This window comes from Eptesicus fuscus, chromosome 22 (assembly GCF_027574615.1).
Source record: "Eptesicus fuscus isolate TK198812 chromosome 22, DD_ASM_mEF_20220401, whole genome shotgun sequence".
Lineage (NCBI taxonomy): Eukaryota > Metazoa > Chordata > Mammalia > Chiroptera > Vespertilionidae > Eptesicus > Eptesicus fuscus.
The window spans coordinates 34,277,373-34,539,866 of NC_072494.1; the positions used below are offsets into that span (position 1 = coordinate 34,277,373).

Sequence of the window (262,494 nt, forward strand, 5' to 3'; positions counted from 1 at the left end):
TTAGTGAAAGTCAGCTATGCAGCTTTCTTTTTTTAAAAAAAAAATGTTTTTATTGATTTTTAGAAAGAGAGGGAGAGAAATAGACATATCAATGAAAGAGAAACATCATCAATCAGCTGCCTCCTGCACGCCCCCTAGTGGGATCAAGCCTGCAACCCGGACATGTGCCCTGACCAGGAATCTAACCCTAACCTCTTGGTTCCTAGGTCCATGTTCAACCATTGAGCCACACTGGCGGGGCTACGCAGCTTTCTTGGTAACTGTTACTTTGCAGAAGTCAAGGAAAGAGGCGGTGTTCTCCATTATTAATCAAGAGGCGGTGGCAAACCAGAGGTAGCCAGAGTAAGAAGCATGAGTGAGAATGAGATTTCAAAGGAGTCAAAAAAACCTGGAAGAAATGGTGACTGTCAGAAATATAAGGCTCCCAAGAACATCCAGAGATCAAAGAGGGACTCATGAAGTCAGCCCCGCCCAGGCCCTCACATCCCTTTTACCATTTCTGTGCACGCCTCTGCCGCTTCTCTGTGCTTTGTTTCTAAAGGCCATACCTTCTACTCTCTTGGCTGCTGGGCAGCTTTGTCCCCACAGAGAGAGAGCTGGGTGTCCTGGGACTTCTGAGCCCCAGAGTGGCCATTACCAATAACTGACGGGTACAGCAGAATGAAAGCCCAGTTTCTTTGCCTGGAAGTGGGACAGAGTTCAAGCACATTCATAGTTGAGAGTTTCCCTTTGGGACAAGACTAAGCCATTCTCTTGGCCCGATCATCACCTTGCTAGGCTCCTTCCCTGGCCTTCCCCGCTCTCCCTACCTCCTTTTCCATTTCTTAATAAATTACTTGTACACGAATCCTCTTCTCAGTGTCTGCTTCTGGGGAATCTGACTTAAAAGAGACACTAAAGCCATTTTAATAGACATATTTAAAAAGTGGTTAGATGCAATTGGAAGACTTGGGCATGCCCAACAGGAATGTTTGGGTTGCACGTAGATCAGGCTTTCAAAGACTTTCAAGCTAGTTATTATTGAATGGAAGGAAAGTTGTACAAAACCAAGTGAACCTAAAAATATAAAGAGGAAGTGAGAAGTTGTTCCAGAGAAATACTGGTGATCAAATAGCAAGAGAGAGGAGATGTGGAGGAAGATGTGATATTTGATCTGGGCATTGAAGGATGAGTAGGAAGTGAAGATGCAGAGTAAAGACACCTCAGAGAAGACACAAACATGTGTTGTTGAGGACCACATGTACCCTGAAATATGGTAAAATGGAAAAGGGCATAAATCAGAGAAACATCAGAGAATGATTCATAGAGGACCCTAATTTTTCATTACACAGGAATTAAAGTGGAAACAAAGGAACTGAATTTTTGACAGGTGCTGATTTATTTCTGCCGTTCCACCAAATCCAGGAAAACAGAGCTTAATATGAGCTAAGATACAAATGATCAATAGTTCCACATTATCAGTGTCACTAATATTCTCCTAAAACAGGTGTTTGTTTATCTCCTCCCCCCTCCTTCAGTAAATAATAGTATTTAAGGTACAGTAGACTTGCTAATAAGAGAAATGTACCTAATACTTTACTGAGGGGTTATGAGTGAGGGGAAATCGATGTACTCATTTCTAACTGGTGTTCCTGTTCAAGTCTTACTCTTGCTTGAGTCGTTTAATCTCCAGAGACAGTTTGTACACCTCCAGGGCCATTTTCACATCCGCGGGGTTTGGGAGACACTGCATGAGTTTACTGCCTTCTACCACTTGCTCACAGCCATTATGGACTTCCTAAAAGAGATAAAAGGATGAATTTTGAGAGAATTTCTCTCCAAACTGTTGAAAGTAGAAGATTCGTTCAGGATGCCTCACTGATGACAACAAAATTGGAGTATCAGGACCCTCCGCAGGACGGATGGAAGAAATCCAAGATGTGACGGCATAAATCAGAGAAACATCAGACACTGATTCCAGACCAATATAGCAGGGGAGGAACAGTGCTGCTGAAGACACCCAGGGGCCCTCTTCAGGGATAACTGAGGGATGGTGTTGGTGGCTAGGCAAAAGCATAGCACTTATGGTGAAAATACAGGGCTGGTACCAGTTTACCTGGGTCTTTGGAAAACCTGCCCTCCTATCTAGAGGCCTTGTTCTTCTTCTTTTTTTTAAATATATTTTATTGACTTTTTACAGAGAGGAAGGGAGAGGGAGAGAGAGTTAGAAACATCAATGAGGGAGAAACATCGATCAGCTGCCTCCTGCACACCCACTACTGGGGATGTGCCCGCAACCAAGGTACATGCCCTTGACCGGAATCAAACCTGGGACCCTTCAGTCCGCAGGTCGACACTCTATCCACTGAGCCAAACTGGTTAGGGCAGCCTTGTTCTTCTTGCTATTAAATGAGAGAATTAGAACTTGCCTCAATGAGCTCACCAAGGGCTTTGAGGGTGAAATTGCTGATTCCAAAAGTGATTTAAACAACTCAGAAATGATTCCTGACAAAAGTCAGATCTCATCAGTGTTGGTTGGGACAATGCTCTGGAGAATGTGGTATAGCTCCCTGGTATGTGTGCCACTTACCCACTCACACTTGGGCACCTCTGGGTACCAGGTTCTGTTTTCAGAGCAGGTAATGTTCTGAGAGTTGACCACACCATAGCCAGAGTCACACTGGATGGTGACATTTTCAGACTCAATAAATAGGTCTTTATCCGCGGACAGATTTCCATTTTCTACCTCTGGTTTCAGACACAGAGCTGTTGTTAATGGAAACACAATTTGATCGTCTTGTGATTCTTGGAATAAGATCTTACAATAGTAGAGAACACTGAAGGGTGAATAACACCGATAATAAATTATACCTGCATGATGCGAGTTGTTTTGACCTCTACAGTATTTATTGTATTATTGTAACAATAAAAGTAACTTACATTCTACTTACATCAACATAAAATATTATTATTATCTCCATTTTGCTAGAGCAGAAAATTAGGTGCAGATAGTTTATGTGACTTGTCTAAGGTTGCATAGCTTTTCGGTAGCATGCTTATGATATAAACCTAGGTATTGTGGTCCTAGAATCTGAGTTTTCAAGGCGACTGTATCTCAAAACCTTACCCTTTATATGATCCTAAGACTATAATTTTAAGGTGCATATTCTTAATATCTCTCTGTATTAAATCGAAATAATGGAGAGAAATTAGTCCCTTGAGTTGTTGTTTACAGTGTGGTTTTTTTAAAGGCACACCAAATCTTTGGGGTCAACCAGGAGCCTCCTATGAGGTCAACTTCACTATGACAATATGCTAGCAGAAACAAAAGCATACATGCAGCATTGCAGAGCAGTGTGGAAACTGTGGTTCACTTAATAAGTGGTAAAGGGTTCATGGATTATTCGTTGGGGAAAAACAAACTTTTACTTTTAATTTCCACCATAAGCCCATAGAAATTCCAAGTGGGTTGGGGGTATCAATGTGAAAGATAAAACAATAGGAGACTATATTTCTGTGACCCTGTTGTAGGCAAATATTTCTTAAACAGGACACAAAAAGCTCTAATATCAAGAAAAAATATTGATAAATTGAGCTAAATTGGCATGTAGAACTTCTGTTTATCAAAACTAGAACACTTATACACCACTGGTGGAAATGTAAAGTGTTGCAACCACCGTGGAACAAAATTCAGTATCACCTACTGAAAATGAATATATGCATACTCTGTGAAACAGTAATTCTACTCCTAAATTTATTCCCAACAGAAACATTGGCACATTATGCCAAGAGACATGCGTAAGAATGTTCATATGAGCATTATTCATAGTAGCCTAAAACATAAAAAAAAATCAAATTTGTATAAGATACTAAAATGGGGTATATTCACCCAAAGGAATATTACACATTCAATGAAAATGAATAAGCTCTCATTACAAGTAAGAACACAGGTGATTTTCCAAAACATAATGCTGAGGAAAGAAGCCAGGCACAATAGAGTACATGCATGATTTTCTTTACATCGAGTTAAAAAGTTGGCAAAATTAACCCATGGTATTAGAATAGTGACCTCCTTTGGGTTGTAAATGGGAGAGGACATGTGGAACACTTCTGGGTGTTGGCAATGGTACTGCTTCTTGACCTGAGTTCTAGTTTCATCGGTCAACTCAGGCTCACTTTATGATACTGGTTGCCCTAAATACCTAAGATTTGTGCACAATTCTGTAGCATGTTATATTTAAATTAAAACTTTTATTAAAACAAAGCAAAATGGTGGCCTTGTAGAAAACATACCTCTGAAAATACACATGTTGATAGCCTCTGAAAACATACATCTTGGTCCACACTTTTAAAAGATTGTACTATATGCATGCATTAATATTAACTACATGAAGTGAATAAACAGAACACAAATTTCTAAGTGCTGCCTCTGGCTGGGAGGAGACTCTTAAGTTCCACGGTGGTTCTACTTTAACAAGAGCCATCAGTAAAGTTGAAATTACCTTTACACTGAGGGGCTGGAGATGACCATTGTGAACTTCTGCAGGTGATTTGGGGGTGTCCAACCAGAACATATCCTTCATCACATTCATAGTGCATTACAGTCGTAAAGGATAAAAATGAACTTATGTCATGATGGGATCCATGGGCAATCCTAGGAGGCGTTCTGCAATCTTGAATGGTGATACAGAAAGGTAAAAGAGAATGAGCTAGTGTTTAATTTAATTAACAATTCAGATTGAGATACTCCTCTCATGTGATAGAACTAAGCCATTAAATCATACTAATGAGGTGTGTTTCACTTCCTTAACAAAATCAAGAGAAAGGATTTGTTAACCTTCACTGTGTTAATCATTTCATATACTAGTATGTTATATCACTTACTCCTCACATTAACTCTTTGAGACAGTATTATCATCATGCCCATTCTAGAGAAAAGGAAACACAACCTTAAAGGGGTGAAATATTCTACATACTAGTAAGTCCCAGTGATTAATAAAATTTAGAGATTAGAACAGCAGTCTTCTTGTTACTTTCAATGTCAAGTAATACCCCATACTTGAAAAATAGGTGGCTCAGAACCAGTTAAATTAATTTTTTAAGGATAATATTGGGGGAAGTGTTTTATAACGCTTTTGATATCCTGTGAATACTACCTCTAGCCCCAGATAATGCAGATGAGAAAAGGGTTGTGAGAAAGCCTGGTATGTCTTCTTTCAGCAGCTCTGAAGATGAGAGCTAAAGACAGATTTCTGTGCTTTAGGATTGGTCTGAATTCCTCACATTATTCAGAACAAAGGGTAAGTACTTCCCATGGACTAGAACTAGGCTTCATTGAAAGGACACCCAGGTGGAGTCCTCGTCAGGTCTACCCAGAAAGGACCACCTGAGGTGCAAGGAGGGCCTCAGTTTTAAAAAAGCTCTAGGAGTCACCAGAAATCTAGGAGATAGGAACAGGTACGCTATCAACCAGACTGGGAAGTGGGTTTGACGGTTCACCAGGAATGGTAGTTGGCAGATCCTCAGTGATGATGAAGTACCGACAAAAACAAACAAACTCACAGGAGACAGAGCAAGCTTTAAACACCCGAGGGGCCAAGAATCAGCTCAGGTCAAGCACTGCTTCCCTCCGTCTGCCCTTCCAAAGCTTCAACTCTGGGAAGTTCAGAAAGCCTGGTCACAGCCATTCCAAGGTAAACTGTTTAATTCACCTGTGTACAAGTCAACAGCTTCCATGAAACCTCAGATTAAGTACTTTCTTAGAAATATTTTTTAAAAAAATAGATCTTGCCCTGGCTGGTATGGCTCAGTTGATTGGAGCATCATCCCAAACACAAAAAAGTCACAGGTTTGATTCCTGGTCAGGGCACATACCCAGATTGTAGGTTCGATCCCCAGTTGGAGCACGTTCAGGAAGCAACAGATCAATGTTTCTCTTTCCCTCTCCTTTCCTCTCTCTTAAAATCAATAAAATCATGTCCTTCGGTGGGTATTAAAAAATAGATCTTAATTTTCATGAATCACATATGTATGGAGTTCTGTACTAGGCTCTTCAGGTAATATTAAGAGCCATACTTGCAATATACTTAGATAAGATATAGCCATTTAAATAGTTACACTACAACACCAGTCACACAAGTGCTAGCAGAGTAGGACAACAAATGAGTTCTATGAAAAAGGTTGATAGAACAGAGGACTGGAGTATCGGGGGAAGATGCCCAGGAATGACTTGGAGGTACATGAAGGATGAGTAGAAGCGAGTAGCTGATAAGATAGTAGGGGCAGATCAATACTGAGGCAATGAGCAAAGTCTCTGACCTCAGAAGGTTGTTACTATAAAGAAAAGGGCAGGCAGAATCAGAAAGGGAGATTTCAGGTCAAAGTTGACAAACATTAAATGCCATTTCAAAGGGTTGAGGCTATAGATAATGGGAGATTTGAGGAAACAGGAGAAACAGAGACAGGGAAACAGACACATGAAGAAATGATTGAAAGATGTTGACAAGTTTAATAAGGTTTTCTTCGGCTACCTCAGACTCTAAGAGAGGAGAACTCAGAAACAACTTGGAGGCCTGAACTTCCCCTGGGCAGAATGTTCTTCATGCTGTGCTGACTCTCTGACCTAAAGGTAGTGCTCCTGCTCAGTGATGTCCAGGTGTTTGAGGGAAAAATCACCTCCCAGTTATGAATTCTTCCTTAACAAACCCATGCTTTCCCCCTCACCTCTCTCAGTGATGGAGAAGGCATGGTCTCCACACTTTCAAATCAAGCTGCTAACTTATAAGAGCACTCAACTATTATTTCAGATTCAGGATTTTCCCTCCCAGCTATCCCCAAGTCCTACATTTTATATGCCATGATAGCCATTTTCAGGGAATATGCATAGAGATATCTTTATTATGAAAACAAATTCTCCCAAGTAAAAAAAAAAAAAATCTAGCACAAGAGAAAAATATTTTGCGTAAAGGACATTTCCATTTAGATAATATAACAACAAATTAATTTCCATAACTACAGATCTTCAAAAGTTTTAGTAAGTTCTCTCAAACTCTTTTACTTCTTCATTTGCAAATATAAATTTCTACATTTCAATAACAATGTCTTACATTTATGTAATGGTTTATAATTCTCCAAGTGTCCTATATTTTACTCTAGAAAAGTTACTATTAGTGATAAAGGACAATATTTTTACTTTACTGATAGAATTCCCTCCCTCCACCCAATGAATCACTAACTAAGGTTGTAGATGGCATATTTAAGTTACTTAGAAAGTAAATGTATTTTAAAATTTTGGAGCATTGAAATATAAGAAATTTATTTGAAAATTAAAGATTATTCCTTGCTAAAGCAGCCTCACAAGAATTTTTACATATAAACACAATTATTCTAGTCATAATAACAGCCTCTATCTAGAACAATGTCTTTTATATTTTAAAACTCTTCATTTTATTAATAACATAGTTCATTATACTCTTTCAAAAAGGTTATAAACTACCACCAATTGACTACATTTGATGAATTGTTGTTTGGTATTTTTCTTTATATCTTAGAGAAACCACCTCCTTACCCCAATTACCACTGTACTCACCACACAGGCCTGAAGGGCACAGCAGTAGGGTCAAGACTCCAAGGAGGTACAGGGCTGGGAGAATGCTCTGCAACTTGGGGGGCATGGTGCAGAGTCTCAGAGGTGCCACACTGGGCTCAGCGTTCTTAGACACCTCGACTCAAAATGAAGAAATGTTCTGTAAGTAACAGTCAAAATGGTGCCTAAGCCAAGGAACTCAGCCTGGGCAAAGTCCCAGCACTGTGTCACTAAAAGGGAGGGGCAGTGGGAGTGACTAGGGGACCAGGTGCTGAGCTCAGATCTGTCAGGGAGAGCTGATAAGGTTTTGGAAGAAGAGTCTAGAGCTTGAGGCAAGAGCCCTGTGGGGTTCTGTACGTATTTACTATTGTAACCCCAAGACTTCATTGCTGTTCAGATGGTAAAGGTAATGAGTTTCTTTCTGGATATATGGTTCCTCTCTGAGTAAACGAAGGCAAAAGGCACCAGGATTACAGGTCCTGATGCACAGGGTATGTGGTGGGTTCTACAGGAATTACAAGGCATAGTATGAAAGAAAGGAAAATATCTGAGAAACAGTACTTGTCCAGCAAAGTGGTTTCTTCAATTTGGGGTTTGAATTGCTCATAGAATAACGTTTTTTAATGTAGGAATTTAAATTTCTTTCTAGTTAGCCTATGGTCTACCAAGAACACACTAATATGAGTCTGTGAGAAAATACTCAAGAATCTAGTCCAAACAATAATTATTCTTATAATACTCCAGATGGGAGCCTCTTTACTCCCTGGGAGTGCTGATATACATGAAACACCAAATGACTCACTCTGTCAAACTGTTCTGGTGTAGGAACTATCCTAGTCTGTGTCTGCACCGGAGAAGCATGCACTGAAAGTGAAATGGATGGACAGGATCAATTAAGGAGAAAGGAAGGTTTAGTATGACTTTTCAACTATGTGGATGATGCTGAATACGGAGGAAGCCCAGCACTTTGTCTCTGAGCAGTAAGAGACAAGTGAATGGAAGGCGCATTTGTTATGCTTTGTGAATTGGTGACCCCAAGACTAAGTTTCTCATAACCATCCAAGACTGCCTGACTGTTCATCCAGATTATTTCCTAAATTGTCTCCTTAAGTGGGACAGATGAAACTACCAACCTGGATTCCATATCTTGCCCACCAGCTGTGGATATCTGTGTTTAGATAGTTGCCTAAAACAAAAGAGTAAGCTCTGGAAATTGTCCTACTCAGCTGAACTGGAATGACTACCACGTACCCATAGTAACCAAAATGCTTATCTCTCAAAAATAAATGCGAAGAATTACCAAATATAACCCAGTGAAACTCTTTGGAATACTGAGGAAAGCACAATTAAATGTCAACTTCCTAGAGATCAAGGAAAACAAAGCCACCAAATGGTTACTTCCTTTAGAAAGAGGAATCACAAAAAAGAGAAGGGATTTAAATGATTAACCATTAACCTGCTTTTAATCTTCCAGCATGTAGTGTACCAGAACTTTATATAAATTATCATAATTAATCTTCAAAAAAACTATGATATAGTTTTTACCTTCCTCATTGCATAAATGAGGAAACCAGTTTAGATAGAAAATATAACCTGCCCTCAAACCGCTTAGATAGTTAGTAGCTAAGTCAAATTCTGAGCCCAAGACTGATTTTTAAATACAGGCTTTTTTTCATAGAAAAAATAATTTCCACTTTTTGGCCAATTTTGGCTTCCTGTAAGGACAATGAATCAGCCATTTAAGAATAAATCAACACTGTTGGGCTTTATCCAATGGTATGTCCACCACCAGATGCTATTGGTGGTGTAGTTAATGGCATAGATTTGTGAACTTCTCCAGAGAATGTGCTGAAATGACAGGAGCCTCCTCATCCTAATACTTTAGAAGTTATACCGCAGCCACAGAAGCAACCAATGCCCAACTAATATTGGGATACAAAATCCCTGATTCCTTGCCTCAAGTCTGGACAATTCTGTGTGCCAAGCCAGCATGACCATGGGTGAACCTGAGAGGAGGCGGTGAAGGATTAAGAAAAGACAGACAATAGAAAACAGCTGGGCACGAGATGGGATGGTGCTTCTCTGATGGAGAGATAGTGCCAGGGCCTGCAAGCCGAGTCTTTATTTTATAGCCAGATCCCATGAGGCAAAGGAAGGGCGTGGTCAAGATGTTTACAATGTTCTCCTGGGTTTCAAACCTACTCAATTACATGCACCTGATCAAGCTTTGTTTACTTGCTGCACCTCCCACAGCCTATATCACTTAGCCAAGTGGGACCACAGGTTCAGACCATAAGGTCAAGTTTACAACCATAGCCTTTGGCTATAATTGTGCTGGGACTTGCACGTGGCTTTGCCACTAGAGGATCCTGCCCTCTCAGTTCTCCCAGGCTTGAACCTGTCTAAGTGCTATAGCTGTTCTCTGCATTCTGTGAGGCAATTTATACTCTAGAGCCATGGGTCAAGTGAAGGCTACACTAGCTGAGAACACATCCTTGCTCAGCTCCTTTGCTCCCCTACTGTCCTACTTCATTGCCTTACAGTTTTGGGGTGTGTGTGTGTGTGTGTGTGTGTGTGTGTCAGAGAGAGAGAGAGAGAGAGAGAGAGAGAGAGAGAGAGAGAGAGAGAGAGAGTGTGTGTTTAATGATGAGCACACCATCAAACATTTAGATACATCTAAATCCATTCTGGAGAAACTGACTGAACACAGTTTGTACCATAGGTGGACCTCAAAGGCAAACTCTAAGAATGGGATTCTAGAGTTGGATCACCCACCAACCAACTGGCAATCACTGGTGATGGGTGAAGTATTGATAGTCCTGGCTTGCTGTAGGATTGCAACTATGAACATTTTCACCTGCTAAGTGCCATGGGATGTAGGTGGAAGGAGATGCATTGGCTTGTGCAATACCTCTGACATTTGAGAGGGACAGTAGAAATGGAATTAATGGTTGTGAAACTGGGTGACTGAGTACCATTAATACAGACTAAGTGTCCCTTAGCTGAAAAATGAAAGAACAAGGCAATCAATCACAATTCAAACCCAAGTGTGAAATCCAGAAGGCCTCCTTGTCAGTATTTAAAGAAACTTTTGTCTCAGGTAGCTGGGAGGCTAAACTAAAGGCCAAATTCAGGATATAATCATAAAAAAATAGTAAGACTTTAATAAAATACGATTTATTATATCTGGCAAGTTTTGTACTAAAAGGAAGGGCCCTTATGGAAGGAGTGGTACCTCTAGACCTGGCATGAGAATACATAAGTAGACAGACCACAGAATCTTCAACCCCAGATTCCCCTTAACTCAAAGAGCCTGTATAACAGGCTTACTCCCCCTTGTTATAAGATAGTGCCCCCATTATTTGAAGACCATGCAAAGAAATCATATAACTTATAAGGCCAGAACTGCTCACATCCAGATCTGTTCACACCTCACCTCCAGGCATCAGACCAATAGCTAGAGTCAAACCTCAGCATGAACTGACTAAGAATGTGCTGGACCTGCTAAGGGAGGAGAGGACTCATATGCAGATTCTGTGCTACCTTCCTAGCCTGTGTGAGGAGTTGGGAGAGTGTGCCTAGGAAGGGATCTTTAAGCCAGGTAACAGAGAGTTTTTCAGGTGGGGCACCCTCTCTCATAACACAGAATTTAACAGCCTAGCAAGTGACCTGGAAATCAGTTTGGATATTTCTCTGTGATGCTTTCAGAAATTTAAGGAAGACGATGGTTCATGTTACATGGTGTAGAGACTCCAGAACTGCAATGGCAGAAAATGGAAGTGACCCAAGGTTCAGTGAAGTAGGCAGAGTGATCCATCTTATAAACCAGAAGACCCACCTGCTTTTTTCTTCAGGAGAACCGCGAGGATGGATGTACCATTTACCAAGGCAATAAGGAATGTACCAGTGACAGGGACCAATATTACAGCGAAATTCAATTGTGACTGGCTCTCTACATCTTGTGATAGGGGAGATGCCATTATCAAATATGTCTGCCCAGAAGTAGTGGGGCTCATAGAATCCCAGGAGAGCGGAGCTAAGTGGCAGCACTTAACCTTCAGAATTATTGGAGGCCCAGGATGAGGGTGATGCAAGAGATATGCCTAGGATGCAGCCTGGGACAGGACGTCCTGACCTGTAGAAACATGGGAAGAGGGTTAACAAACTATGATGTTTCTTAGCGTGAGGGTCAGCTAACATGGGTATTGCTTGATATAGAATCTAAAGACATCAAGAATGACCATCCAAAGACCAAGATCAGCCACTCCAACAGGAAGTCATGACCTCTTGCCCAATTACGTTGTTCCTATTGGCCATTTTCTCACGAGTTCTCAGACTGTAAGTGAGAACAGATCTTAATGAGGAAGGACTTAACCTGTGCAACATCACAGCAAGTTTACACAGGAGTAATGCTCTACCTTAAGTAATTGAGCCCTAAAATCTTTAGAGACTTGTTAGATCTGAGCCCCAGAAACAGAAAATCTCACCATGACCCAGTTAAAATGGGAGCTATAGGGGGCAGGCAATCATGTTTATCTCCCAGTGATTTCCTGGGCTTATGCACCCAATAAGTGGTCCTTTCTGTGGTGCTCAAGTATGTAGCACTTTGGAGGACTCTCATATTACTTCTCTGACCTTTGGACTGAGAGCTATTAACGAAACCAGATGTAATAATAACATAAAAAACCCTACAAGTATTAGCACTGATATCCACTCTCATTATTCCTACTCAGCATTATACCAGAATACTGGAGGTCCCAAGTAGTGCAATAAGGCAAGACAAATAAATAAAAGGCATATTATTTGGAAATGCAGAAACAAAACTGTTTATTTGCAGAGGTGGTAAGCAAACCTCTGAGGGAAATACAAAGATGAATGCATCATAAAGGAAGGAGAAAAATTCCACCTAAAACAAAAAGATGAATGCCAATGCTCCACTTTCCAAGGATGGGTGCGATCCTTTCAAGAAAGTAAATGCTCTCAATGCAGACAGTGCAAAGCAATGTTGCAGTTCGCACTGTCTGCAGTGGACATAGGCTGAGGGGCTACCTCATCTTGCCTGGGAGAAATTCAAGCAGCAGGCAGGAGATTGGAGGATTCCTCTCTGAAGAAACTGGGCAGCGACAGAGAAGACACCAATGCACAGGGATATTTGGGGATTCCTTTGAATGTGTTAGGGTGTAAGCTAAGCTGTGGGAGCAAAAGCATTTTACATCTCTCATGTCACAGTGCAGTGGCAGAAACGCATTCAGGTTGGTCAGCATCTCTGTCCAATGAGGTCATCCAGGGGTCAGGTCCCTCCCTCTTTGTTGCTCCAGCAGCCCCTAGTGTGTTGTTCTCATCAGCATGGTGGAAGCTGGTGATCCAGCATCCATGAGCATTTCAGTCAAGTGGCAAAAGAGCAAGTGGAAGGTAAGCAGCTTCATTTTGAAGAACGTGACTAGGAAGCTGCACCAAGCAAGGCTCTAGCTGATATTTAAAGGGATGAGAGTAGATTTATTAGTTAAAGCAGGTAGGGGGAAATACATGCTGGAAAACAATTCACAGAATCTGATACACTCCAAATAAGAAAAAATAGCTCACCGTTCAATCTCCCCATGTATGTATAATTTAAATCATTTTATGTTTATTTTCCCCTTAAAAATCAATGTATAACTGCCCTGGCTAAGTAACTCAGTTGGTTAGTGCCCATCGCTGGCCAGGGCACCTACAAGAAGCAACAAATGAATGCATAAATAAGTGTCCCTTTCTCTCTCTCAAATTAGTAACTTTAAAAAAAAATGAGTTAATGTATAACCTAGATTCATCATCAACAGGATTTTCCAGGGAGCAGAATAGAGCTTAGGAAGAAACTATTAATATTCTTTGAGATTTTTGAGTAGGCATATCCATAAAGAATAGAATATGTTTTTAAAATGAAGGGATCTTTTTTAATTAATAAAACAGTTAAAATACAAAGTCAAGGAAATATCCCCAGATAATATGGGGGAGGGGTGAGATAGAGATGGTATAGGAAATTGAGAGAAAATAGATAAAAATTATAGGACTGACAAGTCTAATTTCTGACCAGTAGGATACTCATAAAAGAAATGAAAAAAAATTACTGAAGAAACTATACCAAAAATATTTCTCAGAAAACAGAATATGTGTTTTCTTGTAGAAGAATATAGATAAAGAAAAAATCCTTATATTATCAGTAATAAAACTGGCTTTTGACTTCTCAACTAAAATGTTGGAATCTATCACACAAAGAAGGTATCCTTTGCAAGTTCTCAAAGATAATTCTTTTTAACCCAGTTTTCTACTCCCAACAAATTATCAATCAAGTATTTGGATCAAAACAGTTTCAAATATGCAGGAACTCAATATTTTACTGTCTATGTATCATTTCCTAGGCAGGTCCTTGAGGATACGCTCCAGCAAAGTGAGGAAATACATCAAGAAAGAGGAGAACATGAATTCAAAAAGCAAAAGCAGACAGAACAGGAAAGCAAGCACACAGACAAGAAAACCTCCACTGCATGTTGAAGTGTGTGGCAGACACTGTCAAATCCGTGTCAAGATCACTAGGGCCTTCTCACTTTGGCACACACTGGACAACTTCCAACCCCAGTGTCTGCTTTGTCTGTCCATGTCTCTACCCTGGAGGTTACTCCACACAGCCCCATAGGTACCATCGGTAACCAGGGTCAGCTTAGTCAGGAGCATGCCTAGATGGTCTGCAGTATGGGTCAGATGTCCTGAGAACAAGACCTATTCACTAAATACCCAAGGTCTTCATTCTCCAGAGGACAAATCATAGTTGGGTTCCACACACATTCATAAGGCTGTCAGCATAACTGAGCTCCTGTCAGCAACAGCAATAATAATCCCCTCAGCACTGCTCCCTCTTTAGACTGCCCTCCCTTCTTCACCTTACAGCCCACCCACTCATGGTGCTTTCCAGGGCCACCTCTCAGGGAAATTAGGTAACCCACAAACCCTTGCCTCAAGGGAAACTCAAAGTAAACATGAAGCAAAAGGAATTCCTAGTAGCAGGAGCAGGTAATGGAATCAACACCATGGATAGATACCTCCCAGTAAGTGGGTTTTTCTAACAGTCCCAGCCCCTCTGTGATATCTGTAATTTACTGAAAGCCTGCTCTACACCAATCCCTCTGCAGAGTATGTTTGGGAAAATTAAACAAAAGAGGCCAATGTTAAGCATAAGGTAATGTGTACTAGGGAAAGACAGGAGAGCCAGTGGAGCTGAAATATGAGTGAGAACCCAAGTCCACATGCAAGACACATACAATACAATGAATGCAGTAACTTTATGTAAAAACATTGTTGGGTTTGTATAGGGACCTCATTGCAGAGGATGCAAAGTTGGAGGAAGTGGTGAGTGGACGTGACTAGAGCCTCCGACATACCTCAAGCTATAAAAGCGATTGGTAAGGGGTTTCTCACGGCTTTTTATTTTTCTACTAAAGAAAATGAGAACCAGATCAGATGAAGGACTTGCGAATGCACAAGGGCTGCCATGTGGGCTTCACATTCATTGAGCTTTCAGAGTTTGTTCTTTGAGAAAGAAATAAGTGGGTCAGACCCACATAAAAGCCCTTCATATAAGATGAAGGTTGAGAGGCAGCCGTAGCAAGTCAGAGACCAAGCACTTGGGGGTTGAGAAAGGGTGTAACTCTCTTCAAATAGGAGAGAATGCACAAGACTTTTGAGGCGTGTTGACACATTTAATGTAAATACTGAGGACCTGGTGATTTGAAGGTGGGAACATGGAGTAGAGGTAATCCAGGGAAAAATAATTGACCCGAACCCAAGTCCACAAGCAAGACCTATACAATACAATTAATGTAGTAACTTCATGTAAATACATTTTGATGTTTGTATATGGACCTCAATGACCACAAAGACAAAATTGTGCTCTATAAGTAAATTTTTAATGGAAAAATGTGCACTTTATGTTCAAAAAAGCAAAAATGTAAGCCATAAGATTATCAACAATTCTATCATCTCAAAGCACTAGCCAAAAAAAAGCAAATTATCATGTAGGGTACTTAATACAATGCAAAAGAATGGCAGAGTTGCTAAACTAAAGTGACCCATATTCAATGGAAGGCAGCAGGGCACCTTTCCCTGCCTCTTCTGGGAAAAATCAGAGTGGTGACTCCAGAATGGATTTCTTCGCCTTGTCTCTCTGCACTTCCAAGAGTTCAATTTCCAAAGACAATTTATATAGCTCCAGGGCCATCTTCACATCCTCTGCGCTAGGAAGACACTGCATGAGTTTTCTGCCTGCTAGCACTTGCTCACTGCCTGGAGGGACCACCTAAAAGAGACACAGGTGCTGAGTGGTTGGGAGGCTTCTCTGAGATCATCACAATGCAGGACAGAGGGTCAGGTCCAAGACCACCCCCAGGATTGATGGGAGAGCAGGAAAACCAGGAGACCACGGGCCCCACTGTAGTCTTCCCAGAGGGATATAGATCTTCCTGAGACACTTCCCACAAGGCCTCTGTCGGGACAGAGGCTATTTCGGCTCCCCATCCAGACATGGAACACAGTGTATTATGCAATCTAGAAAAGGAAATGTAGGAGTACTCCCAGGTCTCTGAGAGCCTCCTCTCTTTAAGGGGCTCGGCTTTTCCTGTTCTAAGTGAGAGTAGGAAAACTTGCCATCCTAAATGTGTGCTCCAAGGGAAAACAAGAGAGTTCTTTTGAATGACTCAGAAATGTGTCCTGGCAAGTCAGATCTCGCCTTTGCTGGCTGGGACAGTGCTTTGGAGAGGCGCCATTTTTAGGGTTTGAAAGCACAGGAAGTTCCTTGAATTGTGCCACTTACCCACTCACACTTGGGCACCTCTGGGTACCAGGTTCTGTCCTCTAAGCAGGTGATGTTTTGAGGACCGACCACAGAATAGCCAGAGTCACACTGGATGGTGACAATTTCAGTTTCAACAAACTGATCCTTATCCACAAGCAGATTTCCATGTTCAATCTCTGGTGTCGGACACACAGCTATAACGAAAGCACAGTTAAGACATCTGTAAATCTAAGAAAAGAAGACTTATCACAGGCTGGGATGATTAAAATGAACTACATGTAGGTGCTGCTCATTGTCTTATCTTTTTTCTTTTGAGAGCAATAATATTAGTTCCCATGTTGATTGAGCATTGGCTCATATCATTCTTCAGGGATCACCATTTTATGTAATTATCTCATTGAAGTCTCACTCCTCTCTATAAAGTGAGCACTGTTATAATTCCCATTTAAATAAGAAAAAATGAATAGAGAGAGGTTAAGAAACTTGTTGAAGACATAGCATCTTTAAATTACATGACAGGGTATAAAAAAGGCACAGGACCCCAGACTCAGCAACAATCAAAGCAACAATCCCTCATATTGTGATCCCTACAAAACACTGGAGATAAAATGTTCTCTCTTGTCCATTGTCCTCTTGTGAGCCAAAGAACCAATGGTGACAAATAATTCCTGGAGTTGTTGATGGCAAAGTGACACTAAACCTGTATGCATGCAAAAAGCAAACCTGATCTTCACACCGCCCATCCCCACATCAGTTTGCAAACTGGGAATGCCACACCACAGGTCACCAGCATTGGCAGGTGGTGCCCTACACCGCACGAGGCTCATTCCTGGTGTTTGGAATCAGCCCTCCAGAGCCTACATTCATGCCAGAGCAAGTTTCCATGGAAATTTTGCTCCAGGCCACAAGAAAATGTACCACCTGTAGGCTATTTCCACAGATATGCAAGAAAGTGGGAACAGGGGCTGCCTCAAGGAGGCTGAATTTTGTAACTGGGAGAAAGAAATAGGGGAGATTAATGATTCTGCATACCCCTTGTACTTTTGTTTGCTTTGGGTACCATTTGGATATAGTAATTATTTAAAATAAATCAATCATATGTTTTTGTTCTGCCTCTGGCTGGAAAGAAACATTATTCTCAATCCCTGCATGACAGTTCCTCCCACTTAGCCGTGGGCTGGAGTTACCTTTGCATTGAGGAGGTGGACCAGACCAGCGAGAATAACTGCAGGAGAGTCTGGGATTTCCAACCAGAATGTATCCTTTGTCACATTCGTACCTAGCCTCATTTGGTCCGAATGTGTGTGTAGTTAGTTTAGGTCGTCCATGATCAATGACAGGAGGATAATAGCAACCTTGTTGGGAAGACATAAAGTGAGAGAGCTTGAGCTTAGAGGACATAAAAACAGCACATCCCAGAATCAGTGTGGTTTCTGTAGGCTCTGTCCTGTCCTGCCATCATCTCGGCCCAAGGGGTCACTTAGCCCAACCCAAGTTCCTGGGCTGCCCTCCCCTAAGCCTCGTGCTGAAGAACCATGATGGCACCCTAATAGACCACATGGTGGTCATTTCTATAGTCTTCAAAAGTATAATCTGATAAACAAAATTGGTAGTTCTCCATCCTCCATATTGGGTCATTGACCTGTGTGGTAACAACAATCCCATGCAAGAAGGCCAAGTAGACCACTCCCTCTTAAAGCAAGGAAAGTCAATTTAAAATATGTATCATATTAACCAATGTCACTCCACAAATTTACTTTAAAATACATACATGTATGTGTAGAGGGGAAGGGAGAAATTAGTGCCACTCTTAAAGAACTAAAGATGCAGAAGTGGTCATTCTCATCATATCACCATTTATTTCCCCAGTCTGTCTCCTACAAAAATTAGAATTCTGGACAATTACAGTACACTGTTGAATACTCAACATTTTAGCCCCTACTACAGACACTGTACCAGATATGGTAACTTGGCTTTAATATGTCTTCAGGGAAATGAGGCCACTGTTTTAGCAAAGGCCTTCTTTCTCACCCTATCAGAAAATAAGACCAGAAACAATCTGCACACACAGGGTCAATATCATACATTTGAATTTTTAGCCTTGTCCAATGAAAACTCACCTGCCCCTCTCGGAATAGTCGGAAGGTATCATGAGCATCTGAACATACAAACAATATCATATTAATCCAGTATATCAGTGGCATCATATTAATTCTATTGAATGAGCAAGAAGACCCTAGCATGATATATATATATATATATATATATATATATATATATATATATATATATATAACATCTTCTGATATATATATATATATATATATATATATATATATATATATTCTGGGAACATATAGGTAGACTAAATTGGGGGTTGTGGCCTGGAATGAATGGTTTGTCTGTCATAGCCATTAAGTACAAAGATTGGAAGATAGGGCACAAGGAGATCTGGGGTAGAAGCAGGTGACTGGACATATGGGAGTGACCAGGAAATGTCAAGTTTTTATTTGCATGTTAACACCAGCCAAGCACCCCCAATTTAAGAGGCAGTAAACGAATAAGTAAAAAAAAAAAAAAATGCCTCAGCCAGCTGAAGTCAGCCATCCTCTATCATTGGCCTCAGCAGAGATGTCACAAGAAGAAAAGGATAAAGTGGTCAAGGCAACATGGATGAAGGTCAAGCATCAGCCCAACAGCATGGACTGCTACTTCCCAAGGTTGACTAGCAATTGCTGTCACTGAATATCCAACCTGCCAGCAACAATGCTAAGTCCCTGATGTGAATCATCCCTTGAGACAACCAAAAAGTCACTTGGTTGATGACTACATTGGATCCTCTTCCACTTGGAAGGGACAGCTATTTATTCTGACAGAAAGAGACAACTATTCCAGGTATGGGCTTTCCCCTCCTGCCTACAGAATTTCAGTCAGCACTGTTATCTGAAGGATTACAAAGTGTTTAAACAATTGGCAGAGGATCCCACTACATGCCACCACAGCAAAAGAGGCATGGTATTGGGATGCGACCATGAAATGCACTCCTTATATTACAAACTGTGTCGCCTAGAACCTATAGCCTGTTAAGACATTGGAATGGCCTGTTAAAGGCTTAGCTGAAGTGCCGGTTGAGAGGCAGTACTTTACAAAAATGGGACTTTACAATATTACTTACAGTAACTTTAAGAACACAGTATTCACTTTAAATCAAAGACGAACTTTCTATGAAAAAAAAGAAAAAGTTCATGAGCCTAGAAACGGAGAGATGGAAGCATGAGTAACCCCATTTATATTCACTCTCAGTGAACTTTTGGGGAAAATGTGCTTCTAATCTCTGGACTCTGTGACCTGCAGATAGAAAAGCGCTGATAGACAAAGTGGAAACACTTCAACTAGGGGAGATAAGATTCCCATTGGCTTCTCAACTGTGACTGATACCGGGTCACTTTGGAGCTCCTTTGGGCTCCTTCTTTCAGAAGGCAAGGCAAACAATCACTATTGAGGTAGCAGTGCTTATTCCTGGTCATCAACGGATAGGGTTATGGAAAAACAGTGGGAGACAGGAGGATTGTGGTTAGTACTTAAGTGCTCTTGGTGAGGGAGAGGTAGGCATTTCACACTGACAGGCTGAAGAAGGGCTGAGAGGCAGCAGAAGAAAGGAAGCAAGTCCAAATAGATTTGGGAGTCTTGTTCTGCAGGTTAAGGAATATGGACCAGGAACACTGAAAGAGAAGAGAATAAATACCAAAAATCAGAACACAATAATTCAGAAGTCTCGCTGCTCTATTAGATGTGGCCTAATTTCACTGATTCAGGAAAGGAAACCAGGAAGGTCAAGAAAATGGTAGCAACCATTGTGGGGGAAAAAGAGAAATTGGGACTAGAGACAGTTCTATTAAACAAATGTATCCATTCTAAGAATCATGCAGAGTATAGAAATTCTTTTTACCTAAATGAACCCTTCCCTTAATAATCCCCAATACTCTGATATGAAGAAACTTCTAAAATAACATAATTCCATAGCTCTTACTCTCTCCACATGCTGGTGTTTCAGGACTCCAGGTGCCATCTTCTTGGCATGAAGCTTCAGAGTTATAGCTCCCATCACATGAATATGAAATTGAGTCTCCATAGAAATATTCACACTTATTGGCCAAACCTTTTCTCTGTTGTCTTTGCAGAATGATTTTGCCATACTTCAGCTCTGGTACTGGACAACAAACCTCTAAAAAATAAAAAGTGAGGCTAATAAAAAGTGAGGTTAGTAAAGTCACCATGAGGAAGCTCATCATGTTATTTCTATATTTAGAAGAGTTTGCCACACAAGAGAGATTGGGGAAACAGACAAGGGTACCCGAGACACCTTGAGTCCTCACTTCCTGTCCCTGATTTGCTAAAGTAGTTCAACCCAGTCATTTCCTTCCAATTAAATAATTGCATTAGGGTCCTCCAAAATGAGAAGTTAGATTAAACCTGGATGAAAATGTGAATTTTCAAATTTATTCAAGAGCAATGACAAGTAACATTTACCTCCTTATGACTTCACTAGGGTTACATCATTATTAAGCTCTCTAATAACTTATACTTCCCAAAATGCAGAAGAAAGAATGTTTTCAAAAGCTTATATTGGCTTCCAGTCAAGATGGTGGCATAAGTTAACGTAGTACTTGCCTCCTCACACAACCACATCAAAATTGCAACTAAACAGAACAACCATCATTCAAAACAACGAAAATCTGGCTGAATGGAAGTTCTATGCCTAGGAAATTAAAGAAGAAGCCACATTGATACTGGTAGGAGGGCAGAGATGTGAAATGGTCTGGTCCCACACCCACATGCGGCAAATAAAAATTGGGAGAGTCCCCTCAAACTCCAAGTTCTTTATGGTCTCTTCTGGCAATAACAGTCATCCTGTTGAATTAATATAATTATAAATTTAACTTGAGGAACACAATTATACTTGAGCAACAAGATGCTAACATGATGTGAGATAATAGAAAATATATATATAACTTTATATACTTTAAAATATAACTTTAACAAATTAATCAAACCCAAGAAGGAGGTCCAAAGACCCTCTGATTTTCAGCCTAGTTGGACAGAAGTTGGGAGTAACCTGGGGACCTACTCCTTGTGACTGGCATTCGAAGTGGGGTGGGACCAGTCTTGTGGGAGTGAGCCCTTAACCTGTGGGACCTGACACTCCTCCAGGTAGACAGTGTTATGAATGCATTAAAATTGTAGGACATCCAGTTGGTGTCATGAGAATTGTGTGATAAAATTCTGTTTAATTCACCTGTGTATAAGTCAACAGCTTCCATATAACCTCAGATTAAGTACCTTATTAGAAATATAAAAAATAGCTCTTGCCCTGGCTGGTGTGGTTCAGTGGGTTGGAGTATCATCCCAGACAATGAAATGTCACAGGTTCGATTGTTGATCAGGGAACACACCCAGATTGTGAGTTTGATCCCTGGTTGGGGTGCATGCAGGAAGCAACAGGTCAATTTTTTCCCTCTTTCTCCTCTTCCTCTCTCTCTTAAATCAATTAAATCCAATCCTTAGGTGAGGTTTAAAAAATAGCTCTTAATTTTCATGAATAACATATGTATGGAGTTCTGTACTAGGCTCTTCAGGTAATATTAAGAGCCATACTTGCAATATACTTAGATAAGATATAGCCATTTAAATCAGTGGTTCTCAACCTTTCTAATGTTGCAACCCTTTAATACAGTTCCTCATGTTTTGGTGACCCCCAACCATACAATTATTTTCATTGCTACTTCAGAACTGCAATTTTGCTACTGTTATGAATCGTAATGTAAATATCTGTGTTTTTGATGGTCTTAGGCGACCCTGCTAGCAGTTCTCAACCTGTGGGTGGCAACCAACAGGTTGAGAACCGATGCTATAGAGCCTAAGACCATCGGAAAATACAGATATTTACATTAAAATTCATTAACAGTAGCAAAATTATAGTTATGAAGTAGCAACGAAAATAACTTTATGGTTGGGGGTCACCACAACATGAGGAACTGTATTAAAGGGTCCTGGCATTAGAAAGGTTGAAAACCACTGATTTAAATAGTTACACTACAACACCAGTCACACAAGTGCTAGCAGAGTAGGACAACAAATGAGTTCTAAGGAAAATGTTGACAGAACTTAGGACTGGAGTATCGGGGGAAGATGTCCAGGAATGAGTTGGAGATACATCTTGAAGGATTGGGTAGAAGCGAGTAGCTGATAAGATAGTAGAGGCAGATCAATACTGAGGCAATGAGCAAAGTCTCTGACCTCAGAAGGTTGTTACTATAAAGAAAAGGGCAGGCAGAATCAGAAAGGGAGATTTCAGGTCAAAGTTGACAAACATTAAATGCCATTTCAAAGGGTTGAGGCCATAGATAATGGAAGATTTGAGGAAACAGGAGAAACAGAGACAGGGAAACAGACACATGAAGAAATGATTGAAAGATGTTGACAAGTTTAATAAGGTTTTCTTCGGCTACCTCAGACTCTAAGAGAGGAGAACTCAGAAACAACTTGGAGGCCTGAACTTCCCCTGGGCAGAATGTTCTTCATGCTGTGCTGACTCTCTGACCTAAAGGTAGTGCTCCTGCTCAGTGATGTCCAGGTGTTTGAGGGAAAAATCACCTCCCAGTTATGAATTCTTCCTTAACAAACCCATGCTTTCCCCCTCACCTCTCTCAGTGATGGAGAAGGCATGGTCTCCACACTTTCAAATCAAGCTGCTAGCTCACATGAGAGCATTCAACTATTATTTCAGATTCAGGATTTTCCCTCCCAGCTATCCCAAATCCTACATTTTATATGCCATGATAGCCATTTTCAGGGAATATGCATAGAAATATCTTTATAATGAAGACGAATTCTCTCAAGTAAAAATAATGAATCCAGCACAAGAGAAAAATATTTTGCTTCAAGGACATTTCCATTTAGATAATATAACAACAAATTAATTTCAATAACAACAAATCCTAGAACAGTTCATGTTAAGTTCTTTTAAACTCTTTTATTTCTCCTTCATTTGTAAAAAATTTTCTCCACTTCAATAACAATGCCTTATATTTATATAATTCTTTATAGTTCTCCAAGTGCCCTATCTTTTACTCTAGAAATACTAAGTATTTGTGATAACAGACAGTATTTTTCCTTTACTGATGGAATCCTCCCACCCCCAAAGAATCACTAAGATTGTGATGGCATAATTAACTTAGTTAGAAAGTAAATCTATTTTAAACATTTTGGAACAATTAAATATAAGAAATTGATTTGAAAATTAAAGATTATTTCTTGCTAAACCAGCCTCACAAGGCTGATATGAATTTTTACATATCAACACAATTATTCTAGCCACAATAACAGCCTCTACCTAGAACAATTTCTTTTACATTATAAATTATTCATTTTGTTAATAACATAGTTCATTTTATTTTTTCAAAAAGGTTATAAATTACCACCAATTGACTACATTTGATGAATTGTTGTTTGGCTTTTTTTCTTTATATCTTAGAGAAACTACCTCCTTACCCCAATTACCGCTGTACTCACCACACAGGCCTGAAGGGCACAGCAGTAGGGTCAAGACTCCAAGGAGGTACAGGGCTGGGAGAATGCTCTGCAACGTGGGGGGCATGGTGCAGAGTCTCAGAGGTACCACACTGGGCTCAGCGTTCTTAGACACCTCGACTCAAAATGAAGAAATGTTCTGTAAGTAACAGTCAAAATGGTGCCCAAACTAAGGAACTCAGCCTTGGCAAAGTCCCAGCACTGTGTCACTAAAGGGGAGGAGCAGGGGGAGTGACTAGGAGACCAGGTGCTGAGCTCAGATCTGTCAGGGAGAGCTGAAAAGTTTTGGGAAGAAGATTTTGGAACTTGATGCAAATGCCCTGTGGGGTGCTGTACGTATTTACTATGTAACCCCAAGACTTCATTGCTGTTCAGATTGTAAATGTAATGAGTTTCTTTCTGGATATATGATTCCTCTCTAAGTAAATGAAGGCATGCAAGTCCTAATGCACAGGGTATGTGGTGGGCTCTCCAGGAATTACAAGGCATAGTATAAAAGAAAGGAAAATATCTGAGAAACAGTATTTGTCCAGCAAAGTGGTTTCTTCAATTTGGGGTTTGAATTGATCATAGAATAAAGTTATTTAATGTAGAAATTTAAATGTTCTAGCTAGCCTATGGTCTACCAAGAACACACTAATATGAGTCTGTGGGAAAATACTCAAGAATCTAGTCCAAACAATAATTATTCTTATAATACTCCAGGTGGGAGCCTCTTTACTCCCTGGGAGTGCTGATATAAAAGAAACCCCAGATGACTCACTCTGTGAAACTGTTCTGGTGTAGGAACTATCCTAGTCTGTGTCTGCACCGGAGAAGCATGCACTGAAAGTGAAATGGATGGACAGGATCAATTAAAGAGAAAGGAAGGTTTAGTGTGACTTTCAACTATGTGGATGATGCTGAATACGGAGGAACCCAGCACTTTGTCTCTGAGCAGTAAGAGACAAGTGAATGGAAGGCGCATTTGTTATGCTTCCTGAATTGGTAACCCCAAGACTAAGGTTTCTCTTAACCATCCAAGACTGCCTGACTGTTCATTCAGATTATTTCCTAAATTGTCTCCTTAAGTGGGACAGATGAAACTACCAACCTGGATTCCATATCTTGCCCACCAAGTGGATATCTGTGTTTAGATAATTGCCTAAAACAAAAGAGTAAGCTCTGGAAATTGTCCTACTCAGCTGAACTGGAATGACTACCACGTACCCATAGTAACCAAAATGCTTATCTCTCAAAAATAAATGCGAAGAATAACCAAATATAACCCAGTGAAACTCTTTGGAATACTGAGGAAAGCACAATTAAATGTCAACTTCCTAGAGATCAAGGAAAACAAAGCCACCAAATGGTTACTTCCTTTAGAAAGAGGAATCACAAAAAAGAGAAGGGATTTAAATGATTAACCATTAACCTGCTTTTAATCTTTCAGCATGTAGTGTACCAGAACTTTATATAAATTATCATAATTAATCTTCAAAAAAACTATGATATAGTTTTTACCTTCCTCATTGCATAAATGAGGAAACCAGTTTAGATAGAAAATATAACCTGCCCTCAAACCGCTTAGATAGTTAGTAGCTAAGTCAAATTCTGAGCCCAAGACTGATTTTTAAATGCAAGCTTTTTCTTCATACCAAAATAATTTCCACTTTTTGGCCAATTTTGGCTTCCTGTAAGGACAATGAATCAGCCATTTAAGAATAAATCAACACTGTTGTGCTTTCTTCAATGGTATGTCCACCACCAGATGCTATTGGTGGTGTAGTTAATGGCATAGATTTGTGACCTTCTCCAGAGAATGTGCTGAAATGACAGGAGCCTCCTCATACTTTAGAAGTTATACTGCAGCCACAGAAGCAACCAATGCCCAACTAATATTGGGACACAAAAGCCCTGATTCCTTGCCTCCAGTGTGGACAATTCTGTGTGCCAAGCCAGCATGACCATGGGTGAACCTGAGAGGAGGCGGTGAAGGATTAAGAAAAGACAGACAATAGAAAACAGCTGGGCACGAGATGGGATGGTGCTTCTCTGATGGAGAGATAGTGCCAGGGCCTGCAAGCCGAGTCTTTATTTTATAGCCAGATCCCATGAGGCAAAGGAAGGGCGTGGTCAAGATGTTTACAATGTTCTCCTGGGTTTCAAACCTACTCAATTACATGCACCTGATCAAGCTTTGTTTACTTGCTGCACCTCCCACAGCCCATATCACTTAGCCAAGTGGGACCACAGGTTCAGACCATAAGGTCAAGCTTACAACCATAGCCTTTGGCTATAATTGTGCTGGGACTTGCACGTGGCTTTGCCACTAGAGGATCCTGCCCTCTCAGTACTCCCAGGCTTGAACCTGTCTAAGTGCTGTCGCTGTTCTCTGCATTCTGTGAGGCAATTTATCCTCTAGAGCTCACCATGGGTGAAGTGAAGGCTACACTAGCTGAGAACACATCCTTGCTCAGCTCCTTTGCTCCCCTACCATGCTACTTCATTGCCTTACAGTTTTTTTGGTGTGTGTGTGTGTGTGTGTGTGTGTGTGTGTGTGTGTGTTTGAGAGAGAGAGAGAAAGAGAGAGAGAGAGAGACAGAGACAGAGAGAGACAGAGACAAAGACAGAGAGAGAGAGAGTTTAATGATGAGCACACCAGCAAACATTTAGATACATCTAAATCCATTCTGGAGAAACTGACTGAACACAGTTTGTACCACAAGTGGACCTCAAAGGCAATCTCTAAGAATGGGATTCTAGAGTTGCATCACCCACCAGCCAACTGGCAATCCTGGTAATGGCTGAAGTATTGATAGTCCTGGCTTGCTGTAGGATTGCAACTATGAACATTTTCACCTGCTAAGTACCATGGGATGTAGATGGAAGGAGATGTATCGGCTTGTGCAATACCTCTGACATTTGAGAGGGACAGTAGAAATAGAATTATTGGTTGTGAAACTGGGTGACTGAGTGCCATTAATACAGACTCAGTGTCCCTTAGCTGAAAAATGAAAGAACAAGGCAATCAATCACAATTCAAACCCAAGTGTGAAATCCAGAAGGCCTCCTTGTCAGTATTTAAAGAAACTTTTGTCTCAGGTAGCTGGGAGGCTAAACTAAAGGCCAAATTCTGGATATAATCATAAAAAAATAGTAGGACTTCAATAAAATACGATATATTATATCTGGCAAGTTTTGTACTAAAAGGCAGGGCCCTTATGGAAGGAGTGGTACCTCTAGACCTGGCATGAGAATATATAAGTAGACGGACCACAGAATCTTCAACCCGAGAATCACCTATACTCAAAGAGCCTGTATAACATGCTCACTTTCCTTTGTTATAAGATAGTGCCCCCATTATTTGAAGACCATGCAAAGACATCAAATGTGTCATATATCTTATAAGCCCATAATTCCTCACCTCCAGATCTGTTCACACCTCACCTCCAGGCATCAGACCAATAGCTAGAGTCAAACCTCAGCATGAACTGACTAAGAATGTGCTGGACCTGCTAAGGGAGGAGAGGACTCATATGCAGATTCTGTGCTACCTTCCTAGCCTGTGTGAGGAGTTGGGAGAGTGTGCCTAGGAAGGGATCTTTAAGCCAGGTAACAGAGAGTTTTTCAGGTGGGGCACCCTCTCTCATAACACAGAATTTAACAGCCTAGCAAGTGACCTGGAAATCAGTTTGGATATTTCTCTGTGATGCTTTCAGAAATTTAAGGAAGACGATGGTTCATGTTACATGGTGTAGAGACTCCAGAACTGCAATGGCAGAAAATGTAAGTGACCCAAGTTTCAGTGAAGTAGGCAGAGTGATCCATCTTATAAACCAGAAGACCCACCTGCTTTTTTCTTCAGGAGAACCGCGAGGATGGATGTACCATTTACCAAGGCAATAAGGAATGTACCAGTGACAGGGACCAATATTACAGCGAAATTCAATTGTGACTGGCTCTCTACATCTTGTGATAGGGGAGATGCCATTATCAAACGTGTCTGCCCAGAAGTAGTGGGGCTTATAGAATCCTAGGAGAGCGGAGCTAAGTGGCAGCCCTTAGAAAAAACCTTCAGAATTATTGGAGGCCCAGGATGACGGTGACGCAAGAGATATGCCTAGGATGCATATTTACTGAAAGCCTGCTCTACACCAATCCCTCTTCAGAGTATGTTTGGGAAAATTAATCAAAAGAGGCCAATGTTAAGCATAAGGTACTGTGTACTAGGGAAAGACCGGAGAGTCAGTGGAGGTGAAATATGAGTGAGAACCCAAGTCCACATGCAAGACCCACATGATACAATGAATCTAGTAACTTTATGTAAAAACATTGTTGGGTTTGTATAGGGACCTCATTGCAGAGGTTGCAACGTTGGAGGAAGTGGTGAGTGGACGTGAATAGAGCCTCCAACATACCTCAAGCTATAAAAGTGATTGGTATGGGGTTTCTCCTTGTGTGTGGGATAGTTGCTCACAGCTTTTTATTTTTTTATTAAAGAAAAGGAGAACCAGATCAGATGGAGGACATGCGAATGCACAGGGGGCTGTGCATTCATCAAGCTTCACATTCATCGAGCTTTCGGAGTTTGTTCTCTGAGGATGAAATAAGTGGGTCAGACACCACATAAATGCCCATCATAGAAGACGAAAGTCGAGAGGCAGCCTTAGCAAGTCAGAGACCAAGCACTTGGGGGTTTAGAAAGGATGCAACTGTTTTCAAATAGGAGCGAATCGACAAGGTTTTTGGGGTTGTTGACATTTAATGTAAATACTGAGGACCTGGTGATTTGCAGGTGGGAACATGGAGTAGAGGTAATCCAGGGAAAAATAATTGACCCAAACCCAAGTCCACAGGCAAGACCCATACAATACAATTAATATAGTAACTTCATATAAATACATTTTGGGGTTTGTATATGGACCTCATTTCACTGAGTCTCAATGACCACAAAGACAAAATTGTGCTCTATAACTAAATTTTTAATGGAAAAAACTGTGCACTTTGTGTCCAAAAGGCAAAAATGTGAGTCACAAGATTATCAACAATTCTATAATCTCAAAGCACTAGCAAAGAAAAATAAAAGAAATTATCATATTTTAGGGTATTTATTACAATGCAAAAGAATGGCAGAGTTGCTAAACTAAAGTGACCCATATTCAATGGAAGGCAGCAGGGTACCTTTCCCTGCCTCTTCTGGGGAAAATCAGAGTGATGACTCCAGAATGGATTTCTTTGCCTTGTCTCTCTGCATTTCCAGGAGTTCAATTTCCAAAGACAATTTATATAGCTCCAGGGCCATCTTCACATCCTCCACGCTAGGGAGACACTGCATGAGTGTTCTGCCTGCTAGCACTTGCTCACAGCCTGCAGGGACCACCTAAAAGAGACACAGGTGCTGAGTGGTTGGGAGGCTTCTCTGAGATCATCACAATGCAGGACAGAGGGTCAGGTACAAGACCACCCCCAGGATTGATGGGAGAGCAAAAAGATCAGGAGACCACAGGCCCCACTATAGTCTTCCCAGAGGGATATAGATCTTCCTGAGACACTTCCCACAAGGCCTCTGTCGGGACGGAGGCTATTTCGGCTCCCCATCTAGACATGGAACACAGTGTATTATGCAATCTAGAAAAGGAAATGTAGGAGTACTCCCAGGTCTCTGAGAGCCTCCTCTCTTTAAGGGGCTCGGCTTTTCCTGTTCTAAGTGAGAGTAGGAAAACTTGCCATCCTAAATGTGTGCTCCAAGGGAAAACAAGAGAGTTCTTTTGAATGACTCAGAAATGTGTCCTGGCAAGTCAGATCTCGCCTTCGCTGGCTGGGACAGTGCTTTGGGGAGGCACCATTTTTAGGGTTTGAAAGCACAGGAAGTTCCTTGAACTGTGCCACTTACCCACTCACACTTGGGCACCTCAGGGTACCAGGTTCTGTCCTCTAAGCAGGTGATGTTTTGAGGACCGACCACAGAATAGCCAGAGTCACACTGGATGGTGACAATTTCAGTTTCAACAAACTGATCCTTAACCACAAGTAGATTTCCATGTTCAATCTCTGGTGTCGGACACACAGCTATAAGGAAAGCACAGGTAAGACATCTGTAAATCTAAGAAAAGAAGACTTATCACAGGCTGGGATGATTAAAATGAACTACTTGTAGGTGCTGCTCATTGTCTTATCTTTTTTCTTTTGAGAGCAATAATATTAGTTCCCATGTTGACTGAGCATTGGCTCATATCATTCTTCAGGGATCACCATTTTATGTCATTACCTCATTGAAGTCTCATTCCCCTCTATAAAGTGAGCACTTTTATTATTCCCATTTAAATAAGAAAAAATGAATAGAGAGAGGTTAAGAAACTTGTTGAAGACATAGCATCTTTAAATTACATGACAGGGTATAAAAAAGGCACAGGACCCCAGACTCAGCCATCAAAGCAACAATCCCTCCTATTGTGATCCCTACAAAACACGGGGGATAAAATGTTCTCTCTTGCCCATTGTCCTCTTGTGAGCCAAAGAACCAATGGTGACAAATAATTCCTGGAGTTGTTGATGGCAAAGTGACACTAAACCTGTATGCATGCAAAAAGCAAACCTGATCTTCACACCGCCCATCCCCACATCAGTTTGCAAACTGGGAATGCCACACCACAGGCCTCCAGCATTGGCAGGTGGTGCCCTACACCGCACGAGGCTCATTCCTGGTGTTTGGAATCAGCCCTCCAGAGCCTACATTCATGCCAGAGCAAGTTTCCATGGAAATTTTGCTCCAGGCCACAAGAAAATGTACCACCTGTAGGCTATTTCCACAGATATGCAAGAAAGTGGGAACAGGGGCTGCCTCAAGGAGGCTGAATTTTGTAACTGGGAGAAAGAAATAGGGGAGATTAATGATTCTGCATACCCCTTGTACTTTTGTTTGCTTTGGGTACCATTTGGATATAGTAATTATTTAAAATAAATAAATCATATATTTTTGTTCTGCTTCTGGCTGGAAAAAAATTATTCCCAATCCCTGCATGACAGTTCCTCCCACTTAGCTGTGGGCTGGAGTTACCTTTGCATTGAGGAGGTGGACCAGACCAGCGAGAATAACTGCAGGAGAGTCTGGGATTTCCAACCAGAATGTATCCTTTGTCACATTCGTACCTAGCCTCATTTGGTCCGAATGTGTGTGTAGTTAGTTTAGGTCGTCCATGATCAATGACAGGAGGATAATAGCAACCTTGTTGGGAAGATATAAAGTGAGAGAGCTTGAGCTTAGAGGACATAAAAAAATAACACATCCCAGAATCTGTGTGGTTTCTGTAGGTTCTGTTCTGTCCTGCCATCTTCTCTGCCCAAGGGGTCACTTAGCCCAAACCAAGTTCCTGGGCTGCCCTCCCCTAAGCCTCGTGCTGAAGAACCATGATGGCACCCTAATAGACCACATGGTGGTCATTTCTATAGTCTTCAAAAGTATAATCTGATAAACAAAATTGGTAGTTCTCCATCCTCCATATTGGGTCATTGACCTGTGTGGTAACAGCAATCCCATGCAAGAAGGCCAAGTAGATCCCTACCTCTTAAAGCAAGGTAAGTCAATTTAAAATATGACTTATTTGTCACTCAATAAATTTACATTAAAATGTCACTCAATAAATTTACATTAAAATACATACATATATGTGTAGAGGGAAAGGGAGAAATTAGTGCCACTCTTAAAGAACTAAAGATGCAGAAGTGGTCATTCTCATCATATCGCCATTTATTTCCCCAGTCTGTCTCCTACAAAAATTAGAATTCTGGACAATTACAGTACACTGTTGAACACTCAACATTTTAGCCCCTACTACAGACACTGTACCAGATATGGTAACTTGGCTTTAATATGTCTTCAGGGAAATGAGGCCACTGTTTTAGCAAAGTCCTTCTTTCCCACCCTATCAGAAAAGAAGATCAGAAACAATCTGCACCCACATAAAAGGGTCAAGATCATACATTTGCAATTTTAGCCTTGTCCTATGAAAACTCACCTGCCCCTCTCGTAATAGTCTGCAGGTATCATGAGCATCTGAACATACAAACAATATCATATTAATCCAGTATATCAGTGGCATCATATTAATTCTATTGAATGAGCAAGAAGACGCTAGTATGATGTGAGATAATATAAAATACATATATATATATATATCTGCCTTCAGTTTCTGGGAACAGAGATCCTGAAACCCTCGCAATTTCCTTTATGATAAGAGCACTAGGAGCATCTTTTATTCTAATGAGGTGACTCTGGGTGAGCTCCTGGCAGGGGCTAGTCACCAGAAGGACCAAACCATGATTAGAGGTTTGGAATCTTCCCCTCTTCCGGAGAGAGCCTGGAAACCTAATTAATACTTGATCATGCCTACATGAGGAAGCCTCCATCAAATTCCAAGAGTAGGGAGGTCAAAGAGCTTCCAGATGCGTGAACACATCCACCTACGGGAGGGTGAAGAACCACAACTCCATGGGCACAGAAGCTCCATTTTTGGGACCCTCCCAGACTTTGCCCTATGTATTTCTTCATCTGGCTGTTCATTCATCTCCTTTATCATATCTGTTAATAAACTGGCAAATGTGTTTCCCTGAGTTCTGTGAGCCACTTTAACAAATTAATCAAACCCAAGGAGGGGATCCAAAGAACCTCTGATTTGTAGCCTAGTAGGACAGAAGTTGGAGGTAATCCAGGGACCTACTCCTTGTATCTGGCATTCAAAGTGGGTGGAATCTGTTTTGTGGGAGTGAACCCTTAACCTATGGGATCTATAACTACCTCCAGGTATACAGTGTTATGAATGAATTAAATTGTGGGAACCCAGTTGGTGTCAGGAGAATTGTGTGATGTGGGAAAACCACCTACACAGTTGGTGACCAGAAGTGTTGTCAGTGTTCCATGTGAGTAGTAAAGAAGACATGGTGGGGAAACAAGATGAGAAACACTGGCTTTTTACAATTCATATGATGAACTTCCAGAGTATAGAGGTAACAGTTCAGGTATTTGCCACATCGGTAAATTGTTAGATTTCCAGGGTTCAGGGAATGCTAGGCTATACCATCTAAACTAAAGTCGAATAATTTTAAATGGTACTTTGTGCCACAAGGAAGGAATCACAATGCCTAGCATGACTTTTTAGATTCTAAAGGCAGCATATTCCATACATGGGAATGCTATTCTAACCCATATGCTAGGTGACAGAAAAGATTGTCAGGTTTGAAGAGGGCCCAAGTTAGGAGAGGGCTCTGTGGCAAGTCCAGTCAGCAGTGAAATCCTCTCTGTTGCTTGGCCCTAAGACCCTGCAGAGCCTAGTGTACTGAGGTGGCTACAGTAGAAAAAGATGCAAATGTCAATGGCACAATCACACCATAGACCCTTGAAATACTGAAGCAGGGCCATGCACTGCAGCAGAGAATTTCGCTGTCACTGACAATCCAACCTGCCAGCAAAAATGCTAAGCCCCTGATGTGATATCATCCCTTGACACAACCAAAAGCCACGTGGTTGATGACTATGTTGGATCCCCTTCCACTTGGAAAAAACAGTTATTTATTCTGACAGAAAGAGACAACTATTCCAGGTATGGGTTTTCCTCTCCTGCCAACAGGATTTCAGTCAGCACTGTTATATGAAGGATTACAAAGTGTTTAAACAATTGGTAGAGGATCCCACTACATGCCACCACAGCAAAAGAGGTATGGTATTGGGATGCAACCATGAAATGCACTCCTTATATTACAAACTGTGTCGCCCAAAACGTGCAGACCTGTTAGGACAGTGGTCATTAGTCAACAGAGCCAAATAAATACAGGACAACGATTGAAATTTCTTTTGAGAGCCAAACTTTTTAAACTTAAACTTCTTCTAATGCCACTTCTTCAAAATGGACTTGCCCAGGCCATGGTATTTTGTGGAAGAGCCACACTCAAGGGGCCAAAGAGCCGCATGTGGCTCTCGAGCCGCAGTTTGCCGACCACGGTGTTAGGACATTGGAATGGCCTGTTAAATGCTTAGCTGAAGTGCCTGTTGAGAGACAGTACTTTACAATAATGGGACTTTACAATATTACTTACAGTAACTTTAAGAACACAGTATTCACTTTAAATCAAAAATTGACCTTTATATGGTACTGGGTTCCCAATTAAAAAAATAAAGTCCATGAGCCTAGAAACCAAGAGAGATGGAAGCATGAGTAACCCCATTTATATTCACTCTAAGTGAACTTTGGGGGAAAATGTGCTTCTAATCTCTGGACTCTGTGATCTGTAGATAGAAAAGCGCTAGTAGGCAAAGTGAAACCACTTCAACTAGGGGAGATAAGATTCCCATTGGCTTCTCAACTGTGACTGATATCTGGTCACTTTGGAGCTCCTTTGGGCTCCTTCTTTCAGAAGGCAAGGCAAACAATCACTATTGAGGTAGCAGTGCTTATTCCTGGTCATCAACAGATAGGGTTATGGAAAAACAGTGGGAGACAGGAGGATTGTGGTTAGTACTTAAGTGCTCTTGGTGAGGGAGAGGTAGGCATTTCACACTGACAGGCTGAAGAAGGGCTGAGAGGCAGCAGAAGAAAGGAAGCAAGTCCAAATAGATTTGGGAGTCTTGTTCTGCAGGTTAAGGAATATGGACCAGAAACACTGAAAGAGAAGAGAATAAATACCAAGAAACAGAACACAATAATTCAGGAGTCTCACTGCTCTATGAGATGTGACCTAACTTCACTGATTCAGGAAAGGAAACCAGGAAGGTCAAGAAAATGGGAGCAACCGTTGGGTGGGAGGGAAGAAATTTGGACTGGAGACAGTGCTATTAAACAAATGTACCCATTCTAAGAATCATGCAGAGTATAGAAATTCTTTTTACCTAAGTTGAACCCTTCCCTTAATAATCCCCAAGACTTTGATATGAAGAAACTTTTAAGATAACATAATTCCATAAGCTCTTACTCTCTCCACATGTTGGTGTTTCAGGACTCCAGGTGCCATCTCCTTGGCATGAAGCTTCAGAGTTGCGTCTCTCACCACATGAATATGAAATCGAGTCTCCATAGAAATATTCACACTTATTTGTTAAACCTTTTCTCCCTTGTCTTCGCGAAGTGATTTCTCCATGCTTTAGGTCTGGTACTGGACAACAAACCTCTAAAAAATAAAAAGTGAGGCTAATAAAGAGTGAGGTTAGTAATATCACCCTGAGGAGGCTCCTATGGCTAATCATCTCATTTCCACCTTTGGAAGAGTTCGCCACAGGAGATTGGGGAAACAGACAAGGGTACCTGAGACACCTTGAGTCCTTGCTCCCTGTCCCTGATTTGCTAAAGTAGTTCAACCTAGTCATTTCTTTCCAATTAAATAATTGCATTAGGGACCTCCAAAATGAGAAGTTGGATTAAACCTGGATGAAAATGTAAATTTTCAAATTTATTCAAGAGCAATGACAAATAACATTTATCTCCTTATGGCCTCACTAGTGTTATATCGTTATCAAGCTTTCTAATCAATTATACTTCCCACAATGCAGAAGGAAGAATGTTCTCAAGAGTTTATATTGGCTGCCAGTCAAGATGGTGGCATAAGTAAACATAGTACTTGCCTCCTCACACAACCACATCAAAATTGTAACTAAACAGAGCAACCATCATTCAAAACAACCAAATCAGGCTGAATGGAAGTTCTACGACTAGGACATTAAAGAAGAAGCCACATTGATACTGGTAGGAGGGCAGAGATGTGAAATGGGCTGGTCCCACACCCACACGTGACAAATAAAAATTGGGAGAGTCCCTCAAACTCCAAGTTCTTTATGGTCTCTTCTGGCAATAACAGTCATCCTGTTGAATTAACATAACCATAAAGTTAACACAATTGTATTCATTTAAGGTAGAAAATCCTAGAATATGCTGGACATTTAACATACTAAAGTCTTTTAAAAAACAGAAACTCACCCTCACATTCTGCATGGGGGGTCCACTCCAAATTTTTCTGACAAGTCACAGTCCGAGGCTTATTTCCAGCGATTTTATAGCCAGGATGACAGCGGTACCTCAACACAGTCCCAACTTCATACCGTTCGTCTTTTGTTGGTAGGCGGTAGTTATATGTTTCCCAGGAAGTGTGTGGGATATCTGGTAAGTTAGTACAACTATCTGTTCATAAAAGAATAAGGGAAAAGAGCTCTGTGAGTAGGGATGCAGCATGATCAATGAGCCTGTTCTATCAAAGGGTGCCATGTGTTCATTCAGCCATTAACCAGCCTGCCATGACTGGTGAATCTGCCACACCAAAATACACACATAGACATGTGCCCAAATAGACATGTGCACAACACCAGAGACATTCTTACTAAACATATTACCAAGTGGTTCCTGCGTGTCCATGCCAACCATCCAAATGTTAATTCTCCTTTCTCCTCATTGTACTTCAGAAAGTTTAGTCTCTGAATTAAAGCATGAGGCTTGCTAGGTAGATGTGGCTAGAAAACTGTCCCAGATTAATCTAAGTTTCTTATATCCTGACTTATTGGAAAAAAATAAACAATTCGTTTCCCTCATCCAGATGACGCCAGAAACTGATTCATTAAAGGGCTGATCAAGAGCAAAAATACTCCAAGCATCTTTTGAGCCGGGACTTGGTCTTGTCCTATTTTCTCTTTCCTGATTCTACTGGTTTATATCATACTAGAGGCCTGGTGCATGAAATTTGTGCACTCGGGGGAGCAGGGGAGTCCCACAGCCCGGCCTGTACCCTCTCACAGTTGGACATCCTTAGCACTGATGCAGAGGCAGGAGAGGCTCCCACCACCGCCGCTGCACTCACCAGCCATGAGCCTGGTTTCTGGCTGAGTGGCGCACCCCCTGTGGGAGTGCACTGACCACCAGGGGGCAGCTTCTGCATTGAGCATCTGCTACCTGGTGGTCAGTGCATGTCATAGCAACTGGTCGTTCTACTGTCAGGCCAAAACTGGCTCTCTGACATCCCCTGAGGGGTCCCAGATTGCAAAAGGGTGCAGGTCAGGCTGAGGGACCCCACTGCTGCACGATTGTGCCGGGAAGTGACATGGGAGATTGGCCAGCCCGAGAGGGCCATGGGAGGGCTCCAGGGTGTGACCAGCCTGTCTCGCTCAATCCTGATCAGCTGGACACCAGCAGCAAGCTAACCTACCAGTCAGAGCATCTGCCCCCTGGTGGTCAGTGCATGTTATAGTGAGCAGTTGAGCAGCCTTAGTATATCATTAGCATATTATGCTTTGATTGGTTGAATGGCCAACTGGATGACCAGCCACTTAGCATATTAGGCTTTTATTATATAGGATGAAAATATAATACAAACATCTGCCAAGTTGGATGTTTATTACATTTTATCTTCAGACATTTTAACTTATATGTATGTTAAGGTTCTTTTCTAATATTTTTACAGAGATGTAAGTCATATGACATAAAATTCACCCATTTAAAATACACAATCCTGCCCTAGCTGGTTTGGCTCAGTGGATAGTGTCGGCCTGTGGACTGAAGGGTCCCTGGTTTGATTCCAGTCAAGAGCACATGCCTGGGTTGTGGGCTCAAACCCCAGTAGGGGGTGTGCAGGAGGCAGCCAATCAATTATTCTCTCTCATTACTGATGTTTCTATCTCTCTCTCCCTCTTCCTTCCTCTCTAAAATCAATAAAAATATATAAAAAAAATAAAATACACAATCCAATGATTTCAGTATATTCACAGAGCTGTGCAACCATCATCACTATCCAACTTTAGGATATTCTGATTAACCCCAAAAGCAGCTCTCTACTCATTAATAGCCTATTGCGATCTTCTGCCCCACCCACCAAGCCCTGGTTTTGGTAGTCATTATTATACTTTCTTTATCCATGGATTTTCCTATTCTGGACTTTTCAAATAAATGGAATTATGTAATATGTAGGGTTTTTTGTAACTGGTTTCTTTCACTTAGCATAATATTTTTATGTTTCCTCTATGTTATGGTATATATCAGTACTTCATTTATTTCCATTGCCAAATGACATTCCACTACATAAATATAGCACTTTTTGATTATCCATTTTTCAGTTGACAGGCATTGGGGTGCTTAGCAATAATAAACAATGTTGATGTGAACATTTACATAAAATGTTTGTGTGGGCATCTGTTTCATTCCCCTTAGGTTAGATAAAAGGGCAATTGTTGGGTAACTGAAACTTTTGAGGGAACTGCAAAAACTCTGTTCCAAGACAGCTGCACCATTTTACATGCCCACCAGCAGTACATGAGGCTTCTAATGTTTTCACATCCTCACAAACATTTGTGACCGTTTATCTTTTTTATTATAGCCATACTGACAGGGGTAAAGTGGTATCTCACTGTTGTTAGATGACCACCTTACAAGACATATTAAAGGAATTTCTTCAGGCTGAAAGCAAGTGACATCAGTTAGTAATTTGAATCTTTGAACATATTTATAGTAATTGCTTTGAACTTCTTTTCTGCTAAGCCCAACATTTGGGCCCCCTTAAAGGCAATTTTCATCATCATCTTTCCTATCTCTTTGCATTTCTGATAACTTTTGTTGAAAACGGAATCCTCCTTATAATCCTATATAATAAAAGGCTAATATGCAAATAGACTGAACAGCAGAACGACCAGTTGCTATGATGCTATAGGTGTGACCACCAGGGAGAAGACATTCAACACAAGAGCTGCCCCCTGGTGGTCAGGGTGCTCCCACAGGGGGAGTGCCGCTCAGCCGGAAGCCTGATCCATAGCACAATGTCTGCAGTGTTAATGTCTCCCCTTAGGAGAGACATAACTGCATGTGGCAGTTTTTTGTGATGTTAAGTGATCTTGCACAGTGTACTATCATGCACCTTTTTTTCCCATGAGAAAAAAAATAAAAAGAAAATCATTTATCTAAATTTTAAATTTTTACTGTGATTCAAGTGGGCTTGCGCATATGAATATGTCCTCACCAACATTTCTGGGTAACTTTAGATGCCAAACATTAAAGTTCTTTTTTGGTTCATACTCACAGATCTCACAGATGGGAGGAGGAGGATTCCAGTTGTTATCAGCCCCACAACGAATTGACTCGCTGCCGTTGAGGACAAAACCTTTATTGCACTCAAAAGTAACAGAGTCTTTGTAAGTATAGGTGTGTCCAAATCCGGAGGCGATCTTTCCATGTTGAACATATGGCTGGGGACAGGTGACTCCTTAAAAAATATATCATAAGAAAGACAGTGGATTATAAAAAAGAAATGGCAATAAGAATATTACTGCTATTGCTAATCCAATTCTAAGTATAACACGAAAGCCTGATACAGTGCATATCAAGCAGCTACAAGGAAAACATTCTTAAAAGCATATACATGTATATCTTTTTTCAACTTTTAAAAACCTCTGGAAAATGAGGTCTCTGGATAACTTCAATTCCTTATCTATCTCAAGAAAAACTAGTCATATCTGACTCAGAGAAACACATTCTCAAAGTCCCCAAGTCTTCCCCTTACAGTGACCTACCTTCCTGGATGATTTTGGGGGTGGGTCAGTGGCCAACGGTGATTATATGACATGCATGATGGTGAGGCAGCCAAGGAAGATATCAGACATCTGCACCCTCACAAGCAAAGAACAAACTGTCCCCCCACCACCTACCCCCCAGCTGTCAGTCAAGTCCTGCCACCTTATTTCCTCTACAATCCCTTAACTTCTTTCCAGACCCACTGCCATGGCTACAGTTGAAGCCATTTTCACTTCTTGACTGGATGGTGCCTATGGGTTAGATTGTGTCCTACTACAAATTGTTGGCCATTCTGTAGCCAGTTACCTTCCTAATATGCAATACATTAAAATCCCCTGGTTAAAGCCTTTCAACGTTTCTCCATCACCTTCGTCCTGAACTCCTGAGAGAACCACCTCGTGTTCCACTCATAGCCTGGCCCTCCTAACTTTCCAGCCTCAGTATCTGTCATTATCGCCCCTGCAGTCTAGAGCCCAGGCATATTTGCAGTACTGTGCCCTCACATACCCTGGTTTGATTGTGTCCTGTGGGGAGTCAGAATAGTAAATGATATTGTATAGGCATTGAGTAGCAAAGGAAGATTAGCAGATGAGTAATACCCCAAGGTATCTTTCAGCTCAATTCCTGCTTACTTTGCCCTATTGACTTGCTGGGGGTGAGTAGGTTCAGCTTGCCCTGTAGGCATAGGTGTAGGTGGTTGACATTCAAAGTGCTAACCAAAATTTCCAGCTCAGATTCCTGAACAGACAAAAGATGACATTCTCAACTTCCCTTAGGTAGAGTCTACACAGTACTAGTTTTGGATGAAAGGCTGCAATGTCAAGGGATACGTGGTTACTTCCAGGCCAAAGATCATAAAAGCCAGGTCCCAATTTGCTTTTCTCTCTTCCTCTACCGAAGACACTGTGAAAGAGCCTTTAGATATGGATGTGCCACAAGATCCACCTGGAATGTGGAGCTGGTTGCTACACTAGACACCTTGAGTATCTCCTCAACATGCAGTAGACTCGGTATGCACGGGAAGCATCCTACTTTGCAAAGCCAATGAGCTATTGGTGCTGCTTGTTACTATGCAATGGTACAGCATGCATCTGTATCAGTTGACCAAATACCTGGCTTTCATCATGGCAAGAAGTAGTTTGTCTTTGAATCATTTCATTTCCCTCCAAACCATTTTTCTTCCTTGCTCTTTGAAACAAAAGAGAAAAGTTCAAAGGATAAGCCAAGCAATTCAACTGCGACTTACTTTTACAAGTCGGAGGGCTGGGGCTCCAGACACCTTTTGTTTTATTCTCCACCGTGCAGGAAATGGAAGCATCACCTACCATGGAGAAGCTGGGGTTACAACTGTAGGTGACAGAAGAGCCATATGGGTAGTCATCTTCATATCCAGCATTGTGCTTCCCATTGCTGATAGATGGAGGGGCCTTACAACGGGCAACTGGGATGAATAAGAGAAGAAGAAGAAATAATCAGGGGAGGTATCTTTCCAAATCGCACATTCATGACTCAAATTCTCACGGGTAGTACAAAAAAGCAGCAAGCATGCACAGGAGTTTTATTACCTAACACAGTATCAGTGTATAGTCAAATCAGAAAAAGTCTTTACTTACTTACACATTCTGGGAAATCATGACTCCAGCCAACTGTTCTATCTCGGATCTCACAATAACTAGTGGTTGGGCCTATTAAGACATATCTGAATAAAACAGGATAAAAGATTTTAATAGAATTGTCCCTACCCTAAATTAAATGGCATAAAAGCGTCTAAATGAATAGAATGGTTACTCCATATTAACATTGAAGAAACAAGGTTTTCTCAGAGAACCCTGTCCCACTGAGCACTCCATTCAGTAAAATTTCACCACTGTGGGGAGATGTGTGTTTCTCTTATTCTAAAATGTATTATTGAACATCAACTAGATGTCAGTCATGGAGTTCACCCAGAGTTCAAGCAGGACTATATCAGGCAAAAAAAACCCCAACTCATTTGAGTGTGTTATGCAGCTTGGATGAGAGTACCAGCTAGATTACTGCTCCAAACTCTCCCCGTTTAGAGTTTCCTTTTGACTTCCAGATGCTTGCCCTCTCCCAAGTACCAAACACTTCATGTTCACATGCCCCATTTTTATGCTCTTGATAATTTCTAAGCTTCCTGCCCTCCATGCATTATAGTAACAGAAAAAAAACAAAGGATTGTTAGTATGATTTCAAATTGTACTATTATGAAGGAATAGCCTACAATATGATTGAACACTACCATAGATGATATCTTCAACAATTTAAGAGCCCCTATAGTTTATTTAATAAGAACTTTAAAAAAATAAATAGTTCTTAAGAAAATGAATCTTTTAATAAGATTAAATATAGTGAGAATTAAGGATGTCTTTATTTTTAAATTTCTTTCAAATGCAATTTTTCCAACCTGGTCAGGAACATAAATGAAAAGTACTGTTTCTGGTTATTTCAATAGGAACATATCAATGTTCCAACAGCACCATAGTGTTGAATTTTTCCTTTTCCTTCTTTTTTTTTTAATTATATTTTTACTGATTTCAGAGAGGAAAGGAAAGGGAGAGAGAAATAGAAACATCAATGATGAGAGAGAATCATTGATCAGCTGCCTCCTGCATGCCCCCTACTGGGGATCAAGCCTGCAACCTGGGCCAGTGCCCTACCAGAAATTGAACTGTGACCTGCTGGTTCATAGGTCGACACTCAACCACTGAGCCACACCAACTGGACTCCCTCTCTTTCTAGCAGCTTTTTACAATACAGGAAATAGGATAAACATGAGAAAATCTAAGAAAATGAAACAATAATACAAAAAAAAAAAGATTAGAGAAAAAACTGTGAGATATAGATGACCAGCAAAGGAGAATCAACATATACTTAATTGGAGAACCTGAAGAAGAAGCAAACCCTCCCCAAAACCCCCCACAAAATAGCTATTTTAAATGTGTTTCAAGTAAAGATTACAAAAGTATAATACTACTTTAATCCACATTTTAAAATTGTATATCACATAGCAACAAAAATTAAACACAATGGTTTGGATGAAAATAACTAAGAGTAGGATTATTAGATTTCAAAGATAAAAAGTAATATCTCTGGATGGCCAAACAAAGACCAAGTTACATTTAAGAATAAGAAATCCAGCTAGGGCCCTCGCTGGTTTGGCTCAGTGGATAGTGTCTGCCTGCAGACTGAAGGGTCCTGGGTTCGATTCCGATCAAAGGCACATGCTCAAGTTGCAGGCTCAGTCCCCAGTAGAGGGAGTGCAGGACGCAACCAATCACTGATTCTCTCTCATCATTGATATTTTTTCTCTCTCTCTCTCCCTCTCCCTTCTTCTCTGAAATCAATAAAAATATATATTTGAAAAAGAAATATAGGTAGGCAGCAGAGTTCTCTACATCAACGTCCACTAAATATATATATGGCAATATCTATAGAATAGTCAAGAATAGAAATTATCAGCCAAGGACTTTAAATTTCTTTTTAAAATATTTTATTGATTTCAGAGAGGAAGTAAGAATCATTGATTGGCTGACTCCTGCACATCCCTACTGGGGGATCTAGCCTGCAAACCAGACATATGCCCTGGGAATCAAACTTTGATCTCTTGGGTTATAGGTCAACATTCAACCAGTGAGCCACAACAGTCAGTCTCAGCCAAGGACTTTATATCTGGCCATGTTATCTTTTAAGTACCAAGGCCTCAGACAGTATTGAACCTACAAGAACTTAATAATTTTCACGTGGAGCTTTTCTTTTAGGAAATCACCAGAAGACAAACTATAGCCAGCCACACTCTGACACAGGAAATTTCAGCTAAAGCAAAACTACAAAACAACTGGCAGTGAGCACTGAACATGCAAATCTAGAACAAAAACAAAAGTGGGGTGACTGAATGAAATATAAATGTTGTGTGCCCTGACAGTGACGAAATAATGTAACAAATAACAGGAGATGGAAGAGAGAATGGAAAAGCCCACTTTCTTGTTTCCTCATCTGCAAGAGTTGGGAGTGAAATCTAGTTATAGACATATATGAGTATTTAACAGTAATGTTAACTATAAATGCTGAGATCACACAAATGACATAAATCTACTGGCAGAAAAGACAGAGTAGGGTGGGGGACAGGAGGAGAGAATACAGTGCCAAATAGTTTACGAATAAATACAACCATCTCTTAAACATATAAAAATGTGCTCAACTTCACTCATAGTAAGAGAAATAGACATTGAAACTATAGTGAGATTTTATTTTTACCTCTTAAATTGGAAAAATTTCCAAAAATTGACAAGTTTTCCAAAGTTTGGCAACACACTTAGTTGGAAAGTTTAGGGAGAGACAGACATTAGCATACTCTGTAAAACCATGTAACCCCAAGAGAGAACAACTTGTAATACCTTTCAATTTTTCAAATATATGTATTCTTTGACCCAGAAATCCCACTCTGGAAATTTACCCTATAGATATGACTTCTTATGTACAAGGTAAATGCAATGGAGTACTGCTCAGAATGGCAAAGAATTAAAAAGACCCTTGGATCCATCAAAGAGATTATTAATCCATCATATATCCCACAATAAAATTTTATGAAGTTGTAAAAAATTATTAACAAGGAACCTTTCTATGCACAAACATGGAAAAGCCTCCTATATACACTGAGTGGCCAGATTATTATGATCTCTGAATGCATAATAATCTGGCCACTCAGTGTATATCCTATATAATAAAAGGCTAATATGCAAATTATCCCCTTGACCAGGAGTTCGACCAGCAGGCAGGCCAGCCAACTGCCCATGTCCCCTCCACCTGGCCAGGCTGGCCGGACCCCACCCATGCATGAATTCATGCACTGGGCCTTTAATATATATATATATACACACACACACACATATATATGTACACATATATGTGTGTGTGTATATAGATATAGATAGATAGATAGATAGATAGATAGATAGATAGATAGATAGATAGATATAGATATATATACACACACTGAGAGGCCAGATTATTATGCATTCAGAGATCATAATAATCTGGCCACTCAGTGTGTATCGATGAAGAAAAATAATGCCGGATTTGAAAACTACATTCGTGATTGAAAAGGTACAAAATAAAAATATTTACTAATTTCTTAGCTTGTATTTGTAAAAGTAAACACTAGAAAGATGCATAGAAAACTCATCAAACTAGATGCCTGTTTAAGGACGGGAGGAACGGGTGGCTGGTGATAGAGTAAAAGCAAGAATTCTGTGTGTACCTTTTTACATCATTTTTACTTCTAAAATCTATAAGCACATCAGCTATTAATTGTTTTAAAGTGTTCTTTCTAGACGGCCTCACACTCACCCTTCTAAACAGTTGAATTCTATATGCGATCCAAAAGAGTAATCTGGCTTCAAGATCACTTCCCCATTACGTAATTCTCCTGGGTTGCTGCATTTTTTCCCTGAGAGAAAGAAGTTAAAATGAGGATTAGTGATGTCAAGTTCTCACAGATATGCCATTAGAAAAGAAGGCTGATTGATTATCTTTGAACTCTGTTTCCAGAAAGACCAGAGATTCAGATTCACACTTATTTCAGATTCTGACTCACTGAATATTTACTTTGGAGGAAAAATAAAATTTAAAAAATTGATCTCATTCTTTTCTGGCATATTTTACCAATGGGGAAAATGGTCAGTTAAATCACTATGGCCATGGATTTAATACACTGACCAGAGAGCTATGTTGTGTTCCATGTCAGCGGCATATACTTTGCACTTAAGCCACTAAAAAATGCAAGTCCTTGATCACAAAAGGAACCACAAAAAAGTAGATATTGTACACCTTTATTCCTGGAAGAACATCACAGAATATATTCTCCACTAAGAGAGAATCACAGCATCTTTTTCCAAACACAGCAGCTATTTGGGATGAGGTTTCTTTAAAAACTGCATTACCACTGTCTAGCCATATAACTTTTTATAATTTTTGTAAAGAGTGAATCTGGTTTTCTTTTTTGTTTTTTAAATATATCTTTATTGATTTCAGAGAGGAATGGAGAGAGAGAGAGAGAGAGAGAGAGAGAGAGAGACATCAATGATATGAGAGAATCATTGATTGGCTGCCTTCTGCATGCCCCCTACTGGGGATGAAGCCCACAACCTGGGCATGTGCCCTGATCAGGAATAGAACCCTGACCTCCTGGTTCATAGGTTGATGCTCAACCACTGAACCCAGCTGGGCGAATCTGGTTTTCAATATATGAAAACTGAGTTTGTAGTTAACTTCTGAAAGAAGTGTTTACCGAATTATAGTGTAAAGAGCAGACTTATTTTTCCATGCAACTAGGTAGCTCCTAATTTTTCTGTTTTACTTATTTGTTTGTTGGCTTGTTTATGTTTTTCACAAAGTGGCAACGTGTATATTGAAACCAGCCACTGACAAACAGGATGGTTTCTCAGTGACCAAGCGTTCTTATTTGCATTCAGAAAGCTTAATTCCTGAGACAACTTTGCAAAAAGAGGAAAAAGCACAAATAAGAAAATAAATGTTCATACTTACTGATACAGAAGTTATTGTACCGCCAATTGCCTCCTTCACAGCTAATATAATTATTTTTTGAACTGGTCTTAAAGAAGCCAGGGCGGCAGGTGTACGGCAGACGAGTTCTTTCTTTGTAGCTTGTCTCATTCAACTCTTCCATTGAAAAGGCGAATGGTAAATTGGGTGGAGGACCACAATCACCTGGACACCAAAATGACAAAGAGCACCGAAAGTTATAGCTTGGGACACACAGCATCATGGTGTTTTCAGTAATATGATTTTTTAGAGCAAGATCCATTCTTTTCTCTTCAAATCAAGAAAAATAATAACTTTTGTTATCTCTGTTGCTCAGTGAATCCAGTGCTGATCAGTAATACATGTATGTTGATGACTAATAATGATAAAAGGCAGAAATTTTTCATCCTTCTTCTATTACATATAAGAAAATTTATTTTTTAAAAAGGCAGATATGATTTCATCAGCCCATCAGATTTTTCATCTCTGCTGACTCAGATGCATCTGTGCAAAGTCAAAAAGTCCCTGCAATTTTCCTCAACAGAAACATAGTATTTCGTTAAAAGTAACTTTATATAACGTTGGTTGCCTCAGGGAAGAGAAACTGGATGACTGGGAGATGAATAAGAATAGTATTTTTAATGTGTACTTTTTTTTGTACCTTTTGGACTTTGAATGATACAAAGGCAGAAACACGAAGCCCTTGAAATATAAAAATATTAATCTTGCTTTCCTAGCAAGAATCGAGTACAGACCTGATTTACCTTTTAGAAGTCCTAGTAAGTCCTAGTGCAGTGGTTGGCAAACTCATTAGTCAACAGAGCCAAATTATCAACAGTACAATGATTGAAATTTCTTTTGAGAGCCAAATTTTTTAAACTTAAACTATTTAGGTAGGTACATTGTTGTTAGCTTAATTAGGGTACTCCTAAGCTGGCCTTCGCTAAAAACTCAAGGGTTCAAGAGCCACATGTGGCTCGCGAGCCGCAGTTTGCCGACCACTGTCCTAGTGGTCCCCCTCTCCACTCTGGATAAACCCACTGGGAGTGAAAATTGTTCAGTCAAGCTGATACATCAGATAGATTTGTGTCAAGTCATGGGTGGGAGACAGATTTGGAAACTCCTGGAGGAGAAATCTAGCCAGAAGTGTCTAGAAAACTGCCTCTTTCATGGGTAAAGCAAATTCCCCTAAATTCCAAGTAATTCCAAATCCCCTTAAAATTCCAAATTTCAGATAAATCCAAAATCCTGGTCAAACAAACCCTTGGTTGCTGAAGATGACTCTCTGGTGACAGCTTAGTCATCCCTTTGTTAGTCTTGCGAACAAGTGGATGATCTTAGATGCTTCTGGCCAATCCAAACTTGTCTATGACTCACCAAGAACAGTAGCCAAGAGAGCAGCCACCAAGGTCATTTGGAACAGAGTTGAACCAGAGACTTTCCACGGCCTAGAGAAGGGCCAGGCTGTCATTTTCCCCTTTCTATCCAGGGTCTCATTCGGAGCTCTTGGAGGGTACGTGATCTCAGGCATCTTCACCATTTTTCTGCTGAAAGAACTCAATTTAATAAAAAGTCATTGAACGCTTACTTGTTATAAAGCACTAGGATAAATGCAATGGGACCCATGTCTTCAAGAAAATTACAGTCTAGGCTGGAAGAGAAGACGTGTACAAATGGTACAGACCGTGAACATTAACTTCTGGGGTAGGGAGTGGTGGGGGGCTCTATTAAGAAGATAGATTAATTCCAAGGGGAGAGATAGGAGGTGGCTGTATCTGAGTTATGCTTTAAAAATTACAGAATGGCCGAAACCGGTTTGGCTCAGTGGATAGAGTGTCAGCCTGCGGACTGAAGGGTCCCGGGTTTGATTCCGGTCAAGGGCATGTACCTTGGGTTGCGGGCACATCCCCAGTGGGGGGTGTGCAGGAGGCAGCTGATCGATGTTTCTCTCTCATTGATGTTTCTAGCTTTCTATCCCTCTCCCTTCCTCTCTGTAAAAAATCAATAAGATATATATATTTTTAAAAATTACAGAATGGATGCAGGGCAAATTGGGGACCAGCTGATAGTATTTCAATGTGGCTAGAAAATAGTGCCTGAGATGGGGAGATAGTCGTTAAGGAAGGGGGTGACTTAAAGGTGTGCCTGAAAGGGACATAAAGGCCAAGTTAGGAGTTTATGGACGCTACTCTTTGAGGAATAAAGAGCCTTTTTGTTTGTTGGTTGGTTTGGGGTTTGTTTGCTTTAAAGCTAAGGAGTGACATCATTGTGCTTTAAGAAGATTGCTATGGCAGATGTGTACATAAGAGATTAAACAAAGAGAAGAAACAGGGAGGTTGATTGAGGGGGCAGCAGAAGTGAAAGAGGGTATATGGGTGATAAATGGTGATGGGAAAAAATAATAAAATAAAATATTACATAATTTTAAAATGACATTAAAAAAAAGAAGGCTATTACAATTGACCAGGTGAGCCACAGAGATGATGTGACCGAGGAAATGGCAGAGGATTTAGAGGAAAGGGAACAAATATAAAACAAAATAAAAAGGCTGGGAAATGATGAGATAGAGAAAAAGAGTTGGATGGCCATGTATAGTCTTGGAAATTCCTCATAACAGCTGTCAACTGAAAAAATGGATCATCAAGCAATTTGCAGTTTTGAAAAAGTGGCTCTATATCTATCTATCTATCTATCTATCTATCTATCTATCTATCTATCTAGAGAGAGAGAGAGAGATCTATATATGTTGATATGTAGAGACATATGAAGACATGTGCTTTCATTATTTATTTAAAGACTTGTTTAAAGCAGAATCATGAAGGGTATTTTTGTCTCCACCACCATTTTCTTTCCCTTGGGAGAAAAAAAAATATCTTAAATTTGCATTAAAAACAGTCTCTGTCCTTAAAGGAATATATAAAGTTCACTCCCAATGAAATATTAAATTTTTTGAACAGTCATTCTTTTTTAAATTGACTTCATTGAAGTGACCTTGGTTAATGAGCTTATATAGGTTTCAAGTGTACATTTCTATGACATATGATTGGTACATTGCACTGTGTACCCCGCACCCACAGTCAAATCATCTTCCGTCACCAGAAATGTTGAATTTTATCTTTTATTCTGACATTTCTGTTAGATCCAGATGAGGCTGCAGTCCCATGTGTCCATAACTCATACTAAGTACATCTTCATTTTGATGAAGGGTATAACCTCATCAGTCACCCAGTTTCTCTTCCCTGAGGCAACCAACGTTATATAAAGTTACTTTTAACGAAATACTATGTTTCTGTTGAGGAAAATTGCAGGGACTTTTTGACTTTGCACAGATGCATCTGAGTCAGCAGAGATGAAAAATCTGATGGGCTGATGAAATCATATCTGCCTTTTTAAAAAATAAATTTTCTTATATGTAATAGAGGAAGGATGAAAAATTTCTGCCTTTTATCATTATTAGTATTTCCCTTAAAGATGTTTCTGTCCCAGACTATGGGGGATTGCCGAGGGGGGGGAGTTTATAGTGGCCCTTCACACTTTGTGGAGGGGCCTAGCTTCATGGTAATGACCCACAGAATCTTGTCTTTTCAAAATTCAATTCTGATGAAACCATTCTTCCCCCAGTTCTCAGATGTGGGCAAATCTAGCCCATCTGTGCACATCCTATCCCATGAACTCTGTATATGGCTGGTAGGACAATTCTGCGCCACCACCCCCGCCCCCAAATAAATTCAACCTAATGAACAATTTATCAAATGATTTTCTTACAAAAGATGTGTTTATAGAATGTGTATTGAATGAATTGAGGTTTTCTTAAAAGGCTGGGAGGATCAGAACCCACATTTTGGGATTTCACACACCACCTTTCTATGTGTTCCCCTCCCCACCCCCCAGTTTTCCTAGTGCATCCCTTCCCATTTCAAGTCTCTCCTCTTTCTGTCCTAGCAACCCAATGAGACTGAGGTCAGTTGAGGTTCAGGCAAGTTCCACATAATAAAAACCAGTCCACTAAATTGTGAAATTTATAAAATATGGTAAATTTCTCCTGGGCAATAAAAAGTGTTATGAACTATAAATGTGTGTGTGTGTGTATATATATATATATATATATATATATATATATATATAGCAATAAGCTTCTTTAATTTTTGATAAGTCAATATATTTGGCATGTTTATGGACAACTGTGAAATTGAAAAGATTTAAAAATATCAATATGTTGACAAAATAGAATTTTACTATAAAAAATCAGGATAACAGAATAAAGTGAAAATTTCCCATATGAATTGTTATAGTTGTTATCATTGTATAGTCACAAGAAAAATATATGCATTGAGTATATTCATAAAAGCACACCCTAAGATTAAATACTTACCTTCAGAAAATTGAACAAAATTCTATTTTAAATGCTGCTACAAAGAACATATGCATTAAATATTTTTAAAAGAATATATGAATAATTATTGAATATATCCAAAATGAATGCTTTTAAAGACAATGTTAAGTTAATTGACCATTTGATAAGTTCAGTATATTGACTTCAGTGAACTGATCCTTCAGGAACTGCGGTTCGGTTCGTTGGCATCTGGTGACTAACTCCTCTGTAGTCTGGTGGGAGCCCCATGTTCCAACTGATGGGGACAACCTGGATCTAGCAGATGGCTGTGTCCCCAGGGGACTCTAAGCCCCAGCACAGAGGAAAGCCAGCTGGACTGGGCCAGAAGCCCTGGGTTGGGTTTTCACTGAGACCCAGTGCCGCTCTCAGAGCAGAGATGCTGGCTCTCACAGGAGCCTTCTTCCCTCCCCTTCACCCTTCCCTCCAGGGCTTCTTCCCTCACCCTTAACTGTTTTCCTGGGAGGGGCTCATCTACTCCCACGACTTTAAGCGTCATCCATGAATCACTCAGTCCTCTGGGCCCAGCTGTCTCCTGTAGGTATAAAACCTTGCATGCACCATAAACTCAATTGTTAATAAACATGTTATTCTACCCTGTTACTTCCATGTCAATGTTGAGCCATTCAGGCCTGCCCCCCGCATTCTTGTTGCTAACTAGTGGAATTCCAGGGCTTAGCCTGAAAAAAGCAGTGAAGGAAATCTCAGCAAAATAAGGAGGAAGTCTTTTCTTTTCCCTGCAGCTGCAGAAAAGCAGATACCTGCCTCATAAAACTTACCTTGCAAACGGTTTTTTCTAACAAAGAGACTGTTACTGGACTTTAGAGATTGTAGCTTTGCCAATTGCACTTAACCTTTAACCCTGTAAACGTCTATAATGCTGACGGGTTATCTCAGCAAATTGTTTTTGGGATAATACTTAAAAATTAACATTTGTTTTTGAAAAGTGTAACCATTTGTCAGTTTTCTTTGCAAATCCAGAAATAAATCACTACACTTTCCTCTTCACTTATAATTCTAAAAGCTAAATTTTTTGACTCTAGAATTTTTTAAATTTCAGCTTGATTGAGGTGTAAGGGACTAATTGTAAGTTATCTAAAGTGTACCTCATGATGATTTGACATACAGATGCACTGCCAAGGGATCTCCCCCTCCCCACTACCTAGTTCATTAATACATGCATCACCTCTCATATTTATCTTTTACTTTTTTGGCAAGAACATTTAAGTGCTACTCTCTTAGCAAATTTTAATTATACCGTACAATATTATCCACTGTAGTCACCATGTTTTACATTAGAACCTCAAACCATTTTCATCTTATAGCCGAAAGTTAATACACTTTTACTAGCTTCTCCTTATTTCTCCCATTCCTATGCCCACACCCAGACCTAGCAACCACTTGTTAGATTTTATATTTAAGAAAAAAAAGAACTTTTAAAAATGTAAGTACTAATTTCCAAGGTTCAGATCAGTATCTCCAACTGCTTCATTTCTATCTCCCACGTACCTGGAATGCACTTCCCTCCTTTGAATAGTGCTTGGCCCCTGTGTTTTCTGTTTCACTAAAGTAATAAATACTCTCCACCTAGCCGCCCCCACCAGAAACCTGAGTCATCCTAGCCTCCTCTCTCGTGGCCCCTTTTCATGTTCAGTCACTCTCTTCTACACCCCACTTCCATAGTCCAGGGTGCGGTTCTCGTAATTTCCTTCACCCTACCCTACACCACTGCAAAAGCCTCCAAACGTGTGGAAGCCAGCTGCCTCGTTGGTGTGGTTATAATCCTAAAAAGCAGCTTACTTAAAAGCTCTCATGGTTCCCAATTCCTTAGGGCCCCATTCCTCTGCTTCTGCTCACTTCGAACACCATGTTCAAGTTCATGAGAGTGCTTACCTTTCCCAAAGCACACCCTGGGATTGATTCTTAAACAGCTTCAGTCATTTGTATAGAGTACTATCTCTTGTGCATGGATGCTCTTACCGCCAACCTTGAGATCATGTCACTTCCTTGATGAAGAAGTGCCCAACACCACCAGGAAATATCAGTCTCTTTTATGCTCCTCTAGCACATTCCTGATACCTTAATTGCAACACCACATTGTATTGTATCTATTCACTTCTGCCTCCTGAAATAGATTGTAAGTCTCTTCAAGACAAAGAAGTTATTTATTCAACTTTTCTTCTTGTTGTTGTTGTTAATCCTCACCCGAGGATATTTTCCCACTGATTTTTAGAAAGAGTGGAAGGGAGGGGGAGAGATAAAGAGAGAGAAACATCAATGTGAGAGAGACACATTGACTGGTTGCCTCCCGCATGCGCCCCAACCAGGGCCAGGGAATCGAACCTGCAACCGAGGTGCATGCCCTTGACCAGAATCGAACCTGGGACCCTTCAGTCTGCATGCCAACGCTCTATCCACTGAGCCAAACAGGCTAGGGCTTCAGCTGTCTTTGTAAGGAGCCTAACCTACTATTGTATATGGCATATAATAGTGCTCCAATAAATGTAAAATAAATAAAACTCAATTCAGTTTTATCTCCTTAAGAACGATTGACTGCCTTACTGAGGGTCAAATGAAATAATGAGTGAGAAGTGCTTTGTATATTTTGAAGAGATGATACAGTGATCTGACTTCCCTTGCTAGTTCTCAGGATGTGTGGTAGCTCAGTTGGTCAGGTGCAGTATTTGTGGTTCACCATCCTGTTCTTGGTGGTGCCTCAGCAGAACCTGCACAGAACTCAGCAGACCACAGGGTATGGAGGTAGAGGGTAGTAGGGCTGAGCTTGAATCCCAGCAGTACCATCATCTAATTTTGTGATCTTGTAGAAACTACAGCAGCTCCTAGAATCTGTTTCTCATCACGAAAACAACGACATTAAACTTAAATCATTTGACATTAAATTTAAATCTATTGTCTACAAAGTGCAGACTTTTGTAAATGCCCACGGAAAAGCTAAAATTTCTCTAGCATGTGCCCTCAAATTTCAATGACATCATCACATTTTAAATTCTTATGGAAATGAAACCATCTCAAGAGCCATAGTCGACATGGTGGATCTCTTGCAAAAAATGCTGTTGGCACTGGCCAATGCAGTACAATTTGAGGGGCACTGGGAAAATCCTCAGCCCCCAAATTTCTTCTTCCATTAAAGGTTACTTTCAAGTTAATGTATTTATTGTATCTAAACTCCTCCTTTTAAAATTCAGGTACCTTTGTAAAGAATGATATTTTCTACAGTCTCAATTGTTTTGTCTCCTTGCTTATGCCTGCATTTCTCAATCACATCACTTTGAGATTCCAGAAAGAACTTGTTTCCACATTTTCCCTCACATCGTAGAATTTCTATATCTATCAGTTCCTTCCTTCTGTGTGCATATTATATTCAAATGTATATCTACACTTACTATAAACTTTTTTGATGCTTCTTTTTCTTCTGGATACTCTACTTTTTTATCCTCCTTGTACTACTATAGAAAGAGACAAAACAGGAGTTGACAAAAAGAAAAGTGGATGAAGAATTAAAATGAGGACCAGAATAGTACTATGTCATGCCCAAGCAGGAAGAGAATTTCAAGAAGAAATAATAATCAACATTGCAAGTGAGGGAGAGGGAGGAGGTGAGGATGACCACGGCTTCTGGCTTCAAAAACTAACTGGAAACTGACTAATATCCTCCTTGTTATCAGTTATAAAGGTCTTTACTGTCCATAGTGAAGGAGATATAGAGGAGCTAATAAAATCGCCAAAGGAAATTGCATTAATTTTCAGAATGCAGACTATGAAAACCAGGTCTTCTTTGAACCCCTTTGGGAAGTCTGGCTTACCTCCTGCTTCAACTCTCCTACATATATGGTAAAAAAAAAAAAAAGTGACAAACCAACACACTCAACTTTAAGATACAATAACAAGAGCAATATCTTACTTCTTTTCTACTTCAGCTTATTTTGAGTATGTATCTATTATTTCCCCACTTATAATTAAAAATTGAGGCTCAGAAGAGATTAAAAGTACTCTTCAAGTCATGTAACACCCTAATGCATTACTCCTGAACAGATTTCTGCTAAAAACACCCCAAGTGTTTATCTCGGTCTCATGCTTCTAATCTTGCACTCCTCAACAGGCCAAACCACCAGCCTTTCCCCCAAGGTACCCCAAGTAATCCACTGACCTGCAGGTAGCTGAGGAAGCAGTAGAAGACTCTTTTATGGTGCCTTGGGTCGTTTCTTAAGGAAGAAAACTGTCTTGCTCTCTAATGGTTCTAGTCCATCCTCAGATAAGAGTTTACCAGAATATCCTGAAGCTGTCTAGTCATTGGCCTACCAAAAGTCCCGGAATTACAGCCATGTGGTTGGCTGACTGGGGACGGCTGAATAGAAATGGATGAACAGATTCTTTTTTGGCCCAGTGAATGATTAACAGCAGAAACACAGCACCAGTGTTTACCTAATCTCCTTCCTCTTTACTAGCCCTCATTCTTGATAACATGTTGCAATCATTTTTCTCCTTGCCAACCATTTCCCCTAAATGAAAATGTAATATGAATTTGATGCCAGAATTCTTTTTCTCTATTCATAAACACATGAGGTTATGAAAGATTCAATTCAGCTAGCCTGGGATCCTTGGCTACAACAGGGTTCAGACTAAGTTCACAAACATGATGCACTTTCCATGATGCTAGGTCCAGCAGGCTTTCCTGGGGCACCCTGACCTATAGATGACCTTGACCTGTGTTGGTCACCTCAAGAAAATAAAAAAAAAGGTGGGGAGTTTCATACATTTATTGAGTTCCTGATTGGTGCCACCTTGCTTGCAACATTATTAGTACTCAGTAAATGTTAACTACTACCAACCCCACTACTACTAAATGCTGGGCACTAAATGACCTCCAGAAGTTAGTCTATCATTGAGTGCTGCTCGGAAGAATGCAATGAACGGCCAGCCAAGTTTATTATCACATGATCTAGAACGAATCCCAAACTCTAACATTATCCAATCAAGTGATTAATCTTCAAGATTAAATTTTGTGTACTCAGGAGATTGCTATTAAAAAGCAATTCTTCTTGACAACTTTGCTTTTTCTATAATAAACACAAAAGTATCTTAAAATTTTCAGAAAAGAAGGAATAGAGCCACAGCAGACGTTTTGACAGAAGATATGACATTTAGGTTAAGCTTTGAATGAAAAGTAGAAATTATTAGATTAAAATCAGGAAGATATTAGAGGTAAAAAGCGCATGGGTCAAGTGACAAGGTGAAAATGATTTGATGGTTTGACAAGAATGAGCATGAAGGAGGATTCCGGATTGTATAGTTCTGAGAGCTAAATTAGAGGAAATATTACCTTAAAATTGGGTCTTGAAACTACCATTTTCCAATCTATTGGAGTTCTTCATTTTCCAGAGTTACTGTTTCAAATTCTCCTCTCCAGATCACTAAAGTGTCATTCTCAGCAGATGACCTGTGTCCTACTTCATAAAAAAGAAAATCATTCTACAGTAACTTCTCCCCACCTCCAGTTTTCTCTTCTATTCACTCCTATTTCAGAAGATATTTGTTTGTTCTTTTCCCTATTTTCTTTTTTTAATTTTATTTAAATTCTTCATTGTTTAAAGTATTACATATGTCTCCTTTTTCCCCCATTGACCTCTCCCCGGCCACTCCCACCCCCGCTATGTCTGTGTCCTTTGGTTATGCTTATATGCATGCATACAAGTCTTTTGGTTGATCTCTTACTCCCCCCCTCTTTTCCCCTATTTTCTTTACTTAAGAGAGAGAGAGAAAGAGAGCGATATATATCTATTTGTCGTTCTACTTATTTATACATTCATTGGTTGATTTTTGTATGTGCCCTGACTGGGGATCAAACCCAAAACCTTGGCGTATCAGGACAACTGAGCTACCAGCCAGGGCCTTCCTTATTTTCAGTGTGTCTTTCATCCTGAAATATTGCCTTAATCTTGCTGAAACCTGAAATTCTATATTTCTTCTGTTGTGAAATGCTGAACTTCTCAAAAAAGGCTCCCACGTTTCCTCCCTACTCTTTCTCATAATCAGTCCACAGCCCTCCTTTTGTGGCCTTCCCATCTGACTTCTTCCCACCATTTCTGAAAGACCTCTTTGAGAAATGACCTTTCTCCAAACCCAAAATTTATTTAATTTATCTCCTTTGATTTCTTAGCAGCCTGGAACACTGCTGATTATCTCCTTTCTGAAACTCTCTTCTCCCTGGGCTTCCATTCGCCTAGACTCCTACACTTTCCTGACGTTCCAATCTTACTAATTGTTCTTTCTTGATTATTGTTACCCTACTTTCTCCTTCTCATCTCTAAATATGGATACATCCCAGGTTCTTCTTTTAAATTCTTTTTTCTTCACATCTTTAATTACCTTACTTACTCTCATGGCTTTAACTATTCCCTATAAGATAACGATCCTCTAACTACATCTTTATCTCTGATTACTCTCCTAAATGCAGACTCACATTGCCTATTGGATATCTTACAAGTACCTTATACTCAGCACATCCAAAGGGGAACTTCTCATTTCCTGCCCAGAGCCTAACCTCTGACCCCAACATTAAGCCAGGCTCCCAGGAATACTATTTCAGACTTGCCTTCAAACTCTTCTCTCCCTCATCCTCCAACGTTCAATCAGTTGACATAGTATTTTTATTGGATTTTGCAATGTCTCTCTTATCTGCTGTTTCTTTTCTATTTCTACTGCCGTCAAACCAGTTCAGGTCCTCATTGTCGCTCATGGGGACTATTGTAGTGGGTTCTCTGTCTCAGTTCTTTTCCTACTTCCACCGATAGTACCTACAGTCTGTGTTCTGTCCTCATCACTTCCTTGCTTGAAAGTCTTCCATTTGTACTCGCTGCCTACCAAATAATTTTAAAATCTCCAACATACCCTTTAAAGCCCTCCATAAACTCACTGTAATGGATCTTTCCAGTTTTTTCTCTCATCACTTCCTATGCTTTATACAGGCCAATTCAGACAATGTGCTACTCCCCAAACAGGCCCCATTTTTCCTGCCTCTGCAGAGCACCTCTTAAAAATTATTATTTAGCCCTGGCCAGTGTTTCTCAGTGGTTAGAGTGTCACCCAGCACACCAAAGGATCATGGGATTGATTCCTGGCTAAGGCCACATACCTGGGATGCAGGATCAATCCCCAGGCCAGTCAGGTGCATGTGGGAAGAGAGGCAACCAATGCCACATTGATGTTCTTTCTCTCTCTCTCTCTCCTCTCTCCCTCTCTCTTTCGTCCCCCCCTCCCTCCCTTCCACTCTCTCTAAAAATCAGTGGGAACAAATTATTATTTTAAAAGTTAACACCTGTAATTACATCTTTTAAGACAACTGTTTTCATCTGTACCTATTATTGCCTGATCCTTTTCTATAAGAATAAGTTTTTCAGTAAATTCAGTCATAACAACTTGTCTTTCTGTATTTTATTTCAAGATTATATTTTACAATTTTCTGTTTATATATATGTGACCGTTACAACCAGTTGACTGGTCACTATGATGTGTACTGACCACCAGGGAGCAGACACTCAATGCAGGAGCTGCTCCCTGGTGGTCAGTGCGCTCCCACAGCCAATCTCCCACAGCCAGCCAACCTCCCGTGGGCCCTCTCCCTGGCCAGCAGGCCCAACTGGCCCCTATCAGGACTGGGCGAGACAGCCCCAATCACCGGCCAGGCCAAGGGACCCCAGCCATGCAGGAATTCATGCACCGGCCTCTAGTTTTCACTATAAAAGGCTGCATTACATTTGATGTGTCATAATTTACTTAACATTTCTCTAAGATGGGACATTTCAAAGGCTCACAAGTTCTTACTAGGGCAGACAATATAGGTAATAACATAATGAATAGCTTCAAATTAAAAACCATTTTGCTCAAGTTATATTAATTCTACAAGTGGACTTACTTGGTTAAAAAAGCTCAGGCTCTCTTACTACATTTCTCAAATTATTTTTTCACTCGGAATGTCTCCTCCCTAATCTTTGTCTCTAACTTCTCATTTTTAAAGGCTCAAATAACTATGACATCTTCCTTGACAATTTTCCTGCCTCTGACTCTTCCCAGATGGAAGTCATGCTCCTCACATGTGAGCTCCCATAGCATACTGTTCTGTGAAAGGTGCCCATTTCATCCTAACCATCCTAAATGAAGACATGGGCATGCATGTCTTGTGTCTATTCAGAGACTGTGGGCTACTTGAGAGTCTCTCCTCCTCCTCCTCCTCCTCCTCCTCATCCTCCTCCTCCTCCTCCTCCTCCTCCTCCTCCTCCTTCTTAACTTCGCCTAGAGATTTTCCATTATTTCAAGCTCTCTTATGTATTTTGCTTGTATTTTACTCATATTTCCTATGTGTCTTAAACAGAGGGCAGAGTTGGGGTTGGAAGAAGCTTGTGATATCAGCTCAGTATAACATCTTGACAGGAAACCCTTGGGATTATTGTGTCTTCTGGCCTCAAAAAAAAAAAAAAAAAAAAGAATATATTCGCTTGTGTTGCACCATCTCAAATTTACCATGCAGGATGGGTTTCATCCAAAAAGCCATGAGCAATCTTACTTACTGCGGAAGATTTGGAAACCTGTTTTCATAAATAGGATATCGGGGCAAAACCCAGGAGAGAGTTTGGATCCTAATTCTACTTATTCCTCAATGGCCCATTTTAAGATATAACTGTTCTGAGCCTATTTCCCAAAATAAATGGTTAATTTTTACCTCATAATTTTGGTTCACTTGAGGCTAATTTTGGCTGCATCGTTCCTGTCTCATATTAATATGAGGCACACTCTTAGTTATGATCTGAGCTTTTGATTTTCCTGGCATACAGGAAATCAAACCCTTTTCTCCCCATTAATGTGTTGCTAATTCTTGTCTTAAATAGACAACCATCACACTTGGTCTTTCCACATTCAAACACATACACACACACACACACACACACACACACACACACACACGGTCCATCATACAACTGCAGTTGATTACTATGAAGTTGCTTTTCAGTCCAATGAGAGAAAATTCTGAAACCAATTTCAGAACCAAGAGGAAACTTTATTTATAGGTGTATTGACATTACCCAGTCAACTCAGCTACAATGTCAGGGCAATATTTTTGCCTCCAACTCAGCTTTCTTTGTTTCCAGAGAATGTTTTAGCTCTTCCATTGTTGAGCCGTTTTCCTTTAATCTTTGCATAAAGTTCTCTACGGCTTTGCAAAGTTCCTCACTCTCTTGAAAGGCAAGCTGAAGAAAGAAAATTTTTTGTAAATGACAACTTAAGAACAGAGAGCCAGCTTGATATTCTGAAGATAATGAGTAGTGCTTAGGTCTGTGAATGGGGCTCAGAACCAGGCTAACTTACATAGGGATGTGGATCTTAAACATGATGCTCAAATACACTTACTATTATCCAAGTAGTAAATATAAACTAAAAGAGGAGTCTCAATGAAAACTGAGTTGTCACCTTAGCTCAGTGGATAGAGTGTTGGTCTGCAGACTGAAGGGTCCCAGGTTCAATTCCAGTTAAGGGCATATGCCTAAGTTGCTGGCTCAATCCCCAGTAAGGGGAGTGCAGGAGGCAGCTGATCAATGATTTTCTCTCATCATTGATGTTTCTCTCTCGTGCTCCCTTCCTCTCTGAAATCAATAAAAATATCATAGTCATGAGTTTATGTGCCTTGCTCTATAAAGTACATGAGACAATGACACCTACTAACAGCACCTCGTCGGGTGGCAAATGGGAACTACCATATATAAAAATGTGAGATAACAGTTTATGGGCCCCATTCCACAATCAGGTCAAGGCCAACCCATTCAAGAACATCCCAAATTGATCAGATATTTACTAAGCATGTACTAGGAGCAATGCCAGGCCCTGACGATCCAGCTGTGGACAAGACAGACAAGAGCCTACTACTTACCAGTGCCTTCTCATGTGCAGTCTGTGGAGCTGGTTTGGGAGCTTCTGGGATCAATTCACAGACCGGAGGTGCACCGTTCCAGTCCCCATCGATGCACTGCTGCTCTTGTGTGCCCACCAAGCGGTATCTGAACAGAAATTAGAATGGCCACAACGCTCAGCCTTTCACCTTCTGAACTGGGCAACTAAGGCAGGTTTTGTGTTGCTGTATTTCGGTATTTCTTATTGTGATGGAACCCACCTCTCTGCCCTGGACCCATAAGGCATGCTTAAGTGCTCTCTGTATTACAAGGTAGTACTAAAGTACAACCGCTCCCTGGGGTGTGGAGAGCCCAACTGATGAGTCAACCCGTAAAACGGGGAGAAGTGAGAAATTCTGAATATGTGCGTTTATACGTACAGTTTTTGGAAGGGGAGGTGAGGGGAAGAACTTTAAATAAGCACCTGTCATCTAGTCTCTAAAAAGGAGAAGAAAGCTAGAGACAGCCTTCAAATGCATCCTACTGAACTGGCTGAAAAGAAGCTGCAGCTTCTAATCAGAAAAAAAAAAAAAAAAAAAACGTGAGAGTTGACTGCAAAGTTTGCTGGAGGAACATAATGAGATTGAAATGCTAGTGAGGGCACATAACCCTGAGTCAATAAGAAGGAGGCAAGGGAAAGAAAAAGCGAGGCGATCTGTAAGGTGGGTGACCAGGCAGTCTAAATTAAGGCTAGACTTTAGGGTATTTTAAGGACCTATATTCTAAATCTTTCTATTTCTGCAGTTCCGTGTGTTCTGTATTTCCTTGAATTTTTTGTTCTGAGGTTCCTTAGAAAAAATATACATTTATAATATCTATTTTGTCTTACCTAACCGAAAAAAAAAAAAGATGATGCTTTAATTAGGATAAATAGGAAGGTTAGTCTGTCTTCTAGGGATTGGGTGGAGCTGGAAATGGACTAAGGCAGCTCTCAAAATTAGAATGAGCTCAGAATCCTGAGCAGTAGGAAATCAGGGGACTAGTTTTGAGACAGACTGGGTCATTCCCGAAATGAATGCTACTAGTCAATGGGCGAGCTCTTGTATTTGTAAGGCTGCATCCTCTTACCTGTCTTCACAGTGGTAAGTAATGGTAGATCCTGAGTTGAAATCTCCTCCTTCATAATAGCCATGAGCTGGGTTCTGAGGAGGGTCACAGTCTCCTGAGGGACAGGAGCAATAGGAGAGACAGTTTTGAAGTTCAGTTATGCTCAATTAACAACACCCGCTACGTGTAATGGTCTATGCCAGCACCTACCATCATCATAGCAGCACGTGTGGCATCTAGGGACATGTATGTTCTCCATTCATTTCCTTCTGCTCAAACTCATATCTGTCCATGGGAAAGACCCCCTCCCTGGGCTCATCCTGAGTCATTAGCGATCTGAGAGGAGGACTTTTCTGATTGGCAGGAGCTCAAGGAAAGGAGGTAAAGTGGTAGAGATGCTAATTGTCAGTATACAAGAAAAGAAAACTTAGCCCACAAACAGAAGTCGAAGAAGTAACTCTGAAACAGGAAATCAATAGCATGAGCTCAAATGGAGGCTGACATCCCCCAAGGGACAGAGTTATACAATATGAGAGCTTTGTCAAAACAGAGAGAGAGAGAGAGAGAGAGAGAGAGAGAGAGAGAGAGAGAGAGAGAACAAAGCTAGGATCATTGAGGATGAGAATTGTGGAAAGAGGGCTGGAGGAGGTACTAGATGTTGTGAGTTTTAGTTCTGGCTCTTCCAGTAACCACATGGCACTAAAGAAGCCATTTCATCCCTCTTGGCTTTCTTCCTAACCTATACGATGAGCAGGTGAAATGATATTATGCTTTCAGCTCTGAGGTTAAGTCTAAACATGTTGATCAAGATTAAAGGCTAAATCAAGAATAATTACATAGGTGTATGTTTACTGAAACATAAAGGTCTTCAATATAAATAGCTGAGTAAGAACAGCAAGACATGAAAGAGTATGTATGTATAATACAATATAATTTTTATAAAACACCATCATATACAAACATCTATGAACAACAAGGTCTGAAAATTATATATCTAAGTACTCTGCGATCCCTGGGTGGTCAGTCTGTAGGTAATTATATTTTTCTCTTTTTATTTTCTGAAAAAATTTTTTACAACAGAGATGCATTACTTGAGCAGTTAATAAATAATTGTTAAAAGATCAAAAAACTGAGTTCAAAGGCTGTATAGAAAAAACAAAATATTTTTTCAATGACTTAAGAAATTCCAGTTTAGATAGGGTTTTCTGGTGACTTTTAAGAGTACAGTTTTGAACTGAAGGAGATGATTTGGATCTTGGACCTAAACAGAAAAGAATCTGCTTTATTCAGTGACTGAGGGAGCTTCCCTTAGAATTGGGCAATGAACTAAAACAAAAAGACAGAAATCCTGCATTTTGGAGCTAAGACAGGAACCACTGCATTTGTTTACTTAAAATATCTGCACAAATAAGAGAAAAAGTCATGAAATAAATACACCCAATTAATTGCCTTTGAGAGCTTCGAATTATAGTGATAGAGGAGGTACGTTCAACTCTTATTGTATACTAGGATCCCAGCACGCGACTAAAAATTGCATGGTGCTGCCCACCCTTGAGTTGCTGGTCCAGCCCTGCCTCACTCCCCGGGCCCCACAGCAGCTGCGGCCGCTGCTGGTCTGGCCCTGCCTCCCTCTCCAGCTCTTGAAGCAGCCACAGCCGCTGCTAATCAGGCCCTCCCCCAGCGCAGGCGTGTGGAAGGCCCCTGCCACCCCGCCCCTGATGCTTCGCTCACAACCTCCTCCTGTCCAGTAGACCCATTATGACATGCCAGTTAATTAGCATATTTCTCATATATATATATAACTAGAGGCCCGGTGCATGAAAATTCATGCACTGAAGGCGGGGAACTCCCCTCTCACAGTCCAGGAGCCCTCAGGGCGGGAGGCAACCTGGCGATCAGGGGAAGGTGATGCCCCCATCACACCTCTGCTGCTGCCACTGCTGGCAGCACAAGCCTTGGCTGGCCCTGGTTCCCTGAGCCTCGGGTGGCCCTGGGCAGCTGGGCAGCCGACATCTGAGGCTTGCCTGTGCCTTGGGCCGCCCCTGGGTGGCTGGGCGAGCTGAGGGGACTGGGGGACTCTGGAGGCAGGCACGTGGAGCGGCCGGACCCACCTAGGGCTGATGGGACTGGGCACTACCATCTTGTGGCTGTGGGTGCCACCACCTTTGATGGCATGGCAGTCAATTAGCATATTCCCTCTTTATTAGATAGGATAAAATAATAAGAAGAAGTACTTTCAACTCTTATTTTACTGTGAGTAATGGTCTTTTCCCCTGTTTTGTGTATTTTTTCAATAAAAACTTGCACTATCTTGAAATAAAAATTTAAAAAATAGTCAGATGGCCCAAACCAGTTTGGCTTAGTGGCTAGAGTGTCAGGCCTGCAGACTGAAGCGTCCTGGGTTTGATTCTGATCAAGGGCACATGCCCAGGTTGCTGGCTTGATCCCCAGTAGGGGGCATTCAGGAGGCAGCTCATCGGTGATTCTCATTATTGATGTTTCTATCACCCTCTCCCTCTCCCTTCCTCCCTGAAATCAATAAAATATATATTTTTAAAAAGACAGATGTCCCAAGTTACCCTGTGCTAGACCTAGTGGACGGGAATCCCACTTGAGAAAAGAAAAAAGCGTTGTTCACTGTCTGAATGCTGCTCTTTAACGGGAATATGCCACTGGAGCTGAGGCCCTGCTCCTTGAGCTCCCCGTGTTTCTTTCTTTCTTTTTTTAAATAAATTTTTATTGATTTTTTACAGAGAGGAAGGGAAAGGGATAGAGAGTTAGAAACATCCATCAGCTGCCTCCTGCACACTCCAAGGTACATGCCCTTGACTGGAATCAAACCTGGGACCCTTGAGTCCATTGAGCCAAACCGGTTAGGGCCTCCCAGTGTTTCTTGGCTGTCTGTTAGATCCTAAACCCTCCCCAGATACACAAGAGAGGAAATCATCCGATGGATGTGGCGAATAGCCTGGCTGCCAGTGTTGATCAACATCCTTGGGATTTGCATTGGTTTCTATTGAACTTACTGCTTCTGCAGATGGGGAAGGGAGGCACCCAGCTGTGGTCCTCTTGGCACTGGCTCCAGTTGCCGCCTTTGAGGATGTAGTGCTCGTTGCATCTAAACGTGACTCTGTCTCTCATTTTCACAGGCCACTGGAAACTAAACTTGCCATTCAGCAGCACAGGGTCGGGACAGTGGCCCACTGAGGAAGAAAACAGGCGGTGACCCGAGAAGGCTAGGATGAAACCCACCACAGCAAACACTAGACCTCCCGGCACTTCATTGAGAAAACAAAGAAATTCGAGCTAAAACTGCACTCTCTTAATAGGGACTAGGACATGATACCAAATGGTATCAATCAGGGTGAGAAAAGACTGGACTGGCCTGAGTGTCACGCTTGTCATTGTCACTCCTGTGCATGACCAAGAGTGCAAAGGTCTTGGTTGTGCACAAGAGCGACAATGGGCACCTGAACTTACTAGAAATAGTTAAGCATCGAACTGGAAATTGCCAGTAGCAAGCTCATCATCCTGTTATGTAAAGCATTGCTCAAAATTCTTGAGCCTAGGTTTGAGGCAAGTGTTTCCTTCTTGTTTATCCAGCCAAGTATATACGTGTACTGCCATTTTTTTACTTCATTTTGTTTTCTCGGGTGTAAAAGCAGGAGAGAATGCAGAGAGGTGTGAATTTGGTCATACGAGTAAGAGGCGAACATGCTGGTGTTCTTTGCCCTGGGGATAAAGGAGAATCAATCCAACTGTTCCTAAAAGTAGCAATAATAAAGAGAATACGGACGACTTTTCCTCCATCTCCGCAGACACCACAAATGCGTTTTGTGAGCTTGAGCAAGTCCCGTGGATCTCAGTTATCACATTTGTAAATTAACGACATCAATTTTTCTCAGTTCAAGGTTATAGGATGAATGAGGTAAAATGATATGATAGATTTGCCTCCAAGTAATAATAACGCAAAGCAGCATTGTAGGAGGAAAAAAGATCAGTCATGGGCTGATACTTGTTGAAGCTGGGTGATAAGTAACTATGCCTTCATTTTACTCACCCGTCTTTTGTATACGTTTAAAATCTTCATAATATAAAAACTGCAAATCAGTATGATATTCAACATATCACAGTCCCCCCCCCCCCCCAAAAAAAAAAAAAGTCATTTTACTATTTGGTGGAAATTCTTTCCTTCTTGGAGGGGTGGTTGAGTCTAAAAGAAGTCCCGCCTCTAGAGGGCTTTAAAAATGGATTCCTAGAAGGTGGGATTCCTGCCTTACAACGTTTTAACAGGAGCTGCTGGAGGCAGAATGTGAAAGAATACAGTGGGATGACAAGGTGGACAAAGAAGCAGAAAGATCAAACTTACAGCGGCACCTGGGGGTAGGGGCGTTCCACTCCTCAGAGGCGTTGCAAAACAAGGTGCTCTCTCCTACCAGGTGGTAGCCCTGGATGCAAATGTAGGTCCCCAGAACGTGTCCTTCCGCCTCCTTTGCAACAACTATGCTATTGTCCACGGAGGGGAGTTCTGGACAGCTCTCTGCTGGAGGGAAAAGGAAACAGATTCCCTGGCACATCAGGTGCTGTGAGGAAGCCCTCTGGCGGTCCCCCCATCTGACTCTCCTTTTGCTGGATGATTGACTCTGATTCCCTGTGCTCTTCCATGTTCCTGTACATCCACGTCCCTCCCTACCCTGCGATTCCCAAAGTTTTGTTTTCGAAAGGTTAACCGGAATTTCACCCAAATTCAGCCGTAAGTTATCCACTCCCAAAGAAGCAATTCCCTTTCCAAAAGGCACTCCTGGAGTTTAGGTAAGACCACTGAAGGTTTTGAAACGGATACTGTTTTTGCTCCTAGCACAGAAGGGGATAGCACACAGGTAGCCACCCACTTGCAGAGCAGACTCACGGTAAATATTTACTAGGCCCCTATGGAGTACAGAGAATACAGCCACGCATCTTGAGGTTTTTTCAATACGACAGATGCATTTCATTGATTTAAATGTCATTAAAATCCTAGACAGAATGCCTCACAACCCACCAACTGATATCAAGTGCCTTGGAAACGGAGCTTAAGGAAAGCATACGTACCATCTGAGCCAGAAATCAGCCACACAACCACAAGACAGCACACAACCCGAAAAAACATCTTGTGATCAATTGCTTGACTCAGGCCTGGACCCCTGGTTTGGATCAAAACAGGTCTTCTAACACCGCTAAAGACCAGACCAACCAACCACCTCCCTCCTAGAGAACGGGTTGTATTGATTCCTCTTCCCTGGAAAGAATGCAAAAAAAAGAGGGGGGAAATTTGTAACAGGAAATTAAAAACAGCTGTATGAAGTTGCTACAGAGAGGACTTTGCAAGAACATAAAGGGGTGGGAAAAGAACTGCCAGTTTTAAAACTCGGTTTCAGAAGTTGCTTAGGTTCTGTTCATGCAAATCCAGCTGACCAGTCCCTTTGAAGTGCAGGCTTACCCTTCCATGACAGACGTGGGCGACAGGGTCTTGCCATGACCTTCACTTCTGTCAATATTTGCCCGTGTTTAAAGTCCACCTTCTGCAACTCTCTCCAGCGTTGCTGGTGGAGAAAGGGGTGCCAATCTCTGATGCTTTTCCAGGTAAAACCCAACTCTGGGCACTACCTCATCCCCCTTTCTCAACTAACCAGCTCTCCCCAGGCTGTGAGCACACTGAAGACAGAAAGCGCAGGGAAGTCAACTACCCTTACCTGCCTCTGATCTTCCCGATTTATGGCTTCCCAGCAAGGAGCTGGGCCTGATGGATGCCAAACCTGAGAAGAACTCCGAAGTCCTGCATGTAAACTAGCGCTGGGCTCTCATAGCTCCTTGTTCATGACTGTTACAGCAATTTGCTGGTTGTCCATGCTCCACGATAAAATAGGAGTACAATTCCTACACAATTTTAGGTTTAAAGAATAGTACAAAAAAATTGTAATAAAGATAAAGTCTAAGGGACACAGTAAGGTCTCAAATTTCATTCTCTCCTCCACGGATTTGCATTACTTTGAAATGACTTGCTCATATCTTTCTCCCATGTTAACTGTTAACAACTCCAGGACACGGAATGTGCCTCGTTGGTGTGCCTCCCTTCCTCTGCACTCCAGAATGCAAAGCAGAATTGCCTGCCCAGTGAATGGAAAGCAATGCGGAATCAAGGAGAAGAAGAACAGTCATCCAGAAACTTGACCACAGCCTCGCAAATCCACACTGATCATTTATCATTTACCACTTAATGTATACTTAACTGCCTTTATAGGTTTTCCACAGCTTATCTTGGGTCAATATGTGAGTTGCTAGAGAGCAAACACCTTTTAAAGTATAATCTTCCATGGTTAATAACATTCATAATGCTTATTAATGAACTAGTGGCCCAGTGCACGAAATTTGTGCATGGGGGGGGTGGTGCGGGGTTCCCTCAGCCCAGCCTGCACCCTCTCACAATCTGGGACCGCCGGCTTCTACCCGCTCATCTGCCTGCCTGCCTGATTGCCCCTAACCTCTCTGCCTGCCTGCCTGCCTGATCACCCCCAACTGCCCTCCCCTGCCAGCCTGATCCCCCTAATTGCTATTTCCTGCTGGCCTGATTGCCCCCTAACAATCTCTGCCTTGTCCCTGCCACCATGGCTTTGTCTGGAACAACGTCTGGAAGGTCTCCTGGTCTAATTAGCATATTACTCTCTTATTAGTATAAATAAACATTACAGGTTCTTCTAGACCAGTGGTCAGCAAACTCATTAGTCAACAGAGCCAAATATCAACAGTACAACGATTGAAATTTCTTTTAAGAGCCAAATTTTTTAAACTTAAACTTCTTCTAACACCACTTTTTCAAAATAGACTATGTTATGAATGCATTCACTTTGGCCTTTGTCAAAATACCAGGCCATGGTATTTTGTGGAAGAGCCACACTCAAGGAGCCAAAGAGCTGCATGTGGCTCGAGAGCCGCAGTTTGCCAACCACGGTTCTAGACCTTTGAACATTAAGAACAATTTAATCTAATCTAGATTGTTTTCTGGAAAACTAGGGCAATAGGTCAGCTGCAGAATTGTACTCAGACTGGTTTGATTGCTTTACAAAGAATGGTCAGGCAATAATTACTGAAAGAGAGCAGGTGAATGGGGAAAGGTAGAAAAACAAAAACCAGCCATACCTAGGCTAGGGGAAGGGTTTTGGGGAGCTCAACAAGAAGCGTACATGCTCTGGTGCATGTGTGTAAGATTTTGAGAAATTGGGAGATGGTTTTAAGAAGTTCTACACTATGTTATGAATGCATACACTTCGGCCTTTGTCAAATTAATTCACAAAATATTCAATTTGCTTCTCCAATTAGTTTGTGTACATTGACTTGGTATGTAAATATAAAATGAGTATGTGGCAGAGATTTTACTCAACTCAATTAATGAGGGACCATTAAGATGCTATACCTAGTTCAAAGAAGAATTTGAGAAACAGAGATTAATGTAGTCAGTCAGGAAAAGGCATTCTGAAATCACTTTTCCAGTAGATGCAAAACTGGTTAATATTAGACAGGGCAACAAACTAATATTTGGAATCAGCTTTTCTAATTCATGAAAATGAATTTACTGGACAAAATGCATTTGCTTTGCTGTGATCAGAATCATTGTATTATTCTCAGGAAAGAATCACTTGCATTCTTATCCATTTTCTACAAATGGACCTCTACTTTTTATAGTTGTAAAACAAAGGCCTAGTTAGTAGAAAATGAAACATAATTACACACCCCTGTGTAATTTCTGGGGAAATGATAATCCCCAGAGAAGGTCTGCTAGACCGTACTTAGTAATCCACTGAAAAATTTCTCCAGTGATCCCTTTTGCCTAGTTCCAAGTTCTGAGTAATTTTTCTTAACATACCAGATGTTCAACTTCTTGAGGCATATGTATTTCACAGTACCTAATATATATTGTGTTTGAACAACAAATAATTTTAAAAAGTGGAAGTAAATTTTGTCTATTCTTACATAAATATGGGCATAAAATAGAGCATTGTCACAGGAAATAATTCTCCATCTCAATGGTTTACTTCAGATTCAGAATTATTAGGACTTCAGAAAGGTACTAAATTGCTTATATTGTTTTACTAATATTTCTCCATGAAGTATAAAAATATTTATACTAAGTGGGATATAGAGACTATAAATGCCCTCACAAAGTTAAGGTCAGGTTTTGCTTGACGAATAAACTAGAAGAAATCTTTGTTTCTAAAGCTATTTAGATTTTGCAATTACATATAAGGGGTTATAGAATTATATGTTTTATTATGTGTCCAAGGTCAGATAAATTAATAAATAAGCATTACAGGCTCTTCTAGACCTTTGAACTTTAAGAACAATTCAATCTAATCTAGATTGTTTTCTGGAGAACTAGGGCAATAGGTCAGATGCAGAATTGTACTCAGACTGGTTTGATTGCTTTATAAAGAATGGGCAGGCAGTAATTAGTGGAAGAGATCAGGTGAATGGGGAAGGGTAAAAAAACAAAAGCCAGCCATACCTAGGCTAGGGGAAGGGTTGTGGGGAGTTCAACAGGGGTGTACACACTGCAGGGTGTGTGTGTGTGTGTGTGTGTGTGTGTGTGTGTGTGTGTGTGTGTGTGAGTGTAAGATTTTGAGAGAATTGGGAGATGGTTTTAAGAAGTTCTACACTATGTTATGAATGCATTCACTTTGGCCTTTGTCAAATCAATTCACAAAGTATTCAAATTGCTTCTCCAATTAGTTTTTGTATATTGACTTGGTATTTCTTGAATGTCTCACCAAAAAAAAAAAATCTGGGCCAGAAAAGTTGCCTGTATGCAGATTATATGAGAATAAAACTAATATAAATTTTCAAAAGGTCTCATTGTTCATGAAATATTGTAGAGTTTGCTTTGGTTGTGAGTCAAGACAGCCATGCACTATGGAAAGATCAGACTTGATGAATGAAAACTACTCTCTCTTTTAAGGGATAGCAGCATAATTGCAAAGACTACTGCTCACCTTGTTATCCTTTTGGACTTGCTGAAAAGTCCCTACTACCAGCTAGCTAACCCTTATCAATATCTATTTCAACCTTCTTCTTTAGTAATTAAACCCCGTATTTACTGCTGACACAAGACCACCGGGAATTTAAAAAAAAAAAATCCCAGCCTGTCTTGCCTTGGACAAAGCTTTGGCCAATGGGATGTGAGCATAAATGTTATATGCAACACCTAGAAAATATCCTTAACAGAAGTTGGTGTGACCTTTTTGTTCCTTCCTGCCGACTGGAATATAGTATAGACCCCGTTCCCATAGTTTGAGTAGCTATATTGTACAAGAGGTAGAATCTAACATGCTTTGAGGATGATGCGTTAACATGTCAGAAGGACCTGGGTCCTTGATGATTGAGGGAGCTCCAGTTTAGTCTCAGACTGCTTATCTCCGAACTTCACTGTAGATGACAGTAACCTTCTGTCAGACAGAAGGTGCTAGTACTTTGGGTTTGCTGACACCTTCCGCTGAAACCACCTTTCCTCTGAAACACTGATGAATGCAGAAAATAAGGGTCAAACCACAGATTGATTAAAATGATCCAGAAATTTAAATATATTTTATTGATTTTTTACAGAGAGGAAGGGAAAGGGAGAGAGAGTTAGAAACATCGATGAGAGAGCAACATCGATCAGCTGCCTCCTGCACACCCCTTACTAGGGATGTGCCCACTACCAAGGTACATGCCTTTGACCAGAATTGAACCTGGGACCTTTCAGTCCACAGGCTGATGCTCTATCATCCGAGCCAATCCAGTTAGGGCCAGAAATTTAAATGTGGAAAAGAATGTTTAATAGACCTTATTAAATCATGCCTAGACTGTTTCCCATCCCATCCATAAATTCTAAAAAGGCAATGAAATGGATGAGAGAGGAGAGATCTTAGGAAGTGAAAACTGAATGTTAACAATAATGTAAGATGACTAATGAAGAAAACCCAAGTGGATCAACAACTTACTTCCTGAAAGTGGGCAGGGTGGTCGGTGACGGGCGTTACACTGTTTGAGGCTAGGCCTCATTAGATTTGGAATGCTGCTTCCCAAGGGCCCCTCTGTTTCTGAAATTATTTCCCTTAATTGCAAGGATAAATTCACCTATATAATCTGACCTGGTTTCATGGGTAAGGTATTGCATACAACCAAAAAGGGTATTTAAATGCCTTTGGGAATTCAGGAGGGAGTTCTGCCCATAATGATTAAAGTAATATAGCTGGCATGGGCTTAATGAGAATCAAAGAAGACAGTGCCTTGAAGTTTTTAAGAAAAAGAAAGCATTGCCCTGGCTGGATGGCTCAGTTGTCTGAAGGCTAACCTTACACCAAAAAGTTGTGGGTTCGATTCCAGTCAGGGCACATACCTAGGTTGCTGGTTCCATCCCTGTTGAGATGTGGTCTGGAGGCAACAATTGATGTTTCTCTGTTTCTCTCTCTCTCTCCTCTTCTCTCTCTCTCTCTCTGTCTGTCTGTCTTTATGTCTGTCTCTCTCTTTCTCTCTCTCTAAAAATCAATAAAAATATATCAAGTGAGGTTTTTTAAAAAATATATTATTCTCCATGATTACAACCCAAATTCTTAAATATTCCACAATGTCTAGTAAAAACAAAAAAGTGAGCATTTCCTAATTTCATATATTCTCCTCCTCTGCTTAAAAAAGTTAATATCAAGCCGAAACCGGTTTGGCTCAGTGGATAGAGCGTCGGCCTGCGGACTCAAGGGTCCCTGGTTCGATTCCGGTCAAGGGCATGTACCTTGGTTGCCGGCACATCCCCAGTAGGGGGTGTGCAAGAGGCAGCTGATCGATGTTTCTAACTCTCTATCCCTCTCTCTTCCTCTCTGTAAAAAAATCAATAAAATACAAAAAAAAAGTTAATATCAAATGGATGTCATGATTTTTTTCATATCAAAGAAAGGGAGATGGGGTGTGTGTGTGTGTGTGTGTGTGTGTGTGTGTGTGTGTGGTGTTGTTATCTAGCTCCTGGTTTCCTACCCTGATGCACAGGGATGGGTTTGAGGAGGTCCTGACCTCCATAAATGGAATGCAAATCTTACATGTGTCTACCTTTTTCTGGGGAGAGCCCTTGGCTTTTGTCAAATTATCAAATGAGTTCAAGACAAAGAATGTAGATTGGATACATTGAGGCCACGGTAGTAAGTGATAGCCCAATTGCCACAGGAAGTGCCAATAAGGTTGTCACCAACCAGGACAAGCTAATGAGCCTGAAGGTTGACTCTTCTCACAATGAGTCCTCAATGAAGACCCTGTAGAGGTTTACGACATGATGTAATAATTAAGGCTACAGAAATCAAGCAAATAATGACCATCATTGGTCATTATTTGCTTGATTTCTGTAGCCTTAATCATCATTGATCGCTGAATAGTCATTTTCTAATTCTGATATATTTGTTAAGTGTCCAGCTACATTTAAAAATAGTAGTGAGTTATGTTGTGTTTGTTGAGCCTTCACTGTTACAAATCTTATGGTTTACCTTGTTATGAGGTATGGGCTTTGACAAAAAACTCAATCAGTGTTGAGGTGAGCCACTCAAAAAGGGTGTTTACCTATTTGTACAACAGGGTTAATGAAGCCAGACCCTCCCAGCCTTCTACAAAGGATGGATTGGTTGGTGAATAAGAAAAAAACCTCCCAAGGTGCTTAGGGATCTAAGGAAATTACACCCTTGACACCCTCATTATTGTTAGTCCTCCAGATATATTGCTAAAGCTCAGTACATTTAGCAATACTTATAACCACTGTCTCTCAATTGCACTTGGAGAACTGATAGTTATTCTATCAGATGCCTTGGACTATATTGTTATTACCAACATTTCATTGTATCTCCTTTGCTACTGACGCTAATGAGAGTGTTCAAAGTCCCTTTATCATAAACATTTACATAACTATTACCTAATAACAGTTTCGGTCAAGGTTATTTATGAGGGAAAGCATCCCCAGTAGGGAGGGATGAGTTACAGAACTGCTGTTCACTTTTTCCTTTCCAATCATAAACTCTAGAAAGAGGACAGGGACTTCTTGTTAGCCATTGCATGGCAACCAATAAGTGATCATTAAATATGTCAAATAAATTAATAAAGCTTTAGAATGTCAATAATGCATGACTATAATGATCCCACTGATATCATTTCGAAAAGCTAATGAACTTGATAAAGGCAGGAGTCACCAATTAAAACCATCAGTTGGAAATATATACACAATCTAATAATTTAAGGATAATTTTAAAGAAGCTAGTTTCAAACACATTTTGCACGATGCTATTAATATTTTGTGTATATATAATGTATCCAATGTTACCTCCTTTTGTGTGTGATTTCAAAAATTGCATTTTTAATTTAAAATAACTTTTATTGTATTTATTACAAAAGCAATACATATTACACATTTCAGCATGATTTTATTGATCGAGGAGATCAGCTTTTGTGCAGAGAAATGCATCTCTTGATTTATAGACAAAAATTGATGAGCAAAACGGTATTCAAAGAAATCCACTGTGCTTTAAAACAGTTATTAGCCTTTTACAGAAGACAGATATCTATATTCTGGAAATTTAACTTAAGGTAATACTATGAACAATAGACTTGAATGCTCCAAGGACCTCAATTTCTACAAAAAAAAAAAAAAAAATGACAACACAAATGACCGTACATTCTGATTAAATACATGCAAACACTACTATAGGGACTTAAAAAATACCTTACATGGATGAATAAATAACAAATTATCTGATCATCAAAAGACAGTGTATATAGATGCAGAAAGACACCTGCATCCCAAGAACACAACCAGTACAGTACAGCATGCTCCAAGCAGCGAGATGAAAATCACCTGCTACAGAGCAGAGTCAGGAGCCTCTCTGAAGGCAGCTTCGTGCATATAAAACAGCTCCTAGGTGCTGGATGCTGAACTGCCTGCAGCCCAGCTCATCGTATCTTCGGTAACAGCCCCATATCAACCACAGTATAAAAGAACCATTTGAAAAAAGCTACATTTCATTACTTTTCTTGCTACTCACCCTCTTGCCCAGCAAGTGGGCATCTGAGTCAAAAGAAAACAAAAATGTAAAAGCTTAAAAACGTATCATTCTTGAAAAAAAAAAAAAGCAATGAGTTTGAGTGTAAGATATAATAATATCCTTTGGAGCTGTCATCCTCCTTCAGGAAGTGACATTAATATCTACAGAGACATGTTTGCATATTTGATAATCACTGATCCAGGGGATAATTATCTGGCTGATCTTTAAGGGAAACCAACTGACTAAGGGCTTGGTTCCCCTGCACCTCCAATGTTTTACATGAGACAGGTAGACCAAAATAGAGACAACTAGCTAAGAGGCAGGCGTCAGAAAACCAGCTGCTCTTAAAGTCACAGCCACAGCTTTCTTCAGAGACCATGTCATGGTGACAAACCCCAAAGAAGGGTACCTGTTTTGAAATCAAAAGAACTCCCTGGTAGAGTTGATTCCCAAGGAGTCTTCTTTACCTCTTCATGTGATAGAAATGGCACCCTGCTTTTCTCTTCAGCTCTCATTCCCAATCACCACGGAGAACATTAGCCTCTTCAGCCATGAGAGGCACGCAGCATCAGATAGAAAACACAGCAGCTACAGAGGAGAGCCTAGAAGACAGGCACCCGTTTGGGGGAGTCTTGCAGTCAGATCCTGCCCTCGAGGGGCCTGGAACCAGCAAAATTCTCTAAAGGAAAAGGTTGCCGTAGACACCGCTCTTCCATCACCACAGGAGAGACATTTCAGGGACTGCATTACTCACGTACCCTCCACTCACCTGGTGAATTTGTCTGTTTCCAAGGTGAAAAAAAAAAAGTGAATGCTAACCTATGTAAATTGTACTCCAATCCTGCTCACCTGGAAAGGATGGGAGACCAGCTCATACAGCACAGAAAAGACTTACTGGGGTTCAGCCCTCTCACCTGGAAACAATGAAATCTGAGAGGTGTATTTGCACCTTAGACAAAAAATAGCCAGCTAGAGACAGTCACAGGTAGAGTGCTAGATACCGAAACAGAGCGAGATTGGCCAACTTGGGCCAAACGCGGCAAAGAGATCATTAAAAAAAAAAACTAACCGGTTCAAGGCTGTTAATATTTGGAGGCACAAAGAAGTTAAGTTTTTCAGTGTAACTGATATTGCCATTGGGCATGAGGGGGAGAAATGTGGTGATGCTTTTCCAGGCCCCATTTTGGGGGTGCCAAATGTCCAATCCCCACTTCACTTCTTGATCAAGCCCTGGTGGTGCTGACATCCAAGTTTTCCAGCAGATCCCAATCCCCCAAGGAGGTCTGGCCTCAGCTTCCGTATCAGGAGAGCGCTGGGAGGGAGGCCGGAGAGGAGCGTCTAGGCACAGCCAGCGAGGTATTTGCCTAGGAGCCAGAGAGGAAGAGAAACAAAACAATTACACCACCAGCAAACTGGCAAGTCAAGAAAAGTAGAGCAGAGTCACTGCACTGCTTCCCCACCGCCCACACCCCATCTGCACACAGACATGCGCACGGACACTGGTGTGCTTGCACACACCCCGCTACTCCTGGAAGTCAGCAGACTCCAGTGGCAGTCATGGGCCTCTTTCCCAGAAAAACAGACCTCCCTTGTGCCATGTTGGACCAGGCAGTCCTTTTACACCTGGACCATAAGCTACACAGCCGGGAAATGAGGCAGAAGCTGTAGGGAGCCCTGTGGTAAAAGGAGAGTAGGTAGGCTCCACCAGCCAAAAGAGCATGCCAAGAGGGTGACATTGGAGTCGGGGGCTACTTGGCTTCTGAGGAGGGTCTCTACCATCGTAGTTATCCCGGCCCATTCTGAAATCGACTGGTGACTTCAGAGCAGAAATCAACCTCTTCCCCTAAACTGGGATTTAACGTTTGGGGAGAAATTCTTCCCTTTAGAACAGTGTTTCTCAAATGTTAAGTGTGCCTGTGAATCACTAGGGAATTCTGTGAAGAGGAAGACTCTGATTCGGTAAACCTGGGATGGGGCCCGAGAGTCTGCAGGTCTGATGAGCTCCCAGTCTCTGTTAGAGTAACAGGAGTAAGGCATGGCAATTGTGATACAATTCACCTGTATTTTCCCGTCCCAGAAGCTAAACACTGGTTTATCCCACTGGCTATAACCTCTTTAGAAACAGGCAGGTGATATTTTAGAAGGAACATCCCACTAAATTCTAAGAGATCTTTAAGGTTTTTCTTTACAATAAATAGTGAGTTACATGTTGTTAATGGAAGTCAAAGGTAACAGGTCATTCTTGTAGAGGTCATTCTCAAAAAGTACACGCAACTCCTACAGAAGTTCTCATGCCTTTCATAATGTCCTTCCCATCTTCCCCAGAAGGTGGTGGAAGAGAGCCATGCCTACACCAAGGACTCCAGTCACTGGGAACTGGCTTTGGCTGGTCTGGGGGTTCAATCACTGGGCAGTGTGAGGCAAAGCTTGGGGTGGGGCAGTGGGGGAGAAGGGATGGAATGGGTAGAAAACACAACCCAAAATACAAAACAAAAAACCCAGGAGCCTTCTGATAGGTTCAAGTTACTCAACAATTTTATTTACCCATTCTGCACACACACACACACAAAACACATTTCAAGTACAGTTATACACACCTTCTGTGGATCTGAGTGGCATATTTTGATATCAATGTCACCAGATTAAATCAGAATGCTGTTAAGGACTTACATTCCTTCTTTCAACAGAGCTGTGCCTAGGAAATCAGCAGGATAATTCTATTGCTTGGGTTCCCAATCCAGTCCATTCCCATTCAACCCAGTAGTGCTCAGTCCATTCCCAACCCGGGCACAGTTGGTGATCAGTCCTTTGCTTTTGCCATAGCAAAACCATTACCATATCAGAATGAGTTGATCTAGTTACTTCAACACAATAAAAAAATGTACACAAGCAATTCAGAAACAAAATCATTGAATAGGTAAATATCAGTCATTGAGCCCCAATGAAAGGCTTACTAAAAAGAATACTTTGCCACCTCTTAAAACCAATTTTGAACGCAAAATTACCTTTGCATTTTTATTTATTAGGTCACGAATAAGTGCCAAATGCATGGCAGACTAAAATCACCACATTATCCAATGGAGTGCTACATTCTTTAACAGAGAAGCTGTGGACACAGAAGGTTTAGACACAGGGGGTAAAAGTGAAATTCGCCTAGAAGTTGGGGAATGAACGGGATGACTTCAAGTAGAATAACCATTTCAGGCTTTGAGCAGACATTTCCTTAGCTGAGTTTACAAAATGTCAAACAAGGGATACACAACCTTCATTTTCTAAAAATGATGAAACTTTGGCTGCTACTCTAAAAGCAATGTCTATTAAAAATCATAATTTACAGAACTTCCCCCTAAAGAACACATGTGGAGTGTTTACTTCCTTTCTTTGTAGGACACGTGCAATAGACAGAGAACTACAATAATATACTATCGACTGGTACAGTTACAAAACAGTCAGACTGTCAGCTTACATATCCTAGTACAGCCAGTCAGCACACAGACCCTATCAGAGTCAGTCAGTCAGCATACGGACCCTACTAGAGTCTGTCAGTCAGTCAGCATACAAACCCTACCAGAGTCAGTCAGTCAGTCAGCATACAGACTCTACTAGAGCCTGTCAGTCAGTCAGTCAGTCAGCATACAGACCCCACTAGAGTCTGTCAGTCAGCATACGGACCCCATTAGAGTCTGTCAATCAGCATACGGACCCCACTAGAGTCTCAGTCAGCATACGGACCCCACTAGAGTCTGTCAGTCAGCATACAGACCCCACTAGAGTCTGTCAGTCAGCATCCTTTCAGAGTCTGTCAGTGAGTCAGGACATAGCTAGTGTTACATACAGTCTTCTGGACACTATGAATCTCAACTAAATTCCTGGACATACTACTGATGTCTATGTCACCTTTATAGGAAGTAAGAGATCAATCCTGCTAAACCTGACTCAATTGTTATTAACTTTTTAAATTAAAATATTTTAAAACACAAACATGTCTAAATGCACACTGGAACACGTGGGTAAATTTATAAAATCTCTTGAAAACAAATACAGCCTGGCTTCTGAGCTTAGCAGAAGACAATGAACTGTGCGTAAGATATAGTTCTCTCAATTTTTAGACACTTCCCCCCTTGTCCTTTCACTACCCCAAGCACCCATAGTTTCTCTGGAACTCAAGAACTCCTAGCTCACAGAACTACTGTTTAAGATGGATTTATTTCCAAACAGCTATTTCATGTTCCTTCAAAATGCCAGTACCTCCGAAGATCAAGTAGGTTCCAAAGAGGAACAGCAAGAGTCTCACAGGAAACACTCAAATGTTCAGTCTAGGAAAACAAACATTGTATTCCTAACTCTTAACTTCTTGGGGGAAAAGAAAAACAAAAAACAAAAACCAACAAAAATAAAACCCAGAGATAATGATGATAAGACCACCTGGCACAAAATGTTAAGAGTTTTAAAATATTTCCCTATTCTGCTTTCCAATTGAATGTAAAACAATCCCCTTACCAAAACAAAATCAAGACAATACAGATAAGTAATAGCTAAATTCAAATCTGAGAATTAAAGTCTGTCACAGAATTCCTCCTTCAGCTTTAAAGCAATGAAAGAAAATAGAACTGAATGGCAACTGCAACTGAAAAATGGGGGAGGGGATAGAAAAATTGAATATAGTGATTTCCTTTCCCAATTTTCTACCAATAGACAGATGCTAAATCTTCACCTATTACTTCTATAACAAAACTGACAGGCTCGGCAAAAAATGCTCCAGTCCACCCTTTCTTCATAGAATTTGTAATACAGACATAATCATAGTAATGTGCATATACTACCAATACACAATCAAGTAACAAGAGAGGAGGACAAGAAAAAAGATAGGAAGTAGGACTTCTCTGAAATTTGTAGCTTACCCCGCTGGCAAGGCTCAGTGGTTAAGTGTCGACCTATGAACCTGGAGATTATGGTTCGATTCCCGGTCAAGGCACATGCCTGGATTGTGGGCTCAATCCCCAGTGGGGGGCATGCAGGAAGCAGCCGATCAATGATTCTCATCATGGATATTTCTCTCTCTCTCCCTCTCCTTTCCTCTCTGAAATCAATAAAAAATATATATTTTTAAATGAAATAAATAAAATAAAATTTGTAGCTCTATTCCAGGGGTCCTCAAACTTTTTAAACAGGGGGCCAGTTCACTGTCTCTCAGACCATTGGAGGGCCGGACTATAGTTTAAAAAAAAACTGTGAACAAATTCCTATGCACACTGCACATATCTTATTTTGAAGTAAAAAAACAAAACGGCAAAAACACCCACATGTGGCCTGCGGGCTGTAGTTTGAGGACGCCTGCCATCCTAAGTTCTCCTGGCTTCTTCCTGTTGAACCTTCTCTGGAGAAATCTTGCACTAAAAATGGAAGAATGCTTGAAGCCCTTGCTGTGGTCAAGTTCTAATTTCTTGTGTCCTATCTGAGAATACTAAGACCACCTCAGGATCCTCTTCTGGGAGAAGCAAACTAGCACAGGGGGTAGTGCAGGGAAGTCATCCTCATGAACATCTCAGTGACCTGTGGCTAAGGCTGGGGCTCCTAACAAGGTAACATAATGCTAGTTGTTAGACTTCTCCTCTCACTAGGAGTATGTACAGCCCAAATCCCAAGTCTTTGGAGCAAAATGCTCCTTCTCCTTCATTAGCTGAATTACTCTCACGGCATAGTGGGAGAAAAGGTGGAATGAATGTTCATTTGGGCTAAAGATACCATCAGTCAAGCGAAGTAGATGAGGCAACCTCCTAAAAGTGCCACACATACCTCGTAGACCACACCTCATTCTCACAATGGGGCAGGGAGGTGGGGAAGGGGCATTCCCACCTCCCAACTTGGTCAGGCTCATGGTCAAGGACAAGAGAAAGGTCAGAAGTAATCTGTACTCCACTTTGGTGTCCACACCTACAGACTCAGTGTTGCTGTTTCACAAATGCTCACTTATTATAAATTATATGCCCTGTCTCTAATATAACCTTCTTCAAGGCAAGCACCTTTTCTTCTACTTCTATGTATCCCTGCACCCCCACTCCACCCAGCCCAAAGCCCCACAAATTGAGAACTAAGTACACATTATGTAAATGGCTAAGCAGGAAGAGCAGGTAATTCCAAGCAGAATCTAGGCAAGCAGCCGTAGGAAACTCACTGTGATGTCCTATTCGAGATATAAGAATAAAGGACTCAAGGTCACAAGTCAGCTGCCTCTGATGATAATCTTTCTCAACCTACAGGTTTTATTTCAGTGCCTATCTCCAGGTGCTTAAAATCCCCAGCGATCAGCCAAGGACATTTATTTACATAGTGATTTGTTCCTGCAATGTAAATGGTTAAAGATGGGAGTAGGACCTAGAATAACTCTAAAACACAGCAGCCTGCTTTTGAGGGCATTGCTTCACTTAGTACTGTGACCTGCGAAACATCTCGCTCCATGAGAGATTCAGAATCCCTAGGTTGCTGCTTTGTCTAAGGAACTACTGTCCCAGTATTCCTTTACCCAACTTCACAGAACGGAGCTCCAACCTGGAGAATGCACCAGGATCAACAGGGAAGCTGTTTGACCACAGACACGTGCAGACCCCAACCCTAGAGATTCTGAGTGAACATTGAGCCTAAAGCAGACCCAGGCATGTGTACATTTCAAAAGTGCTAACGGGGGTTCTAATGACGATTCCTGGATAAGAACCTTGACAAAAGGTCTTCTGTCACCAACCCCCCTCCCCGTCCCACCCCCCGCCCCCGCCATGGCAAACAGCTATTATGTTCTCGCTGTTTACTTCTAAAAGACAAACTGATAACTTTAAGATGGGGAGTCATCTCTCTCTTTTAAAAATCTCTTGTGAGAACTCTAGACTTGCTTCTTGGAAAAATGCCCATGTGTTCATGTTTTACATACAAATTCGGGGGGAGAAGCATGCCATTGTAAGTCACCAAGGGCCTAAGAATCCCTGCTGTAAACATTTTCTGTTTAACCCTACAGAAAAAATAAAGTGACAGAGCGGAATAGGGAAATAAATATAAGCAGCGAAGAGCTAGACCCCGCAGGGTCCCAAAGCCTCCTCGAGATGTTTTAATTAAAAAGGAGTGTTTTGAAAATAATAAGCAGCTGGATGAACTCTTCTCTGCCTTTTGACGTGAGCAATTCAAACATCAGTGGTGACTCCTGAGTCAGTGGTTACTGTCCTTCTCAACAGCCCCAGCGGTCACTGGCTGGCAGAGGCTGGCAAAGAAGCTGGGAGCCACTGGGGAACAGATAGGACCTGCCCTGCGACAGCCCTGCAGCAGCAGGGGACCGCCTCCTCTCCTAAACCTCACCCCACAGCTGCCAAAAGACCTATGCCTGGCTCCTGAGAAACGCAAACCAAGCTACTTCCCTCTTTCTCAGAGGCAGCTTTCCCAGGGCAGCGAAGCCTTAGGGCTATTTCTCATGAAAGGAGGCCAGAGCTCTCACGCTACATCCACTTCCTAGCTCCAGAGCATCGGTGGATGTTCTAGAGCCTAGGCTGACCCTTGCAAGACCCGGCTTGAGAGAAAGGGAGAAGGAGAAAGAAAAAGAAAGGCTCCCCCGGTCCACCTCCATCTGGGCCCCCTGCAGAGAGCATTTCTCTTGCTGACCCTCCCTTCCCCCCTAGTCAGACACTACAGTGACAATGACATGCATCACACTAGACAATCCAATGGGGAGATGAGGGAGGGGGAAGGAAGCAGGCAGGTAAGAACTGTGAGTAAAGCACACTTTGAAGAGACAAAGGTAAAGGGACAATGGGCTTCAGTGTCCCCCTCCACCCCACCCCCAATTTACTAACATCAGTCACTTTAGACACCAGAGACTGACAAGAACCAACGTACTGGCCCTGCGTAGCCTCAGTCCCCGGTAAGCTAATCAGCCCAGGGGCGATCATCCCTCTTCCTCCTCCTCCAGACCACCCAATGAGGACGTGTTCTGAAGCACCCAACTCGGCAACTTGCCCCAGGATGGGGAGAGGGTTCACACTGCAGGATAGCTAAGGTTGGTCTGCAACACACGGCCTCACGTTGGTGGTCGGGGGTGGGGATTGGAAGTTAAATGACTCCTTGGTGATTAGTGGCAAGGGCGGGAGGCCAGGACTGGAGGGAAACACACAGTTACACCACCGGAATGCTGACTTGGGTCTTCGGCTGGTCGGCCCCTTCTTGCATGTCCAGGGCACGGAGAGGGCTGAGGGGCTTGAGGGGCCGGCTCCCAACACTGTAATTTCTTGGACGCCTTATTGTATTCGAACTGGACAGAGGTGTAAAGCTGTTCCTTCTCATCCTTACAGGGGTTTGGTTCTTGGGAAAGTTGTTCTGATTAGAAACGGAGGGACACCACACAAATGAAAGCCAAGACAAAAAGCTCACTCGTGACGGTTAAATAATGCTTATAACCACAACAGCTCCCTCCGTCCTGCCCCTGAGGCAGTCTCCTGAGCCCTGGGTGTGGCCTGGTCCCCTAGCCCCAGGAAGCTAAAGGGTTGTAGAGGGAGACACTCCTTACGCATCAAACTCCCAAGCAGGAAAGAGGGACGCAGAAAGGAAGGGGCTTACTTAAGAGCAAACAGACTATCAGGACAGACCTAGGAACAAAACTGCACCTCTTCACCCCACCTTACAGGTTGGGTTCTGCTGGATCCTGCTTTCTAAAGGGGGGGAAGGGGGAAGGGAGGAGGGGAGGAGGGCATTGCACTTCACTTCAGCCAAACACTTTGCATTTTTAACTGGATTTCCAGGAGGTTCCAAGGTCAAAGACTCATGAAAGAGGTACTAATCTCTAAAAATAGTAATGCCAACATCTCTGCCTCTTGGAAGTGAGCAGACTCCCTAGGACGTGAGTTCTGGATCTGTTTTCCTTCTGTACATCAAAGCAACCCCAGTGTCTTGATGCCAAAGGTTCAAAGACTCAAGGTGGCAGGGCACCTGCATGCTCATCTGTGGGAAATACTTACAGCTGGCTTGTCACGGTGAGTGTTCACAGCCTCCACGTTGACCTTAATCGTTTCCACTTTGCACCCTGGGAACACGGAGGAGAGAAAAGAGGCCTTTGGGGGACAAAGCTCTGAGAAAGATTCCTCTGCTTCCGTATGGGAAAGCACACCAGAAAAGAATGCCTATATTCCCCAATACCTACATACATTTAAAAATAGAGCTTTCCTGGCACACAGGGGTGATGAAGTTCTCTACACAAACTTCAGAGAAACCCTGACCTTCCTCAATCCCCACCTTCTGCCCAGCTCCTAAATGCATAGTTACCGTAGGCCACAGGAGTAAGTCTGAAGATGGTATGGAGAGGGCACCTCAAGTATGGTAGCTCATCTGAAAGCAGAAAGACCAGGCGAGGAAGACTCTTAGTATGGAGTAAGGCCAAGCTAGTGGCAGAAAGAGACTAAGGAGCTCATGAGTTCTCTTTACCTTGACCTGGAGTTAGACAACTCCTCCCTTAACCTTGACCTAGAGTTATACAGCTCCGCCCCTAAACCCCAGACAGTTATCAAGGCAGCCACCAAAAAAGCCACCCAAGCAACTGCGTGGCTAAGGAAGGAAGGAAGGAAGTCCATTTTAGATCCCTCCATGCAGACAAAACAGGAGTAAGTGCTGCAGCCAGGACCCATGGAAGGAAAGAGTGTGGCCGGTCAGGTAGGTCGGGAAGGGCCGTGTCAGAGAAGGCAGCAGCACTTCCTTCCAGCTACACCCAGAAACTGTCCTACATCTAAGGATGAAGATGCTTCTAGGCTACCACCCTCCTAGTAGCCAAAGTAGCAAGCTGGCAATGTTCAACTGCTTTTCTGATGCTGCCAGAAGGGTTAGCTCGAGGCTGCCCTCTAGCCAAGCAGGACTGAGCAGCCCCGACAGCAGCCCCTCCCCTGGGGGCTTTTGGAGCAGCAATCAATTCAGCAAATAGCTGGCTCGGTGGCTGCTGGGCGCCCCACACTGGTGCCTGAAGAATGTACTCCAATTTGAGTGAAAGAGGGAGGAGGTCCAGTTGCCAGGGATCCTGGTGCCACCCCCGAGTCCAGTCTCCCCCCAGCCCTTCCCTCAATGGCACCTGCGCCCTTATCCAAGAAGTAGGCCAGGAGGCAGCGCATGACAGCCTGGTGGGAGATGACGAGGACATTGCCCTGGCGCTCCAGCTCCATGATGACAGGCTCCAGCCGCTGCACCAGGTCCTGGTACGACTGTGGGGGGAAGTGGGCAGGCTGCTAGGAGGCCGGGCGCAAGCTGGCAGCCGAGGCAGAGGCTGTGTCCCGAGTAAAGAGGCCACCGCTCCTTCCTCCCCAGCTGGCTTTCCTCCTAGAGCTGCAGCGACTGCATGTCGCCTGCTAACTCCCCGGCCTTGGAAGCTCCTAAGAATATTCAGACCTTTCAAGGGCAACATTCAGCCTGAGGAAACTACAGGTCAAGAAGAGAAAATCTGCATTCGGCACGTGGGTTTTTTTCTTCCCCAGATTAACGGGCAGAGCATAAGGCAACAAAGGGCTCCCGGAGGCCTCCTGGGCCTCGGTCATACGTTGACTTACCTTCATCTCACACATCCCTAGACTGTGAAGCCACTTAGACCAGGAAACAGCCCAAAACACTGAAGATGTTAGGGATTTCATTCACAGCCCATCTATCTACTTGGTGCCCATATCTGGGCGTGGGGTGTAGTGAGTGGAATGAAAAATATAGTGAAAAAGATCGAGTTGATTCTACAACATACTCAACACAGTTTGTCTTGCTACTCTTTCCCCTAGAGCAGTGGTCGGCAAACTGCGGCTCGTGAGCCACATGCGGCTCTTGGGCCCCTTGAGTTTTTAGCGAAGGCCAGCTTAGGAGTACCCTAATTAAGTTAGTAACAATGTACCTACCTATATAGTTTAAGTTTAAAAAATTTGGCTCTCAAAAGAAATTTCAATCGTCGTACTGTTGATACTTGGCTCTGTTGACTAATGAGTTTGCCGACCACTGCCCTAGAGATCTTAACAAATGAATGAGGCATTTGACTGCCTAAGCTGAATTAAAAACAGTAGGACCCAAAGACAGGAGGATAAACTAAGTTCTGCCTTAAGTACCCTTTCTAGATCCCCCCCCAAATCACATTCCATCCTTCCTCCAAATTAACACTAAACTCCCAGCATAGGGCGGGGCAGTGGCGCCACATGAGGGGATCTCACCTCCCCGCTAGGATAGCGATACAGATATTTCTCTTGATCTCGAAGTGCGAACTCCTCTGGGTATTGCTTCTCAATCTCGGCATAGGTCATCTCCTCGCACACGCCCTGCAAGGAGCCACACTGGCTTACAGAGGTAGACTGGCCCACACAGCCCCACCCAACGAAGGCAGACGACCCTGAGGAACACTAGTTTCTTACTACGTGCCAGGCACTGTGCCGGGTCCTTGCATGTCCTGCAACTGCCTGGCCAGGGTGTCTGGGACTGGCAGGGTGAGGGCCACTGCAGAGAGGAGGCGGCTTCTCTAGCGTAAGCTGCCACTTTCTCCTACTACTGTGGGGAATTTAAAGGTCAAGAAAAGTCAGTGGGCTAAAAGGAACAGGAAGCAGGGAAGGAGAGGAAGTGGAAGGAAGAGGAAGAGGAATTCTTGCAGAAGGCATAAAAGGGTGCAGAGGAAGAAAAGAAAAAGAAATGCCTACTTTTGTGCTCAAGGATAGAGAAAGCCAAGGAAACAAATGGAAAGGACTTTTTTTTTAGAATAGCTGACCAAATGATCTAAGTAGAAATTAAAGAAAAGAGCTGTTAGCTATTTCTTTTTCCCAGGAAGAAAATACACCGAGGTACCAAATGGAACTCCCAGGTGCCCCAAAATTGGTTGGCATGCCATTACTGGCACAGGTGTTCAAGCAGGCAGGAAGCCCTAATTAGGGGCAGAACTGCTCCCACTTCCTCCCCACATCAGCCAGGTTTAGCTTCTTCAGTGTCTCTACTTGGTGGTTCTAGAGGTTAGGTAAAACTGCCCAAATGGTGACGTCTGAGAGTTCCTGCCTGAATAAGAGACTCCCCGGGCCACCAGAGCCTCCAACTCACAGCATCAATCTCATTCAGAATCTTCCACTGCTCATAGGTCACCCCCAGCGATTCCGCAGTCTGGATAGTCCTCTTCAACTGGCTCGTCCACACCTTGAGGTCCGCTATCTTCTGTTCCTCCAGAAACTTCCTGAGAGCTTGGGCAAACTGGGGTTTGAAATAAAAGTTTCAAGAGAAGAAACACGGACACACGCATACACCTGCTCACGCAGCCTAGGAGGGCACTGTGCGTGCCCGCAGTCAACATCTGGAAGCTGCTCCGTGCAATAAACCCAAGAGGAAAACAGCTTCAGCTGAAACTCCCTGTGCTCTGCTAAGCACACAAGTTGTGCCCAATAACCGATGGCTGAACAGCCACAGCAGAAATGGTTCCAAGTCATCCGCACTTCAATACGGAACTAGAATCGGTGAACAAGAAAAGCCTGTAGCCCTTGCTTGACCATCTGAGACCTAAGCCTCAGTGGGGTTTAGGAAGAAGTAAGGGGATAAGAGAGATGACCTCCACCATGCTCTCTAATTCTAAGCCTAGGAAATCCAGCCTGCTGGCCAACTACTCACCTGTTTGCCCCGCACTGAGAGGCCAGAGTCACCCCCAATCTTCCCCAGGAGATTGAACTCGCTCTCCCCGTGCCGGCAAAGGTAAATGGTGCGGGGATAGACGTGGATATTCATGAGGTAGTAGACTATCTTGCTCTGGATGTAGTCCTGGACTCTGTTCACTAGAAACCGCTGGCCCACATTGATCACCTTGATGAAAGAAAGATCCCTGGGACAGAAGGGGGGGGGGGAGGGAAATCCCCTGAGTATAAAAATCTGAGGATAACAGTAGCAGGGGAAAGGATGTCATAGTTCCTCACAGACTCACAGCAGCTTTCCTCCTCCCGTTACAGCCCCACGCAGCTGAATGGTAAGAGCTGGATTACTCCCCAGAACCGAGACGAAGTAAAATCTCCCGAACGCCTGGCCAGTCCCTCAGTGCCTACACTGTGCCATGAATAAGTGTGACCAACACTTATGTGAGCTGGTACTAGAGTCAGACTCCCGTAAGGGGCTACACTAGATGACCTGAAGGTTTTGCTAACCTTGAATTTGGGTGAGAAGCACAACCCCCCCATCTGAGGGGTCGAGACCTGGCCAGAGTACAGCATCACCAGTGGTGAGGGGGAGGCAGGAGAAGCAGAACCAGAGAAACCTCTGTGCGTTCCCGGCATCTACCTACATCAATCCTCTCTCAAAGGCACTTCCGTGGACAGTTCGCTCTGTGGCCATCATGGAGTTGCCTCATTATAAAAATAATAATGCTTATTCCAAAAAAAAATTTTTTAAGGTACACTGATGCAAATAAAAATCACCCATAAGCCTACCACCAGAGGTAACATCTATAAGCACACACACACACACACACACTTCCAGAATGTTGTTCTATGTATAGGACTTTGGGGGTAACTAAAGAATATACTATTAAGCCGTATCTAGGGCGGTGGTTTGCAACCTCTTATAAAGAACACCTGCAAATACTAACATTCTGGGCAACCCCTTGAAGGAACGGAAAGACTCAAAAGCAGACACTGAAGTGATTCAACAGTGGCTATGCACACTTGTCTCATCTGCTGGGCTGCAGGGCTGTATTCTTATTGGGATAGAACTGGAAACTGCATGCCTTTTCAAAGGCCACATTCTCACATGTTTCTTTTTTTTTTTAATTTACTGGGGTGACACTGGTTAATAAAATTATATAGATTTCAGGTTTACAATTCTACAATACATCATCTGTATATTCTATTGTGTGTTTGGCACTCCAAGTCCTCACGAGTTTCCATGCACACACATCTTTCTTCAACATGAACTTGACCTTTTGCTATGGCTCCTATAACTCACACACATCAAGTTAACATCAAGTTAACTGCTGCCATAGTAGCGATAGCTAGCAGTGATCAGACATTTCATTAAGCCAGGCATGTTCCTGAGAACCTCATGTTTTATTTATATACATGTTACCTGTTATATATAACAGGTACAGTACATGCATATAACATACACACTGTTTTATATTGTATGTGTTGTTATATATGTAATATATGCATGTATATGTATTAATATATACACACACACACACACATACACTATACACTTTTAAAATTGATCAAAAGCTGATGACACATCTCTAAGCGGTACCCTACATTTACCCTAGTCCAAAACTACTGATCTAAAGCAGTGCTTCTCAACCAAGGGTGATTGTATTCCCCAGGCAATGTCAGAAAACATTTTAGGTTGTCACAGGTTGGAAGTTATTACTGGTATCCTGTGAGCAGAAGGCAGGGATGCTGCTAAATATCCTACAGTGCACAAGACAACTACACAGAATTATCTAGTTCAAAATGTCAATCATGTGGAGGTTGAGAAATCTTGCTCTAGAGCAGGGGCGGGGAACATCCAGCCCACAGGCTGTACAAGGCCCACAGAATCATTGGGTCTGGGCCTGCCAAAGCATCAGGGGTGCGTTAATGAAATGTTTGACCAAATATAGCAGGCTAATTTTTAAGTTGATAATTTTGTATGGCCACGAATTATGTTATAAATACCCAAATGGCCCTTGGCAGGAAAAAGGTTCCCCAACCCCTGCTCTGAAGGAGAGAGAGGAAGAAATGATGATCATAAAAACAAAACAAAACACGTCAGTGTTCAAGGGTAAGATGCAACCCACATAGAAGCCACAAATCCATACCTTGTTTCTCTGAAGAGATACAAGGGTCTGGAATGGCAGAAGGAAGTTTGGGAACAGGGAGAGAAAGGCTCTTTCCTCCAATGAGACCCGTATTTATGCCCTTTAAACCGTGGCCTCAAACCTTACTTGTCATAGTTGTCTGGGTCCAGGGGTTGATAGGTGACTTTGTAGCACTCAATTCTCTTTAGGAAGTCCTCCATCACATTCTCCCTGTTCCTTTCAGGGTAATCAGGGCTTGACACCTTTACTTCCTGGGATCATAGAAGAGCAGCACTAGTCAGAGGTCTACCCGCACTAGCCCTGCTGCAAACAGCCACAGCTAAATAAGGAAAAGGAAGTCCACAGCAGTGGCCTTTCACTGCAGCTCTGGCAATCCCCATTCATTGAGCACCACCCCCACTCTGTCCTATGATCCTGGCAACCCAGAAGGGCAAGACAACTGGGGAGTCATGTGCTTGCCCTTGGCTGAAGGACAGCCGGCAGTCATGCAGCGGAAGCTGCTCCTGAGCCCTGAGCCCTTTATGTACCTCCTTGGGAAAACAGAATGGGTTTCCATTTCTCCCCACGACCATTTAGAATAAGATGCGTGAGTTGACGCATGCCTGACTTGGACCAGACGCCTCTCCCTTAGATGATCCCAAGTTCCCATGTTGCTGGGAGAGCACCATCTTGATACCATGCATGGATGTCTACTTGGCACAGCACAACCCATCAAATGGGCACTGGTTTAGACTCTAGCCATTAGACAAATGCTGGGCAGATGACCTTCCTAGAAAGTGGCCCTGACAGATCATGAGAGTTTGGTCTATTCTAAGAATACATCTAGGTCTCCACATCCAGCTAATACCCAGAACACGGGGCCAGGAATCCTACAGTCTAAGTCTTGGTCTCCATTCAACAGCTAATTCTTATTTTATTCCTCAAAGCCTATTTCCTCTCCCAAGAGTGTGGAAATACAAAACGGTGCTCTGGTAGATCAAATAGATCAGTCAGTGATGTTAAATATGTCTATTTCTTTCTTTCATTACCCAGTTGACTCTCCCCTCTAGCGCGCCCCCCCCTCCCCACCCCCCCCCCAATACACACCAGGAACAAAGGATAAAGAGGTAGTGGTATACGGGGTGTCACCCACCAGGATGTTGGCAGCGATGACATCAGGATCATCACAGACAGATTCCACAAAGAACACCTGGCCAGAAAGAGAGGACAGTGATAAATGAGTCAAAATTGGCCAGGCTGTTCATTAAGAGCACATGCTCATACCTACCTCACCCAGCCACCACATCTCCCAGGATTTTCTTTCATGAAAGTGCCTTCAAGGGCTTTTCATTTAAAAATAACTCTTACCACATCCCTAGGGCCTCAGACATACAGGCTAAGGGTCTGAGAAAGTACCTGCAAGAAAACACTCAAGGATTGTGGGCCTGCCCCAAGAGGATAGAATCATATATCCAGTCTTGGCCTCACTCACCAGAGCCAAACAGATCTCCATGTTCCTTCCAACTGCCCACTTCCACTTATCCCCTTTCCTCCAATGTGGAGTCAGATCCTACCTTGAAGGAATTCTCCTTGGCAAAGTTCAAAATCATGTCCCTCCTCTCCCTAGTTGTATTGGTGGCATCAAACACCTGGGAAGAGCGCCCACAAGGTAAATGAGTGGGGAACAAAAATGGAATCCCACCAAGGTGGACCCAAGGGGGAGGAGGGGGGGTGGGGAGGGCTATACAGCTTTGAAAGGGTAGACACCAAGACGGGGAAGAGGTAGGCAAGGCTTACCGCAATCTGCCCGCTCTCCTCGGTGAGATACGCCTTAACATCTTCCAGTGCCACCACAGCACACTGTCTGCCGTGAGAGCAGAGGAAATCAGCAGGGGTGTGCAGGAGACCGAGCTCAGGCATAGCCAGAGCCCGGAGCAGTTGGGTTGCTATAGGAGTCACGTCCCTTCCTGCTTAGTTTTCCCACTGGTCAAAAACTTCCCTAACTAGACCTTTCAACTCCCCACTGAGATGTTTCTATCAGCCTACATCTTTCCCTTTCCCCCACCCCATGCATCTATCTTATCCCTCTGTAGGCTTAATGCGCAAGCATACATACATCTCCCTAAGCCCTGTTCTTCTACCCACACAAGCCCAAAGGGACCTGTCCAGAAGATAACTCCCACTTCAAATCCCCACAAAATATTTACTGAAAGGAAAACTAAGCCCCATCACATCCTCCCTTAGAATGGCCGAGAAAGAGCTGGCCCAGAGGTCAGGCCTCAGAAGACTCACTTGCGAATCTTCATGGCCTCCTCATTGTCGTGCCGGAAGAAGTCATAGGACTTATAGGACTTGACTGCTTCACGCCGATATACCCCAAGATTAAACACTGCAGAAGACACCAACACCCTTGAGCACTGAGACCATACACTGGTCCCACCAAAGGGGATATCCTGGTCTAAAGTCACAATGGCCAAGGGGATAAAAAAAAAAAAAAAAGGCACCAAGGTATGTTGGAAACAATATCAGATTAAGAAGCAAATTATGCTGGAGTTCAGACTTATTAGACCTTGGGCAAGTCTTAAACTGTCTCAGTATCAATTTCCTCAGCCGCTTCTGCTATTTCACTGGGGTACTGCTAGGACTAAACAAGATGACATGTAGGTAAGGGCTTTAAAAATGTAAAGTGTGTGCCGTCAAAGGCACTGAGGATAGAATCATATATTCAGGAGGAAATAAGTCTGTGAACAAGAATAAATTCAGCAAATCCAGAAGCAACAACTACTTCTGCCAGAAGCACCCTGTCACCTTGATGCCAGGAAGACTAAATCCCGCAGAGGCCTGTGAGATGGAGGAAGTGATCATTTCCCTTCCCAAAGAATGAACGACCCGCACCTACCTTTGGTGGGCACTCCAATCCAGTTGAGGTAACGTGTGAGCTTCTTGGACACATAGGTCTTGCCCCGGGCTGGCAAGCCAATCATAACAATGAGAGTCGGGGAGTTGGTCATGTAGGATGCCCATGCTAGAGAGAAATGAGACAGAATAGAGCTAAATGATTAGGGGCCAAGTAAGGTTCGTGCACAGGGCTAGCAACTTCATAGCTAGAATCTTGTTTAAGCCTCAAACACCTCAGTGAGACAAGGGTCCAGGAAGACAGGGAAGGCAAACTGAAGATCTATCGGGCAAACCCTCCCGAAGAGTTGAAGAGTTGTGTAGATTTTCAGAAAGTCCCCATAACATGAAGACATGTTTCCCCCACATGTCCAAGGTCTCACAGAGGTACCCAAGGTGGAAAGAGAGAGAAAGACAGTAAGGATGGCACCCTGCCGAAGAATGATATAGCTTCGAAGGAGGGTCTTATGTCTGGAGATCCTACCCATTTAGAACTGAGCAGGCTCCTATAATAGGTCCAACAGAGAGTCTAGGCTGAGTATCTCATCTATCCCTTCAGAGCCATGGGCAAGAATTAGCTTGCCCACCACCAAAAGAGCCTGGCTTCAAGTTGTTTTGGCCTTGCACTCGGGACATGAGCTTAAGCCAGAATTTCTTAATGAGATTAGACTGCGGAAAAGCCTACTTGACACAGGTTCCGACTACACCTCAGGAAACTTCAGTAAAGCTTAGCCCACAAGGGCATCACGGCCAGCCTGCCTCAATGGCCCACAAGAAAGCAAGACAATTTAGAAGCAAGATCAGTCATTGGTCCAGGCTTCCTTAGGAAACTTATTTCAGGCATACTCATTTACATACTCACTGGACAGGGGTGGGAGCAGGGGGCAAACTAGATATTCAAAGTCAGCCAGGTGACTTGCCTACGGACACACAATAAGACAGGGAAGAGCTGGTACTAGAGTCCAGATTTTCGTGTTTCCTCAGTGACTTTTCTCCTTAAAAAGAGCCTGTGATTTCTCATCAGCTTGCCCAAAGGATCTAGCTCCTCTCTGCCCATCCTGCTGTGAGAGGAGTGATGGGTAAGGGCCCCGCACAGCTGCCAACCACTTTCCTAGGCCAAGACCCGCAGGAGATCATCTGGGAGGCTCTGGGCTCTGTGGGCTCCTCTAAGGGCACAGGGACGGGAGAGGGAAAGCACCAACTGCCTTCACTTCCCAGCACGGCTTTCCAGAGGGTGCCCTGCAAGTCGTTGCCGCTGCTCTACCCGGGGACAAGGGGGCCCCATAAGGCTAAGAAACAGTTCTGTAAAGTTGGGGTACGTGGGTGGAAAAGTCATCTTTTTTTCTTCGGGGAAAGGAATGTCAAAAGAGCTCAATGAAGAAGTGGGCAGAAGGGCCCGGGTGGAGAACAGACCTCGGAAGGAAGAGTTTCCTAGGGGTGTTTGGCAAGAAGTACACGGAAGCCAAAGAGTGGCCCAAGTGGTGAGGGAGGGGTAGGCTCAGGGTCAGAGGGCCTGGCACACAGACAATTCCTGGCCCTGGGCACCAGAAGTGATTTTCATCTCTCATCACATCTGCAGCAGCCGATATTCATCCCTGACCTCTAACCCCCGACAGGCAAATCTATCTTCCTGGGATCAGCTGCCCCGGGGGTTTCAGTATTTAAATCCTCCCGAGTCTTCACTTTCTCCAGCTCAGCGCCTCGCTCTTCTCCATCCCCCGGGATCTGGCTCATCACCTGCACTTCTAGGCCTGCTTTGTCCACACCTTCCAGCCCATTAGGCACTTCCCGAAAGGTCCTGTTACCCGCCTAATGCGGAAAATAAACTGATGCTTGGGAGCTGCTCTGAAACCAATGAAGGAACCAGCTGCTCTGTGTAAACCAAGCTGGACAGAGGGCTCGGAACAAAAGCAAATACAGGTCACTCATGTCCCCCCACAGCGGCCCCCAGAACCACACCACCTGCCTCTGCCCACAATCCACCCACAAACATCTGCCGCAACCAGGGCTTCTCGTTTTCCACACTTCCTGTCTCAAACTGCCACATGAGCAGAACCAGGGACAGACTGTCCTGCCTGTTAAAAAGCACCACCACCACCTTAATCTCAGTAGTAGACACTTCGTGCTGATTAATTTCAGAGACAATGTAACATGCCCATTGGCATATCATGGAAAGCTGTTTCAATCTTGACTCTTCTATCTTCTTTACACAAGGTTTAACTCACTATTACTTTCCTTTCATGAACACACTCATGGAAAAGAGGAAATGAGGGCTTGGTGACTTCCCTCCTAGAGACAGAAAAACTCAAGCTCAGCATGGCCCACAGTAGGGAGTCAAGGTCAGGGCTCTGATCAGACTCCTGGTTTCATGACCACACATTCAGTCCCAGCCCCCAGCTCTGGTCATCACCTGACCAAGGAGCCATGTGGTAAGCACAACTAAGCTTTCTAATCCAATCCTGAAGGGTGGCCCGGAAGGCCAATGGTTCCCAGCCTTTTCATGATCAAGGTCTTATTCACTATTTGCCCTAAGTAGATCCAACATTTTTGAAATATGCTGCCCATTAAAGTGGGTTTCATTAGTAATATCTTCTTTTTACTCATCAGAAGTCATAAAACTGACAACTATCTCCTTCTACTATTTGACTAATAGGCATGAAAGACCTAAACTGCTAAGAAAGTTGTGTTATTAATCAGTGCAACTATAGTTACTAATGCCCAATTACCACCAATTACTTTGAAATATTAAAACAGTTTACAGTACAGAACTTTGTAGGACAGTCGTGCTGATCAACAGTTTAAATGTATCTAACTTTTCTTCTATTATTTCTATAGAAGAGTTGCTAGCACAAACATGCAAAGGTGTGTGTGTGTGTGTGTGTGTGTGTGTGTGCAAGGATGCTAACTGCAGTATTGTTTGTGATAGTGGAAAATTGGAAACGGAAATATCCATCAGGCGGAGACTGACATATCCATACAATGCAATCCTGTGCAGAATGAGGTAAATCTGGATTTACTGACATGGAAGGAAATGTCCAAGATATAGCAAGCTTAAAAGGAGAATTGTGGAAGTTTTTTTTACTTTTCACTTTCTTTCTGTACTGTTTGAATATTTCATGAACATGTGCTGCTTCTGTCATTAGGGAAAAGTATACATGGGAATTTGTCTGTTCCAGACCTACTCAAAGTAGTAAAGAATAGATAAAACGAAGAAAAGCATGTAGACCTCTCCCCCACACACTACTGCTTTCACAGAGCCCTGACAGCAGTCCTCTGAGCACCTTAAAGGCACCCCAGCCATCAGCACTCTCCTTCACCCCACCCCTGGGGCTTTGGTTCCCTAGAGTAATCCTTCAATCCCCAGCTCAGTCACTTCACAGAGTCCAAGTCAGCCAACACAGGTGTAATTAGCACCAAGGGGATAATGGTTGAGCTATTAATAAAGGAACTGCTGGGTATGAACACTGAGCAGCCAGGGGAGCCTGTTCCAAGATGCAGGCAAATAACAGAGAAAAAGGAAATGAATTAACACATATTCTCATGACTGTATTTCTCCTTTGACCGTAACAGTTTCATAGTCCAACGGAAGGGAGAAGAGGTGGGGCAAATGAAGGACAGTGGCTTTAGGGCAACCCAAATGCTTCCAGTGGGGCAGAGGGTGGAGCTGAGAAAGGAGGATCTGAGCCCAAACCAGGAATTAAGAGCCCAGAGGGCTAGAAACCTGGAAGTACTGTTTCTTGGCTAATCAGAAGCCTTCAGGGCAGAAAACTGCCAGGAGTCAGGAAGGCCGGTAGGAGATTCCTTTGGAGAATAAAGCAGAGCGGGGACTGTCACTGGGCACTGTGCAGGGTCAGAGGCTCCCACGATTGTCAACTCCTCCCCACACATGTACGGCCTCTCTGTTCCCTTGTGAATCACGTGTAGCTCTCTTTAAAATGTGCCTCCAAACCCCCAAAATCTGGGTTACAATATTGTCGAATAAGAGGAGAAAATATTCTTTACGGAAAAATAGAATTCTTCACCGGGTTCTTTTAAATAGAGAGCTCCCATCACAGCATTTAGACCACAATTCAATTTATATGTCTCAAGAATAAACACAACATGCGAACAGAACCGCCAGTGAAAATAATACACCTACTAGCTATGTGCCCGACACTCTTCTAAGTGCTTCCCTATATTTACTCATTTAATTCTCGCATCACTCTGGGGGGGAACATGCTATTAGTACCCTAATTTTACAAAGGGGATAAGCAACTTGTTCAAGTGCACACAGCCACGAAGCATTAAATCCCAGATTCAAACATAGAGATTCTTACTCTAGAGACTGCCCTAAAAAACATCGCACTTACGCTGGTTATCTCCCATGGGGTATTTGCCCGCGGCACCTAAGTTTCTGCCCCGGCAGAGAAAGGCGACCCTAATCGTAGAAGTCTGCCAACCCCAGTATCACATCCAAACCACCTGCCCCGGCTACAACCCCAAACCCAGCAAGCCTCATCGGCGCTGGGTGAAGAGATTATCATCATTCATCATGAGACCGAAGAGGGCATGACATCAAGGTCGAGACTCTGGGGAAAGCTTTGAACATGAGATGATTCCAGGTCTCATGCTGCTCGGCTGTTTCCACCTGCCAATACATGTAACCACTGAAACGAGAAGACTGACTGATGGGAAAATGCAATCTGGACGCAGGGGGAAGAAGGACTGGCATTCCTTTAGGTTCCCCGAGACATCCGAGGCCCAGTGGCCCAGGACCTTCTGAACCCACTGACCCTCTGCACTGCTGAGGTCTATAACAATGCTTAGGACCGCAACTGCGTCATCCCTCTGCAATCCCACCTGCCATCTCTGTCTAAATAACTAGCATTTAAAAACTCCTGTGAAACCTGTCCCCAAAGGAATGAATCTGTCGGGAACATAATCTGCAAAGTTCAAAGGCTCAACCCGTGAGAAAGTAAGGTGCCCAAGACAGAGTGAAAAGTCTGATGTCAGGGCTGATTCCGCGGAGGGCTGTAGAAATCCGTTCCTACTTGCAGTGTCTCCAAGGAGCAGCCCCCTCACAAAATGTAGCCCAAGAAAAACAAAGGGAAACTGTTAACAAGGTCAGCCCCAAGTAATTCCTGCGCAGGGTCCCTCTGCCTTCCTCCCAGGGTGCACTACTAACGCTTGCCCTAACTTTTAGCATCCAGTGCGCAGACACCCCCAGGAGACAGAGATTCGGGTAGAGAAAGCAGTAAGGAAAGGCTGGGCTCCACCCGCAGGCTAGCCCCAAGGACAGACGTTTCCCTGAGTCTACTTTTTCACACAGGAACTCCCCCCTCGTAGACTTTGTTTTCAATTCCCATGTCCAAGAATTACTTCTCACTCCCATCAAGCAGCAAAGTCTAGGGTTACAACTATATCCCCAAGATAAAATTCTGGGAGAGCGCAACCCTCCCTCTGGCCAGAACTTACAACATTTCTTCTCGGACATTCGAAGATTTGAGGCTTTGGTTTGATAGCTGCTATCATTCTGTTCTGAGGAAGATGCAGAATCCTCAGCCATGGCGGCTCTTCGGGTGTCTGGAAGGGACAACGGGGAATGTAAGGGAGGGAAGGAAGGAGACGTCCTTCAAAACACTCAGTGAAGAGGATCCGGGTGGTGTAAGTGAAAAAGTCCAGCCCAGTTAATAGCTGCCTGCCCTAGGATAAGGCGTGAAGCCAGAGCCCTAGGTTTCCTCATCTACATATAAATAGAGCACTAGAATCTTGCATTCATAATGCTGATTTAGGAGTAACATTCACATAAGTGATCTCCTTCACTCTTTCCAATATTCCTGGAATAAGGTAGGTTTTACTACCATTATCACTCCTTCCCATTTTACAGATTGAAAAACTGAGGTCAATCAAATTATGTGGCTTATCCAAGTCCTTCCTGACCTCAAATTCTAGTTTAAGAAGCTGGGGAGAGTAGTGGCAGCAGTTGCGGGGGGGGAGGGAGGGGTTGCGAACAGATCAAGTTCATTATCACAAACTAATGGCAGTCCCATGGTAGGATTCAGTCCTGAAAAAAAGACAAATGAGAAAGTGGGAAAATATCAAACATGTTTCCTTAAGGAAAAACTGTAAGTGGACAGACACCCCGTTTTCAGCACGTCATCATTTCTCCTCTGGTGTTCTTATTCTCAAGCCCTTGCTCTGCACCGTCTCCCCATCTATCCCCGGGACAAGGTCTACAGAAGGAACACCGGGGCACAAAAGAGCTGGTAAATGACTTCCTCAAGGTCATCTACAGAATAAGGGTATGCGAACACCCGAAGGTGTCATCAGATCAGTTCAGATCGGGGTGGGAGAGCCCCCGAGCTCACCCCGCAAACCCAGACAAGGCATTCGTGAGGAAGGAAGGTCCTATGGCTTTAAGAATCTGGCACTGGTTGTGCTCCCACTGACCAAGCAAATCCTCCAACCCAAACACCTGCTGCGATCCAAGTCCCTGGAGGTCCGCACTCCGGGCTACGTCTCGGGGCCGGCACTTCCCCGACACGGCAGGGCACCTTCGCCTCGCACCTCATCCGGGTGTACGCAGTCCCCCTCCTCCCGCCCTCCCAGGCTCTTCCAGGCGCAGTGCAGCTGTCGCTCACCCTGTGATCCCCAAGATCCCTCCCGGCAGTGACCCCGGCAGCTCCCCGGGAACGCAGCAGACACTAGCCTACACACTGTGGCCTGGGGCCCGGCACACCAGTCATTCGCAATTCAAGTGCCCCCGCCTGGCTCCACCCACCCCCACGTTGGTCCTCACCTGGAGAGAATCTTCGACCAATCGGCGCCCGCAGACTCCGGGGGGCGGGGCTCCAGTAGGACTCGCTGACGCAGGCTCCCCGAGGAGGACGGCGCTGTGAAGGGGAAAGAGAGCAAGTTCCCAAGTTTCCCCGCACCGTGGAGGTTGGTTGCATCGTTGCTTGGCAACTAATAAGGCTGGGGGCGGGGCCTGTTAAAAGCGGTCTCTTTTTTTGCATACCCTCGCGAGAGTGGACGAAGCCGTCTGGAGAGGGTGTGACTTTAAAGACAAAAACTTTGGGGAGGTTAACCCTTTCCTCCTCGAGTCTCCGTGCCTGAGCTGATTACAGCTTAGGGTGTTTGCATATCCTTCTCCTAGGTCAGACTTTCCAAATTAAGAAAACCAACTTAATTGCTGAACCGCGAGCTTCTCTGGACCCATCCACATATTCCATGGACGTCTACCACCTTGATTACCCCCTCCTACCTCCCACACGGTACCGTCTGTTATGGTCATCTTGAAGAACCAAAGAGGAAAACGGCTCCAGCAGAAAAATGGGTCACGAAAGGCGTGAAAAGATTCAAAGGTTACATATAACTTATTCAGAGGTAGAGGTTTTTACAGTGGAGGGGAGTTTGCACATCTCAAACAAACTTTTCACGTGCGCTTGATTCTGTTGATAACTACCCCCTCCTCCCCCCGCATCACCACCTCTACGCAGGTTTGGGCTTCCTGCTCTATGGGGATGGAAAAAGAACAGTGAGTATGGATTTCTTGCAAGAGAGGTAAATTCAGAGATGTCTTTATTTCTCCTTCAGCTGGGGGTTAAAATCTTCCTTCAAACAGCTCTAATGGTATTTCCCTTTGAAGCCCTATTACAACTCCCAGTCTATTATAGTTGCCCTCTGTGACTATATATCCATTCGGCAAGTACTGACACAGCCATTGGTTCTAGGGATACAGGGTTGAAAGGGGGTCACATAATCTAGCATTATCACGTTGCTGTGAAATTCAGGGGTTATGGGTCCTTTACACCCCACCCTCTCTTCTGATTACAGTACTCGCTATCCTGAAGGCAGGGATGGAATCATCTTCATATGTGTATACTCGGGGCCTGAACTGGAATGTGGGTGACACACATTAAGTCCCTCTTCGTTCCTTCTCCGCATGCTGCCACCCCCTCCCTGGATGTAGCAATTGCCCTGGGGCCGAGGGCAAAGGCACAGTAGGAGTCTGACCTCATACTGAGCTTTCTGATGTGGCCAATGGACGTTTTCAAGTTACAGTCTCCTGCAGGTGGAAAGGCCAGTCATCCCTTTAACCTCGATGAGTCAATGTTTGCTGCAGCCATGAGTCTGTTCCTGAGTATCTGGTTATTTTTGGCAGGTCCTTTGACTCACTGACCATTCTTGGCATTCATTTGCGTTCTGAACCATGATTCTCTCTCCGCCGGTGTAGTTTGGAAGCCCCAATTTAATAATCTCCGACCTCAGTAAGTGCAAGATCACATTCCAATGTACTGGATTCAGGAACTCCTTCCCCGCCCTCTCGCCTTGAGCATATATGCGGCCGATTGGGATGGCACCTCACTTGATCTACAGGTAGCAAGACCTTTAGTTCTTTAGAAATACTGATACACCTTCACCCTTCGGCTGCTGACGGGAGGGGTGGGGTGGGGGGATTCGTTGTCGCTTTAAGAGAGCCCGCTCTTCTTCAAGTGCCGAAACGCAGCTGCACCGAAATATCGCGAAAACTGTCGCCACCAGCGAGTTCTCGCGATGTTTGGCCCGGCGAAGGGTAGCCATTTTGGAGTCCGCTCGGAGGCTGACTGCCCCGGCGGCGGCGGCGTCTGCCATCCTGCTGCCGGGACCAAGGCTGGCCCCGCGACTGTCGGGCCCATGGGTGGCCGGACCGACATGATGTGGCGGCTCCGCTGCAAAGCCAAGGATGGCACCTATGTTTTGCAGGAGTTGTCCAGCCGGACCCGGGTGCGGGAACTCCAGGGCCAAATTGCTGCCATCACGGGGATCGCCCCCGACTGTCAGCGAATCCTCGTTGGATACCCACCCGAGTGCCTGGACCTCAGCAATGGGGATGCCATGCTGGGGGATTTGCCCATCCAGTCAGGTAAGGGAATCGAGGCTGGGGCCTGGGGGGAGCCCTGGGAGGATTGCAAGGGGCGAGAGGGAGAACAGCCAGTAAAGGCGAGGTGGCTGTGGGTCGGCCATGGGGCTTTGAGGACCAGGCTAAGGGGTAGATGGAAGCCCAGAGAACTCGGACGGAAGCCGGGACACGCTGAAAGAGACAGGGAGGTCCCAGCCCCTGCGAGGAGCTCAAAGCCTTCTGAGTCCCCCCTTCCTCAAACTGCTTTCTAGTCTTGTCTTGAAAACGTCTCATTCATTTTGTTTTCCCTCGGCATCCACAAAAGCATACATGAAGTAGGACCTGTTTTCCTCTGGTCCTGATGGTTCTTCCGCCCTCTATCCCTGAAAGAAGATAGCAGGTCTGAAGGATGCAGATGCTTTTCTTTCCTGCTTCCCTGGTTTGTTCTTGCCATCACCTTCATACATACCGCCTTTGGCAGGTGTCCTCACTGTAGAGTTCGCTTTGACACATCCACCAAAGGCCCTGTCAAAGTGCTAAACAGCAGCAGCTATTTCTGCCCAGCATTAAACCTGGAGTAGCGATATTGATCATGAAAAAAAGCTTTCCTCTGTTATATCTGGGATCTTGTAAACAGCTAACAGGCTGGATAACTTTCAGGAGGCGGAGAGCCCCCTAGCGGTCTAGACTGCGATAAACAGCTTGTGGAAGATGTGTGCGTTTTAAATACAGAGAGCAAGCATAAGGACATTTTGTTCTTGAAATGTACCTTTTCAAGAAACTGTGAAGGTGCTTAACCCCTTCACAGAACTGGGATGCAACCTAAGATGTTTGGTCTTTGTTTGTCTCGAACTTTTGTGAAGATTCAGTGAACAAACAGTCTTAGCTGGTGGTCACTTGTTTGCAAAGCTGTATTCCCCCTAGTTACCCCAGCTTATACTTTTAACTCCTTCTGTTTGTAATTAACAGACTTGGCTTCATGTGTAATTTCTTGGCAGTTCTGGATTTGTTTTCCTTTTAACAGGCGACATGCTGATCGTTGAAGAAGACCAAGCCAGGCCCCACGCCTCACCTGCATTTACCAGACATGGTGCTCCTTATGGCAGGGAAACTGTGCCTGTGCTTACCAGAACCGTGGTCCCAGCAGACAACTCTTGCCTCTTTACCAGTGTGTACTATGTTGTTGAAGGAGGGGTCTTGAATCCAGCTTGTGCCCCTGAGATGAGACGCCTCATAGCACGAATTGTAGCAAGTGATCCAGATTTCTATAGCGAAGCGATACTGGGAAAAACAAATCAAGAGTACTGTGAATGGATCAAAAGGGATGACACTTGGGGAGGAGCTATTGAAATATCGATTTTGTCTAAATTTTATCAATGCGAAATATGTGTGGTGGATACACAGACAGTAAGAATTGACCGTTTTGGGGAAGACGCAGGATATTCCAAAAGGGTCCTGCTTATTTATGATGGTGTCCACTATGATCCGCTTCAACGTAACTTTCCTGACCCAGACACCCCTCCTCTGACCATTTTCTCCTCTAATGATGATATTGTTCTTGTACAAGCACTGGAATTAGCAGATGAAGCTAAAAGAAAGAGACAGTTTACTGATGTAAACCGCTTCACCCTGAGATGCATGATATGTCAAAAGGGATTAACTGGACAAGCAGAAGCAAGAGAACATGCCAGGGAGACAGGCCATACCAACTTCGGAGAAGTGTGATCTATGCATGATGAGGATTGAAGCCTACTACCTCACAGATCCAGAAGGTTCTGGGTTTTCCAATAAGCTATTCGTAACCTTAAAGAACAAAGGATACAATGCTTGAATCATCCTTTTAACTTAAAACCACGAAGGCACTGAAATTCCTTGTTAAGATTAAAATTAGTGTGCAAGTTTACAGATGTGTCTACAGCGGTGATACATGCCCTCTTCCTGCTGGGGTAACAGAATAGGTGGTCCTTTCTACCGACTGACACTAACTTGAAGATTGAGTTTTCATGTTGTAAATTAGCACCCAGCAGCATTAACTTGTAGAAGAAAACAGCTGCCTGTTTGGGGTAAAGCGGAAGGCTTCATGTGAGGCCACTGGACATAAACCACAGCGTCTCCAGTAATGTGTCCTTTTAAAAACTCTTGAGTTAATAGTGTCTAAATTATGAATTGATTCCTCAAAAGAAGATACACAGACTTGTCAAAACTGATTTTATATTGCAATTTGGTAGACTTGATAAATGTGTACTTACCCAGTTACAAGTACATTACAAGCAGTTTTTATAGGGATGAGTCTTTCCCGGAGAATGTTACCTAAAAACAGAAACTGCGGGTGCCCATTTTAGGATTTTTAGTGTAGAGAAGTAGAATGTATGAGGGAAAAGGTGCCTGAGCAGCTTACTGAAGCTTTAAAAGACCATTGGCCTCGTGTTTTAATGCAACTTATTTATTCTTTGTCACATTGGATAAATTTTTAGTTAAGCAGGGTATTTTTTTAACTGAAGTACCATGAAATTTGAATGCTTGAATTTTGCCTTTTTACATAAAGATTTGAAGGGATTTAATTTCCTCAGCTTTTTGTTAAGATCACTTCCTCCAACTCCTAAAAAAAATCTTGATCTAAAGTGCTAATGATTATGCTTTGGTTTGGTTTTTGGTAGGTTTTTGCTTATCTAAATATTATGTTTTTATCTTAGCCTTATCCTGCCACTAATGCTCTTTTAATAATTTCACCTTTCTGCAAAATATAACTTTGCTTATCCACGATCTTGATCTTTTACTTGGACTTTTGAAGAATTTTAAAGTAATTGGGATAATAATGTGAATGAGTTAGTTTCATTTCCAAAATATGACAGTTTTAAAACTGTTGCCTTACCTGAATAAGCTTCTTCCTAATATTAGATGGATAGCCATTTGCTTGGTGGCCTAATCCTTAAAGCAAACCCTCTAAAACTTAGCTTCACTATGAGATCTTCCAGATAAAAAATTTTCTACCTCTTTTCGTGAATCTTCTGACGATCAGGGATGCTAAATTTTAATTTGTTGTGTATTAGCTCATATAATGTGAAGAGGCTTAATGTTGTGAAGTTTTGTTAGTTTGGTCTCATTTTTATTAAGTATCTCACTTAGAAAACTAATGGTATACTTGCAAGCACTAAAAATCTTTTTCACCATATCTTGTTGACAAATGTTACACAATTGAGATTTACTTTTAGCACTTTCACTTGGTGGAGGTAGCCATATTAAATTAGGGAACATATAAGCAATGTAGGGGAAAAGTACCTTTAAGGAACAAGTCACAAAATATACAGGAAATCATTAGATGACCTTTTTTTTAGTACTTTTTATGTGAATAGCCTCTTTAGGCAAAAGTTGCTATGGTCAGTATAACTTAAAAGTGTTTAATTTTCTATTTTACTGAGCCTTAAAAATAGCACTTGTAAGTTTGTGATAATTAATGTTTGGCAATCATAATGTGTACAAATGAATATGATTGAAAAATCTCTTGGTACCTGTCTGTCCTCCAGTCTAAAAGGTTTTTGTATCTCTTATTTTTCCCAGAAAATACTAAATTTAAAATTCTAAGTGAAGAGTATACTACTGGGTAACATCCATCAAATTGTTTTCCTTCCTTTCTTAGGTACTTCAGGAGCCAAACTTGACATTTACTAACTGGAATTTTAGAGAAGTATATTCATGCAACAAATATTTATTGAGTAACTTATAATGTACCGGGCATCTATTGATGTGTTTCCCAACATAAACTTCTGTCACTTTAAAATTGAGTATACTCTGTCTACATTGAGTTACGTTAGCAAATAGAAAAAGAACCTGATATTTTATAAAATTAAACCCCTCCATTTAAAATTTTTTTTGGTATAGTTAAGCTTATGCTTTGATAGCAAGTGTCAAGTGTTTGTTCAGGAGATCTTATTTTATTCTAGTTTACTGTCGTCTAAGTTGTCCATTCACCAATGGGAAACTGACATTGCTCTCATTAATGGCTTTTTAAAATTGATCAGCTGCTGAAGTTCAGCACTAGGACTTTAATGTTCTGATCATGGAAAATTCAAGATGGCAGCATTTGACTTAATTGTTGAGGATTAAAAATTAAGCTTGTACTCATTCTAAACTCAAGTTTATGAGCCTCACAGAATTTATAGTTTGTTACTGCACTTATTAAACTCTTGAAATTACTTTATTAATGTGTAAATTCTAATCTTGAGAATTTAAAAACCTATGGATTTAGTACTTGCAGTGGAAAGAAACTTTTTCTTAAATTTGTGCTTGAGCAGAATGAAACCATTCTTCCTAGTCATTGTTTTTGACTGCCATACAAGCATATTTTTTTAATTAAAATGAAAATAGTTTACATTAGTGGCTGAATGAAGATTGTGCTTTCCCATCCCCCACTCCTTTCCATTATTCTTTCCCTTACTCTTTGGATTTAAAAATTAGGTGTAGGGCTATAAAGATGCACTTCTAGAGAGAGTGATTTCAGAAGCTAAAATTATATCCTTGGTAATTTTTTGATGTGATAGCCACTTAAGACACCATCTTCTGTTAATGTCTGTGGTTGATTTTTTAAATTATTTCCAATGCATGAAAAACGGGTACAGTCAAGTGGTACCCTTGAGAGTTTGGCTGCTGGTCAGCTTGACCCTATTGGAAAAAAATAATGTAGTCATGCCACTTGATTATTACATGAAGTTCACGTGCCCACAAAATCAATCAGGAATGAATTATCTATACATGCCCCTAAGTGCCCATGCCTAATCTGCTTACCAAGCCTATTCTTTTTATCCTATGTAGGCTTTAAAACATAGATGTTGCAGGCTACCCTAGCTAAACATAGTTTTCTCTGTCTTTTTTGGAAAAAAAAATTAGAATGAGGAATATGCAAGATTAGCGGCAGAGTAATTTTTTTCTTTACGAATTAGATGGCCTTCCTAAACTTCCATGTGTTAAGATTTATGTTCTATCATGTGTTGAAATAGGCATTTGTTATTATTTGCAGCACTTTAAAAAATATGAAATAAAAGTTTACATGTTAGCCCTCTCCAGGGATCTTAAAGACATTAAAATATAATTCTTGAGCTGCTTACAATCAGCTATTCACAATTAACAATTACCATCAGTGTATAGTGTATCCAGTGGTACAACATTCTGGTGTTTTGATAACATTAGCACACAATTTCAGTAACTATTAGGAGCATGCTCTGTGCCCTAGCATTCAAAATGTTAATTCTGTAATGTGATTGTTCTTTTATCATTCATTGTACAGTGCAGTATTCAAATTTGTTCTTATAGCACAAAGATGACTGTAACAACTTTGAAAAGATTAGATTCTTAAAACTCATCTTTTGTTTCTAGGCAAACTTATTTTAAGGGAGCTGATTTTTGAGTCAGAGGCCTTAAAAGTATCATACGTAATAAGCAACATTTTTAAGACTACAGTGAAACACTTGATTTGAATAAGCTATTTACTAACTAAAGATGTTTTCTTAACTAAAAGTTACAATATTTCAGCACATTTCATCCAATTTAGAATGTAAAACTTTCCTGGTTGTAGGAAAGGGTTTTACATTTTTTTCTTCTGCAAAAATTGGCTGGTATTGTGTTTATAGTGCTTAGCATATTTGACTTTGAAGAAATTATTACATTGATAATTGAATTGTGGGGTGCTGATTTCGGACTTGGTTCATATGACTCTTAAAGAGATTGATAGCCCTCCCATGCTGTTTTAGAGTGAAGGGACAAAGGGGTGTGAGGATAAACTACCACTTAAACAGAAAAGACCCTCAAATGTCTGCTTTCCTAGTCATGAATTATGCTTTTTGGGAAAATTTTCAAGCAATGCCTTTGTGTGACCTTAAGCCTTCTCCCCTGGCATAGAATGTAGCAGGGTCATAACTGAAAAGCTGGTCATTAAAGTATAAAACCATGAATATAAGCATTTTGGTATGATGCCTTTTTATACTTGTTTTTAAAAATACACACCTGCAACTAGAGTTTAGGGATGATTTGGTGAAGTTGTAGGTCAAAAAAAGAAGATTAACCTAAGAAAGCTTTAGAATGTCTACTAAGATAACATAAGCCTGACTTTATAACTGATATGGGATATGTAGCTGTTTGTAGCCCATAAGTTACTTAAAAGGACCAGGGCACCCAGCTCTCGTCAGTTTTCCAGTTCACCTTGGTGCCATTCAGGACTCAAGTTGTTTACAGGAAATACAATTTCCATAGCAAAATAATTCTTCCTTTTAAAAAGTATTGAATTCAGCTTAAGATACAAAATAAATATGGATAGCTTGTCAAGCAGGATATATTTTCTGTATAATGCAGTAGAAGAGGAATACCTGAAGCAAGAAGAAAACCACAAAGACTGTCAGACCAAGAGCTTTAGACCGTAGCTTGAAAAAGTAGTAGGGAAGAGCAAACCAGAACAAAGTTCTGTTTTTCTTATTAAAAATATTTTTCTTAATGAAAATGGACAGTGCTTTGTGGTTTTAAAAATGTTCTTTGGTCTGTTTGTCAGTTTGTTTTTTTTCAGTTAGTGCACTGCTGCTACCTGGGAGATGTCCAATTTTATTTTGTACAATTCTTATGTGATATTGCCATTGTCATTAAGATGCATTGATTTTATTTATGAAGTGTATGATTTTAAATATGCAAATGCTGTGTGAAATGACTTGTTTTAAAGGAATAAATGAAGTGAAAATATTGTTGTCTGAGCATATTTTGGGGTGAGGTAAGAGGGCCAGTGAATAGCTGCTATATTCAAGTTGCATAGTATTCATTATCAAAAGCTAATAGACTACTGCTTTGTCTTGTGTACCAGAACCTGTCACATCTCACTCTGTGGGTGGAGTCTTAATGACTTCAGCAGGAGAAACTACATTTCTTCTTTGTAACACCAGAGGGCATTTGAAATTTCCCTTCCTAACTCCATCTTTTCTGTTGTGCAGTCAGCTCCTGAGAGTTGTATTTCAACATCTGTTGCTGACAAATTGTCCAGTTGTGAAGGCTGAATATTCCCTTAGTTTATAAAGGAGAGCTGTGTGAACTTAGATCTATTTGGAACTTCCAACATCTCTCCTGGAGAATTTACTTAATCTTTGACAATATTGACATTTAAACATTTATTTGAAACAACACTGGAGTTACTAGACTTGGCCAGTTTAGACTCTAACTAAATTGAACCATTTATCCTTCTCATTGAAAGCTTTAAAATTATGGAAATGGAACAATAATGTAATTAATTAATTTGCGCACCAGGACAAACTATCTTTGTAGTCATTATAACTCCAGACAAACCTCATATGTAAAGGTCTGTAAGAAATCTCATGGTGTGTGCAATGGCAGCTGGTTGAACAATAACGGTACCCAAAATGTATTCATCACATTACCCGGGAACTTGTTAGAAATTCAGATTCTCCGAAAGAAATGAGGTCAGCAACCTGGTTTAACAAGCCCTCCAGGTGATTCTGGTTCATGATAAAGTTGGAGAACCACAAGTATAACCATGGTTGTTTAAATCTATCAACTTGGAGAGAACTCTGATGGCTTACATCAGTCCTGTGTTCTTGGCCTCATGCAATTTACTTTCATGCACTAGTTAAATACAGTTACTACATTTATGAAGACTATAAACCCAGCAAAGATGGATAGTCAATGAATGGCAATTCAAAAATCACAGCAGGCTGAAAACCCTAAGATTGTATACTCATAAATGTGAAATCCTGATCTTCAGTTCTAAAACAATCTATTACACGAGTCCAGCATGGGGAGAACCTGGATTTATAGTAGATTTGACAAAGAAATAACAATATTACTTAACTGTGATTCTGATCCCCAACAGGGTGATATGAATTGGGCTGCAGAAATAATTGCATTTTAATAGTTACAAGATCTAGAAAGAAGGAAGCAATAGTATTGACGTACCCTGCTTTAGTCACATTGCATTAGAAGTTTGGATAAGGTTTTTACTTGTAAGACATAATGAAAACTATAAAGTTTGACAACTGTTAAGTGATAGTTGAAGGAACTGGGAACATTTACCTGGACAAGAGAAAATGGATTTCAAATCGACATGATGGCTAACTTCAAATTTGGAGAAGTATGTGAAAGATGAATCAGATCTATTCTCTGAGGTTCTAGAAGAAAGAACACGGACCAATAAGGGGTGAATATTGCAAAATAAAATTTACCTAAAACAAATGAAAAGAAATGCTTTAATATTAAAGCTCAAGTATGATATAGCCTCCTACATTATAAGAAACAAATCTAGCCCTGACAGGTTTGGCTCAGTGGATAGAGCATTGGCCTGTGGACTCAAGGGTCCCAGGTTTGATTCCGGTCAAGGGCTTGTACCTTGGTTGCGGGCACATCCCCAGTAGGGGGTGTGCAGGAGGCAACTGATGGATGTTTCTCTCTCATCGATATTTCTAACTCTCCCTCTCCCTTCCTCTCTGTAAAAAATCAATAAAATTAAAAAAAATCGAGAAATCATTAAGACCCTGACATATTGAAAATTTTGTGTCAAATGTTAGTTATGAAATGAATGGATATTACAAAAAGAACTTCCCTGGGAGAAGGGGAAGCTCTTTTTTTCCCTTTTTCTCCTCTTTACCATCCCATTAGTGTTTGGAAAGGAGTACAGTAGAGGCTGCAAATCAGGACTCCTATATTTGGTAGTAGTATATACTATGCTTATTTATATCTAAGCCTATAATGAGAGATTCAAGAATAGAAAAGCAGGCATCTCAAATACTTTTTTCTACTTTAAAAATTTGTTTTGACTTGAATTGTCTTTGTCTCTTGTTTATAGATTTTGAGGGTCGTTATCAGATGAAATAATTGCCAGCTTATTATGAACATATTTCCCTAAGCTTCCTAAAACTTTCCTAATTTCTCTCTGTGTGAGGCGTTTTTGAATCAAGAATTCCCTCTTTGCTTTAGTAACCGCCTCTCTCTTAACTGCTTCTCTACCTCTCTGTACTTCTGAAATTCCTTCTGTACACCAAGAAGAGTTTTCTGATCTTACTCCCATGGCATTTCTTGTATTCAAATGAAGGGCTTCATTACTGAATCTTAAGATAGTAGAGCAGATGTCACGGTGACTTGGCCATGTTCTAAAACCCTAAAGATGGCCCCTCTTTAATTGCAGTAGGCTAAGAGTTGTTCATTTGAAGTTAAAGCTTACCCAGGTGTCAAGTTCAAAACAAATGCTGATGTTAAATACAAAATATAGACAAAATTATTCCTGATAACCCCTTAACTGGCTCATAGAACAGAGTAGATAGGCATTACTATAACTTAGTAAGTCCAACACAGCTAGTCCCCTCCCCAGTTTTGGAAGAGTTCATGCTCACTCCTGGGGTGCAACTCTTTAAGGTACCAACTTACAGGGAGTGTGGTTCTCTAGGAACCACATTGGTGGAACCGGGAATTCAATCCCTGATCCCCTGCTTCTGTGAAGCTGCCAGAAGCACCCTTCAGTATCTCAGCCACCGATTCTGGAATAGAAGAATGTCTACAGGGAAAAAGTGGCCCCAAATGTTCATCCGACCTCTGTCCTCATTCTGATCCAAGCCTGGCAGGTGTTCAAACTCTTTACTGTATTTCCGGCTCTCCATTGCTTCAGGAGAAGAGTGTGTCACAAGTCCTAGTCCAGAATGACTGGAAATGGAAGTCCCTGTTTCTTATGATAATCAAGAAACAAATACCATAACATTTGTTTAAAAAGATATAATCTTAGGCATGGAAGTAATAGGTATGAAGCACATTATTTAATAACACACTTTTTCTATCAACAGTGGGGGGAGGAGGGATAGTAAGAATTAGTGTTTTTTTAGAACTGTCCAGAAGGAAGAAGCACTTTATCAAATAACCACGAAAATTTATAGCACCGTTTATTTCAATCCTGTTGGATATTTATATCAAATTAAATAGAAAATGTGTCATTTATCTTGGAATAAGTATAATTTTTTAGAGTCTATTATTTGGGATATTTCACAAAATTATCCATCCCTAATTGATTCATCTTTCTCTTAATAATTTTATTGGAAGAGTTAATTTTCCCAAAACTTTATTATGGAGTAAACTAAATCAAGTTTTAAACCTACAAAACCAATGAACAGACTGAATTATGTTGACTTTCTGCCAAAATAATCCTTTCCATTAGGTCCATCCTTTAATATTCAGCCTTATATTCTTACTCTTACTCTCTAATATTGAAGACTTAGAAAATGATCTTGGATTTGGCTAGAAACAGCTAAAGTCATACTATATCTCAGATAAACTGTTAAGCAGTTTTCTTTAACAAACCCATATTGAGCTTCTGCTTCTTGTAAGAAATGGTATAAAATACTTCAGGATTACAAGGTTAATCGCTCAATAAGCATTTTTGAATATTAATGTTTCAGGAACTGCATTACGTCCTGGGTATACATTGTGGTGTTAAGTATACCACAATGGGGGGGGGAACATAAGTAATGCTATAAAAATAGAAATACAAGTGCCATGAAGAGAATAATGGGATCGGATAGTCTATAAAAGTGGTGAATCTTGGAAAGCCTTTTTGAGAAAGTGATATTTAAGCTGAAACCTGAAGCATAAATAGAAGTTAGTTGAAGAGTAAAAAGGGCATTTTAAGTAGGGAGTATAGCATTTGAAGACACTATATTGCAAGGGAAAATGAAATATTTTGCAGGCCATACTGTGGTAACAGGGAAAGAGGGATGTGAGATGAAGTTTTAGAAGCAATCAAGGATCCAGATTTGCAACATCTATAGGCTATATTAAGCATTTACTGTAATTCATATTTATCACATTCTATTTGCTTATTTACTTTATATTTGTGTCCCTACATAGTTTGTTCATAAGAGCAGGGACTATTTTTCTCTCAGAACCATTTTACTCCCAACACTGAACAAAGTACTGGACACATAGTAGATGTTCAATATATATTTGAATGAAGGGACATTTAAACAAATGAAGTCAATGTGTCATTTAAGAATAAAGTTGTCCTAAGAGCATTGGGAGGATATTAAAGCATTTTAAGGAAAGCATTAGACTTACCTTTCTCCAAGTTGTTTTAACTGCTCTACGGGGAAAGAATTGAAGGGGACAAGAGTAAAAGTGGATTACTAGCTAGGAGGAGGCTCCTGCAGTAATCTGTAAGTGATGATGGTAATAATTATAATAGCATTTGTTGAGTGCTTACAAGGTACTGAACATTTCTCATGCGTTATATAATCTTCACAGTAACTTTATGAGACATACTATTATCATCTCTATTTTGTAGATACAGTTACTGAGGATTAGAGAAGTTTGATAACTTCCTCAAGGATGAAGAGCCAATAAATGGATGATGGCTTGGACTAGGTAAATCTCAAAAGAAGATGATTTAAATATATTTTGGAGATAGGATCTCCAGGACCTGATGACACTGGGGAGTAATAGAGAGGGAAGCATCTAGAGTGTTTCTCAGGGTTTTTACTCAAACAATTGGTGGAGGAAAGTGACCTTTATTGACCCACGGAAAATGAAAGGAGAGACTATTTGGGAGGAATAAAGAAAATAATAATTTGAACATACTACGTTTGAGATATTTGTGACTCACCTAAAAGAAGATGGCAACTATAGGTTTAAAGTTTAAAATGTCTAAACATAAAAGATCTACATTTGGACTTGTTGACCTACCTACAAATAGTTAAAAGTTATGTGGATGGAAGAGGTCAACTAGAGAGACTGTATTATGAGAGGAAGGCTAGCAACTGTTAACGAAAAAAAACCATTGAAACCTGTAAAGAATTTTGTGAGTTTATTTGAGCCAAATTGTCGACATATGCCGGGAAGCAGAACCTCAATGAATTGAGATAATGCTCCGGAGAATGCAGGGTTACATCTATATTTATACCTTGAAATCAAAGAAAAGGGACGTAGGTGAGTTACATGAAATCCATTGGTGACAGATTAGGGAGGTGGGACAAAGCAAAGCGGGGAAACCTCTGGGATTGGGTGAAAAGTGAAATGATGGACATGTGCTTCTCTTACAGAGATAGATACAGGATACTTTAACGTAATTAACAGTTGACAATTAACTCGATAACAATAACAATGAAGGAATGTCCCGGTGCCATTTGTTGTGCCCTGAGGGGTCCGGGGTAAAAAGGAAGTTACAAGTTACCCAGACATCTCACAGACATCTCACAGATATGTTATCTTAGAGGCAAAAAGGCAAATGGGCTCAGGAAAAAAAGATCTAAGTTGATCTTTGTCAGGGAAGATATCGGACTAGGACATGACTGCCCACTATAACCTGTTTGTAGTTAAATATTTAATTTTCAAACCATCCTTTGTGGTTATTTCAGGTCTCTGAGTTTGCAAGACGGCCACGCAGGCCTCCCCTGAGCTTGTCAGGTTAGCGTGTGGCTCCTTTCTTTCACACAACCCAACTCCCAACATTTGGAAGTCAGATAAAGGAAAAAGAGAGCATTTTTAAGGCGGTTAAAGAAGGAAAAGCCGCCAAAGAAGAGTTTAGAGATGCATAAACATGACATGTTATGAATCCAAGAGAAAATAGTTGCTTAAGGAACAGAATGTGGCCAACTGTTCTGTTGGATGTTATGAAAAGAATCAAGTTAGAGAAGGATTGGAAGAGTCTGTAGAATTTGGTAACTTGGAGTTGATGGATGAACTTAAGCTATTTCAGGCAGTAGTGGAAAAAGAAGCCAGATGGGTGTAGGTTGGAGTAAATAGGGTATCTGGTTAAAGATATAGCAGGCTAAACATATTCATTGATCTGCACTCTCCCAAATCTGCAATGGGATTTTGAAATGCATAAACTCTACAGGACAAACAGATAGTGAGGTAAATAATACCAACAAAATTTTGGAAGCTAGCCAGCAGTAGATGAATGGTGGCTAACCTAACAGATTTCAAAAAAAACTGAATCCTAAGCCAGCAACCCTATTTTTTCCGGGGATTCTCCCCAAAACTCAAGAATTGGTGATATTAGCGCCTCTGGAAACAGGGGTGGGAAAAATCAGGAGGATGGGTAGAGAGTCTGGTTAAAGAAGTTAGCCTCTCAGGTTTCCTCTTCCACTCTGAGCAGCTAAAAGATTACTACATTTCCTCCCAGGAGAGTGTGAAACAGAGGCTCTCTGTCTAAAACTAAGGAATGAAGTGCTATTTTACATACCAGATGTTGAGACCAACAACCTTCTCATACGAAGCTCTGAAAATGCTAGCTGCGAGAATTATGTCCTTCAGGCAGAATTTTGAAATACTCTTCTCTGAGAAATCTTCTCTGAGGATTCCATCCAGGCCAAAAAACAAACAAACAAAATAACTAAAGATATTGACATAAAAAATTTTCTAACCAAATGGCCCCCAAAAAATCATTCTACAGTGAAATCCACAGACAACTAGCCCCATTATTTTAACAGCAAGGCCCACTAATGAGTAAAAGAGAGGATTGCAGGGATAGAGTTCATGAGATAGATCCAGAGCACATGTGGATAGTGGGGTTATAGGAAAGACATTTTCTTTGTTGTGCCAAAAGAAAAGAAGAAAGTGGGTTCAAAGGAAGATATGTCTGTAAATTTGATTGGAAGATGGAATTACTGCCTCTGAGCTGCTGTTTTTCTTACCAAATTTTTCAAATTCTGTGGTAAAATTGTTATCTGAAAATGAAGAGAGCAAAAAGGGTGCAAGGTTATTATTGGAGGTTGTTATTTATGAATTCATAGTAGTGCCAATCTGCTTGTTGTATGATTAACAAGAAATGTTGGTGGTTTGAAGGAACCCAATGATAACCAATCTAAAGGAAGAGTAGGGAATTTCCGCTGGTATGTGGAGTAGAAGGTGAAAGCTGACATCCTGGGAGGTTGGCATTTACAGCTAGGAGAGAGGTGGTAACAGTGTAATCAATTTCTTGCTTATAACTATTATCACAAGTGTGTATTTCATGGCAATGTCTATTGCTAACAATGAATAAGTATTAATAAATTATAGTATATTTAATGCAAATTCTATGAAGAATGTTCCAAGAAATAAGTTTGAGAAGCAAAATTCTTAAATTTGCAGTTTCAACAAAAGTTCTGTGTAGAGCTGGTAGGAGCTTGGTAGGAGATCTAAATATTATTCAGTAATGTTCACTGGAATTTTCCAGTATTGAATATTTGCTACATTTACAGTTCTTTGTAAATACTATTAAACCTAATATTTCTTATTTATTAAATAACTTGAGATATCCATAATTATAAGTAAATAACATAAAGAATGTTAGAAGCATTTTAAGAAAAAGAAAATAGGTCAACCTATTGCTGGGTGTTTTAAATCATTGTAATATAAACCATCATTATCTGGGGCCTTCATAGTACCTCAGACACAGGTATATTCATGACATTAAAAGGTCAAAAACTTCTGAAAACAATCCTGATTGTTTTCAGAGCCAGTGCCTACTACTTCTAAGAGCGATTTACAGTTTAATAGTATGTCAAAAGACAAAATTAAGGGAAAAAACAGTAAGCAAAATTGTAGCAGTAGATAATCTACTAACATGATCTAAAATATGAATTTTTAGGGCAATTTTCTTAAAGGATTTCAATTGCCAAAAAGTTCCTAATCAGTCTTGTCATTAATATATCCTATAAAATAAAAGGCTAATATGCAAATCAACCGAACGATGGAGCAACCAGTTGCTATGATGCACACTGAACACCAGGGGGCAGACACTCAATGCAGGAGCTGCCCCCTGGTGGTCCGTGTGCTCCCACAGGGGGAGCGCTGATCAGCCAGAAGCTGGGCTTACAGCTGGTGAGCTGCCTCTGTGGCAGCGCTAAGGATGTCCGACTGCTGGCTTAGGCCTGCTCCCCTGACATCCAAGGGCTCCTGGACTGCGAGAGGGCACAGGCTGGGCTGAGGGACACCCCTCTTCCCCGCCCCTGCCCCGAGTGCATGAATTTCATGCACCAGGCCTCTAGTAATATCGTAATAGAATAGAAGAGTTATTCACAGAAAAATCTCATGCCCTTTGCAAATTTAAATTTTACAAGAAGAGAAAGAAAACAGTTACATTCTAGTGAATTAAATATATATATATATATGTAGTGTTAAGAGATTATAGTGTAGCATGCCCAATACCATCCTATTCCAAAAGAAAGTGGTACTTACTAGTAAGCTGAACCTTGAAGTAAGTATAAGCCTAATCCTGGAGAATAGGGTGGGAACAGGTCCAAGGAAAGGTCACAGCATGTGCAAAGGCCCAGAAGCATGAAAACATGGCAGTTTCATAAATATGAATATGACTATAGTAAAGAATATACTAGATGAGTATGTGATAGGAGATGCCAGCTCATGAAGGTCTTTTTATGTCATATGGGGACTTAGAATTTCATCTTGAATGCTATGAAAATACATCAAAGCATTTTGAGAGGAATGAAAGATGTGCATCTATAAAATGGACGATATAAAACAAGGAATTTCTGTAGTTTCTTTTACATTTAATAACCTATGATTCTACATGTAGTAAAATCCTGAGTCAGAGTAGGGAGGATGAGGAGCTAAAAAGAGATATGAGCGCAATCTCATGGGAACATGGGAGGATTGCTGGGAGGTGTTGAGTCTGGGAGAGATTAGGTATAGTGATGCTGTTAGTTGGCATGCGGATAGAGGAGAGAGGCAGGGGTCAGATGAGTTAAATTTTGAACACATTAAGATTTGGTGTTTCTTACAAACTCTCTGATGCTAATAGATGACCTCAGGCCTCAAACTTTCATTAACACTTGGAGGAAAAGAACTACTGAATCCTCTAAATGTCCATGATAGGTGGGCCCAAGTAACACTGCTCCCAAAAAAAAAAAAAAGAAAAAAATCTGCTCCCAGGAACTACTTAATGGTTAAGCAATTTCAGGACTCCTTCATTCAAATCCAGTTAATACACCCTTTAATTTCCATCTAACTATATTAGGATTAACACTGATATCACTTTGGTGAGAACTTTAGTGATCTAATTCATCTTAATCTGGCCTATCAATTCCAAATTTGGATCACCTTTATCCAAATCCTTCCCTAGCTGTTTTATCTTTAAAGAAAGCCCTTTTTAATATTTTTATTGATTTCAGAGAGGAAAGGAGAAGGAGAAGTAGAAACATCAATGATGAGAGAGAATCATTGATCAGCTGCCTCCTGCACACCCCCTACTGGGAATCCAGCCCACATCCTGGGCATGTGTCCTGACCAGGACTTGAACTGTGACCTCCTGGTTCATAGGTTGATGCTCAACCACTGAGCCACACTGGCTGGGCTAAAGCAAGCTCTTGAGGAATAAAACCTTTCCTCCTCTGAACATGTTAGAAATATGTTCAGAAATATACTCAGCACACTGTAGCCTGCCCAATACCATGAACATAGTGGGCACCCAGCATTTCTTAGGGATGGTGATAATACATGTTCAAAGTAACTTCCTTTTTTCTTTAGAGAGGAAAAGAAGAAAGAGACACTGGTAGAATGTGACTATAATGTGAGTGAACAAGTATCGTGAATGGTTAGAATGGAGGCCCACGAATATTTTTCAGAGTTTGCCAGTAAAAGGTGTCCAAAGAGGAAAGATTATCCAATGACTGTCTGTGGTATATTTCAATTTTGAAGGGGTGTGTGTGTGTGTGTGTGTGTGTGTGTGTATAGAAGTGTGCTTGAGTGAGGAAGTGAGATGCCTCGCTGGGAGGCTGTACTGAGAAAGGAAATAGTAAACTAGTCTCTGACAGTCAAGGAGATGACTGCCCCACAACAGCATGCCAGGATGGAGGAGTGAGGACACAGATGAGTCAGGTGAGCTGGACTGTAATTAGTCTGCATGGAGTCAAGTCATCAAACAGGAATTCATACACAAAGAGCAATGACACACATGCCACACTCCTCCTCCAAAGATGACCTGCATCAATCAGGGAGCTTAGTCTCTCAGATATGTCTGGGTTTTGGTGTCCTCTCTTCCCTCTAGACCAGGCCTCCTTCCCAATTCTGTTGGAACCTTAGAGAGTTGGTATTTTTCCAAGAGAGCAGAGAAAAACAAGAAAGATTCCAGGGTAAAACATTTAAAGACATAGAGGATAAAAAACATGACATGCATGATGGTGATTTATTTCAGCCTGGGTGTATGTATGTTTTGAGGAGGCAGGAGAGGAGGGAGGGGCGACGCTTGTAAGTAACTTCAACTGTAATGTTCCTGTTCCGGTTCTTGAACTGGGCGATAGGTACATTTCAATTAGCTGAAATATTTCATACTTTTCAAAAAGATGTCTAAAAGGAAAGAGGAACAGAAAGATCTCGTTGTCTATGTCCCTGTGGCTACCTGGTAAAAGACAGGAGCTCTTCTCCACTATTTCGATTTTATTATAAACTGAAAAACACGGTCAATTCACAAACAAGACTGTGCCTGCTATCCCTTTGAGGTTAATCCTCACAAGCCCATTCATTTTTTATTTTTACTTTTTTAGCAAATGTTCACATTACACACCTATGAAGCTGGATCAACTTCAGTGACTTCATCCATGGGTGTAACTCGGGTTGCACTGAACTCCTGAGTAGGAGGTGCCCTTCCTCTTTCATTAGTATTGTGACATCATACAGGTTTGAACGACACATCATGAAGAGAGGTCATTGCCCTTAAATGCTCAATCAGCTCTGCCATCCATATCCTGCTGACGGGGTACTGGATTTCTCCAGGGTTCCTCAAGCCTCCTTCCTCCTCACCAGTCCTGCCCCACCTCTTCTCTACCTTGGCTCCAGGATCATTGCACTTCTCAATTCCTACCCAACTCTGATCATAGAAAGAGAAACGATGAAAGCCATGTGTCACCTTGTTATGAAAGATATGCATAGTGACAAGACAGAAATGAGATGGGAAAGGATGAATCTAATGGTTAGAATTAGACCCGCCAATTATCTGAGTGTTTCATGTTTCCTACTTAGGATTTTCTCCGAAGTAGAGGCTGACTGGCATCATACTGGTACGTGGCAAGTTTGCCGTCATGGCGCCTAAATTGAAATCTCTGCTCTGCCACCTTCTAGCTACATGATCTTGGGCAAGTTACTTAACCTCCTGTAAAATTTGGATATTAACAGCATCTACCTTTTGAAGTTGAAATGAAGATGAAATGACATGGTGGATGAACATGCCTAGCACAGCACAATACCTAATGCACAGCAACAGCCTAATAAATGTGGGAAATTATTATGTGCATTGATTTTAATTTTTCTTCCTGCCCTTTTGACATCAAGGAAAACCTATATCCAGGAAAGATCAGCCTCCAGGCAAAAATCACAAGTGGTAAAAGTCACCTCCATACTTGGAAGGAGGTTTCTTCCTGAAAGCATCAGATTCTTCCACCTACTCTCTTCTCCCTGCTTCTTCTGGTTACCTACAGGTGCCAAAAATCCGCCATGGGAGGATTCGGGAGTTGCTACCCTGGAGGGAACTTATTTTGTTTTTATTTATTAATATTTATTGCTACCTTCTATGAACAGCTGAGACCAGAGACCCAATGACAACGAGCATGTTCTCTCCATTGAGGTTGTCCAGGCACTTTTGCAGCAGGGAACTCTCCGGGGAGAAAATTGTTTCATTTCCTGCAGAAATAAATGAGGCCAAGAAGGCCCTTGGCAATCTGGGGGTGGGGGGTGGGAGGGGGGGTAAGGGTGTGTCAGGTCAGCATCCCTAGTCTTAGACATCTTCTTTGTGGTCAGGAGTGGAGTTTGAAACACTATGAGCAGCTAGGCAAAGGCTTGGGGATGAAAGTGATTCTGAAAGATTAGAAAAGCCTTGAACAAAATTGGCCACAGAGGATTTTAATTTGGAGAATTCAGTGGGAAACTTAGTTCCAAGTGGAAGAAGGCAGCTCTAGATAGAAAACTAAGTTTCAGAGAGACACGTAAAAGAGCATACTGCCCAGTGGACTGTTTCTGTATATGAAGATGTAATTTAAAAAAAAATAATAATTTTTGCCTACTCCCTCACTGCCAACTCTCCTTTTCCAGTCTCAGCCCAAACCAGTCCCTCTTCCTTCCAGCCCTCCGTTTTTTAAAAGGGCTCTTTATTGGCTCTTAATGGGGGAAGGAATGGCAAGAGATGATTGGCTAAGTGAGAGCAGCACCGCCCTGCCCATTCCCCTCCCACACCTTCCCTGGAGAAACAGCTGGAATGAGAGGTAGGGAGAGAATGCTGTGATTGGCTGAGAGTCAGTGGCAGGGTGGGGCGAACCAGCACCGATGAAGCATTTACCTGTCCAGGTAAGTCAGGAAGAGGTCAAAAGAAGAAAACAGCAGGAGGCAGGGGAATCAGGCTCTGTCTGTGTCTCTGCCCTTTGAAATAGAAGGGTATTTCTTCCCTCTCTTCAGCCCCCCATCCAGGAAAGGTGAGTTCATTGCTAACCAACTATTGCTTATACTGTAGCAAGGTGTGTGTGTGTGTGTGTGTGTGAGGAGGTGGGGGGCTATGTGGGAATTCAGAGCTAGAGGCTTGTGGGGAGCCCTATACACCCCAGCTAGGGGGCTTTCCTCTTTGTTCCTCAACTCCCAGAGGCCAGTCGGGGATCCAAAAAGATTGGATTAAAGTGCTTTGGTGGAGACCAGGGCTGGAATGCGCTCCCCCACCCCCAACCTGCTTATTTAGGTTGGTTAAGCATACAAGGGGGGGAGGAGGGGGGAATAGGTTTGTTTTGGAAATTTCCATCTCTGAGCAATTCCAATTGAGTTGTGACTTTGGAAGAGAATAGTGGGAGTAGAGAAGTCAAAATGCAGGAAGGCCCAGGGAGTGAGAGTGGTTTTCCATTGCATTTCTACTGGAAACTCTCCCGTGGCTTTATCAACCCACAGACTATCTTTATTTAAGTAAAGGGTGCAGTGTGTGTGTGTGTGTGTGTGTGTGTGTGTGTGTGTGTGTTTAATAATGGCAATGTGATAATGGAGCTTTCTGCGGACAGGTGTGTAAGGCATGAGCTCTGCTGGGCTGTTTGTGAGGGGATGCGAGGTTTGGTTACCTTGGAAAAACTCCAGCTCAGGCTACCAGCTCATCTCTGGAAACCCCGTAGACAATCTAGTTGCAGAATCCCCTTTGTTTGGGTTCAACTCAATTAATTTCCTGACTTTACCTGTTAACAGACATAGAGACTGGCAAACAGAAAGCTACTTGGCTGCGCGGGGGCCTCACCCACATTTTTATGACTCTTTCACGGTAGCACGCCGACTCTGGTGGGAGTTCCGAGTGGGGCTCAGGCCACAGTAGTGCGATGTGCTTTCCCCGGGTGTGCTTTCCTTCAGGGCTCCCAGTTAGCAGCTTGTTTGACAGGTTTACCTGCATAAGGAAGTTGAATGGAGAAGTCAAAGTCAGAATAGTAAGTCAGCTCTCCATTATCCACTTCTGGGTGGTGGACGGGGGTACACTCTGGCCTGGAACTTTGCCCTTTGCCTCCTTTCTCCTGCTGCCGGAAAGAGGGAAGCGGGAAGACCCAGTGTCTGAGACACAAGCTGAGTGAATATACAGGGGTGGGCAAAAGTAGGTTAACAGTTGGGATCTCTCAAACAGAGTTTATTCTTTTTTTTTTTTTTTTTTGGAATGAACAACTATAAACCTACTTTTGCCCACCCTTGTATTGGATCTCCAGTCCTGGCAACTGGCGCTTTAGCCACACCCCAGAACCAGCCCACCAAACTCACTGACTGAGGGCTGCCATGGATGGTGAACTTGTCAGCAATAAAGACAACCCCCAGTCTCCAACAAAGCTCTTTTGTGCAGAGGATATGTATACCAACCCCTTCCCTCAAACGCAGGGGTGAAAAGGGGGATGAGAGCGAGGCCGTAACACACGCAGAAACTTGCCCACGTGCTCACAGAGAGGACTGCACACGCAGTGCAATGCAAGTCGTCCTGGTGGTTTCCTTGGGATCTTCTCCAACCTGGGATGCATTTCTGGGTAGAAGAGCAGAGACACCTGGTCTAAAGGAAATAGGCGACCTCCTTGACTTCTGGGGAGGGAGGCCAAGCCCTTGGAGGATATGGGGTGGCTCATGGGAGGAGTCTATTTAGAAGGCACAGAGAAAACTGAAATGGGGCCGAAGCCTTCTCCCCACCCCACCCTCTTCAGATGCCAGACTTCCACATGCTATTTATTGACTCTCCTCCAAGGCTTGGCTGGCTTTAGTGGAGTGGTTAATATTTAATGTGCCTTTGCATGGCCAGCCCTAACCATACACATTTCTTAACCCATTCCCTCCTCCCCTCAAGTCCTCCAAAGGTCAAGGATTAAAAGATACCAACCTCTCACCTGAGTGCTTGTACTCAGGCTTTTTATCAGGTTGAAATATCTCAGGTTTCAAAGGCTGCCCCCAAGTTTCAAGGTTGTAAAGTTGGTGGAAGGAAATGCAGCAGCCTGTAGATCAGGCCAAACTGGTGAGGGAGGGAGGGAGGGGGGGAGGGAGGGAGGGAGGGAGGGAGGGAGGAGGAGGGAGGGAGGGGGGGAGGGAGGGAGGGAGGGGAAGTGGGAGTGGGGAGAGAAGACCTTTTCACGGGTCAGACGCTGCGTCAGAAAGCAAGGTGTGGAGACGAGGTTGGAGCACTTCAGGACTCCTTGAACTTTGGTTTCAGGTTGGGATTTGTCTCTGCAGTGGTTATGTAGCATCTGATGATACGATCTCCAATGGCACTTGGTGTAATGTCTTTAGTATGGAGATAGCTGTTGTTGGGGCCAAACCTGGTCTCGGAGCATGAAGCTGGAGTAGGTCATGTACAGAGTTCAAGGTGTGAGTTAGAAGAAGGGGGACTGGAGGGCTTCTGTGCTGTCAGGGGCGGCCAATGACCTTCTTTAGGTGCATGGCCCTCTTGCATCTGGGCAGTCTGAGATCTCTCTGGAAGGGCAGGGGCCACCGGCTGTCCTGGATGTACAGTTAGAGGTCATTCCTTGCTTTCCTTAGGGAGGGGCAGTGGGTTACATCCTGCCTAAGTTATCAGGCTATTTTGAAGATCTCATTAGCATATTTAAAGTACTTTGTAAGCTTTTTTTTTTTTTTTTTTTTGAAGCAGTGCTATTCAGATTGTTTCCATTTCTTCCAGCCGCTTCAGGCCATCCTGGTTCGGAAGTGAGAGTGTGACAGGCACCCTAGGAGGAAGGAAAGGCTAGGAAACCACTATAAGCACTGAAGTGTGCTTGGAAGAACCCGGGTAGTAATTTTCTCTGAAAGGAAGAGGGAGCATCCTCTCACCCATTCACAGAGACTATTATATTAATTACAGTGAGCCACTTCCAATATTTACTGCCCCGGTTTTTCAGAGAAAACAAAAAATGGAGGCAAAAACTATGTTTCTGCATGTGTTACGGCAACGCTATAATCCCCCATGGTTCTACACTCACTTCTCAGAAACAGTGCATGCCTGTTATTTAACTGAAAGCATTGACCAGATTCCATTGCGCTTAATAGTAATAGGGTAGAAGCCAAAAAAGGAGGTCTTCCCATAGTTCAACTCCACAGACACTCAAATGGATGTCAAATTCATTCATCTAGCATTTCTTGAGCGCCTTCTGTGTGCCTCGTCTTACGAGAGATGGTTCCCCTTTTCTGTAATGGCATCAATCTCATTGAATGTCAAGAATGAGTTAGTACTATCTGAACCTAGACAGTCATCAATGGAGTGGATATATGAGGTGACTGAACTCCATGCACACGACTTCTCATGCTCCTGTTTCTTTGGGGTTCTAGATATTGGGCAACTAACCTCATGAAGGAACTCTAAGAACTGTCTTACCCAATGATGACTTATCATTGGGCATCTTTGGCATTTCTGGTCCTTCCTGTTCCCTCCCTATCTCCTGAGAGGCGCTGGACCATCATAAACTACAAGTGTCATTAGGGATCTTCCCTCTTCATTCCCCATTGTCCTGCTCCTCCCTACCTGCTCCCCCTGAGGACTTTCTCCCAAGTAGGAGGGGAGCTCTCTGAGGCCTTGTGCTTGTGAGCTCTGTGGAGCTGGCAGGCTGACACACCCAGCACAGCCCGAACCTGACTTGGGCATTGGGAGCAGTTATTGGTGAAGGAACAATGAGCCCTGAAATCCAAACCCCAAGTCCCAAGATCTCAAATCGGACACATTTTTTTTTTTCTAGGACATTTTACCTAGTATTGGAAGGGTAGGAAAGATGCTAGAAAACAAAGTATGGTGTCATGGGGAGAATATGGATTCAGAATAAGACTGTATTCTATATTTTGTATTCTACCTCTCCCTCAACTTTCCGTTTGGTCTGTCTATTAATCTTTGTTTTTTTAGAATTTTATTTTCACAAAGGAGAGTCACCCTGGCCTTCCCAACTGTGCTGGAGTGTTTCCCACAAACAGGCATGTGAAAATCCTTGTGATTTTCAGAGGGAAGACGGCCTTCCTTTGCTATTACTATTAGCACAATGAACTTGAAACGTTTTCCCCTGGGAGTTGGAGTTGGGAGGAAGCTATCTAGGACCTTTTTCTTGTTTATTTGACACAGGTTAGGAAACCTCCTTGGGATAAGTTCAGCGATAGAGGGGGTGATGCACAAGAGGAAAACTAAGTTTGTGCCAACCACTGTAGGTGCTATGCATCTGTGTCCAAGGCTAGGAGGATAATGGTAGCTTGCTGGTGGCTGCTGTGATGATGGTGCTGTTGACTATAACAGCAGCTAACAATCGGGCCATGCACTGTGCAAGTGTTTTCCAGGGACTATTTTGTTGTATCTTTAAGACAACCCTGTGAAGTAGGTACTATCAAGGGCCTTGTTCCTTCTTTCAAGCCTATAGTCTCCCATTTAAACCTGAACCCTTCTGTTCTAAACTCTTGTTTCTTTTCCTTCAATTTACTTTGATCCCAGATGGATTTTGTCCTTTTCTTGTTATAAGAACAGTAGTCGTTAGTTATTCATTGTTTAATATTTACTACCAGCTAAATGATGCTAACTGTTCTCATTTGATCCTTACATTAACCCTGTTTAACGAGGAAAAACAAACTGAAAGAGTCATTTGCTTCAAGTCACATAACTGTAAATGGCTAAACTGTGATTTAAACCCAGATCCAATGACCTCCAGAATCCAAGCTATTAACCCCTATAATATTTATTGTTTATAGTAATGAGGATGTAGGGTAAGCTCCCTAGTTCAGAGGAGAAGGTGACTAAAGGAAGTGATGGAATTTCCTTTCTGACTACATGCTTCTCCACCACCTAAGTCCGTCCTTCTGCATGTATGTGAGCCAGCTTGTGTGTCCTTCCCTGCAGGCTGGGGGGGGTTGGGTTTGGGTAATGGCTGTCCACGGCCCCTTCCAGCACTTTGCTTGCTTGATGTCCCTGCTGCCACGCTGCTCCAGGGCCTGGGCAGAGCCTTGCCGGAGCCCAGGCTTGGCTCACACATGGCTTTGATTCTTTTCTTTTCAGGCCCAGCTTGGGACATTCTTCGCTTCTCTTCGCTTCCCCTCTGGGAGCCCCTTTCGCCGTCCCTGCACCTTGCTTCTGGCAATGCCCGAGAGGGAGCTGTGGCCAGAGGGGCCTGGCTCGGAACCCGTGACCCGCATCGGCAGCTGGGACAGCATGACGAGCACCACCTCCACCCGCTCTGGATCTGTACGTACTCTCTGTCCTGCAACCTGGCCCGCTCTCTGCACACCTGCCCTGCCCTGCCCCGCCCTGCCCACCACCGACTGCTCCTTCTCTTTCATCTTCCTTGTCAGGGAGTGAATCACACCAGTTGATGCTTTCTGCCTCTGAGTCACCCAGGGCTCTATAGGGTAGGACAACCCCAGAGCGCAGTTGGACCAGTGAGACTTTCTCTAGTTTTCATTAGGTTGGGGTCTGAGTGGAGATGAGAGAGCAGGCCGGTGATCGGAGGTTGTGGTGGAAACTAGAATGCAGATCCTTGTAGCACCTGGGTTCCTGAGGTTCTCTGCAATTAGCAGCGTTATTTCAGCCTTTAAAAAGATCAAAGAGGCCAGAGTAATTAAGAGCCTGGGTTCTGGAGCCGAACAGATCTGGGTTCCTTAGTATGAGCTGTATGACCTTGGGCAAATTACTCCATTTCTCTAAGCTTCAGTCTCCTTAGTTTTAAAATGGGGATAATATTAACACTGAATTCATAGTGTTCTTGTGGGGAGGTAAATGAAATGTATATATAGCACTGAGCACATTCTCTCCCTATAGAAAATAATTTATGTATGAGCAGAGATCGAGACTCTTCCAAAGTCACTATGTTTAATTATTTGTGAATGGCACATAATAAATCGTCATTTTTCTGGGCATGAATTTAAATCTTAATTGTTGTATGGCTAGTGTGAAAGAGTAAATCTGCCCTATGTCCAAATGTAAGCTTTCCTTTCTTGTGAAAATTCATCATATACATAATAACACCTGAGAATTTATAGTTTGTGGCTTTAGAGGTATTTGAAAATGTAAGGATTATAAGGGTGTCTACTGTATGTCAAGGATGTTAATATAGTCAGTGAGCCCTGGTCGGTGTGGCTCAGTTGGTTGGAGCTTCATCCTGTACAACAAAAGGTGGCGGGTTCGATTCCTGGTCAGGGCACATACTTAGGTTGTGGTTTGGTCCCTGGTCGGGGCACGTATGGGAGGCAACCTGGCGATATTTTTCTCTCTCTCTCCCCTCCTTTAAATTGGTGAAAACATATCCTCAGGTGAGTTTTGATATGTAAAAATGGATTAGAAAAAGCAGCACAAACACAAAATCCAAAGTGCAGGCAATCTGTATATAATTTCTTTTTGACTTTCGATAATGGGGCCCCAGAGACATCTTTCTGTTTCTGTTAGGCTGAGGCCAAGATGCATAGTTACATACCACTAGACTCCGTATGACTGGGATTAAAGATATTCAAAAAGAAACATCCACGAAGGGTAAACCCAGAGCTGGCTTGTCTTTGTCAAGGCAGCAAAGAAGATCTTCGTTCAGAGAACCTCTGGAGTTGGCTTCAGGGCTTCCAAGGGTTATGTTTAGGGCTCCCCTTGAAATGTAAGTGCCATCTGTCAGTTGTCACTCAGTCAGCTGACAGATGGCACTTTAAGGAGTCTGGGACTGGAAGGGTTATTCCAACAGCTCTCTTCCCTCCTCCCAGGATATTTTTAGGGCTATCCCAAAATCTTTCCTGGCCATCTGAGTGGGTCTGGAGAATATATAACTCTGAAGCATCTCAAATATTAGGAAGCAGGACAAAGATGCCAGGAACGGACTTGGGTCATATTTCATATATTCCTATTTGCCCTTATAGTTTTCCCTTCAACCTCTTGTTTGGAGAGCGACTGTTCATGGATCTTCCTGGCCTGTAGAACATGGTCAGTAACCATCAGAAATGACCATAGCATTTTTTTTCTAGATATTCCTATGGGCTTTCCCATAATTCAAATCAGTTACTTAAGATTTACCTAATATTTAATACTAAATAGCTTTCTCCCCTCTTCCTCTGTACTCATCCAATTTCTTCACCCTCCCTCCTTAAGTTACTATTTGCTTAAGAAATGCACACTCATTTGAATGTTAGCAGAGCCAAATACTATCAAGAAGGTAAATACACACGGGGAAAAAAAATCCTGTATGGAATGCATTTCAGAGTCAAGCATAAATTATTTAGTAGATGTATCTGTGGCTAGTCATACCACTGTTCCCACTGACCTGGCAGCCAGCAGTTGGCTGCGTTTCCTGTTTGTCCTCATCCTGTCCTTGACATGCCAGGTCAAGTATGCAGAAGTACTTAGAAAAGTTGAAAGCAATACCTTTAAGTTGAAGGTCAAATCTTTATGTCGCTCGTATAATTTAGAGCTAACTCGGAGACACACCAAGTGACATGTTTGAGCAAAGAAGCAACAAATAATTCCAGAGTAATCGGAACGAGAACCTGGGACTGCTTCTGATCTGTGCTCCCAAGCATTTCCCCCAGGACTGAGCAAAAGCAAGGCCTCTTGCCATTTGCCTCCCCAGCCACCTGAGCTGGGTGCTGGTGGGACTGCAGCCCGCCAATCTCTGCCCTCCCTGGTGCCTACAGTTTCAGGAAGCAACTCCAGCAGGTTTGCAGAGTAGCACCACGGAAAGGTTTCCAGCTCTTCAGCATTCCTTCCCCAACACAGGGTGGTTCTCGGGCCCCGCCAGTTTCTGCCGAGCTTTCTCTCATAGCTCCCTTCTCTCCTTCCTCCTGTCCTCACTCTAGACTGACAGCTACGACTTCCTGTCCGCTGAAGAGAAGGAGTGTTTGCTCTTCCTGGAGGAGACCATTGGTTCATTGGACACTGAGGCTGACAGCGGACTGTCCACTGAGGAGTCTGAGCAAGCCACAACTCCCCAAAGTCCCCGAGCACTGCCCCTACTCCAGCCTGCTCCCCAGGGTAAGAGACTGTCTGGGGTAGCACCTCTAGCGAAACGCAGAAAATCTGAACGTCCTTCTGGCCACTTTCTACTTTGTTTGCTCTTGGCTCTAAGGGTCACAGGCAGCAGAAGGAGTGACCACACTCCCCTCCACTCTCCTGGCCAGAATAAAGCTTTGTCCCTGGAGGGAGGGAGGGTATGCTGACCAGCCAGCTTCCTATGCCTGTCTACATGTGTCAGAGGCCTGGGAGGGAGAGGGTTTGACCAGCTGCCACCCACTCATGGAGGAATTCTAAATAGATAGAACCACAGAGGTGAGGGAGGGGTGGGTGGTTGGCTTTGTAGAGTCTGAGTCAGTCTGGGGAGCTAATCTGGATGACCCAGAGGCGGAGGCTGCAGGAGATAAGGAGAGGGAGGGGCCCCTTAGCCTGAGTGGGTGGCACATTAAGGCCCTGGGGAGAGTGTGTGGAGAGCCAGTGGTGTTGAGGCTCAGTAGAAGGGGGACAGTGTGGCTGTGAGTGTGGGGTCATATGTCCCAGGGTGGGGTCCCACTGGAATCAAGGTTGCAATCATTCATTCAGCAAGTATTTATTGATAATGTGTTAAACGTCCCTGAAGCTAGAGCAGTAAATGGGAACACGGGGCTTCACTGCCAGCTCGGACTCACTCCCTGGCCCAGTGGGCCCGGTGCACCTGACTAGCTCACTGGAAGGAAAGAGCCCATGTCGCTCTCTGGTGTGGGGACAGCTTTGGCCATTACCCAGAATCATCCGGGTACTTACCAGTATGGGAAGTGAAGGAAGAAGGTGGAGCCCAACAAGGGCAAATCACCTGTTCATGCTGTTCGAGTTCAATGCTTCCATTGGACTCAGTTACCGGGGAGCCCCAAGATACCTAAGGGACTGTCCTGGGTCTCTCCCACCCTTGGTGCTTCTGTAGAGGGTCAGAAAGAGCCTGCATTAAGGACAGGGAGCCATCTGGGGCTGCCCTTTCCCCAGTTGTTGTGAAAAATTAATCCCTGGTGGAAAGCAATCTACTAGTATCGATCTGCTCATCTAAATGATATCCAGGCAAGAGTGCTTCCCCTTTAAGAGCAAAGAAACAACAAAAACAAAACCCATCCATGCAAATTAGAGATCAGAGTTCAAGGAATATTTGCTTTTCCCTTGGCAGCAGGGTTCTCACCTCTGTCCTCTCTTTGCCTGTTCTCCCGGCCCCTCACAGGACATCCAGAGGAGACCGTTGCTCAGCAAAGACTAGAGCCAAGGAGAGCAACCCAGTCCAGCTTCCCCCCTCTGCCTGAACCCCAAGGCCTGGGCTTCAGATCCGGCTCCTACAGCCTCCCCCGCAATATCCACATTGGTAGGAACCAGAACCTCAGGAAAAGCACCACCCAGACGAATAGCCACCTGCCGGGGGAACCCAAGAGGGTCATCCCAGACCCCAGGGAAGAGCAGCTCAGCCAGAGCAGGGAGCCCAGCCAGGCTCCAGTCCAGAGGGTCATCCCAGACCCCAAGGAAGAGCAGCTCAGCCAGAGCAGGGAGCCCAGCCAGGCTCCGGCGGGGCTCCAGGAGGCCGCCCTTGATTTGGACACAGCTCTCATCCCCCCACCAGAGGCTTTCCGGGACTCCCAGCCCGAGCAGGGTGGGGAAGACAGCCTGCCCACAGGGCCAGGGGAGAAGACCCCCGCTCCCCAGCTCCTCACGTCACTCAGCCCCCAGAAGAGAAAGGAGACTTCTTCAGAGGCTATGTCCCAAAACGCCAATGAGAAAGGCTCAACAGGGGCACCAGGACAACCTCGGCCTCTTCCTGCCATGTCGTCTCAGAACGCCAGAGCGGCAGATGCTTCCGTCCCACCAGGGCGGGATCCAAATGCCCAAGTGGCTCCCCTCACAGGGCCTAAGCCCCGGAAGCTGCCCCCTAATATTGTTCTCAAGAGCAGCCGAAGCAGTTTCCACAGCGACCCCCAGCACTGGCTGTCCCGCCACTCGGAGGCTGCCCCCGGCGATTCCGGCCTGGTCTCCTCCTCCCTGCAGGAGCAGAGGAAAGCACGCAAGGAGGCTCTAGAGAAGCTGGGGCTGCCCCAGGACCAAGAGAAGCCCAGCCCCCACTTAAGTAAGCCCACCAGCTCCATCAGACTCAAGGGGACTGGCCCTCAGGCCCCTTCCCCAGCCCCAGCTTCATCTCCTGCCCTGGCTCAGCCTGCACCTCAGGTCTCAGCAGCTGTACCTGCTGCAGGGAAGGCATTCGCTCCTGCTCCAACCCGGGGACCTTCTCCAATGAAAGCCCTGGCTCCCGCTCTAGCTCAGGGGTCTACTCCAGGCAAGGTTTTCATTCCCGCTCAGGAACCCACTCCCGGGAAGGTTCCAGCTGCCAAATCCATGCCAATTCCCATCTCTAGGGCCCCCGGGGTAAGTAGTCCCCTGACTCTGCAGGAGAGCAGCATCCCTGGGCTGAGACAGATGAACTTCAAGTCCAACACTCTGGAGCGGTCAGGTGTGGGGCTGAGCAGCTACCTCTCAGCTGAGAAAGACCCCAGCTCCAAGACCAGCACCTCTCTGGGCAAAGACCCCTTCTTGAGCAAAATCTCACCCAATGACTTGCGTAATTCCCGGCCCCGCCCTGCCTCCTTGGGCACTGGGAAGGACTTTGCAGGGATTCAGGTGAGCAAGCTGGCTGACCACGAGCAGAGCTCCAAGCGCCTGTCTTACCAAGGACAGAGCCGCGACAAGCTGCCTCGACCCTCTTGCGTCAGTGTCAAGATTTCCCCCAAAGGCATCCCTGATGAGCACCGAAGGGAGGCTCTGAAGAAGCTGGGACTGTGGAAGGAGTAAAGTAGGCCCTGGCCACCAGCACTGCCCGCACAACCTCGTCCCTGCCTCCTGTCATACAAGACGACCTTCAGGGCTCCACCTAGGAGCCTTGGCCACCTCACTGCTCAGGGGCTGGGCAGGGGTAGGCTTCTTTCCGACGCTCTGCTCTCTGAAGTGAAGAGGAGGGAGAGATCGGAGTCCAAGCCTACGCTCAGATTCAGGGTGGTTGTGCCAATGAGTACCCGATGAATCATCCTGAAGATGATTTCCACAGGAGTGTGTGTGTGTGTGTGTGTGTTGTGTGTGTGTGTGTGTGTGTGTGTTTTGTGTGTGTGTGTTAGGCTGTATATATCACTGAAATTATTTATAAGACACAAGGAGTCATTAAGAATCCTGCTCATGAAGATTTTTGTACATTGGGTAGCATTCGGCCTCACCAGAACTGGTGGAGAGGGGTGGCCAAGCCTGATAAAAAAAAGTCAAAGGAGACCATGGGTGTGCCAGTGCCACAAATGCAGCGTCACCTGAAATGCGGGTCTTCCAGAATTCCTGCGATAGATGGAGACTGGCTCATACTTTGCTCGATCCTTCTCTCCGTTCTGGCCTTCTGGACAGGAGCAAAGAGGAGTTGGTCTGTTATCTCTTCACCTGCTACCTTCTCACTGTCCCCCCCCCCCCCCCCCCCCCCCCCGTCCCAAGGATAGGACATGTTCCTGCAACTAAAAACTCTTGGTTGATTGAGAGCAGCAGAGCTCTTGTTGGTCTGAGAAGGCAGGATCAGTGGCCAAAGTGCACACCTCCGCTGGGGAGGGTCCTTGTCCGTGGACTTGGTAAATTCACTAATAAACTGTGAGTGGTCCTTGATTCTGTGATTTCTGCTCCTATCTCAGTCTGCTCATGACTGACCCCAGGCTGGGCCAACATTGAGATGGGAGCCCGAGCCCAGAGGCTTCGGTACTTACAGTAGAACTGTTTCAGGCCTTGCCCACGCTATTGCAAGTAGTGTTTACCTTCCTCGGTACCTATGGAAAATCAACACATTACATTCTCTGCTAGTTAGGCATAGAATATCAGAGCTGGGAGGGGCCTTACAGATGCTCAAACCCAACCCTGTTGGAGAAGGGAAGTGACCCATCCACAGTCAATGCCGCTTAGTAGCCGAGCCGGGGCCAGAGCTGGGCTCCTGATCCCAGTCCAGGCTGCATGCTGCCTCCCCTCCCGCAGTACTTGTATGCATCCACACAGCACCCCACGGGACCTTCACATCCTAAAGCGTCTTCTGAAATATCAGAGATTAAATGCTGTTCGTGTCATATTTAGTGTTGTGGCTTCTTATTTTATCTTTGAGAAACAACAGTAGAGTAAGTCGTTATTAACCCCAAACTTCCTGACCAAGTTATGCAACTTGAGAAAATGCCAAAAGAAGGTAATCTGGGTGGGTGGTGTGAGCTTGTGAATACAAGCTTGGGGATCAGACGTGGCGAGACATGACTCCTACTTCCCCTTAGGAAATAAATGGGACCCGTGGCTGTGACCTCGTTGGAGTCTAGGATCCCCAGATGTGAGGGGCAGATAAAGGAAGGAAGCTCTTATTGGAAAGGTGCCCTTTAGGTTGGCTGAGCATTTTGGGGCTGCATCCTTAGGAGCCCAGCACTGTCAAAGCTCAGCATTTCTGAAAACGATGAGAAGGTTAAGGTAAGGACAAGTGGCTCGCTCCACCCTGTTGTGGTATGTGGGGTGTGGGTGTGATGGTTTCTGTGTACTCTCTCTCACACACACCCAAAAGTCTGGTGCCATACTGCTGGCCCTGGCTGAGGACTTGGTCTGTCACAGCTCACAGGAACTCCCACAGTTGGTCAAGCCAAGTCTTATTACAGACTCCCCAAAAGAGAGAAGTCAGTCCCCCTCCCGGAGGGCTGAGTGGACACGATGTATTTGGTTGATCTGCTTCATGTGTATATTTCAAGACACAACCTGAGGAAAAATCACTTTGTTTTTTGTTAATTGCCCTGATAAATAGGGAAACTTAGGGTAAGAATCTGAGGCCCTGACACCAACTCAAGGCTGACCGACACAGGTTGGTCAGGAGTATCTCCTACTAAATCCCCACTCCCTGATGGAGGTCATTTCTCTCCAGACCAAACAGAGTTACGTACAGCTTGCCTTCCAGCCCTGCAGCCTCACCCTAGTGGCATGCCCAATTCTCTTAATTTGAGCACCTTCCTTCCCTTGTTATTTAAAGATGCCATGTGCCCCATGTCCTTATCCTTCAAAGAGCATGTTTCTCTCTATAGATGGTCTTTGGGATTCAAAAATAGACTATTTGTCCTCACTTTGAAGATGGGCAATGGGATCCCAATGAGGACATCTGCCATCCTGAAGGTGATGTCAGAACCACCTGTGGAATTCCTCTCCCTCTTATATCCATATAGGATTGCTCTTCATTCAGTTTGAACAGATTGGGTGGGAGGTGAGTGTCTTCAGGGTTGTTGTTATCTCTTTTTGAAGGATTTTGGATGAAAGTGTATAAAAGTCAGTCATTTGACTTAAAAAACCAAAGTGACAACTCTACTTCCACTTGACCTTGTATCTCTGTTATACTTTGCTGCAGTCTTGCTACTGCTGGGAGCAAACCACCTGCCAAAACAGGCCTCTCAGCCTGGCACGTGGGGTCTGTGCCCTCAGACATACTGGCAGCTGCTCCTCTGAATCACCACTCAGGTGCTACTCTGGGAGTTCTGCCCTGTGACTCGGTGGGGCAGGCCTACGTGCAGTCCTGCACAGAGGTCAGGGGATGGGCCCAGGCATGTCTTAGATGCCTTTCTTCACAGTGTGAAGTATGGTCTGGCGGAGGCCTTACTGTAACCCAGGGGTAGGCAGGTATGCAAAAGTTAATGTTTATTCCATGGAAGGAAGGACGGGTAGGGGACTGGAGAACAGGCTCTATTTGATATGAGTTAGAGCTGGAGGTGAAGATTTCAGAGTCTACAATATGTGTATGTGAGATGAACCACTCCATCCCTTGATCCATGTTCATACATGTAGGAAGGAAAGGATCATACTATCATAATATGAAGCAGCTGTAGGCTCATAGACGAGAGGAGGTAGAGACCTAAGGCATGGACAAGAGAATTCGTGTTCATCTCAGTCAGAATCCAAGAAGGAATTCAGGTAAAATGCTCTCATGCCCTTTTCCTCATGTGAGTGACTATGGAGCATATAGATCTGGGCTCAGTTCAACCTCCATCCCTTACCAATCAGGGAACCCTGGGACTTTCTGGACCTTAAAGTTCTCAGTCTGTAACATGGGGATAATGCCATTCTTTTTAAAATTGTGGGGATGAATAAAGTGCTATAAACTGTGTAAAGTTCAGTGCTTGACACTGTGTAGATACTCCATAAATGATAGTATTGTCTTCTGGATCTTATTCCTTCCTTCTCTCAGGGAGCAAATGTAGAAGGGTAGGAAACCAAGAGCACACTTGATCCAGCACTGAGGAAATGGGAGAGATCTTTCTGCAAATGGAAGTCCAAAGTAACAACCAGGCTTTGGCACACCTTCCAGGTGACTCAACTTCAACCACACCATGATTCCTGGAATTTGAAAAGAAAGAGATCAGCATCAATATGGTGTTTGTGTTTCCATGAAGGCTGAACCATTTATTAAAATTTTTTTTTATTGAGGTATTATATGTGTACATATCTTACCATTACCCCCCCACCCCACACCCATACATGCCCTCACCCCTCAGAGTTTTGCGTCCATTGTTTATGCTTATATGCATGCATACAAGTCCTTCGTTTGATTTCATAACTCCCCCACCTCTCCCTAACTTTCCCCCTGTAATTTGAAAGTCTGTTTGATGCTTTACTGTCTCTGTATCTATCTTTTTGTTCATCACTTTATAATGTTCTTTACTATCCATAAATGAGTGAGATCATGTGGTATTTTTCTTTCATTGACTGGCTTATTTCACTTAGCATAATGTTCTCCAATTCCATCCAGGTTGCTGCAAATGATGAGAATTCCTTCTTTTTTATGGCAGCATAGTATTCCATTGTGTAGATGTACCACAGTTTTCTGATCCAGTCATCTGCTGATGGGCACCTAGGCTGTTTCCAAATCTTAGCTATTGTAAATTGTGCTGCTATGAACATAGTGGTGCATATATCCTTTCTGATTGGTGTTTCTAGTTTCTTCGGATATATTCCCAGGAGTGGGATTACTGGGTCAAATGCGAGTTCCATTTTCAGTTTTTTGAGGAAACTCCATACTGTTCTCCACAGTGGCTGCACCAGTCTGCATTCCCACCAGCAGTGCACGAGGGTTCCTTTTTCTCCGCATCCTCGCCAACACTTGTCCTTTGTTGATTTGTTGATGATAGCCATTCTGACAGGTGTGAGATGGTACCTCATTGTTGTTTTGATTTGCATCTCTCGGATAATAAGTGACTTTGAACATGTTTTCATGTGTCTCTTGGCCTTCCTTCTGTCTTCTTTTGAAAATATTCTGTTTAGGTCTGTTGCCCATTTTTTTATTGGATCATTTATCTTCCTTTTATTAAGTTGCATAAGCTGCCTGTAGATGTTGGAGATTAAACCTTTATCAGTGATAGCATTTGCAAATATGTTCTCCCATGCAGTGGGCAAGGCTGAACCATTTATTTCCAGCTTCTCTATCCTCAAACTTGGCTTCCTCTTTTTCATCAATCTCTTGCGACCCATGACCACGTAGTTTGATTCTTTTTGCTTCCTTTAATTTTCTTTCACTGTGTAGTTCAAAGAACTATATGCTATCCAATAATTATATTTTATTATTTATTTATTATTTATTTATGGTTTCAATCATTTTTTAAATGAAGGGGAAGAATAAACATAGCAGGAGGGAACTCTGGCCAAAGTAAGGAAGAGGTGGGGCTAGAAAAGGTTTCAAGATTCTTGGGGCCATTTTTAAAAATAGGGTTAGGCATATTTCAGGAATGAATCAGGCATTAGTTAATAGGAGGCAAGAAGGTCAAGTGGATAACCTCTCTAAATCCCCTCTGCTATAAGGGCCATATGATTTACTGAACTTATCATCATCATTGCGATCACCACCATCACTTCCATCATCACCATCACCACCATCATTGTCAACATTGTCATCATTGACATAGCATGCAAGTGAGATAAAACCAGGTGATGATCTAATTCCAGGCTGTCCTTCCCTCTTGCTCATTGCCTGTCTGAATGGTTGTTCTTATTCACCACATGCCACATATTTCAAGTTCAAAATAATCTGAATGAAAATGATATCCTGACAAAGCTCTGGGCCAGGTGAGCTTCAGTAAAAATGTATGTTTCAAGGAAACCAAACAACTTAATTAGAAAGACCAACGCCCTGCCAAAAATAATTAAAATATAACCTAAGGTGAAAGGTACCTCATATAACCTAAGGGCTGGAAGGAAATGTTTAGGTTATCTAATCCAATCTCCTACCAAAAGGAGAATTATACCTATAAATGGATATAAATATAGTCAGAAAAATGAATGGATAAATGGGTGGGTGAGTGGATGGATGGGTGGATGGATAGATGAATGGATGGGTGGATGGATGGGAGAGAAGAGGGGAGAAGAGGAATTGAAAACATACAGTGGCCAAGGGTTAGGCCAAATATGGCATCATTATCATTTTGAAATCTGGTACAATTCTAGCTCCAATCTTCTGCCATCCTGCTTCCACTTTGAGAGGCAGGGACTACCCCGTGCCTCTAACTTCACCCTCCACTGAAAAAGCACATCCTCTTGTGGCTGCCCTGCCCTGAGCAGCCAGCCTCCTTCAAGAAGAGGTTGGGTGATGACCAATTTTTTTTTTTTTTGTCTGTGCTTTTCTTCTGCATGAGACTGAAATTGTGATTTTTAATATGAAATATATATTTGGTCTTCATCTCCATTTCTGGCTCAGAGTTCCTAAAACCTTTGGAATTTCTTGTGAGGAGATGGATAAAGGTGTGTTTTGTTATGTCAATGAGTGACTTTTGAAAAACCCCAAGGTAGCCTGAGGATGGAGGCTGACCACCTGGGTCCCACCCTCCACCCACCCCACTTCTGGGGAAAGCAGAGGGGCTGAAGATGGAGTTTAATTACCAATGGCCAGTGATTTAATCAATCACGCCTATGTAATGAAGCCTCCCTAAAAACCCAAGAGTTCGGAGAGCTTCCAGGTTGGTGAACCAAAACAGTTCCCGCCCCGAGCTCCCAGGAACAGAGCTCCTTTGTTCCAGACCTGGCTCGGTGTATCTCTTCATCTGGCTGTTCATTAGTTTCCTTTAATATATTTTGTAATAAACCAGTAATGCAGTGAGTAAACCGGTTTCCTGAATTCTTTGAGTTGTTCTTGCAAATTAATCAAACCCAATGAGGGGATCATGAGAACCTCCAATTTAGTCTGTTGGCCAGAAGCACAGGTAACAACCCTGACTTGCAATTGGCATCAGAAGGGAGGGGGAGGCCGTTCCGTGGGACTGAGGCCTCAACTTGTGGGATCTGACACTATCTCCAGGTAGACAGTGTCAGAACTGAGTGGAATTGTAAGACACCCAGATGGTGTTGAGACCTGCTTGGTGGTGTGGGGAGATGCATGCTCATTGGAACTGAGCAGAGGATCCTACTCTCCATGCTGCTGCTCTCCCTTTTCCTGACCTGTGTGTGCAGAAGACCAGGCCAGAATTCACAGCTTTATAAAATTTCTATTGAGACCTCCCCTCAGTGCTGTATGCCTCAGCTGCCTACATCATTTCTACTTCAAACCCAATATGTCCAAACACAGACCCATGTGGGGCCCCTCCCATATCTGGCCCTTTTACAGTGTTCTTTATCTCAGTTGAGCAAGACTAGCACTCACCCAATGAGTAAAGCCAGAAATCAAAATACTATCCATGACACTGTCCTCTGTAAACAATTATAAATCATGGTAATATCACCTCCAAACATCACTCAAACCAGTTTTTTCTTCTTTTCTGGCACCACCACAGCCACACTTGGGATCCCACCATCTCTCCTGGACCAGAGCAGCAGCTAAGTGTTCTCTTTACATCCACTCTAGCCCCTTCTACTCAGCAACCAGAATTATCTTTGCATCTGTAGTACACTACCTTTCATGGAAGAATAAAAGGACCTAAGAAGATACACATGTATTAGTGCATTTGTGCAAAAAATATATAGGCAGCGTCAACCAAAAGCTAATGTGATTGATTAGCTACAAAGGGTGGGCGAAGAAACTGAAAGGAAAGGGGGGAATGGAAACAGCATGGAAGGGAGGGGGAGGATGGCACTTCTCTGAACATATCTTTTTGTAGCGCTCAGATTTTAGAGCCATGGTAATGTTTTGCATATCCACAGAATTAATATATAAATAATAAATAAATAAATAACAGCCAGGGTGTGTGTTTGTGTGTGTAAAGGGTGTGTGTGAGTTTAGAGGAGGAGGGTGGAAGGATCCAAAAATGGAATACCAAAGAATAAAACACAAACCCACTGTATTAAAAAATAAATAAAAGGATGACATAACTATACTGAGGGGAATGAGGAAGAAAAGACCTAAACTAAGTAAGTTTGAAAAAAATTTATTTTTGCTTTATGCTGTCAAAGGCTAAAAACAGATTCTAGATATTGAATGTGTTTTTCATACTTATAGGTTAACATTCTTAATTTACTATATGTGTGTTACTAGATTAAACAAATAAATAACTATCTCTGGATAAAAGAACCAGATTTCTCACTGTTAGAGAAGGGAGATGAAATACTTTAAGGCTACACAAATATTCTATTTCTTCTCATACTTTCTTCCACTAATTTTGGTATCCATTAATGATTCTGGCCTGAAACAATTATCACAACAGTGTTTGCCAAATTGTGATTTTTCTACTTCCATTGTTTCTTCTACATTTATTGTTTGGAATTCTACTGTAATGAAGGATTGTTTCTTAACCCCCATTTTAAAATTTTATTATTATTTTTTTTAAATCCTCACCCGAGGATATACTTACAGAGAGGGAGGAAGAGAGAGAGAGAGAGAGAGAGAGAGAGAGAGAGAGAGAGAGAGAGAAACATCGATGTGAGAGAGAACATCTATTGGTTGCTTCCTGCATGTGCCCTGACCAGGGATCACACCTGCAACCCAGGTATGTGCCCTGACCAGGAATCAAAGCCACAGCCTTTCTGGTGCATGGGATGATGCTCCAACCAACTGAGCCACCCAACCAGGGCCTTAATACCCATTTAATTATATATATTCAAATAGTTATTTATATCAATATGGAAGAATGTGTATTTATGGGTTAGTGTCCATGGCTATCATTTATCTTGTTGCTCCAGGAAAGGACATCCCCATTTGGTTTTAATAAGTGTGCTATGTAAGACGCTAACATTTGGGGGACATGTGGGAACATTTTGTACTATTTTAGAAACTTTTTAAAGTCAAAAATTATTTTAAAATAAAAAGTTTTAAGAAAGATTTTTTTAAATAGAAAGTTGAAGTAGTCATGACCTGGCTGGCTTCCTCACTGCTCTTAGGATACAGACCAAAACCTTAAACGTGGACTCCAAGCTCTTCAAGTCCCATCACAAACAACCTCGGTCCATCCCTCCAGCCTCCCCTGCACCGTCTCTGAGCTTGTTTCTCCATCAGCTAATGGAATATGTCACTCTCTTCCCCAAAGAGCACTTGCTCGTACCTATTACATTAATGTCTGCTCCTCCATTAGACTAAGTTCCACAAGATCAAAGACCCCACTTCCTTGTGCTCATCTTGTATGCCCTGCATATTGCACAGTTCCCAGCAAGCAGTAAGCACTCAATGAATATTTGTTAATTAAATGAAGAAAAAATGGTGAAAATGAGTGCAGGATGCCACAAGGGCTCATCTTTCCTACAGCTCAAACAAAAAGTGAGATAAGTCTGATGCACCAAGTCTCAGGTGACTCTTCTTAATTTTCTATTCATATTGGGACCTGGTGTTAGATAATCAGGTGACCCTTGTAGTTCTCTTAGTAGTCAGGCTTGACAAGCAAATGTGTGGACATTGTCTCTACCCATGGCCTTGAATTACACTGGGGAACCTTTTTTTTTTATTAATATATTTTATTGATTTTTTACAGAGAAGAAGGGAGAGGGAGAGAGAGTTATAAACATCGATGAGTGAGAAACATCAATAAGCTGCCTCCTGCACACCCCCTACTGGGGATGTGCCCGCAATCAAGGTACATGCCCTTGACCAGAATCGAACCTGGGACCCTTGAGTCCACAGGCTGACGCTCGCCAAACCGGTTAGGGCACACTGGGGAACCTTTTAAACAGAGAGAGAGAACCTCACCCCAAGACCATGTTGATGTGCCTTGAGGGGCATCAGAGAACTGATTAGGCAGACTCTGAGGTCAGGTCCTGAGGCCCAACCTATAAATAACAATGCAAGGTAACATGACTGCAGTTAATATATACAAGACACAGATACTTTGTCCACATTATCCCATTTAGTCCTCAAAACAACTCCAGTATTATGCCATTTTGTAGGAGAGAAACTGAGGCATAAAGAGGGTAAAAGACTTGTCTTAAGTTTCACAGCTAACAAGTGGTATCGGGTCTTCAACTCTGTTCTACAAACTTTCTAAAATTGTTCTTTCTCAATCATTCTCTGAAAGAGGTGAAAACTGTCCTACTTGGTTGATGTCCCAGGGGTCAGAGACCACCCTGTGTTCTCTGGGAAAGTGTCAATGTGCAGAGAAAGGAAGGTGGTGTGGGTCACTTCCAGTTTGAGAGACTGCAGGCTTACTTCCATCCCCTGGAAATCAAGAGGAAAAGAATCCTATTAACAGGTTTGAGTTTATAAGGGAGGAAGGCAAAGCTGTAAGAATCCTTTGTTCTGGAGGAAGGTAAGTGTGTCGACTGGTCCATTAACCCGTCATCACTGGACAGGAGGCCCTGAGCGGAGGCATCCCATCAGCCTGTCCCAGGATCCCTCTCTGCAGAGTCAGGCCAGCCTCCTCCTCCTGCACCACTGCATTCAGAGCCACACACCGAAACTGGAGGCTCTGAGTGGCCTCCCACCTCTGGAGGGTCCAGGCAGGAAAGCAATAATGAGTCAATGTTTAGCTCAGGAGACAAAAGGCCCTTTGATAGGACACTGGCCTTAGTAACCGCGTCCCTCTGCAAACAAGCTGGGATTCCATTCAGGGAAAGCAGGAGCAGGAAGTGCATACGTGAGGAAGTCCTTGTCCTCCAGACGCGTCTGGCTGTACCTAGCGTGGGGCTGACTTTGGACCCTGGCCTGCATATCAACCTTCTGTTACTCCCCTCTGATAAGGCCCTCCCCACACCCAGGAATGTTGCACCTGCCCTGAAAGAGATAGGATCGGGGCCAGGTAACCATGTGGAGAGAGAACAAGAGCTTGTATCCATGCTACTCTGGGACTAAGACCTGTCCTCTCCAGCATTTCTAGGGGCCTGGCTTCCTCTGTGAAGGGCTATTTCTTGCTTATCTCAATTATTTCAGCTGATCGCCTTTCGAAGGCAAAAACCTAAAAGGGAAAACTTAGCAGGTGCTTGTGGCTCCTCAGGGAAGCAGAGGTGCCAAGCAAGCACAGCTGGCTTGAGAGGTGGACACAGTGAGCTTCGAGGAAGGGAGGGGCCATCCACCCAGGGACAGGTCCAGGAGAATCCTGGGCCAGCTAGGGTACCTGCTAGGCCCACCTTCACTATTCTAGAATCGTCCTCCCTGGCACACTCTTTCAAATCCCTCCATAAACTGTAGAATGATCTTTCTTTCCTCTCTTCCCCCAGGAGATGTTTCTTGGGATAAATAGAAGACCCTCTCCTGGACTGGTCCATTTTATCACAAGGAGTGCATGGTGAAGGAGCATCCCCAGAGCCCCATGAGCATAGCCTTGATTCCCTCCTAACTTGGGGAAGGAGAGAGGAATGTTTTCAGGGCTTTGGAGTAAGGGTCAGGTGACGTTCAGCCAGTTTCAGGACTAGGTGATCCAGAATGACTCTTGGGAGGAGGGCCTGTGCTCACAGATTAGAGCCATTGTTTGGACTATTTGGAGATAGATATAGTTAGCATTTATTTTATGCTGAATTTACTCCCAGGCTGTAAGTTTTTATATCTTCAGTTTCTTCTGGGGGTATCTTTTTCTTCTGTGAGACCTCCTCTTCTGGTTTAGGAACAATCTGCTCTTTTTCAGGAAGGATCCTCGCAGTATGGCAGGGAGAGCTCTTGTGGGGGTCAATCCGCCCATGAGCTCTGTAACTTCTACGCCGCATCTTGGGAGCTTTGCTTTCCTGGATGTGCTCAGTGACCAGAGAATCTGCATGTAAACCCTTCAGGTCAGCATTACACTCTGCATTTTCAAACACGTGCTGCAAAAATTCAACACTCTTTCTGGGCCACCGGTCCTGTGTCCAGACCCACTGTTTGGCCTGGGCACACTTACCAACTCCATTATTGTTACGGCAAAATGGCACATTGCTTCTATAAAGTGACACCCTTCAGATACTTGGTGGCTTTGCAAAGATGCATACCCTTGATGGCCTGGACAGTTTCATGAGTGTTGTTAAAGTGAACATACAGCTTCGAACCTTCTGATTTGCATGATTCTGTGGGGTTTTCTGGGGCAAGTGGATAGCGAATGATTTTCAGAGGTCACCTCTGGCCACTTTCGGGAAGAGAAAAGCCATTTGGATTTTATCAGGAAGGTTGGGAGAAATGGCTAGGGTCTTGTGATATTGTAATTTATAATAAGATATATATTTGGTCTTTCACCTGCTCCTGGCACAGAGCTCCTATAACCCTTGGAATTTCCTAAGTGGTAGAGGTGATAAAGGTGTCCTTGTTATGTTAATGGGGTGACTTTTAGAATGCCTTTAGATCACCTAGAGTGAGGGACTAGTTGCCAGGTGACTCTACCAAGTGATCAGAGGGTTGGAGCTTCAGTGCCACTGAGCTAACTTCCAGGAAGAGGAAAAGGGATGGAGGTTGAATCAATCACCAATGGCCAATGATTTATTAATTAACCATGTCTGTGTAATAAAGCTGTCATTTACAACAACATAAGAATGGGATTTTGAGAGTTTCCCAGTTGGTGAACACATGGAGGTAAGGAGAGTGCTGTGTCTGGAGAGGGTATGGAAGCTCTACACTCTTCCCACAGACCTTGCCCAATACATCACCCCCATCTGGCTGTTCCTGAGTTATACCCTTTTATAATAAACCTGTGTCCTGTGAGCTGCTCCAGAAAATGAATCAAACCTATGCAGGGGGTCGGGGGAACCTGCAGTCTCTAGCTGGTTGCTCAGAGCACAGGTAGCAACCTGAGCTTGTGACTGGTATCTGGAGGCAGCAGGGGCGTGACAGTCTTGTAGAACTGAGCCCTTAACATGTGGAATCTGACGCTATCTCCAAGTAGAACTGAGTTAAATTTTGGAACACCCAGCTGGTGTCTGAGAATTACTTGGTGGTGTGGGACCCTCCTCCCTACACACACACACACACACACACACACACACACACACACACACACACACGCACACACACTGGAATTAAGTACAGAAAAACAGGGCTACAATCATGTGCGTGAAAGAGAGGCTGGAAAGGAATAGCTACTGGGAACAAAGACATGAGAGGGCCCACTGTAGGAAACTCTCAGTCCACTAAAAGAGAAGTAGTATATCAACAAATCAATGTGCCGCCCTCTCTGCCCCTTTAGCATCATTGCCAGTCCCTTTCCTTTGCTCCAGCCCTGCCCTGTGCCCCAGCTCCCTGGATACAGAGGAACCAGGACTCAACCAGACCTGCTACTTTAGTCTGGGCAATGAAAGAGGGCCCATGAGACCTGAGCTCTGGGGAGGGGAGAAGAAAGTAGAAGAATCAGCTGAACTAGAAGGAAGGACTCTTGTCATTCTCTCCAAGGCTGTGGAGGGAAGGAAATGGGAGAGCAGGTGAGGTGAACTGTGGAGGGATAAGAAGGGACCTCTAACAGTTGGCTGCTCCCTCATCAAGAGCCACAAGTGAGTGCCGCTTTGTTTTCTCCATGCATCCAGCAGGATTTAAAGAAGGCACGTTGCTGACTGGACCCATCTTGTAGGGCTGTGTGTGAGAAGGGGGCATGTAATCTATTCAAGGTTTGTGTGCCCAACATTTCAAAATGCCAATATCCAAAACATCAGTTTGGAGTAAGGAAAAGTTTATTGATCTAGAAGGCACCAGCTTGAGAAGACAGAGGGACTTAAAGCTTCTACTAATCCATCTTAAGACAGCCTAGAATTCAGGCTTCTTTTATGTCAAGAAAAGGGAGAATGGCAGGGCAAGAGGTGTGTGACATCTGGGCACCAACAGAAATCCAAGGAAGAGTTCGAAATCTCTAAATATTTTTGTTCCTATTTACCCCTGCTGATCCTAGTCTGTCTTGAGGTTCCTGCTGATCTTCACCAAAAGCTCAAGCCTCCAGTAGAATTCTTCTAATAATGATCAAATCGAATTCTTCTGCTATAGAATAATGATCAAATCTATAGCAGGAAGCTGCTTGGGGTCTTCTGCTATAGAATAATGATCAGTAGAATTCTTCTGCTATAGAATAATGATCAAATAGAATTCTTCTAATAATGATCAAATCTATAGCAGGAAGCTACTTGCCTGAAGCCCATGGAAGAAATGCAGGCTAGAATTAAGTTAGAGAGTGAGTATTTCGTTCTGTTACAGGCATGGTGGCAGCCCAAAGGAGAATGTAATCTGATGGGGAGAAGAGAAGCAGGGCAGTAGACAGATTGAGCTGGGTTCTATGCAAAGCCTCAAAGATCCTAGACACAAGATGGGGAGACCTTGAGGCTGGTGTTGCCTCCTGGTAGGATGGCCTCACTGACCGCTAAAAGGGCCTGAGGGTCCTTGACGACCATACAGCATTCTCTTGTTCCAGGTCCAACTCTCCGGGCTGCTCTCAGCCATTGGACAAAGCATCCTCCAGACAGGAGGTGTGGAGAAAGGCAGACCCCAACAGAATCAGTGGTCCCAGCTCCTCACGTGACTCTGTACTGATCTGATCAATTGGCCACCACATCCCCAGGCCTGGCCTTTGTCTTCCAGTCCTCCAGGGGCCCTTGGCCAGGTGTAGGCTAGCTTTATTTTCTCCTTGGTTTAGCTGAGTTAAAGCTGGAATTATTTTCAAAGGATTTTACAGAAAAGTACAAAAAAGACAAAAATCCCTAAATAAGGAAGTATAAGAACCATGAAATAGAAGAGTCTGCAGAGTTCAGATTCTTTATTCAAGTCCAGCCACAGACTGACGAGGCTGGCAGGAGTCTTAGTTCTGTGGCTTCCTCACAGAAAAAAAAAAAATAATTAAAAGAATAAAATGGTAATAAATGCATACCTATCAATAATCACTTTAAATGTAAATGGATTAAATGCTCCAATCAAAAGACATAGGATTGCTGAATGAATAAGAAAATAAGACCCATATATATGTTGTCTGCAAGAGACCTACCTCAAAATGACAGACACACACAGGCTGAAAATAAAGAGATGGGAAAATTTATTTCATACAAATGGAAACACACACACACAAAAATGCTGGGGGTAGCAATACTTATATCAGACAAAACAGACTTTAAAACAAAGGCTATAAGAGACAAAGAAGGACATTACATAATGGTAAAGGGATCAACCTTATAAGAAGATATAACCCTTATAAACACCCAGCATAGGAACACCTAAAGCAAATATTGATAGACATGAAGGGAGAGATCAATAATAATACAAGTCATAATAAGAAACTGTAACACCCCATTGACATCAATGGATAAATCTTCCAGACAGAAAATCAACAAGAAAATAGCAACCTTAAATAACACACTAACTAGACCAGATGGATTTAATTGATATTTTCAGAGCATTTCAGCCCAAAGCAGCAGAATACACATTCATTTCAAGTGCACATGGAACATTTTCCAGGATAAATTATATGTTAAAACACAAAACAAGTCTCAATAAATTTAAGAAGATTGAAATCATATCAAGAATTTTCTCTAACTATAATGGTACAAAACTAGGAATCAATTACAAGACAAAACTAAAAAGCACACAAACACATCCAGGCTAAATAACATTTTACTAAACAATTAATGGGTTAACAATGACCACCTTCTTATACCATATACAAGAATAAACCCCATGCCCTAACCGGTTTGGCTCAGTGGATAGAGCGTCGGCCTGCGGACTCAAGGGTCCCAGGTTCGATTCCGGTCAAGGGCATGTACCTTGGTTGCGGGCACATCCCCAGTAGGGAATGTGCAAGAGGCAGCTGAATCGGTGTTTCTCTCTCATCTATGTTTCTAACTCTCTATCCCTCTCCTTTCCTCTCTGTAAAAAATCAATAAAATATATTTCAAATAAAAAGAATAAACCCCTAATGGATTGGAGATTTACTAGTAAGTGTAAGACTCAAAACCATAAAACTCCTAGAAGAAAACATAGGCAGTAACTCTGACATTTATCTTAGCAAATGTTTGTGTGGGTTTTTTTTTCCTGATATATCTTCTAATGTTGGGGTAGACTTTTCCGAAGAAAATACAGAGCTCACATATGAAGGATCTAAAGACAATGGGCATTCCAGGCAGTGAAAATAGCAGGTGCAAAGGTCCTGAGGCAGGAAAGCACAGAACCCTTTCCAAGGAATGTGAGTTTAGCTTGGGGAACTGTGAGGACAGTGGGGCAAGCTGAGGCTGATGTGGGCTGCTGTAGAGCACGCAGAGCCTGGCAGGCCATGCTGAGGGACTGGACTTGATGCATAGCAGGGGACCACTGGGAGTCTTAGGCCTGGGGAATGACATGATCAGGGTTGTGTTTTTGAAAGCTCACTCGGATTGCTATGTGAGGAATGGATGAAAGGGAGAAAGAGGGGATTCAGGAGAGGGAAAATGATTTAAAAAAGCACTGATGCCTTGAACACTCGGTGTTCAAGACCCAAAGTGCCTGGGCCTGAGAGCTGACTCCAGGGGCGGTGCTTGGGGAGCAGAGGCAGCCTCCAGTCCTGAGCGCCCTCTCCTTCCTAAAGCACATTTATTTGTCCGACCTACCGCCTCCTGTGTCGTCCACACTTCCTTTTCAATGGACAGCCTGGGTTAGGGCGCAGATGGGGGAAAAAAATGCAACCACCACCCCATTCTGAAGTGCAGGCTAAGCCACAAACTGGTTTGAGCCCGTCGGTTCAGAGCTGGCTGCAAGGCAAGACCCACCTGGCCTGGCTCAGAGTGGCCTCTCCGCATTCCTGTGCCCACACTCCCCCGGGGAGGCCAGGGCAGAGGCAAGGCCCTCCTCCACCCCTTCCTCCCAGACAGGTGGCAGCGGCCCAGCCTCCACTTACATAACCTGAGCCCGGGGCATGGCTCCAGTCTCTTGTTTGGGGCTGGGTGGCTTCTGGAGGTGAGATTAATTGGTAGGTTCTGGATCGGAGATGGAAATAACCAGTTTCTAGTCCTGGTAGCCCACTAAGCCCCAGTGGTCTATGTACACTTTGAGCACATCCACCACTCAACACTCCAGGCTCAGGTGGACCCCTCAACACTCACTGTTCAATAGTCTTTTCTCCTGTTGTGAGAAACTGGAGTGACGATTGCCTAGGGCCAAGGGACTTTGATTTTATTTTATTTTTTTTTTAAAATTATATTTTATTGATTTTTTTTACAGACAGGAAGGGAGAGGGATAGAGAGTCAGAAACATCGATGGGAGAGAAACATCGATCAGCTGCCTCCTGCACACCCCCTACTGGGGATGTGCCCACAACCAAGGTACATGCCCTTGACCGGAATCGAACCTGGGACCCCTCAGTCCACAGGCCGACGCTCTATCCACTGAGCCAAACCAGTTAGGGCGGGACTTTGATTTTAGACCTCTGCTCTGTCACCAACACAGGCAAGTAACACAACTTCTCTGGGCTTCGTTTTCTTCAACTAGAAAATAAGAGATTGCTCACTTGTGTGGTGTATACCTCACCGAGGAGAAAGAAGATCGGAGTGAAGGTACTTAGAAAAGTTTGAATCACAACACCCTGTAGAAGTCTTAAGAACAATAAGAATTGGAGGAGGGCCTTGCCTCTGCCCTGGCCTCCCCGGGGGAGTGTGGGCAAGAACAGTAATAATAACTTAGTCTGTCCTCATCTGTGGCTGCCAAAGCACGGAGGATCCTTTAATAAAACTCCAACCAAAGGCTGAGGCTGCCCTCTGGGCCCTCACGCGCCACACGCAAGGCTAGGACAGCCCCCGTCACACTGATGCTGCGCTAGGTCAGGGCAGCTTCCCCATGGCACTGAGCATGAGGGCTAGACCACCTCTCTCTTGGCTGAGACGCTGTTATCCTGAAGCCCCGTCTGGCTAAAGTGAGTGACCAAAGGTAGCAGGTTCACTCTTGGTCGGGGCACATACCCAGCTTGCGGGTTTGTTCCCCTGCCAGGGCCTGTGGGAGGCAACCAATGGATGTTTCTCTCTCTCTCTCTCTCTTTTTCTCAAAAGTTTAAAAATAAAATAAAAATAAGTACAATGGTTGGGAGGGCAAGGCGGTGGGGATCGTTATCAGTTCACAAATGGCAGTTGCACTGCCTCAGGCAGGATTGAAACTCCTCCTAAAATTGAGACAATGTGGTGCGCAGAGACCAGGGAAAAGGAGAGAACTAAGGCCAACCAGAGAACAAAATACAAAGCAGCTACCTGTGCCTTCCAAGTCCTAACCTCCCACTTCCCCACAAGGAGGCCCCTCTCTCCCCAGGATTTTCATGAGTTTTTCCCAAGCCTGATCACCCTCCACCACTGCCCGTCCCTCCCTGATCACCCTCCACCACTGCCCGTCCCTCCCTGGCCCTGTAGGAAAGCTCACGACGTTAAGCCAAAGGAATGAATCCCTAAGAACGCACATATCTACGTTCAAGCCTAAGCAGCCAAGACCGCCAGGCACAAACCTGCCGTCTGAGAAAATCACACTGACAGACTCAGGGCCCTGAGGGAGGGAGGGCATTCCAAAGGAACTTCAGAATGAGGCTCAACAAGAGGGAAGAGCCTAAGGTGTGAGTTCCTGCTGAACGTGTTTGAGGAAAGTCTCAGGGAAGTGGGGTTCGGTTCTGAGTTCGTTGCCGTTTCCGATGCAGGGTTAAGATACAGGGATCTAATGAGGGATTGGATGCTGTCAGGAGTAGAGGGCCGTCAGCAGTTGGGTCTCCCCAGGAATAGATGGGAAGAGCAGAGCAGCCTGGGAGTATCCCTGGTGAGAAAGCTGTGGAGGCTCTTGATTCTCGGTGACGCCTCACATCCGCAGCATGCCTACGAGAGAAGCCACGTTTCTGTTAATTTTGCAGCTGGTTTAGTCCGTGTGGGTCCTCCCAACCTGCTTAAGGGCCGGGCTGCATTTTTATCTCTCATTCTGAGCTGATTGTCACTCTTTCACTTGGCGACAGAGTTGTGAGTCTTCCACCTGCTGCGTTGATGATAGGACCTCAGGTGGTATGCCTCTCTACCTGTCACCTATCTATCTGTGTCACATGATGATGAGGGACATGGCTCCTGCACGGGGAACTGCCTGGCTCCACCGCTTTCTTATCTCTTAGGTCTTTGGCAAGATGTTTATCATCCCGTCTCTCAGTTTCCTCATCTGTAAAGTAGGGGAAAGAAGTAAGAGCACTTGCCTCACAGGATCGTCGTGGAGATTAATAAAAGAATGCAGGCGACATTCTCAGACCAGTGCCTGGCCCTTAGTTAGTGTTCAATAGACATGAGTTCTTTTTCTTCTTATTTTTTTTAATTTTAAAGGTAACCTAACTTCTGATTAAAGATGACAGATTTACTACACACATTTTCTTCTCTCCCTTCAAATAATAATAGACCCCTCTACGTAACAATAAAGAATGGAAATGTGTGAACTCTGAGCAATGAAGAGACCAGTAGAGAGGTTTTCAGCAGATGAGAGAAGTTAATAAATATGAGTGTGGTGGGGGGGGGGGGGCGGGGAAGGGGGGATGAGACCGATGGAGGAGTGACAACGGTGAAGCTGCGAGCAGAACCAGGGCCTGGAGGAGAGAGTGACTGGGGGTGACAGGCCAGAGGAGGGGCCGCCATGCTCTGCAGAGCCCAGCGGGCTTGGGTCTAGGAAACGCCCCGTGGAGTGAAGCCAAGGGTGAGGCATGGGCTTGAAAGAATGGATTTGCTGAAACCCTGCTGCCCAAAGCTGGAAACATACAGGAAGGAGCCAAACACCAACCTCCCAGGACAATAAAACAGCGACCCCAAACTCCAAACAAACAAGATGCCCAGACAAAAACAATGAAGGGCCTTTTTTCTTGAAAAATGGAATCGTCCCAGAGAAAATATACTCTCAAAGTGGCATTTAGATGTCTCCCCCCCGCCCCAACTGTAACCACTGGCTCCCCAGCTCCCCAGGCTGAAGCACGGTGAGTACAAGCTCACAGAACTCCCAGCCTCATGCTTTCAAACATGAAGAGACAGCCAAGGACAACCAGATATCTTAGAGGAGCCTTTACTATGGGGGGTGGGGGAGGATTGTAAACAAATGGATAATTTAGACAGGAAGGAAATTTTTAAAATATTGAAATGAATACCCTCAGCGATATTTATTACATCCATAAAAAAAAAGGCCACAAACTAAACGCTAAGTGTAAGGATAGGAAAAGGAATTTAATTTTTAGAAATTAGGAAATATATACATGGATGAGTATGTATATCTACATAGGTAGATGACATATAGATAAATTTGAGATAGAGAGAGAGAGAGTTGAAGCTCACTTTAAAGGATAATGTGTTCGGTTAAAGTAATATCAGAAGCACCTACTTACCTGCCCCCCCTCCCTGACCCTATCTCCCACTCCCCCGAAGGTGACTGCCAGCCCCCATTTTGATCATGCCCTTGCTTTTCTTTGTGTTTTCCATATCTGCATCTGTCTCTAACCGATGCATTATTTCGTTTTCTTTTTTTTTCTTTTTTAAAAAAATATATTTTTATTGATTTCAGAGAGGAAGGGAGAGGGAGAGAGAGATAGAAACATCAATGATGAGAGAGAATCATTGATTGGCTGCCTCCTGCAAGCCCCCCTACTGGGGATCGAGCCTGCAACCCGGGCTCGTGCCCTTGACCGAAATCAAACCTCCGACCCTCTATCCACTAAGCCAAACTGACTAGGGCTCGTTTTCTTTATTTTTGACCTCTGTATAAATAAAACCAATCTTTATTATTTTTCTGACATGCTTTTTTTCACTCAACATTACACTTGCTTTTTAATATACAACAGTTTTATTACGATATAATTTGTATAACATAAAATTCACTTTGTTAAAGTTCACCACTCAGTGGGTGTGGTTTTTAAGAATATGTTTTTATTTATTTTAGAGAGAAAAGAAGGAAGAGAGAGGAACATTGATGAGAGAGAAACATTTACTCCCTGATTGGTTAACCCCAGCAATTTCTGCCATAAAAACCCTTAAGCCCTACATTTGGGGTGCAGAAACTGAGGCCCTATCTTAGTGTTCTCATCCTTTTCAGAGTCTTAATAAATTTGCCTTTGCTTTTATCAGTGTTCCTGGTCTAAATTCTTTTCTATCAAAAGACAAGTGGCCAAACTCATGGGTGACATCATCTCCCTTGACCATCTTATAAGTGTAACCCTCTGCATGAGGTCAGGTGGGTACTAGAAATGTCAGGGGAACACTTTGTAAGGTACATGGTTGTCTGGCCACTATGCTGTGCTTCTGAAGCTAATACTGAGTAACAGTGACTGGAAACTGTCATTTTAAAAAATTAGATTTAAAAAACAACTTGTGACTGCATGGGGTCCACCAGGTAATCTGGATAATCTCCCCAGATCAAGATCCTTACTGTAATCACACCTGCAAAGTCCTCTGTGCCCGATAAGGTAAGACATTCTAGGGTTCCGAGGGTCAGGATGGACGTCTGTGGGCACCATTATTCTGCCTACTACAGGGGCCCTTCTGAGTGGGATTTCTCCTTTTGAATGGGCCACCTCTACCTCTGGTCCACAGGAAACTCACGTTGTTGCCTGATGGAATTGAAGGAACTATCCTCAGCTTGCTCCACTCCCAGGCAGCTGGCCAGCTGGCCTCACCTCTCCCCCGGGTTCCATGGCAGGAGTCAGCCTTCGCCCTGACTGCAGGGAACACACCCACTCAGTGCTCAGCCAAAGCCCATGTCATTATCTGAGGCACAGGGGAAGGAGGCTGGTCTCAGCACAGTCCCCTGCAGAGAAACCGCTTCCCTCGCTCCCAGTCGCCACCCGCAACCCTCTCCCATCCTCAGTGTAGCAGTTGCCTGCTGTTTTCATGGAGTTTTCTGCAGGTCTGCCTCTCATTGCACGCTGGGGTCATTTCTCTCTTGCATCTTGGTGACTCCCTGGAAATATCTCAATCTGCTGTTATCCAAACAAAAAGAATACTGGGCAGAGGACACAAAAAAGCAATTCACAGAAGAATAAATACTCATTTAAAATTCATTCTCCAGCCCTAACTGGTTTGGCTCAGTGGATAGAGTGTCGGCCTGTGGACTCAAGAGTCCCAGGTTTGATTCCGGTCAAGGGCATGTGCCTTGGTTGCAGGCACATACCCAGTAGGGAGTGTACAGGAGGCAGCTGATCAATGTTTCTCTCTCATTGATGTTTCTAACTCTCTATCCCTCTCCTTTCCTCTCTGTAAAAATTCAATAAAATGTATTTTTTTTTAAATTCATTCTCGAAGTGATAAAATAGATTCAGATTAAAATAAGATGCCATCTTCAGGGATGGGCTGGGCAAGGTCCTGAAGTTTGGCCACAGCCTGTGGGGGACTGCCTAGGCCTGGGTACCCTGCTGAGGGAACAGAAATACTTTGGATGGCAATGTTTCAGCATGCATTTGTCTTTTAAGTGTATGTTTGATGCAATCACTGGAGAGTGAACAAAGATGCATAAATAAAGATATTCACCGAATCATTATTTTTATTAGCAAAAGTGATTATTAACCTATAAAGCACTGTTTTTTTTTTTTTTTTAGTAATGTGTAGTCTCTGGATGTGATGTAATGCGTTGTAACCATCTGAAGTGATGCTACAGAGGATTAAGTGGTATCAGTAAGCCAGTCTGGCTAACAAACGAAATAGCTTGACTTGAAACACAGTATTTACAGAATAGTTTAATTTCATGGAAAATACAGAGGAGAGATAAAATGCAGATGTTAAAAATTGGGTATCTTTATGTGGTGGGATTATGGGTAAATTTTCTTCTTTGGCTTTTCTGTATTTTTTTAAAAAATAAACTGTGAAACTACATTATAACTTTTATAATCAAGTCCCTTCTTAAGATAATAGACAGCTTGTTCCTATCCCCTCGGCACAGCTGTCTCTGGGAACTGGCTTCGGTGTAAGCGAGGCTTTGGGAATGGTTGTGGGGCTCTTTTCCCAGAAGAGGGGGGCGCCAGGAACCTGGGAAATTGCCCGACAAGGACAGGGCGAGAGAAATCCCACATCCGGGCTAGGCAGGGCGGGGCGGCCTGGGTCCCACAGGTTTCTCCAGCCAGTGCTCTATTAATAGGCCGTGTGCCTGCCCCTAGGGCCCCAGCAGCCAACACTGGTCCTGTGCCCAAGAAGGAGGAGAAGGAGGGGATTATGTTTGAGCTTCAAAGGGCTGGTTAAGGAGAGAAAAAAAAACATAGGAAACAATCACAACCATATGTAGCATTAATTCAAACTAATGTAGAGTTATTTTGATGTTTTGGCTGGATTGTATAAGTCGGAGGAGTGGTGCAGAGTAAATAATAAGCATTCTGAGAATTTATTGAGAAAAGGAAGGTACAATACATGGGTAAATAGATTGGTTCTAGCCAAAAAGCTCCTTAAGGAGTACCTCATGCCTATTAGGTTCTCATGAGGTGTTTACAGAAGGAAGGAAGGGGGAAGGAAGGAAGGAAGGAAGGAAGGAAGGAAGGAAGGAAGGAAGGAAGGAAGGAAGGAAGGAAGGAGGGAAAGGAAGGAAGGAAAGAAGGGAAGGAGGGAAGGAGGGAAAAAGAGATAATTCAGGTGAGAGGTATGAATAAGCCAGTGGTTCCCAGTGTGGTCCTTAGACCAGCAACATCAACATCACCTGGGAACTTGTTAGAAATGCAGCTTCCCAGGCCCCGCCCCTGACCTTGGGAATCAGAAACCCTGGAGGTGGGGCCCAGCCCTCCCAGTGATTCTGATGTAGCTTAAGTCTGAGAACCACTGGGCTAAGCGAAGGCACAGAGGCTGGCCCGGGTGGGTTGTAAGCGCACAGGAACTAGGGAGACTCTGTATTATTAGAGGTAAAATAATCTAATGTTTTTCATAAACAATTTGGCTGGTATTTACATATAGCAAATATAAAGGAAATGTATGTTTTTTCCCAAGTCACCCATATTCTCTCCTCAGCAACACATCATCTAGCTTAATGTCGCCTTATAGCTTTGCACGAATGCACAGAAAATGTTGACACGGTTATAATGAAGTCGCATGTGCCGTTCTGGGGTTCTGTTTGCTTCTCTTAGCATTTTGTGGTGGGCTTTTGGGTACATACACCGATGAGTTTGCATGCTTATTGTGGTTTGTGCTGTTGTCACTTGTATCAGGCTGTGGTACAGCAGAACCAAATAATAAAATCATCAAATAATGGGCTTTCAATTTCAAAAGCTGAGGCACAGGCCAAAGACAAACACATTGAAGGTAAATAAACATCAGAACCAGTTTTTCTGACCTCAGAAATGTGATAGAGTGCGCCGAGCTGGGCAGGGCTGCGGAGGCAGAAGGAGGGTGCGTGTGAGCCCCTGCCACCCCCCACCACCACAGGGCCTCCTGGGGAAGGCTGGACCATCTCCCTGAGAAGGGCCTGCAGGAGTGACGGTTGTGGCTGGGGCCCCCCAGGTGGAACAGCAGTGGCTCTAGGTCCAGCTGAGACTTGAGGACCCAACCAACCTCTTATGGCCCGGAGGCATTTGATGATAAGTTGACCCTTGAGCAATGCAGGGGTTCGGAGGACCGACCCCGCAGTCAAAAATCTGCATATACCTTTTGACTTCCCAAAACTTCAGTGGGCTCTCAGTATCTGTGTGGGATTGGTTCTGGGTCCCTGCTGGATATCAAAATCCACGAGTCTCTCCTATAAAATGGGGTAGCACAGTGCCGTCGGCCCTCCACATCCCTGGATTCCCAACTGCAGGTCAGAAATACTGTTTTCCATCTGAGGCCGGTTGAATCTGCAGATTCCCAGCCCACAGATGCAGAGGACCAATTATATACTTACTGAAAACATTCAAAAAGTGGGATCTCTTACCCTTTGGGACAGCTTGGATGGACCTGGAAAATGCTAAGTGAAATAAGCCTAACTGAGAAAGACAAATATCACATGATCTCATTTATTTGTGGAATCTAATGAACAAAATGAATTGACCAACAAAATAAGATCAGAAGCAGGGAGGCATGGAACAGACTGACAAACCTCGATGTGGGGTTGGGGGAATGAGAAGCGATAAACCACAGGACTTATCTACTTATATGCATAGCCATGGACACAGGCAATAGGGTAGTGAAGACCTGGGGAGTGGGGGGGGAGGGTAGGGTCTGGGAGGAGGGGGGAATGGGGAAGGGCTGGGAGATATCTGTAATACTATCAACAATAAAAAATATATATTTAAAAATGAAAAGAAAAAGAAAAATACCACGGATAATTGGACCTTCGCAGTTCAAGCTCGCGTTGTTCGAGGGCCAACTGTATAAACTAGACGTACAGACTAGAAACTTCTGCATTCGGGATGAGGGCACACAGGTTCTGCAGGGACCAATGACCAAAGAGGGTAGGAGTCAGTGGGCACCCCGGTGGATGCCGGTGAGAGCAGGTAATGGCAAACTACCAGGCATAACGCCAGGGGAAAACAAGCACTGGGAGGAGGGTGTGACAAGACTGAATTGCCTGAAATTGCCAGGTTCAGCCCCTGGAGCACACCAGGGGCAGGACACATAGGGTCATGGGGCTTGAGAAAGACAGTAAGTCTTGCTATAGAAAATTTAAGTTACTATTTTGGCACAATTGAATATGCAGGTAAGATTCATACTTGCTACAACGGTACAAGGTTTCTTCATGTCTCGCAACAACTGTTATTATTTTAATTGACTGTATCCCCCTCAAGTGACTGTACTGTGTTTTATGGCATCACTAGAGGCCCGGTGCACGAATTTGTGCACAGGTGAGGTCCCTTGGCCTGGCTGGCAATTGCGAATGATCGGGGCCGTCTCACCCAGTCCCAATTGGGGCCTATAGGGGCCAGCTGGGGGGAGGAACGTGGGAGGTTGGCTGTGGGAGCACACTGACCACCAGGAGGCAGCTCCTGCATTGAGCATCTTCCCCCTGGTGGTCAGTGCATCGTCATAGCGACCGGTCATGACTGTCACTTAGGCTTTTATATATAGAGATTCTCCTACTGAGAATGCTGTCAAGCTGATGGCGGCCCGTTTTGGAGGTGGCGAGCTCCTTCCTTAGAAGACCTAGAAAAAGCGGGTGGGAGGGAACCAAAAGCACACAAAGAACTGATTGAAGAGCTCACTGCGAAGCCAAAACAAGAGAAGAGGGAGAGACGAGTTTAAGGAGCAGATGCTCTGGAGCAGCTGGACCAAGACCAGAAAGAAGCCCATCTCTCCTGGCCCACAGAGCACCGGAGTCAGAGATAAAAGGAGAGCCCAGGCCTGGTGCGTATGACATGACGGTTCGGGAGCTTGGCTTTGAGATGAAGGCACAGCCCTCGAACAGTGGAAATGGAAAAGGATGGGCAGGACCAGAGGCAGCTCAAGAGCCTGGAGGCTGAAGGACTCTGAAAAATTCCTGGAAAGGACGAGGATGAAAATATTAAGAAACCCAAACATATGTCAGCGGATGACTTAAGCGATGGCTTCGGATTGGATAGGGATGACAGGTGTTTGCTTTCTTACTGAGACGGGAAGATGAACGTCAAGGAAGAGCAAAGCAGGGAAGCCAGTGATGGGCAGAACGAGGAGGAAGGGGTGAGAACTGGGGCGAGATGGACGAGGGGACGCAGAGAACAGTGGCGGCTCAGAGAGCCCGTCGGACCTGGAATCTAAGGAAGGCAGGAGGAGGAGAGGGAGAGGGAGGCCTCCGAAGAGCAGAGGCAGACACCTGGGAAAAGGCCAACAAGTGAGGGTCAGGTGGCTCGAGGAGCCGCCAGAACTGAGCTGCCCTATTCGTTGGCAGCTCCTGAATCCTATAGGGAACGGAAATCTTTATGATCAGGAAAACCGATGGAAGAGCAGCTTTCGGTGGTGGAGAAAATTCGGAAATACAACCACCCAAGTCTTGCAGCAGGAAACAAAGCAACGATAGAACGCTGGTCGGCTTCCTTTTGGAATATGTTGGAGATTTGGCTCCAGATGACCCTCCAGACCTCAGGGTAATTGATAAGTTGGTTGCGCAGTTCTGTACGTGTTGCCAGACGTTTCCTACAGTTTGTCCTCCGAGATGCCCTGCAGGAGATGGAAGGGGTGATTGAGGAGAAAGCCCTGGAAACATTTCCAGGGTTGGATGTGCTCCTTTATTTGAATGTAGCGGGGATGCTGGCTTCAGCCTTGACTTCTGGCTCCCATCGCGGCTCCTGCTCTGGTGTGCATGGCCAGCTGCTCGCACAGTGCCCCGTCCGGTGTCTCCAAGAGGCCGTGGGGGATCTATTGGTGCGGTGTGCTCCTGGACCACGTGTCTCTGTCTCAGAGGTTCAACCCCAGCTGCTTAATTTTCTTCTTGGGGTTCTTTACATAGCAGCTCCAAACAAGCCAAGCCAAGCTTACGCTCTGATGCACCCTTTCAGAGCACGTGGGAAGAGCTGGGAGTTGCTCCTTGTGTGTGAGGAGGAGGCCAGGGCATCATGGCCAAGGAGAAACCTCTCCCTGCAGCAGCCAGTGGACTGGAGGCCCAGCCAAGGCTGTCTGGTTCAGGTAAAAAGCCATGTGCTCATGAATGGCATGTGGCCATTTTTCCATGGCATGGTGGGGCCCCTTGAAACCCTCCTGACACGGCACCTGGCCCACTGCAGCTGGAGCTCCCGCAGCTGTCTGTAAGCGGGGGAACAGAAAAGGAAAACCAAGAGAAGTGCTATCAGCCAGGGATCTGTGAGCAGAGCCAGCCAGTGCCACTAGCACTTGGCACCCCCTGCTGGTCAAGTCCTCAAGTTTGGAACAAAATAGGGAAGCAGGAAGGAGGAGCAAGCAAGGAAAAGACTGATCTGCAAACACAACCGCGTATTTAAAGGAGCTAAGGAGCCGTCCCCGGAATCATCACACAAAAACAACCAGCTCCCGGCTGGGATGCAGCTCTCAGAAGTCATGGAACGGATGTGGAAAGAAAGGAACCGCGAAGTAGCCTGGCTACACAGGAAGGTGAATGGCCGGCTCTGAAGAAGGAAAAGTTAAAAAAACAAATTGTTTTATAAATTAAAAAACAATCATTCCCCTTATGTGAACAATTCTGATTGTTTCTATTTACACCTGCTGCCCCACCACAATGATTAAAAGTGCCCCCTTTCACTTTAAAAAGTGTCCTAGTAACATTACATGGTCACCAGAGTCATGGCGTCTTTCTGCCACAAGGTGACAGCATCTTCTCACAGTTGAAAAAGTACTGCAGCTTGTGGGCGGTTCCAGTAGATCTGCGGCAGAGAAAGGGGCCCCTGGGGTACAGCTCTGGAAATAAAGCTAACACAGTGAGGGTGCCTTAAAATGCAAGGATTTGTGGGGGATCACCTGGCCCATCCCCTGCCATGGGACAGATGGCATCTCTCAGCTCGTAAAACCAGACTTGTTTCAAGCATTTTCTGGGACACCCTGGGAAGGCCCCTGCTCCCAGCAGCTTCTGAGGTCCGAAGGCACAGACTGCTCAGGTGTGTCCGACTGTTTTCCAGGTGATACTTTGTCAGCAATTTTCTCTTTGTTTCCCTCTGTTATTGGGTTGAATTTTGTCCCTAAAAACATGCGGAGATGAGTGTGAGCTGAGGTCTTAGACAACATGCCCCTATGTTTGGCATTCTCATTAGTGGTCGGCAAACTCATCAGTCAACAGAGCCAAATATCAGCAGTACAACGATTGAAATTTTTTTGAGAGCCAAATTTTTTAAACTTAAACTTCTTCTAACACCACTTCTTCAAAATAGACTTGCCCAGGCCGTGGTATTTTGTGGAAGAGCCACACTCAAGGGGCCAAAGAGCCGCATGTGGCTCGCGAGCCGCAGTTTGCCGACCACGGTTCTAGGAAATGAGCTAGGGTTTCTGTACCCTGTGCTTTAACCAGCCATGTGTGTGGACATAAACCACAACCCTCTCCTGCTGCCTCTGGAATGCCTGTTGTGTTTGGAGGGGTGTTAACGATGCTGGGTTGCAATCTTTATGATCAGCCACATGATGGCGGAGGTTGTCAAACCTGCTAAGTGCCATTAGACAGCAGTCTTCTGTCATCCACAGGGGAATACGTTCCAAAACACCCCGTGGATGCCTGACACCACAGAGAGTATCAAATTCTCTCTACATAATGTATTTTGCTAGCCATCCATACGTATGATAAAGCTTCATTTATAAAGTAGGCACAGTAAGAGATTAACAACAATAACTAATAATAGAATAGAATGTTTATAACAACATATTAGATTAAGAGTTATGTGAATGGGGTCTCTCTCTCTCTCTCTCTCTCTCTCTCTCATCTCTCTCTCAAAATCTCTTACTGTACTGTACTCACCCTTCTTCATTTTATCATAATGTGAGATGACACAATACCTAGGTGATGAGATAAAGTGAGGTGAGTGACGTAGGCATGTGACGTAGCGTTAGGCTACTATGAGGGTAACTTGAACACAAGCACTTTGATACCTCGACAGCCCATGCAGTAACCACGATGGCAGATACTAGGTGACTCTTGGGAGAGAGTGTCTGCGGCGTGGAGACACTGGACACAGGGAGGATTCGCGTCCCACCTGCAATAGAGCAGGACAGCGCAAGATTTCATCACACTCCTCAGAATGGCGTGTAATTTAAAAATGTATGAATTGACCCAGCTGGTATGGCTCAGTGGTTGAGCGTCGATCCATGAATTAGGGCACATGCCCAGGTTGTGCGCTGGATCCCCAGTAGGGGGTGTGCAGGAGGCAGCCAATTAATAATTCTCTCTCATCATTGGTGTTTCTATCTCTCTCTCTCTCCCTTCCTCTCTGAGATCAATAAAAATATATATCTTTTTTAAAAGTATGAATTGTTTATTTCTGGAATTTTCCACTTCATCTTTTCAGACCACAATCGACTGTAGTTAACTGAACCTCAAAAAGTGAAATCATAGGTAAGCGGGGGATGACTCTGAAATGATTATTTGTGCTGTACAAACACTTGCTTCTGTTATCGTTTGGAGAAGTGGCAAGTGTCATAGTTACATTCTTCTAGGACCGTGGTCGGCAAACTGCGGCTCGTGAGCCACATGCGGCTCTTTGGCCCCTTGAGTGTGGCTCTTCCACAAAATACCATGTCCTGGGCGAGTCTATTTTGAAGAAGTGGTGTTAGAAGAAGTTTAAGTTTAAAAAATTTGGCTCTCAAAAGAAATTTCAATCGTACTGTTGATATGTGGCTCTGTTGACTAATGAGTTTGCCGACCACTGTTCTAAGAGTTTCTAAGTAAATGATCAAGACCTGTAGGACTTGTAGTAACCCAAGTGTCTTTAAACAGTGTTTTCTTCTGCATTCGGTATTCTGACCAGAGCTTTGGTGAGGAATTGTGAAGAGGGGTGTGTCTCTCCTGCAAATAACAAGGATAGAAAAAAACTCAAATATCTGGGCAGAGGAAGCAGAAAACTTTGCAATGATGTATAAGGAGGAATGTAAGCCTTGAGTGCCAGCCACATCGATGCATAAAACATCTCTGTACATTGCTCTTAATTATTCACCAGGAAACATTTTGGAAAGGGAAGGGATCAATATGGATTGTTTATACCACAAAGGGCTTTCCTTGCATTGGTTAGTTTTCTGCTTGCTGATTTTTACCCTTATGTGTCCATTTAGCAGGTAAAATCCTTTGCTAAAACTGGGATGAGGAGTGGATAAAGCTCTTCCCAAATCTGACATTTGGTCTAACTAGTACTTAGCCGTTTCCTGGAGTCTGGGACCTGAAATCAGAAGATCACAGTGTCATGAGCCTTGGTAAAGAGGCCCTGGCTGGTTTAACTCAGTGGCTAGAGCATCAGCCCTGGGACTGAAAGGTCCCAGGTTCGATTCCAGTCAAGGGCACATACCTTGGTTGCAGGCTTGAGCCCTGGGCCATGTGTGGGAGACAACCAATCAATGTGTCTCTCACATTGATGTTTCTCTCTGTCTCCCCCATTCCTTCCACTCTTTCTGAAAATCAATGAAAAAATATCCTTGGGTGAGGATTAAAAATAAAACAAAATAGAGGCCACCTGTGGCTTTGTGCTGGGCAAGATGTACCCCCAGGAGAAGAAGCCAGTGCAGTGTTATCGCCCTTAAAGCTCCAGGCTCAGGGACGTCCAGGCTCGGGGATAACGCCCTGGAAACTGGCCCAGTGCTTTACAACTAACTGGGCTTTACCGTACTTGGTGTCTTTAGTAACTAAATAGTCTTCAAAGTGTCCAAAAGTAAACATAATGGAAAAGACAGCCTCAAGGATATAAAATGACTGGACTGTTTATAAGATAATACACATTTGATAAATACTTATTTTAATATACAAAATCAACTTAGACATGTCCCCAATTGATTTCATTTTAATCTTTCAAATGCCAAAATAACAAAATGGCAAAAGAACAAAAAAATGTAAGAAAGTGGCAGACTTCTGAACAGAGGAAAGCCTTCAAAAGGACTTTTAAAAAATATATTTTTTATTGGTTTCAGAGAAGAAGGGAGAGGGAGAGAGAGAAACATCAACGATGAGAGAGGATCATTGATGGGCTGCCTCCTGCACACCCCTCACTGGGGATCGAGCCCACCACCCAGGCATATGCCCTGACCAGGAATCGAACCGTTACTTCTGGGTTCATAGGTCGACACTCAAACCACCAAACCATGCGGGCCAGGCAAAAGGACTTTTTTTTTAAAAAGGTTTGATCATTACCAGACAGACACCAGCTTCCTGCTGCTGAAAGCTGAACTGTTACATTTTATCAGCTAATGTTTTCTGATTATCACACTTACTCCCATAATAACTTTATGAGGTACGTGCTATCACCTCTTGTTTCACAGATTAGGAAAACAAGGCTCAAGGAGGGTAAACAATCTGAGGCATATCACTTTCTCAGTAAAAAGGGAGGGCTGCGATATTGACTTGGAGGGAGTCTGATTCCAAAGTCTAGTGATCAACCCAGGGATCAATCAACCGACATGCCAGGCTGCTCCCTGAGGAGCTGGGAGGGGTGCACCTTGCCAGGCGGTAAACCTTTCTCCCCGCTGCACAGGGTCATTCCCTTCTAGGACAGCCTCTGACGGGCCCTGTGCACTGCGCAAGCGTGCCTCGCTCTGGGGATGCCACTCACGGCGTAGCTGTGGCCTCATGTCCGTGGGAGGCCGAGCTCCAGACTGGGGCTCCCAGCCAAGCCCTGGGACAGTAGTACAGGCACCTGTGCACGCTCACGGGCACACCCATGCATGAGACCACCTCGTCCCAGCCCAGGCGTCCTGGGCAGTTGCTCCTTCCCTCACTTTTGGCTTCCAGTGATCCCCCTCCCCCCACCACCCCAACCTGTCTTCCCACCTGGATGGGGAAATGCATAGAGAGTACACGCGGCCACTGTGTTTATTCAAATTGTGCAGCAATGTACCCGCTCAAGTTACTTTTCTTAAGGAAGAAGGATCCTTCCTCGTTGGCCCAAGGGTGCCACATTGTCTGTGAGGTCCTGGTGAGAGTCCTTACCTACAGTCCGCAGCACCTCCATCCCAGGAGGCCTTGGCTGTTGAGGGCTTGGGCTGTGCCAGCCACTGGGAGGTCAGCTTAAAACCATCAGGGTAGGCAGGTCACATCTTGTAGGAGACAAAACCCACCCATGAAATCTTTCCAGAGGGAAATATTGGGGGGGGTTTCAAGCATGTCATCCAGCTAGACAAGCCACACTTAGTGTTCCCTGTCCATGAGGTCATCTCATCACTGTGTGGGGCTTTGTCCGGGGCATGACTTAGTAACTGCCAGCGAGCAGCTGGACTGCAGTCAGTGACCCAAACGGCCTCTCCAGGGGAGTTGAAGGGGCCAGGTCAACTCGAAGGCACCAGCTGCCCCCAGTCAGCAGGGGAATTCCTCTCCTGAATTTTCTCTCCTGCCCCGGGGGTGGGGAGGGTGGGAGAGAGGCGGTTTGCATCACTGGAATGGGCTGGCTAAGCTGCAGCATCCTGACAAGTGTGGGACCCGGGACTGGAGGAGTGACAAGAGGTGGAAGACTATGACCAGTGTGTTTTCTTTGAAACGACGATCACTGCTCCAGGAAAAGTTCTACAGAAATCAGAGGCAGTGAGACCAAGGGGCCAGGAGCAGCTCCCTCTTCCTGGGATAAGACCCGAGGCCCAGGGCGAAGGGACTTGAGGCGAGGGTGGGGGTGAGGGCAGAGCTGGCTTGCACCTCCATCCTTAGGGCTGCCTCGGGCCACTTCCCAGCCCATGCTGCCTCCTCAGCCCGCAGGTCTAAAGAGAAGAAGCTAGAAGAGGTCCAACCACCAGCATCTCAGAGAAAGAGGGAAGTCCCAGTGGACTTCATTTCTAGACTGAGATGGATGGAGAGGCCCCCGCTACGCCTGGAGGACAAAAGGTGAGATGAGGCTTTCTCCCCAGAGGCTGGGGTCTGGTCTCCGAGTGTGGAATGTGGGTGCCGAGCTACAGCGGGGCGGATGTCAAGTGCTTTTCCCAGAGCAGCTGGCTCCCCACCCCCTGCCCCCCAAGAAGGCCAGGGAAGACTCTGGAGTTCAGGGCTCAGCCTCTCCTCCTCCCCCCTTCTTTTCTGCTCACTCTCCCTCTCCTCCTCTTCTGCTCACTCCCACTCTCCCTCCCACCAGAGCGTGATTCCCTGGGGGCCCCTTGCAGCATTTAGAACCAACAAATGCTAGAAAGCCACGGAAACTTGGAGATACTGCAATCAGTGCTCTTTCGCTGTAGCAGCGCAGACGGAAGGCGCATTGCGCGAGGCCACAGGCAAGGCGGACCCTTCTTAATCCTGGTTCTGTTCTGTTCACCTCCATCTACACCTCACTGGCTCCCTCCTTTCTTATGTGCTGTCCCCAGTGCTGGGAGGCTAGGAGAGGAGAGAATGGCTCTCAGGAGGCAGTAGGATTTGGGGGGCCATACACCAGCCTGTGCTGACGGTGAGCTAGCTGCTCTTCCCAGCAGGACCGAGGGACAAGAGAGGCCCTGAGCATCCCTCGTGGCCTGAGAAGCCGTGCACTGTAACAGGCCGCGGCCCGCTGAGAAAGGTTTTCTGAAGGTCATTGGCAGGGTCCAAGACTGTGCAGCGTTATCCTGCAGCCTCCAATCAAGGCTGATAACTGCCCGGGGACATGTAATCTCTCCGCTGTGCTTCCTCATTGCCCCTCTGAGGCAGAGACGGCCCCACTGTGCCTCGGAAGAAATTGGCCCCAATGCCTGCGGTGTCAGCACTTAGCTCTTTAGGAAAACTGGTCCTGGGGCCTGGTGCCAGCCTCCGAATGAGCCTGAGCTTGGAGAACATTAAGCAAACAATGGACTAGGTACGGGCACACCTGGGGGAGCCTCCAGGGCAGGAAGCCAGAGCTCTGGGAGGCAGGGGGAGGCCCAAGGCTGTGCCCACGGCAGGGGAGCTGCTGAGGGGAGGGCGCAGAGGCGGTATGAGGAGCCCCTGGACTTCTCCAAACCCAACCACACTCAGGGCTCTACCTGGATAGGCCGGCAAAGGCTGTGGTGGAGGTGGCTGGGCAAAGCCAAGCGGCCGTGACAATTTGCAGCTATAGGGCAAACCTAGGGTTCTACTTTTCTCGTGTTCTCTCCTCTCTATTTTTTCTTTCAACTCCCACCCTTCCTTTCCTCTCCCCTGGCTCTGATTTTCTTCCTCCCCCCCTCCTCCCCCATTCCCTTTTCTCCTCCTGTAGCCTGTGTTCCGGACTGGCCAGTGACCTCATGTAGCTCAACGGCTTGGTTGGGGCAGGGGGCAGGGGGCTCCTGCCCATGGGCCAGACCACTGGCTTGCAGAGCCTGTTCTTAGCATTAGTGTGGGATGTGAGAGTAGGAAGGAGAAAACAATGGCTCTTTAGTTTGCCTGTTTTTAAAATCCTTACCCAAGGATATGCTCATTGATTCCAGAGAAAGGGAAAGGAGAGAGAGAGAGAGAGAGAGAGAGAGAGAGAGAGAGAGAATGATCAATTTGAGAGAGAACATCTATTGGTTGCTTTCCATATGTGCTCCAACTGAGGATTGAACCCGAAACCTTTCGGTATGTGGGATGATGCTCTAACCAAATGAGCCACACCAGCCAGGGCAGTTTGCCTTAATTTTTATTGGTAGGTCCCAGGAGCTGCAGGCAGTAGCTAGATTCAAAGAACAGATTTTTCATCAAAAAGCATCCATGAAAACCCTATGGAGGGTACAAAAGAAATATAATGTACACTGTCTTTGGAATCAGCAGGCACTAAGAAACCATTGCCATGACCAGTAGGGGGTCTATCAAGAGTGATTGGGTCTTGTTCACAGTAGCTGCACCCGTGCCGCCCACACTGAGCTGGATCCCGCTTCAGAGCCTGGAGGTGGACAGAGGAGACCCAGCCCTGTCTGCAAGGAGCTCCCCAGGCCAGTGGGAAACACCACAGGGAAGATAGGTGTGAATGGGGGGACAGGAAGAGCTTTCTAGAACCCTCGTGCAGACAATCCTTGGGCTGAGAGTTCATTTTTAACTCCTTGTTACTGACCAGAGGCACACGACCATCGGAGCAGAAAGTTTCCCGTGAGGAATCTGTTCCACAAGAGAGAAGGGGGCAGGAGAGGGGGAAGGGAGCTGCTCTGTGCCAGGCTCACTGTCGGCACTTCCAAGGCAATCTCATTGGTAACAACCCCATGTGCCTGCTCTCTTTCCCTGGAGGGGAGACCAGTCCCTGGCACAGAGTAACCTTGCCCAGGTCCCACAGGGCCACTAAGGGTTAAACCTCCAGCATGTGGTCTTTCCCCTGCGCCAAGCTCCCTGAACTCAGAGCTCCCCACACCCAGAGCTCCCCACACCCAGAGCTCCCCACACCCAGAGCTCCCCACACCCAGAGCTCCCCACACCCAGAGCTCCCCAGAACCAGAGCTCCCCATACCCAGAGCTCCCCACACCCAGAGCTCCCCACACCCAGAGCTCCCAAACCCAGAGCTCCCTAAACCCAGAGCTCCCCAAACCCAGAGCTCCCCACACCCAGAGCTCCCAAACCCAGAGCTCCCTAAACCCAGAGCTCCCCACACCCAGAGCTCCCCACACCCAGAGCTCCCCACACCCAGAGCTCCCCACACCCAGAGCTCCCACTGCCAAGTGGGTGCAGAGGGTGGAATGCCACAGAGGGCCTTTCGCCTCTTCTGAACACAGAAACGGCCCAGTGGGGAAATGGTAGCCTAGGTGGCAGTGAGGCCAAGCATGCATGCTTGGGAGTGTGAAGACGGACTCCAGCTTTTCCCAGAGAGGGCGGCCCCTGTCCTCCTCTTAGAGATGTCCATCCAGCCCACACTGAGCAGGCCGAGCCCCCAAAGCCAGAAGGTGCCAAACCCAGGCCCCCCACTTCATTTACAGTGTCTTTTGCAGGTCGCCAACCAGAGGGCAGGATGGGAAATGCAGGTGGTCCTCATACTGTGCCTGCTGCAAGGTGAGTCCCAAACAGCCCAGGGGCAGAGCTTGCAAAGCCAGACCCCAACCTTCCAGGCTGCGGAGACTCCTGGCGGGCACCTCGGTGGCAGTCAGTGCTCCCTCCGCAGTTAGGGCACAGCCATGGCTTTCTCTCCTGGCATCCAAGGCCATGCAGCGGGTCCAAGGAGTGGTCAGATCTGGGGTCCGGTGGAGTGAGGAAGCCGAGAGCTCACAGGAGAAGGCACGTGCCTAATTTGATGGCTTCCAGAATATTCATTGTTCTGATGTTCCCTACTCTCTGCCCTCTTCCATTCAACTTAATGACTGGAAGTCGGCTGCATTTGCAAGGTCAAGGTTCCAAAGTGTGCAAAAAAGACTAGCCACTGCTCCATGACCACTTACTCTACAGTCAGGCCCAGTACAAGAGACATAAAGAAAAAGACCCTGTCCTACTTGAAAAGAGTCTATAAAAAACCTAGATAGATAAATAAAAATTGCATCTATGCAAATACTTACTTAGCCGATATGTAGTATTTACAGAGAGCCTGCCATGTGCCAGGCACTAGAGACAAATGGAAGAAAGGCAGGGTCCCTGCCCTAAAGGCGCTGGCAGGTGGTGAGGTCAGGCTGGCCAGGTACATATCAGGCTCAGATGATGAATGGCCTGTTGTCATGCTGTGGTCTCTGGACTTTATTTGATGGCAAGAGGGAGCCATTAAGGAATGTAGTAAGTACGTGCCTAGAGTGTCTGGTACCTAGAACCTGGCCCCAAGTAGATACTTAACAAATTGCTAGCAGGAGCTCCAGTGGTGCAATCGGTTAGCGCGTGGTACTTACAAAACAAATTGCTAGCAAGTAACTGCTGAATGAATGAAAATGTTATGGTAATGCCAAAAAACACACACAATGTTTTTGGCTTATAAACAAATCAGAGTTTTAATGAATCAAAGGTAGATAATATTTAAGCAAGAATTCTCTGACAAATCATACCATTTCTTTAATCTCTCACTGCTCCCTTTAATTTATCAGTAGGAACTGACTCCCCATGTCCTTAAATGAAAACTCAGGCAGCCCATGATTTTTCTGCTGACATGTAGGTAGTAGTCCTAATTTAATTGCTTTAAGTTTCAAACACGCTAAAGTAATCATTTTAAGTGTCCAGCTAGATATTTTGGTCAGTATTTTAATCTTCATTCAGAGATATGGCCCCTCATGCACCCAAGGCCTGTGGTCAGAAAGGCAGGAAGGGGGCTGGGGTGGCTGCCTTCTCTCTTCCCCTCCCCTTCCCCCTTATCTTGGCAGCTGCCACTTGGACCCCACCAGGGTCACAGCGGCAGGAGGGAGGAGAGGCAGAGGCAGGGACTCTAGTGATGGGATGGCCTAGCAGGGGGTTAGAGCTGACCCTCTCTCTTGTAGGTGCCTCTGTGGACCCTTACATGGCCACTGCTGGCCCATCTCCTCCCTGTGCCCAGGTTCTGCTGTGGCCCCTCACACAGAAGATCCCATCTCATATGGCTGTGGGTTGGCTCTCTTCCCTCCAGGCCATAGAATCAATGGATAGATGTTGAACCACTGTGTAGGACTGTGGAGAGAGACTGCAAAGCTGGCGGTTACCATAATAGCCCACCATGTAGCCATCTGAGGGTAGAAGAGCTCACCGTGGGAGCCACGTTAAGCCAGGTTTGAAGGGACTTCTAGAAAGGTGCTCAGCAAGCTTGCCGTATGTCCCCAAGTTTTCTGTGAAAGCAGGACAAAGGTGTGCTTCCTGTGAGCAAATGTGGGACCTACAGAAAGGACCTGGCTTGGGGCTTCCACCAAGAGGGCCCCCCAGAGGAGACTGTGACCACAACATGCCACAGGTGGCCAGAAGTCCTAAGCTTGCTGGTGGTGGAGTCCCGGGAGGCCAGCAGGAAAGGCAGTTCTCACAAGGAAAGGACTGCAGCCCGAGGCATGGACACATCTGAGAGGCAGCAGAGAAGGAAGCTGCTCTGGCCATCTGCATGTCCAGAGGGCACCAGAGCAAACCACACTGTCCCTCTCTTCGCTCTCCTCCATATCCACTCCCAGAGGGGCCTCAAAGAGCAGATGGGGGTAGAGGAAGGGGTAGAGCAACGCAAGAGACCCCCAGAGGTCCCTCCCCTTCCTCCACGCAGGCCTCCAAACCTAACTGGGAGAAAGAAAGAGAAAAGCTTCAGTTGGGTCAGAGAGTGAACGTGGAAACAATCTTTGGACTGGACTGGTTCCATGATTTTACATATGCAACCAGTCTAGGCTGGCCTTTTCTTACCGAGGTGAGACTGTGAAAGCCACGGTGCGTGAAAGCATGCCTGCGATTGTATCAGGGAGCAGAGAAGTCCACAGAGCGAGGATGAAGAGGCAGAAAGAGAAAGAATAAGCATTGTTTCTGCTGTCACCGATCAAGTTTAAGACATTCAGTAAACAGGCCACCTACAGTGGGGGGTTACGCCTGTTGCCAAAGCAGACGTAGTCACAATACCAGCCTCTGGGCCTTGACGTGGCACATGGTTGTGTCCATTTCTCCAAAAAGTTGACCAGTGTGAACACTTTTGCAACCCCTGGTCTGGGGATAGACCCACCATGCAGCCCAGAATTCTTGTGTTTCAGTCCCCCTCCCCACTCCCAACTTCCCACCCCCATTTCAGCAGAAAGCACGCTGATCTGTTCTTACTATTGAACATTTCTCTTTACGTTTCATGCAAATGCACCGCAGTCCTCTACCAGATGTCCCCTCTGTCCTCTTACGCATGCTCAGATGGCAGCCTTTTAAACACCTGCTTTGGAGCCCAGCAAAAGGAACCCAGGACCTGCAAGGACTTGTGCGTGAACACCTGGCACATGAGGAGTGTTGGCTAAGTCGTGGCTAAGGTGCTTCTGGCATGCTCATCTCTCAGATGGGGCCTTGGATGTAGCTTCATTCCATCTCTTGAGACGACTCCTCACTCAGGGGCTAAGTTCTGACGTTTCTATATTGATTCTTCTTGCCTCACTTTTAAGGAGGCATTTTCTCGCCTGCCCCCTAATTCTGACACAGTGTGGAGCTGGATTCAACAGGACATTCCCGCTCCTAAGACTTTGCTTTCTCTGCCTGCAGCTGCCAACGCGTTGAAGGGCCCGAGGCTGGTGTCTGGGGAGCCTGGGGGCGCTGTCACCATCCGGTGTCATTACACCCCCACGTCCATCAACAGGCACCAGCGGAAGTACTGGTGCCGCCTCAGCCCCCTGACGTGGCTCTGCCACACCATCGTGTCCACCAACCACTACACGCACGTTCGCTACAGTGGCCGCGTGGCTCTGGCAGACTTCCCGCACCGCGGCTTGTTTGTGGTGAGGCTGACCCAGCTGTCCCCGGAAGATGTGGGGGCCTACCGCTGTGGCATCGGAAACGGGAACAACATGCTGTTCTTGAGCATGAACCTGGCCGTCTCTGCAGGTATGGGTGAGTCAAGGTTTGTGCCGCGCTGGCACGGCCAAGGGTGACCCTGAGTGGGGGCGGCTGAAAGGCTTAGAAAAGACAGACAAGAGAATGAAAGCTGGGTCTCGGTGGGATGCTGCTCCCTGAGAGACAGCACCGCACCCACATGCCCTGTCTTTATTTTATAGCAGATGCCACGAGGCAAAGTAAGGGCATGATCAAGATGTTTACAACATTCTCGTGGGTTTCAATCCTACTCAACTACATGCACCTGAACTCTATCAAGCCCACATCACTCAGGCACATGGGGCCACGTGTTCGGACCATAGGTTCAAGCAGGCGTCCTCAAACTACGGCCCGCGGGCCACATGTGGGTGTTTTTGCCGTTTTGTTTTTTTACTTCAAAATAAGATATGTGCACTGTGCATAGGAATTTGTTCATAGTTGTGTTTTTTTAAACTATAGTCCGGCCCTCCAGCGGTCTGAGGGACAGTGAACTGGCCCCCTGTTTAAAAAGTTTGAGGACCCCTGGTAGCTGTTGGCTATCATTGTGCTGGGAGGGCTCTGCCCTCCAAGCTGGGACTCGCACGTGGCCACGAGAGGACTGTGCCCTCTCATTAATCTGAGGCTTGAACCTGTCCAAACACTGTAGCCGCGCCCCACAAAGGCTGATGAAGCGGGTGCCAGGAAACAGGTGTAAGGGAAGGAAGAGGTCCCAGGGGGCTTTAACCATGAGGCTGTGATGAGGGAAAGCTGGGGCAAGGCATGGACTTGGAGAAGAAGGCTTCATCTCTAAGGAAACCACCATCAGAAGGAAGGCAGATGTCAGAAAGAACTGCCCACCTGGATGCACGTTGGCTATTCCCCCTTTCCCCTCCCCACCAATGTGTGGCCTGGACATTTAGGGAGAGTTCCAAGAAAGTAATGAACTGGATAATGCAGCTGCTTACAGCTGTGCTGTACCAGGTCCATGCCCTGCATGGCGGGCTCTGGAGACTTGACCCCGAGCCAGGCACCCAGAGTCTGAGGAAGGCTGTGACAGCCAGTCTACAGGAGAGGTGGCGTGTCAGCGAACAGGCGTGCACGGGTGCCCATGGACTTGTTTTATTTATTAGGTGTCACTTGTGATCTAACCACCTGCTGAGACTGGCTGCTCCACTGGGACTTCTTTTTTTCTTATTTGATGACAGCACATGCTGGGCTGTAGCCTGCAGGCCCCAACAGCTTGGTTAGAGACTATGTGGGCAGAAAAAGGGAGATAGGGCCATCAAATGTCAATATTTGCAACAGACTAGAGAATACATCTGGTTTTCCCAAATTTTAATTTCATCCAACAGATTGACCAAAGACTGTATCACCTCGTGAGGTTGCATTGCATGTAGCGAACACCCTCAGCCTGGCATGCTGCTAAACCCTGTGGCCGCAAGTAGCCTTCCCATGTTTCCCTCTGCTCTTCACACAGGCCCTCCCAGCCCCAGCCCCAGCCCCAGAGCGACGCCAGCTGCCAGTGAGCTCGTCAGGAGATTCTTCGGAACAGCCTCTCCAGCGGCCAACAGATGGGCCCCAGGAACCACCCAGACTATAGAAAGGCAGGGGACAGAATGGGACAGAGTTGCTCTGACTCCAGACACTAGCAAAACAACAGCTTCAGCTAAGGGAATGCAAACCCCAGGAACCCCTGGGTTGGCGGCTGCAGGGACAGTTAGCCGGGTAGAGAGTTCCAGCTGGGCCACCATCCCTATTCCGGAGAGTCCGACTTCAGCAGTTGGAGGGATGCCCGATACAGCAGAACGCGATTGGCTGTGGGGCACCAGGAGCTCAGCAACAAATAGAGCCGGGGCCAAAGAGGAGGGGAGAGAGACAACCACTGAGGCCAATAGGCCAAGAGAGGAAGCAGAGAGGGTCAGAATAGCCCTGGCTACGGCCTGGACAGCCATAAAGACCATCGGGCCATCAACACTGGCCTCAGAGAAATGGGTGTGGGAAACCCACCAAGCAGCAAGCTTGGTTTCTACGCCACAAGCCCTGGGCTCCATTGAAGGAACTACTGGAGCCGCAGGTGTGTGGGCCTTAGGGCCCAGCAGCACAGAGATGTCATCTGCCGAAGAGAGCACTGAAGGAGACCTAGACATGCCTGCTGGAGGCAGTGGTCCCCAAACAGCACCAAGCCAGGACCTGGTAGCAGGACCCCTTAGGCCCCCGGGCAAGGGGTCCTCCGTGAAGAGGTAAAGCCCCAGGCCCTTCTGTCGGTTGGGGTTCCACATCTGCCCTTTCCTCTGGCGCACCCCTCAGTGAGCTGACTTCTGTGCCCCTCTCCATCTACTCACTTCTTTCCTTTTGTAACCACAATACAGTAAAGGGCAAGGGACAGAAAATCATCCATCCTCCCTCATTCAAGGTCCATGCTAGAAGAATCAGAGTATTTTCATGTGGTTTTCAAGAAAAATCTAAACAATGGAATCTTTAGGACTTTAAAAAATTATTTTTTAGTTTTTACTGATTTTTTAGAAAGAGAGGAAAGGAGAGGGAGAGAGAAACATTGAGTGAGAGCAAAACATCAATTGGCTGCCTCCTGCACACCCATTACCAGGGATCAAGACCGCAGCCCAGGCATGTGGCCTTGACTGGGAATTGAACCAGCAACTTCCTGGTACATAGGACAAAGCCCAACCAGCTGAGCCACACATGCCAGGGTGGGACTTTTTTTTAAAGGTGAGGAACAACAGCTCCAGAGAGAGGAGGTGACTTGCTGAAACCACAAGGAAAGATTGTGGCAGAGCCAAATGCCAGGGGTGGATTCCCTGACTCTCACCCAGTCCTCTTTCCCACTATAGCTCAGTAGAGGGGCCCACACATGGGTGGGGGAGTTGGGAAAAGGAGTCAGGGCTCGGGAACCTGAGGACAGGGCTTCTGGTCCCGGTTCTGCCACTAACCCACCGTGGGAATGAGGGCAGCCAACTCATCTTGGCCTCAGCTTCTTACCCATAAAATGGTCTCTTATTCAGCTCTAACCTCACATGTCTGGTGCTCTTCCCCTCCCCCACCCCTGCTACTTGCACTCCAGTGCTTCTCCAGAAGAGAAAAACATCTCTCGGATGCTGACTCCTGTCTCCGCGGTGCTGTGCCCACTTGCGCTTGTGGCTCTTGTTCTATTGCAAAGGAAACTGCGGAGAAAGAGGACTTGTGAGTTGAGTTTAAGTAGCCCCAAGGCTGGGGAGGAGGGGGCTTGCTCCCATCTGACACCCTCAGGACTGGGTTGGGTCAAAGTTGGTGCCAGGACTTCTAGATATAGAAGTGGTAAATTCTAGCCTGAGCCATTTAACCACTCTTGGCGTTGATTTCCTATATCTATAATAATAAAAGCATAATATGCTAATTAGACAGGTCGTCTTCCGGACATCCTTCCAGACAACCTTCTGGACAAAGCTGGGGCTACGAGGGAAGCACAGGTCCCAGGTGCCAGAGGGAAGCTAGTGCCAGCAGCCAGGGGAAGGAAGGCCTACTCTTGCATGAATTTCGTGCATCGGGCCTCTAATATATATATAATTTATTTATTATTTTATGTGCCTCAGGCATGAAACAGCTCTGACCACCAACACAGGCATCAAGCTAGGATGAACTAAGAACTGTACATCTGCTTTGCCCCTGATTGATATAAGAGTAACACCACCAATCAGGTGTCTCTTAGCCCATTTCCAGGGGTTTTGGCCTTGGTTTCTTTATCAAACAGGAAAATCATCTTTGACCTTATGTCTCAGTGGCATCCCAGAGCTTAAGGAGAAGCTCTTCTGAAGATGGCAAGACCTATGCCAACCATAGGCGTATGCACCATATGAGCAACCCCAGCAGCAGATAGCAGGAGTGCAGGGCTCAGATGTGGGACCAGACTACATTTGTACCCTTGGCATGGCTCAGCTGAAAGTCTCTTACAGCAACATGCTCAGGTTTAAATATTCCTAAAATGAGTTTAAACACCATGGTGTTTAAATCTGGCAAAGAAAGGGTGAGATTTTTAGGGAGCGAGTAGAGGAAGCTAAGATTCTCAGAGCCAATTTGTGTCAACCTAAAGGCTCAGGAAGCTCTTGAAGGCAGGTGGTGGATGGGGGTGATTCTTGAGGAATCAAATTCAGTGCCCACTACCCTCACAGTGTGCTCTGTCTGTGCAGCTCAGGAGACAGAAAAGGCCCCGGGAGTCACCTTGATTCAGATGACACATTTGCTGGGGCTGAGCCTCCAGCCAGATCAGCTGCCCCATGTGGAAAGGAAGATACTCCAAGAGGATTCTTCTCCTGCCCATGCCACCATGAGGGTCCCAGAGAGGGACCCTGGTCCCTGAGGAATGGAAGGATAAGCTTCTTGGTCACCATGGAAGGACAACTAGGACCAAACACCATGACCCCTTCTCATCCTTCCTCCGCCAGTACAAAAGGAAGCGAATGGAGCTGGTGCTCCATTGGGAAAGCAAAGGCTGACCATCCTCGGACCTATAAAGGTCATGAATTGGCCACAGTCAAAGATGACAGTGGGACTCAAAGAAGGCTTCAAGAAAGGATTTATTAAACACTGGTGGAGGTCACCTAGGAAAAATGTGAAATTTCCATTCTTGGAGATTTCAAAATATAAGAGGTTTTCAATTAGTGTGAGGAATTACAAATTTTCAACCATCACATCTAGCCCATGGCAGTTGCCCTCTTTTCTGTCGTCTGTTAGCATTCAACCTGCTGCACACATTGAATTATATTCATGTATACTAGCCTTGCTTTCTCAAGTAAATTCTAAGTTCTTTTAGGACAGTAATTGTGTTTTATCTCACGATGCCCCCAGAGAACTTCCATTCCAGAAGGGCCCCCCATAAATATTTGTGACTGAATGGCTAACTGCAAGGGCATGGACTCAGTGGCCTCTGGGGACCCTACTCATGCAGATGCTCTGACTGTCCCTTCATTCAGGAGTGCCCTGGTGGTTTTTACAAAGAGGCCAAAAGGACAGCCAGTCCTCAAATCATCTCTCCCCATTTGGCCCCATACTCATCATGCTGTAGACTATTTGACCCAGTCAAGATTTTCTGGGATTTTCCTAAATTCGTGGAGGAGGAGGGTATTTTTCAGTAGATTCTCACCTTCTTCACAAAGCTTCTCTTGTTCGACTGCTTCTAAACCCTTGATAGCAAGGATGTTGATGGAGCTAGAAAATGGTTGAGGGGGGCCGGGGTAAGAGAGAGAGTGGCCAAATGGAATTTATGTAAATTCTGCTTTTATAACCACTTCATCTCATGCCTATGGGGGGACTTTTGCTCCACCCTTGGTCCCACTGTCTTTGCAGGAGTTACCTCTCCTTTTTTATTTTGCCGTATCTGTTAACCAGCTGCCTGGGCAGAGATGCCTTTGAGCAATTGAAGAGAAGGGAAAGAAAGACTCTGATAGCGGGTGAGAATTGTCAGGTAGACATTCCCAGAAGCTTTAGCCCTGCTTCCTAAGCTGTCAGCGGCACTAGAGACCCTTTATCAATACCTCCTCATAGCTGAGTCTGAACCCGGACACCTTCTTAAGAAAATCAAGGAGATGCTGTCTTCCTGGGTTGTGAAAGAGAGAGACCCATTGTCCTGGATAAGTAGGGAAATGGTATGCATGTAACCAAAGGGAATTATTGAATTTCAAAGCTAATAGATCCTTAGAGATTAACCTCTCTAAAACCCTCAGCCTCCTGGGAGCTAACTGAAGCCCTGTGAGGAAATAACTTGTTCACTCAGTTAACCCAGTTAGTAATAGCAGAGTGAGGACCAGAAAAGGGAACTCGGGACCTTGATCTCTTGCTGTCTCCACATCACCATTATTAACAATATACAAAACAAAACTAATAAAAAAAATCAATTACACCAAGTTGTCTTGTTCCAGGCCATTCTCATGCACACTATCTCAATGACTTGCTTAAAAAAAAAAAAAAAAAACCTGTAAGAGAGATAGAACAGCCAACATTATCCTACTCAGCCAATGAGGAAGCAGGTCCTGATGGATATGTAATTCAGCCAAGGACACTTAGCTCGTTAGAGGCAGGGATGGGCTGAGAACCAAGTAATATAAAATCATTTTACCTAATTACCAGTAGCATTTATCGGGCATTCTACAGAATGCTAGCTCCTCGGGATTGTTAAGAGGTATTCTGAGGAAAGGCAGATTTGGCAACTCAAAGAAGTTTGGCAAATGAGGGTTAAACGATAAACAGTTTCTTGTGCACAGGGTTTTTGTTTTTTTTGTTTTTTAGAGTTTCTAATACACTAAAGTGCATTGTGAATAGCCCCAGGAGGTGGGAACCTTATGTCTGTTTCCCCAACATTTTGGACTGTTGCATTTTGTTGAAGTAATCTTACAAAACTGGGTTCCTAAATCACCCCTTTTGAGGGAAAGCTTAATGCACTAAAGCAGGGATCTGCAAAACTTTTTTGTACAGCTGTCAGAAGGGAGGGGGTTGTGGAGCTGGGTGAAAAGGGTTAGGGTTAGGGTTAGGATTAAGAAAAAAAAATATAACAAAAACTCATAGACACAGAAAACAATATGGTAATTAACATAGGTAAAGGGGGTAAGGGGAGGTAGAAGAGGATAAAGGGAGGATAAATGGTGATAGAAGAAGACTTGATTTGGGGTGGTGAACACACAAACCATATACAGATGATGTATTATAATATAAAATTGTACACCTAAAACCTATATAATTTTATTAACCAATGTCACCCCAATAAATTCAATTAAAAAAAAAAAAGATGTAGACCACTTCCCTCACCCCCAGTCTCCTTGACAGTCAACAATGACCAGCAACCTCCTTCTCCCTCTTCCTGTTCATCAGATTTCCATCATTATGCCTATCTTTATGCCTACATTATATAGTATGTATTTGTATGTGTCCGACTTCTTTTACTCAACATACTTTTGAGATTCACCCAGGTTATTGTATGTACCAATAGTTCATTCCTTTTTATTGCTGAAGAATATTTAATTGTATGCATATACCCAGTTTGGACTATCCATTCACCTATTGATGGATATTTGTATTGTTTCCAGGATCTGATTATTATAAATAAGGTTGCTCTCAAAAAAAGTTAAGTGTGTTAAAAACAAAACAACAGGCCCCAAATGGAGTCACTTATGCTAAGGCCCATGTCACCACAAAAAGACTTAATTATAGTTTCAGCCTCTCCCACAAATGTAGCCTTAAATCAGTCAATCAGGAATCACCTGTCAACAGTAGTGAGGGTATCTGCCTGCTAGATCCCTGCTGTTCTCCTAAGGACAATGGCCTTGCCACAGCCAATTCACTTTTTGCTGGTATGACTTACCTGTCCCTCTCCCTCTGCCTGTAAAAGGCTGTCATTTTTGCACAGTCCCTTGGAGCTCCTTTCTGTTTGCTGGATAGGATCCTGCCCGACTCATGAATTGTTGAATAAAGCCAAGATCTTTAAAATTTACTCAGTTAAATTTTGTTTTTTTTAACAAAGGTCAACTAGTAAATATTTTAGACTTGGTAGGCAGTTAGCCTTTATCACAACCACTCAGCTCTGCTGTTGTCGCACAGGAACTGGCCAGAGACAATACATGAAGGGCTGACTTTGTCTTTCAACAACATTTTATTTACAGAAACAAGTAGCAGGAATTTGCCAATTCCTGCACTAAGCCATAAAACCAACAAGACTTTCCTATTCCTACTCCAATGGGGAGGACCAGACCCCACTCTTCCTCAAAAGCTCCATAGGAACTTCCCCTTCCGCCCAACTCCTTTAATACTTTCTGAACCACACCGTGCCTGACCACCCATCTTATGAGGAAGGAGGAGACCAGCCTGGCAAAGGTGTTGGCCAGGTGGCTGAAGTCAGGCGCAGCTCCCAGAAGTAGAAAAGGCTGCCAAGGTAAGGTGTTATAGGGAACGCCGAAGTCCAGCGGGGGAGCCGGTACAAGTTCAAAGGGCCAGAACAGAGCCAAGATCAGAGTCTCAGGGCCGAGTATGGAACTGGGCAGAGATAAGATCTGAGTGAAATCTTTGCCAGGACGGAAGTGGGGCAGCCCCTAGTGTTTATAGCTTCTTTTTTATGGACTAACTGATGCATGGAATGGGGCAGGAGTGGTTGACTTAAAGGACCAGACGCAGAATAGGCAAAGCCAGCCAACTCCACTGCTTGGTACTATCAGTGGTTTGTTTTTCGTTGTATATCTCCTGCTAGCATGATGCCACACCACGAGGACATGGGGCAGGGAGACAGACATCCACCACCAGGCTGGAGTCAGGACATGTCCATGGCGATTTCTAATCCCAGACCCAGGAAGCACTAACTTCTCTATGATCTGGCAGGTTCTTTGGCTCAGGGCACAGCTCTTTCACTCTCCCCTCTATTACTAATGCCACCACCACTTGTTAAAGTGTCTCACCGAAACCGGTGTGGCTCAGTGGATAGAGCGTCAGCCTGCGGACTCAGGGGTCCCAGGTTCGATTACGGTCAAGGGCATGTACCTTGGTTGCAGGCACATCCCCAGTAGGGGGTGTACAGGAGGCAGCTGATCGATGTTTCTCTCTCATCGATGTTTCTAACTCTCTATCCCTCTCTCTTCCTCTCTGTAAAACATCAATAAAATATATTTTTAAAAAATCAATTAAAGTGTCTCCACATAGCAGGTACCGCCCTAGGTGTTTTCACATTCCCCTATTGTATTGGATGCAACATTTCTGTAAGTTAAGTATAATAATTCCCATTTTACAGATGAGAAAACTGAATTCAGAGACATTAGCTAGTTATACTCCTAGGGAAAGGGCAAGCTGGGAATTAAATGCAATGTGAGTGATAGACCCCCACAGCTTAAATCTTTGATCGGTAGGCCGCTCTGCCTTCCTCCATGCTTGGAGGTATGGTCTCGGTATCTGGTCAGGTCCTTTCCTGTTTAGGTTTCCAAAGCCTCCTTTGTTTTCCCCTTTTAGGTGCAGGTGTAGAAAGATTCATAAGCATTTCCACTAATTTGTTCTCTTCAGTCACCTAACTGGCATATTCCTGTCTTGGCCAAGTGGCGTGTAAAAGCTCAGGGAGCTGGAACTGACAGCTGAAAACTCAGTCACCAGCCCTGAGGTCCTTCCTGGGTTTGTACAAACAGCTCAGATCTTCATTCCCTGCGGGGGGGGGGGGAAGGGGCGGGGGGATCCATCTTTCTCAGGTAACAAAGGGCAGATGCCCGACCCCTAGACAACAGTTCCTTGTTCTCCACTTAGACTTTGAGGGTGGGTTCTTCCTCTCCTCCAGCAGCCAGTGAAATACAGAATCAGTTTAATAGCCGCTTCAGTCAGATGCACAGAGGAAGGTATTTCCACGGAAAGACCCATCATGTACTTCAGCCAAGTAAACATGGATTAGGTGATTGTTTCTCATTGGTACAGCTATTCCAAGACAAAGCGCCTGACAAACATTGCCTAGAGAATGGAGATTCTACACAAAAGGAAACAGACTCTGTGGAGCGTCCAGCACCACAAAGCTCTCCACCCCTCATAAAGTGACATAGCGTGTCTTACACGGGCCCTCCCAGGCCAACCTGTTCCCTTTACTGTCAGCAAGAGGGTAAGCTGGCACCTATGGTCCACTCTCGAGGGCTCAGCTGAAACCCAAATAGGCAGCAGAGAGGTGCCCGCCTCTGGAGAGGACCCAATCCCACACTGGCGAGCACTGAGGCTCTGGGCCAGGAGGCCACCGTTTGCCTCCGGGTCCCATTTTGTTGCAGACACACACTCATTCCTTAATTATCACAGGAGTCTTCTGTGTCCTGCTTCTTCCAGCCTCTGGCCGAGTCCCCACCCTTGGCTTATTTGCTGCTGGGACCTAGATCTACAGTTCTGCTCTGAGCCTAGAGGGTCAGTTAAGGGCCGCTTCGTTCCCTAATGTTACAAGTTTCTGGCTCCCCAGTCCTGAATATCTTAGGGAGGAGGAAGAGAAGCAGGACTGCCATGACCCAACGCGTTTTCTAAGTTGCCTCGCAATTTGTCTGAATGTACTTCACGTCTGACAAGAGTTCAGGAAGGGGGCATCAGGGAGTTTGTTTCTCTGGAGCCTGGCATGGGGAGGACTGCAAGGGTCTACGCTCTTCATTTTGCCAGCACTCTCTTTCACCTGTGTAGTGCAGACAACTAAAAATTAATTACTGCATCCATCCCCAGAAAGAAGTAGATTGCACACCATTGTACAGATGGGAATGCTGCAGCTCAGATGGGCACTGGCTGCAGGGGATCATGGGATATTTTCAATGTCTGCCTGCCAAGCAAACCTTGGGCTAGAGGCCAGGTTTAGACCAGGAACAAGGAAACAGCAAGTCTTTCGGAAGACATAGGGCTTATGAGAGGGGCTGTGGGCCCTGTCACCTGACACTCCACTGGTTGACTTTGGATGTCTGCTCCAAAAATCTTCCTCCTTCTTCCCCTCCCTGGCCAGGGATGGAGGTAGGAGAGGGCAACCTCAGGAAGGGTTGGTTCATCTGCTCTTATCTCTTAGAACCAGAGTCTCGAAAACTCTCTCTAGCTCAGGGGGAATTGAGAGAGCCGAGGACCAAGGCCAGCTCTCCACTGCTAGGCTCTCAAGTTCCACCCCTCACTCCTTGCTCTCCACAAATGACAGCCTCCTCGGGGCAAGACACAGCCATCTATGCCTTTACTCCTCCACCAGCCAAAAGGATAAACAGTACAGACACCTCCCCATCCTGGAAGCCCCAGAAAAAAAAAAAAAGTAGTTTTCACTCTCTGGTTGGGAGTCAACAGAGCTAGGAAAACAGGCAAGGGATTGGACATCTGGGCTGTGACACAGGGAGGCAGGTGGTCAGGGAGAAGGAGGTGATTCAGTGAGTTCATGTAAAAAAAAATGGTTTAAGGCTCAGATGCATACATTTGGCCACTATGTCACTATGCTCTCCAACACCATCCAGTGACTAGAACTGCTAATCTGGCCACAGCCCTCTCCCCTCTTTCACACCCCCACATGCCCACCACCAGCCTGTCATCCTCTGACTTGGCCCTCACTAAGGTTGCTCTTGGCATTGACACATGCTGCCACTTGTCTTCCTACCTACCCCCTAACAGGGAAGCTCACCTGACAAAAGGCTCCCGCCTTTGAACATAAGTCTGGACTCAGAAACTCCCTAAAAGTTTACCCAAGTCCAGCCAACCAAATGTACTATTCCCATCCCCACTCTCTCAGTCGCATTCTAAACAGCGACCACACGAGGGACCACAAGGCCAGCCAGCAGCGCCGAGCTGAGCAACAAGGGCAGTAGTCCCCACTCCATGCCCTCCCCCAGCCCAAAAGTTGACATTAGAACAGGAGGAGTAGATGCTGTACTCCTGCCACGGATGACGACTAGAGTGAGGAAATACCAGATCATTATCTGTTGACAGCAAGTGTGAAACTACTTGGGCATGGAGTATCCCAAACAGTCAATATCCTTTAAAAACGGGGGGGGGGGGGGGGCGGGGGGGTAGGCGGGAGCTGGCTAGTTAGCTTTGGTAGATTCACTGTCACACTTCTGTTTTACAGTGATTGATATTAAAATGACTCTATAGTATTAGCTTACTGAAGAATGCTGGGTTTCAGGGCTGGCTGGCCAGAGATTAAACATTGACTCCAGACAGAGGTTAAACATTGACCCCCAGGCAGGGGTTTAACATTGACTCAGCCAAAGAGGTGCATGTGGGAGCAGAGAGCTGGCAGTAAACAGCAGTGACAGGCATTTCATCTGTCCTCTTACCTCATTCACATACCACATTCATAGGAACCAATCCCCAGTGAGGGGTGCCGGGAGGGCAGTGGAGACGTGGGGAAGAACTGTATGACTTAGATCTCCCCTTCTGTTGGTAGCTGGGTCAACCCAGGGTCTTGAAGCATCAAACTAAGGATGCCAACCTGAAGGGTTGGACCTGTGTGGGCCTGTGTATTTGGTCCTCTCCAACCTTTCCAAGATCAATCAAAGGGGCAAAGGGGAGTCCTTTACTGCCTGTGAAAACACAATCCAAAAGGTTTCAGAAGCGGGGAAATGCCCAATGCGGGGAGACCTTGGTGCTGCCCCCATCGATGCCATTGCCTCACTGTGCAAACTTGGGCAAGTCATTCCACTTCTCCGCCCTTGGTTCTTCATGGATCAGTGGGGAATAACTGTTTGTTTTGAAAGCTTATGCTGTCTCATTTATTAAAGCTGATCGATAAGCAGCTAGCAGATGCCAGCCAATGCACATTATATTAATCTTTTTAACATACGAATAGGGTAAATATAATTAGCCCCATTTTATAAATAACTTGTCAAGGGTCCCTTGGCTAGCAGGTGGCAGGCTTGGATGTGAACCCGGGCGTGCTGGGCCTGGAGCCTGTGAGCTTCCCACAGGCTGCCCTGCCTCTCCACGCTGGCTGCCACCTGACTGTTCTCCGTGGCAGTGGTGGCAATGTGATGACTCCTCAATTAGACCATAAGGCCTTGGGGAACAGGGATGCCCCTTTCTGTCTGTCTCAAATCTGCCTGGACCTTGAACTGGTCTTGAACATAGTAGATGCCATGCTAGGCTGAAAAATGCCACCCCAAAAAAACATGTTTATCTGTACATGTGACCTTATTTGGGGAAAGGGTCTTTGCAGATGTGATTCAGTTCAGGATCTTGAGATAAGATCATCTCGGATTATCCAGGTGGACCCCAAATACCATGCTTATAAGAGAGAGGCGGAGAAACCTCTGAGCCACACAGAGAAGGCAGTGAGCACAAGGGCAGAGATTGGAACGAAGCAGCTACAAGGCATAGAATGCCAAGGGATACCAGCAGCCGCCAGAAGCCGGGAGAGGCCTGGGCAGATTCTCCATGGAGCCTCCAGAGGGAGCACGACCCTGTCCACCCCTTGGTTTCTGACTTTGGGCCTCCCGAACGGAGAGAATACATTTCTGTTGTTTTAAGCCACGGCGGTTATGGTGACTTGTTGCAGCCCCAGGACCCTAATGCGGTGCTCAGTGAAAACAGAATCCTAGAAGTAGAAAAGCCCTGTAAACCATTTGGCCCAGCCCTCCCATTTAGCAGCTGAAATAATCACAGCTCTAAAGGAGGACGCGATTGGCAGCGGCCACTCAGCAAACTGCAGGCAGAACCAGAACCAGGACACAGGAGTTCTGACCCCCGAGCAGTGCTCTGCGGGTCCCCACACTGACTCATGCCAAATCCCGAGTCATGAAAGTCAAATGAGAAGCTGTTCTTATTATATGCTCCTCATACTATTATTTTAAAAGAGAAGGGAGAGTTTAAGCACGTGAAGTAAGTTTTGGATGTAAGTTTAAGCACGTGAAGTAAGTTTTGGACTGCTGTTGCCATCCTTATTATTGAGTTGGGCAATCAGGCCCTCTTGGCCAGTCCCTCCTCCCCCAGGAATGGGATGCAGGGGTTACTTTTAGGGGCACCGAGTCCCAGATGGGGAAACCACAGTGAGAGAGGGGAAGCTGGGGGACTCCAATCACACCACAGCATGTGGCTGAGCCCAAAATAAGATGCAGGGTTTTGACTTCCTGGTTCTTACCTGGGCTCTACTTCTCATTTTCCCTTTCCCTAAGCTGAGCCATAGAGCAGGTGGGCTTCAGGAGTGTGTGTGTGTGTGTGTGTGTGTGTGTGTGTGTATATCTGTGCATGTGTGTGTGCACATGTGTGCGCTTTTATGTGTATGTGTGTGAGTATCTGTGCATGTGTGTGTGCACACGTGTATGCATGCATATGTGTCTGACATGGCCTGCTAAGATAGCTTTGGGGACTCCTGGGAACACACGCTAGGGTCATGATCTAGGAAACCTCACCATCATAGAGTACAAGCACATGGAAGAAGGTCTGGGGCCCCGAAATAGTATAAGAAGCAACTGTTTCATGGATGAGCTTCCTTCCTTTCCCTCTCCGTCCTCCCCGCCTCACTCACCTAGTTTCTGTCCCAGTATTCAGTGGGCCCACTTACCCCAGACTTAATGTAAATCCCAGAGGAGAGAAGGAGACAAAAGGGAAAGAAAATCTAGAATGAGAGCGAGTTTTAAATTGGGAATGAAGTGACTGAGATACCGTTGAACTGGACCCAGTTTGCTTGGAAGTGACTAGGTCATTTATGTCTTACATTAGTCCAACTGTACGTTTAGGGTCAGAAATTAAGCTCCATAATAGAAAATACAGTTTCTTTACTTGCCATCCAAATTCATGATGGTGGGTGGGTTCCCACCTGTGAGTGAGTGGTGAGTTAAAATAAGCCCCCAGGCTCTGACCGCCCTGTGCTTTCTGGGACTCTGTTTCTCCTTTCCTCCTTCCCCTTCTGGGCTGGCCTGCAGGACGCCGGAGGGAGAGTGCGAGCCAGCCCTGCACAGGTAGGAAGGGGCAGGATTCTGTGTGGCATGGAGTGAGGGATGGGGGGCATGTGTGTATGTGTTGGGGAGGGGGCATGTGTGACCCAGGACTGCCAAGATCACTTGGGGAACACCTTGGGAGTCCTGACCAGGTCATGACCAGAAGGCCACGAGGGACTCGTTGAGGTGGAGAAGGGGCTCTCTTCCAGCTCACAGATCGGCACCTTCTTTGATGTGGCCAGGAGCCCAGGTCTTGACAAGACTCGGAGGTTCACCATTTCAGGGGAGCCCGGCGGCAGCCAGCGTCTTCATTCCTCTAGGAGAGGAAAGAGAAGACCCGCGTCCCCCTAGATCCTGGGAGCACTGGCGCTGGTCAGGGGGCTCCACAGAAGATGTGTAGAGTGCGCTCAATCCAGACTGTGTCCTAGGGATTGGGGGGCAGTGTTCCCGAGGGGGAGCTGAGACCGATCCCGCCACCTGTGCCCCATCCAATGCATATCGATATTATACCGTGGCCTGGGCCTGGTGTTTTACATCTAACATCGGGTTATACCCTCAACCTTCAGGTTTGGTGTTCCCGTCCCTATTTTCCACTTGAAAAGAATTATGAAGGTGATTCTTAATAATTCTAGCTGTGGGGCCTCACAGCTAGAAAGTAGCAGAAGGGCTGGCTCTTCATGCTCTCAAATCCTCTAGCTGCAATGAGGTGGGGATTCCCAAGTAACAGTCTCCCCAAGGTCAAGGGGAAGCAGTGGAGGCAGCCCAGAAAGCTGAAGGGGAAGGAAAGCAAGGATCTGTGGGAGTCACGTGGCCCTGGCTGGCTGCCATGCCTGTGGGAGAGTGTCCCTTTAAGAACCCAGGTGTGGGCCAAGCACTGTGCATAGTTTCAGTTTTGGCAGCAGCATCCAGTGTCCTGCTGGCAACTCCTAGGAAGGCAGGGGTTGTGGACTAGCCAGCAGGCTGTTCCCCCGAAACGGACTCGACGGGAGAGAAGGAAGTATCTAAAAGTAAGTGTGGGATCCCCACATGGGATGCCATCTGGAAGGGTCTGGGATGGTGGCTTGGGCAACCCCCTACATTCACAGCTCTCAACCTCCCAGTGCCAGGCGAGGAGGACGGAGCATATGTTGGGGGAGTAGAGGTGCAGATCCCAGAGAGATGGGTAAGGACGCACGTGTGTGGAATCCCCCACCCCTTGTCTGTGGAATTTTAGCAGGTGGGAAGAGGGGTGTCTGTGGTCAGCACATGTAGTTATTCTCTGAGTTCCGTACTAACCCCTCCACAGGTGAAGTGTGTGGCCTTAGGCAAGTCCCCTAATTGCTCTCTGGGCCTTAGTGTCTTCCTCTGTAAAACGTGGATAAAAATAACTCCTATCGCTTAGGGTTGATGTGAGGTTGAGAGGTGAGGTTCAAATATGTGTGAAATTGCTTTGAAAACTCCTGAGCAAAAGTAACAACTGTTGGGTGTTTTTTGATTTAGTTCAGTTACTCAAGGACTTGTGAGCATCAGACAGACCTGGGTAAGATAACGCGTATAAAGTGCCCGGCACGTAGCAGCGACTCTTCTAGCCTTTGATGCTTTCTCCTCCTCCAGCTTCCAGGTGAGGGCTCATGCAGCCCCTTTTCCTGGGCTTCGAGGAAGCTCTAAGAGCCTAATTTCAACCCAGCTTTGCTCCATGATGCGAAGCACGGTATCGTTCTGCCCTTGCTAAGGCGGGGGAAATGAGATCCTCTCAGGGTGAGCGAGTAAGGTGGACAGAACCCGCTCCCCGGGACAGTTGGCATTCTGGCGTCCTGATGCTACCCCTGGATCTGCAGACACAGGCCTCTTCTCCATGCTCTTCCCCTTGCCCATCCTGACAGAGTCCCCAGGCCAGCCCTGCCCCTCCAGCACAAGCTCCATCCTCTGGGCCTGGGGTCGCCCGAGCTGCTGGCTCTGTTTTGGACACAGCCTTCGCCGTCCCTCTCCCCTTCACGAGGGGAATTACAGGTTCCTTAACATCTGGAGAGGGGATGCACGGATTCCTGGGTTAGGGTAGAAGGCCGCTGTCTGGTCTGCCCAGAGCAGCTGTGCGCTCTGCATGCCTCCTTCTGGCCTGGATGTGGGGCTTCAGCAGAAAGAGCCATGGACCAGGAGTCAGGAGAGCATCTAGCACTACGGTCATTGCCTGTCCCCGGGCAGCCCTAGATCTTGGTGGCTTTGTTTTATAAAAAGAGCGACAGCAGCAACTTCCACGTAGCAAATCCACCTACCCCCCCGGCTCTAATCTTATTCTCACCTGAACCAAACCCAGAAGGTAGGCAGGGTCTGTGTCGCGATTGCATTTTACAGTCGGGAAACTAAGACTCAGTGAGCTAGTGCTAGTGGTGTCAGGTCACCCACATGTATGAGTGATGACGTTTTGGCCCAGTCATTTGATGTGGTCATGGGGACATTTTGACACACCTGAGAAACGAAATAACCACCCTTTGAAAAGTAGCATGACCCATGCACGTGCTCAGCAGAGACTCCCCGCATCTGTGTCTCGCCCTTCCTGAGTGGGCTGAGGCCACGGTCGCCAAGGCCCTGGCCTTGACACAGGAGGACGTGGTAGAGAAGCTTTGGTGGCAAGTGTCTGGTTACAGGAAACAACCATAACATGCCCGACACATGGTAGGTGCCCAATAAATAGCAGCCATTATTATTTCCAGGAAGAAATGTCTAGGCACCTACCTCTGGGTTCAGGTGTCCCTTCGCTGGAACTAAGTCTTCTGTGGAAGGTGGAGGGCAGAGAACGGAACTAACTTCTCTATGATTGGATTTCCTTCTCCCAACTGTTTCCCCTCGACCTCAAGGCCCTGCAGTATAGCACAGTGACAGAGAGCTTGTACTCTCAATCCAGAGCACCTGCATTTGATCCCATCGCAGTTACTTACCAGCTGGGCAAGATTGTAACTTCTCTGTGCCTCTGTGAAATGAGTTTGCCTGTTTAATTCTACCTCGTAGGGTGTCTGCAAAGATTAAATGAGTTTACACATGTAAAGCACTAGGAAATTATTCAGTGTGTGCTAACTATAAATGCTGCCCCTCATTTCTATCCTAGTACATAACACGTGTCTCCTCTTTAGGCCATGCTGGTCCAATCTGAGCAGCACACACACACACACACACACACACACCCACACACTCACACACACACATACACACACACACACACACACACACACACACACACACACACCCCGTCTTCAAAGGATGCTCAGTAAATAGAATCCTCTTCTCATTCTAAGATGAGAAAAAGAGAAGACTGTTGATTTTAGAGAGGAGATGGAAAAGAAACTAACACTTTAAATTCTGACACCATACCAGACTTTACATATGTTGTTCCATTTCATCCCTACAGCAACTCTGTACTCAGTATAATTATCCCCAGTTTACAGATGAGGACTGAGGCTCAAATAATTTAAAGACCCTGCCCCCAAATCATGCAGCCCCTAAGGGAGAGAGCGCAGAGCCAAGCTGATGAGCTCATGCTCTGTGCCACTCTCCAAGTGCACAGCAACCGTGAAAGTCAAGTGCACGGATCCCAGTCCTCCTGTGCTTGAGTAATTGCAATCTCTTACAGCTGAAGAGAACTTTATACTATTTAAGGTGCCCCCATATACATTGTCCCACTATCCCCCTCCCTATTTCCCCATCCCACAGTAGCCCTTCAATCTAGAAGAGTCGGGGGCTCTGAGGGAGTTGAGCACAGGGGTACGGGTCTTCTGTAGCCTGTGACAGAGCAGGACTCTGGCCTCTGGGTTGTCCTCCATCCACCAGGCTCTTCTTCATGCTACTGTCCCTTTGGTGCCCAGAACCAAGAAGGCATTTGGCAAAGTGAGAGAAATTAATTCTGACATTTTCTTTCTCAGCGAGGAGCTAAAAGGATGCAACATTCCCAATCCCATCGGCCTTTGCTGTGCAGCTGGTCCTTGCCAGGCACTCTGGTGCAAAACCCTCTGGATGGAGAGATTAGTCTAGTTGGCCCCTGCCTTCAAGGAGCTGCTCTCTGGTACAGGGGATGAGATAGTGGGATGGAGCCAATAACAAGGGTTCTAAGTCTTTGTTGAAAGGCTTATTCCCAGAGCTTCATGGAGCTGGTATTTCAAATGCTTAACTTCTGCTTTAGTCTCCCATTGATAGCAGGCCACTTAGACAAGGAAAGGACCAGAAAGTCTTGAATCGTTCTAGCTCATACCTTCTTCAAACCCCTCGGCTAATCTTTCTCCATCTACCTGTCCTCTGGAGTTCCAATTCCTTTCCCTCGACATCGCCTTTGCTTGGAGACTGCCACACTCCAGGCCTTCCATACACTATATAACTTCTTTTAAGCTCTCACATGTTATACAAGCCTAAGGCCCTTCCAAACCACACAGACTGTTCTCCATCCCTAGTGATGCTGTGGTTTCTGGGCTCAATCTAGTCTGTACTCAGCCCCTGCACCCATGAGAGATGAGACTCAGGAGTAGGGGAAAGAGGGGACGGGGTTGTTCAGTACAGGCCAAGGAAAGGCCCCTCTCCAGCCAGGCCAGCTCTCTTCACTCCTCTAAGCTCCAAGCTTCCTGCTCCTCCAAGTTCACATTCTCAGGAGTTGTCAGCAACTGCCACTTGGCTTTAAGTCCCCATAGGGCACGCTCTCTGTCCCCTCTGAAACCCCTCTGAAATACCAATCTCTCCATCCCCAGAGGGCCTTGCATCACAGTGCCTGGAAAGCCCCTCAGAGGGCTCCCCTGGCCCTCTCCTGTATACCAAACCACTGAAGAGCCCAGAGCTGCTAAAGGCCAGGTAGTTCAGCAGCGGCCCAGCCAGGGCCTGTCCAGGAGATCCCTCTCTCTCCAAAAAAGGAGGAAACTTAACATTGGATGGACAAAGGTTTGGACTCAAGCTATGAGAGCTGAAGGTCAGTCATTCTGCCCGGACAGTGTGGCTCAGTAGTTGAGTGTTGACCTATGAATCAGGAGGTCACGGTTCGATTCCCAGTCAAGCACATGCCTTGGTTGTGGGCTTGATCCCCAATGGGAGGCATGCAGGAGGCAGCCGATCAGTGATTCTCTCTCATCATTGATGTTTCTATCTCTCCCTTAGTCTCTGAAATCAATAAAAATATATTTTGAAAAAATCAATCATTCTAACTGAATAGGAGCTAGCTAGGTTAATTTTATAAGGCGATAATCACTATTCTCCAGCACGTCCCATACCCCTGCCCCACTCCACAGTTGTGTAGACTTATGTTATGAATATATCATGGGCAGTGACTTGGTAAAAAGAGAATGATCTAGACCAGTGGTCGGCAAACGGCAGCTCGCGAGCCACATGCAGCTCTTTGGCCTCTTGAGTTTTTAGCAAAGGCCAACTTAGGAGTACCCTAATTAAGTTAATAAGAATGTACCTTCCTATATAGTTTAAGTTTAAAAAATTTGGCTCTCAAAAGAAATTTCAATCGTTGTACTGTTGATATTTGGCTCTGTTGACTAATGAGTTTGTCGACCACTGATCTAGACTATCCTAGCCTCAGCAGTGAAAAACAACTCCTATTTTAAGGACTAGAAATGTGCTTTCATGCGTGATATACTAGCCTATGTATATCCCAAAAGAACAGGCCCCTCTGCTCATGCAAGGAGTGATAAAAGGGTGGTGATCCAATTCTGCTATGGGTCTTGGGGCCAAGAATCTCTCTAACCCTTGGTTTTTCCATCTGCAACATGAAGATAATAGTATCTGCCTCTTGTGTTGTTGTGAAGATGGATGAAGCCATATAAGAAAAGAAGCTAGAAATGCACCAGGTGTATAGGAGGTACCCAACAAAGGTTATGTTCTTTCCTTCCTTCCTTCCTTACCCAAATCCTTTAAATCCAACTCCAGACCCCATGGAACTGGGACCTCCAGGAGACCTGAATCTCAAAGGCTGGGGAGAAAGTCTGATTTCATGAGGAAGAGATCACTAACAATTCTCTAAGCCCAAGTTTCTTTCAGCTGTTAGCAGGGAAATTGTGCTTCTAGTTTAGCTCTGGGCAAAGATTTCCTGTCCCTAAGAGTGTGGGCGCCCTTGCCCTTCCATCATCTTCCCTAGGACTAGACCAGTGGTCGGCAAACTATGGCTCATGAGCCACATGCGGCTCGTGAGCCACGATTTGCTGCTCTGTTGACTAATGAGTTGGCCGACCACTGCTAGGGAAAAACACTTAAAAAAACATTTTAGTAACACTTAAACTCGCGAGCCGCAGTTTGCCGACCACTGGACTAGACTATGCTTCCTCTCCAAGACCACCCTCTGCCAGATTTGCCCTTCCAGTTGTGCATGCCTGATGCTTGCATCTCTGGCCCATGGCTGTGCAAAGAGTAATGGGTACACGTGTGTATCCTCCCCAAACCCAGAGACCCACAGCCATCCAAACATGTCACACGTGAGAGGAAGCCTGGGCTGAACATCGGGATGCCCGTTGGAAACCCTGGCACCTGACTCTCTGAAACCCAGGGCGAATCACTTTTATCCGTTCGAGGAGGGCTGCATCCCCAGCTCAGCCCATGGGAAGACTCACTCCAGTCTCACAGAAATATTAAGCTCGCTTATCTAAATAGAGACTAGGAACCAGAACCATGGAGAGCCACTGCTGGTGTGGGCTCTTAAAACAGCAAGTGGCAGTTGGTCCTCCCACCTGCCACTGAACCCAAGGCCAGTGCAAATGGCAGGTGGTAGATTCCCCCAGACTCTGCAGCCGGCCCATCCCATGTGTCCCAGAGGACACAGACTTCTCAGCCTTCTGACACTTGCTCCCACCTGGGAGCCTCCCTCACGGTGACTCCAGTTGCTCAAACAGGTGGTCCCCCAGCCAGCGTCCCCTGAGCCCATGGGGGGGGGGGGGGCTGATGTGGCATTTGGCTAAGGCCCCACTCCAGAAGTTAATCATTGGCCTGCTGTGAAAGGTCCAGGACAATTAACCAGAATCAAGAGCCTCAAGTTGCCACCTGACACTCATATCTGTCCCCACCTCCCCTATCCTGCTCCCCTTCCTCTTCCAAAGAACTCAAGAAATAGAGGAAACAGAGTACCTTTATCTACACAAGGAAATAAAAAGGTTCCTTGCTGGGAAATTCCCCCAAGGAAAAGAAATAACCAAGATAAACAGCTCTATTGCCTTTGGCTCAGGCTAGTGAAGGGAGTCGCTGGAGGGGAGGGGGGAGCATCGAGGGCTGGGCAGTAAGGGGAGCCTGGGAGAGCCGTCCTGACTCCCTACTGCTTTGAACTTCCTTATGTTTGGGGGGAGGGGGGTTATTATTGCCCAGGCTCAGTTAATATGCTTCTCTCCTTCAACACTCTTGCTTTCAAGTTCATTCGAAAGTTTAAAGCCTGCCAGAGTCTGTGGGAAAGCGGGGATTCCCCTCTCCTCCCCGGGGCTGCAGCTTGTGCTCTGAAAACAGCTGTGGTCAGACTGGGCCCTAGGACCCTCACCTCTCCCCAGCTCTGGGGCTGTGCCCACAGACTCGACAAGGTCCCCGGGCACTGCACCCTCTGAGTGGCCTTGTCTGGGATTCTCCGTCACTTCCATCTGCCCAGCCAGGGGTCCTCAAACTTTTTAAACAGGGGGCCAGTTCACTGTCCCTCAGACCGGACTATAGTTTAAAAAAAACTATGAACAAATTCCTATGCACACTGCACATATCTTATTTTGAAGTAAAAAAACAAAACGGCAAAAACACCCGCATGTGGCCCGCGGGCCGTAGTTTGAGGACGCCTGACCCAGGCGCTCCAGGCAGGATAGCAAGAACCAAGTCTCTGGGAAATCGTGGGCGTATCGTTCAGCAGCTCAAGCTCTTGATTTTCTTATGCACAAGATGGCTATAATTCTATCTGTTTTGTCTTATTTAAAAGGAAGTTAAGAAGCTTCAGAGAAATAGTGTAAAGGACAGTGCTTTAGAGCAATGAGGGCTCTAAAATAATAGGAATAAGGCCCTAGTCGGCTTGGCTCAGTGGATATAGTGTTGGCCCTCGAACTGACGGGTCCCAGGTTAGATTCTGGTCAAGGGCACATACCTCGATTTCAGGTTCCCCGGCCCTGGTCAGGAGGCAATCAATCCATGTGTTTCTCTCACATCAATGGGTCTCTCTGTCTCTCCCTCTCCCTTCCACTCTCTCTAAAAATCAATGGAAAAATATCTTTGGGTGAGGATTAACCAAAAATAAATAAATAAATAAAATAACAGGAGTAAGCACACGGGATAAGCACACTGCTGTATTTGAGGTGTAATTATGGTGCAGTGGGAGAGGTTAAGAGCTTGGATGTGAGAGTTCAGCAAAGCTGAGTTCAAATCTCGCCCACATTACCCACCCACACGCTTGATCCTTGTGTGACCTTGAGAAAAGCACTTAATCTTTAAGCTTTCATTTCTTCCAATGTGAAATGTGGATAAGAATTCCTACCTCATAAGGGCTGATATCAAGTTTCAATGAGACAATACACCTACATTATTTCACACAGTGCCCGGAACATGTAAGAAAAACAACTGATGGTGGTTATGCCTATCATTGTTACATTTGAAACTTTAATCCTGACGAGGCTTTCTCAATGGGTCTTGGTTTACTCATATGAACGCACCTTAAAATATGACAGCCCCCCTCCACCTCCCAGGATGGCAGCTGAGACAGAGAGATGGGCCCACATGTTGGTAGTAAGCAACCATCCAGCGAGGCGTTTCTGAGATCTTACAGATCATGCGCAGGACTATGCCTCCCAGGCAGAAATACAGAAGAAATGGCACTTGTGTCCTGTCCCAAAGAAACTTGCAGATGAGTGGAGGAGATAAAAATATACATGATAACTTTTGAGGGACAAAAAGTACTGTGAGGTGACAAGACTTTGAGTTCTAATGAGAAAGGGGGAGCCATTCATTCTTTCAATAGGATTTATGTTCATTACTGGAGATACAACACCAAACTGGTGTTACAGGAACTCTAAGGTTATGTAGACTTGGAAGGTATAAGAGCTTCATCCCCTCATGCCATTGTCTTTCAGCATCCAAGCAAGAAATTGGCCTGGGCCCCACAGCCCAGAGGGAGCCACCAACGATGACGCTCTTCTTCCTCGCCTGTCTGCTGGCTGTCCTCCCAGGTGCGTCTGCCAGGTCCCGGCACACTCCCTGCAGGATCCAGTTCCCTGGGGACACTGAGATCAGGCCCATCCCCAGGGAGGCCCCTCTCAAAAAGCATACTCCCTCAAGAAGGGATCACACAGGTGAAGGGGAAAGTCCACATCTGAAAATAGATTGTGGATCAGGAACAGAAATGGAAGTTTCTCATTTCAAGGCCAGGGGTCTGCTCTTCACTGGGAATTATAAAAAAGACCTAGACCTTGAACCAAACATCTCTATGAGATGAATGGGGTTTGGGGGAAAAATGACTTATCCTTCCTGGCTTTCAATATTTTTATCTAGAAAAAAAAAAATCTAGAATGTATGTTTAGGAAAACAAGGAAATAACAGACAGTAAATGCAAAAGTGTAGCACCCTACAAAAGTGTGTTATTTAATAACCAAAGGAAATCTATAATAATGAAAGCATAATATGCTAATTAGACCGATGTCCTTCTGGATGAAGCCAGAGCTGCAAGGGAAGCCTGGGTCCCGGATGCCAGAGGGAAGCTGGTGCCGGCAGCCAGGGGAAGGAAGGCCTACTCTTGCACAAATTTCGTGCATCGGGCCTCTAGTCTTTAAATAAGTTTACGTTCCATTGTCCTTTGGGTGATTGTCATTAATAAATTAGAATTAGAATTTAATAATGATTAATCACTTCTTTTACCCAACAGCAGCAATTGCCTACCTGTAGTACAGGCAAAATAATCCACAAAAGGCCCATGTGTTGGGTGGAAATGTCATCTCCTCCAGGTGGGCTACCGGCATTCTTTCAGCAGGTTTTACCTCCCACGGCCTCAGAAAGCCTCTGTTCTCTGTCCCCACAGTGGTCTCCATGAAGAGTCCCATCTTCGGTCCCCAGGAGGTGACCAAAGTGGAAGGCAGCTCAGTGTCCATCAAATGCTTCTACCCAGCCACCTCTGTCAACCGGCATTCCAGGAAGTACTGGTGCAAGCAGGGAGCCAGGGGCCGTTGCACTACCCTCATCTCGGACACCTACTTCTCCAAGGACTATGCGGGCAGAGCCAACATCACCGATTTCCCAGAGAGTAACATGTTTGTGGTAGACATTGGCCATCTCACCCAGAATGACTCTGGGCGCTACAAGTGTGGTTTAGGCATTATTAACCAAGGCCTGTTCTTTGATGTGAACCTGGAGGTCATCCCAGGTGAGGATCCTTGGGTTTCTGTGGAAAGTGAGAGGGAATCATCTCAGGTGCAATGGGAGGGCTGGAGGAAGAATGTGATGAGTGGGAAAGGTAGCCTAGTATGAGGTGGGGAAGGCGGCGGGTCCTCCTCCCTCTGGAGGCAAGGACCTTTGATAACAAAACATGAGACTGAGACAGATGGCACCTATCTGGGGGTGGCAGATGGACTTTTCTAGATCTTCGGAGCCTATTACATTTTAGGGTTTTAATGAGGCCCTAGCTTCCAAGAGCATTAGGAGAACAACTCTAGTGTTTGGTGAGGTGGGACAGGAGGTCTATGAGCTGAGCGATGTAGAAAAGGCAGGGAGAGATGTACAGGGATCCTTAAATTCCTGCTACTAGTGCACCCTTTAGATCAAGACCTCAGGTCACCAGAAGGCTTCTTTGAAAATGCATTTTTTATCCAGGACCCATTAGTCCATCAACACTTTCAGCATAAATTATATGGCCAGTTCTTTTCCAAAAATCAGAGATCTGAAGTGACGGGCCTTTGAACAAGCCTGTTCTAATTGAGAAAATAAAAAAATAAATAAAGATTTTTGTGACAAGGTTTCAATGACAAGGGCATTTTAGATAATAAAGGGAAATTAAAATAGTAAGGTCTTAAGGAAGGAAATTTGGAGGGATTCCCAGAGATATGTTTTTCTGTTTAGGGATGTGCTTAGTATTATCTGTGGACCCAATAAAGAGTTAATCCAGGTGGTCATAGAGATTCATAAAATCAGAGTCTTCAGAGCTAAGGAGACCTTAGAGTGTACCCTATGTAGGACATCCAGGAGAACATTGGAGACGATGCGGATGCAGCCTCTGGTTAAACACTATAAATGGCAGAAACTCATTACTTCACAAAGAAGTGCATTCCGTGTTTAGACTGTGGTACATTTTAGAAACTCTCTCGCAATACACTGAAGTCCACCCCCTTGTACTGGCATTCATTCTGCTCATTTTAATGCACATTAATTTGGACACCAACTGTGTAGAGGCATCATGCTAGGTCCTGCATGGGAGTCGAACCTGTGTAAAGCATCTGCCCTTGAGGGACTTCCAGTCTGTGGGGAACATAATTAACTAAACACAAGACTGGATGTATGTGATACAGATGTAAGTATAAGGAGAACACAAGATGGAAAGATTAATGCCAGCTTGGTGGTGGGGGGGCGGGGCGGGCTTCATGGAGGAAACAGCAGTAAAGGTGACAGGCACACCCAGACTTTCACTGGGAACACCAAGTAGAAAATGCAGTCACAACTCACCTCCTGCTCCTCATCCTGCAGGTCCTGGGCTCCATAATGGTATTGAATTCTATATAGCAGACCTGGGCAGCACAGTGACCATCACCTGCCCTTTCACATCTGAGAATTCTGTACAGAGGAAGTCTGTGTGCAAGAATATAGGTGGGCAGTGTGTCCTAGTCATCGACACCAATGGGTATGTGAACCCCGAGTACATCAACAGAGCTTCCATCATTATTCAGGACACCAGCCAACTGTGGTTCAGCTTCATCATCAAAGGACTCAAGCTCAGCGATGCCGGGAAGTATGTCTGCCAGGCTGGGGATGGTTCTAGAAGTGACAAAAGGAATGTTGACCTCAAAGTGCTGAAGCCTGAGCCTGAGCTACTTTATGGAGACCTGAGGGGCTCAGTGACCTTTGACTGTGCCGTGGACCGTGAGAAGAAAGATCTGCCCAAATTTCTGTGCCGGGTGAGCCAAGATAAAGCCTGTGAAGTGGTCATCAACACCCTGGGGAAGAGGGCTCAGGCCTTTGAGGGAAGGATCCTGATTATTCTCAAGGACCAGGGCTTCTTCAGTGTGCATATTACTGGCCTGAGGAAAGAGGATGCAGGGAGCTACTTGTGTGGAGCCGACTCTGATGGGGAGCCTCAGGAAGGCTTTCCCATGCAGGCTTGGCAACTCTTCGTCAATGAAGGTGAGACTTGAGAGGGGGAGAGGGAAGAGGTGAGGCAGGTGAGACTAGAGAGGGGGAGAGGGAAGAGATCTGGAAGGTGAGAGCCTAGCTCACTCCCGGTGAGTCTATCCAGTATTCATCTGTCAGTCAAAAATGTCTGCTCACGGACAAGCCCTGAACTGGATGCTATGTGGGCAGCTGTACAGGACAGCTAGGAAACAGCCTCTGCCTTGTGTTATCCTTTAGTTCTTCTCTGTCATCATTTTGATGGCTGTCCCTGGTTAATAGAAATGAGGACAGTGAAGCTCCTGATTGAAGCAAGACTTGTAGATTGTCTGGGCTTCAGAGAGCCACAGTGAGGATGCAACATGGCTTCCCAGGACTTTCAGGGCCATCTGTCCCTTCTCCCTGACCCTTAGCAGGTGGTTCCTCATGCCTTACACTCAGATGATAGAATCAGTGGCTTGTCTTGATCTCAAAACTTTCCCAGGAAGGCAATACCCTGCCTCTAAATTTTCCTCTCCAAGATCTCTTAGGATTAATTGTTATTTAGCAAGATCTGGCTTACTAAGCTCTACTTTGGTGAGCCATCAATGTGATGAAATGCTTAAATCCCTGCTCCTTCTCACCCCAGAGCACTCTGCATGGAGTTACCCTCATAAGGAACAACAAACTAGTACTTTACTGCCCTTGTGCCTTTTAAGGGGCTCACATTCCCTGGGCATCATTTCTCTGTCCCTCGTGGGGTCCTTACCACATTCCTCATCCACTCCAGTTACCCAGGATCTCACTGAACCTCAGCATGAACTTCTTGGAGAAGGGCTGTCCTTCTCTTTGGGAGGGCCCTTGGGGTCCTCAACAATTAAACTTACCTGTGCTACAGAGTTTGTATTTTAAATCACACTGTTCTAAATATAGTTTCTTAATTTGGAGAAAATGCATCAGGCTATTTTTGTGGGACAAGCTAATAAAAAGACAAAAATGTCTATAGAGGAAGATTTTGTAAGAAGGTAAAGAGAGGAGCTGATAGTTTCTCTTTAAATTCCTTCCAGTCTCTGCTCAGAATAAGGTGGGGCAAGGAGCAAGATGTCCTGACTAGCGATGAAGATTACAGGGGTCTGGTTGAGCAGCTCCAGCTCCAGGCTCTGTGACATTAGGAAAGTCTTTCTCACTTTCTGGGGTGGGTGAGGTCATTAATATAACCTTAGTCCCCACCCTGGCTGAGACCAGGGAAGAGCCTGCTTGGACCATGTTACCATTCTTCCATGCCATCTCTGTCCTTCTAGAGACGACGATGCCACGTAGTGTCTCTGTGATGAAAGGTGTGGTAGGAGGCTCTGTGGCCATGCTCTGCCCCTACCACCCTAAGGATAAGAATAGCTGGAAGTACTGGTGTCGCTGGAATGAGCAAAACAGTGGCTGCCCACAGCTGGTGAACAGTGAGGGGCTGGTTAGGGAGCAGAGCAAACCCTACGAGGGCAGGCTCGCCCTGTACGAAGAGCCAGGCAATGGCACCTACACGGTCATACTCAACCAGCTCACCACCAAGGATGCTGGCTTCTACTGGTGTCTGACCTCTGGTGATACTCGCTGGTGGTTCACAGTGGAGCTCAAGATTGTGGAAGGTAAGCCCTGGTCGGGTGGCTCAATTGATTGGAGCATCAGCCCATGCACCAAACGGTGGTGGGTTCAATTCCTGGTCAGGGCACATACCCACATTGCCAGTTCAACCTCTGATTGGGACATAGTTAGGAGGCAACCTATCCATGTTTTTCTTTTCTCTCCCTGGTTCTCTCTCTAAAAAATCAATAGGAAGACATATCCTTGAGTGAGGATTAAAAAAAAAAGAGCTGAACTGGGCAAGAGGGAAGGGAGGCAGCCCAGGACTCCTCCAATCAGCAACATCATCACCCCCTACCACTCTTCTTCTTCTTCACCCACCTCCATGCTGGTGGGACAGACCTCAGGAGAGAGCCCGCTGTGGAGAGGTCATGCTTTCATACCTGCAGCAAGCACCCTTCCCAGCACTTGGCCTTCACTCCAGACTACCACACATAGCTCTTCCTATCTGAAGTGACCCTGGCCTTTGTATTGAGTCCAGAAAAGAAGAACAAGGAAAGCCAACTGAAGCCAGTGTGCAAGGTTCTCTGTTCTGTGATAGACTGATCGATTCCTGGTGGTCACTCCTAAAAATGATTACCTGGGTGCATAATTACATTTCTTACAATGCTATTCTTTATAATGCTGTCCAAAAAGGAAATGAGCTGTGGATCAAGGTCCCCACCACAGCCATTTCCCTGCAGCAGCATCACTGGTGCCAACTTCTATGCCTATTTCTCCCTCCCTTCCTGCTCCAGGAGAGCCAAACCTCAAGGCACCTGAGAAAGCCATTGCTTGGCTGGGAGAGACCCTCAAGGTGCCCTGCCACTCGCCATGCAAGTTCTTCTCCTACGAGAAATACTGGTGCAAGTGGAGCAACAAAAGTTGCAAGGTCCTGCCCAGCCAAGACGAGGCCTCCAGGCAGGCCTCTGTGAACTGCGACCAGAACAACCAGATCACCTCCCTGATCCTGAACCCAGCCACCAAGGCGGATGAGGGCTGGTACTGGTGTGGGGTGAAGGATGGGCCCCGATTCGGAGACACCGTGGCTGTCTACGTGGAGGTGAAGGAGAAGGCAAAGGGTGAGTCTTCAAGGCCAAGGCCTGCTTTCCCCTGGTCCCCAGAGAAAGGCTCCTGCCGCGTGGGGGCCCAGGTTTGCCTCCAAGAGGCTGGGATAGGAGAAGTTTAGCCCCCACATAGTCTCAGCCCTCCAAAAAGGGCATCCCAAATAAACTCATAAACCAAGAAAAAAATAGCAGGCCTGCCATTTAACCTCAGCTTCAAGACAAATCCCATAGTTGCCCTGTTGGGCCATTTGAAAACCTTTCTATATGTAGAGATCTTCCTTTTCATGTAGAAATTTCCAAGTCATATGCAATACACTCTGCCAAAGCCCGGTCTCTATAGACAGCAAGATGCCTTCTCCTGCAAGGTCTGACAAAGAAAGTTAAGGCAACCTCTTCTAGTAAGCTTGCCTTTTACCCTCTTTCATAAATGTCACCTGAAATGTTTTATCCCTAATGCAGGTATTTTTAGTCCCTCTAGAAATGCAATTGTCTGGGGCCTACTGTTCTGCCTCACTGAGGAACCAAGCTCCATGCTCCCACCAGGGGGCAGCACTATCGCACCCAGCCCTACAGTCAGGAGGCCTTGGGCAGGGTTTTAAAGCTGTGAAAAATCTCCTTGTCCTCAAATGATGGGTGGGTCAGCCCTTATGCACAGTTGGATCTATGATACGGAGCCTTGTAGATGAGAATAAAGAATAAATTTGGTGTTAATGAGGCAGAGGTCATTTGTGACAAACAAGAGACCATCACTCCTCTCTGTCTAATGTCATCCTGGTCCCTACCCTAACAGCTTTGAAATCTCACTCTGACCCTGTGAGTCACAATAAAGTCCCACTCCTCAGACTCCCTAGCCTCAGAAGTGAAAACGTAGAGAAAGAGCCACAATTCAGCCCCACTCTGCTCTCTCCAGCATCCCAAGATGTCAGCCAAGTGAACGCGGCAGCTCCTGGCAAGGAGGTGATAGAGCCACCTGTCAAGGTGATAGAGCCACGTATCAAGGAGATCGAGAACAAAGTCGCTCGAGATCCCAGCCTTTTTGCAGAGGACAAACTAGTGAAGGATAATGGAGACCCAGAGGATAGGAGCAAAGCATCTGGAGACGCTGGCAGGTGAGGAAGGATTGGGGGCTCCCCACTCAGAGGGCATCTCAGAGGACAGGGACCTGAGGCTGGGCCCCCAGGTCTGAGCAGGAGAGCCTGTCCGCTTCCTGATCGTGGGGCAGCCCTCACTGCCACTGTGGTGCTTGGGAGAGGCTGTTGGCGCTCTCAGCCCTTCCCCAGGAGCTGGGGCAGTGTTTACCATCCAGGTCAATTTCCCAGGCCTGGGATGCAGAGAAGGCCCAGCCCTTGCCTTTGCCATGTCTGGGAAGGTTTCTGAGCAAAATGGAGCTAGATGGTTCTATCAGGAGGAGGGACTGGATCAACCTGAGAGGAAGAACTAGCCAAAGCCAGCACAACGTGGGACCCCCAGGTCTCCTTTTCCATGACTAACGCACTCAATCTCTCTTCCAGCTCTGCGGGACAAGGAGGAAGCTCCACAGTGCTGGTCTCCACGCTGGTGCCCCTGGCCCTGGTGCTAGCACTGGGGGCCATGGCGGTGGCGGTGGTTAGAGCCCGGCATAGGAGGAACGTTGGTGAGCCCCGGGATGCTCCCTGCCCCCCACCTCCAACCCTTTGCGGGGCAGGGTGGAGGGGGGGCTGCCATGTTCTCTGCTCTTTCATAAACTCAAGAAAAGGTTCTGGGAAAGCAGGGTGGGGAAAGATAAACCCGCAGGTGCCCCAAACTTACATGAAGTGCTGCTGTCCAAATGCTGTCTCTGGAAGGCCACCCCGATGGTTCAGGTCCAAGTTCAGAGGCAGAGCTGCTAAAGAGGACAGCAGGGTGCTGGGCACCTGCACTTCCAACCTAATTTGAGAACTGATTAGATGTGTGACTTTGGGTGTCCCATTTCACACCTCACGGTTCAGGACAGGGATCATCATACCACCTCAAAGGGCTGATGAGAGCACAACACGAGGTGCTGTGCACGGAAAGGTCTCAGAGTGACAAACAGACCAGGGATTAGTGAGTCTTGATTATTCATGAACAGAGACTGGGAGGGGACTCAGAACACTTCCAGTCTGCTTTGGGTCATAGAGATGAGCAGCCAGAGACCCTGCTCCCCCCGCATCCAGCTGTCCTGGGGGGCTCCCTCTGAGAGAAGCAGCACGTCCTGCTCTCAGCCCCATCCCTACACCAGCTCCTCTTTCCCCGGACAGATCGCGTTTCAATTGGAAGCTACAGGACAGACTTCAGCATGACAGACTTGGAGAACTCCAGGGATTTTGGAGCCAATGACAACATGGGAGCCTCTACGATCACTCAGGAGACATCTCTCGGAGGAGAAGATGGTACGTCCCTCACTCGAGAGGATGCCTGACCCCTGGGAGAACAAGAATTAGAGCTGACTCTGCCCGGCCAGTGTGGTTCAGTGGTTGAGCATAGACCCATGCACCAGGAAGTCGCTGGTTTGATTCCCGGTCAGGGCATATACTTGGTGGCAGGCTCAGTCCCCAGTGTGGGGAGTGCAAGAGACAGCCAATCAATGATTCTCTCTTACCATTCATGTTTCTACCTCTCTCTCCCTCTCCCTTTCTATCTCTCTAAAAATCAATGAAAACATTTTTTTTGTTTTTTTAAGAATTAGAGCTGACTCTGTGTGGGGTGGGAATGGGAGGTTAGTGAGGGTTAATTCACCCCCTTCTCTTCACACAGAGTTCGGGGCCACCACCGAGGACACTGTGGAGACTGAAGAGCCCAAGAAGGCCAAGAGGGTAAGGGAGAGGAGGGGGAAGGAGGCCTCCTTTGGGTGACAAAGAAATACAGCATGAGGGACTACAGTTAGACATTAGGAAAAACTATCTCAAAGCCGGGCTGTGTCAGAGCAGGGAAGGTGGGATAAGCAGTGTTCAGAAGAAATGTCTGAGGCTGAGATGCATTTTACTGGTGTGGCACTGGGCAGAGATAGGAGATGGACTCTGTTTATAGGCTGAAAACACGCAGGAGGGAGGGAGGCTGGGGAGGAGGAAGGCAACTGCATGAAGTTTGGCCCTAGGGTGGGAAGGTCAAATATCAAACGTTGGTGATCAGGCAGGTGCTCCTCCTGGGCTGGGGGCCCATGGACTTCATGTCATCCACCATCCCTTGAGAGTTTGCTCATGACAGGCCTTTTGCCTGGGCCTGGAAGACATTTGAGGCTGGTGGGCAATTCGATAGTCACTAGATGTCCCTCCCCACCCCAACCAAGTGCTACTTCACTTGAAATCCTATCAGAGGTGACTCCCGCCTTTGGGTCACTATTACCCTCCCCTCAGCCTCCCTATCCCAAGGTGATAGCATTTATCAGGTCTACTGTCCCTCACAGAAGCCAACCCCAGCATTTGGAACAATTAGGGGAACAAGTTAGTTCTGGAGACAGCCCTCCCCTCCAGTCTTGTGTTGTGTCCCTGGGCTAGTGGAGGAAGCCTGAACCACTCAACCAATGTAACTGATGCCAGCCTAGACCCCCTGCCCTCATGAACTGTGTGGGCAGAGCTTCCGGGGACAGACCCAGGCAGCAGAGGGTTCCACTCCATGTGTCGGAAGGAGGTAGTGAGACCAGAGGGAGATATTTTTAGATGCTGTGACTTTCCGTTTCTCTAGATTAGCCCTTGTTGGTAAGCATGGGGGCTGGCATAAGAACAGGGAGTCAACACAGGCTTGGGTTGCTGGGGCCAGGATTATGAATTCAGGATATTTAGTGTATCCTCTCCTTCCAACCCCACTCGCTGAGCGAATGCTCCAAACACTGACTCCTCTCTCGTTCCCCTTCAGTCCTCCAAGGAGGAAGCTGACATGGCCCACACTACCTTCCTGCTCCAGGCCAACAACATGTCGACCAACGTCCAAGATGGCCCCAGCGAAGCCTAGGCCAAGCGCCCTGCCTCCTCCTTCCAACCTTGACAATCACCTTCAGAATCATGTTGATCCTTAGGGCCCTCAGCTCTGGGGGGCTCGCTGCCTGCATGCAACCCCACCTAGGCTTTCCCTACCTAGTCCCTCTTCAGTGGCATCCATTCCTGGCTTCATTGATCCTGTTGGGGGTGAGGTGATGTGAGGAGTCCCTGCCTGAGGGAACTTCTTTCTAATGAGACAACTAAGGTGTGGAAGGAGAACAGAATTTTTAGAAAGGCCTCCTCAAAAAAAAAAAAAAAAAAAAAAAGAGCTCAGGATGAGTGGGAGGTAATTTTAGAAAGGAGGGCCATTCAGGGCTTCTCTGTACCCTTATTATGGGATGTCAATGGGATTCTCCTCTTCACTCCATCCCGCCATCTCTTATCCCCTTTTTCCCATCCATCCTCTTTTCTTCTTTCCTTCATTGAAAATACATATATGAACTCTGGCCAGGTAGCTCAGTTGGTTAGAGCATCATCCTGATACAACAAGATTGCAGGTTCCATCCCTGGACAGAACACATATAGGATGCAACCAATGAATGCATAAATAAGTGGAACAATAAATCCATCTCTCTCTCTCTCTCTCTCTCTCTCTCTCTCTCTCTCTCTCTCTCTCTCAAATCAATCAATAAATAAAAATGAAAAAAAAAACAAAAACAAAACACACACATATATGTTAATCCTCACCAGAACCCAGGCATCTAGCGGAATGAACAGGGATGCTGCACACCCAGCCTGCAGCCTTTGTGTAAACATCACTGAGTCCTTGGAGGCCACAGCTCCTCTCGGTGTATTGTACTCACTTCGACCTGAAATCCTCATCAGGTATACTCACCTCTCTGTCCACATCGGGAGAAATCAGAAAATGTCTGGAGTCCTGAGGCCTTAGGGATGATGTAACATGGGCATATATACAAGGAATCTTAAATACACATTCTTACAGGGTAGAAAATTGAGGTCCTGAGAGGTGAAGAGGTTTGCTCAGGGGCACCAAATAAGTTACACTAATTTGGCGACTCCTGTTTTCTTGGCCAGGGATCTCTCTACAAGACCCCCTGCTCTCCTGATGAAAACAGGATTCTAGAACAAGCAGAAGGGGGTGGAGGGGGAGAGGAAGACAAAATTGCAAATGGAGGCTGGTCTTTCCCAAGCCCCACCTCTGGGAAGACAACTGGTTCCCTTTCTGTCACTCACATGAACCGAAGAGGATAAGAGAATGGTCCAACACTCACAGCCCCTATATTAGAAGAGTACCAAGTGGAAGGGAAGATAAGAGGGTATTTGATGGTGCCAAGAGAGGGTCTGATCTCCAAAGAGCTTAAGTTTAAGGTCTTTCTCCCTCTGAGCTCTGTACTTCAACCAGCTGGCACTTGCTAACAAAAAAAAATGTGACTTAATTAATAATTAAAGACCATGATTTCCACCAAAGAGGCTTAGACTGCATTTGTCCCCCATACCTTCTGTTTCCCAGACAATCCTTTCAGAGCAGTTTGCTTGGATCCTACTTTCAGGCACCCTATAACATGTATCTAAAACAAAAGTCTCTTCTATCTCCAACACTGGGCTGAGGAGAGCTATGAAACTCCCTCCAAATGGGACCAAGATGATATTCAATAAAAGAATAAATTGGTCACCACCAATGGTCAAGACCCCAAACCTCTGTGTAATAGAACATAATTAAGACTATTTATAATAGAACAAACTGAAAGCTGGTACAATCAGTGCTCCTCTTAGGCATTAAAAAAAATCTTGGTGAAGCATCCATAGAATACTTGACCTTGAATTTCATACCTTCCTGGGGTATCCTCCAAGATCAAGAAACTGTTCATCAAAACTCAAGTTACCAAATAAATAAACTCCCCCCATAGGAATATCACCTAGAAGCTACTTAAAGAATAACTTGGGTTTTAGAATAGTTGATCCAAAGTCACTTGGAGGACAGTGATTAGATAAGAAAGAAAGAAAGAAAGAAAGAAAGAAAGAAAGAAAGAAAGAAAGAAAGAAAGAAAGAAAGAAAGGAAAGAAGGAAGGAAGGAAGGAAGGAAGGAAGGAAGGAAGGAAGGAAGGAAAGAAAGAAAGAAAGAAAGAAAGAAAGAAAGAAAGAAAGAAAGAAAGAAAGAAAGAAAGAAAGAAAGAACCAAAGAAAGAAAGAACCAAAGAAAGAAAGAAAGAACCAAAGAAAGAACCAAAGAAAGAACCAAAGGAAGAAAGAACCAAAGGAAGAAAGAAAGAACCAAAGAAAGAAAGAACCAAAGAAAGAAAGAACCAAAGAAAGAAAGAACCAAAGAAAGAAAGAAAGATAAACAACAACAAACACCATTGTCTACTAAGGCCATTCCTAGGTTCTAGCACTGAAACTTGTCAGAACCTATAAGCCCCCACCCCAGCCAAGACTCCTCTTCTGGGCTCTGTGTATGGAGAGTTCTGTCTGGGAGAGAGTTCTTCCCAGCCTTCTATCCTGCCTGAGGTGGGGCACAACCTTCGCTTCCACCTAGGCCTTGAACATGATGCTTCTGATGCCACATGCTTCCTAAGCTTGCCCTTGACAGGACTCAGACATCAGTCCTCCTAGTCTCCCCTCCAGCACCACCAACCATAGTGCCCAGTCCTGAGCCTTGGGATCCTCCCTGGCTAGGAAGGGTGGTTGTCTGGAATATTTCTCTGTTCTCTACAATGGTGATACATACCTAGCTTCTCCTGAATGAGAGCAGATCATTCCAGGAGCACCAAAACTACAGGTGTGTGACAAAACCTATCACAGTTTTACTCCTGGGAAATTGCTCTCTGACTCACCAAAGGGTCATGCCTGGGGCAGAGGCTTAAGGCGCAGCTTCTGTATTAATGCCAATAACCTACAGCCAATCCTAAGCTTGTGCAGCCTATATAAGTCCCTAGAATCAAAAGCCAAGATATGTCACTAAAGCTGCAGACAATCTTATATTATTCTTGACTGATATTGTCAATAGGTGACAGCAAGTATAACAATGTGCTTCCCAAAGTGCACCTGCTTCTTATGCAGCTTGTTGGACAGAGAAACCCTTCAATGAAGAAGGAAGTGGTTTTATAGCCAACATGGGATACTAATAAGTTAAAAAAATCATCAAATAGGGGGAATGCATTAAATTCCTAGGGCTGCTGTAACAAAGTACCACAGACTGGGTGGCTTAAAACAATAATAATTTATTCTCTCACTTTTCTGGAAGCCAGAAGTCTAAAATTAGGGTGTCAGCAGGACTGGCTCCTTCTGGAAGCTCTAAGGGAGCATCTGTTCATGTTTCTTTCCTAGTTTTTGGTGGTTGTCCTTAATCCTTGGCATTCCTTGGCTTGTATCTGCATTGCTCCAATCTCTGCCTCCATCACCACACGGCATTCTCCCTGTGTGTCTCTCTATATCTTCACATAACCTTCTTATAAGGACACCAGTCATTGGATTTAAGGCCCACCCTCATCTGGTTTGACCTTACCTGCAAAATCCCTTTTTCTAAACAAGGTGATATTCTGAGGTTCTAGGTGGACATAAATATTGAAGGGACACTATTCAGCCCAGTACAAGAGAGTAACAAATTGACTGTGAAGTTGATGATGAGAAACCAATTAGCAATGGTCAATGTCCAGCAACCATTCAGAGATCTACTTAAATATTTCTGGTGACAAGACAATCTTCCTCAAGTTCTTGAATTATCATGATTTCTTTTCATTTAAAAAATCCATTATGTAATAACTAGAGGCCAGGTGCATGAAAATTTGTGCACTCCTGCGGGGGTCGGGGGCCGGGTCCCTCACCCTGGCCTGAGCCCTCTTACACTCCAGGACCCCTCAGGGGATGTCGGAGAGTGAGTTTTGGCCTGATCCCCACAGGCCAGGCTGAGGGAATCTGTGCACTGGGCCTCTAGTGTGTGTGTGTGTGTGTGTGTGTGTATCTCCAAGACTTTCCCAAGACCCAGGAGAGAATATCTCCTAAGAACAGTGGACAGCAGAGAGGAGTTGGTTGTTGTTACATGGTCTGTGGAGCTGTCCCCAAGGCAGAGAAACAAAATAGAGTTCCCCCACCCTCCCACCCCCAAACTTAATCTGAAATAATGAGCTCTACTAGGGAGTCTGTACAATAGATATAATGAGAGTCATCTCAGAAAGACTACATATCTCAGTAGACAGTGTGCATACTGAGAGAAGATGTACGACTGAGACCAAATGGCCAGAGAGGTGAAGCAGGCAGGGAAGGAAGATGATTGAACTGTAAGATTCTAGAACTAGAGGCTTGACAAGCCTATGCTAAGGCTGATGGAGAAATGGGTGGCCAATCCACCCTGACGGGAGCCAAAAGTCTTTGTTTAAATGTGTGAAAGTAAATACTCTAAAATCTAGGTTTTTGCTGATATATCACATTAAAATTCATCCATAACTTTTACATATTTGGGTTCTAACCTTAGAAGGCCAACAGGAATACGACCATATTCAGGAGAGAAATCTTACCAAAATTCTACCATTTCTTGTAGCAGAGTCACATGTAAGCTTGCGGTAAAGGTTAAAGCCCTATTCCTCTGGAGCGGCTCACTCTGGGGATGCCAGGGCTACAACCCAAGTTCTTAGAAAGAAGGGACTGTGAGATGCTGAGCCAGGTGCCTCTACCTGGGTGGGCTCCCTTGTGAGTCCAGTAGGAAGCGGGATTCTCATGGCCGCTCTTTGGGGAGGGCAGCTTTGGATCATGGAAAGGGCCACTTGAGGATCTCAGCCTTCAGTCCAGAAAGGCCCAGAAGATGGTCCTTGGGAGCCTGGTCACAAGGAGGTCAAAGCAGGGTGATGCATTAGTCAAGCAGAACCAATAACGACCATCTCCACCTACTGACCATGGCTAGTCTCCACTGCTCTCCGACATTATTCCAGGCCCCGGGCAAAGCCCTTTGCCATGCTGATCCATGCAATCCTCACAAAACTTTATGATAAATATTCTTCTTCTCCTATCTGTAACATAAGGAGGATAATGAAGCCTATGTTACTAGACATTAAATTTGACTAGAGGAGAAGTGTTCTAAGTCCTCTGTACCAGTGTATGTGGTATTATTTATTGTCTCCATCTACCTGTCACTGGGCTCTGAATTTTTCCATCCTGTCCATACCTTCTTTTTTTTTTCAAACTGGAATTTGACAGTGTCATTTACAATAAAAGTGAGTCTTTTTAAAATATATATTTTATTGATTTTTTACAGAGAGGAAGGGAGAGGGATAGAGAGTTAGAAACATCGATGAGAGAGAAACATCGATCAGCTGCCTCCTGCACTCCCCGCAACCAAGGTACATGCTCTTGACCAGAATCAAACCTGGGACCCTTCAGTCCGCAGGCCGATGCTCTACTCACTGAGCCAAACCGGTTAGGGCTGTCCATCCCTTCTGATCACTCATTGCTCCTAGAGGATGTTTGACCATCAAGCCCCCTTCTGTTAGGAGCACCAGGGAAATACAGCAGCCCTTGAATCAGGAAAGAGAAATGAGGTTAAATGGGAGACAAATAAGAGAGGGAGAAGAGAAGGACAGTAAACTTTTCCCACTTTGCAATTAGCCAGGCATCAGCCTTCCCTGGGGCTCAGCCCTGAGACTCTGGGCCAGCATGCGGAGGCAGAGACTGGACAAGCCAAGGTCTGGAAGTTTTGAGACTCCAAACATTCGCTTCCTGTCTACACGTCCTCAGACCCCTAATTCTTGCTCTTAACGACCCAATGTGATGTTTCTGAGGGTTTTATTTGGGCCACACAGGATGTGAAAATCTCTCCTACCCACTCATCCCACACATCCTCAGCACTTCCTGGCAGGCCCCAGCCACAGCAAAGCCAATTCTCATCTTCACACACCACATGTTCACACATCACACACTCACACTACACAGCACACATTCAAGAATCATACAACACAATACACACACTCAGCCACATGTCACATAATCACACATCACACACATCATTATGCCACACATCATACATTCACACACTAACATCACACATAACATTCCCACTGCACACCTCACATTATCACACACAACACTTATTTCACACACTCACACATTACAGCCATATACCACTCATCTCTCACACATTACACACTACACATTCACGTTCACACACACTCACGCCCACAATCACACCCACGACACATTCCTTCATTTGTTCTCTCTCTCTCCAAGGCAATCCCAGACATGGAACCCATAGCTGCCCAGCTATGTGACAGCTGGGCAGAACCCTCGAAGTCAGGAAGGGTGGAGGCTAAGGGGACCTGAGACCTCTGGCCTTCACTCACTCTGATCAGAGGCCTGAGGCTGCCCACTGACTCGTTGGCCCAGGGTGGTTGCAGGAAGTCACGAGTACAGCTGCTCTGGGCCAGTGGAGACACAGATAGGGTGGGCAGGGCAGGTTTCCCGCCCCCACACACGCTTCCTCTGCACCTGCTCTGAGCCTCACACTGCGGACGTCATTGTTTTGTGTTTTGGAGAGCTTGTGATAAATCTGGTGTGTAGGGGCCAGGGGGATGGGGAGAGCTGTGTGCACAGGACCACTGAGGAGCCTGGAGGCTGTTAGCCACATCCACTCAGAAGGATGTGAAGAAGCCTCAGTCCCCCATGGGCACCAGAGGCAGCAGCGCCCAGAGGTGTGGCCCTGGGAACCGACCTGGGATGCAACATCCAGGAATGAAGCTTTGGAAATTCTCTGATAAGTGACAGCCCCGCACATCTCCATATAAAAGGCCTCTTAAAGCACTTCCATGAGCTTGGTTCCTGCTGTGTCTCATGAAAGCTTGTGAGGTAGGCAGGGAAGGGCCCATCCCTATTTTATCAATGACAAAACTGAGGCTCAAAGCTAGAAAGTGCCAAGGCAGGATCAGAACCCAGGACTTCTGACTGGAACCCATGATACCTCATGGCTGATCGCCTCAGTGTCTCTCTCTTCAGTTACTGGGCTGTGCCCTTGGACACTTGAGGCCCTGAAGGTATAGCTGTACCAAGCTGCTGTGACTTTAGGCAGAGTTCTGTCTGACCTGTCACACCTTTCCTCTCATCACCCCTGAGGTCATTGGACAGGAGCCTGGGCTCCTGCCAGAGCCAGCCCCTTAGGGAGACATAGGAGATATGAAGGGTGGCTGATATGAGGTTTAAGACCCCAGGAACAATGTTTTGTAGGAGGGAATGCCAGGGATCATCTAGTCCCACCTTCATTTCTAGATAAAGAAATCGAGGTTCAAAATTCATAGTTTTCCCATATAGTAGATGCTCAAATAATTGTCAGATAAGTTCAAGGGCTACAACCAGCACCTCTGACTCAGGCAACAAGCTTCTGTCCACACAGCCTCCCTCTGACCAAAAAAAGTGGTGATGAGGCTCTTTTATCCTGAAGACAAGAAAAGAATAGAAGGACTCTGGCTAAGACATCAATGAATACACATAAAGCAGGGGAGGCCCCTCCAAGAGAAAGTGCCCAGGACAAAGAAATGTCATGCCTGGTATTTTCCAGTGGTCTTTGGGATCTGCCTAGAAGCCCTTTGAGCCCTGGTAACCCATTCTCATTCAACACAACATGTTTTCTCAACTCCTGACTTCCGTTGTGGTTTGCTGATATTTTCTTTTTTGGTCTAAGACTAGCAAGCAAATAAGAGAATTGTCATTTCCTCATTTTCAAGTCTTCATCCTCACATGGGCCAGAAATCTCTTTCAAACCCCAGATTGTGACCGTTCCTGGGTGAGCAGTGGATCTTTGTCCCCGTCTCCTGAGGCCCTTGAATGGGACCTTGTTCTGGAAGGAGCCATGGACCTCTGGCTTTGGTTCATTTACTTCCTGCCCACAGGTAAGTGCTGTGGGGAAAGAGCTCACATGTCTTATGAGATTTGAATTGGCCTCAGGTAGAGAAGTGGCTGGTGTCTCCAGCTCTGAGGTTTCTGGACAGATTTAGTTGCAGACCAATACCTAGGGCAGGACACGGATGGATGCTAGATGAGGCATTGGAGGCCCTCCCCACTCCCTGCTCGCATCCCTCTCTCCATTCCACACACATCTCCTGTTGGGTCCACAAGGGCTGAAAGTGTCACTTCGCCCAGATGAGGAGCCTGTTAATTTGGAACCTTAAAGCAAGTGCCACCAAAGTTCTTTCTTCTTATCTCTGCACTCTTTTTCTTTGGATCTCTTTCACTCCTGATTTTCAACTTTCAACTCTAAATGAGGAGTCCCTAATCCATTCGGTAGCCCTAGTCCATTTCCCGAACTCGGTATCTCACTTTACAGCTGTCTCATTGGTCACCATCCAAACCAGCTAATCTCTCTAAACTATCACTGATATGAGCTGCAAAATGTTAGAATGGCTCTTCACAACCTCTTTCCATTTGTCCCCAGCCATACTGCGATTGGCCAATTCATGTACTTTGTAGATTTCCACTTACCAGGATAAGAAGCAATGGCAGCCTCTACTAGAGAGGTAACAGGGGGAATGGGAACGAAAAGAACACACAGTCATCTCGTACCTATTTTTCCCTCTTCCTGCAATTTGACCAGATTAATTTTCCTAAGAGCCTGACTCCAATCATAGGATTGCCCTCCCACTGCCTACTGAATTATGTACCTCTCCCTTGTGCTTTTCTGTATTTCTGAGCTTATCACATTCCCCAGCACTTCCCTAACCTCCAGCTAAACAGGACTTCTTTGAACATGTGCTAGACTTATTGCCAGGAGCCCTTGATCATCCCATTTCTTCTGCCAGGAACATTCTTCTGCTCACCTCTACCTTCTATGAGTCCTTCAAAGCTAATCTCAACCATCGCCTCCTTCCTATACACTTTCCAGAACCTCCTCTTTTGAAGCCCAATAGCTGATCCCATTCTGCCTCGTATTGTGGTTTGGGGTGTTGCCCACATTTTATTGATTAAATGGTCATCTCCTGGAGGGTCTAAATGTATTTTTTATTCATACTTGCTTTCTTTCTGATGGCTTGAGTATGGGAGAAAGTCAAATGTCCGTCAAGTTGAAGATCAAAAACCCCTATAAAGCCCAAGGGAACAGAGGTTTAATGAAGTGTCAGACTGGGTGGGAGGTAGTAGGACATAAGTGAGCACAATGTGAGTAAAATTAAACTCAGACCTCAGGGGGAAGAGAGGTTGGGTGGGAGCAGAAGGTCTGTAGGAGTGAAGGGTACCTAAATTGTACCACAGTATTCTGTTCTAAGCAATACCATCATTCTATCTGGGCCAGAGGAGTCCAGGCTCTGGGCCTGGTTCTCCATTTGTGCCTATACCCAGAGGTGAGGAATTCATAGGCCCAATGGGATGTGCTCACACCAAGCCCACCCTTGAATTCTTTGTCCAAATGTCTGCAGCCCCACTTTCAATGACTGTGTGCACTTCCATCCCAGGGTCTTCTGTCCTTTGACCTATTAAAGGGTGGCACAGGTGTCTGCTTGGGAAGGCGATAGATGGAGCTTATTATACCTGCCAGCTGGGTGATCCATCGTGTATATACCAGCACCCTTGTGGTGTTGGCAGGAGCCAGGGATGAGAAAAGCAGGGAGATAAGCAAGAGGCTGGGGCAGGAACATTGGGGCCTTTCTTTACCTTATAGCCATGTTTTAGAGTGAACATCCAAGGAGTGTGTGAATTTGTAAAGAGAGGGGGATAGAACAAACTTTAACAGTTTATTAGCTTTATTTTTACATGTAAAATATTTAGACATATAATATATGGGCTTTTATTTGCATTCATGCCCCAGATCATGGTCCCCAGAGCCCAATGCATGAGGCCCAAGCTATAGGCCACCCTGCCTGGAGCCTGATAAAGTAAGGGTGTAGACTTTCAAACCATGTTTACTACTACTACTACTACTACTAATAATAATAATAATAATAGTAATAGTAATAATAATAATACATGTATACTCTAGATCAGGGGTCCTCAAACTTTTTAAACAGGGGGCCAGTTCACTGTCCCTCAGACCGTTGGAGGGCCGGACTATAGTTTAAAAAAAAACTATGAACAAATTCCTATGCACACTGCACATATCTTATTTTGAAATAAAAAAACAAAACGGCAAAAACACCCACATGTGGCCCGCAGGCAGTAGTTTGAGGACGCCTGCACTAGATGTTGTGACCCAGTACACACACACACACACACACACACACACACACACACACACACCTACAATTTGTTCTTGATTCTTTCATGTGGGGATGAGTTTTGGGCTTCAGCAGTTGGATGAATGTTGGTCCTCTTAACTGAGATGGGAAGAGCTTGTAAAGAAATCAGTTTTGTTTTGTTCTTTATTGTTGTTTTGTTTTTTTTTCATTAAATTTATTAGGGGATGGTTAATAGGATCAGATAGGTTTCAAGTGTGCATTTCTATGATACACGATCTGTGTATTGCACTGTGTGCCCACCATCCAAAGTTAAATCATCTTCCTTCAGCATATATTTAGCCCCCTTTCCCCACTCACCACTCTCCCACCCCCTTCCCACTGGTATCCACCATACTTTTGTCTGTTTATATGAGTTTTAGTTCTATATTCCACATATGAGTGAAATCATATTTTTCTTAGCTTTTTCTGACTGATTTATTTCACTTAGCATTTTCAAGGTCCACCCACATTGTCGTAGATGGCAGTATTTCATCTTTTCTTATGGCTGAGTAGTATTCCACTGTGTATATGTACCACATCTTCTTTATCCAGTCCTCTACCAAAGGACACTTTGGTTGCCTCCATGTCTTGGCCATGGTGAATAATGCTGCAATGAATACAGGGGTGCATATATTTTTGTGAATAAAGGTTTTCAAATTTTGGGGGTAGATACCCAGAAGAGGGGTTGCTGGGTCACATGGTAGCTCTATTCTTAATTTCTTAAGGAATGGCCATTCTGCTTTCCATAGTGGCTGTACCATTCTACATTCCCACCAGCAGTGCACGAGGGCCCCCTTTTCTCCCCAATCTCCCCAACAGTTTTTACTTGTCTTGTTGGTGACAGGTGTGAGGTGGCATCTCATTGTAGTTTTGATTTGCATTTCCCTAAGAGCTAGTCAAGTTGAACATCTATTCATATATCTGTTGACCTTTTGTATGTCTTCTTGAGAGAGTTGTCTGTTCAGATCCTCTGCCCATTTTTTAAACGAATTGTTTGTTTGGTACTGAGTTGTATGAGTTCTTTATATATTTTGAAAATTAACCACTTGTCTGAGCTATTGTTTGCCAATATCTCCCATTTGGTTGGTTGCCTTTCTGTTCTGTTGTTGGTTTCTTTTGCTATGCAGAAGCTTTTTTTGTTTGATATAGTTCTATTCATTTCTTTTTGCCTTCCCTACATGCAAAAGAATGAAACTAAATTACAATTTATCCCCATCTACAAAAATTAATTCAAAATGGACCAAAGACCTACATATAAGATCTGAAACAATGAACTACATAGAAAACACAGGTACTAAACTTTTAGACCTTGGTTGTAGAAAACATTTTATGAATTTGACCCGAAAGGCAAAGGTAGAAATGGGTTTTGGAAGAGAAATCAAGAGTCTCTTTTTTTTGGCCATTGTTTGTTTGAAACACATATTAGATATTCAAATGGAATTCAAGTGTAAACATTGGGAAGGCAAGTCTGGAGCCCAGAGGTAAAGACAAGACTGGAGATACATGTTTGGGTGAACTCTGTATAGAGTTGGCATGAAAAGCCACAGGAGTAAATAAGCCAGTGTGGGGGAGAGGGATGGATGACAGAAAAAGAAACAGGCCCAAGTATGAGGCCCTGGGGTGGCCCATCATTGGGAGGTGGCTAGAGAAGAAGTAAGTAAGGAGATTGAAAAAGAACAGCTATTGAGAGTGTGGTGTCAGGGAAGACAAGAGAAGGACGTGTTTCAAGGGCTCAATTTCATCAAATGCTGCCAGGAGGGTGAGTAAAATGAAGACAAAGAAGCGACCATTAAACGTGGCAATAGGAAAACGCTGGGTGGCTTTGATTAGAGCACTTTCAGGGGAATGTTGGAGACAAAATTCTGACAGGTGTAGGTAGAAGAGGAACTGGGAGGCGTGGACGTGGATTCAGTGATTTTGACGGCTCATTTGAGAAAGAGAACAGAGACAGGTGGCAGCTAAAGGGGAGGCAAAAGTCACCCGAGGGGTTTTCAATACAGCACTATGGAGCATGTGTGGAAGCCATGGTGATGTGGGAAGAGGAGAAAGCAACGAGGCAGGGAGAGAAAAGGGTAATTGCAGGAGAGAAGTTCTGGGGAAGGTGAGCAGATGGGCTCAGGGTACAGGTGAAGGCAATGGCTTCTAATAGGAAGGGGGACACTCCATTCACTGTGAGGGACGAAGGGCAAGCTGCAGGTCTGGACACATATAGGTTGGTGTATGCAGAAGTGAAAAGTTGATTTGGATGTTTCTCATCCTCTTATCAAAGCCTGCTCTATCTGATAAACGTAAACGTCTCAGGCCAGCTTCCTTCTTTCAGAGATTATGCTATGACTTGAGTTATAAGCTCCTCATTATCACTCCCCTCCCCCTGAAAATTATCGCTTTGTGGAATCCAGAATCTATCTCCTGAGCTCAGTCACCAGTCAAGGCCATGTGACCGTTGACCTTATTTTGCATTATGAAAATTACATTTTTTTCATGTTCCAAACATCCATTTATATCTAATTATGTAATTAGTAACTTTTGAAATTGCATATACCCTTTCCTCCCCTACAGCGCCACTATAAATTAAGTTGCCAAATTATAGATAAATGTCACTTACTTAGTTTAGTAGCTAAAATGCTATTAAATAGCTTGGTTCCTTTATATATCCTCTTTCATCCCTCCCTTTCTCCCAGGAATCATTTGGAAATGTAGTTTCAGCCCAGAATTACAAAACTTTAAGGACGCCTGGGATGCTTGTTTACAGTGCAGGTGCCTAGACCCAACCTGGATCGAGGTTGACTGCACGTCCTCTCTACATGAATCTTAGCACACTGTGTGTAGTTCTAAACCAGGAAGTTACATCTATCTTTCTTCTGTTAGGGAAATCTGCTTTTCTAAGCCTTGGATGCCAGTTAGAAACTACTCTGAAGTCCAAGGAGAGCTGGGGTCTGGTCATTTTCATCTTGCCAACTGGTGCTTCCTTGGGACCAGAGCTCAGTGTACCCAGCAGCTTTTCTTGTGCTCACCCCATCCAGCGTTTGCACAATGAGGATGTCTTAGTCAGCTCAGGCCGCTGTAACAAAATACCATAGATTGCATGGTTTAAACAACAGATGTTTATTTCTCACAGTTTGGGAAACCAGATGTTCAAGACCAAGGTGCCAGCAGATGCCCTCTTCCTGGCTTGCAGATGGCCACCATCTCCCTGTGCGACCTCTTCTTGTATGCAGGGAGAGAATAGGGACACTAATTCCATCATGAGGGTCCCACCTCATGACCTCATCTAATCTTAATCACCTCCCAAAGGCCCACCTCCGAATAACAGCATGTTGGGGGTTAGGATTTCAACACATGGACTTTTGAGGGACACAAACATGTGGCCCATAACAGAGGATCTGGGCAAGCCAGGGGTGAGTGGAGGGAGGCCACTGGAGGTGCCTGCCTAGGTGCTGACCCCACTCTGCTCTGTCGTGCACCTGACCATTTTATAGCATCTTGCTCTTGGGAAAGCAGCATCCATGCCCATTTCTCACCGAGTTGGTCCAAAAATATTGATGTGTTCACTCATAGGTGCTGAGATTTGCATGCAGGTGTGGGCTGTCTGGACACATCAGGTGGTTCCCCAACCCCCTCAATTGGGTCTTTGTCCTTTGCACAGGTCACCCTTCCATTGCCATATTACAGTCACGAGACAACCACACATGCCTCAAGTCCCAGTGGATTTAAAGCAGTGTTAGGTCATTCGTGTAAGGGTTTCCGTGTCAGATCTTACATATGTGGCTGGCCCCTCTGATTCTCTCTAGCATGTTACAACAGTTGCACTTCTAGATAGTAACATGCTCCTGCAAATGCTCCTTCCAGCCCCTCTCTAGCCTCCTCTCCCACACCCCATGTTCCCATGGCTATTTCTTCTTCCCTCTCCTTGAATGTCTTCCTCAGGTCTCTGCTCATCTAGAAGCCACGAGCCCCCACTTCTTTCCTTGACTCTCCTCATTTTGCCAAACTCCCAGCAGCTATTCTTTTTTTTTTATAAGGCTAATTTTTATTTTATTTTTTATTTATATTTTTATTGATTTCAGAGAGGAAGGGAGAGGGAAAGAGATACAGAAACATCAATGATGAGAACGAATCATTGATCAGTTGCCTCCTGCATGTCTCCTTTTAGGGATGGAGCCTGCCCCAGCCCCTCCCCAAGGCACACACACTATACACACCCGTGCACACAGGCACACAAACCCACATACAACCTTGCTTTCCCTCTCTGTTCCCCACTTCAGTGAAGACCCTCATCACCCCTCAGTTGCCCTCCATGCCTAGGCCTTCAGGACACAACTGAGATATCACTTCTTTCAGAAAGCCTTCCTCAAACTACACCATCCCTCTGCAACAGCCTGGACCAGGTGCTCCTGTTTGATGCTTCCAAGGAACGCTGTGTGTCTGTCTCTTCGTGGGATCTATGACACTGTGCTGTAGTGGCTGTCCATTTGTGTGTGTGTGTGTGTGTGTGTGTGTGTGTGTGTGTGTGTGTGTGTGTTTTAAGAAGAATATAGAGTTGCAGTCAAGAGATCATGGTTCTTTTTTTTTATTGATTTCAGAGAGGAAGGGAGAGGGAGAGAGAGATAGAAACATCAATGTTGAGAAACAATCATCTATCGGCCATCTCCTGCATGCCCCTACTGGGGATCAAGCCTACAACTCAATATGTGCCCTGACCAGAAATCAAGCCGTGACCTCCTGGCTCATGGGTCAACACTCAACCACTGAGCCACACCAACCAGGCAGTGGCTATCCATTTGTACCACCCACTAAATGAGTCCTTTCTGTGAGGGAAGGAATACCAACTATCTTATTGTCCCTTGAAAGGCATTCAATACATGCTTATTGAGTGAGTTAACAAATAGAACTGGGTGGGAATGGTTGTTTTGGCTGAATGGATCTGAGCAAAGCAAAACTAGACAGAAAAACCTGTTGCAGCAAAATGGTTCCATGCCTCCCAATGCCACACTGAAGTCACCTGGGGGTTACTGCTGTTTGCGGTTACCATGGAATATTTTCTCTCCTTGGAGTGGAGTATTTTTTTACTATGTTCTTAGGGGGTTGGTGTCTTCCTGGACATGGGTTTGGTGATGAGCTGAGGGTTATGTTCAGGCTTGGGCTGGGGAGAAGCATGGCTGAGACAAGTTTGGGCACAGAGATGAACATAGAGTTGGACTGAGGATGTAAAGAGGGGTGGGCCTGGGAAAAGGTTGGGGATGAGGCTAGAGCTAGAGATGAGGATAGCACTAGAGCTGAGGGCTGGCTGAGGCTTGGGCTGTTAAAGGGGATGGGCTGTTCTGGGGATGAGCACGAGGCTGGACTGGGGCGTGGGCTGGAAAGAGGGCTGGAGTTGGGAGTATGGCTGGTGATGAGGCTTCCTGTCTATTAACTCCCTCTTCCTGCAGTATCTGGAGCCCTGATGCTCCCAGAGGTCAAGCTGGAGGGGATGCTGGGCGAATCTATTACCATTGAGTGCCCACTTCCTGAAATGTATCAGAGGGTGTATCTGTGCCGCGAGATAGCCAAATCTCAAGCATGTTACACCGTGGTGTCCAGCAACAAATTTGTCAGGAAGGAATACAAGCACCGAGTCACCCTGAAGCTGTGTCCAGACCAGAACCTGTTCCTAGTGGAGGTGACAGAGCTGACCAAGAGTGACAGCGGAGTCTATGCCTGTGGGGCAGGCCGGCAAACAGACCGGGGCAAGACCCAGAAAGTCACCCTGGATGTCCACAATGGTAGGTGCCCGACCTGATGGAGGCTCAGCCCACCTGGCAAACCTTTCCATTCGGGAAGGTCAGGACAGCCATCGGACTACGGCAGTCCCCAGACTCTTATGCTGGTGCCATATTAGTCAGTCCAATAATAACTGGGATTTGCATAGGTGGACCCCATAAAGTCAATTAAATTCATGGACCACAGAATTGTCTGTCCAAACAAGATTGGCGCTCTCCTTGTGTTGTATTGTATCCATCCTTCTCCGGGGCATGAGGCGGGGATTGGGGGCTGAGATTGAGGAGAGGCTCTGAGACTGGAGGAAATTGAGAGCAAAAAGAAATAATGGTCCCAGGAGAAATAGCAGGGGTGAATATAAAGGAAAGACAGTCATTTCTGAAGCCACATTTGTAGGCCAAACATGTTGCTTTAGGATCTGATTCTTTCCAGATTTCTGCTGAGTCCTGGCTTTCTCCACCAACTCCCTCACACATCAGCAGCACTAATTCAACAGCCTAGAAACCCGTGGCCTCTGGGTTGATTGGGTTGGGGTGAAAGGGTTTCTTTTTCTGCTCCTCTTGGCGGACCCTGCCCTCATCCCCTCGCTGCCATCCACCTTGGCCGAATCAGCTTCGGCTCAGACCACTGCCCCTTCCCCAGGCTTCCGCCTCCTCCCAGAGCCCACCAGTGCATTCCTCATGCCTCCTGTAGAGTATGAGCCATTCTGGGAAGAGGAGCCGCTGCCACCCTGGTTTCAGAAAGGTCCACCCATGGAGATGCCCCCTTGGTTCCAGGAACCTGTGCTTGCCAGTTCCTTCGAAGTCCTTTCCAAAGGTCAGTTCCCCAAAGCTGGGGTGGGAGAGGTGGTGGTGATAGGGCGCTGTGAAAAGGGAAGGAGGTTGTGTTCGTTCATAGAGTGATTGGCAGAGCAGAGCGGAGTCTCGGGTGTGTGTTTCCCTGCCTCAGGAGAGGGTACCCGGCTGAGGTCTGTTTCTGTGTCCTTCAAGCCCAGCCTACAGCCTGGACACTCGGCTCTAGTCGCAGAACTTACATCACCACTAGGTGGCATCGCAAGCAATGGAGTTTGTGCTCCATTCACAAAATCCAGCTCTTTTATGAATGACTGCGGAAACCGACATTGGGCAGAAGGTTCCCAGCTGGAGCTCATTATGACTCCTGCTGCCCACAGGGCTGTCTTCCACTTGCTGGCATACAGTGATTTTAACAACTCTATTTTGCAATGAAAAAAAAAAAGTAATGATTATACTAATGATACCTTTACATTCTATATCATTTTCCTGTTTTAAATGCATTTTGACATGCAGTATAACCATCACATCTACCCTGTGGGGTAGATACATTAGTGTCACTAGAGGAGCCTGCTGGGCGCCAAGAGGGATAGTGCAGCTGAGCTCATCATGTGCCCCTGGTTGTGACTGACAGGTGGGAGGGAGGGGGAGGAGAGAGAATAGACAAGCACTTGGCAGAAAACAAGGTTTTCTCCATGCTCAGAGGAGGGCAGGCTGTTCTGCCTGGGAAGTCAGGGAAGGCTGCCTGGAGAAAATGGTGTTTGAAGCAAATCTGGGTAGAATTTCCTGGGTGTGGACGGCATGCTAAGAAGGCATTCCACGCCCCGGGGAGTGCAAGAACAAAGGTAGCCTAGGTGAAAGGGGAGAGTGTGTTCAGGAAAGAGATGGTGGCCCACCCCTGCTGGAGACTAGGGTGTGAGATGGAAGATCACTTTTCCTGCTGTCTCCTGCAGCAATCTCACCAGTTCCAACGACGGAGGCCCCTCCAGCACACCGCTCCTCCCCCACCACCCCAATCACCCACCACCCTCGAGTTTCCAGGTCATCATCAGTGGTGGCGGCCAAGCCCACCACCCGCCTGCCATCCATTACAAGCTCAAAGACCTCAGCACCGGAGGGGCTGCTCAGGCCCCAGACAGCCAGCTACAACCATCACACCAGGCTTCACAGGCAGAGGTGAGAGGCCTCCACCATCCAGGATGGGCTAGAACCCAGGCAAAATAGTCTAGAATTCGGAGACCCACCGAAATGTTTACCAACCAAGACCCCTCTTGGCTTTGTCTCTAGAAGGCCCCTGTGAAATAGACTACCTGTGAGTATAGCACATTAACTCTTTAGTGCCCTGAACGTGAATATACTTGCCAATGCCCCAGCAGACCCCAAATTTTCAGTCCCTCAGCATTCATTCACATCTGTTTCGATGGGGAGAAACTAAACGAGAATAAAATTAACGACTAAACTATTAAGTGTTATAACTACTTTCACGTGTTTCCTTTTACTTTTTCAACCTAGCTATTAGGGCATTTTAAATTACATACATGACTCACGCTATGTTTCTATTGGACAGCACTGCTCTCAAGGCTAGATGCTCCAGGAAAGTTCTGCAATAGACCACTAGGGGGCAGCATTACAGCAGCCGCCACAGAAAAGCTACAATAATAGGAATTATTTTTACCTAAGCAAAGATCAACATGATAGTGAGGAAAGGGACCTTCATTTAGGTCTTATAGATGAGGGAACTGAGACCATGAGAGTGAAGTATTTTCAAACGGAACCAGGATTCCTGATTATTCGTTCAGGAAATGACAACAGCCTACTAGGGAAGAATTCAAGGCAAGGTCAATCAACATTTTCTCACTGTGTGTCAAGCATGGCGCTATGTCCTAAAGATGTAGAAAAATGAAGCCATGCGATATATAGGTCCTATCTTGCTAATGAAAGTCTGACCGTGACAAAGGTTGTAAATGCTATAAACACCAGAATTGGGAAGAGGGAGAAAAGAATCGATTCCGGTTTACCATGTTCAGGGAAGAGGACTCACCCACTGGCTCTTTGTGGAAAGTAAAATTTCCACATGCAGAGGAAATAGAGGGAAGGCCTCCTAGGCAGAGGGAGCACCGTGAGAAAAACATCCTCTTTGCCACAATGAAAAGAAGCTAACTCATTGAACATTTGCAATAACCTTGAGGAAACTGAGGTACAGAAAGGGAATCGGACATGTGCTGACTGCCGCGTAGACCCGGTGCATGAAGCTCTTTTTATCCACTCTGTGGTTCACCCTTAAACAGCTCTGTGAAGTCGGTTTTACTAGACCCGGGTACAGGGAAATGAGGCTCAGAGAAGTTAGGAGACTGGTTCCAGATCACACAGCCAGTAACAAACGAAACTAAATTTGAACCCAGTTTTCCTGACTCCAGAAACAAGGCTCTTTGTTGGGAGGAGAAAAAAATTCCGTTAACAAAGGGACAACCTGAGCCACCTCCAAAAAGTGGCCACTCAAAAGTGCTTCCTTAGGCCTCCTCCCTGACCGCCCTCTTCCCCCCTCTGCCTCTCCTGTCCTCCCTCAGAGCCTCCCACCACGGCCCAGCGTCCCCAATGGAAGACCAGGGGTTTCACCTCCTGATCCCCATCTTCCTGAGCCTCATCCTGCTGACACTTCTGGGGCTGCTGGTGACCAGGGTCATTCAAAGGAAGAAAGGTGAGCGGTCCGAGCCCGGAGCGCACACCCCCGGCTGGATCCCGGGGAAACCCGGGAGCTTTAGATGAGCGGCCTGGGGTCCGGGGAACCAGGGATGGGGGTGAATCTCCTGGAAGTGGGGACGAAGCATCCGGGGCGCTTTGGTCTTCCGTGGAGGCTAGGCCGGCGCCGCGCCCCCTAAGCCGTTCTCCCCTCCCCGTGGCTTTTTGCCGAGAAGCCCTCTCCAGGCGGGCGAGCCGACTGGCCCTGAGGATGAGAGTCCCGGGGGCCTCCCAGCGGCCCCAGTCGCAGCGGCCCCGCGTGTCCCAGCGGCCACGCTCCCAAAACAATGTCTACAGCGCCTGTCCCCGGCGCGACCGGGGGGCGCACGCTGCGGGTAAGCCGGGGCGGTGGGTGAGCTGGCTGGCGGGGGCCAGGGGGGCCACAGGGTAAGGGAAGGTGCGGGGGAGCGGGGAGGACAGGGTGATCAGGGGGTTGGGACGGGGAGCAGGGGGTTGGTGGGGCAGTGGGGAGTGGGGGCGGATGAGAGCAGGATACCTGGCCCCAGCGTTCCGTTGGGTGAGCTGGAGCGTCCTGAGCGCGCAGGGGGAAAGCCAGGGGCGCAGGGCCGGCTCCTCCGCCCCGGCCCTCATCCCGGCCTCCCGTTCCCCCAGGTGACCTGGAGGCACCAATCTCGAGCCCCGGAGCGTCGGCACCGCCCGCCCCGCCGCAGGTGAGCTCTGCCCCCGCCCAGGTAAGAACAGCCGCGGCGGCCCGACGGGGCGGTCCCAGAGCTGGGCGCGGACCGAGCGCAATTACCCCAGCCGCGCGTCCTAGTAGCTCCAGGGCTGGGCTTTCCCAGCAGCAGCTCCCGCACGGAGTCCGGGAACTAGTCTCAGTTTCTTCCTTCAGGGGTGTCCATCCGTGCAGGGCCTGCCCGCCGATGTGGTAGACTTACTTACCTGGCTGTTAGCCAAGCATTTTCCCGGGTGCTAAGTAGAGGCTCATGGGTGGTAATTCGCACACGGAGGGCTCTCGCGGGAGAGATTCGATTTCTAGGAGGCCTGACGGGGGTGGAGGCTACACACTTTCACCTTAATATGAGGGAGACTTTCCTCGTGGGCTCTAAGATGAGAGGAGTTCGTGTACCCATCACTGGAGGCAGTGAAGCGCCGAGGATGACCTGGCAGGTGGCAAGATGTAGAGAGGACTCAACCCCTGGGGTGAGGAGGGTTCCTCTTGAAATCTAGGAATGGACATAGGAACTCCGTGTTTCTGTCCGTGGCCATTGGCAGATGGACAAACCATCTACTCATCTTTGTTTTCCCAAATTCGGGGGTGGGGGGGAATGACTTTATTCTCTAAAGTAGCCCACAGCAGCTAAAACACTGTTTGCTTAGGGACCAGGAAAAAGTAAGTGTGGCCAAAGTCTTTTTTTTTTTTAATATATATTTTATTGATTTTTTTTTTTTGATTTTTTTTACAGAGAGGAAGGGAGAGGGAAGAAACATTGATCAGCTGCCTCCTGCACACCCCCTCCTGGGATGTGCCCACAACCAAGGTACCTGCTCTTGACCGGAATGAAACCTGGGACCCTTCGGTTTGCAGGCCGACACTCTATCCTCTGAGCCAAACCGGCTAGGGCAGCCAAAGTCCTTTTTTAAATTAGGGTGTAGACTAAGCTAAAGCAACGGACCTTAAACCAGAGGGCTCACACGATGGAAGCCTGTTTCCTCCCAAGTCAGGGCAGGAGGCCGTCCAGGGACTAAAACACCTCCTGTCTTGTTGCTTCCCCATCCCTGGCGTCTTGCCTGGACCATGGTCAGTGCTCAATAGCCACATTCCAGCCCATAGAGGGAGGGAAAGAACACTGCTTCTTTAAGATTCATCACTTCCTCCCGCATCCATTGGCTGAGAAATGTAGTCGCTGGCTGGGCGATCTTGTGCTAAAAAAGGGGAGAGTGATGCCAGCAGCCAGTGACAGCTCTGCCACAGTCACCTCCAGCTGCTGAGTTTGCGGTCACTCGCCCCTGCTGGAGAGGGGTCACGGTAGCTTAGGCAGGTCCAGCAGTGCCCAGACTCTTCCCACTCTGCCCTCATTCACACCCTTTTGTCTAGAACTGCCCTGTGGCCATACAACCTGCACCCATCAGCTTGCTCAACTTTTATCCTCCCTCCTTGCTTGAAACTCTCATTCCACCATTAGGGACAAAAATCTTGATGGAACAAGTTCCTAACAAGGTGCATATGATTAATGAGTGACTATTTTAGCCTTCACAAGGAATATTTTAATTTTTAAGGCCAAATAAATTGATCTCAAATGGCAAATGATAACAGGCAATGGGAGCTAAGTTCAAAAAGCCACAGGTCCTTTCAATGAGCACTTACTGGGTGCCTACTGTGTTCAGGGGGCTGGACTTCTAGTTCTCAGCACTTGTGCTTGAACATGTGACCCATACTCTAGCTGGTTTGGCTCAGAGGATAGAGTGTTGGCCTGTGGTCTGAAGGGTCCCAGGTTTGATTCCGGTCAAGGGCACATGCTCGGGTTGCGGGCTGGATCCCCAGTGTGGGGTGTACAGGAGGCAGCCAATCAATGATTCTCTCTTATCACTGATGTTTCTCTCTCTCTCTCTTCCTCTCTGAAATCAATAAAAATATGTTTAAAATAAATACATAAGTAAACATGTGACCCATCACCACCAAGCCTTCTTGGGTCATGGTTCGGCCTTGTCCCCCGAGAACTGACCCATCCTGAAGGCAGGTGATTCTGAAGTTCCTGTCTGGGGAAAGGAGCACCACTGTGCCCACAGGCCCTGCTGCCTTTCTCCCCTTCACCACCCAGCACCTTCCTGGAATGCACTGTCACGCCACGTCACTGCCTCTCCAAGCCCTTCCTGAGGTGCAGGGGGTGACTCACCTGCCTCTGAATAACTCCCTTGAAGATGTATATTTATTCCACAAGCCACAGCATCTAATCCTCTGGCAGCCAAGTCTCCTTCAGACTGGTGCTTAGCCACGTGACTTTAGTCGGAGCCCCATTTAAGGCAGTTCCTGCCCACATTCGATCTAAGTGTTTTCCAGTTATCTCGGGTGAGATGCCGCCCTGAAAATCCCCAGGGCGGAGGCGCTTGGTGGAGCTCAGCCACCTCTGTGTCGCTGCCTTCTGGAAGTCAGCAACCGTACGCATGCCCGCCACTGCCCGCTGTGGGGATCCAGCTGGAGAAATATAGAATCACTCCACCCAGACCCAGTGATGCTTCTTCCTTGGTTTTCCCAGGTGTCAGAAGCTCCCTGGCCGCACGTGCCACCTCTGAAGACCAGCTGTGAATATATGAGCGTTTACCACCAGCCTGCCGCCATGATGGAGGATGCTGATTCCGATGAATATGTCAATATCTCCTGCCTGACTCACCCCTCCAGCTGCCCCCCTGGGCCCAGGCCTCTGCACCAATGAGTCTTGTTTGTCTGCTGGTTTCCAACACCTGCTCCGTCTGTTTTTAGAGCCCTCGTGATGTCCCACACCTCACCTTCCATCCTGTCTCTGCCTCATTGCCCTGAGCACAGCTCAGTTCCCACAGCTCTTCTGCACACCTTCGCAAACCCCCGTGGCCTTCAGGTGGCTTCTGGCCATGCAGGGCATTTGTCCCGATGCCACCTGCTTCCTTTTCACGCCCTGTACCAGGCTGTGGGATTTGCAGACTATCTTTGATCACAGGGGTTTTGCTGCCTTGGCTCTAGAGCATGTGGCATCGGGCCGGAGCCCAGGCATAGCTGTTGCTTTGGAACCCTGCCCAGGCCTGGGCCTCAGACCAATAGAAGATCCCTGGACTGCAACGTGAGGCCTTGCCTCAGCCCTGTGAGCTAGGAGGGGGCCTGGTATGAAACACCCGTGGCAACATCTTGCCGTGGTCTTAATTAAGGGTGGCACTTACTAGTGAGCTTTACTCATCTTGTGTCTTTATTTTGATGTGATGAAGGATTCTAAATTTTCAGAACCATATATATTTCCCCTTTGTCCCTACATCTTCTTTAAGTCTCCCTTCCTTGAGGCTCCGAAGGATCCTAACCCTAGCATTTCCCCTCTTTTAAAAATTAGTTTTTGTGACTTCTAGAGGACTTTAAGGGAGAGGTCGACAACAATACAGTCATAGTAGGAGACTTTAACGCCGCCGATGTCACTGGATAGATCTTCCGGACAAAAAATTAACAAGGAAACAGAGACTCTAAAGGACACACTGGATCCAATGGATTTAATTGGCACTCATAGAACATTTCACCCCAAAGCGGCAGAATATACAGTCTTCTAAAAATCGTTTGTGTCGGTTCCTCATCCTTCTTCCATTCTTATCTTAACATAGCTCTGTCTTAGCCATCCAAACCACTACCTCTCTCTGCTTTCAGGAATGCACCTTATCTCTTGGCCAGTTCCAAGCAGTCCCAGCAAGGTGGGGAAGGAAAGTGGCCTGGGGTTCCTGGGGGGCCAGGGGCTCTGCAGTAGCACGTCTGTCCTGGAGGAAGACATCCCATCTCCTCCACACACTCTTACCCTTACGTCTTCTGCGCAAGCGCATAGGCAGACATTGTATCTTTACACTGATGTCAACTACAGAGACAAGCCAGAGCCTGAGACTAGAGAATGCCCGGTCTTGCTGTTGGGAAAAAGGTCGTTCCCAGACACACAACTCGGCCTCACTGGGGCCTTGTCCAGAAGTAGAAAGGAAAGGCTGCCAGACTTGAGTTCCCTGCCTTTTATTAGCAGGGAATGGCATCACAGGTCGGAGAGTCCACCCAGGTACCACCACACCATCAGCAATGTCAGCTTGCCCCCTGGCACCCTCTCCAGTGGCAGATAAGAGAAGCATGAGTAGGATAAGAAAGGAGGGCACCCAAGGGTAACGGACGGACGGTGCGAGTGGGGTGGGGAGTGTGGGCACGAAATGAAATGTTTCATGAGCTTGCTTTGTGTTGGGCACTTAACGCATTAGATCTTTTCTCATTTACATTTCAAACTGGTGCCCCTCACCCCCACCCCCACGGCTCTGTTCCTGGAGATGACAGGACAATGGGATAGTCATGCCCAAACGTTCAACTGTATATCCCAGCATCCCTCATTGTTCCCCAACAATTCAAAACAGGCGAAAATATCCAGTTTATTAGGCCTTTACTGAGCACCGTCTCTGCCCCACGTGGTTCCAAGGATCATAGAGGATAAAAGAGAAGCGTGGGGCATTGTCTCTGGTGTCGTCACAGATCTTAGTCTCACAAATAAATATAACATCAGTTAAAACACTGACAGGAATTAAATAGAGTTGTAATAAATATAGGAGCCTGCTTTGTAGCTTTTTCACAGCATCCGAGGGAGACTTCCATGGCCGGGGCCACTTAAAGAATGAAGTCTTTGCGGATAAGCCTGGACCAAGAATGGGACCCACGGGTAGGAGTGGGAAGTGCCCAGAGAACATCACAGGGAGGGACACTCTTGAAATGACACGGAGAACGAGGAGGGCGTTCCAGTCCGGGAAATCAGAGCTGGTAGAATTTCTGCATCCAGGTCAGGAGAATGTCCACTTCTCCAAAGGCTTTGGTCTGAGCTGCTTCTATGTCCAACTGAAGGGAAAGAGGAGTTGAAGATCTGCCGTGTTAGCCACAAGCATAGTTTCCTTCCGACCCACCCCTCCCAGACCTGGCTGACTCCACATCACGGCGGCGTCCCCTTTGGGATGGCCTCTGAGGAACTCACCCACTCATCACTTCCCCTCCCCCCCCCCATCTATGTGTGTTGCCCGCTTTGGGGTTGAAGACAATGGGTAGCAGTGGGTCAGGAGCCAGGGAAAAGCATCTGGAGCCCCTGCCAACAAGAACCCTAGAATCCCAGTGTGGGTGGAGCTGGTCCACCTCCTGAGTCCACAGTGTTGCCGATACTGAGGCCTGGGTGGCCCCTTTCCTTCATGTGTTATTGCTCTTCATTTATTTTTGGGCAGATGCATCTGTTCCTTTAAAAATAATACATGTTGGGGGTGGGGAGCTGGGGATGACATGTGGCATTTCTTTGTTGTATTAATTTGAGAGAAAGTAATATATTTTCCCATGACGTTTTTTTTTTCACAAATTAAGCCAGTTGAGCATTATGGAAAACACCACATATGGAGATGTGTAGGGGGTTACAAGGCAGTCTCCCTTCTTTCTCCCTCACTTCTATTCCAATTGCCCAGGAAAAGTGCTCAGTAGTGAAATCATCCCACAGGGAAATAGAATAGCATTTTCATTTGAAAACTGGCAGGAAAATATAGTGTGTCATTGGTGGTGTTTATGCAAAGTAAATGCTAATTCATGTAAATATGGCTGTGCTCCTGCTAAGTCAGGTGGCTTTGGGGCAAGCCTGGAGGAGGCAATTGCATTGCATTTGCTTTAGGCCTCTGGGCCATCTGACTGCCACAGCTCAAGCAAGCCCTGAGCTCCCAGCCTTGATTACCTGCTTAAACGCTCTCTGGAACAGCAGAAACCGCCTTCGCGCACTCTCGCGGATGGGAAACATCTCATTTTCCTGCTGGAGAACAGGAAAAAGGTTGTGCCGGGTGTTGGGTGGGGGCAGAGGCAAGCCCCCTCCCATTCCCCCCTAGTGATGCCCGAGGGTCCCGAGGCCTCGGAGGACAGCGCTGAGTCCACATCCTCAAGGAGCCGAGGCTGGATCCCACCACGTGGCAGGGCCGCCTCTAATTCCCACAGCGGCCTTGCCGGGTGGGGGTGATCATCCCATTTTTTACGCAAGAAAACTGAAGGCCAGAGAGATTGAGCACTTTGCAGAGGACCAACCAGCTGGTTGGAAGCAGCGCTAGACTTGAACCCAGAACTGCTGGTGCCCAAGGCCTGTGCTCTTTTCTCACGACTCCCTGTCGTGGAATAAAAGCCAGGACCAGCGTAAGGGGACCGGAGTCTCCTCCAAACACACCGTTTCCCATGGTGCCTGGTCCCAGCTTTGTTCTACTCACTTTGGGCTGCAGTTTTGACAGGATGACAATGAAATTGTTGGCCAGAGTAGAGAAGGACTTCAGGATCCTCAGTTCAGTTGCCTTCTTGTGGTAGTTTTTGAACACGGTGTTCAGGTAGAAGTTCAGCAGGGCACGGAGGAGGTAGCAGCTCTCAGCGCCCTGAGGAGGGTCTGGGTCATGGAGGAGCCAAGGCCTCTGCCCACCCCGGCCCTGGATGAATAACCCACATGTCGCCAACGCAAGATAGGCACAAAAGAAGCAGGGTCTTCCGGGAGATGCTGCTAAACATGAGACTGAAGGAGCCTTCGCCAGCATGGACAGTGGCGCCTTTGGCATCTGGCAGGAACCACAGGCCCAGAGAGAAGGACTTGCCCAGGGTCACGCAGCTGGTCAGTGGCACACACAGGTCTAGCTTCTGAGCCCCTTCCCCTGCCCCATCTGCTCAATATTCTCTCTTCTCCACCCCCATGACCTCCTAAATAGCCATGTGGGGTGATAGACCCTGAAAAGCACCCAAAACTTGGTGGTTGTGAACTGGCTGGGAAACAGACTGGAAGGAGAGGAAATGAGGAGGGAAAACAGCATCCTTGAACACAGGGCTTGCACTCCAGCCCCCTTGAGAGCCACAGAGCCACAGCGCCTTAGGGATCGGGGCAGTGTCTGTGTGCTCGCTGGCTGACTAGATAGGTGATGAGAAGACAGAAATGGGTGAGAGAAAAAGGATGGAAATGGGAAGAGATCCAAGCAAATGCAAAAGAGAAAGATTGATGGCAACTCTCTGACCAAGTGGAGACGATGTTGACAAGCCTTCATCTCCACCCTCGCCCCATGCCATCACACACAAGCCCCCCATGCATTAACTTCCTTGGCTCACTGCCCAGCCCTGTCCTGCGTAGGCCCAGCCAGGGGCAGAAGGGAAGTCTTCTGCCAGCCTCCCCAGATTACCCCTCACCCCCACCCACAGAAGACCAGCCATGCTCCTTCCCCGAGGAGGTGTGATTACCGAGACATTCTGCAGAACCTCCCTCCGCAGCAGCTGGACACTCATGATGTTATCCTGAGCTTGCTTTGGGAACAGGAAGAAAAGATGTCTCAGTTAGGAGGCAGCATAGAAGCCAACCATGCAAATGCATGCTGCCTCCCCAGACCCCTAAATCTCTCCAGCCTGTGAGGTCTCAGAGGCCAGGGGGGGGGGGGGTGCCCAGGAAGGGCTGGGCTGAGCTGGCCCCCTGGGGTGGAGATACAGATTTCAGCCACAATCACTAAAACTTGGCCCCCAAGGGCAGATGCAATCCCAGGAGTTCTTAGAGCCTTGGTCAGGGACCTGTTTGATTCCTTTGAGACAAGAGGAAATAACCCTATTTGGTTTAAGAACCCCTAAGGGCAAGATTTCACCTCCCTTTTCCAAGAGCGTGGGGAAATCCTGCTTTTCTCACCCATGGGGCTTTCCCTGCAGCCCAGACATTCATTCATTTCAGTTCTTGGATTTAGATTCAAAGAATCATTGAGAGGAAGGAGCTATTGAGCTCCTTTGTCCCACATCCTCATTGTGCAAATAAGGAAACTGATGGGGGTGGGGGTACTTTATGGGCTGGGTTCAAGGTCACGATCACACATAAGTGTCCTGTCTCCAGTGCAGCACTCTCCCCTCCCAGGCTGCCCCATTGAGCTCCCACTTTCTGCCTTGCCTCTGGATTGTCCTTTAAGGAGTGGAGTGCATTCGTGAGGGCACATATTTGAGTACTTGCAGGCCCAGGAGAAATCCAGTCACATTTCACCAGCAGCCTCCTCACTCAGCATTAACCATTCTTTTTACCTTTAGCCAAAGTGTAAGCAGGTGGTAACAGACTAGCAGGATCCTGGCTAAACAGTAGGTGAAAACTCCGGTGTGCGGGACTCAAAGGACTTCCCATTGCTGGAGCCTCCTGTCCCCCCGGGTTGCAGATGAAGCCTGGATAAACAGGCTCTGTTCTTTATTCCTCGTGGGCTGTATTTATTTTCCGATGGACTGACCATGTCTTTCTGAGCCTCAGTTTCCTCACGTGCAAGAGGAAATATGGGCTTGAGATGTTTAACTTCACAATGTTATTCTAGGGAAATGATTAGGTACAAAGGGCTCCATAATCATAAACTATTATCCTCCCCGAAACAGTAACCCCAGCAGCTGGGTCCAGAAGGACACTTCACTCACCACAATGTCCTTCATGGCCCGGGAGGCCTCCCACAGCTCCTGGAAAACTACCCCCTCCACGCGGCAGGGCCCAAATTGGAATTCTTGGCCTTGGACCCCGGGACCCTGGCTCCAGATAAGCAGGATGAGACTCAGGCAGGGGAGGGCAGTCTTCTGCATTGGAGAGCCCATCTGCTGCAGAGGAAGGACCAGGAGGATGCTGCCGGGAGAAAGGGAGACAGGCTGCTGAGGCCAGCCCTCTGGCCCAGGACCGGTACACCCATAAATAACGCTCCTCGGCTCTGCCTCGCCAGCCTGACACACAGATAGGAACCTGAGACTACGGTGGGTTGTTAGAGTTAGAATATTGCAAACATGGGTGCCCTGAGGTGGGGTCTTTCTGCCCCTCATCTCATACCCGCTGGTCTCACTATCTCACTATCTGCCCACCCCCTCATGCCCATCCACATCACACATACTGGGCACCTCCTTCCTTACTCCATACACTGCTCTTTAGCCAACAACCTGCTGGTCAGAATTTGACCAAGAAGAGTGAAGAAATGGGCAGGGGGTGGGGGGAGTGGGTGGTGTTTACAATGTGCCAAAGAACCTGTATAGGGAGCCCCAACTCAAGGGTAGAGCTTAACTAGGTGTTTGCTTGTCTGAGTTCTGCCCTTCAGGCACCAGGCACACCTGGGCAGGTCTTTTTCTCACTCCAGGCCATCTCTGACTCCTCATCACGAGGGGTCTGAGGGATGAATCCTGGCACACTCTCACTCTGCCACCTCAACTGACGACTCACTTTTGACCCTAAGAATTGGCTTTTTAGGTAACTGAACAAGAGGGAGGAATCGCATTTCTGGATGAATCACCTTGAAAACTTTCACTAGAGTGCCAATTGGGAATGACTATGAAGAGGCCTCAAGCTAGAGAAAGGCAAACCATTATCTATTCGTCATAATTGTACCCAGAGCATTCCTTCTCCCTCCCTTCTTTACTCGTTGCTCTTCTCCTTCCTTTCCTTGCTCCCTCTCTTCTTCCCTCCTTTCTTTCCTTCCTTCCTCCCTCCTTTCCTTCCTTCCTTCCTCCCTCCCTTCCTTCCTTCCACAACCATTGAAGAACTTGTCATATTCCAGGCAGTGGTCTCCCACCTGAAGAAACTCAGTCTTCCACCCCAAGGCTGGGCAGGAAGATGGGGGGAGGCCTGTCTCTGGAATGACTGCCAGCATATGGGCAGGGAAGTGGGACCCAAGACCAGCGCCCAGTATCCTCCGTCATGCAAGTCTGAGCCTCGGCGTCGCCCTCGGGGCTTTCCATTCTGTTCTCTCAAACTCCACAGGCTTCAAAGCCTCTGGAAAATTCATCTCTGGGCCTCATACTCCTCCTGCTCTTCCTCCCATCCAGCCTAAATTCTTCTTGGTGTTAAATCAGAAGAGGCGGCACCACATCCACAGTTAGATCTTATCCTTCCATAGTCACCGAAAGAATTGGCACTGCCATCCCAATCCCCATTCCCAGGGAGGCAGCAGGCTGATGCTCAAAGCCAAGCACTCAGGAATTCCCGCATCACTCACCTCGGGGCTGGAGTCGATGCTTGAGGTTTACTGTTTGGAGGTGTCTGGCTCCTGCTACCGAGGGGGGAAGTTGGGAGGCACCCTCACCACGCACCAGTCAGGATGTCACTGTGGGTGGAAGGTTCCTGTCCGGGCTGTGGAAGTCGTTTCAAAAGTAAAGGTGTGCAGGCCAGCTTTGTGAAGATTCATATATACGGGGGCTGGGGCGGGGGGAGGAGGAAGAAGAGGGAGGTGGAGAAAGGGAAATTGGTCATGCTTTCCTAGAGAATTACTTCATTGCCTAGTCACCCTTCACTCTAAGACAATGGGGCAAGGAGAAAGTCGCCCCTGAGGTGAGATGAGACCTGGGTCTGAGCTCTGGCTTTGCCCCTGTCTGTGTGACCAGGGGCAAGTTTCCTAGGGACCCTGAGCCTCAGCTTTGGTATCTATAAAATTTGAAAAAAGGAAAAAAAAAAAAAAAAAGGAAACTGTCCTCCTTCCCCCAGAGGCAGGTGTAAAGAGCAAATGACACAGAGGTGCTTTGTCAATGCTATACACGTGTAAGTACATTATTGCTGTGTGGAGTACACCAGCCTCCTTGCTGCCCAAATCATTCAATAGTTATGCCCTTTAATGACGGGACAGTAGCCAAGAGGCTAAGGATGGCCTATAAGAACTTCTTTAATGGATCAGGGACAGGAATTTTAGGAGTGTTTCCTGACATGCAACCAGGATGACACTCAACCAATGCATGTTGGGTGTGTGCATGGCCGAGTCTGAACCTGAGGACCTGTGTCCTCTGCGCTAGCCTCGGACTGTGCTGCTCTGCCGCGGCTCACCCAGAGGAGGCAGCGGTGGCATGTCAGGAGCACCATGCAGTCACGGGGCCTGACTGTACCAGGGATGCAGCGGTGGCATGTCAGGAGCATGAGTGCAGTCACCGGGCCTGATTGTATGTCCAGCTGGCAAGGCACGCAGGCTTCAGCTTCCCCGTGTACAAAATGAGGGGTAGACTGCAGAGGGCTCCCAACGCACATTCCACAGAACCTAGTCCTGAGAAATGCTTGTCTACAAGACACTCCGCAAAACAAGAGATTCATTGTCAGTAAATTAGAGCGGCCTGGCCTGTGCCAGCCCCTCTGGGAAACGTGTACAGCCCCTGAGAATACTGACTGGGAGAAGTCCCATGAGGGCAGGGGCTGGCCATGTATTTAGCTTTGTTTAACCCAGCATTTCCCCTGAGTGTTTGACCACACCCCTTGGAAACAATTGGGAAAACACTAGACTCTGAATCAGGGATTGGCATATTCCAGGCCAAGAATGGCTCCATCACACACAGAGATCTGCAGTCCCCAGCCAGCAGCCTGGTCTGCTCCAGCTGCCTCTGCAAGGAGTAAGCTTGAGTCCTTTGCTTTGCTCTGGGAGGACCTGAGTCTTGCCCTCTAGTTGTAGGTGAGCCCCCACATCACACCCTTTTTTTTTTTTCCCTTCAGGGTTGAGGGCATTACTAAAAATCCCTAACCACTTTGGGAAGAAGATGCCTAGAGACATTGATAAGACCGAAAAGAAGACAAAGTCAGCCCAGCCAGGGTGGCTCCTATGAGCCAGGAGGTCACAGTTCGATTCCCAGTCAGGACATATGCCTGGGTTCAGTCCCCAGTAGGGGGCGTGCAGGAGACAGCCAATCAATGCTTCTCTCTCATCATTAATGTTTCTATCTCTCTCTCCCTCTCCCTTCCTCTCTGAAGTCAATAAAAATATATTTAAAAATCAAAAGAAGAAGAAGACAAAGTCAGAGTGTTGGGGCAACAAATGAGAAGAAGGCAGAAGAGGGCTGGAAAGACCAGACAGATAGTGAAATCAGGAAGCTGAGAGGGACTGGGGCCTCGGGGGTAATTGCAATCCTAGATGACTGTCTACTGATAGGCAGGAGGGATGAGCTGTTAGCAGGGCAGGCTAGGACAGAGGCATGAGGTCATGGATACAGCTCACTAGGCTCCAGGATATCCACCTGGCGTCATGAGTAGCTCGTTCTGTCTAAGGACGGATTAATGTAACATGGACATTCCAGGCAAACACGTGCCTGAGTCTCAGGCTCTGCTGAGCTGACTGTAACACAATGACCTGGGAAAGGAGGCTAAGGAGAGAACTCCAGGCCCTTGGCACAACAGCAGCTGTGATTGCTGGTTATGAGGACCAGTTTTGTTTGTATGCTGGCAGACGTGGGTTCCAAAACCAAACCACATACGAGCTCTCTGAGCCTCAGCTTCCTCATCTGTAAAATCAAGTCCTCCCTGGGACACAAGGACACAATGACATAGAGCCTTGCCCCTCAAAGTGTGGTCTGTGGGACCAGCCGCAACACAATCTGGGAGCTTGTGAGAAACACAGCATCTCAAACCCTCCCCCAAAACTACTGAATCAGAATGCGTGTTTTAAGAAACTCCCCAGATGATCATGTATATTGAAATCGGAGAAGCATCTACATAAAACAAATGAAACATTTAACCCAATGTCTTCCAAGAGCTAAAAGCTGAATAAGTGAGGGCTTCAAGTGAAAGGGAAAAGGGCTGGAGCAGTGATTCTCAATGGGGCATTCCCAGGTACTTCTGACAATGACTGGAGAGATTGTTGGTTGCATTAACTGGGGAGTGGGGTGGGGGTGGGGCAAATGTGTAGTAGAATGGGCTACAAATGCTGCTAAACATCCCACATTGCACAGGACGGCCCCTCACCACCAATAATTATGTGACCCCAAATGTCAATAGTGCGGGGGCTCAGAAATCCTAGATGAGAGGAAAGTGGTGGCTGTGGGGAAAAGAGTGAAATAGGAACAGAGAAGGATAAGAAGGGAACCGCATCAGGGAAAGGATTATCTTTCACATAATCTTCTTTACATTCCCCCATTGGTTCCAACTGTATTAGGGAAAGGAGTGGACTGATGGGATGGTCAGGGGAGTGGAAAAACAAGACAGAAATTTGGAAGACGGTGCCCAAATGCTCGTGGGTGGGAGTGGATGGGCGAGACCTGGCCCCTGGCTTCACCTGGGGAAGCTCCGCATCCAGACTTCGAGAGGCTGGAGAAAGGGGAGCCAGTCCAGACCCATATATTTTTATCCAAATGTCATCCTGGACCAGACTAAAACCTGCGGCTCTTCTAATCTCTCTAATCTTCTGGAACTTGGGGGATTTCCTTTGCAAAAATATTGGGTGAGAGAAAGGTGCTCTGAGGATAAATTTCGATTCATAGGGCCACTTTCTTTTCCAAAATGCCCCTTATGAGATTTAGGGCTTTTATTCTGATAATCTCATGCCACCTCTGTCATGTGCATCTATCTGCAGAGAAGGAATTTGACATTTGAGAAGTCAATCTACTACCGCCCCACACCCCTACAAATTCCCCTGAACCTCTAGAGAGAAAGGGATTGACACAGATGGAGAAGGGCCGATCTCCACTGCTGTGGGTAGCAATCAAGAGCTCACTCTTACATCTGAATGCCCCCTCTTTCTGGTTGATGAAAACGCCACACAGAAAAGAAGTGATGAGCATATTAAGATTTCCTGAGAGCCAAGAGATAAAAAATAAAGTTACGTCATCAATTTCTTCCAGCGCATTAACTTTGATCTTCACTCTAAAAGAGATTTTTATCTTCCTTTTGGCTGGGAAACGCATGCAGTAATGGATGTAGGATACCTGGGCATTTTGTCAACCCCTTTCACTGTAGTAGCGATAACATTGTAATGAGCTAGTTATTCATAATAGGAAAGGAGCAAAAGGGAGGCCAGACATGAGAAGCATGGTCATTTGGGCAACTTCACCAGGAAGCTGCAGTTTCACACCCCCCAGGGAACCACTGGCCCGTTCCCTGCAACACCCTGGGGGAGAGGGTCCAACAAAGGGGACATATATGCATGCACAGGGAGGTTAGGGTAACCAGGGAAGGTTCCTGTCAATCTAGCCTAGGGAGCCATGGGTTGGCCAGAGTGGGCAGGGCCACTGCAAGTCGGCCAAAATTTGGGGATACATAATCCTTCAAACATAAGAATTCTCTCTCCCTTTTGTTGCTCTCTGGCTCCTTTGGCTTTGCTTCTGTCCCTGTTTCCTCCACAGCCATGTGGCCCTGCAAATCCCACATGCAATGGGCTGATGGACTGCAGCTGGAAACACAAGCTAAGCTAGCCTGATGCTGGATCGAACTGCATCAATATGGAACAGAAACTCTGGACACTGGCTCGGATTCCAGCCCTAATAGAAGCCCCAGCTACACGTCTTCCTCGGAGGGACAAAGGGAAATGGGACCACAACTCAGGGATTTAATTCCACACAAATAAACATCTCTCGCTCTCCTGTGTGGGTCTCAGAAAATTCCTTTTATCGGGATATCACAAGAATTCCACTCCCATGAGCAATAGGTGGGGATAGGGACCTCTCCTCACCGATAACAGTAGCTGCCACTATTCCAGGAGCAGAGATGAGAGGTGGCTGTCCACTGGTTGACTCCGTTCCTCTTTCGCCTCCATCATTGGTCTATTAAATGACTTATTACAGGCATTCCAAAGGATGAAAGGAAAACCAAACACAAATTATTCTTATACTTGCACAGCATGCTCAGATATAGAAATATTTCCTAGGGAATTTTCTCACTTGATATTTACCATCACCCTTTGAGATACTATTTCATCGTATATTAGAAAGCTGAGAGTCAGAAAAGTCTAATAATTTTTCCTAGGTCACGTAAATAAATGACAGAATCAGAACTAGAGTATAGGTCTTCTGGCTTTTAGAACAGTATTCTTTCCCCTGTGCCACTCTTCTAAGCAACCTTTCAATCTTGCATCCATTCATTCATTTACTAACCAAATATTTCCTAAACACCCAGTGAGGGTCAGAAGAGACTATGCAAGCCCAGCCGGCGTGGCTCAGTGATTGAGCGGCAACCTCTGAACCAAGAGTTCATGGTTCAATTCCCAGTCAGGGCACATGCCAGGTTGTGGGCTTGATCCCCAGTGTGGGGCATGCAGGAGGCAGCCAATCAGTGATTTTCTCCCATCATTGATGTTTCTATCTCCCTCTCCCTTCCTCTCTGAATTCAATAAAAATATATTTGATTTTTTTAAAAAGAGGCTATGCAAAAAAAAAAAAAGAAGAATAACTATAATAACATTTATGTAAAAGGTCCATAAAATACAAATCTATAAAAACACAAAATAAAGTAGTGGTTGCTTGGGGCTTGGCGTTAGGTAGGGGCTGAGTGGGTGGGTGGCGTTAGGTAGGGGCTGAGTGTGTGGGTGGGAAGTGACTGCTCCTGAGTTCAGGGTTTCTTTGGGGGGTAAAGAAAACGTGTGTTCTTTACTGCTGAAAAGGTTAAGAATTCCCTTATAATAAAGGTGATCATGAAACGTGACGTGACCTGACTTTATTAATTCTGACACCAGACCATGACTTCCGAAGTGTTAATGTTGAAATGTGGATGCAAACATTTCTATTCACAAAACTGTTGAATGGTGTTCGAGAAATCAAGTCGTTTTCTTTTACAGATACTTGTCTAAATCCATTCTCTACCCCTCTCCCATTCCGAGAAGTATTTGTACAGACTGATGAAGAAAAAAAAAACAAATTTAATCCCTTTTAAAAAACAAATTAGAGCCTATTTACAAAACGTGCAGAGAATGTAAGGAGGTGTTATTGCAGAACTGGTTAAAAGCGAATGCAGCTCAGTGACACAATGTACCTTTACTTCTGCACCTAGGAGTCTCCCCCCCCCCCCCTCCCTTTCTGGAAGAAGTTCCTTTTCAGAGCATGGACTATAATGCAGCCACAGAAACAAAGAAGTTTGCTAATTCTTTATATTTCCAGCTGTTGAGACAATATTTTTTTTGAGAGCTGAGGTTATCTCTAGCAGCAAAACCGGAGGCAGCAGCAGCCAGAATGCTCCAGTAATTGAATACAGTACATGCCCACACCGCTTTTAGCATGTTCTTTATTCTCCTCTTCTAGAAGTTGTAGACATCGATCTCATTTGATTATCTGTCATCTTAAAAACATCTGCATCTCCCACACTCATGTCATCTGCAGTTCCTTCACCCGTTGCCTCTATGTTTGAAATGCCACACCTGACATTGTCATGATGCGATTAGAAGTGGCAGCGGTAGAATTGCTACAATTTGGCCAACAGCATTTTTCCCTCGTAGAGCACTCTCTTTTCAGCCTGCCAACTGCACAGATTTCTTCATCTTGAGGGGTTGAGGAGGTCTTTCTAAATCCAGAACGTCTAGTGCTCTTTCACTTAGCATAAGGACAGGCGGTGGTGTTTGTAGTGTCAGACGTTTAAGGGAAGTTGACTGAATGAGGTAAAGATCGGCTGGTCTTGAGAATGAAATGTCTTCATTGTTTCCTGCCATGACAATCCTCTCCGAAACTTGCATAATCACACCAGCATTTGGAACTCTTCTTAGAACTTTTGTTCCGGGTCAGCATTTGATGGGGCTACCCTTACTTCTTCCAGGACCCTCATTTGCTGACTAACACCTGTGGACACAAAAAGGGCTACTTACTAAACCTGACCAGCTCAGGTGAGGCCTGCGTGGTGGCCGTACAAGCTCAGAGACCTAAAGTAACCCCATAGGGTGGTCTGAAATGAAAACTTTCTAACTAAAAGCAGTTCGAGGAGGGTAGTCGTGTCCTAGGGAGGTATTTTTCCCTAACGAAGGCCAATCTTCACCTTAACTGAGCCTGTCGGTTGTCTTTTTGCATCTAAGATAACATACCTGGCAACATACCTTTCAAATATCAAGTAATTCTTTTTTTTCCAGACCCCTCATAGCACAATCACCATGCTGTTAACTGTTGACTATCCTGTGTACCTCTATGAAAAAGAAGCATATGTCCATTGCTTCCACTTTTTATTCAATCCCAGAGGTTTCCCCACTTTGCTTTCTCCTGCCTCCATAATCTACTATCACCAGTGGAGTTCATGGAACCTTTTTACATCTTCCCCTTTGACTCGGATGTATAAAATAAGTGGTAAAACTGCCATTTGGGGATGCATTTTCTTAATCCTTTGAGATTTTGCTTCCCAGCAATTGTGGTCAGTTTAGATAAAATCCTATATAATAAAAGCCTAAGCGACCATTCAATTGTTCGACTGTCCAACCGATTGCCTGGTAGCTGTGATGTGCGCTGACCACCAGGGGGCAGGCGCTCCAACCAGTAGGTTAGCTTGCTGCTGGGGTCTGGCCAGTCAGGACTAGGCAAAATGGGCCAGACACGCCCTGGAGCCCTCCTTTTGTCCCTCCCCGGCCCTGATCATGCACCGGTGAGGTCCCTCAGCCTGGCCTGTGCCCTCTTGCAATCCAGAACCCCTCGGGGGATATCTGCAGGCCAGGCCGAGGGACCCCACTGGTGCATGAATCCGTGCACCGGGCCTCTAGTAAACTCATAAAATTCTTACAGATTTGGACGTTTCTTACAGATTCACATTTACTTGGACCACCTTGCAGACCCAGACCCGTGCTTGGTACTAGCAGGGGCCATTGTGTTCCATTGGCTCCTTGCTTTGTATCAGGTGAACTTGGGTGAGTTTTGTGTGGGTTTTTTTTTGTTTGTTTGTTTGGTTTTGGGGGGGGTGCTTTTTATTTGTTTATTTGTTTTTAAAGAATAGTTTATTGTTTTGTTTTTCTTTAGAAAGAGAGAGGGGGAGGGGGAGGGAGAGGGACATAGAGAGAAGAACATTGATGTGAGAGCGCAACATCTATCGGCTGCCTCCTGCACGCCCCCTACCAGGGATTGAGCCCAAAACTTAGGTGCATGGGACAATGCCCAACCAACTGAGCCACACTGGCCAGGGTTTGAGGAGGTTGGAGGAGGTTTTAAGGTGAGAGTTTTGTAAGTAAATTTCCTATGCCTCAGCAATGGTTATAGAGGGCCATGTTTTTAGAGCCATTTCAGCTTCTATCTAAATTAATATCCTTAGTAGTCCTTGTTGGATTAGGCAGGGTGGGAAGCTTTTTTCTGCCAAAGACTGTTTGGATATTTATAACATCATTTGCAGACCATACAAAATTATCAACTTAAAAACTAGCATGCTATATTTGATCAAACATTTAATTAGCTCAACCCTAATGCCTTGGCAGGGCCAGGCCAAATGATTTTGCAGGCTTTATACGGCTGGACAATCCCCACCCCTGGAACCAGTAGGGGGTAAGCACATTCCCATAATTAGGTTCTGACGTTTATACATAAAATTCCTTTCTTAATATTCATTTCCCTGATTTAAGGTACGAGATCCTGATTTTAGTTGAGCTGTTCTTTGTTTTTGTTTTTAATCCTCAAGGTGGAACCAGGGGTTAAGGGTTGACAGAACCCAAGCGAAGGCATGACGAGAGGAAAATGGGTGCCTGGTTTTTAACTTTGGCTTTTCAACTGGAATCGCTTTCTGAGAGTCTGAACAAAAACCTTTTGCTGGATAAATGAGAGCCTGAGCTCACTTGTCTCTGAAGATAAGGGGCCCGTCCTCCAGCCTGAGTCTCGGGTATTCTTAGGTGACTAAGAATCTTTGTGGAGGTGTCAGGGGGCATGCCCCATGCATGATGTGCAGGAGCCCCACAGGGAATTCCAACCCAAGTAATTAATTACATGACTCATCTGGGGATATGCACACCCAACTAAGTTGCCCCAGAGGGAAGCTTCTGTACAAATGGTAGAGATAGTTAATCAACCAATGTCTGTTTTTAAATCAGAGCCTGTTCCCTTCCAACTAGGGGATGTTATGGGGCCAAATATATTTTTGCTAATCAAATATGCCCCAATTCACTTGATAGGGCAAAATTTTCTTAAGCCTAATGATGTTTACACATCCTTTTTCCAGAAAAGCGAAATGTATTTAGAAATAAACAAATAAGATACTGACCAAATTGGGAAAATATTGATTTTTAAAGAAACATTTCTTCACAAGAGGAACTTCACATTTGTTACAGGACATTCCAATGCAACTTCAGGCCTTTTCCAGTCACCAGTATAACTTTATGCATGAGCTGAAATTAAATCCAATACACAAGATCACTTTTTAAAAGGGGCTTATAATTCCATGTATGAGCTCCTGTAATTCTCCTCTCCTTCTAGTAAAGAAACTCAATAGGAAAAGATGGAAGATTTGTACACAATCTCATAGCTATAAATCTTCTCAAACATCCTGTTATTCAAAATTTACATAACCAATTATTTGTTATTCCTGTGGACTGCCAATATTTGTCAGTAATAGATTTATGTAATGCCCTTTTCAGTATTTCTGAAAAAAAAAATACCTCTTTGCTTTCACCTGAGAAGATCACAAGTTTACATGGATATACAGAATCCCACCTATTTCTCTTAGATACTAAAAGCTGGTTTAAATAATATTAAATTTTCTAGAGATTTCACTCTGACCCAATATGTGAATGAATTACTTTTATGTTCTAGGACATTACCAGACTCCTAAAAGGACACAATTTACCTATTACAATCAATTGAGCCACACCAGCCAGTGTATGGCACTAAATCTTATCTCTTCCCTTGCCAGCCTTCTCTACCCCACCCCTTCTCTCTTCCCTCCTTCTCTCTGTTCCTTTTTCCTCTTCTCTTCTCTTTTCTCCTTCTCCTTCTCCTCCTCTTCCTCTTCCTCTTCTCCCTCCTTTCTCTCTGTCTCTCTGTCTCTCTGAGTAAGGTCCTGAAAGAACAAAGAAACAAAAAGTATTCTAGGTTGGATTTTCCCCTTGAAAATATGGTAGACACCCCAACTGTTCCTCACATTTCCTCTTCATGGAACACAGGAAAACTGTACTTCCTTGCCCCCATTGAAGTTAGACATGGCCATGTGACCATTCTTACCAGTTAAATCTAAGTGGAAGAAACATGTGTCATTGCAGGTGGAAGGATTTAAGCCATGTTGTCATATCCTGTTGGTGTTGAGATGGCAGCATTATAGGTGGAAAGATTTCCGTCAGTCTGGGTTTCTGAGTATCCGAGATGAGCAGAGTCCCCATGCTAACATGTACTAGACATGTAAAATAAGTGAGAAATAACTTCTCTTGTAATCAGACATTGAAAGAGATCGAGATAGTTTGTTACTGCAGCATAACTTAGCCAACCTGACTAATACATAAGGAATGTTGTGGGGAGAGGGATTTAAAGCCCTTTCAAATCCCTTTCCAACCTCATATAATGAATTCACTCTGCTATAGGCAAAACTGTGATTCAATATGCTATTTAGACAACTCGTTGTAATCACAGAGATTCTCAGAATCCTTCTTTGGTAGAAAGCACTGCTTTCTCCTTGAACACAATGTAAACAATGCATTCAGCAGGATGAGGTCAGGTTATGGCATGAGGCCGACCACTTTGAGATCCAGCAACTGAAGCACAGTCACTCGGGAGTCACATAATGGGGACAACAGCTCCGGACTGGAGGATGGATGGGAGTCTGACACCCTACCTAGCAGAGAGTGTCTGTGCTCTTGGAAGGGGAAATGGAAAGGACCCTTCTCCTAGCAGATGCCAATAAAATGTTTTGAACAAGCCAACAGCCACACACACACACACACACACACACACACACACACACACACACGCATACACACTCCACCACACATACTTACTTAGTATGGATCTTAAAACTGGCAAAGAAAGTCAGGCTAAGGCCTGATATGTCTGAGCTTGAGAAACTAGAGATTTTAATCCTGATAAGGCTTACCTAACCACCTAACCTTTTTTTTTTTTTTTCTCCTCATCTCCAAGCTTTGCCCTCAAGTAAATGATCAAATCCAGGGAATCTTCAAAAGGCAAAGGACTGATGAAGAGTAGACGCTGCTTCCAGCCACAGTGAGCAGGGCTCTCCTCATAGACTCAGCCTTTAACTTCCAAAAAATATCCTCTTGGATATTGCTCATGAAGCTAAAGAGAAGGCATTTCTTGTTGCGGAGTGTTTAACTCCTGGGAAAGACACCAGCCCTTTTCCCAGGCCAGAGAGATGGTACCATAAGAAAGTAGTTCGAATTGCTTAATCCTGGTTAATTCTGCTTTCCCACAATAAAATAATAATAATATGGATTAGTATGGCCTGAATGTCCAGTTTGCAGTAGCCTGTGATTACAAATTAAAAATCTCAAAATTCTGAAGCCCCATCTGTTCATGTAAACAGAGCAGGCTCTTGAAGAGTTCACTCCCCCGGGTGTTTTGAGAATCCCCAAAAGAGTGTCTCCATAGGTGTGTCTGTGAACCGACCTCAGCCATCAGGGCTGGCGAGCCAGCTGCTGCAAGCTCCAACAGCTGCCCAGTGATGGTGAGAATGGGACTCTCCTCACCAGGTCTTGGTGCCAACTTGCTGCAGCCAAAAGATGTTACAAAGTCACACATTCTCCCTTTATAGGGTGTTTGGGCCCAAAGGATTACAGAGTTCAGTGAAACAGCTTTCCCAGTTTACACTCAGAGCAATTCTTGGCCCCAGGGTGTCCACGTGCCTCCATAGTGATTGGTTTGGGGCAGCTTCCGGTAGCATGAGACCAGAATCCGCATGTCATGAGGGTTGGGGGCTTAGGGACAGCTCTCAGCTCTAAGTCCAAAAGCCAGAGCGTTGTGTAGTACTTTACAAAGTATTTCCACAATTTTTTAAATATGTTTTTATTGATTTCAGAGAGGAAAGGAAAGGGGGAGAGAGAGAGAAAAACCTCAATGATGAGACTCATTAATCGGCTGCCTCCTGCTTGCCCCTGACTGGGGATCGAGCCCACAACTGGGGCCGGTATATTCAGAGATGACCATGACTGCCAGGGTGTAGCACTTTGGGATCTCAACCAGAGGCTTGTCTGGAAGGTTACTAGGGCCTGCTTCAGCAGGTTCTGAACACTGATTGTTGTTGCCCCGATCCTGTAAATCTGTGGAAAGTTCTGCACATCTTCTCAATCTCCCAACCTTCTATCAACTTTTCTGAATTTAGATGACTTCCCTCAGGGAAAAGCTGTCCCCCATGCTGGGCTCACTTCTCTGGATTCCGGCTGCCATATCTCCACCCTATAATTATGCCTGTCTTGTTATCTCTCCAATATCTTCAAACATGCATGGGGTGTTTTTTCATATTTTCTGATTTTTCCCCCTAACTTTTCTTGACTTCTTCTCAGTGAAAAGTTTCGTTTAAAAGCCTCCTTCAGCCCAGTCATTGTGGCTCAGCAGTTGAGCGTCGGCCTATGAACCAGGGGGTCACGGTTCCATTCCCAGTCAGGGCACACGCTCAGGTTGCAGGCTCGTTCCCCAGTAGGGTGTGTGCAGAAAGCAGCCTATCAATGATTCTCTCACATCATTGATGCTTCTATCTCTCTCTCCCTCTCCCTTCTTCTTTGAAATCAATAAAATGAAATAAAAAACATCCTTCATGCAAACAAGTGAAGAGGAAAATTCTTCTGCGTATTCACCAGCTCCCCAGCAGCTGCGGAAAAATCACTGGACTCTGCCATTGGAAGGAAAGACAGATCTACCACGCAGGTCTGTAAAGTCTGAGTGAGACAAACTAGATGACATGCTCAGTGAATTCCGTAGTTTTCCTCTTTGTTCCAGACTCTGAAAAGCTCAGAGCCAAATACTAATCCTTCTAACAACTTATGATTCAGAACCTTATCATCTGTCTTTTGTGGAACAATCTTAGTTCAACTTCATGGCATTGTCTGTGTTGCAAGGGTTTCCCCTAGTTTCCTTATATCTTGTTGTATTGCATGTATCTTTTTAAAAAGTATTTTTGTTGATTTCAGAGAGGAAGGGAGATGGAGAGAGAGATAGAAACATCAATGATGAGAGAGAATCATCGATCGGCTGCCTCCTGCACGCCCCCCACTGAGGATCGAGCCTGCAACCCGGGCATGTGCCCTGAACCGGAATCGAACACGGACCCTTCAGCCCACAGGCCGATGCTCTATCCACTAAGCCAAACCGGCCAGGGCTGCATATATCTTTATAAGCCATTCTAAATCACTTTGATAGGAAGTGGAACATAATTGAGTTTGAGAATTCATTATATTTTCTGGACTCTAGTTCCTTATCATATACAGGATTTACAAATACTTACACCCAGACGATGGCCTGTCTTTTGAAGAGAAAAAGAGTTTCACTTTAATGAAGTTCAAATAATCCATTTGTTTCTTCTATGGCCTCTGCTTTTGGTGTCATATCTCAGAAATATTTGGCTAACTCAAAGTCACAAATGTTTTTGCTTAGGTTTTCTTTTTTTTCTTTTTTGTTGTTGTTTTATTTTATTAAATCTTTATTGCTGGAAGTATTACAGAGTCCCCTTTTTCCCCTCAGTGAACCCTTCTAGCCTAAGGTGACCAGATTTTAACATTGGTAAAGCGGGACACCATTGACCAGAGGGGGGAGGGGTTCTTTTTTTTTTTTTTAATATATTTTATTGATTTTTTACAGAGAGGAAGAGAGAGGGATAGAGAGTTAGAAACATCAATGACAGAGAAACATCGATCAGCTGCCTCTTGCACACCCCCTACTGGGGATGTGCCCGCAACCAAGGTACATGCCCTTGACCGGAATCGAACCTGGGACCGTTAAGTCCGCAGGCCAACACTCTATCCACTGAGCTAAACCGGTTTCGGCCCGGAAGGGGGCAGGAGGTATTGATAAAAAATTTGGTCTATATTGTAATCGCTTTTGGTTTTTTTAATAAAAGGAAATTCACTTCTTAGATCATCGTTGAATTTGCATCCTCTTTTCTTACTCATTATGTTAAAAATCTAAAAAAAATCATTTAAAATTATATTATAAATTATTATATACATATTGCTTAAAAACACAGTAAGTAGGTACATAATTACATGAACATATTTTATTGTTAGTTTATAAATTAAATTAATTTGATTGTTATAAAGTAACTATATTTTAAAAATTATTTTAATCCTATATTTCTTTCTAAATAATAACAATACTAACTTGTATTATTTTTCTTCTGAATTTGCCGTAACGTAAGTCATAAGTGTCACTTTCAAGGCCGGCGCTAGACTTTTTGCCGCCACTATAAAATATAAATAATACGAGTACTGTCTGCTAAATTCAAGAAAATGTATGTATTTATGAAATAAATAAATTACTTACCTAAATTATCTGAATAGCTGATTTGTAATGACATCACTTGTTTAACTAGCCTACTAGCACGCAGTACGATGTGTATCGTCTGAGAGACAGCTACAAAATGTTTTCGTCGTTGCCAATCCCCAAAAATGCCATTGTTCATTAAGTCCAAACAATGGTGGTCGAATTCTAACAACTGATCAACAATGCGAACTTTGATAAGCAGTTCTCGATAATCAGTTCTCAATTATTTGTTATTATTAAAGTTTAACATTATAAAATTAACAAAAATAATATAAAACTCATATCCTGGCTAAATAGCCACATGGCCGCCGAAAACCGTATATTCCCTTCCCGTTCTCCTGCCGTTCCCTAGCTTATCGTGCATTCTTTCCAAAAATCGGGACTTTTTTAAAACGCCGCGGGACGCGGGACAAATTGTTAAAAAGCGGGATGTCTGGTCACCTTATTCTAGCCTGCCCCACCCCCTGCCCCAGGCCTTCATCTTCCTATTGTCTGCGCCCATGGATTAACACGCCTTTGAAATGCCTCTTTTTTTAGATCCCTCATCAGATTAACCACCCTCAAGTGAGCACATAATTACAAATTTATCCTGTAATGCCATTCTAGAGACTTCCCCGCCTTACTTCCTCCTACTTTCACATAATCTTCTTTACATTCCCCCATCAGTTCCAACTGTATATAAAGGGACGCAGACTTGCCTACCAGACTCCCGTTGGAAGGCAGCTCCCGCCTGGGTCCCTGCTGGTGGGTAGGTGCCGTCGGACATGGCCTCCAACAGGCCCGGTGGAAGCGGGAGGCGCAAGAGGACCAAGTTCAGCAAAAACCAACTCCAGGTTCTTATCGAGGCCTTTGAGAAGGACGCCTACCCTGATATCACTGTCCGAGAAGAACTAGCCAAGCAAACCCAGATTCCTCAGTCCAGAATCCAGGTGTGGTTTCAGAACCGGAGAGGTAGACAACCAAAGGACTCCCAGAGGCGGCCCCGAAGGAAGGCAGACGCTGCGGCTCCCAGGTCCCGCCGGGGTGCATTCCCTGTCCCCCCACACCGTGGCCTCCAGGGCCTTGCCCCCCGACGTGGCTCCGGCGTCGGAACTCTCCAGAACTATGCTGACCAATTCTCCTGGGGGGCGGAGCGTGCTTCTGGGCCAGCAGTCCTCTGGGGGCACGCTGGTGGGCTGGGCGCCCATGTGGCCTCTCCCTACCTGGAGACTCCAGCCAAGCCACTGGGGGAACCTTCCGGGAGTTTCCATTACTATTCAGCTATGGGTGCATTTCCTGCTCCCCAACAGCCCTTCCAGGTAGAAGCCGGTGGCATAGACATGCATCAGGGGGACCCCAGGGTGCTCATATGTGGGGACTGGGCCCTGCCAGCGCAGGGGCAGCATTTTCCTTCTGATGGGCAGCAGCCATGGGGGGCCTGGCAGCCACTACCTGCTTGGGAGCCAGGGATGGCTCCCCAGCAGCCACTGTCCCAGCACCCTGGAGCCCAGAAGCAGCCACCCCTGCCCCCTTCAGCCCAGGAACACTGGATGGATCCTGCTGAGACCAGATGCCTCAAGGAGGAGGAGGAGGCCGAGCTGTTTGGACAGACTGTGGACTGAACCGTCCCAGGTTTGATTGCCGTCAAGGGCTTGTCCTTGGGCAGCAGACTCAGTCTTGTGGGAGGCGACTAATGGATGTGTCTCTCTCACCCTGAAGTTGCTCTCTGGCTCCTGCTCAGGTTTTCTTTGACAAGTTCTGCAGTACAGATTGTACATTTAGAGTCATGATCCATTTCGAGTTAATTTTCACATATGGAATAAGGTATGGGTTCGTTCACTTTTGCCTCCTACGCTATCCAATTATTTCAGCACCATTTCTGGAAAAGGTTATTCTAGCTCCACTGAGTCACCTTGGCACCTTTGCAAAAAAAAAAACCAATCGCCCGGATTCAAACGCTCCAGCCGACGGTTCGGCTGGAGGAAGTTGCTGATGGGCGGCCTTGTTTTCGCTCTGCCGGCGGACGGTTGCTTCTGGGCGGTGCCGGGAGGACCTCGCAGGCGCAGGCCCAGGCGGCTGGTGCCTGGGGGGACGGATCAAGCGCAAGGCTCCCCGCGGCTTTCTCAGGCGCGTCTTCAAGCGACAGAAACCTCACCTTCATCTAGGGACCAGGTGCGACTTACTGGTGCATCTGAGCTGTTGACTGTTTATTCGTCGACCGGCAGAAGAAGAGTCCAGGACAGATGCTTGTAAGAATAAGTGTGGAATCATTCAAGACCAGCATGTACTGGCTGCAGCAAAGGTCATGCTAAAGAAGAGCAGAGGTTAGAAGTCAAAGAACACATTTTTTGAAATTTATATGATGAACTTTTTTCTTTTTATTTTAGTTGACAAAGAGATCGTGAAAGCACTTTTTACATATTAGTTAATATTGTGTATTAAAATATTGGCTGCTTGGGGGATTTGTGTATTCTTTTACTAGCATTGAAACATCTCAAACAATATCTAACTTTATTTTTTAGGAATTATGTTTCATTCACTTTAAATGGACTCAAGTTCATTTTACTTTTGTTTGGTTGGTATTTGCAAATGTTTTGAATATTAAAAATAAAATCTTACGATGTGAAGTAGCCTGGAGAGATGTGTTTCTTGAAATTAAGCTTATAAGTATTTACCTTTACATACAATTAACTATGGAATTAATTTAACCTTTGAGAAAGTACAATGGGCAATCAAATCTAGGTCCATTTAAATAATTTTAACGCTTTTAAAAAAAATTCTTTATTGTTGAAAGTATTATATATGGCTCCTTTTCCCCCCATTGACCTCTCCCCAGCCACTCCCCCCCCCCTCCCCGCACATGCCCTCACCCCCTACTGTCTGTGTCCAATGGTCATGTTCCTGTGCATGCATACAAGTCCTTTGGTTTGGTTGATCTCTTACCCCGCCCCTTCACCCTCCCCTGTCTTCCCTCTGAGATTTGATGGTCTGTTCGATGCTTCTATGTCTCTGGATCTATTTTTGTTCATCCTCTTATGTTGTTCGTTATAGTCCACAAAATGAGTGTGATCATGTGATATTTATGTTTCTCTGACTGGCTTATTTTGCTTAGCGTAAGGCTCTCCAGGTCCATCCATGCTGTTGCAAGTGGTAAGAGTTCTTTCTTTTTTACAGCAGCGTAGTATTCCATTGTGTAGATGTACCACAGTTTTTCTAATCCACTCATCTGCTGATGGGCACTTAGACTGTTTCCAAATTTTAGCTATGGTAAATTGTGCTGCTATGAACATAGGGGTGCATATATCCTTTCTGATTGGTGTTTCTGATTTCTTAGGATATATTCCTAGAAGTGGGATTACTGGGTTAAATGGGAGTTTCATTTTTAATTTTTTAAAATATATTTTTATTGATTCAGAGAGGAAGGGAGAGGGAGAGAAAGATGGAAACATCAATGAGGAGAGAGAATCATTGATCGGCTGCCTCCTGCACGCCCCCTACTGGAGATCGAGCCCACAACCCTGGCATGTGCCCTTGACTGGAATCAAACCTGGGATCCTTCAGTCCGCAGGCTGACGCTCTATCCACTGAGCCAAATCAGCCAGCACCCATTTTTAATTTTTTGAGGAAACTCCATACTGTTCTTCACAGTGGTTGCACCAGTCTGCATTCCCACCATCAGTGTACGAGGGTTCATTTTTTTCTCCACATCCTGATCAACACTTGTCATTTGTTGATTTGTTGATGATAGCTATTCTGGCAGGTGTTTTGATTTGCATCCCTCGGATGATTAGTGACTGACCATTTTTTCATATGTCTCTTGGCCTTCTGTATGTCTGCTTTCAGAAAGTGTCTGTTTAGGTCCTTTGCCCATTTTTAATTGGATTGTTTATCTTTCTTTTGTTAAGTTGTATGAGTTCCCTATAAATTTTCGAGATTAAACCCTTATTGGATGTAACATTGGCAAATATGTTCTCCCATGCAGTGGACTCTATTTTTTTGTGAATGGTTTCTTTTGCTGTGCAGAAGCTTTTTATTTTGATTTAGTCCCATTTGTTTATTTTCTCCTTAGTTTCCATTGTCCTAGGAGATGTGTCAGTAAAGATATTGCTATGAGATATGTCTGATATTTTGCTGCCTATGGATTCTTCTAAGATTTTTATGGTTTCCCATCTTACGTTTAAGTCCTTTATCCATTTTGAGTTTATTTTTGTGTATGGTGTAAATTGGTGGTCTAGTTTCATTTTTTTGCATGTATCTGTCCAATTTTCCCAACACCAATTATTGAAGAGACTGTCTTGACTCCATTGTATGCTCTTGCCTCCTTTGTCAAATGTTAATTGAGCATAATGGCTTGGTTGGTATTGCAAATGTTTTGTATATTAAAAATGAAATCTTACTACATGAAAAAAAAAACAACAATTGCCCATACATGTGTAGGTCTTTTTCTGAACTTCTTTATGTTCCACTGATTGATCTATTTTTACACCAATACCACACTTTCTTGATTGGCATAGTTTTATATAAATCTTAAAATCAAATATTAATCCTCCAATTTGGTTCTTTGTCAAAGTTATTTTGGCTACTTTAGGTCTGTTGCATTTTAATTTGAGTTTTAAAGTGAATTTGTCCATTTCTACCTTAATAAGGTTGCTGAAGTTTTGATTGTGATTGCATGGAATTTATAGATCAATTTAGAGAGAACTGACATCTTGGTAACACTGAGACTTCCAACCCACGAATATGGCAGTAAAGCTCTTTGTTATTCCATCATCTTTCATTGCTCCCAACAACAGTTTGCAGTTTCTAATGTGGAGATAACCTTTCCCATCTTTTGTCCCTAATTTATGCCCAAGTATGTAAAATTTTCGATGCTATTATAGTCTTTTTTTTAAATGTCCAATTTGTGGTAAATGGAATTACAATTGATCTGTGTATCTCAAGCTTATATTCTACTACCAAATGGAGCTTCCTTAGTAGTTCTAGTAGCTTTTTGTAAATTCCATCAGATGTTCCCACCTCGATGAGCATGTCATCTATGAATAAAGGTAGTTTTACTTCTTCATTTCCAATTAGGATGACTTGTGTTTCTTCTTGCATTGACTTGAGGTTTAATGTCCTGGAGGTATAGGAACCTGAGTTTCAGTGCCAACTCTGCCGTCACTCACTCTGTAACCTTTGGCTTTCCCTCTCTGAATGTACAAACGGACAACGGCTGGTCCATATATAAAAATAGAACTCTGATCCACAGTCTGCAGCAACCAGCCGGGAGAGCCAAGTCACAACTTCTGTAGCAATCAGGCCCCAAATGGCCAGAACTTGATTACTCGCTCACAGCCTCTCTGCTGTTTGTCCCCACTTCCAACTTAGCATGAACGGGAGATAGCCAAATGTGCACCCCAAACCAATCACACAGGATGCCCCGCTTCTAGTAGCTCTGAACCCGAGTTACTGTCAAGTGATCTGAACGTTCCTGCCCTAGTTTCTAACATGGAGTAAAGCAATGCCCTCTGAGAGGGGTTAGCGCTCCCCGTTGTAATCCACAGCTTCCTGCCTGTCCCGCCTCTTCCAGTTAAGGCCTGACTCACTGCTCCTGACAATTGGGCTGAACAGAGAGCTTCACCTTTTCTCCTCCCAACCTTCCAGTGAAATAGCGGAGTCATTCTCTCACCATTTGTTCTGCTGCCTCCTGTTGGCAAGGCCCAGGAAAACAAATAAAGGAGCTTTGTTCTCACCTCTGGGAGCCAACCTCAGACACACCCATCTGGAAGACACACCATTGGCAGGTAAAACCAGCCTCCTCCTTGCCATCCAATGTCTCTTAGAGGTGGTGTTTCTAATTTTAACACTGACTTCAGTGAAGTTGACTTCTCCACTCTTTCTTGAGAGTTGTAGCTAAGTTTTTGTCAGACTAGTCAGAGAAAACCAAGAGACATATGACTAGAAAATCTGATAGGGGAAGGGTGATAGGTAAAATCTCACAGAAAATGGGTGATTATAATGGGGAACATGAAAGCAGAAGATGCCTTGTTTTCAGAGGAGCAGAGAAGACTTTCTCTTGCCCAGATGCGGTGACTCAGTGGTTGAGCATCGACCTATGAACAGGAGGTCACGGTTCAATTCCCAGTAGGGATATATGCCCGGGTTGCTGGCCTAATCCACAGTAGGGGTGTGTAGGAGGCAGCTGATCGATGATTCTTTCTCATCATTGATGGTTCTGTCTCTTTCTCCCTCTTCCTTTCTATCTCTGAAGTCAATAAAGACATTTTTTTTTTTAAAGAAAATACACCAAAATGGTTGAGTAGTTACCTATGTACAGTAGACTCATGGATGATTCTATTTTTTTTTCTTTATATTTATCTGTATTTTTAAATTTTTCTGTATTGGGTAGTTGCTAATTGTATAATGAGGAAAAAAAACAAAACACCACAGTAAAGTAATTTAAATAAACCAGGTCTCAGGCTGAGGGCTTGGAGCAGAAACCAGACGTAGTTAGCCCAGCTCTCTCTAGGAGCCAGGACATCAGTATCAGTCTGCTGTTTCTGAAATTGGAAAAACTGAACTGCTAAGCTTCCGGTTCCTTTCAGAGTAAGGTGGGGAGGAAGGATGCAAGCAGCCCAGGCCAGGCTTCTGGCTCCTCAAAGCTCAGGAAAGGTTAACCTGAAAGGGGCCTGGAAAGAGAACTAGTTGGTCATGAAGACAAGTACTTGATCCAGGAATAATCTAGATCTTGGGGTGGACAGAACCCAAAAAGGGATGGCCTCAAAAGAGGGCTCATGCACTTTCCTGAGCAAGGTTCAGTCACTGTCCTCTGCATGTGTGTGCTCTTAACCTATAATAGAAACTTGTGCCCATTGTAATTTGTGGTGTAATCAAGATCTCTGACTCAAGCGTGTGGGAACCTGAAATAAGGAAGAAAACCGAGGTACAGAGAGGACATTGCTCAAGCCAATAAGGTGAAAGTAAGGATGGCTAAAGCCCCTCCCCCAGTCACAGTCACTTTATGTGGAGGGTAGAATCATGAGATCAGAGATGTGAGTGAACTAAGAGATAAGAGCTGGGAAGGTATTCAATAGGAGAGAGAAGTCCTGGGTCCCCACTTTCATTCTTCTTCCCCAAGGCAAAGCGGTCCCTAGGCAATATGAGATTCAAGCTCATCCCCATTGTTGTTTCTGTTCCCGAAGCATTTTTCAACACCAACCACATATTATGCAAAGGAAACTTTATTCGTGGAATACAATTTTACCATACAGGATTCCACAGCTGGAAGATACACAAGTATGGGGGTGGGGAGTTGGGTGGGGTGGTCAGTAATTGTGAGGCACATCTGTAATTTTTCATTGGAACTTCTTTCACAGCTCCTACTTAGTAACCATTGTTTCCGTTTACAAAACCATTGTGGCAGTCAGTAAATATGTCCTTAATTTAATAAAAGTGACTACCCACCCCAGCCACTCATCCAGAGAAGTCAAAGTTTGTTCACTGTTTGAAAACATATAATGTGCCCTAGTCATGAATATTATCGATGAATTTTTAAAGACATGCACAAGTACAAAAATAAATAGATTAAATAGCAGAAATAAATAAATTAATTAATGAATAAATATATCCAACAGTACAAACGGTATCACCAAAATCTTATAAACCCATGGTGTAGATTAAGAAATGAAAACAAACACAATAAGGAAATAAATATTAAATAAATAATATACACAGTGACCAGCACTAAATGATGAAGCAAAGAGATGGTGGTTTGGGGCCATGTCTCCACAGTTCTCAGGACTGGACTCAGCCAGAAGCACTGTCAGCGGTATCATCACTTTGCTCCTATCTCATCTCCTCCATCCATTGCAGGAGGATGTCTAGCTCTCCCACAGCTTTCACCACCGCTTCCTGAAGTTTAAGCTGAAAGACACACAGTTATGTAATGAGCAAATCAAAAGAAGACAGCGTGCACCCCAAGATTAATCCTCTTTTTTCATTGGCAGTTCTGTTGGGGATCACAAGCAGAGCATTCTTTTCAAGATGGAAGAGCTTGAAAGAGGTTATGGAACTTCAAAATCTCACAAGAGGAAGGAACATCATTGAGTTCATCACCCTGGTCTTCAATAGGGAAACTAAGGCCCAGAGGGGTAGCAGAATTAGGACTATAGCCCAAGCCTCTTGCATCACAGAGATCAAAGTAATGAGGCTGTGTTTTTTAAAGGTGTGTGTGTGTGGGGGGGGGCGCACACATGCACACAGGGGTTGCTTACTCTGCATACTTCAATTGAACAAATATGTATTGTGCTGGCTCGGGATCCGGAGATGAATTGTACATCCCCTACCCACAGGGCCTTTACAGTCTAGTGAGGGAGACAAGCAGAAGCAGGCAGTTAAAATGTAGTGTGGTGCCCAGCTGGCATGGCTCAGTGGTTGAGCGTCGACCTATGAACCAGGAGGTTACTGTTCGATTCCCGGTCAGGGCACATTCAGGCTCAATCCCCAGTGTGAGGCACGCAGGAGGCAGCAGATCAATGATTCTCTCTCATCATTGATGTTTCTATCACTCTTTCCCTCTCCCTTCCTCTCTGGAATCAATAAAAATATATTTTTAAAACATGTAGTGTAGTGAATAAATGATGGAGTCCACACAGGACAATAGTAGCGGCACTTAACTCAGAGAGGTAGCAGTACCTCCTTGGAGGTGATGTGTAGGCTGAGTCTAAAGATGCGTAGAATTAGTCAGTGAGTAGTGGACTCCAGGCCTTCCTGGCAGATGTGCAAAGGCATGAGGTGAGAAACAGCATGGGGTGGGCACCGGTGAAATTGTGAGTGACTGTATTTGAGGGCATGTATGAGTGCGTGCATGGTTGGAAAACTATAGCCTCTTGTTCATGCACCTGGAAGATGTGTTTTTAAAAGGCCATTCCCTTTTCATTCATAAAGCATTTTTCAGAGAAAGCACCCTTCTAAAGCCCACCTAGCTGTCCTTGGGGTACAGCAGAGGAACAAGCCACATGACCTCAGAGAGCTATTAACCTGAGGGCTACAGGATTTCTCCCAGTAGGAATACCCATCCCACTCATTTATGATCTCAGTTCTAAAAACACACTCATCCCAACCAAGGCCAAAATTGCATATACCTCTTTGAAGTGACTCAGAATCTGGTTGAATTTCTCCAGTGCTTCCTCCCCACAAGGGCATGTCATATGGGCATGCTGAAAAGAAGGCCAAAGAATGATAGGTTTTATAAATATTCTGATTATCTGCCATTAACATGAAGTAGGTGGGAATTCTACTCTTTCTATAGGTACTCCTTTCTCATAGACAAGTCTTATAAGACCTCATCATTTGAGATCATTAACCTAGTCATCAGTAGAACAGAAAACCAGCTTTTTAGGCTCAAACTCACTGCTTCTTTTTAGAAACAGGTAACACTGAAGGAATTTGTGATCACAGTGTCATCTAGCCTGTACCCCCTATTCAGCTCTAGTCTGCCCCCCTCCCAGAGAGTCCCCATGGAAAGAAAGAATTGGATTCCTAGGTCCTACTGAGGCCCTATCTTGATATTGAGTCCAATGGCCTAATGGCTAGCTGCCTGGACCCTGGATGTACTAGTATACACACTGTCAGATACCTCACCTTAATTTCATGGATAAAAGATAATTGTCATTAACATCAAATAACTAGCATTTTATAGTTCTTTAGGCTTTTTAGATGGAGCATATACCCAAAAGTCAATAAAACTGAGTTCTCATTACCTAGTCACATGGCTCAACACAGACTGTTAGAACTTTTGGACTCAGTTTTTCCATCTTTTAAATGGGAGTAAAAAAGGGGCTTGGTTACTAAGTCATTGAAGCTGTGTGCTAAGATTAATCCTCTACCCAAGACCCTTACTCACACAGAGCCGGAGGTCCTTCTTGATAGTAAGAAAAGAGTTGGCGAGGCTGCTGAGCTTCCGGAGGATATGGTGGTCAGGGGTCTGATAGTTTTTGAATACCGTGCCCAGATAGAGTCTCAGTATATGGCGAAGGAGGCAGCACTGATCTGCAGGCTACAAAGAAGACTAGTATGTTGGTGGGGAGAAGGTGTCCAGGGACAAGACTCAGAGTGATCGAGATGCCCCTGGTTTACATTTCCTCCCAGAACTCCTATGGGCCAACCACATACCTTTGTGTCTTGCAAAAACTCAGTTTTCAAGATTCTGAGGTCCATGATTTCATCTTTGGCTTGCTAAACAGAAAAGGACAAGACAAGAAAATGACAGGTCAGTGATGGCTGTCAGGGTCTTAGACATAGAGACCTCTTACCCCTTCCTTGCCATGACCCTTGGACAGGGTCCCTTTCCAAAACACTTTTAAATTATGAACTACAGATGTTTCCTGGGAATGCATCCTCCTGGTAAGGAGTCCCCAACCTGTCTCTTTTTATGGTCACACTATTGGGGGACAGAGAAAGACAAGTAGAGAAGGGGAGAAGCAGCCACAAATTGGGAGGGTGCCTCCCTCACATACCACTGTGTCCCTTATCTGAGAAAATCCATTTTGCATTTCTTGAAGGTTTGTGGTGATCATACAGCTTCCCAAATGGAATGTCTTCAGCCCAGCAGAAGGTGTCCAGAAGAGAGAAAACACCGCCAAGAAAAGGCAGAGGGGGAGACAAGAACTTTTCATCTTGTGCCAGAATCTGGAAACCACAGGAGCTAGGAATTCAAAGAAAAAAGCATCACTTACTGATTTCCCATCTCATGCTTTAAGAAGCCAATCTAGTCACCAGGGACGTGCCCCCCCCCCCCCAGATGTCTCTTGGGGGTGAAACCTCATAGCTTTATCTGATTTCTGACAGTCGGATGCATTCATCTAACTTACTAAGGAAAACTGCTGAGCCGCCTCAAAGAGTAGCTTCCAGGTGCTTGTTCAAGGTCTGAGTGTGAGTTGGTGCTACAAGTCCCAGCTCTTTTATTCTGTCCCCAACCCAGCCCCATCATCATTGCCCAGCAATAAGGCCTGGAGCAGCAGGCACTTGTAGTGAGTACATAGAGGATGACATCTCAGGGGAAATGTCAAAACTTGTTTGAGTTGACGTATATCATCTTCCCTTCCAGAATGCCAGTGTAGCTCATCCTAGACCCGCAGGCAAATTGGGGGAAAACAGAACTCACAGGCGCTGTTGCTGAGACACCAAAAACACTTGGAGAAAATTGTCTTGATTTTATGGCCACCTCAGGGCAGAGAAGCTTAGTTCTGTTTGGCATTTGTCTGAGATCAGATTAGTTATTTGGGGATAGCAGATTTATTTCAGCCCCGAAGGCAAATAGAAAGTCAATGACTTCATAATAATTCTACTGCCAGGGAAAGGCAAGATCCGTAGGCAATCATCCCAAGTCCACCTAACACTTCTCCACCCTCCTGAGCTGTTGACTCCCCAGCGTCCTCTGCAGGAAGACTTTAGTCAGGCACAACTGGGATGAATCCAAGAGCACACTCTTTCCTGGCCCTTTAACTCCTGGTGAAGATCAAGTATGATCTCAAACACAGAGGAAAAAGGAAAAAGAAAACTGATTTCTTCTTGGGGTGAACCTTGCTCTGTAGTGGCACTTTATAATATTTGCTGCGTTTTACGATGAAATAATAATGGGCTGGGATTAGAGTGAAGAAGCACTTACTTTAGGCACAAAATTTTAGGGAGCACCAAAAGTCTCAGAAATACCAATAATAATAAATTGAGATTTAAATAAATAATCTTTTAATTGTTATATTTAATATTATATAAATAACTAGAGGCCCAATGCATGAAATTTGTGCAAGAGTAGGCCTTCCTTCCCCTGGCGACCTGTAGCACCAACTCACACTCAGACCTCGAACCTGGGCTTCCTTCACAAAGGCCTGGGCCTCCCTCTGCGGGGTGATCATGGGGCGATCACATCACACCTGCCTTGGCTGGCGTGGTGCCAGCAATGGGTATCATAGCATGGTCCTGAATGGTTGTCCAGATGGTCGTTCCGCTGTTTAGCCATTCAGTCGATTTGCATATTACACTTTTAGTATGTAGGATAATACTTGTAATCTTTTAATCATTGTATTTAATATTATATTTATAAATTAAATTTGTTTATAAATATATTTAATTTATATTAATATCAAAATTAATGAAAAATCCATGATAAACAAAATATCACTATTTTAAATAAAGACAGAATCTGACAGTGCCAAGCTGAGCCCTATTGGAACTCAAGACAGAAGGGAAAATGAGTACTCCTATCTACTTAATATACACGATATGATTTTTTAAATACATTTTTATTTATTTCAGAGAGGAAGGAATAGGGAGAGAGAGATAGAAACATCAATGATGAGAGAGAATCATTGATCAGCTGCCTCCTGCATGCCCCCTACTGGGGATTGAGCCTGCAACCCGGACGTGTGCCCTGACAGGAATCAAACCATGGCTTTCTGGTTCATAGGTTGATGCTCAACCACTGAACCACACCAGCCAGGCTACACTATATGTTTTTATGTATCTTTAGTGATTAATTTTTCCCCAGAAGTACATATATGATAAAAATACAGGTGATGAGTCTTCACCAAGAAAGTAAAATTATAATAAACTATGTATGGGGCATAAATAAATATTTAAGTTTACAATAATGTTGTGAGTTGTAATATAGCTACTTTTAAATTTTTCAATATTTTTCAACTACTTTAATGTTTTGGGAAAATAACATACATAAAACACATATAAACATATGTAATGGGGTGTACATCTTTCTTCTTGCCTTAAGCTCCAATAGGCTGGGCACACACTAACCATCATTACCACTTATTGAATTTTTCCTATGTGCCAGGCAATAAGCCAGGTATATTTTATATCCATGTCCACCTGAGATACTGCCAAATGTAGGAAAAAGAAATAAACAAACTGAACCCAAAAAAATCTGAAAGAACTCTGGGTTCGGAGACAAGAGAACAAGTTCCCATCAGTGTAGGTTGTTCCAGTTTGCCCAGAACCGAGAGAGTTGCCGAGACACAAGACTTCAGTTTTAAAACTGGAAAAGTCACAGGTAAACCGGATCAGTTAGTCACCCTACATCTATTGCCCTTAGGCAAGTCCATTCACCTCTCTGAGTTTTGTTTCTTCAGCCTCAAAATGATGACAATTAAACCTATCCAAGAAACTTGTTTTGACATTTAAATAAAATAAAGCCTAATTTATACACCTACCTATAATGAGTGATTAATTCATTTTAAATAAAGAATGATGTTAGTTTGCCTTGAACATAGTAGGTGTATAGTAAATATATGACAAATTAAACAATTCAACCAGTATTTATTGAGCACCTACTGTCTTGAATATTGGGCTAGGTACTGAAGTATAAAGATAAACATGGAAATTCCCACCCTCTAGGATATATTCTGTCCTAATGGAAAGGGCTCCCTTCGACGTGACCTTGAACACATCGAGGTAGATGACTGGTAGAACTGGGCTGGTTAGATGGTGTTGATAGAGGGAAAGTTCTCTTACCTGAACTCGGAAATGCTGTTGCTTCTGATCTCCTAGGAGTCTGTTTCAAAGCTAAGAGGCTTCCAATTATTTATAGATGTGTCACAGGAAGGAAGTGAGCTCCCATAGGTGAGAAGTGAAACTCCCTTGGAAATTCTCTGGTGCATGGCACTTCCTCCCATCCAAAGACAGTTTAATTGTTGGCTGGATTACCTCAACACTTCCAAAAAGCACTTCTTACGAGGTTACTGGTTGTAGTTATTAGATAAAAGATATGCTCTTTTTTTTTTCTGGCTTCTTTCTAAAGATAATTAGGGCAAAAAGGATGACTGAATTACAGAACTGTAAGAGAATTCCAGGAGGTGTTTTTGTCCTCCTTTAATTCCAATTTTTTGTTTTAATCAAGCTTCTCCCCAACCTCAGACATGGTGGCTGACTCCTGCTGTTCCTCCTTTACTTTTGCTATTCCCCCCCCATTTCCCTCCGACAATAGCCACCCTTGTTTCTCTCCATTCAGTATTAAAGAGTGGGCCCCAATTTGTTATTCCTAAACTATTTTATTTTTTAACATATTTTTATTGATTTCAGAGAGGAAGGGAGAGGGAAAGAGAGATAAAGGCATCAATGATGAGAGAGAATCATCAATCAGCTGCCTCCAGCATGTGCCCCAACTGGGAATCGAAACTTGACCTCCTAGTTCATAGGTCGATGCTCAACATTGAGCCATGCCAGTTGGGCTATTCATAAACTACTTTAAACCACACCAACCTCTTTCTTCTCTGACTTCCAATAGCAGATTTTTCTTTGGCACGTGAAAGAGTCAAATGTTGCCTTCTGTTTCATGGGCCTTCGCCTTTTCTCCCTGAGGACATGGAAAGATTTTCTTGTACAGGGACTAATCTATCAGGTAGGACCATACTTTTAGGTGAGATTAAATCAAAGCACTGAGATAAACTACATGTCAAGTTTAATGTTTTAAAATTTTTCTTTTTCAACTTATTTCCTACTTAATATCTATGACTCTAAAGT

The 262,494-nt window shown here is 44.9% G+C and overlaps 12 protein-coding genes, 1 long non-coding RNA gene and 4 pseudogenes across 26 annotated transcripts; 6 read left to right on the top strand and 11 right to left on the bottom strand.

Moving 5' to 3' along the window:
- Positions 1–1,592: 1,592 nt before the first annotated feature.
- On the bottom strand, positions 1,593–7,736 carry LOC114227310 (apolipoprotein R-like). The gene is made up of 4 exons (XM_028129201.2): positions 7,568–7,736; positions 4,482–4,652; positions 2,570–2,745; positions 1,593–1,777 (listed from the first exon to the last, which is right to left on the bottom strand). Exons 1-4 carry the CDS (start codon positions 7,650–7,652, stop codon positions 1,643–1,645), a joined length of 567 nt encoding a protein of 188 aa, XP_027985002.2. The 5' UTR covers positions 7,653–7,736; the 3' UTR covers positions 1,593–1,642.
- Positions 7,737–12,374: 4,638 nt separating this feature from the next.
- LOC129147916 (C4b-binding protein alpha chain-like) lies at positions 12,375–24,147 on the bottom strand. 2 transcript variants are annotated; one of them, XM_054711845.1, is made up of 5 exons: positions 23,958–24,142; positions 20,416–20,610; positions 17,573–17,740; positions 16,404–16,579; positions 12,375–13,033 (listed from the first exon to the last, which is right to left on the bottom strand). In XM_054711845.1, the coding sequence occupies exons 1-5, from the start codon at positions 24,040–24,042 to the stop codon at positions 12,947–12,949; spliced, it is 711 nt and encodes a 236-aa protein (XP_054567820.1). In that variant the 5' UTR covers positions 24,043–24,142; the 3' UTR covers positions 12,375–12,946. The 2 variants fall into 2 exon arrangements, with proteins under 2 accessions (XP_054567820.1, XP_054567821.1); XM_054711846.1 differs by lacking the exon at positions 17,573–17,740 and having other exon boundaries at positions 23,958–24,147.
- A 4,751-nt stretch (positions 24,148–28,898) lies between these two features.
- C4BPA (complement component 4 binding protein alpha) lies at positions 28,899–54,818 on the bottom strand. Of its 2 annotated transcripts, none has more exons than XM_008154268.3 (12): positions 54,604–54,818; positions 47,423–47,589; positions 46,049–46,231; positions 44,852–44,951; positions 41,098–41,183; positions 40,731–40,925; positions 38,994–39,176; positions 35,918–36,118; positions 34,920–35,114; positions 31,015–31,182; positions 29,851–30,026; positions 28,899–29,337 (listed from the first exon to the last, which is right to left on the bottom strand). In XM_008154268.3, the coding sequence occupies exons 2-12, from the start codon at positions 47,583–47,585 to the stop codon at positions 29,164–29,166; spliced, it is 1,824 nt and encodes a 607-aa protein (XP_008152490.2). In that variant the 5' UTR covers positions 47,586–47,589; positions 54,604–54,818; the 3' UTR covers positions 28,899–29,163. The 2 variants fall into 2 exon arrangements, with proteins under 2 accessions (XP_008152490.2, XP_027985000.2); XM_028129199.2 differs by having other exon boundaries at positions 47,423–47,592.
- Positions 54,819–59,506: 4,688 nt separating this feature from the next.
- Positions 59,507–66,628, bottom strand: C4BPB (complement component 4 binding protein beta). Its single transcript, XM_028129212.2, has 6 exons — positions 66,533–66,628; positions 65,811–65,981; positions 64,468–64,644; positions 61,463–61,556; positions 60,376–60,502; positions 59,507–59,698 (listed from the first exon to the last, which is right to left on the bottom strand). The coding sequence occupies exons 1-6, from the start codon at positions 66,588–66,590 to the stop codon at positions 59,555–59,557; spliced, it is 771 nt and encodes a 256-aa protein (XP_027985013.2). The 5' UTR covers positions 66,591–66,628; the 3' UTR covers positions 59,507–59,554.
- Positions 66,629–75,588: 8,960 nt separating this feature from the next.
- PFKFB2 (6-phosphofructo-2-kinase/fructose-2,6-biphosphatase 2) lies at positions 75,589–99,048 on the bottom strand. 5 transcript variants are annotated; one of them, XM_054711735.1, is made up of 16 exons: positions 98,964–99,048; positions 97,643–97,747; positions 92,190–92,315; positions 91,583–91,679; positions 91,088–91,154; positions 90,865–90,939; positions 90,444–90,500; positions 89,438–89,562; positions 87,145–87,352; positions 86,587–86,733; positions 85,719–85,823; positions 84,611–84,740; positions 83,818–83,880; positions 83,514–83,578; positions 82,696–82,875; positions 75,589–75,887 (listed from the first exon to the last, which is right to left on the bottom strand). In XM_054711735.1, exons 2-16 carry the CDS (start codon positions 97,728–97,730, stop codon positions 75,825–75,827), a joined length of 1,596 nt encoding a protein of 531 aa, XP_054567710.1. In that variant the 5' UTR covers positions 97,731–97,747; positions 98,964–99,048; the 3' UTR covers positions 75,589–75,824. The 5 variants fall into 5 exon arrangements, with proteins under 5 accessions (XP_054567710.1, XP_054567709.1, XP_008152390.2 ...); XM_054711734.1 differs by having other exon boundaries at positions 97,640–97,747; XM_008154168.3 differs by lacking the exon at positions 98,964–99,048 and adding an exon at positions 98,806–98,916 and having other exon boundaries at positions 97,640–97,747.
- Positions 99,049–100,604: 1,556 nt separating this feature from the next.
- Positions 100,605–102,948, top strand: YOD1 (YOD1 deubiquitinase). Its single transcript, XM_008154169.3, has 2 exons — positions 100,605–101,069; positions 102,070–102,948. The coding sequence occupies exons 1-2, from the start codon at positions 100,721–100,723 to the stop codon at positions 102,768–102,770; spliced, it is 1,050 nt and encodes a 349-aa protein (XP_008152391.1). The 5' UTR covers positions 100,605–100,720; the 3' UTR covers positions 102,771–102,948.
- C22H1orf116 (chromosome 22 C1orf116 homolog) lies at positions 101,011–131,527 on the top strand. 3 transcript variants are annotated; one of them, XM_054711376.1, is made up of 4 exons: positions 101,011–101,069; positions 125,497–125,682; positions 128,268–128,442; positions 129,647–131,527. In XM_054711376.1, exons 1-4 carry the CDS (start codon positions 101,031–101,033, stop codon positions 131,254–131,256), a joined length of 2,010 nt encoding a protein of 669 aa, XP_054567351.1. In that variant the 5' UTR covers positions 101,011–101,030; the 3' UTR covers positions 131,257–131,527. The 3 variants fall into 3 exon arrangements, with proteins under 3 accessions (XP_054567351.1, XP_054567350.1, XP_054567349.1); XM_054711375.1 differs by having other exon boundaries at positions 130,037–131,527; XM_054711374.1 differs by lacking the exon at positions 101,011–101,069 and adding an exon at positions 120,321–120,463.
- Positions 102,243–118,726, bottom strand: LOC129147851 (uncharacterized). Of its 2 annotated transcripts, none has more exons than XR_008555064.1 (3): positions 118,567–118,726; positions 109,104–109,198; positions 102,243–102,326 (listed from the first exon to the last, which is right to left on the bottom strand). It is a non-coding gene; the product is annotated as an uncharacterized LOC129147851 (long non-coding RNA). The 2 variants fall into 2 exon arrangements; XR_008555065.1 differs by lacking the exon at positions 118,567–118,726 and adding an exon at positions 114,250–114,331.
- A 10,822-nt stretch (positions 131,528–142,349) lies between the features above and the next one.
- LOC114227308 (60S ribosomal protein L17-like) lies at positions 142,350–142,912 on the bottom strand (annotated as a pseudogene).
- A 13,367-nt stretch (positions 142,913–156,279) lies between these two features.
- On the top strand, positions 156,280–158,374 carry LOC129148022 (nucleolar protein 14-like; annotated as a pseudogene).
- Positions 158,375–164,051: 5,677 nt separating this feature from the next.
- FCAMR (Fc alpha and mu receptor) lies at positions 164,052–174,886 on the top strand. The gene is made up of 6 exons (XM_054712227.1): positions 164,052–164,090; positions 167,076–167,136; positions 170,230–170,584; positions 172,035–172,775; positions 173,615–173,733; positions 174,717–174,886. The coding sequence occupies exons 1-6, from the start codon at positions 164,052–164,054 to the stop codon at positions 174,884–174,886; spliced, it is 1,485 nt and encodes a 494-aa protein (XP_054568202.1).
- Positions 174,110–174,254, bottom strand: LOC114227330 (small nucleolar RNA SNORA48; annotated as a pseudogene).
- A 19,103-nt stretch (positions 174,887–193,989) lies between the features above and the next one.
- On the top strand, positions 193,990–204,061 carry PIGR (polymeric immunoglobulin receptor). Its single transcript, XM_008154172.3, has 10 exons — positions 193,990–194,032; positions 194,878–195,219; positions 196,533–197,186; positions 198,452–198,790; positions 199,523–199,846; positions 200,742–200,940; positions 201,343–201,464; positions 202,090–202,221; positions 202,586–202,644; positions 203,684–204,061. The coding sequence occupies exons 1-10, from the start codon at positions 193,990–193,992 to the stop codon at positions 203,777–203,779; spliced, it is 2,310 nt and encodes a 769-aa protein (XP_008152394.2). The 3' UTR covers positions 203,780–204,061.
- A 7,430-nt stretch (positions 204,062–211,491) lies between these two features.
- Positions 211,492–227,473, top strand: FCMR (Fc mu receptor). Its single transcript, XM_028129216.2, has 8 exons — positions 211,492–211,632; positions 219,375–219,707; positions 220,345–220,518; positions 221,447–221,669; positions 223,061–223,191; positions 223,409–223,567; positions 223,845–223,924; positions 226,448–227,473. Exons 1-8 carry the CDS (start codon positions 211,593–211,595, stop codon positions 226,622–226,624), a joined length of 1,317 nt encoding a protein of 438 aa, XP_027985017.2. The 5' UTR covers positions 211,492–211,592; the 3' UTR covers positions 226,625–227,473.
- An 841-nt stretch (positions 227,474–228,314) lies between these two features.
- IL24 (interleukin 24) lies at positions 228,315–234,050 on the bottom strand. Of its 4 annotated transcripts, none has more exons than XM_028129223.2 (6): positions 233,998–234,050; positions 232,351–232,549; positions 231,163–231,225; positions 230,160–230,318; positions 229,643–229,717; positions 228,315–228,777 (listed from the first exon to the last, which is right to left on the bottom strand). In XM_028129223.2, exons 2-6 carry the CDS (start codon positions 232,519–232,521, stop codon positions 228,694–228,696), a joined length of 552 nt encoding a protein of 183 aa, XP_027985024.2. In that variant the 5' UTR covers positions 232,522–232,549; positions 233,998–234,050; the 3' UTR covers positions 228,315–228,693. The 4 variants fall into 4 exon arrangements, with proteins under 4 accessions (XP_027985024.2, XP_027985026.2, XP_027985020.2 ...); XM_028129225.2 differs by having other exon boundaries at positions 229,643–229,714; positions 233,904–234,050; XM_028129219.2 differs by having other exon boundaries at positions 233,904–234,050.
- Positions 234,051–239,719: 5,669 nt separating this feature from the next.
- On the bottom strand, positions 239,720–248,770 carry LOC103297553 (mitochondrial fission factor-like; annotated as a pseudogene).
- Positions 248,771–255,255: 6,485 nt separating this feature from the next.
- On the bottom strand, positions 255,256–261,514 carry IL20 (interleukin 20). 2 transcript variants are annotated; one of them, XM_028129228.2, is made up of 6 exons: positions 261,487–261,514; positions 258,480–258,667; positions 258,136–258,198; positions 257,867–258,019; positions 257,106–257,180; positions 255,256–255,885 (listed from the first exon to the last, which is right to left on the bottom strand). In XM_028129228.2, exons 2-6 carry the CDS (start codon positions 258,636–258,638, stop codon positions 255,808–255,810), a joined length of 528 nt encoding a protein of 175 aa, XP_027985029.2. In that variant the 5' UTR covers positions 258,639–258,667; positions 261,487–261,514; the 3' UTR covers positions 255,256–255,807. The 2 variants fall into 2 exon arrangements, with proteins under 2 accessions (XP_027985029.2, XP_008152496.2); XM_008154274.3 differs by lacking the exon at positions 261,487–261,514 and adding an exon at positions 258,834–258,887.
- Between the last annotated feature and the right edge of the window lie 980 nt (positions 261,515–262,494).

Bases quoted from the DNA above. Each gene is read 5' to 3' on its own strand.
- IL20 (XM_028129228.2), bottom strand. From the start codon at position 258,638: ATGAAAAGTTCTTGTCTCCCCCTCTGCCTTTTCTTGGCGGTGTTTTCT. The intron at 258,020-258,135 runs GTATGTGGTTGG...TCTTCTTTGTAG, and splicing joins AGTTTTTGCAAGACACAAAG to CCTGCAGATCAGTGCTGCCT. The intron at 257,181-257,866 runs GTGAGTAAGGGT...CCTTCTTTTCAG, and splicing joins AGAAGGACCTCCGGCTCTGT to CATGCCCATATGACATGCCC.
- C22H1orf116 (XM_054711376.1), top strand. From the start codon at position 101,031: ATGGGGATGCCATGCTGGGGGATTTGCCCATCCAGTCAG. The intron at 125,683-128,267 runs GTACGTACTCTC...TCCTCACTCTAG, and splicing joins CCTCCACCCGCTCTGGATCT to ACTGACAGCTACGACTTCCT. The intron at 128,443-129,646 runs GTAAGAGACTGT...GGCCCCTCACAG, and splicing joins ACTCCAGCCTGCTCCCCAGG to GACATCCAGAGGAGACCGTT.
- FCMR (XM_028129216.2), top strand. From the start codon at position 211,593: ATGGACCTCTGGCTTTGGTTCATTTACTTCCTGCCCACAG. The intron at 219,708-220,344 runs GTAGGTGCCCGA...CCCCTTCCCCAG, and splicing joins CACCCTGGATGTCCACAATG to GCTTCCGCCTCCTCCCAGAG. The intron at 223,568-223,844 runs GTAAGCCGGGGC...CCGTTCCCCCAG, and splicing joins CCGGGGGGCGCACGCTGCGG to GTGACCTGGAGGCACCAATC.
- LOC114227310 (XM_028129201.2), bottom strand. From the start codon at position 7,652: ATGCCCCCCAAGTTGCAGAGCATTCTCCCAGCCCTGTACCTCCTTGGA. The intron at 4,653-7,567 runs GTGAGTACAGTG...TCACCATTCAAG, and splicing joins GTGCCCTTCAGGCCTGTGTG to ATTGCAGAACGCCTCCTAGG. The intron at 2,746-4,481 runs GTAATTTCAACT...CATTAACAACAG, and splicing joins TCCAGCCCCTCAGTGTAAAG to CTCTGTGTCTGAAACCAGAG.
- PFKFB2 (XM_054711734.1), bottom strand. From the start codon at position 97,730: ATGGCTGAGGATTCTGCATCTTCCTCAGAACAGAATGATAGCAGCTAT. The intron at 86,734-87,144 runs GTGAGTAGTTGG...TTCAAACCCCAG, and splicing joins TCTCAGTGCGGGGCAAACAG to TTTGCCCAAGCTCTCAGGAA. The intron at 83,881-84,610 runs GTGCCATTGAGG...TTCTGCTTTCAG, and splicing joins CTTCTTGGATAAGGGCGCAG to ATGAGCTACCATACTTGAGG.
- C4BPA (XM_008154268.3), bottom strand. From the start codon at position 47,585: ATGGTGAAGATGCCTGAGATCACGTACCCTCCAAGAGCTCCGAATGAG. The intron at 31,183-34,919 runs GTAAGAGCTTAT...CTTCCCAACAAG, and splicing joins AACACCAACATGTGGAGAGA to GTTGCTATTATCCTCCTGTC. The intron at 30,027-31,014 runs GTAACTCCAGCC...CTTTCCTTATAG, and splicing joins TCCACCTCCTCAATGCAAAG to CTGTGTGTCCGACACCAGAG.
- IL24 (XM_028129223.2), bottom strand. From the start codon at position 232,521: ATGGGCTCTCCAATGCAGAAGACTGCCCTCCCCTGCCTGAGTCTCATC. The intron at 230,319-231,162 runs GTAATCACACCT...GACCCTCCTCAG, and splicing joins AGGTTCTGCAGAATGTCTCG to GGCGCTGAGAGCTGCTACCT. The intron at 228,778-229,642 runs GTAATCAAGGCT...CTTTCCCTTCAG, and splicing joins TCCAGAGAGCGTTTAAGCAG to TTGGACATAGAAGCAGCTCA.
- YOD1 (XM_008154169.3), top strand. From the start codon at position 100,721: ATGTTTGGCCCGGCGAAGGGTAGCCATTTTGGAGTCCGCTCGGAGGCT. The intron at 101,070-102,069 runs GTAAGGGAATCG...TCCTTTTAACAG, and splicing joins GGATTTGCCCATCCAGTCAG to GCGACATGCTGATCGTTGAA.
- LOC129147916 (XM_054711845.1), bottom strand. From the start codon at position 24,042: ATGCCCCCCACGTTGCAGAGCATTCTCCCAGCCCTGTACCTCCTTGGA. The intron at 17,741-20,415 runs GTAAGAGCTATG...CTTCCCAACAAG, and splicing joins AACACCAGCATGTGGAGAGA to GTTGCTATTATCCTCCTGTC. The intron at 13,034-16,403 runs GTAAGTGGCACA...TTTAAATATCAG, and splicing joins AGGTGCCCAAGTGTGAGTGG to CTAGAGCCTTGCTTGGTGCA.
- FCAMR (XM_054712227.1), top strand. From the start codon at position 164,052: ATGGATGGAGAGGCCCCCGCTACGCCTGGAGGACAAAAG. The intron at 164,091-167,075 runs GTGAGATGAGGC...TGTCTTTTGCAG, and splicing joins CTACGCCTGGAGGACAAAAG to GTCGCCAACCAGAGGGCAGG. The intron at 170,585-172,034 runs GTTTGTGCCGCG...CCCCAGCCCCAG, and splicing joins GCAGGTATGGGTGAGTCAAG to CCCCAGAGCGACGCCAGCTG.
- PIGR (XM_008154172.3), top strand. From the start codon at position 193,990: ATGACGCTCTTCTTCCTCGCCTGTCTGCTGGCTGTCCTCCCAG. The intron at 201,465-202,089 runs GTGAGCCCCGGG...TTCCCCGGACAG, and splicing joins CCGGCATAGGAGGAACGTTG to ATCGCGTTTCAATTGGAAGC. The intron at 202,222-202,585 runs GTACGTCCCTCA...CTCTTCACACAG, and splicing joins ATCTCTCGGAGGAGAAGATG to AGTTCGGGGCCACCACCGAG.
- C4BPB (XM_028129212.2), bottom strand. From the start codon at position 66,590: ATGTTTTTTCGGGTTGTGTGCTGTCTTGTGGTTGTGTGGCTGATTTCT. The intron at 61,557-64,467 runs GTAAGTTCAATA...CCTGTCCCTCAG, and splicing joins CTTCCCCATCTGCAGAAGCA to GAGACTGTGACCCTCCTCAG. The intron at 59,699-60,375 runs GTAAGTAGTAGG...TTCTTTCTTCAG, and splicing joins CTGCACATGAGAAGGCACTG to CTTGCCTTTCAAGAGAGTGA.